Source organism: Arvicanthis niloticus, chromosome 4, assembly GCF_011762505.2.
Source record: "Arvicanthis niloticus isolate mArvNil1 chromosome 4, mArvNil1.pat.X, whole genome shotgun sequence".
NCBI lineage: Eukaryota > Metazoa > Chordata > Mammalia > Rodentia > Muridae > Arvicanthis > Arvicanthis niloticus.
Window position 1 is genome coordinate 112479003 of NC_047661.1, and position 288358 is coordinate 112767360.

The 288358-nt window shown below is 37.3% G+C and overlaps 1 protein-coding gene and 2 pseudogenes across 2 annotated transcripts; 2 read left to right on the top strand and 1 right to left on the bottom strand.

Annotated features, from left to right (window-relative positions):
* Positions 1-8389: 8389 nt before the first annotated feature.
* Bank1 (B cell scaffold protein with ankyrin repeats 1) lies at positions 8390-241977 on the bottom strand. 2 transcript variants are annotated; one of them, XM_034500593.2, is made up of 17 exons: positions 241810-241977; positions 212558-212956; positions 183505-183647; positions 176797-176935; positions 172282-172421; positions 163852-163957; positions 144696-144892; positions 56457-56535; positions 53090-53398; positions 49195-49494; positions 40611-40679; positions 21617-21795; positions 19376-19439; positions 12987-13016; positions 10792-10844; positions 9478-9542; positions 8390-9175 (listed from the first exon to the last, which is right to left on the bottom strand). In XM_034500593.2, exons 1-16 carry the CDS (start codon positions 241877-241879, stop codon positions 9483-9485), a joined length of 2337 nt encoding a protein of 778 aa, XP_034356484.1. In that variant the 5' UTR covers positions 241880-241977; the 3' UTR covers positions 8390-9175; positions 9478-9482. The 2 variants fall into 2 exon arrangements, with proteins under 2 accessions (XP_034356484.1, XP_076789399.1); XM_076933284.1 differs by having other exon boundaries at positions 9034-9175; positions 49195-49497.
* A 4898-nt stretch (positions 241978-246875) lies between these two features.
* Positions 246876-248278, top strand: LOC117707443 (heat shock protein HSP 90-beta pseudogene; annotated as a pseudogene).
* LOC143433724 (heat shock protein HSP 90-beta pseudogene) lies at positions 248175-249777 on the top strand (annotated as a pseudogene).
* Positions 249778-288358: the final 38581 nt, after the last annotated feature.

Consider the following 288358-nt stretch of genomic DNA (forward strand, 5'->3'; position numbering starts at 1 on the left):
AAGAACTCCAGGAGTGGTGTAGGTCCAAGATTAGTACAGTTTCAAGCTCTCAGGTAGCATCAAGTACAGACATTCCAGAGAGACATTTCCTCAAGGTCCCACAGTATTATAAGAATTTTTCAGCCTCTATTGATTAATCGAAACATATCAAAGGCTTTGCTCAAACATTTTACCCAAAGCTAGACATAAAGGCTTTATTATTTATATCACTACAAGTTATTGGTCAGATTGTAAGACACTACTGCTGAAGAAACCATGTATCTTGGTTGTATGATATAGAGAAAAAGCTGGAATGAACTAGAAGCCTCTTCCCTGCTGGCTAGCTTTCATAGTGCTGCAAAGTGCTGTGACAGCTGCTGAGGAAGAAAAGGCACCAAGGGTCTGTCCAAGCTGTGAACTCCATGGCCTATATAGGATTGACTTGCCAGGCAAGATGTTTGTCCACTCATGCACTAGTGGCACAGTTGCTATGGAATAACCAACTGACCAGTAATTGAAGCTGATGCTCAACTCACTGGGGAGAATCCATATCTGATACTGAAAACCCAAAGGTTGTGAAATCTGTTGTTTAGCTAAAATACAACAAGATATATTCTTAGCCTTAATAAGAGATGTCACTCTTTTGAGTGAACCATGACAAATGTAGAGATTTATGGCTCTACAAGGTGTTAAGAGTAAGTGATAGTTGAGTTCTAAATGTTAAACAATAACATTTATACCATACCCTCTCTGTGACTTAGAGAATACTGAGGAAGAAGGTGTGGAAATATTGTAAGAGTAAGGAGATAGAAAGAAGGGCTGGGCAACCTCAACATTTGGGCAATACACAGCCATTGTGACCAAGAACTCTTGAGGACTGGAGATGAGTGTACTGGGTTTACCCAACAAAGGGCCCATCAACAGCCAGGCAAGGATTTAAGAGGAACTCAAGGAGTCCTATACTTCACTATTTACCTATTTATTATAGTTTCAGTGAAAGGGAAACTGAAACATTAGTTTCAGTTATGTGTCCACTGGATGCATAATGGGTAGCCTCAATCCAATGGCCTCAGAGATCTCCCTTTGAACTAAAGTGGTCACAAAACAATCATGAATCTGAGAAAGGGGCAGGAAGTGAGAAGGAGATTGATGGGTGTGGAAGGGAAACTCAGATAGTGGCGGTAGGAGACAGTTACCAGGATGTGTTAGATACATGTATAAAATTCTCAAATAATCAACTTAATGTTAAAGATGGCTTAAGAAAGGTCACTCTTTCTCAAAACATACCTTGAGACTTGATTCCAAAGGATATATGGTAACTTTGGGAACACAGAGTCCTTTATTTAGCTGCTGCTGTTGCTGCCGCTACTTTTTATCCACACCTTTCTAAATCAGGCCACCAGCAAGTCTGCAGGTCAACATCCCTATCTTTTTGGTCTTTTCACCACATGAGGGGATCTCCTTGTCAGAGACCTGTGTTCAGTTGTTGCTGAGGGCCAGTGTTTATTAAAACAATTCTACCAAGAGCATGCTTAGAACTTGGCATCATTAGATACACAGTGATGGACAACTGCTCAGTAGTGGGTGGGAGTATAGGCTAGTGTGCTAAGGTTTATCTGAATTGTTGAATATTAGGAAGAAACTGGGTTTAGTGTTATTCCATAAAAGCGCCACTTGCTGGGCTCTACTCTGATTGTGACATTAGGTAGCCACACAGTCTGTCTGCTATTTAGTTGTCCAATGGCATTAAAGACGCACCACTTTCATATTTAACAAGCTATATCATACAGTGGGAAAGTCTGAGCATTCCTTGCACTTGGAAGCTTTTACAGCACAAGTAGCATATGTCAGTTGCCCAGTAGAGCCATGCAAAGATGCTGCTTATCTGAAATGGTAGCCTCTAATGGAGTTAATAAAAATATAATGTTGGTAATATTGAGCTGATTCTTGACAACAGCCACTGTAAAAGTAGGTCTTTGTTTTACATTCTTACCAAATCTCTAAATTGAGGCCATATTTTCTATGCCGTCTTCAAGTCTCCTCTTGGCACTGTGGTGGAATGGTGCATATTTAAAGACTGGTATTTTGGAACTGTGCAAACCACATAAGTGTTTTTTTTTCCTACAAGTTATTTCTGTTAGTTGCCTCCTTTACTTGCGAGTTGACTATAAATGTCATAAAGTTTATGTCCTATATAAATTGCTTTAATTATGTTGGGTTTATATAACTGCTTTGTGCTTGTATGGGCTAAATGTATAAATGCATTTTCTTCTATAAACTCAGAAGTTTGCTGAATGTCATAGTAAATAAATATAACCCTATTTATATGAAAGTGTTTATTCTCACTGGCTTAAAGTCTAAATCATGGAGACTGTTGTCACCGCATAATGACACTACATTTTAGTAATTAATAGAGAGGGATATGCCAGTGTTTTCATCAAAGAAATCCCAGATGGGAAGTGTCGTTCTTAGATTTCTAGTTTACTAACATAAGAATCCTTCCTTCCGTCTCCTCTGCCCTACAGAAACAAACAGGGCCCAGATGCTACAAAAAGTGTGTGGGATCAATCTATATTCTTGCATGAACATTTGTTATGGCCAACTTTAATATAAGACCAAGAGACGTTTTTAGCTGTTTCTACCCAGTTGCTAAGTTGAGTGGAAGTACCAGAAATAAATGTTAAAAAAATGTGAAATGACTGAGTAGTTAATTTGTAATGAAAGTCCCAGTAGAAGATTAAAACATCAGCAAAAAACCAAAAACAAACAAACAAACAAAAACCCTCTAACACTTCCCCCCAATATCCTGTAGTCAAATTTGACTTGGCTAAATAAAATATAACAGAACCCAAAGGCAGTCTAAAATCTAATCAGTGTTCACTTTAACCATATTGATGGATGTTTGGTCACCTAACAAGAAAACTGTGTCCTGTGTTAGGTCTATTATAGCTGTGACAGAATACCTGTAACAACAGTAGAGAGGAAGAAAGATTTATCTTGCTTGAAGTTTCAGAGCTATCTCTGTAAGTCCTTGGCTCCCATGATTCCAGGCCAATGGTGAATCAGGACAGGAAGCTTGCAAGAATGTGATGTGGAGGACATTCTTGACCTCCTGGCTGACAGGAAGTAGAGTAAGAAGAAGGGACCTAAGACTAGGTACACCCTATAGGGACCAACTTCCTCCAGCTTGACTCCATATCCCAGAGTTTTCAGAACCTCCCAAGACAGAACCACTAGCTGGAGATCAAACACTCAACATACGTGCCTGGAAGGGACAATGCCTGTGCAAACCAAACACTGAGTGTGTAAGCCCATTCTGCATAATCTCCTTTTACAGACTTGATTTTTCTTTTAAGCCTTTACACATCCATCAAGTGTGACTAGAGCTGACAAAATGCTCTAAATGTTCTTTTTATTTACATAGTCTTCAGAGTTGTGACAGCATTGTAGTGAAAATACAAATGTTCTGAAAATTTTGTATTACTATGTTACATCTATTTCTTAGTTTGTGAATATATGATATTCAGAAAAAATGGTGTAGTTGATGATATAAGGGGCATCTTTTTGATATATAAAGATGAGTAAAAAGCTGATGGTCATTGGAAGATACTTAACATTTTAGGGCAATCACACATAGCATGGGCTTTCTATTCTTTTGTATGATAATGAATGCAGATTGGGTTCTCTATTATTCTGAAGTCGGAAGACTAATATCCATGTCCTGTTAGAGCCTTGCTGCCTCTGAAGAATATACAGGGAAATGCTTCCTGAGTCATCCTACCTTCTAGCAGCTTGGCTTTCCTAAAAATAGAGTTAAACACTTCTCTGGTACTTTTGGTTCATCTGTCTGACTTTACAAGGTTTTCAGATTCCTGTTTTCTTTTCTCTTATCTTCCCATGAAGACATGCAACATCCTGGATTATAGGACTACCCACTCCAGCATGACCTCATTTTATCTTAGTAGCTTTCAAAATATTTATTGTTGAAAATAACACCTTCATAGGTACTAAGAATTAAAATTGTGTGACTGTAGACTGAAATTATCTTGGCATACCCTAAAAGAATAGAAAAATCGGTTAGGTAAAGTTACAGGCAATTGGAATTTTCTGGTGGCTGAATAGACAAAATTGTTTCTCAGGCCATCCACAGAAATAGCCAGTTGGACTTCAGATTCTGGAAAGAGATACACCTTTTTAAAACTATTGATTATAGGCACAGAAGTGAAGTTCTGTTGGCTGAGGTTAGGGATCTGGTTCTGACAAGAGTCACTTAAAGGATTTCTCTTTTTAATTTTTGGTGTGGGAGTAAGTTAACTTGGATACAGGATGCAAATATGAAAAGTTTGAAAAATTTAAATTTCCATAATTTGTTATCTATTTTTCGGGCTACCATGATTGTCAACAGACTTATTAGATGTTTGTATCATAATGATGTGCTGTATGACACACAAATTGTGAACACTGTCTACATATATTGCTTAGTGTAGTTGAGTCATGCACTTTCTCACTCTCTAATATTTCCTAGTTTTGTTGCAGTAGGTATTAGCAACGGAGATAGTGATATAAAGATTTCTTTAATAACTGTCTCTTATACATAGATAAATTAAATACAGTAAGGCATATGGAAATGCTTACCATGAAAGCATCTGTTGAATGAAGGGTTTAATTAATGTCTAAAACCCTTTTTTTGAAATTTGCACTGATTTCACTCTTCTAATGTAGTTAATACAGTACTAAAGATCATATTGCATGTATATTATTTTGAAATTTTTTATGATTTTAATAAAAAGAATATTTTTCGTTCACTCTTTTTATTAAACCATTCATTCTATTTCTTCACACACTCAGCAATTTAAGTTTAGGGGCAAATTGTGAAAAAGATGGATGAGAAATTATTCTTTTGATGGAGATAATAGAAAATAATCTATAATAGACAGAGAGACAATGAATGGGAAAGGGCATTATGTAGAGATGTTAGGAGAGGCCTGCCTGAGGAGGTGAGTGTGTCTGCTCACTCTTTGCTGTGGCAAGCATCTGAGAAAAACAACTTAAGGGACGAAGGGCTATTGGCTGACATTTCAGAAGCCTCAGTGCATAGCCACTGGTTTCTATGTGTTTGCACCCATGGTGAGGCAGAACATCATGGAAGAAGGGTGTGCAGGAGAAAAGCCAGTTATTTGCCTCATGGTGCATAAGAAGCAGAGGGTTATATGAATAGATTTTCCCCGGCAACATACTAAAGCCAGGCCCCATACTCCATAGTCTATAACCCACAGTCTAATCCGTGGATTAAATCCTAGATGTGGTCAAAATCATCATCTGCTCATCTACAGAATCATGGTCTCACACACACTCTGTGCTAGTTTGAATAGGAAAGGCCCTATAGACATACATGTTTGACTGCTTGGCCCATAGGGAGTAGCACTATTAGGAGGTGTGGCCTTATTGGAGGAAGTGTGTCAATGTGGGGGCGGGCTTTGAGGTCTCCTAAGCTCAAGATTCTGCACCGTCTGGTACAGTCTTTCATGCTGCCTGTGAATCAAGATGTAGAATTTTCAGCTCCTTCTCCAGCACCATGTCTGCCTATACGCTGTTGTGTTACCCACCATGATGATGATGGACTAAACTTCCGAAAGTGCAAACCAGTTTCAATTAAATGTTTTCCTTTATAACAATTGCCATGGTCAAGGTGTCTCTTCACAGCAATAAAACCCTAAGACATACTTACAGATTTATTTTTATTAATCTCCTAGGCAATTCTCAAGCCAATCAAATTGACAACCAAAGTTAACCGTCATATTGATGGGTAAGCCCCAACCAAGACATTAATACTATCCCTTCTAAAGCTCAGGGAACATCATGGAAGGGGAGACAAAAAGAATGTACAGAAGGAATGTAAGTGAAGAGAGGGAAGGGTTGTACAATGCTGTCTCCTGGGGATGACACATCCAGCTGCTGAAACTGTGTCACAGCATATATGGGTAGATAATGGTTGTCATAGGAATGGGAATGCCATGGAATGTGTGTGTGTGGGGTTCTTGGAGCCAACCCTTCTCTTCTGTGCTATTGACTACTGGTGGATTCTGGGAGAGAGGCATTTGAAGACTTTCCACCCATTAGGTCTATAGGCAATAATGGCTAGCCTATCCATCACACAGAGGACCCTGGTAAAAGTTAGTGGGTAATGGACCAAACTGAGGAAGGGATTTATTTGTAGGGAGGAGAGATAGGATGGACAATAAATGTCACCAGAATACTTTAAGTACACGTATGGAATTGTCAAAGAACAAATTTAATAAATATTAAAAGACAATGTGTAGCTCATGTAAGGACAGCAAATGAAAGGGGATTGAAAGAGGGCCCTAGAGTGGCAGAACATGATTGGTATGTAGTCACAGAGGTGAGCACACTGGTGTCGATCAGTGTGAGCAATTCTCAGATGGATACATCTTGCGTTTTATACCAATTTAAAAAGAGAAAATAGGAAATTATTTACCATCAAAACTGTAGTACATTTTGAGAGAATTTTTAAAAAATCAGCATGTTAATTGTCCAAAGTTATGGGTTTTATTATATTTATTCACTGCATGTGGGCAGGTATGTATGTATTCAGGAACTGTGTGTGTATGTGCAGGCCAGTGGTTGATGTCAGATATTTTCTTTTGTAACTTTCTACCTTACTCTCTGCAACAGGGTCTCTTACTGAGCTAGAGCTAGCCAATCTGGTAAGATTGGCAAGCCAGCAAGCTCCAAGGCTCCTCCTGCCCCTGCATGCCCAGAAAGTGCTATGGCACCTGACGATTCCTGGATCTTGAGTCCTCATGCTCTCGTGGTAATTGCACTGATGAGCCTCCTCTCCAGTTTGCATTCTGATATCTTCACAAATGTATGTAGTGTGCTTCAATCATCTCCTCTTCCCTTAACCATCTCCCTTGCACCTTAAGCATTTTTATACTAAGAAGTTGAGGCATCTGAAGAAGTGTAGTGGCTAGAGCAGCAAGCACCTAACCATTGTGTTATGTGTCTTCTATATTTAGCTACCTGTATCCTGAAGGAACTGCACTCTGCCCACTCTATTTGCTCTTTTAAACACTTTGATTTGTATGGAGACTCATCAGGTGTCAGTCCCATCTCAGGATAGCTGAGTGAAGGACAGTGATGGTTTCAGGAGCACAGGGCTTTGTTTACATTTCTTCTTAAACTCAGTTTCTTCCCTCCTATGTTGATTGACTCTAATTTTCCTATTCTGTGTGCTCTTTATCCTGGCATTTTCAGCCGGGTCATCCCTACTTTTAGTGTATCCATACCTTCCTTTATCTTGTTTTCATTTTTATCTGTTACTTTCATGCAATATGTGGGAAGAGAACATCCCACCTCTCCCCTCTCTTCAACCTTCCCAAACCATCTCCCTACAGGGCAGAGCCTGCTGGATCAAAGAGAGGAGCCATAGTAAATAAAGGGACTTTATGGAGGATGCAAGTTATTCCTAGAGTACCTCTGCCATGCCTCTTTGTCTTGATGAAATAGTCATATTCCAACTGCCACAGAGTGCATGAAAAGACGCCACTTTGGCCATCTTTAGTTTATGCCAGCCCAGTTCATAAGGGTAGGACTCAGGGCGTCTAACATTAGATTTTGGCATTAAAGACTTGAATAAAATCCAGGAGTTCTCTCTCCCTCATATATAACAGAATCTCAAATAAATAAATTAATGTGTTATAATTATTAAAGTTGCCACTTTATGCATCATTGAATTTCACATTTTAAATAAAAATAAAGTCAATGGTTTAACTGTGCGCTTTGGTCATAGATTATTGAGGGATCTGGAAAATATATCAGTTTTTTTATAATGCTTTCCCCGAATCTTTGGATGAGACAGCTTGCAGAAACAACCTATAGAAATGTGTGTGGAACCTCTGCAATTTCTGAAATACTGAATGTGAAACTGGATTGAATTTCTACAGGTCATAATCAGAGGCACCTTATATTAGGAGGTGCTTCTGTAAACTAAATTATTTGGAAAAGTTAGTAGATATGAGAAACACAATACAGTTTTTAGGTAGATATTCCTAAGACTGTTTGGAAACTAGAAAAATAATCATTCATATTTGTTCTATTACATCATTCCAATCTACTGAAATTAACCATATTTTTTGTTTGTTGATAGTTTAAGATGACAAAAATGAAAATTTAGTGATTAATCCTGATAAACTTATTTTGGAGAATCAGAAATAATTTTAAACCTTCAACTGGTTGGTAGCATTTTACATGAAAATCAGTGTGTTAAGCTTGCACTCTAGTCTAAGCTGGCTAACTGTTTCTGTTAACTGGTTAAACAGTTAACTGGTTAACTGTTTCTATGAAAGAGGCAGACAAAATCATAGGCTTTTGATAATAAAAAACACAATTTGCGAAAGTATTTTTTTTAATTTGAAGGAAAGAAAATTAGTAAGAACTTGGGGACAGGGAGGCATGAGCAAAGACCTTCTAGAAGAGTACAGGATGAACACAGACAACGTGTGAGGCATTCATGTTCTGCAATATCACAGTGCACACCATTAATTAATGAAATCAACGTGACTTCAGAAAACAATGTAGAGGGCTGAAGACTGGTTCACTGGCAGAGTGATTGCTTAGCACCAAAACATAAAACATCATCAACCAAAAAAAAATGTGAATAAAAGTACATTTCAAAGATACATGCACATAGGCACTAAATAAAAGAAGCTGTCTGAAAACATGATATCAAAAGATCATTATGGCTGTAAATGTGAGAAAGGCAGACAGCAGATTGTCATTTAAAGAGCAAATAATAATAAGTTTTTGTTGAAGGAGAGGAAAAATGAGAAGAATAATCTATATAGTTTGGTTCCACAGTTTTGTGGTCACATTTAACTTTTCTGATTGTTTTTCTTTAATTTTCAAGATGGGAAAACAAGGTGCTTCAGTGGCAAAAGTTGTTGTAAAAATAAATGGATTTTCCGAGAATGCTATAAGTCTCCATCTTTGTTATGTTTATATCCATCTGAAGTGGTACAGTACCAATAAATTGTGGTGCTAACACATCCTGAAATCCAAAGGCATGCTTGTGTCCTTTGCACATGTGGATTAGCCCTGGAGACCGTATCTTCCAGAATCAGGCTTGTTTCACTTAGATGCAACATGTTTGCAGATTCTTGAGTTTGATTATAATAGTCTGAAAATAAGATCACAAGAAATGGATTAGGGGACAGTGAGTCATCCATCATTGGACATTTATTACCTAGTTTACGATCAGCCCATCTATAAATCTTTCTAAGGAACATTTTTCTTTAACTCAAAAACAAAACAAAACAAAACAAAACAAAACAAAACAAAACAAAACAAAACAAAACCCCACACGTTTATTCTTTCAAGAGAAGACAATGAAATATTTAAAGATCCCGATTCTTAAATTGTTGAGTGAAACCTGTATCACCCCCAGTTTAGGTTTCTTAAGAAACAATGTTGCTATGTTACCTTTTTTAATGATCTTTTTTGCAGCAGAAACCAAATTCCTTTTCAACTTGGATTCGAGCAGGAAACTAAAAATTAATAATAAAACAATGACACAGAACCAAGGCTTTTCTATTTTAATGCTCAACAGGAGACATGATAAAGCATAGCTGCCATTCACAGTTCTGGGAAGAATACCTTTAATAAGGTCACTTGTAGACAACCCTCTATCTTAAAAGGAAACAATTATAGCAAAGTTCAGCTGCACCAAAACATTAGGGTTCAGTTTATTTTATTGAATGATCTCCTTGTGTCATTTAGGCTGACCTGGCATTTGCTCTTTCCCTCCCTTGGCTTTTCCAGTGCTGGGATTACAGGCCAATGCACCATGTGTGGCTTAAAGTTTGCTTTAATTTTAAAAGTAAATCATAAATATATATACTTTATTTTAAGTATATATATATATACATATATATATATATTTCTTCAGATTTTAATAAGGTTCTTTGGAAAAGCATTTTTATGAACTTTTGTGCTTCACTGAAGCTTCCAATTCTGCACTCCAGTGATTAAAAAAGTTGACTTACTCTATAGTGGGCCATGAAATCCAGAAATGTAAGCACTTCAATTTATTCTTAAGTGTAAATGACTTTAATTAAATATATTATTTATTTGAAACAAGATAGCTAAAAGGGTTAGTTATACTTTGGATAACTAAAATGCATTCATTAGAAAGTTTACCAAGGACTTTTAATCTTATATTTTTAGCAAGATACCCAAGGGAAACATCCTTCTTGATGACCACGCTCCTTTCTGGTGTCACATGTACCAACAGGAGCAATACTGTACTTTTCATCAGGAATCTGCAGGCAGGACACTCACTATTCAGGAGGATGTCCTGAATGTGTTGATTTCCAGTCATGCTCTCCTGGCTTAGTTTTCTTCTTATGCTCTTAGCAATTTCTTATTTATGATATAAAATGCTGCTTATTTGCAAAATCAATATTTCGGGGGCTATATATTTTCTATAAGTTGTTCATAAGGACTATGCTTCCTGAATAAAATTCTCATTCTACTTATATTGTTAGAACTGATATACGTAATTCCTCTAATACTTTTCATGGACACTCTGGGTTTCCCCCACTAAGAATTTCACTTTTATTTTTTTTCTAAATAATAAATTTTCTGAAATTACTATTCATGGATATTAAATATGATTGCTTATCTAACTTTTCTGAATCATATTGGTTCAAAGAATAGGCAAGATAGATATTTTTTTGTTACTTAACAGAGAAATTCTTTCTTTGCATCATAAAAACAAAAATAAACACAACCTACCTTACTGGTAAAGGGACTGTTGTACGACGTATTTTCATTGTGAGCAGTATTCCCTGTAAATACAGACTTTTACTATTTATGAAATTAATAACATACATGTTAATTGATTTTTCATCAATTAAAGTAACACAAAGACTTAGATATGAGTATTAAATGGAAAATAGTATTAAACAGATAACAAGGGCACATTAAGAGTACTCTTGGTGAACTGAACATTATTTCCATATAGACTGACTTGTGCTGTATACTGAGGAGTCAGCTGTGTTTAGAAATAATTTTCAAATTATTTAGTAACAACCTCTACCTCACAAAACCTTTTATCTCTCTTTGAGTAGTTGACAGGACTGGCCAGTTGCAAAGTACAGCTTTTTTAGGCTCCACACTGGCTGCTTGTTATGTTTTCTAGCTACCATGAGAGCCCCATTTCCAGCCCAGCCACACAGTACAGTTCTACTACTTCCCCTTCTCACAGTTACTGGTTTAGGCTGGTTCTTCACCAGCTCTCTATCTGGCTTCTAATTTTCCCTCCCAATGTTTTCATCTCTTCCTCTTCTCCTCACATTCATATGAAGCATTATGTTGAGCATCACACAAATTAAATTTCCTCTATCAGTGACTTCCATCTGTCAATCATCAGAATTCAGTCCTACAAATGATTATCATCCTTTATAGCAAATTCCCATGTGTATTTCTCATCTACATTTTACGCATGAAAAACAGAGTCATGAATGAGAACACATGAAAGAGTTCATGCTATGAGGTGAACACACTAATAAGAGGTGCTATGGGATCAATTCTGCCCAACACATCTAACCGGCAGACCTCCAACACTAATACAAGAGGCAGAAAGGAAAACAGTGATGTAGCCAATCACAACAATGGGAAATAGCAAACCCCTCTCATCAATAACTTTAAATGAAAATGACCTCTACTTTCTAACAAGTCACAGGCTAGCTTAGATTTCAAAACAAGATTCAATTATCTGTTGTCTCCAAAAGTTCATTTACCCAGCATAGGCATAAAAAAACTGATTGTAAAGGAATGAAAATCTACCTGTCAGTCAAAGGGAGGCCATAAGTAAGCAAGCATAGCAATTATCATGCTATGTAGACATCTTATCTTTATCTTGATAAAGTAGACATCAGACCAAAACTAGTCAGAAGAGGTAAGGAGGGACCTTACATATTAACAAAGAAAACATTAAGCAGATACAACAACTGTAAATATCCATGCACTGTATCACTGCATATTGTATATTATACAACAAACACTTAAAGGCATAAGAGATCATATAGGCACCATTACAATAATAGCAGTAGACTTTCACTATTCTAATATTTATATAGATCTTTATATTGATCAAATCCTATGACACAGTTATTATTAAATTAAAAAATTATTGGGATGATTCCTTGTATTTTACCAGCCTTCAGTGGAATAAAAATATCAGCAGGAGAAATCCCAGATATGACACAAATACTTGGAGACTGAAAAGTTTAGTTTGGAACAAGTAGTATGGCATTAAAGAGGTCAAGGAGGAATTTGTTTTAAAATCCCAGAAACAACAACAAACCCCAATAGTACCAAAGATGTGAAAGAACCTATAAAGAAAAACTTTTCTATGGGAACCCAATGGAAACTGTGTGTTCTATCTTGCATATGTTGATCCCAGTTGTATGTATGCATGTGGGTAGGCTGTAGACATGCAGGTATGCTGTGATAGGACCATGAGAGGGAACAAAGAGGTGCTGAAAAAGGGAGACAGAGCAGTTAAACCAATGGGCTAAGAAACTGGAAAGGAGGCCTCTGCTGTATAAGTCAGGGGGTTGGGATGGGCAGTAGGGTTGGGCAGAAGAGAGGGGAGAAAATCAACAAAGACAAATCACATTTGAAAATGCCATACCTAATATTTCGCTAATTAAAGAATAAAACCAGATGAAGATGAAGAGCTTAAATTATGTGCCAAAGGGTACAATAAGTCAAATCACACAGTCCCTTTTCTCCATTATGATGAATACTCCTGGCTGCTATAGAGACAGCTCACTTTTATATTTGATGTCAGATGATTTTACACATAAATATGCAATCTATGCAAAGCTGTACATTGACATGGAACTACTGGGTTTACATCAATTAAAAGCATTAATGTGTACATTGTTCTGGTTTAAATCCTTCATTTAATACTTAACACTTACCACTTGGATGGTGCACAATGGTCAGCTTATCTACAAGGCAAGACAAAACAAAACATATTCTGTGAGGCTTGTTTAATATTTATCCCAAGAGACCCTCTTTATTGTTTGATGGCTTTATGTCTTTGAGGTGATTTAAATTTACAGCAAGCTAAAAAAGACTTATCTTACCTCTAGATATTGTGAGAAGCCAAGCCTCTCACTATGTTTTTTTTCCTGACACTTACCTTGAGGTGTTATGATCTTGTTTGACCACTGATGGAACCCTGCTTTCTATGTGTTGATATTCCTTTAGTCTGGATACTCTCTTTGTTATAGAAATTTTAAAAATATGGCTGCATATTATATAGCTTGACCATTTCTAAGTGTACAAGCTGATGAGTTTTAAAACAAATCCATTAACTATGTGCCTACGAGTCCAATAGGTTTCCTACTCAGAATCCCTGGCTAAACCTCATAAGAATGTTATTCCTCACAGTCTCAGATCTGCTATTTACTTCTATAGAGGAGCGTTGCTTGTATTAGTTCAATCTAGAAAGGCAGCAAATCTGACTCTTACAGCATGTTCTGCTTTATGTCTGGTGTCTTTCACTTAGTAGTACACAGGCTGGGATTCGCTTATATTGTGTGTAGGAGAAGCATTCGTTCTTTTCTCTTTTTACATTATATTAAAGGCAGGTTTATTGGGAAGTTACTCTCAGGTAAGCAAGTTCACTGCCCCAAGAGCCAAGGCCAGAGAAGTCACCATGGGGAAAAGGGAGTAGGGGAGGAAGAGAGAGGCATTCGCAGAGAGAGAGAGAGAGAGAGAGAGAGAGAGAGAGAGAGAGAGAGAGAGAGAGAAGAAGAAAAATAATAAGAAGAATAAGAAGAAGAAGAAGAAGAAGAAGAAGAAAAGAAGAAGAAGGAGGAGGAGGAGGAGGAGGAGGAGGAGGAGGAGGAGGAGGAGGAGGAGGAGGAGGAGGAGGAGGCGAAGAGAGCCACACAGTCATTCGTATTGCTTAGGTAGTAGCATAGCATAAATACAAGCACAATGTGATAATGTATGCTGCTGTCTGACGTTCTGATTGTTTCTAGATATGATGAATCAAACTGCCATAGACTTTATGAGTCAGTAGTTTTTTGGTGGATACAAGGTTTTGCTTGTATTAGAAAACTATCCAGGGCTGGGATCACCAGACCATACACTAAGCGTGTTTCTGACCTTTTCAAGGTCATTATGCACTTTGACCATGATCAACAATCATGCACATCCAGTTCCAAATCTAACTCAGACTTAGGTTGGTCTGGCAGCCTTTGAAAGCCAGGTGACAGTAATTACTGACATCTCATTAATGCTTTCTTGTCTTTGCCTGCATATTAATGACGTCACTCAGCTTTTATGGAATTGTTTGCTGTTTGCTTTTGTAAATAAAGATTTGGGGATTAGGTGTGTTTGTAAGAGCTGGGGTATCACTGTTCTTAGATCCCCTCATTAGACAGATTTATACGTAAATGTATGATTGTGTGTGTGTTTACTTCTATACTTACCCATCTGAAATGTGTATGTTAGCAGCCATAATATTTTAATCTTTTGCCTCTAAATTTGACGGTCCTTCATGAGATTCATATCAGCCTTCTTTGAACACTGCTTATTTTCCTATCTCTGACTACAGGCACCTGTCATGATCTGTAGTGTATTTATTTGTTAGACCGGTCGTAGACTACATGAAGCTTTGAAATTGTTATACTACAACCGTGTGGGGAGATGAATCTAAAGTAAGCACATTTTTCTCTACCATGTTTTTTGTTTACTACAAAGCTTAGAATATAGTTTTCCCTATTTATATTCTCTTCTGACAATCCTTGTAACTCCGTTTACTTTATTTAACTCTGTTTAGATTTCCTCTTCTCTCAGTTCTTTACTTAATTCGTGTTCCTCAAGTATATAAGATATTAGCAATCTCTTTAAAAGCCACATAGAAATAAGTACATGCTTTTCACTTTTGTGGCCATAAATTTCCCTCATTTAACTGTTAACTGCAGTTTGCGTCATTCTACAAGTTTTAATTTTCTATAATTTTTTATTTGATACAAAGATTATTTTTGAAACACTGTCTTGATTCTTACATATTTGGAATAAATCTGCAACATGTAGGGAACATTCTCTTAATGTTTTGATTTTCCTAAATGTACTGAAGGTTTTGAAGACTCAGCATGTGCTCCATCTTAGTAGCCATCCAAGCACACCTTAAACAAATATGCAAGCTCAGTGTTTTTAAGCCTTATTCAGTAAATGCCAAATTGGTTGAATTAGTTGTGACTCAAGTCTCTGTATCTGTATTGATTTCTGTCAAACGTTCTGTTAACTACTGAGAAAAAGTGAGAACGTTTCTGCGTATTGTCGAATTTTGCTTCGTTGGCTGTGATGAAACTTATAAGCATACCCGTACCAAAAAGATAGAAACACCTAGGGTGTGATACTCTATTCTTATCTAATGTATTCTTTTATCTCCTGCCATGGGTTTTATCTTTAGTATCTTGTCCTGTATTAACAGGATCATTATAGCTTTCTAATCTCTTGGCATGGTGGTAGATCTTCACTTTACAGCTATCTAACCTTCATTTAAAATATGTTTTTTAAGAGTGTCTAAATGTAGGTATTTTTTTGTGTACATCATAAACACACTTTTTAAAAAATTAAGTGTTTAATCAATTTGGATTGAGCACAATTATTGATATTGACTGAGTCAATATACCACCACTATTATTTTCTTCCATTTTTGCTATCTACTTTGTTATGTACCAATTTTGCAATGTTCATGTTTCTTCAGAATTAAATGCGTCTTAATATTCCAATTAATTTCCTCTATTGATTTCCTAGGTTTACTTCTTTGTTATTTTTTATGTGTGTGAGTGTTTGCCTGGATGTGTAATAAATGCAAGCAGTTCTCATACAGGGCAGGAGAAGGAGACAGAATCCTGAGAATAGATGGTTGTGTGCCATCTTGTGGGTGCTGAGAAAACATGTGGGTGGCTTCTGGTGCTTCTTACTGTTGAGCCATCTCTCTAGTGCCTTACTTTTATTTTTAAATTGTTGATTTGTTCAATTTCTCAAAGTACTCTGAGATAATAGAGCCTGCCTTGTTTCCCCTCACAGTTCCTATTTTACCCCCTTTCTTTATGTGTCTTAATTGATTTTTCACAGTCTACACTTAGCACTTTATCATGTATAAAATTTCACCTAAGTCTACTTAACTACAGCCTCTGTTCTTTGTATTACTGAAATATCGTCAACCTTAAAATTTTGCCTTAAATAGTTGTCATTAAAATAATTTACCAAAAGACAGAAAATACATCAATCTATAAATACCTCATTTATATGATTTTTCAATGTTTTTATCCCCTTAATGTGAATCTGAATTTATTTCTCTTACTATTTCTTTCTACCTATATGAAATTTATTTGTGTTTATTACATTGTATTTTTTTCTATAGCCCTTCTAATTACTTTTATCTACAAACATTGTTATTTCACCAAAAGTTTTAAGGATATTTTCTCTGGAATTATTTCCTTCCTTCCTTCCTTCTTTCCTTCCTTCCTTCCTTCCTTCCTTCCTTCCTTCCTTCCTTCCTTCCTTCCTTCCTCCCTCCCTCCCCCTCTTTCTTCCTGCTTGCTTGCTTGCTTGCTTTCTTTCTTTCTTTCTTTCTTTCTTTCTTTCTTTCTTTCTTTCTTTCTTTCTACTTCCTTCCTTCATTCCTCCCTTCCCCCTCTCTTTCTTTTGTTCTTTCTTTCTTTCTTTCTTTCTTTCTTTCTTCTTCCTTTCTTCCTTCCTTCCTCCTTCCTTCCTTCCCCCTCTCTTTCTTTTGTTCTTTCTTTCTTCCTTCCTTCCTTCCTTCCTTCCTTCCTTCCTTCCTTCCTTCCTTCCTTCCTTTCTTATCATCCCTCCCTCTCTCTCCCTCTCTCCCTCTCTCTTTCTTTTTTTCTTTTGTCAGCTTTTTGATAATACTACCATATGGTATTTAACGCTTCATTGATTCTGACAAGATATTAGCTAATATCCTTAAGCTTTCCCTCTGTATGTGATTCATATATATATATTTTCTAACATTGGGGAAATTATATTAATCGATCTTCATGTTCAATAATAGTTAGCTATATATAATATATTGATTTCATCTAGGAAAGTTTTCTTATATTTTAATGTTGCTTTCCACAACGTTCACTTGATTATTTTAATTACTTAAAAATTTCTCATGTTATTTTATATTTATCTCCTTTAAAGCCATCTTTTGCATGCTTATGAGATGTTTTATACAAAGACCAACATGGGACCATCACCTTTTTTTTTAAACTTTGGATGATATTCTGTGTCTTTATTATGAATTGCTATTTATTGTTAAATAATTTTTAGTCATTTTGGTGGAATGTTGAATATTACATGTCTTGTATCCTTGGATTCTCTGTGGAATCTTGTTTTAGTATACAGTCAGCTTCTGACGTGAGCTTCTATAGGCTTGATTTTGTTGGTGTTTTTTTTTTTTTCAATATTCACCAAGAGAAATCCCTAATGATTGCATAAGGCCCGAGGTACAGACTATGCTTCTCCTGTGTATTGTATATTTTGGTTTTGAGGTTGTCAGGCATATCTTTAATAGGGGTTACTCTAAGTCAGAGTCAGAGCAGCAGAGTACAGCTGGTTGGAGGTTTCTGGAAAGTGTTAAGATGGGGTCACTCTGATCAGGAAAAAAGGCTTTCCCAGGGGGCCTCTGCCTAGCTCCATTCAATCTCCGTCTGCCTTCTCCCCCCTCTGTGTGTGTGTGTGTCTGTCTGTCTGTCTTTCTCTCTTTGTCTGTCTCTCGTGTGTTTCTATCCTTGCTTTTAGAGTTGTAGAGTTTGCTACTTTGTACTCCTTGCATAGTGTTACAGTGAACACACTCAGCTCATCTTTCAGCCACAGGCTTAAGTTCCTCCAGTGTGACTGCAGCCCATTCTTGCTCAGTTCAGTGCAAGCTCCAGGAGATGCAGTTGACTCAACTCTGATCTCTACATTCTCAAGGTCACAGGACTGATATGCCTTGCTCTCTCACAGTCTGTTAATGCTCCTCTGGCAGAGACGTGACAGTGGTTAGATTCACCACATGAGTCTTGCCTGCCTCTGACAATACAGGCTTCACCTGCTTACTGTCCACTTCTCAAAATTACTTGCTTGTCTTTGCTAACTATTAGTATTTTATAAAATGTGAATGCTTGCCTGGTGCTGTTTGTTCCCCTGTGGCTGAGAAGAGAACTGATCCTTTGTTAAGACATTGGTGCTGATTTTTGAATTCAAACAAAAAATGTATGGTAGATTCTAATCTGCATGTTTTTTTTCCAGTTTTTCAAATCCCATTTCCTTATTTATAAATTATGAACAAAAGTTATCTAGTATGAATATTATAAGAAATATTAGTATTCAATATGTGCTTTTTAGATATAATTATTAAGATTTTACATAATTTTTAGTAATATTATAGTTTGTACATTTAGAAGTTGTTAAAAGGTAATGGTTTTTTATATAGTAATGCAAGTTTGTAGATCTCAGTTATATATAAATGAATCTCTTGCTTATGACATTAATTATTTTACAAAGTATATTTCTAGTTTAGAAACATTTGTAGAAACATTTGTTTAAAAAATTCTTGCCAGGAAAACAGGTATCAATACAATAACACATGGAGAATAAACACCACACATTGGATCTCTATGTGATGTACAACCTAAAAGTTATGCAGTATATACATGTAATGCATAGATGAGGATTTTCAAGTGCTTGTTCTAAATGGCTGTTTTAAATTTGTTCTTACAAGAGGAGAGATTTCTAAGAGTGGCCACATATTAACTATACAACTTACTTTCACTTATGGAGTGTGTTATTCATCTCTGGAGTAGATTTGCCATCTTTAAGGTATTGAGTCTGTTAACACTGGTGTATTTTTATTCTCATGGGAACTGTTAACTATTAGCAAGGAAAACCCGCACTGCCAAGAACCATGTGGTTTTTTTGAGGGAGATCAGTTTGGTACATGGTAGGTAAATGATCCACATGTGGACCATTGTGAGACTTAACTGTCTAGGAATGACCCGCTTATTTGATTCTCCATGTAATGACCAATGAAAAACATGGAACCAAGATAATCTTATTTATAAGTTACATAGAAAACAAATGGAAGTGGTGAGCATTGGCTGCTCAATCAGTAGAGCACTCCTGAGGGACATGTGACTAATTCTGTTTTGTAGAAAGGTACCAGAGAGATTAAGTCCCCAGCTCAAAGAGTGGGAGATAAAGATTTGAGCTGGAGCCCGCTGGGATCTCCAGTTCCTTCATTTCTACTCAATCCCATTCTTGTTTTGAGGAGCAGACAACTTGCACTCACCATAGGCGTTTTCATCTTCTGGCCTTTTCCCAATAATGTTGTCTCTTAGCTGGCGTAGCTTTTCCTTAATGAAAGCACAGAACATAGAACCAGGACATAGATATCAAGTCTTAAAATCTTTAATAGATAAAAATAAAAGCATTTATCACTATTACCACCACTTCTCCAAACCACTACTTAGGAATAAGTTTCTCCTTTTAAGATGTCCAAACCTTCTTTGACACTCTATACATAATCTTATTCTTCATAAAGTAGATGTAAAATGGTAGCATCCTGTTTTATAGAGATGGAAACTGAAGTGTAGGGAGGCTAACTTCTCTAAGTCAAAGTTATAAGCCAGGATTAGAAATGGAGCTTAGCTTCATGCCTACATCTCTGATGGTCCAGCCAGCTACACCAGATGGCTGGATGCTGCTTGTAGCCCATCTGCAGCTTCCATGACGTATATTCTTTCCTGGTACTCTATTTCTAAAAAAAAATATTAAGGTCCTAGGGGAGAATACTATGAAACTAGATTCCTTTTCTCAGAATATTTGTGATCTTTGTTTTCAAAATATTCTATGTAGCACATCTATTATCATTTTTGCAGAAACAGAAGTCACTCTAGCAATCCATACATTTCTTTAGAAGAAAACCTAAGAGTGGTTGGTTGTTTGTCCTCAGGAATGCCTCTTTCCTGGGGGCTATTACCATGGCATTGCAGATGTTCTCCTCTGAGTGGAGCTGTATGCTTTGGGCATGCCAATGAGGAGGAGGGTGGTAGTAAAAGGTCACCACCTCATCTTCAGGGCTGGGGATTCTATGTGACTCTTCCCTGCCCTTCAGATTCTTTCATTTACGTACATGAAAATAAGCCATTTTCCCCAGAGCAATCCTCTACCAGTCATGTCAAAATAACCATTGATGAATTTATTTCCCAGGTACAAATGAAAACATTTGCAGCTAGAAGACAAAAATGGAAAATAATATGAAGTATGGGGAGTGTGTGCACATGTGTGTATGCACTGCCTTAAATATGGCCACATGAATATAAACACACATGCGAAATTGAAACAAGCATTTCAAGAAAGGATTGGGGAAGTAATTTCTAAGAAGTTATATTATAATAATGCTGAATTGAAATCTTTATTTTTATAAGGGGGTGAGAAGGATAAAGTATATGTAATCCCTGGGAGCAAAGTGAGTTGCATAAGTTTGTACTTGAATACATTTTATCCATGTTAGGATTAGAGTGACTGTCAAGGTGATGGTATCGATAAAGATGGAGAAATAATGTCATTCTGCTCATGAGGAATGTACAGGTGCAGAATTCTACCCTTCTCTTTCTTCAGCATTTTTTTTTTTTTGAAAAATAATTGCCTTTGATTAGTATTGTGAAACTTGGACCACTTTCAGCCATTGACTGGCAACTAGAGCTGCCCTTCTAGGTAGGTGGTGTCTGACAAGCTATGATCTCAGAGGTCTGGAAAGTCCTATTCCCTATAGTGCATTGGCCAAGATAACACATTGTTTGAAATTTCATCACAGTGACTCATTTTTCTTTTGTTAAGAAACTACATTGTCTTTTAAAATGAAGACAATCTCTTGGTAGGGGTGGCATATTCAGCTAATATTAGCTCTCTGTATTTTGTCCTAAATTGGCTTATTAAATATGTTTAATCAAGCAGATACATGAGAACTGGGTTGTGAGGCAAAGAGGCTTCCTGCTGTGAAAAGAATAGAATCTTAAAATATTTTAGGAGAGGGGAAACCCATGAGGTAAGTAGAATATGAAATAGACATCTCTTATTGAGAACAGGCAATATGACATAGGTAACATTTTATGAGATGAAAGAACTTAAAATTGGTCATATTTAGGAATAATGCCTGATGTGACATTTTTTTTGTTCTCTTTAATTCTAGTCTTGTTATAGATTTTAGAATACCGAGCCTTTACAAGAATGCTTTATCTTAATTTCAGCAATGAGATAAAAACAAGTGTTCTCTGCACTCAGGGCAAGGATTATAAACTGATTTGGTGTTTGCTTTGATACATGGATTCTAAGATTGAGTCTGGGAAAATGGACTCATCAGCACAGACTTTGGATATTATTCTCAAGCTTTCAGCTGATTGTCACAAACATCATTTTAGTGACAAGTTAAGAACAAAAGAGGAATTGTCTATATTTCTTGTGAATACTAAATGTTTAAGAAGTCTAGAGTGATCCAGAAGTGAAGGAATGTCCCAGAAGATCATCTTACCTGCTGAATCATTTCCAGACCACTCTGTCCCATCTGCCAATGTTTAAATTTCTCTAGAGCTTCATCCACAGACATTTTCCCATTCTTGACTCCCTCCTGCAGGAGGATCAGTTCTTCCTGCCCTGTGGTCAGATAATCTCTTGCACCAGGGAAGGTTGGGCCCTCCATCCGAGTTTTGTCTGTGATACAAGAAGAGAATATTTTTGTAGGTAATTAACATTTGAACTACTGGGACAAAAACCATTCCACATGATAAACCATTGGATTTTCTTGCTCTTAACTGATACTGACAGTCAAGTAATAAGCTAGTATAAAGTTTTTCATTCACTACTTTTGAGAGAAATTATCACTGCGTAACCCAAGATGGCCACATACTGAAAATCTTCCTGCCCCAGTTTCCCATCTGCTGAGATCTCAGGGCTGTAACATTGCTTAGACTGTACAAAACTTGTAATGTATTGCATCTGTATTATGGGTAAAAGAATAACTTTATCACTGTAAAAGAGTAGGGCTAAGTAAAAGTCATGTGTTTTCACAGACAATGTCATTCTCTTACCGTGTGTGTGTGTGTGTGTGTGTGTGTGTGTGTGTGTGTGAGAGAGAGAGAGAGAGAGAGAGAGAGAGAGAGAGAGAGAGAGAGAGACAGAGAGACAGAGAGAGAGAGAGAGAGGGAGAGAGAATTAAATGAGACCCTATGGGTGGGGATTCCATGGTGACTAAACAAAGGAATACAAGGCCTGCCTCCTTTTCCCAAAGGGAACTAAAGCAAAAGATAAGAGCTGCACTGCCAGGGACCTGTGACATTCATCCAGGCTGAAACTGGAAGCTTTGAAACCCTGAGACTGCAAAATGGAATCAGAGCAGGAGGAGCCAACAGATGCCACCCTGGCTGCCCAGTGGGGAAGGGAGACACTCTTCAGAGAAAGTGGAAGAGACCCAGCCAAGCTCATTAGCACAGAAGCCAGCAACCTCAGCTACTGGAAAGTTTCCCTGTTGTCATCAGCATGCAGACCATTTAAGGAAGCAACCTAAGTCTGCCTGTAGGTTCACTAGCTTTTCTCTAGAGGAAGAACTCCTATCTCTGAATCAACCCCAAGAGCCCATACTGCAGTGGCATAATGTTATTATGTGAAGACAGCTATTGTCTGAACTATAGTTACCTCTAGGGGTCAAAGACCTGTACAGATCCCAATATCTGGTACCTAATAACAGATATCCTACCACAATGGCAAAGCCTCATGGACCCCAAATGACTCAGCAGAGTACAGGTGACTCTTGAGCACAGTTCTTGCACTTCAGGAGACAAATTATACCACAAGAGCTACAAAGTGGGAGTGGGGAGGGTAACTAGGAATACATTTAAGAAGCTATGAGACCCATGCAAATGAAAATTACAAAACTCCCAATATTAATTACTGAGAAAACATTACAGCATAGAAAAATCCATGACTGTTCATGGACTGGAAGGTAGATTATCCATACAATCAGAACAATCTTCAAGTTCAATAGCATCACCATCAAACCACCAAAGACATCCCTCCCAGAACTAGAAGAAAACACTAAAATTCATATAAAAGCAGACTCCAAAGCACAACTGGAAGTCATCATATTAAATAAACTAAGACACAGCATGAAAAAATAAATCTGTGTGTTCCCTCCTACATGAGACTGCTACAAACATCAATTGGAAGATAGAATTCACAGAGCTACCTGCTAGGAAGTGGTGGAGAGGAGGGACAAGAGGAGGCTGATGAATGGGCACATAGCTAGAGAGAAGTAATAAATCCTAGTGTTCTACAGAGCACTGCAGGAATGAATATAACCTATAATAACCTATTATGTACTTTATGAACAGTGGAAGGAGAGGAGGCTGAAGCTTCTACACAAAGCAATAATGAAACAGAAACATTAATTCCCCTGGTTTGTTCAATACACAGTGTATATACACACTGAAGTATCACATTGTTCTAAAAAGGACTCTATTTATTTTAAGTGTTTAGGGAGAAGTAACTGTAATTTCCTTGCCTTGATCATAATGCACTGTTGCACTACACCCATATATTCATCCTCATACTGTTCCCTATAAATTTCTAAAGGTAACAAAAGAAATTATAATGAAGATATTATATGGACAAATGACTTAGTCTAGGACCTGCCACATACAAAAATATTGATGTCATTAATATTGAACATCTGTTGAAGGAATACTATCTGTAATTTTGAGAAAAGAGAACACTGTTAAAAAAATCTAGATGTCATCAAAGACTTAGGGTCATTTGAAACCTTATCTCTAGAAAATGAAAATAAATACCTATTCATTTTATAATGAAATTATTTCTTTTTGAAATGTTTTATTTAGGAAGTTACCATGTGGGTTTTGTGTGTGTGTGTGTGTGTGTGTGTGTGTGTGTGTGTGTGTGTATCACAGAAGAATAGGAAGGTCGCAGGTCCTATGTGGTTGCCAATGGAACATTGGAGGCTGGCATGTGGTGGAGGAGGGAGCCTACTGGCAGAACACAGGCAAATTCATTTGCTCACTGTGGTATTCAAAGACAAAAGTAGACCCACATGTCTTTGAGAAGACTATGGCAACTCCAGACCACCTCAATCCCTGTTACTGAGTAACAACACACTTGTGTAACCTGCCTGGCCTTGGGACTCATCTGAGTTTGCAACTTCTTGCTTATGTAGTTCTATTTAATATACCCATTGTAATGTCTCAGGGAAAGCACTTTCTCAACAGGCTGTTACTTCAGAGTATGCCCAGTGCAGAAGGACATAAAAGTTTCCTGTCCATCTAGAATTAGGTTAGCTAGCCCTGGGGGAATCTTTGGGAATCCTTGTCAAGAAAGGAAGAAACTAGATAAACATGAAATCATAACATAAAAGATTTGAGAGATGGCAGAGGGGTGCTCTTGTCTATCAGTGTGGTCACTGATGGAATTGAAAATGATTTCTCTGGAAGGAAGATGTTTTAAGCTTCAGGCAATACCTTTAGTTATCTGAAGGGTGCCAAGCTCAGTTGTGTGGACTGACCCCCAATGTCCATTTCAGGACCAGGGACACTGGAAGACTATCTTTCTGGAAGTTTTCTTTGCATCTAAGTCGTGTCTATGGCAAGCGTTCTGGCTTTCTGGAGGGACTTCCTTGACTTTTCATAAGTTTATTGCCCCAGAACTAACAAGATGTCAACAGATTAGAATCCCAGGAGAAATGGAGACTGCAAGCAAGCCTGAGGGTTGACTGGTTGAGCGGCAAAAAAGCACAAAGATCTGTTGAGATCTTGTTTCTTTTACCACTTGCTATTTATCAGCTTCCACACAAACTCAGATCCTGAGATACAATTTCCTGTGGTGCTAAGTGTCACCCTACCAGAACAGGAGGGCATCATCTGCTTAGATGCTATACTGTTTAACCATGACCTTACTTCTGACATCCTTTTGCCTAACCCAGAACCCATTTTTATCTCAAGTAACCCATGCAGCTACATTCTCTGTACCCACAGAAGGTATCTTCAGCAAACTATTCCCAGAGAAGTGCCAATTGCAATTTTGCTTCATGCATTGGTTTCACTGAATTAAAATACTACATCTGGGCACTGTTTAGATGACTCACTGGGTAAAGGTACCTACTGCTGAGCCTAGAAACAGGAATCTGATACTGAGACAAGGGACTCTACAGAGTTGTCCTCTGACCACACACGTACTATGCCACTCCCCCAATACATACAAATTAATAAAGAACTGAATCCTTCTTAATAGTTTCAATTACCCTACTTAATTTCAAACAAGATGACTTCAGGGCAGAATGAAATATGTTTTGTTTCTTCATAATTATATAAACACAACAGGGGAGAGAGATAAAGAGAAGAGAGAGGATGAGAGAGTGGGAAAGAAAGGAAAAAAGAGAGACAGAGAGAGAAAGGGATATATATATATATATATATATATATATATATATATATATAGAGAGAGAGAGAGAGAGAGAGAGAGAGAGAGAGAGAGAAAGAGAGAGAGAGAGAAACCCAATCTCAAGTCTTAGTAGTGAGCTGCTTGTGGACAAGCTAATTTCCCACATGCCTGCTTTTCCTTCTCATATGAAATAGACTACAGCACCTCCTTTGATAAATAAGGAGGGTGGGACACACTCCAAAGAAAATGATCTAGAAACTTCACTACCTCCTCCTTCAAGGTAAGCTCATTATTGTAAATGTAGGGCCTATAATTTTTGGCAGTGTTGGCAGGTTCTTTTTGTCACTCCCAGCTTACAGAGGTAGTGATGGCAGCTTTCCCTCCCATCCCACCATTATGTTTGAGAAGTCTTAGTATGATCTTTATATAATTTCCATCAAGAAGTTTTTGTCATCTGCTAGCTGCATGTTTGAAACCCTTGGTCACATGATGTAAAAGCCTCAAGACAGACTAATGGTTTATTTCCTTTTAATTTCTCTTTTTAGTATCTTTTCATTTGATTTGAATAGTGCTCACAGAAGTAACAAATAGTCTATTATGTGAATATTTGAATGTGTGGAAGAGGTCAGAAAGCATCGTGCTGAACTTCTGTTGGTGAGTGACTGGCTAGAATATGTTTTACTGAAACTTTGGAAAGAAAAAAAACCTGAATAGGGCTGGCTGTTGGGTAAGAAGGCCAGTGTGAAACATGTGCTTCATAAATACCATGCAATTACACAGAACATAATAAAAGGGATGACTGCCCCACACAAGAGCTTTCTCTACAGAGACAAATACAAATGCAGGATTAAAAACTTAAACACAGAAGGGAATAATAATACAAATTCAAAAATGATTATTGGGAAGAGTTTTTTTCTCTCAACTTACAACTTAATGTAAAGATGCTATATTGATTTTACAATAAAAAAATACTGTTCTTTTCAACTTCGTTTCCCCTATGGAGCATGTTACTATCTTGTCCTTGCAGGATGTATACTACAGTAGGAACTGCCCCATATGGTAAAGCCCATTCTGGTCTGTTTTTATCTATTCTCTTCTCTCCTGTTCCATGTTACCCCTCCCCCTTTCCCCTTCAGTCTTTCTCTCCCCATCTCATTTTCTTTCCCCTCTCTTTCTTTCTTTCCTATGTGTGCATACATCCACCAGCATTCATACATGTGTTGGCCAGAGCTCAATGTCAGGTCCCTTTCACAATTTTTCCACACTTTAATTTTTGAAGCAGTGTCTCTTGCTGAACCTAGAATGTTCTATTTGGCTTAGATTGTCTGGTTATCAAGACCCATGGATCTGCCAGTCTCTGTGCCCTTAGCTCTGCCCCCTTGCTTTGGTATTACAGATGAGCTTCTCTGTCCAGTGTGTGCGTGAGGCATCAATACTCAGGCAAGCACACTGCCCAGCTGAGCAGTCGCCATAGCTATTTCTTCTCATAGTAAAAAGATCAAGGCATGTTGTATACTATCTGCTCACAGCAAAGTAATCTGTAACATTGGAAAGAACACCTTGGTAATAGGACTTAGCCAGTGGCTAGATTTAAACCTGGCTGTTTTGCTAACGAGCCTGAGAACTGATAGGCAAGTAAATCAAGATCCATAGGGGAAAGCCAAACGATATCTGGACTACAGACTTATTTATTAACTCTGAATAGAGCCTCCACACCTCCTTAACTTGAGGGCTGCATAAATATTTGGTATTACTTCATTTGTTTATTGGCTTTAAGTTCTGTTTCCTCCTAGCATCTGGAAAACACAAGAGAACTAAGTAAGAACTGACAGGATTCTCGTTCACTAGTAGATGCCTCCAAAATGAGTACTGTGAGTGCTGTGGTGCTTCTTCACGTTGAGTGTTCATTTCCTTTGTTGTTTTTCTTGACTTCGAATTACACTCATGTGTACTGTTTTTTTCTTTTTGTCTCCCGACCCAAGAATCTTATGTTGTTGTGCTGCAAACATTTTTAATGACTCCATTGAGTACCAAAGTCTATGTAGTCAATGAAGTATCTATCCATTGTATTCTCGGATGCTATTTGTTTCTGTTTATACAATTGTGTGTCACCGGCACTGCTCTCATAGGTCTCCTTGTCTGCACTGTTGTTTACTCTGTAGTGACAGAGTCTGAGCATGTGATTTCTGGGTATAAACATGTTTAAAGCTCTGTATCCTTTTTGCCATTCATGTTTTCCTAGAACTGTTTTGCCACTTGTAGCAGAGGAGAAGTGCCCTTCCTGTTGCATTTTTAAAAAAATGTTTTACATTGCTTAATTAAAAGCAAAAACAAAACAAAACACAAAAAACAAAACAAGCATCCTCCCTTCGGCCCTCCTTGTTACTAGGCTTCTCTGGGTCTGTTGTTTGTAGCATGGTTATTCTGTACATTATGGTACATTATGGTTATTCACTTATAAGTGAGTACATACCATGTTTGTTTTTCTGGGTCTTGGTTACCTTACTCAGGATGATTTTTCCTAGTTCTATCCATTTGCCAGCAGATTTCATCGTGCCATTGCCTTGAATGACTGAGTAATACATTATTGTGCAAATGTACCGTTTTTTCTTTATCCATTTTTCAGTTGAGGGACACTTAGGTTGTTTCCAGTTTCTGGCTATATAATAAAGCTGATATGAACACATTTCCCTGAACAGGGGAAATAGATTAGACAATGGGGGGAGGTGATAAAAGAAGGAGAATGAGTGGGGAAGGGGCTGGGATGGGTACAGGGGGATGAAGTGGGGAAGGAGTGAGGGAAGGAGTACTGGGAGAAACAACTGTATTGGGGGATGGTGCCTCTCTAGGAGAAACTACAAACCTAGGACAATGGAAACTCTTAGGAGTCTATTTGAGTGACCCTAGTGGGGGATATGGAGGCTGAACAGGTCATCTCCTGTAACCAGGCAATGTAGTGATTGGGACACCAACCCACCCACAAAACCTTACACCCACAATTTGTCCTGCCTAAAAGATGTACAGGGGTAAAAGATAGAGCAGTATTTGAGGGAAGGGCCAACCAATAACTGGCCCAGCTTGAAACACATCTCATAAGAGGGAGCCCACTGCTGACACTATCAGTGATATTCTGCTAGACTTGCAGACAGGAGCTCAACATAACTGTCATCAGAGTTTTCATCCAGCAACCAATGGAAACTGACATTGAGACCCACAGCTGAAAGTTACGTGGAACTTGGGGAATCTTGTGGAAGAGTGGAAGGAAGGACTGAAAAAGCCAGAGGGGTCAAGGACACCACATGAAAACCTACAGTATCAAGTAACCTGGGCCCATAGGGGTTCACAGAGATTGAACTGCCAGCCAGCGAATGTGCACGGGATAGACCTAGTCCCTCTGCACATATGTAACAGTTGTGCAATTGGGTCTTCATGTGTGACTCCTAAAGTGGGAGCAGGGGCCATCTCTGACTATATTGCCTTCTTTGGATCCCTTTCACCTAACTGTGTTGCCTTGTCTATCCTTAATAGAAGAAGATATGTGTAGTCTTACTGCAATTCAATAGGCCAAAGCTGGTTGATATCCATGGGAGGCCTCTACTTTTCTAATTCTCAGTAAATATATTATTTTAAGTGATATGCTATGAGAATACCTTGAATTTTCTAAAAAAAAGAGGAAGGAAGGAATGCTGGTAATGAGCAGCTTTATTTTATTCCTTAGCAGCGAACTAGGAATTTATTTCCATTTATTTTTGAGAAATTATTATTTTGTTATAAATATTGAAAGTATAAATATTAAAATAATAACAGTATATATATATATCATCAACCAAGATTATTGTGTATTTCATAATGAAATAACATATATTAGTATTTCTTTCTTTTCTTTTGGTTTTTTTCGAGACAGGGTTTCTCTGTGTAGTCCTGGCTATCCTGAAACTCACTCTGTAGACCAGGCTGGCCTCGAACTCAGAAATCCGCCTGCCTCTGCCTCCCAAGTGCTAGGATTAAAAGCGTGCGCCACCACCGCCTGGCTATATTAGTATTTCTATATGGAGTTCTTATTATATACGAACTCTTTGTTGCATTTGAAATAAGTAATTGCTAAAATTTAACTGTATAATATTACACAAACATTCCCTATTAATCTAGTAGTATTTAAAATTTTATTTTATTACCTAATTTGATGCAATTTTCTTAAGGTATTTTTCCTAAAAGAGTGTGATGTTTTTATATAAAAAAATCTCCCTGATATTACATTATTACATTCTCCTACTTTCCAACTGATTTTCTATCTCTTCCTTCTTTCTTCTCTCTTTTTTCTTCCATCATTCTCTTCTCTCCCTTCCTTCCTTTTTCTATGATTTCCTTATTGATGTCTTCTCTCAGTTGCATTTGCCCTGGTTTTGCTATTTGCCTTTAAAAAGTGCGCGCGCGCACACACACACACACACTCACACACACATACTAATTTTAATTGTCAACTAGACACAACCTAGAGTCACCTGGGTAGAGTCTCAGTGAGGAATTATCTAGATTAGGTTGGCCTGTAGGGATGTCTGTGGGGCCGATCTTGATTGTTAATTGATGTGGAAAGACCTAGACATATTGTGGGTAGCACCTTTTCCTAAGCATGGAATCACAGACTGTACAGTAGATTCTGAGTACCAGGAGATAGGCCTGGCTTTGTTTCTTTATGCTTTTCATTATGGATGTGATGGAGCTAGCTGCTGTAAGTTTCTGCTTGTAGACATCACTACATTGATGGAGTGTTACCAGGATGTGTGAGCTAAAAAATACCCAGTCTCTCCAAGCTGCTTTTTGTCAGGACAGAAATGAAACTAGGACATTTTGTATGTTTTCAAATACTGATTTTTTCCTTTAAATTAGTTATTCAAGAGCTTTGTACATTATGTTTTGATCTATTCACACCCCAAACTCTTTCCAATTTCCCCTCAACTTCATATGCTTTTTCTTAAACCTTTAAGACCATTATTCTTGATTATATGGTCTTTCATCTCTGTGTGGCCAACCTACCAGGACGACATTCTTAGAGAGAACACTTTTTCCTCCTCCCAGTGCCTAACAATTGTCCACAGCTCCATGGTATGGTTGGGACTGTACTCCCTCCCCTTCTCAACATCCTGGGAGTTGGTTGGCTCTGGCTTGCATACCTTTTAGGTTGGCAGTCACAGCTACCATGAGTTCTTAAGTACCATTGCCCTGCTGTGTCTCCAAGGTACTGCTTCCTTGTAGTTACATACATACAACCTCTGGCTCTTACACTTTCAAATCCTGCCTCTCATTTTCGACTTTTATTATTAGTTCATTTGCATTCATTCATATTTATGCTTTTGTAGTAGAACATCTGGTTTCTTAATAGTGAAAGATTTTTGAGACTGTTGAGCTAGCTTTGTTAATAGACACATGTTTTATGTGTGCTTTCTAAGTATTCAGTTGTATTCTAGTTTTTTCTCTGTCTTAAATACTTTCAAAATTTTCTTTAGTTGCTTTCATTTTTAACCTTGTTAGTAATTTAAAAATTGTTTTGCTGATATCAAAATAGTTAAATACTGAATCATACCTTTATTGACTGTTTTGCTAGTGAGTATATAATTAGAGAATGTTAGGGACAGAACTTATAAAACTCAGTTTTATATTATCTTAATGTTTTATGTCTTTCTGTCTTTTTTGACTCTTTAAAAAGTTTTCTTATTGAATATTCACAGAATTTAAAACTTTATATAACTGTAATTATTTGTCTTTTTATTTTGCTGGATTTTATTTAAATATTTTGATACTTTTATCATTTGTCATAAAATTAAATGAATGATATGCATCTCTGATGGTTAATTTTATTATGGCATAAAAGGGGTTAAATTCTGGTTGGGAGAACACAAGGTAGAAGAGAGAATACTGGGAGAGATAAATAAGTCACAAGGAAACCTAGTATTGTAAAAGTTCCTTAAACTATGTATGAACACATAAAAATTTAAATGGAATTATTTTATAATGATTCAACAAGTCCCCTAGTAGGTACCATAGACTAACATATAAAAGAAATTCTAGTATCATGAATGGGTCTCTTCTTTTGTTGGATAGTCAGGTCCCATAGACCTCCAAACATTTGCAGTTCATCACTAATGTTCTTGGTTGCCCTACTTGATGGTAAAACCCTATTAGTGAAGATAACACACTTTTTTTCTAGAAACATCAGGACAGCTGCACTTGGTTAGTTATGATACCATGCACAACCGTGTGTAAGCTCAAGCAGACCAAGCCTCAGCTTGGACAATGTAGGTGAGCTGGCTCTCTGTAACAGTGAAGCCCTAGTAAGTCAACCACGCTCCAGTGGAAACTCATACGTTTAAGAATACTTGGGTAGCACAAATTTGTCCGGGCAATGGAGGGAAAATGTCACAAAGTTGGGTGGGTAGAGAGAAGTGCAGGATGTCTATGGGATGAGTTGGGAGAGGGAGGGTCAAAATGATCAAAACATGTATGATATTCTCAAAGAACTAATAAAAACGTATAAAAGATACCTGATATCTTCCCTGATCGTGTTCCACTGTATGTTGGCCTCTCACTAAACCCTGAATTTCCTGGGTTGGCTAGCTGGCTTACCACTGAGTTTAAGAGGTCCACCTGCCTCCAGTTCCTCATCACTGTGATTGTAGGTGTGATCACATTGAACTGGTTCTCATGCTTACATACAAGTATTTTATAGATTTAATAGTTTCACTATCTATTATCAATTTTTGATACTATAACTTATTTCAAAGCGTTTCAGTTTGATTAACCTATTATCAATATAGGATATATTTAAAGCGATGATTTCATGATAATATTGAATTGCTATCTTTTGTAATATCTTGGACAAGTGAAAATATAAAAGTGTTTTATATTTTATATGAGCAGAATACCTAACTAAATACAAATTACTTAACTTGGATTTTCCCCCACAAAATTGTATCTAATTTTTATTACTGAGACTTCTAACTTTTAAGACTTATTTTAATTTTTCTTTTTTCCCATTTATTGAGGATAAACTCTTTTCTCGTACCATGTATCTTGATGACAGTTCCCCACCCCTCTACTCTTCCCAGTCTCTTTTCATCTCCTCACTCCTGTGGATCTACTTCCTTTCTGTCTCTCAGTAGAAAAGAATAGGATAGGAGATCACAACCAAACATGACAAAATAATAATGAAAAAAAATCATCCCATCGAAGTTGTACAAGACAACCTAACACAAGGAAAAGAGCCCTAAGCTCAGACACAAGAATCAGAGACACGCTCATTCCCACACTCAGAAATCCCACAAAATTATTAAGTGGAAAGATCCAACATATATGCAGAGGACCTTATACACAGAGGATCGTGTATAATCTATCTTTTAAAAATTATTCTTTGGAAATTTTGTACATTTATACATTACAGTCTGGAGGCACTCATCTATTGTTGCCTCTCTTTTCCTCTTCCAAACTCTACCGCATCTTTCTTCCAGCAAAATCCTCATCTCTCTGTCATGTCTGTCTGGTTTTTGTTGTTGTTGTTGTTGTTGTGGCTACAAAGTACTATAAAAATCTGTGTTAAAATTTTCTCAAATACCTGGGGTTGTTCTTTATCTTTATAGTTAAAAGATTTGCTGAGGTATGTCTAAAACTAGATGCTTTTCCTAGATCACAGCAGTACAGGACATTTGAGTCTCATTCCTGCCATATCAGTTAAGTCAGCAGTTATGCCTTTTATTCTATTTAGAAATACCCCTCACACATAGGTCAGACCTTGCTTTTCTGTGTTTTCTCCTTAGTTTTCATTGCAAACAAAGCTTCTTCAATACATTCTCTACTCAACAATGGAGTTTCCAGGGTCAGTACCTTTTGCTGTGATCAATACATAGATTTTGGCTTTCTATTGAACTATCAGCTTTCTAATGTTTTATATTTTGTTCTCATCGTACAATACCTTTCTCTAAAGTCATATAATTTCTGTCTGTCCTGCCCTTAAAATCTCATTAACCTATTTTGTCTTTGCCTCAACTTGATCTTAAACTGGGACTCTGTTGCAATTTATTCAATTTGTATTCGAGTTCTACATTTTTGACATCCCTCCCCTTCTCTTGATTCTTATCTTCTCCTTTGTCTGCCTCCTCCTCTGCCTTGTCAGGTTGTTGTTCTGTGAGACATAGTGTCTCTATGTAGCACAGGCTGGAACTTGGCTATGCTACACAGGTTGATCCTACACTCATTCACCTGCCTTGGTCTTCCTGTTGCCAGGATTGCAGGTGTGTCAAAACATCTCTGACAAATTCATTGTTCACCAAAGCACTTAGTGTTTTTCTGACCTTTTTTTTCTGTTTCTTGTTCAGGTCATATTTTATTGTCAGAGCTAGGACTGCAGAGGGTTTTGATAGAAGCAGCATACAAATCAGGTCCTGGGGAATAGAAACTTTTCCACATAGAAAGGGGACATGATTTGCTAGGATTTCATTCCTGCCTTGGCACACGTGACCAGTGGGATACTTGCCTGTCCCTTCCCTCCATCATGTAGCTTCACTTGAGGGCCCCAAGGAACTAACAAAGAAACTTCATTCTCACATCTCCCACCCCCTCACTGTCTCCTGGAGGACACTTTCTGTATGTATAGACATAAAAGCTAAAGAGGGGAAGCATTTGAAGAGAACAGTAACCTGGAGTGGGTTTTCACGGTGAGGAAGTGATTGGGTGGTTTCCTTCTTTATGGAAAAATGGCAGTCTCTTTTCACAGACTGCAGGGGTATACTGTTGACATTGGTTTCAGCAGTAACTTTTTTTTTTTTAAATTGGAACTAGCCCTAGATTCTTCTGGACTTTTATTTTTTTAATTTTTGTCTTTATTATTATTAGGAAGTTTGTATCTCTTGGGCTTTGCCTTCATTTCTGATAGAAGTTACATAGTGCATGTTAGCACAGTCCCATTTTAGGCAAGAAATGAGAAACTGTACAAAAAATTTCAGGTATAACTTTAACAAAAAAATACCCTTTGTGAACAACATGACAAATGGAAATATAAGTTATACTGGAAAAAGCAGCTGAAGCCATTATTCTTTTATGGAGTACAAATGATCACATTTTGACAATTTTCCCTCTTTTCTATTTAATACATCTAGAATTGGCAAGCACGGCCTGATGAAAATACCACAGGGCTCAGAAGTCTCTTTTCTCCACATAAGAGTAATACCTTCCAGTTTCTCCAGGTCTCCTGCTTAAAGACAATTTTATTATTTAACATTTATCAAACTGGCCAGCTCTGTGTACTCTGAGAACACAAAAATAAGCTCCCTGACTAAATCTTTTCCATGGGCATGGAAACCCCTCCAAAATAGAAGCCCATAATAATTCTGTTGTGTGGACTGAAGAATTGGGCAGAGACTTTGCCAGGGTTTATGAACTTATAAGCCCAGGGGGCCAAACACAAAGTTACAAAGCAAAGTTTTAATGACTGATTATTAAATATACTCAAATAGCTGTCATTATCACAAACAAATATATTCTTTCAGACTTTTGATGCTGATAAAAATGACTCTTGATATATTTTTGTTTTATTCTTTAGGTAGAATAATGACTAAAGGGAAATATATTTCAAACATAAGAAATCCACATGGAAAGAATGATGATATAAAAATTATCTATAGAAAATTTACATACAACTCCTACATTTACATACAGGGTATGAATGGCAACCAAAAATTGGAAGTTCTATAAGTAATTCTTACGCTTATCTAGATCTAGGGGTGCTTGCTGTAGACATTTGATTAGAATGGGCATAACCCTGTAAGGTAGGGTTTGCCCTGAGTAACAGCAAGCAGAAATCTTTCATTTGGACCATTAATTAACTGAGATGAGCGGATTATGCACCCATGACTAGGGAAGCTGTTTGGTACTGTTTCTGTTCTTTGGTTGCCGTCTTTCTTCCTTCAGTAAAACAGGAGTGAAGATAGTGAGTAAAATGGAGTTGGTCTTGGCATGGTAGGAAAAGCCCAAGAGAAACCACATATTTAAGAAACATGGGCTATCTGGAATCTGAGAAGAGGATGTAATTTTTGTATTCATGTTCTTGAGGAAGGAGCTTCATGTGCCTCTAGTGAACTTTGAGGATATCAGGATCATGGTCTAGTGGCCTGATAACTGCCAACCTATTTTTATAGGATGTTTGATATTTGGAAAATACCCAAATGATGCAGAAGCCCTTCCCTCAGTGAGAATTTCATGAATTAATCAGCCCTCAGAAAACTCTGATTCCAGAACCTTGGCTCACTCACTTCACAAATGCCAATAGGATCTATTCCCCTGGTTTGTGGCAATGAACACGCCTTTGGCTTCTTCCTGGCTCAGGGTTAGGAAATGGAGCAGAATGGAAGAGCATTATATCTGTGACATCATTCTTTGGCATTTTCTGATCTCCAAACGAACTTGGAAAATGGACTTTAAAACTGCATTTTGGTGAAAAAAAAATTTATCTGTGATTCTCAGTCCTTAGCACTTTCCTCTCGTATTTCTTCAAGATGTAAAATTCTAGTCAAAGAATTCCTTTGAGTTCCCACAGAAATAGTGCCAATTATTCTTTTTTTCTGTTCTCAGGAAAATTCCTTGGCTCAGCAATAATGTAACTTCCTGGCAACCCGTTGGCAGTCTTGAACTTAGAGATTCTGAAGTGCTTTCAGTTTCCGTGGGGAAATAGTTGGCTCTTATGTGTCCCTTTTTTCCAGAATACAGTAGGAGGAATACATTATTTAACCCTTTTCAGGAAACCTGTCTAGGTCCCTTAGAAGACCTTAACTCATGAACATTTCACAAACACCATCTCCCCTTCCCTCCAGAGACATCAGCACTGGAGAAGTATCTCCTCTCATTCCTATTTCATGATGAAATCCCAGGAGAATTGAAAAATACTCTGAAACCTGTAAGAAGCAGTGTTTTTCCATGGTCTTGATGATCATAATACTGAAACAGCTTCAAGAAGTACGGCCAGACAATTTTAATGCAAAATGTCCCTCACAGATTCATGCCCTGCTTGCTTGTTCCCAGGTGGTGGTGCTATTTTGGGAGGGGAGTTTCAACTTTAGAAAGTACAGAAAATCTGGGGAGAGCAGGCTACTTTCTCTGCTTCCTAGCAGCCATGACATAAACTACTCTGCTCTGCCACTCTTGGCACATGAAAGAGTGAGACCTCTGAAACCATGAGCCGGGATAAATCCTACTCTCAGGTTGCTTGCTCAGGTATTTTGTTATAGTAAGGAAAAATTCTGGGTAACATAAGAGCCATTTAAGTACCCAACACTTTCATAAAGATCCTTACAGCATCACCATAACCATCACCATCATCATCATTTTATTATTTTTCTTCATGCTGGAAACTAATTTTCCTGAAGGTTATAGCCATCAGAGAGATTCTGAAAATTTGTTTTAGAAAGATCTGTTGTTTTCTTACTTTTTGAAATAGCACAATATTTTGTTCTTTTCTGGTAAATTCTTGATGTCTAAGAGTAAAGAAATATCCTACTGTGACTAATTTAAAATGCTACAAATAAGTTGGATTTAAGAATCAAAATAAAAAGACATCAAATAACATGTGACATTGTTTTTTAGGTTCCCAGAGGCCTCTAAAAAAAAGTCTAATGAAAATTGACTTTGTGAAGCAAATTAGTCAAGAGTCTATGACTAGGTGTATAAAAATCAATAAAACATGGCATTATCAATAAGGTTTACTGTAAAATTTGTTTTTTTGTTCACCATTCTGTCCAGCCTTTTATCCCAATACAGGTGGAAATTATTTTTTCTACATACATGTTGAAACATAAATAAATCCTTCTAGGGGGAAACTCTCAGCTCTTCTTAAATGGCTTTCTGTGGGACAGATATCCAGCTGCTGAGAACAAACTCTCCCCAAGTTTCTACCATCTTTGAAATCCTGTGAAAGAGGACAAATCCTGAAATTTCAAGATACCACTTTCAGTGCTAACAGAATTGAATTATAACCACAAAGCAGAGAACACTTGATCTGGGAGTGGGGCTGTGTCAAAGACCATACAGACTTTCCTACTTACATCATCCAAGCTTTTAAAACTTCTACAAGTTCCTCAAATAGTACAATCAGCTAGGGACCTTCAGGGGAACATTCCATATCCAATGCCTAGTGTGGAATCTGCACTAATCCTCTTTAGGCTTGTCGCTATTGTATTATGCAAATTTCAATCAATTCAACTTCAAAAGTTGTATCAGTATAAGTGCTGTTCAAAAGTCCAGAGTCTCTTTTGAAACTCAAGGCAAACTCAGCTGTGAGCCTTAGTAAATGTCAAAAAAAAAAAAAAAAGTTGCTTAATTCTGACATACAATGGCACTTGATTCCAAAAGGGTTGACAGGGAGGACTACAGGGAAAGTTTAGACCAATACTGAAACGCAGTAGGGAAAACAGTACCCTCCCTGCCCACACACACACAGTTCCATGGTGAGCTTACTGAGAGTCATTTCCATTGATAGCTGCTTTCAACACACATAGCCTCTCTCTTGGGAACTATCTTGTCAGTGGCTGCAAATTCTTTTCGGAAGACGTTCTACACTTTCTGTACATCCAATACCTTTGGTTCTCCATTCCAACCTAGACTTCTTCTTCATGTTGTCACACACTGTATGAAGAGACTCTGATTCTTAGTTCATTGTCTAACTTCAGCGCCTTTCTGGAACTTTGGTACAAATTTCTATGACTCTAACTCTTACATCTTGGCTGCCTTCCACACCAACGGGATTATGTAGATGACAATACTGAGTTTTGCTTCTAGGTCGAGACAGAGCCTGGCCCGCTTGGATCATGACTACAGTTGTAAAGTGCATGGATGACTGAATTTTTTAGGTAGATATTTTCAAGGAAATTCCTTTAGAGACATGCTCTATTCAGGATCTCCTTTTTCTCCCCTACTCAAAGTGTTCTCCTTTAAAATGACTGTTTTAAAAAATTGGGTTTCAGTTTTATACTCTGAAGCCTTTGATGGCTGGGGTCTTATATTAAGGTTTCACTTCTATTGTGCCAGTAAAAAGTGTACACCCACTCTCTGTGCTAGGCATTTCCCCAAACCTTCTGCTCTCTTACTATAAACCTAGCTAAGGGCAGTGAGTAAATATGCTACAGCCCATAGATGATGCTGCCTTAAATTTCATCTCAAAGCAACTTAGTTCATTGTCTTTGAATTCTGGCTCACCCACATTTTCAGGACACGAATATCTGCTTTGTCAGGATCTTCCATCAGTGCCACCTAGTTCCATTATTTGCTTTTGCTTAAAACCTTGTGAGCCTGGTCTCTATGCGTATATTTCTATCAACATTATGGTCTTCTGTACTCCCACCAGAAAGGCTCATTAATCTCCCTGTATAGCACTCCAGGGCTCCTCTGAATTTCAGAGGAAACTGTAAACTCCTCTGCATTTCTTCTTGTTCCAATGAACTATATGGTCAGGTTTATTAGAGCTACATGCTATTTTAACTACCAACTATGGTATTAATTACCTTTCTTGTAGAAAGTGCCCAACAGAAGTAAGTTAACGGAGAATGAATTCATTGTTTGCTCATAGTTTGGGAGGGTATGGCCCTCATAGTGGGAGATGCTCAGATGCCAAAGTAGATGGGTTTGGGGCTATGGGAGTTTGCTACATGTCAGAAAACCAAGAGGTAGGGAGAATTTGTGTCAAATATAGGACTTTTATAAACCTCAAAGCTCACTCATGTGACCAGCCAGGCCTCACTCTGTTCTGTAGTCTCTGCACAAAAAGCTGTGGACAAATGTTAAAGCAGAGGGAACCCATAACATTTAAACCAGGACATGTGTAAAGCATAACATTAATGTTAATAATGGATAATTGCCATTTAAAGAGAGTGGTTGTTTTGCATATAGACTTACAAGCCGTGTGTGTATCTAAATAGTTCACGGAAGAGTTGTGGTTGAGCTTCCTCATGTATTGTGTTCAATTGCCATGCAAGTAATCATGAAAACAATCTAAGTACAACTTAGCTGCCACAAGGAATGCTACTTGAAGTGACGAGTGATAATCATTGAGAAGACAGCTTTGTTTGAATGACAACTCATAGCATCCCATGAGCAGGTCCACTGAGGTTCTGTGCTGAATATTATTCAGTGAGTGTCACAAGTAGGTGCCTTCCCCTAGCCTCTTCAAAATGGCGCAAAAGGAGATGGAGCGTGTGTATGTGTGTTTGTGTGTGTGTATGTGGGGGGGGGGCATGTTCTGTGGCTTCTTTATTTCAATGCGGTTTTCTCAATAATTACCTGGTACTTCTTTCAAGGTGACATAATTTGGGACTGAAGTTATATCAAAGGTGCAACTGTATCTGCTCATAGGTTACCAAAGATAACTACCCTAAGCCCTGTGTCAATTGACTTTTATGGTTTTTATATTTGAACATTTATTTAGTCCCTACTGTTGGAAAAGAATTGTACTAAATTGCCTACCATTAGGCTATCTAGTACATTTAGGCTACAGTTAGTACATAATAGTCTATTTGGTCTATTTAGACTGTAGAGTCTATCCTTGAAAAGGACAAAAGTCCAAGTGAACACCAGAAGTAAAAACTGTCCCACTTGTTTGAGATGTTTGTATGACTGTAGTGGTCTTCAGCTCTACTCTGCCTGATAAATGATTGTTCACAAGGTATTGCATCAAATGCTGAATGCAAGAACATACTAGGAAAATGGTTGTACGTTTGATTGGCATCAACTGCCGACTACAGAAACACCCAAGCTAGTCTCATTATTTGCTGCTTTACAGCTCTATAAAAGGGGCCTCTGATGCAAGTTATAAAATTTGTCTTATTTGTCCTACCCAGTGCCTGGATAACAATATCACCATAGGCAATATGACGAGGGATCTTTCCCACTTTAGCTAATGAAAATAATTGATTCTATTATGACATAGTTGTTTTGGGGTGAGATACAAACTCAAAGTAAAATCAAGCAAACTCAGTTATTTGTAACTGACCTAGGAGGCCTTATGCAAATTTCTATAATTTCTTTAAATCATATTTAAATAGGTTCAATACCTGGTTTCTTAGGGAGACTGTAGAACTTATCACCATCAGATTGTCTTCTAGCTGCCTTTTGTTGGAACACTATAAAAAAACATAGATAAAGTTTATTAGACAAAGGCAATTAAGAATATGAAATATACCATAAGAGCCTCAATGAAGGCAGAGTGCAATGTATCATTTTCCTTAATAACAGTATCTGAATTGTATTTATTTCCGAGTATAAGGATTTCCTTAGTAACAATATCTGAACTGTATTCATTTTCGAGTATAAGCATTATTAAATTTGTAATTTTCTCATCTGTGTAGTTTATCAGTAATTTTGGAAAGCACTTCCTTTGGGTAGAGTCCGTTAATGTTGATAGAATGCTTCCCTAAGCTGGTAAAATCTAGCTGATTCCTTCTTGATATCAGTTAAAGCTAAAAGCTCCATTTTATCAGAAGTGATAAATGCTAAACCCACGTGAAGATTCCATTTGCATAGAGACTGCTTGATCAGGCTTGTGGGTGATAAGCAAGCATAATTGTTATTTCTTCTTAAACTGAAGAGAAGCCTGTTGTGTTCCACAGATGTAAAAATAAAAGAGGCACTTTGCTCTTGCGTCATCTACCCTGACCTCGGACCTATTAAAGCAGCTTGTTTGAATTACTTCATTATCTGAAAAGTGCTTTGTTCTCATTTATTATTTCGCACATGAAATTCTGGGAATTAAGTCAGCATTACTCACCCTGTTTTGCAGATGAAAGGTAAAATTCAGTGTTTAATATTTATTAAGCACCCACAAAGTTCTGGATGCTTTGGGGTATTTGTTAATGAAATAGACCAGATCTTTTACTGCTTTACTTTTTGGAAAATGAGCATCCGGAGTTACATTTATTTTTTTATGGGCGGTCTGAATTATGGGGTTTGGGAACTCGAAGAGGCCTGGGAGATTTAGTCAGTCTCATATGTTTATAGACGAGGAAGTAACCAGCTTGTAAAAGGGCTAAGTGAATTTTGAAATGATCCCAGAGTTGTTAGCAGAGAAATGATTTAGACCCTTAATTCTTGGCCTTCAGCCTTTTGCTTCCTCCCTACAGTGATGCTGCGTCTCCTACTTAGTAACTATTCCCTTTTAAAGTTAGAGGAGGAGGCTGGGAGGAGCAACGGGAGCATGGACTCCCTCTTGTTCCTGGCATCCAGCAGGATCTTCCTATAAAATGGAACCGAAGCCCAGGGGGGCAAGGAGACAGCTGCCTGGCACTCGGCCACTGGGACCTGGGGAAACAGGTCCATGATGATCATGAAGTTCTGCTGTGGTTCTTCTCTCAGTTAAACCACACCAATATCAAGGTCATATATGGAATCAATCAAGAATACATACATTCAACTTTTTAAAAACAAATATCCCAAACCAAATCAACATTTATTAAACACTTAATGTCTTAGATGACATCAGGAGAAGTGAAGATACTGTCAAATACAATGTATTTGAGAAAAATTTTGCATCTAAAATAACAGTTCTGGTTGAAAATCAGTTTTCTTTGTACATTGTGGGTTTGTTGTGTTTTTTCCTAATTAAAATACAGTGAGGGGTATTTGGCTTGTGACTGTTCTGTAGGATATTAGATTTTCCCCCCAAGTCCTATTTGCTGTTTTTTTTTTCAGCTAGTTCTACAGTTGCCATAGTATAAAATGATGACAGGCAGCTCATGTTTTGCTAATATTGTTAAGATGTAATGGAGAGTTCCTAAGGCTGAAACACTGTAGTCCGGCATCATTAATATGGGAAACAATTTGAACTCAAAGGCAAATGCAAACAGTAATTTCTCCAATTAAACAGCAGGTTGTGTAAGAGTTTATGAATTCTGCTGAGGTATGAAGTGGCAGAGCAGTTGCAAGTAGACTTATCTTCCGAGCTTTCTTGGTGTGAAGCTTGCTGTAGATCCAATTTACCCTGGATACTTTTTTTTTTTTTGGAATACTTTCTTCTGGCAACAAACATTTGGCACATGTGATGAACAGTTTATGCTGACCTTACCTTTCAGTTACTAGGCATTAGTGTTATTTCTCTAGAGTTAAACCAGGGTCAATCTGGAGTCAAGAGTGAGCAGACTACTGAAATTGTTGGTGGTGTGAGGAGATGCTGATAATAGAGTGGGTGAAGGTATGAAATAGGTTATAGTGCTAATCCTATTAACGACTAATCTGAGGTAGAATTCCTTACCTCCCCTCCATTGCACCCATGTGCCTTTCCTTTTCCCTGAACTTACTGATAAGTTTTACATATTTACAGAAATTTAGACTTAGCAAATAGCCTTCTCAATGCTTTTAAAGTTCAGAGGCATTTTTCAAATACAACATAGCCATAAGGAAAGAGCTATTATTTGTAATCAGAGGGCTTGGACTAATAGAAAAAGTAGAAAGTTAAATCACAGAGTAGAATGCTTTTTAAAAATGTACTGACAGTGCTGACCCTATATGCTGAATTCTTGGTCAGCACTGTTCCAAATACACTTTAGCCAGTCAGTGTTCAAGGCATGGTACCACATGGTACCAATGCAATTTCTGACATGTCAATTTGGATAACCTTTACCCAGTGTAATCTTATTTTTCTCTTGCTACTTTTAATTAGAATTTAAAAAGAAAAAAAAAAACACGAACACAGTATATATCTTGTCCTTACCTTTAAACACAAGAAACCAAAAGAGGGGAAAAAAAAACCCCAACAAAACAATCTTTGATGTTTAAAATAAACTTAAACAATTTAAATGTCCCAAATGGCACCCTCATTTATTTTAAATATTGGATAAATGATGTCTGTAAAAGTTTCTCCAGAATAGAAGTGACATTGAATAAAAATTAGCATATTATTAAATATTCAAAAATGTTAAGCAAAGCAGAAGTAGCAGAGGAGGAGACGGTGAAGGGAACAAGTTCACTTGCACAGTTTGTCTTTCCAGGCTGTTCTGCAGGAACACTACTAATGTCACCCTTGTTTATTGTCCCCCGAGAGCAAAAGGAATCATCGAGAGTACCTCTTCCTGGAAAAATGGACAAGGCACCTTCAGCATTATTGTGGTAGAGCTGATAAAAATCTGGGGGATAGCAAACGTCATCCATGACGATTCAAAATGGAAGCCCTCAAACCCCACGATGCTCTGTACCCACCACACGTGAAAAATGAAAACATACACTCTATCCTGTGTCCTGAGCTTGCAAGTGATGGGCTCCTAAAAGGGATTCCTTTATTATTCATCAGATGGCCAACCACACAGCCCACCACTGTACAACCAAGGTCCTGGGATGCACAGGTGTATCGGACACTTTCCAGAGCCTTCTACGCTTTGCGGCATTTATTTAGACAGAGGTCAAGCATGCTACTGGTGCCCACTAATTCGAGGATCAAAGGCGGAAGAGGAAAAAGAAAGCAGAAGCAACAACTCTTTTCTGACGGTGTCAACAGAGGAGGAGAATGCTGTCACCCCATAGGTGGTCCCAGTGATTCACCTGAAGCTTAGGGAAGATATGCAGCCCCTATAAAACAGTACAAACACTTTGATAGCATGAGACCATTTCACTGTACTGACATTCTTACATCATTTTCACCTAGTTATCTGGCATGCGTACCCAACACAGGCCACCACATGGAACAGGAATGTGGACACGGTCATATCTGCCATGTGACATGAGGATCTTTCACCTGGCAGGAACATACAGACTTAGGCAAATGGAAACTATGCCTTGCTGTCTAGGGAAAATGTGTGTCTACTCACCAGCCAGCACACACACACAGTCATTAATGTTAGGACATTCTCCTTTAGAGATTGGCAGAGACAGAAGAATAGAAAGCACATAATGACCCGGAGGTGAATGACAAGGAAATCAAAAGGCATGGGTGTTATTCACAGATGCTTAGCTTCCTAAGGAGAAAACATTCATTTTCTTTCTAATTCCAAACAAAAATGTGAGCTTTATCAGTAGGTTACTATGAAAATCCTCTTTCCACACAGAAAATCTCATAACCAATTATTTCCTCTAATTTTAAGCAACTTAATTTAAGGGCACTGGTAAAAAAAAAAAAAAAAACAACTTTTTATTTGAATATTTCATGCAAACAAACAAGACTATTTCTATTTTTAAAATGTGTCCTATCTAGGAAGTGAGTAAATTCTGGAGAAAGACAGGTTGTTTTATGGGATTGACAGCTTGAGGCCATCACAATGAGTTTATATCAGCTAAGGCTCCATGCATCCCTGGGTAGGCATAGCCTCCTTCAGGCAAGCAACATATTTCCAACACCTGCTGCTTGCCCAGCTGGAGGCTGACTTGTTTTTTGGTCATTTCTATTCAGTTATGAGAGAGTAAATACTAATTGAGAATTAACCCAAATCTTTTATTTGTATTTCACATTGAAATGACTTGAGTAGTCCAGAAGCTATTGGAAACCTTTAAAGCTATTAGACTTTTACATTTGGTTCATGTTCGTCATTGGTAATAATTGGAATGGAGTTTTCTTCCCTTCCTCTATATGAGTCAGGAAATGCTTTCATTCCAGATACCAGTGGGTATATCCATTCATTTTTACGTTGTATTTCATAGGATCTGGTTTTCTAAAGTCTAATTTTATAATCCATTTGGTTATGTAAACTTTATACAACCATTAAATACTACATATGCTAATAGAACTCACCCTATATGGGTCAAAAACATCCAAAGCCGGGGCTGTGCCCATTTGTTCTAATCATTTTCAATATGGTAGCTGGTAAGTCTTTTGGAATGGCTTGCAATCTAATATATCCGCACATGCATATGAGAGGAGAGAAGCAGAAGGCAGGCACTAACAAGGAATAGAGCTTGCTGCACCCTGTGTCTGTAGAATACCTTAACGTATCATTTGCCATCTCCTGCATTTTGCCCTGATTCAAGCACAGAGCATATGCAGCTTTAGCCCTCAGGAAACCCCAGGAAAGCAGGCATTATAATTTACAAAAGTAAATTTCTAACAAATGAATTGAGATTGTATAAATTTCACCATGTTATACAGCCTTTGAGTTCACAGTGACATCAAGTTCAGTTCCATCTCTTTGTGGGGGTCATAGATTTTACCAATGAACTTTCTTCAGAGGGGTTGCCACTCACTAGGATAGCTCCACGGATCATCTTTTTCTCTCAAAGATCACTCGAATCTCTAATAACTCCAATCAGAGTTAGAAAAGATGCTCACAGTAAAAATTCTAGAAGAAAACTAAACATTCAAGAAATCTAAAGTGGGGCATGTGTGTATACGTGCGTGCGTGTGTGTGTGTGTGTGTGTGTGTGTGTGTGTGTGTGTGTGTGTGTGTGGTGTCTCTATGGGCAGTTGCTAAAAATGAACAGTATCTAAAGATTTCTAATCCTTACTCTTACTTAATCATGGTAATAATGCAGATCAGAATTTGTCAACATTGGTACTGTTGACACTTTATACTATGTAAGATTTTACATTGGAAGTGTAGAAGGCTGAGTTTTTAAATTGTAGGATATTCATCAGGTACCTCTGAGCTCTACCTCCTAGGTGCTACTAGTATTATTCTACTTATGTAAGTCACAGTCTCTCTAGACATTGCTAAGTGACATCTGGGAGACATTGAGAATTACTACTACAGGTAAACTAATCTTTTTCCCACAGACATACTCAACATGACGTATTAAAGATAAAACCACAAAAATGTTGTGGTGCAATTGAAAAAAAAATTACAAGTGTTTAATTACACTTCCATCATTTGCTCACACGTTCAAATCTGTAATGTAAGTTCACTCCAATTCAAATATGGCTGCCTTTCCACTTTACATGAGCATGGAACTGAATCCTTGAAAGATGAGACCAACAAGATTTATTCTTGTATCAGTGCTCTAACAGATGGCCTGGAAAGTCCCCTTGGTTTCATCCAGTGTCCCTATAAGTGACCTGGGAGACTATGGTGTTCTGCTCTGAGGACAAGGAGAACAATTCAGTAAACCTAGGTTACAAAGCTGTATTGCTTCTGTTCAATGAACAGTACATACTCAGTCATAACGATAGCTCCTTTGTGGAACTAGACCAGCACCCTTTCAGAGAAAGATAAAGAACTTCCCCTGGGAGCGCAGGAACCCTAAACTGACAAACTGAAGGATGACTAAGTCATTCTGTTCTGACAGTACCTATAACATGCATATTGTGTGCTGAAGCTAAATTGTTTGGATGAGGTCATGTAGGCAGAGAGTGGGCTACAAGGCTCTGACTCTAGGACCTGTTTCAACCAATTTGAACATATTTCCTTGATAATGAAGACAGAAGATATTCTATTATGTCACAGTTACAGTTATAGGGATTAATATTCTTTAATTTCTATAAGAACCCCCCAATTCATTCTCTCTCTCTCTCTCTCTCTCTCTCTCTCTCTCTCTCTCTCTCTCTCTCGATCAATTTCAAGCACAGTAAACTGTAAGTGGAAATTCACTGAAAGTGAGGCAATTGTATTTGACATTTAGGGTCTTCTCAGCAGAGACTCCCTCAAGAAGGTCATATACAACTTTCTTGCACTGCAAAAATGCCATGGATATCTCAGGAGCAACTACAAATTGAAAGGGGAATTGTATTCTGCCCCAAATTAGCCATATGGACTCAGCACTATCTTTGTTCTACTAACTGTATGAAGGGAGACTGAGAAATGCTTCCTTGATGGGAAAAACTTTCCCTCATAGGAGTTTACATTTTAGCATGGTTTAGGATGGAGTTGTACTACCTGTCTATCTACACCATATTGATAATCATTCTCTTTCCTTGATTTGCTGTAAATCAGTAATTTGGTCACTAAAAGATATAAATCTATAGAAATCTCTATATTTTTGATGCCTATGAGCCTATTCTTGTCCAGTATAACAGGATGAGGAAAGTAAAGAGTAGAGAGCATGAGATCTGAGAACAGGGAGATTGGATAAGAAAAATGTGGTTTTTAAAACGTGAACAATTCCTGTTGCAGTTCTTAATCTAAGGGTATGTTTCACACAACAATCAGTCAGGTACATGTCTCCTAATAAAATGGATGGCCGTGTGTTCAGTTTTGAGGTCAGTTACATGTCTGGGGGTGGAGAATGGTGGAGCACTACAGGCAGGGCAGAGCTTCACCACCACACGTGATCTACAACAGGTAGGATGTCTTGGAGCTTCGTTCTGTTCTGTATGTGTTCTGCCCTGAAAATCAGTAGTGCTTCAAACACTGGCTGTTTTGGGGCAGGAGAAAAAACTTTCATATGCTGACATAGCCTTTGTATTGTCTTCCATACTGTTAGTGAAGTCTTCTACTGTAGCCATGTGGATGTAGACCCGGCCTCTTCCACCATCTGTTCATCAGTAGATATTTATTAAATTCTCTGTTTATAAATTCTGCATTCAAGAAGGACTTAACGTCGGGAAGGAATATTTGGAGGAGGCTGATCCCTTCTGCTGTGAATCTTGTAGGTTAGATGGGGAAAATGAAAATGATTGTATGAAGTGAGATGAATGTATTGGTGGAAGGAGCTCAGGGTTCCTCCTTCACAGGTGTGAGAAGCAGAATGACAGGAATGCTCCTGGTGCTGCTTTCCAGTGTCAGCATTTCTGCAGCACAGTGAAACTCTTAGCATCGGTTCCCTTATCTCTGGAATGAGGCTGTCAATGTAAACCACACAGGGCTCATGTGTTAAGTTGTCTCTATTGCTATCCTGAGTGGCAGACCTAGCCCACATATCTCAGTAGGCCACAGACACTATACTTTCTTAGCTAGTTTCCCTAATGTCTGACTTTACTAGAACCCAAGAAATGCATAAAACCCTTTTCTATATTAGAATTAGTATATCAAAACCATTCTTTGCTCAGATCCTGAACAAAGGTATTTCTGCAATGTCCTCAAGACCTTCTCAACAGCATAGCCATCTAGCATGGAGGGAGGAAGGACTCAGATGAGCCCACACCTCAAGAAGGAGTCATTAACAGTTAGTGGCCTCTAGGAGTGAGAGTCAGTTTTCTTTAAGGTCCCTTGTTGGTAAACCTTGTTCGAGTTGATGTCTCCACTAACATGAGTATGTCGGCAGCATAAGTTGGATAAGGTAGATTATTAAAAATAAAGACAGCAAGTTGGGAGGGAGAAGGTGGATCTGAAGGAGCGGGGTCATTATGATATTGTATGCATGTATGAAATCCTTCAAAAATTAATAAAAATATTAAAAATTGTATCAATATAGCTTTTCTGTGACTTGAAAAGATGCTCATAGCATTTAGAATTTTACATCACTAATTGCCCCACTTTCTACTCCACCCTGTAACCCCTGGTTTTCCATAAACCAAGGGACAAAAACGTCAACAAGTAGGGGCTCTTGACATGGCTCAGTGGTTAAACTTACTGGCAGCTCTTTCAAAGCACCCAGGTTCAATGTTTAACACCCTCATAGTAGCTTACAACTCTCTCAAATTCTATTTTCAGATCATCTGATGCTCTTCCCCCTGGTCTCCATGGGTACCAGGCATGTATGTGTTACATAGACATACATACAAGCAAAATATCCACGTACATACAATTTAAACATTGAGAAAAGAGTCCATAAACAACAAAATATTACCTTGAGCTATGTAAGGTGTTGTTTCTTCTTTGAGAGGGATGTGAGTGGGCCGGGGTGTGGGGGCCGGTGGTCTGTTTATAATGAAAGACCGATTTCCAGTTCTTTTCTTGACACTCTTACTGGCCAGTATCAGGTCATACTCATTGTCTTCAGTCTCTGCAAATGCATATGGGTTTTCTTCTTCCTCATCCTCCTGTGCTTCTTTCTTTTCTTCTCTTCTGGGCTCCTCTCTTGTCTCTTGTCTTGCATTAGGATCATTCCAGTTTTGACTTCTTTCCATCTGGTCTTCCAGAACCTTCCCTGCTTAGGAAACATTTAGTTTGAGTTTACTCTTATATTTTATGCAATATTCTTGTTGTCTTTACTTTCATATATCATCTTTAGTCAGTTTACTCATATGCCATTAAAAAAAAATAATAATAATAGTTTCTAGACTATTCAGAAATGCCAGCTATGTGAGAAAATACTTTAATATGTATTTAAAAATATTATTTCTTAAACATGAATTTAGGTATGTATTTATTATCTGAAAATTGAGGGATAAATTTATATATCAACTCCAAATCCTTTGGAAGGAGGTGTTTTAAAGCATACAACTTGTAGAAATTTTTTTTAGTCAGTAAGTCATCTTTCTTTTTCTACCACTTGTACTGAATATTACACCTAAAACCTAATTTCTCTGAAAATTATTTGAGGGAACAGCCAGACACACTGCCACTGTCTGTACTAACAAGTATTTCCCTGCTATGACAAACTGACTTTCAAGAGTGTAACTACTGGTTTTCATAGGTGAATATGAACCTCATCCAGAAACATGGCACCAAAGTGAAGGGCTGAACATACCAGTCACTGGTTTAAGGGTTAGTTATATGGTTAGAAAGCAATCACACATTTGGAGTCTTTAGGGGTCCATATTCAGTAAAATATTTACCTACTTTGTAAGAACATGCTAAGAAAATTTAGAATCAGTTGTTAAACAGATAAGCATTTGAAGCACTCTGGTTAATAAGCTAAAAAGGAACCCGTGGCTCTCTACTAGGTCAACAAGAAGGTCTTTTACTATGAATATTATTGTTTATTCTTTTCTTTTCTATTTGCCTTTATTCAGATAACATGAATCTGATAATAATTATTATAATTGAGATTTTAGTGGAAAATCTTAGATGCTTAGAGAAAGCACAACTAATAGAACCACACAAAAGGGTATTTTTTTTTAAAAGAGTATTCAGGAATTGCTTTTGGTACTTCTGGGAGAGGCCACTATGACAGCCTTCCAAAGCATCTTAAACTTTATTCTTCTGGTTAGTTTCACCTAAGAAGTGTTAAATACCTCTGTGCCTGGCAACAGCTTTAAAATCACTGTGTCTTGCTTCTTTCTGCATGAGTAATACGGCTTTGGGATTCTGACTCCATGACTTCTGTTTCCCTGACAGCCTCTGGGTGAAACCTGATTAAGTGTGTGGGAAAGACTTTTGCAGTACTTCACTTTTAGCAAAATGTGTCAACCGTCTCACTTTTATGAACCCATTTCCTGAGCTGTTAACTCCCTTTGTTTTCCACCCACTGCTCTTTCCAACTCGTTCTAAAGTTGGACTCATATTAGGAATCTTACATTTTACTTCTTTCTTCCAAAGTGTCAGATTACACTTTCTGCTAAGAAGTTGGGCCTGATTTTTTTATTCCAGGTTGTATACTAATAAATAATAAATGAATCACTCTTATGAGAGAATCCCTTCAACTGGTAAAATAATAGGGCACAAGTATCTAGAAACGAACCTTGAAAGTAAGTATTTAACATATTCTAGTTATAGGCTCTCTGGCCTTGTGTTCCAGTGGCAGATGGGACATAACGATAGTTCAGTTTTTTGACTGTTACAAAGGTAAAAAGATGTTCTATAGTGGTATATCTTAGTAGTTTATTAAAAATATGTCTGCAAATCTCATGCATGGAATTTGATGCCTGTTGTTCATAACTCAAGGACAGATCTTGACAAAAGAGCTAAGTGGTTCATGATCACTTGTTGTTTTTACAGGGGACCTAAGTTTGATTTCCATGTAGTGGTAGTTACCATGTAGTTACTAATGTAACATTAGTAACCAGTCCTATGGGATCCAACAGGCATACACACAGTACACATGCATTTGTTCAGGCCAACCAACATTCATACACATACAGTAAAAAGTGAATAAATCTAAAAAAAGAAAATTTATAAAAATATGTTGACAAATAGTGCTATTTTCTTTTCTGCTCACTTTTCAGTGCTATGGTGAAAAGATCAATTGATACAAAAAGATATAAAAGTAGAAAAGGGATCAATTGGTAAGAAGCAGGCAACCAGTGAGAAGGAGACAAGGAAGTAGGGGAAAATGAATATGATGAAATGCATTATATATACATATAATGTGTATTATAATGAAACCTATTTGTAAATGTTATATTCAAAATATAAAAATATTAAGCAAATGGATGTATCAATATGATTTCTAAATAAATGTTTTTTGGTGGGTTGCCTCTTATGTGTGTTAATTTTCAGGAGATATATTGGTCACAATTATAATTTTTGCCCTAGGTATCTAGTTAAACTTATGAAACCATGATATAAGGTTTCTTAACCTACACATTGTATATGGAGCCTTATAATATGAGAAATATGATGTAATATTCTATCTTATAGATATTTAATCTGACACAAGATAATAGTTTCATCTTATAATCTTAATTATTTAAAAATTTTAAGTATAAAAATACAGTAGAGTTTTGTTACCAGTCTGCTGATAACCTGTTTTCTTCTCCTACAGAATTTTATGTACCAAATGTACTGTTGTCTCTCAAAGTCCACAGAAACTTGGCACACAGTGGATGAGCAATGAATGCAGGTTGAACCATCAAAAAAGTGTCTTCTAGGTTTGGTTTTCTGACATAGTGTGGCTCCTTAGTAAGGCTTACATTGAATAAATACAAGCCTTCCCAGAGACAGCGTCTTATAGGCCATGATGCTAAATTTCATGGTTTATACATTCACTTGAAGAAATATTTTTATTTCATGTATATAAGTATTTGCTTGCATGGATGCATGTGTACTAAGTATGTGCAGTGCCCAAAGAAGCCAGACAAGGGGACAGATGTCTTGGAACACTCAAAGACCATTGTGAGCCACCACATAGGTTCTGGAAACAGAACCCAGATCCTCTGCAAGAGCAGCAAGTGTCCTTAACTTCTGAGCCATCTCTCCAACCCCTTCAAATTTCACCTTTTAAAGCCATGTTCATATATTTGATAGTCTTTTGGGATCTGATGACTAAAATCTATTATTTATGAGATATGATCAATAAAGAGTGGCATTATAGTCTTTGTTATAAATTTTTGTTGTGAGAATAGTTCATAACTTGAGAGGTTAAGCACAAAGCTGGTGAATAATGTGGGGGATGATGATGAATGATCCTGGAGCTGGGAGTGTTCAATGTTATGGAGAACTCCAAGAAGATTAGTCCTAAAGGGAGATCTCACTACCAGGCGAGTAAAGTGACCATGATCATTTCCCAGTCTCCATTAACAGCCTTCCTTCTAGCCTGAGCATTGAACTCTCCTACAGAATGCACCATGCACACTTCATATGCATCACTACTATGGATTCTGTCCAAATTATAGGACTATTTTATTATTTATTATATTTACTTTCCTAAATCTTTGTCAGAACACTTTATTTGGGAAGGGAGACAGAGAAAGAGGGTAGATAGATCATCTCTTGCTTTCTTCCCTTAGCTTCAGTTGTTAAAAGATCAGAGAGAGTCACCTCAGAATCTGATCATGTGTCTGCAGATCCACCTTTGTACCATGTGTTGTGCAGAAGCCTTGGTACAAATTGTCTCTCTGCATTTTTAGCTGGAAACTTACCTCGTGAGGTAAAGTGAGGTCTTTCTAGTTGGGAGGCAGCAGCCCCTGGGCGTGGTGGGGGCAGAGGTGGCCTGCAGTGTGGGAGAGGCTCTTCAGAGTTGCCTTCGGTGTCAAACCCAGGGATGAACACATACAGATCATCATATTGGTTCTCAGAGCATTCCCTGTCGACCTCTGGCAGGCTGAGTCTTGCCTCAGCACTTGCTTCTTCCTCCTTGGTGTCCACAGACCTTTCAGACTCCTCAGATCTGTCTGTGCTCCGCCTGGGTGTCTTCCTGAGTTCATGATGAGATGCTGGAGACTGCATGGCTATTTATGATGAAGATTGAACATTTTCACTTACACACACTGTCTGGAGGTGTTTTGAGAATCTTCACAGAAGCAATAGTAGTTAATACACTTTTATCATCTGCTATATAGTAAAAAGCTGCCCACAACACAGTTCCTCTTTAACTAATGGATATCAAAGCTCCATCTACTCTTGTTTCATAAGCACATGACCTAGCCACATATTTTGATACTATAAAATAACTTTAGGAAATGAATCCATGCCTCTACTTAGCATTTTCATATAATACATCTTAGTATAGCCATTGTAATAGTTTGTATAATTAATTACCATAAATTTATTATGGGTGTTTCATTAATTTTTAAAAACATTACTTGATAAAAAAATGTCTTTTTTCCTCCTTGGAGAAATCATACCTATTGATAAAATGCATTCGGTTCTAAAATTTAACCAAATAATCGAGTCAATATCCTTATACTAAGAAGCATGACACACTTACTTGTATATTATACAATAATACTCTAACAACCCAGGAACAGCACAAAAACAGTGGGCTGCAGTAACCTCAGAGCTGTAAAACAACTTATATAATGTTCTCTTTTTGAAAGTGAAAATGAAAGATGCAGTCTTTTTGATCTTTCAAAGAGAAGTTGGAATGTATCTTATCATTTTCAATGAAAAGGAATTGTTTTCAAATGTCGCTAAAGTAAAATATAGCTTTAAATATCAAATAAAACAGTGAAACAGTGTGTTTGTGTGTGTGGGAGATTTTTTGTTTCAAAAAATGAAGTTACATGGTAGAAAACTTTCAGCAGCAAAAGAAAATTTAAGCCTGTAGAGGAAAGTGCCTGTAGCAGGGCAGTCTTTCTTCCACATGAAAAAGAAAGACAAGATTTTGGTTCTAGAAATAAATTTTAATTCTGTAAATATTAGGCTGGGAAGAGCATGTAGGCGTGTGTTTGTGTGTGTGTGTGTGTGTTTATGTGTGTATTGTGTATATGTTGCATATCGGGGGTATGTGTGTATTGTGCATGTGTTGTGTATGTGGGGTGTATGTCTCAGAATTTATATATATATATTCTATTGTTGTGTGTGTGTGTGTATGTGTGTGTGTGTGTGTATTGTATGCAGATGTGGTGTCTGGGGAGTGTGCCTGTATGGTATGTTGGATATGTGTGTTGTGTGTTTGTGTGTATGTGTGTATGCATGTGCGTGTGTGTGTGTGTGATTTTTGTCTGGAGGTCTCATTAATTTTTCTCTCCATAACACCTAAACACTGATGCTAAAGTAAAGTAATCCCTTGAAATTTTGATGGAATGACTAGAAGAAATGTATTGCTCAGCCACAAGTACATGAGGATACTTGACTATTTTGTCTAAGAAAATCAGTCATCAGTCTAGAATTACAGTCAAAGTACAGGAAACTGCACACTAGCACTTTGGTTTTAGAGTTTGCATTTGACATTAACAAAAAACAGAAGTTTCAGGTGCTTGTCAGATGTGGCCAGATCTGGAGTCCAGCCCTAGCAAGTTAGAGTTAGTAGACAGATGGTTTCAGGGTACCCCATCATCACTGTGATACAGAGTGGGATACTCTGACCTTCCTCCAGTTCCATGAAAACTGGGGGTTGAGCTCAGTCACAGTGGTACAGTTTAGAGCTCTCAGTTTCAGCTGCAAAGATGAGATTTTTCATTAAAAAATGCAATAATGATCTCTTGTTATTGGCAGTTCTTTAGAGGGTGGAATATTATGATAGATATGTAGGCAATATTAATAATGAACTTTATTATTCATGACCTTTATTATCAAGGTGATAAAATATATAACCTATAACCATTTTAATCAGTATATTAATTTAATATATGGTATTCATATGTGTATTGTGATAATGTTTGAAGTACTTTATCAAAGTAAACTTGGTAAGCATTGTATTGAATCTTTCCTGATTTACATATTGGCCTGTCTTTTGAGAAGTTTATCGTCAGTAGTCAGTAGTATATAACTGGGCATTGATGATGTCCTGCTACAGGTCCTATGGACATGAACAAAACAATCTTAATCTTCTAGGATGGTTATTGAAAATGAAGGGAGCAGGCCATCAATGAAGAATCAGACAAAGAAATAAAATATATTAGTGAATAATGAACACAGTGGAGAAGGGTACAGGCAAAGGGAAATTACAAAAACAAAACAAATAAAAGGAGCTATGATCTATAGATAAAACAAGGCAGGAAGTTAGGATTCCCAGAGAGGAAGAGCATGTGAAAGGAGCAGAAACTGCATATATTTGGTAACAGAGGCATGTACATTCTCTCTAGGATAGATAACAATGAACAATGACAACTGGTTGAATGCTGGCGATATTTCGAAGGTACAGTCAATAGTATTATGCTGGGCTGGATACAGAGTGGGAGAAAAAGAACAGAAGTTCAAAATGACTTCAAAATTTTTGAACTAACTTGAAAGGAAAAGAACAGAGCATTTTTGTTGGCTGAGGAGGGAAGTCAGCAGGTGGAGACATTGGGTACCCCATCATCATTGTGATACTGAGTAGGGTGCTCTGGAGGAGCAGGAAAGTGAGATGCCCATGATAAATGCTGATGAAGATGGTAAGCAAGTCACTGTATGCTAATAAGACCTGGCCTGAAACTGTAGGAACACAGAATTCATCTTCAAATGTTAGACATAGAAATACATGTACTATATGGCATTAGAATCTTATGAAACATCCTAGCCTCAGCTTCCCACTTCACAACTGAGAGAACTCAGCTCCACTTAAAAAACTGTGATTCAGTTTTGAAAAATCAACTTGAAAACACAGGTTTCAAATACTCAGAAAAGAGTGTCAAAATAATTTCTGTAGTTTTTAGGGTAGAAAAACTCCTATTTCATTATTAAATCTTGACTTTGTTAAAGGCATTTAAATTATCAAATGTAGGTAAAACATCTTTATCTCAACATTATTTAAAAATTCTTTGGATGATGAAGTATCTTCCTACATTCTGTTCAGTTTTTCTTGTGAGTTTAATACACCACACTACAAACCTACATGGATTCATGGAGTAGAGAAAAACTTACAGGGTAAATACGTGGAAAGTGAGATTACATTTTCTTCGTAGTCATTTTCTTGCTCATTATTTCTGCCAGTGTTTTGGCTCTGAAAGTAAGGAAGGTAATTTTTAATAACATGTTTTAATCTTACCTAGAGGGAAAGAAATGCCGTTAAAGTTTTATTAAATACTTATTTTTTCATTACTGGTTTTGATTACTGCCATCTACATGTGCTCAATGATATATGGCATTAACAGAACAAATGAGAAAATAAGCCATCCATCTTGAATAACAAATTGATTTGGAAAAGAAACATAACAACTGTTTTAACACTTGAAGAGAATCATGAGTTCAGGTGTGGTAAAGATCTTCATCACACTGAATACAACTGGTTCTTTTAAAACTGTTGCTTTTATTATTTAAATGATGTGAATTTTTAAAATCAGGTATATTGTGTTAGGATGAAAGTAATAAAATGTTTATAAGGAAGAAAGTAAGCTCACTTATTTCTACTTATTTGCCAACTTGAAGTCAGTTCTGGTATGTATTAATTTACTTACTTATTTACTTGCTAACTTATTTATTTAGCTGTGGGGGAGCTTCAGCACAGGGTCTCCCACATGCTAAGTATTCACTCCACCACTGAATCACACCCCAGATTCTACACACCAGGTGCTACTATATTTAGAAGACAGAATTACTGAGAGATGACAAAATCCTATTATCTCTGGGAGAGCTAGTTTTATTTAAACTCTCTGAGGAGATGGCATTCCTGTAATTGTGGGACATAGACAGCCAAGCAATAGCAACTGTATTTGTCAAAACTGTATAGAGAAAAGGATGGAATATGACTGTATTTACCAGGTACTACAGTTTTAAACACACATTTCAAATGGCTTACTCAAAAATACAGTATTGTTCTTGACAGAAATGATAGAAATGATAGAAATGATGAGACCATTTGTTCTATGCTAGAAGTATCCACATTGGTACACTCAGCCATGGCATGCTCAGGTATTTGACCTGTACCCTGACCTCATCAATTTTATTTACCATCTCTGTTGGCCAATAAAAACTCAATGGAATGGACTTATTTCTTAATGAATGCTCTTCGTAAAAGCACCATAACCTCTAATTTTTTTCTGGAATCATAAAAATTAAAAAAATGCTTCAGTTATTTATTGAGTTAATAGATCATTTTAGACCTCAGTCCTTTCTCCTAATTACAGTGTACAAAATGATAACATCAATGTATTGGACAATATTTGGAAGTATTAGTATTATAAAATCATTGTTTAATATAGATATCTTTGGTTTCTATTCTAATTAGAATAACCTGACATTTTATAATATGGATCATGAATACAGTTTAGAAGTCTATAGTACTTTTGAAGTTACATACCAGATTTTTATACCTCTTAGACATCAGAAATAATTTCCAAAGACCTTACGAATTATGAAAAATACTCTACATTAAAAGCTAGTGGGCAAGTGCCTAAATGTTAGTGTAAAGAAATTAAAATATATTGGAGTAAGTTTCATGTCATGGTTTAAGCCAGGTAGTATTTGTAAATTGCCTAAACTCAAAAATATCCCAAAGGAACCTTTTTCTAAATTTTATCCTAGCCCAAATTCTGTGTAATTCGTAGTCCATATATTTAATTTTATAAGAGTAATTGTCTTTTCTGGCATTTCAATCAGAATAATCTGAAATTATTCTGAAATATTTATAGTAGAAAACCAAATGTTTCCTTCTTAAGTTCCTTGCAATTGTATTTTAAAAATATGCTTGATTTGATGATGCATCATTATAATAATTCTTATGAAAAACCAATGATGGTGTCAAAGACGAGTCTCACTTTTCTCTGACATCTAGACACTAAGGCTTGGCTATGTGTCTAATGAACAGAGTATGAGCTGTAGGTTAACTGAAAAAGAAATCACAATTGAGTAATTCATCAGCTATATGATGACAGGTGAAATATTTTAAACTTCAGTTTTCTTCCCTGTGTAATATGAGTAGTTATCTATGCTCCATATTTTATGAAGATTTAATGAGAATAATGCAGACTTGATAGATTTTTCTTCTTATAAATACTTTCAAGGAAGCATGATTTCTTTTCCTCTGTCCGACTTTATTCATACATTTGTTAAATGTTCAGTCAAGTTTCTATATATTACATACACTGTTATAAAAAAAAGACAGTTATAAAATAAAGTCAAAATTATCATATTGCTGCTGGAAGGTAAAGAGAAACAAAGTATCCTATTGTATTTATTTTAATAAAGCTTCATTACAGATAAAATAGAGAAATAAAAAAATTAAATTGACCCTAACAGAGTGATGGTAGCTGATTTTAATACCCCAGTTCTACCAATAGATGGGTCACCCAGAAAGTGACCAAACCTGAAATTAGATTCTAGGCATCATAGCTGGAGCATGGAAGGACAAAAAAGGGAGGGTGGCTGTCTGGAGATAGATACTGCAGAAAAAACAGGAGAGAGGGCTGCAAATGCATCTCAAAGTTAAAGGCTTCATCAAAGTTCAGAAAAAAAGCTGTGTAAAAACAAGTTTATCTGGCTTTGGGGACAGTTGTTGGTGACCATGGTAAGAAGAGAAATACTAGAATTCTATAGATTTATCAGCCAGAATAATCTTAAATCGCTAAGTATGGGCAAAGAATGAAATACATCATGCACAAGATTTCCCTTCAGAAACAGTGTGACAGTCAGAAGGTAACAATACTCAGGATTTGGTTTTCAAAATATAAACTGACAACATCAGAGGGAGAGTGCTTCATTCAAGTCAAGGACTCCAGTGAGGGTGTAGCCAGGATGTGGTGTAGACAGGATGTTTAAGAACTCTGATGTCAAAGGCTGGAGAAAGGGAGTTAAACATGACCATGAAAGTTTCTACTCCCTTAGTTATCTCGCGGCTAGCTCTCAGCCTAAAGCCTTCTTTTAAAGATCACTCCTTCAGAGAATTCTCTGCCTTCTCACACATTTTACATTAACAAACACGTTTTCAGTGCAACATAGAACTAAGCTGGGGTATAGAAAATAACATGCTCAGCTTAAATGTCCTTTGTATTGGATCTAGGAACACTTGAAAATATATTTGGGGTAGATGCATGACTAAGAAGTAGTCTTCCAATCTCTGAGACAAAGAGTACTTTTATAGTGGACAGATAAACTAGCAGCTTGATTACTAAGCCATAACTGAAAAATCGGGCTGACAGAACTGAGTTTCAAGTGCATAGTCAAAGCTGTGCTTTGAAGATTTCAGGAGAATAGTTAGATACGGACCACTGAGCACCGACTATAAAACACACTTGTTCAACTACTGTCTCATTCCTTTCCAAAACATACGATGACAAACTGGCCATGATATAAGTAGAAAAGTTTGGTACTACAAATGTCTGAATAGTACACTAAAGATGTGTCTATATCGTAGAGATGAAGCTGGGTAGTAAGAAAGCAGTGGGAAGAAGGCTTTAATGAGTAAGTACAAGGATGAGAAAAACGCAGAGAAACAAGAAAGGTTTAACTATACATTCAACAGTCTAAGAAGAAAATTGTTCTTAACTATTCTTGATTTTAGAATGATATTCAAAACAGAGCAGAGACATCTTACACAAGGAAGAGTTTCCGGCTTAGGGAACTTTACCCAAAATTCTCAACAACTGAATCCCAGGAAGTTCTCAGCATCCCATCCACAAGTAACAATTTTAAGCATGATCATTGTCACCAACATGGAGCAGTCAGGCAGCATACGTTTCTTAAGGATTTTTCTCTGTGTATAATGTCCTAAAAATGGCAAGTTTCTAAGAAGACATGGAGAAGAGGTAATGTATAGATCCCCAAAGATGCTGAATATTTAGCTTGGGAAAAAAAATAAATATAAGATACACTAAGGAGTTATAATTTTGTGTTTTGCTTAATTACAGGTTTCAGTATAAGATAACTAGTGAAATCGTTCTTAATAACATAGGTAGGACTGAGTTTGGAAGGATGAGAAGGGTTTACGAGACTCATCATGAATCCAACCGAAGAAGCTGATGGATGTTTACGGATCTAACAGATGAAGGGGCGACAGATGATTTGGAGGAAGAAGAACACATGTTGCTGTTCTAGTAAAGAAAAGCAAAGGCAAGGCTTGGTGGTTCATTCGAAGAGAAAGCCACGTGATTCAAACAGCAGCTGACATTTTGACAGATGTAAATTGTGACAGGAAGCCTAGCAGCAGCACTTCTTTACAGTAGCTTAGTTGCAGAGGTCTGTGGTGCAGTTGCCGCTGATTGACAGCCTGCCTTAGCTCATCAGTGCTCCTTTAGAACATGTACAGATTCCATAGTTATGAGTTGTAAGAACGAAAAGTCATCACATAGATCTGGTTTCAGATCTTTCTCCCCCATTAGTATTTACTTACAGTAGCTCAGCAAGTTCCTCTCTGCCTTGGCTTCTTTAGCTTAAATGTATCTCACCTAATAGAGTTACTGAAAAAGTATAAGTGCTATCAGGTACTTGGAATAAAGCTTAGTGAATGGAAAATACTCTGCAACTGTTATCTGTATTATTTTAAGAGTGTTTTACTATAGAATTACATTTTATGTTGTCGTAGTTCTTATATAGTCATGTGTATGTCAACATTTATATTCAGTTATAAGGTTGAATAATGATGAGTTCTATTCAAAGTAGAATATAAAGAATAAAATCAAAGAGTCCAAAATTATAAAATATTAAATCCAGACACCTTTATTTCTAGTTCAAGATCTTTTAAAATTATACCTAAATTTAGGTACAGGGACTCACAACAGAAATTTTATTTTATGAGGCCAGCCTGGTCTACAAAGTGAGTTCCAGGACAGCCAGGACTACACAGAGAAACCCTGTCTCAAAAAACCAAAAAAAAAAAAAAAATTTTTTTTATTTTAGGTTCACATGAGACCTCTTTATACACATAGGCATTAAGCAAGGTACCTGGGCGTGATGTGTAGGTTATGCACTCATACATGCTTGAGATTTCTTTCTGTATAGCTTCACTTGTAAAGCCATGAAAGATCTGGCGGTCCCATAATGTAGGATAAGGGAACTTCAAATTATCCTACATGTTATTAAATGTTGATTTTTTTATAACACCGATGCTACAAATATTTGTTTAGGTTAGTTTTGAAATTAACTTCCCCTCTAACATGAAATGATGAAGGTAGGACACATGGCACCCACCCATAAGGCTTTGCATAGTAGAATGCAAAGGGAAGGGTCCATACATTTGCATAGATGGGCTACAGAGTTTATATGTAGCACTGAGGAGAGGACAGAAGACCTTGACTGAGCATGTGCATTGCCTCACCTAGAACGGTCAGTCAGTCTAGTTTTCTGTTTATGGCACGAACAGGAACATGGACAAAATTCACTATGGAGCATTTCAAAGTCTAGACATTGGTTTTAGCCTCAAATTTAAGTCTAGTTAGTAAAGGTCAATAGAGGGCACGCAAGGTACCACCATGACAAGGATATAAATCATTAACTTGTTTGGAATATTCTAATCAAATCAAGCTTTAACATGATATCATGCAAAGGAACACAAAGTAGAAGGTAGAGAGTGAACAGATCTACATGGCTTCAAATTGGCAGACTGAAGTTAGTGAAGGCAAAGTGCCAGGGTTACATTTCTGTTGGCCATTGCCAAAAGCCTGTTGATGGCTGTTTCCAAGACTCTCATAATTTGAGTTGGGGTTAAAGAGGCAAATGGTCAAAACAGCAGAGCGATAAAGTGCTGCATTGCCATCCTTACCACGGGCAGATACTCTAATTCATCTAAAATAAGAGGTATGAGTGGTTTCTGAATGCAAGCTAGAAGCAAACGTAAAACGCCAGTTAGACACTTAGCAATTTCCTCCAGAAATTATACTCTTCAGTTGTTAGATAATAAGTGTTATTTGACAAATGAAACAAAGGACTGTTTAATTTTATACTATTACGATGAACAAATAAGTGTTATTTGACAAATTAGACAGAACAATCCTCAGTGCCTTTGTTGCTGCAAATCTACTCTCAGGATTCACGTGGCTGAGATCATCGCAGTTTCCAAATATGGAATAAAAAGAGCTGGATTCTACTGATCAAATGGATGGATGATGGATAGCAAGGAGAGGTGGAACACTTATTCATTGAAGATGTGGTAGGAGGCACAATAACACTTCTGCTCTCAAGGCTTGCGTGCTCATTGGTAGGAGTGAAGTGTTTTATTAGAAAGAAAGAAAAAAAAAAAAGGAAAAACCCCTTGTGATACCAATACATATCTCTGATGAAAAATTTTTGTATTAGGCCCATCACAGTTACTTCATCCCATTTGTCAGGTTGTGTTAGCTTGCTTCAGTTAGCAGGAGGCAGGTCCTATCCTATTGCACTCTGGTGAGTGTATTGGCAGCACTCATACCCAGATTTTTGTTCAAGGAATATCACTTCTGCATAAGAGACATACGTGGTGCATCCCAAAGGAGTCACAGACGGTAGTAAAATACAATGACAAGTTGATAATAGCACAAACTTCTTAAAAGTAAATTTTCTGTAATTGAATGTGTTTAAGGTAATGTAAAACAAAAACCTTTCCTGGTAGAAGGAAAAGCATTGCTATTAAAGAAATTTATTTACCCCATACTTGCATATGAAATCAAGTTCAGAGAGAATCAGTTAAAAATAAAAAAAAAAAACCCAATAAGCTCATATTGGCAGAAAAACATTATTTTCTTTAGTCCACATATGAAGTTTTTAAAATTTGTAATCTGGAAGTAAATCTTATTTTGTGGAGTCCATTGCCAAGACACTGAGAGAGTCACTGTATATTTTATGAGTAACTATTATACAATAAGTCCACACCACTTCATTCTTCCACTAGGCTTCATGAGTTTGCATGTTGTGGAGGACAACTTAGCATTTTAAAGCCACAAGGGATTTATTACACAGATTCCATCTACGGGTGACAAGAATTCTGAATCATCATAGACATGGCCTGAAAGGGATCACAGCTAATCTAAATGGAGCCAGAACCCAGCCAGCATTCACTTAAATCTGGAAGCAGCGTTCTTCATAGTGTAGAGGCATATGGAGGTAAGTCCTCTTGTCTGCCGAGGCTTCCCTTCAGCTTCAGCTGTTTAATAAAAGGCATTTTCTGGTTTATAAATGGAGACCACCACTTATTGCCTGAGCTAAGTATTTGATGAATAGGATAGTTTCAAGCCTGAATATGTGTATGTCCAAAGAGTCTTAAAAAATCCATATGGAAACAGGGGAAAGGTTCATGATATTCATTTTGTCTTAAAGTGTCTCTGACACTGGTGAAAGTCCATACAAACTGACAGTGGCTTAGCACAAAGGGAATGGTAAAATACTGGCTCAGCTCATTTTCTTGCATGCACTTTAACATTTTGTCCAGTTATCTGAGCAATCTTGTATTATTATAGACTGTGGAAGTATAACACTATGGTAAGGATTTCTTTATCTTACCTGGGATTTGCATTTATTAATTTCCAAGTGAAGTGAATGAATAAAAGATTAAGCAGTTTGCCCCATAACAAACAGAGTTTTATAAAAATGTACAACTCACTAAAAAGTCAAACTATCTTTACAACAAATCAGAAACAACATCAACTCAACAGAAGCAAAGTCCAGACAGTAAAGAAATACAATAATGTTGAAGATGATAATTTTTAGTTAGTTTTATTAAAAACACTTATTTGAACTTTACTAAATATCAGAAAATGGGAAAAGAAGAAATGGAGACCAAATAAAAAATAGTTTCTTTTAGTAAAACCTATACTTATAATATGTTTGATAGCTGAAATGGCCTTAATATTAATAGCTACTAAGAATAACTTTTTATTTACTATATTTTAGAAAATGCTATAAGCTTTATATTTGGGCTAACATTTAATTTTCAAAGTACCTTTTTTTTTGAGTTAGGTTACCATTATGATTCTCATTAAATGGATGAAAAATAAACGTTATGGATTAAATAACATGCCCAATGATATACAGGCAGTATTTTGACTGGAAGTCCCACACAATAAGATAAACAAGAAAATAAATACTGGAATTCATCTAATTTACATGCCAAGTGATTTGACTCTATAAACCAAGTCACAAATGTCATAGAAGAAATAGCTCAAGAGCTTTGCAAGAAAGAAACCTCAGGTTGGCAGCAGCAGCTAAGATATCTATTTTATAATCATAAAACATTGAAAAGATAAAGGCGGGGCAGTCCCCCACGGGCAATAAACAACCACCAAAACAGTTGAAGACTAGAGCAGGAGGCCATAGGTTCTGTCTGAGGGATGAGGACTGCCTGGCTTGGCCAGGGGGTTGGGAAATAGGGATCTGTGGATAGAACTCAGGAAGACCCCACTTGTTCAATTATTCCTGCTCCCAAATCACATCTGACCATTCAGGTCAGGGCCGGGATCCTCCCAGAAAGAACACATAAGATAAATATTCTGGGCTGTTGATAAACTTCAATAGAAACAGAAGGCCCATTCTCAATGCGTAAAGATGAAATGTGCACAAATGTGATAAGGACATTTTAAAGCAGAAATACAATATCAAAGAATCTGCCAGTAGGGATACCAGTTAATGAGCGTAATGGAAGAGCCAGGGCCAGATCAGTGAGAACCAGCCTTCCAGGAGCATTATTTTTGTTTTGTTTTTCCTTAATGATCATTAGCTAGGCAGTTTTTGAGAACACAACACAACACACACACACACACACACACACACACACACACACACACACACATTTGGCTTGGTTACATGCACAGAGAAAGTATCTTATATTTCTTGTGTTCTAAGAAGATTTTTAAAAATGAGATAAATGGAGATACACTATGTAATCAGAGAATTCTGCATGCTGTTTTAGGTCTTGTCTTTCAACAACAGCAACAACAACAAAGGTTTCAAGGTAAAAATGTTACAAGTATGCAGCTTACAAAAGACTTCATCCCCCTAGTAGCATTAAACTACCTGAAGCCTGGCTCCACATTCCAAAGCTTTCTCAAACAATGTAAACAACTGCTTATCGTCCCATCATGTCAGAAATGGGAAAGAGAGGCTAGCAGGTTCTTTGCATGATTGTTTATAGTCACTGGATGAACTGAATGTCTTGTGCTCAGTACTATCCAGCAGTCCTCATGTGGGGATATAAGGTGTATGCAGACACCCTAACTTTTCTGTCTTCCAATCAAACTGAGATTGTATTAAGAGGAAAACAAGCAAATAAGTAAAAGTAACAATGTGTCAAATGCCCTGAGTTCTCTTACCTGAGGCATAAATACTTAGAGGAGCAGAAACAGCTCGACAGCCATGTCTGTGACCCCAGTACTAAGAAGGTAGGGGGAAGAAGGATAGACCCCGGAGGCTAACTTGTGGTATAAGTTATATAGTGAGCTGAAATCCCATCTTTAGTTATTTAGTCGAGTATTGACTCGAATTATCAGAGTAAAATGACCTGAATTATGTTTCTTGCTGTATATAAAGTAATGTGTTTTTGTATGTTTACATATATCTCGGTCTTTGTATCAGTCTCATAAGATGAGTAGGAGAGTCCCATGGATGGTGACAGTAAGAGGAGATGTTTTTGGCTTACCTACCAAGCAGGGAGGGAAACCCAGTTTAAGCCAGTGCTTTGTGGTTAAGAATTCAAATAGACTGAAGTCTAGTATTCTATACTAGAATCTGGTGCCTCTTTTCCTGTCTAACTTACCTGACCTGTGGGCAGGTGACATGACACTGGGAAATGAAACTTGTTATTCAATGACAACATCATGGTTGACCACAGCTCAAAAATTCTTCCATTTTATACATAAGAATGAAAAATTTTAAATCTATGTTGCTAGTTAAATGACGTTGAAATCCAAATGCTCTTTTCAATTAATGATATGATATTCTAAACAATGTAAATAAATAGGAAAACATGAAAGTAATTCAACCAGATCTAGACTCATGTGCTATACTTAGAATGAAGTTCAGCCACCACCACTTTGTACATTCAAAGATGACTCTGGATATTCCCAGTAATGTTAGAAAAGTTCACATTCTCCTTCTGATTTATGAAAAATTCAGTTTTATAGACAGTACTATTTAGTTCAGAGAAAATATATTAGTGAGTAGGCTGTACCGATCTTGTAAGACAGAAAAGGGGAAAAGAAAAATTCTAAATATCAGTATATATGTGTGTGTGTGTGTGTGTCTAAATGCTGTGAGAACATTAAAATTAATTTGAAATTTTGATTTAAGACTACTTTGATTTCTTGACACTCATCACCACAGACAACTTTATGTTGGTATTTTCACTCTTATTTTGTTAATCTTTAGGCAAAAGTTTAAATTCAAATTAATGTGCTGAGGCTTTCCATCCTGGTTTGTCCAGGTACACAGGACATCAAACTATATCATGGTTTGGGTGACTCTGAAACCACCCTCAGCTCTGCTAGCTCAAAGCCTAATGAGGAGTCCCTTGCTTAACAGGGTTTCTTCTCTGCTCTGCTCTGCTCTTGTTTTTTTTCTCATTCTTTTTATCTGGTCCAGTAACATCTGTCCAAATTTGCATTTCAATGTTACCCAGTACCCAGCATACTGTGATGTAGACTTCACGAGTTCTGTCTTAGAGACTGTATCTTTTTCACCTGTATGATAGCATTGCCAGACTTGCTCATTAAGACACTACTTCCTTTTGATTTTACTTTTAACAAGAACTACATAGACGAGAGGAAGATGAGTTTTTATATAACATCAAGTGAGAGATTGTGTTAGGCATATAATGTGTTTCAACTTTACTGCTCAGAGGCTGAACATTGTACCTTGGCCTCGTTCCCACCTGAGGCTGTTAAGATTGATTAGATTTGGTAGAGTTGGGCTCCGCCATTGGTCTATATTACATTAGCGACTCTGTTGCCCATTCTACCATATGTTCAGGAAGAATAACCACAAGATTCGGAATCAGATAACCTCAAAGTGATGGCTAAATGTTGACACAAACAAGTTATGTAAATTTCAAATGAATTTTGTGCTCTGTTCATTTCAAACATGTGCATAGTGTCTGCGGGTTGCTCTCCCAAGCCCATTCTCTCACCCCCTCTCAATTGTATCAATGTCTACCCGCCCCTATCCTGACAAGTCCCTTTCCCAGATCCATGATTTTTTGGTTTTGTTATTTTTATCTCAGAACAAATTTATTTTACCAAGCCAAGTGCTGTCATTTTGGCTCATTTTTGATACAGATTGGGAATGGCTACCATTGTGCCATAACAGAAGGCTGTTACACAGGTGAAGCATGCCAGCATGTTTTAGTCTCTGAAGTTGCACTGTGGTTCTTTTACTGAAGTGTCTGGTGACATTCCAGAGTTCCACTACTGTCTCACTTCCTAAGTCAGAGGTTTGAATCTTTCTATAATGTAGGCAGTGCTACATCTTCCTGAAGAAGCATAGCACTGCAGGTGAAAGGTCAAGTTTCAATCTCAATCTTGATTACACCATGAACTTGATGCTACCATCAAATACTTTACTTTCTGTTGCTCAGTTATTCAACTGTTAAATATTAAAGAGAAGAATAATTTTTACTGGATATTTTCTTTATTTACATTTCAAATGTTATCCCTTCTCCAGGTCTCCCCTCTAGAACACTCCCCATCTCATACCCCTTCCCCCTGCTTCTATGAAAGGTGCTCCCCCACCCACCCAACCACTACTGCCTTCCCACCCTAGCATTTCCCTATGCTGGGGCAAAGAATTATGTGATTGGGAAAATTCTTAAAGTGTTACATTCAGGTAAAGAATTTAAGATGTTCCCTGTACATTGAAGAGTAGTAATGGTTATCTGTAACAGTCACTGCAATAACAATGGTGGTGGTACTGAACTCCTGCCCTGCTGTTTAAACTGTGCCTATTGTCCATGAGTAGAAAACTGGATCACCCATTACTTACTCTTATCCTTCCCTGAGTCCATGCACCATGACCACTAGAGCCAAAATTATGACTTTTAATCTCAAATTTCACATTTCTTATCTTTATTTATTGGTTCCCAGGATTTTTGGAATGATTCAAATGAATTACAAATAATGGTCTGGAGGAGCATGCCCCTGTGATGATAAATATGTGTCAAGTTTTATTCATGTGTTTATTTAAGCATACGTTAACTGTATGTCACAGGGTTATGTGTAGACTTAGCTCATGGCAAATTTTAAAGAAAAAATTAGAAAGGTGCATGAAGTAAGGTTATTTTACAAGGTCTCAATGATGTAATGGATTATGTGCATTAACAAAATGATTTTGATGAAATCTTGATTATATGTGCTTGATTTCCTCCAAAGTACGTTAACTAGTAGAATGCAACATTTTATGTCATTTGTTTTATCTACAATGAAAGTTTAAGACATTTTTAAATGATGTACTATGAAAACTGTATAACTCGTGAATTTGTGAGTTGTTTCTTTACATTTGGAATGAAGTAGCATTTTTTTTTAGCACCTCCATGTGTGGACGATCTGAGATAACAGTGGTAAGGGTGTGAATAGATAGGACACTCAGCATTCGACAGAAGGTGTTTACCAATAAAGGTGTGCAGGAGCCTGGCATAGGCATTCATTACAACATGCCTCCTCTCTGACAAAATAAGTAAGAATCTTTTATTGCTTTCAAGGCTTTAAGGGCTTTAATTTTTCTGAAGACAAACAGGTTCTTTTCTCATCAGTTTGATTTGACTCTTAGCATGCCAGAAGATATTTGTGAACCACAGCTTTCATGCTTTCTAAAAGAAGGGCTCTTATGAACTACTAGAGAGACCTCAAGGCAAAACAGGAAGCTTATTAGCTGTGATTTTATGAGGCTTCACGAATTCCATCTTGTGGAAGAAAAACAAATCTTTTGAGCAAAGGACACTGAATGTGAAGTAAAATTCAAAGGAAAGCTGGTTGTAGAAATCACATTTTCTGTGGGATGGAAACACAGCAGAAGGAGTTTGGATGACATCCTTCATCACATGTGAAGTCTGTGATATACAGAAGACAGTGCCATGAACCATCATGTAGCTGGCATCTCAGCATTCAGTCTGAGAACCCCCAACTATGCTGCTGAATTTATGGTCCTGTACATTGATGATTGCATCCATACATGGATGAATTCATTCATTCTATAAATAAGTTGATGCACATTATGTGTTGAAAGTTATCCAGGTTATAGCCATAAAGAAAATAAGATAGAGTTTCTGACTATGTGCAGCTTTGCTCTAGTGGATGGGAAACAGATAATATAGAAATCAATAAATAATATGACAAATGGTTATAAAGTATAAATAAAATAAAATACTGCCAGAGATTAGTTCTCATTTACATAGCTCGAGCAGTTTATATAAACATGTAAACAATTATGGAATATGTGTTTAAATATATGTTTATATTAAAATATATAATTTGCCTGAAGTGTACAATTATATACATATTTTTGTACATATATTTACCATTCCATGGGTTCTTCCAGAACCTCCACACTGCTAACAACTAAGAAGTACTCATGACTCCTCCACTTGAAAGGCATAGAGTTTTATTCTTCATTGACTTTATTCAAGAGTAAGCATAAGTACATCCAGGTCCTGGAAATAACATGTTTTCTTGTCTTTCTCATGGAATGCTCATTCTTAGACTTAACCACAGAGATGAGAGGTGGTTCATGAAACATGGAGGGTTTTGTTTTCATGGAGAAGAACAGAGTTCCCAGCTTATTCAGCTGAACTCAGCTCAACCTCAATCTTCATCATTCAAATCATTTAGTTTTGGAAGACTATCCTCCATGTCCCCTTTGGGATGTTGCATCTGAAATCACCTAGAACAAAGATAAACAAGCCATGTGCAAGATACAGGCAGACTTAAGAGCAAAATCAGTCACTGTCATGGTTTGACCTACAGAATTCCATGATGCTTTATAAACCAATCATAGATAGGCAGGTTGGTACATACAGATTTGCATAACTCATCTAGAGAAATCTCCAGTTGAGTGTGTTGCTTCTAATTTTCAGGATAAAATGGCAAATGAAACAGCTTGAAGCCAACATGGGTGTCTTGAGAATAAGATCACAGGGTCTCTCTCTTAGCTTCAAAAAGCTGCAATGTAGCTCATTTTAGTAGGACCCCACCTGTGGATGGTCTTGTAAGACTGATTTCTGAAGTCTGATATTTTCTATGGATTTCTAAGATCTGTTTCTGGTGGTTTTGCCCACTGAGGCATCTACTCAAAGGCTTATTGTTAAAGCCTTGTAAATTAAAGATGTCTGGCCTTGGAAAGGTCATTTTTCTAAGTCCTATTGCATGTGGATTGGGGAGAGACATATATGTATTATATACCTATTTAAATGTTTGTTTGCATTGTCTACTATGTAGCTTAGCAACAGTAATAACAACAGCAATGATAATAATTGTTATTCATGGCCCTGAAGATCTTACACATCTTCATTTTATGTTCAAACGCATGCTACTCTTTTATTTTCACAGAGGAAGAAGCAAACTTACAAAATAGTAAGAAAATTGTCCCAGATCAACCATTAATTATTCAAGTGGCATTCAGGGACCATCCAGCTGTGTCAGGTCTTTTTACCTCTCTGCAACATGCCATGCATGGAGACAAAAGAAAGTGCTGAAGGTATGCAGGTGAACCATGTGGTAGGACAATATTGTCCATATGTATAGACAGTTCTCTATTCTATAGAAAACAAAATGTGACAGAATTCTGGAGAGCCCAGGGCCACTGGAACCACCCTTCCCACCCCTCCTAGTAATTAGCAGACAAATATGGAGGTTCTGGAGAGGTGCAGCTTCATGTGGTTTGTTTGCTCCAGAGAGTTGGCTGGAGAATAGACAAGCAGAGACCCTTGTCATGAGCTTAATGATGTATGTGACAACATCCACCTCCTACCAATGGGAACATGGTTAATTACTACTTTGGTTTTTAGGGTGTAGGGGGTGAACTCAGCCATAGCAAAATCTTCTAGACTGAGTTCATGCTGTTGCTGCTAAATTTACATTCTTGTTGAACCCTCTTACCCTCCCAGGTCCTAACTCTTAAAGCCACTCTGGTCTCAGTTCTTCTGTTTATGATCATTAACCTAGCATCTTCCACAGCTTCACGAAGGCTCCAAATGACTACAGAGGGAGTGTGTTTTGCTCTCTGATCTTTACTTCTTTTCTGTTGCTATGGTTTCTTGAAGCCTGGTGTTTCATCTGGCAACTTCGTGTTACTAATTGCTTTTTAAAAAAGAAGTGACCAAAAACTGACAACATAAGACAAAACAAACCAAAACAAAAGTCTCAAACCAACCCAGAACCCCATCTGACAAACAAGCCTTATAGGTCTTCAATAAACTTGTCTATGATTTTGCCCCAATTACCTGGACTGTCCTTTATTCACACCTGGGAGAAGGACAATCTATACAGTCCTTTGGTCTCACTGCATGCTAAGTTTTCTGAAGTATTCATGGGCTTTCTAGACTACCCAGTGGATTGTCTTGTCTTTTGTGTCCCAGAATTGAATGCAGCCATTTATGCAGGCTGCTCAAGTCAACAGGACTTAGTTTGATACTTTGAAGAAAAAAAATCCCAAGCACTTGTTACTATTAATTTTAATTTACCACCTCAGTTGAATTAAGAAACATATCAGATATCAGTGAGGTCAACTTTTATGTGTGTCTTTGAAGGTGTGTCTAGGAGGTTTAATTGATAAAAGAATAGCTGTCCTGAATGTGTTTGGCACCGAACCATGAGTGTCCTGGAGTGAATAAGAAGGGGAAAGGGAGGGCAGAAGTTAAGTCCAGCATTCCCTTCTTTCTGCTTCCTGACCTAATCACATAGAGACAAATAGCCACCTGCTCCTGTTACAGCTAACCTTTGTTCCCAGTCATGCTTTCTCTGTCAGGATAGACTGTGTCCTCAAACTGGAAGCAAAAGTAATCCATCTTCCCCTAAGTTGATTTCTATCATGTATTTGATCACAACAGTGAGAAAACATGATTAGTATACTATCAACATTAAAAAAAAACCCTATGCTTAACACAGCTCAGGTTTCTACCAAGCAGCACCATTAGGGCTGGTTGTAGTGGCCACAAGTGCTCCAAACAGTGCTCCTCATACTTGTACAGCATGCACTCCGCTACTGGTCCATCTCCTCAGCTCTGTTTCCTGAATTGTACATGCTGATATGATACACATCTATGAAAGAGATGCTTGCTTAAGTTAAATAAGGTTGTTTTTCTCCTTGAAAAAACTCTACTGCTGTCTATTCACTGTTTTCATCAGTGACTTGGTTAGCTTGGGAAACGTCACCCTGGCAGGTGGCTGCTGGGAATATCCTATGTAGAACCAGAGAATTCCAAGATTTTGTTAAAATCATGTTGTTGCTCTTTTTAGTTGGTAAATGACTAAGGATATTATTAGAAGTAGTCATTTTGTAGTTGTCAACAGCAGGCACAGTTAATCTATTTTGGGTCCATTTTTAGTTATAGAGAACATTTAGTGAATGATTCAGATAAATTCTTGGAAGATTGAAACAAAATTGCATAGACTTCAAAAGATCCATATTTTAGTAACACATCAAGAGCCTACACATTTTTTAAGAGACACATTTTGCCATCAGATAAGTACACATTTTCATATGTGTATATGCCATTTTGATTATTGAATGAAACTAGTCTAAAATAGACACTTTGCTTGGCAATCTAGGCATAGATAGAATTGCTCATAAACTAATGAAGATGTGAACACTAACAAAACTTCATAGTACATGTTATATTTGCTTAAACACAGCCACAAGAAATATGGCTTCTCAGCACTATTGTTTCTACCCTAGTCTACACTAGTAATACTAGTCAATGAAATAAGGCAAGAAAAAGCAATAGATCACCAGAATTGACAGGATGTTAGCATTGTTAGTGCACATAAAGATTCTTTTAGATTATAGGACAGTTCTCATTGAAACGCACAGGTTCTCATGAGAAGGAAAGATATTAAAAGACAGAAGCAGTTAGAAAATAGAAAGCACTACTCTTCCGGTTTTGAGAGAGAAAAGATCCAAAGTCCCCAGTTAAAGAATACAAATTGGAAAGGCAAGAAATAAAATTCTTTTCTTGAGCTTTCATAAACAAAGCCAAGCAAGCATGTACATCGCCTTCAAAACCACCAATTTCTGGGTATGTTTTGCTAATCAACAGTTAACACTTAATCTATGCTTTTAACATATGATAAGTATACAACAACATACTGTTAGCGATGGCTATCATGTTGCAAACATATCTTTATAAACATTTCTTCAGAGAGGACATACAAATGCTCAGTAAGTATGTGAAAAGGGATTCACCATATCTTATCAGCAGGTAGATATATATAAAAGACTATATATAACACATATCATTTCACACCTACTAATGACTATTATTTTCAGAATATATTTATTGCAGTTCTTTAGCATACTTATCCAGTAGTAAGACTGCTAAATCACATAGTAGTTTTGCCATAGTTTTTTCCATTGTGATTGCTGCTATAAATGTTTTCTTAAAAATGATTTTTTATTATTTATTTTGATTTTTTTGTACATTGGTGTTTTTGCCCGTATGTATGTCTATGTAAGGGTGTCAAATCATCTGGAACTGGAATCACAGACAGCTAGGAGCTCTCATGTGGAAGAGCAGCCAGTGCTCTTAATTACTGAGCCCTGTAATAAATATCTTGAGATAGATTTGCTCTCATGCTCATTGAATCATAACTCGTAGTAGTTAAGATTTTTCAAACAATCCAAGCATCCATTAATAGATAAAAAATATGGTATAGACACATAATGAAATATTAGCCCTAAAAAGAAAAACATATTCTGCTGTTTGTGACAGTATGGACAAATTTAGGGGACATTATGCTAAGTGAACTAAGCCATGAAACAAACAATGGTGCATTACTCTACTGACATGAGGAATCTACATAGTCACATTCATACAGAAGCTGTCTAAAAATTGTTTTCCAGGGTTGAAATGAGGAAAGGGGGATTTGCTTTTTCACTATTTACCACAGTTTTTATTATGAAATTTGCCCACACATTGACTTTAGCACAGTGAAACCAAAGGCAGATTACTGACCACTGAGGTACAAGAACATAAGTTGGCACTGTTATGTTATCCAGCTTGTTGTGATTTGCTACAGCAGAATAAACCCTGCAAGCTTACAATGGCTATGCCCATTCCTATTTCTGCTGTTCCATCTCTGCCAGATCTGTGAGAAGTGGAGAGAATTCCGGAAACCAATGTATTGAAGTATCTACCAGTGGAGGCATGGGCGTCAATAGTGAGAAGGTTTCAATGACTGTTGAGCATTGGTGATGGGGAAAGCCAAACCAGTGGAGCAGCAGAAGATGTTCAAGAGCAGGACTGGCAGCTGAGAAGCTGTGGCAGTTCCTAGAAAACTTTGATTCCAAATGAGGTCTTGAGAGTTGTCCAGATGGTTAAGCAAGAAGGATACTGACATTTTCTGCCCTGTGGTTCTCAAAACATGCCTTGCATTTCTTGTACTATCACCAGATCGCTACTGATGAATGTGTTCTTTCAAATTTAGAAGTGAAGAAGTAAGATGGCCAGAAGTAAGGAAACTGAGTTCAAATGCAAGAGAGGCAGTAAGTGACTGAAGAATAATGAGGCCCAGGAAGCTTTTTATTGATAACGGAGCAGAGAAGCTCCAATAAAAGATGAAAATGTTGATTTTGTGTGTCCTTAGTTGAAGATTACATTTGTGTCTCAATGTGAATTATTGATAGTATACAGGAAGAAAGCAAGCACACGAGAGTACATCATGCTGAAGTGGAACTAAGGAAGACAGGAAGAGCAATGGCTTAGAGTCAGTCTGTTGTGATAATATTCATTTAATTATAAACATATGAAAATTAAATATTAATCTCACGGAAAAGAATGACTAACTTTTGGTAAGATGGGAGATGTGAATGCCTATGAGAACTAAATTTCAATTGAAATATTCATATAACCTAGTAACAACACGTCAGTGGTGGTATCTAAAAACTGATATACACAACTAATGATCAGGAGCTAATGGAATCAAGTTCTTGTTTGGAAATGTGCAGGTGAAGATTACAAACAGCCAAAGAAATGAACATGGGCTGTGAGCGTGACAAAGGTTATGAGCAGAAGGAGAGTTGAGAGCATTTGTTCTCTGTTGTTAATATTGTCACAAAACTTGTTGAGTGGCTTTTCAACACCCCCACAAGAAACTTATTAATACAAAAGAAATTTAAAGACTTTGTGTCTTTTTGCCTCTTTTCATTTTGAAATCAAAGGCATTTAAAAATATCAGAGGAAATGCATTTCTGGGAATGAGAAAGATGCTATTTGCTGGTAACATACTCAGACATCTGTATCTCAGATGAGGACCTACAGGCTCTCTGCTGCACTCCTTGTTAGTAAATACAGGAGTGGGACAAAGGGATGTCAGAACCCATTGCCAGTCTTATGTCTTACTTGCTGTGTTTCTGTTTTCCACTGTCATGCACTATGTACTACAGTCTGGCATGCATACTTTTGAAGATTATAATTGACACAAAGCATCTAAAAACCCCATAGATTCTATCAGTTAACCAGGAAAACAAGTAACTGCTAACATTAGACAGATGATAAAATTCTTACTAAGTCAGGCAAGCAGGGCAGGTACAGCCATATCCAGAAGCAAATGCTTTCTTTCTGAGTAAAGCACATTTGTGGAAATCCCCCAGATGATTTCCATCGGGAATGGTTAATTCAATGAACTACAGTGAACATTTTCTTTGCAGCAAACTAAATGCCAAATCAAAGAGTGAATTTTTTTCCCTAGGAACTTAACAAATCCTTTTTTTGAGACACGAAAGAGAAATATTTTTTATGCTTACACTTAATTTTGAATCTAAACATCAACATAATGTACAATGGCTAAAGATGATTTCACTCATCTTTCATGGTCCCAGAAGCAGGATCCAGGTGTGATCAGGCCTTCCTAAAGTCACAGGCATAGTTATTAGCAGCACTGCCAGTGTCAGGGCCTGAGTCTCTGACCTTAGAACCAGGCTGGGAAGGGAAAACTGTCTAATATAGCCAGTGTGAATTTGTTACCACAGTTGTTTGAATGAGAATGATCACCACAGGCTCACATATTTGCATGGTCTGTCCCCTGTTAAAATGTTTGAGAAGAATTGCAAAGAGTGACCTTGTTGGAGCAAATGTGTCACTAAGAGAGAACTTCGATGTTTCCAAAGCTCATGTCAAGCCCAATCTTACTCTCTTCCTGCTGCCTGAGGATCAGGATGTAGAACTCTCAGCTCCTTCTCCAGCACCATGTCTACTTATATGCTGCCAGGCTTCCTGCCATAATGGACTAAAAGTTGTAAGCCAGGCCCCAAGCAAATAGTTTCTTTTAAAGAAGTTGCCTTGAACTCTCTTGGTATCATGAGATAGCATGATACCTCCTTATAGCAATAGAACAGTGACTACAACAGTTACTAAAGTCAAAGTAAAAATGAATCCAGAGAAACTGAGCATCACAGAACAGAAAAATCTGGAGGGCAAGTTCTCCATGTTCTTCTAGATCACAGGGTGTTTACCCAACGTGTTTCTGCATTTAATGTGTGCCATTCCCTGCAATCAGATACCCTGTCTAGGATTCAGGGCTATAAGAAATTAATGAGGCAAGTTTCGCCTCTCTATTAGATAATCAGTGGCCACCATTTTCCAAGACAGAGATAATAAAATACCATAGGATAAAATGCTCCATCAGCAAGTGCTTCTTTATTGCCAAGTAATTATTCATGCTGCAAAGGAAACATGCTCAGTCAGCTTTGGCACAAACCTCAAAGTCTGCACAATCCTGTGTCTTAAGTGACGGGGATCACTCCCCTTAGCCCACTATTCCTGCTCTTGTCGCTCTCTGAAATGAGAGTTCTAGATTGGGAAAACTGAAAGGTTCTTATGGAGATTTGCAGGCTAGTATTTGAAACCCTAACCAACAATACTGTCTCTCTGTTTCTCTGTCTCTGTCTCTCTGTCTCTCTCTCTCTCTCACACACACACAGACACATACACACACAGAGATACACACACAGAGATACACACACAGAGATACACACACACACACACACACACACACACACACACACACACACACACACGGAGTCTTCATGCTCCCATCTGCTTTGTCTCAGTTCCCCTTTCTTTCTTATTCTTACAAAAGAAGACTACTGCAGACATATATACTAAAAGCTACTTAACTGCTCTCACCATTTATACAAACCAGTTTCAAAGTAAATGGCTTCTGAAAAATCGTGATATAGAAAGAAAGAAGGGGAATAGTCTAGAGACTGTGAGAACAGATTACCCTTTAAGAGTGGTCATCATAGCTGCCCAGGGGACAATTGACAGTTCCCCAGAGTGTATGGGCACATATATCAGACACAGAGTTAGACTGATTATCTCTTGGGCTGATGAATTTTATGAACACCTTATGTTCAGTGTAAGCAGGAATAGTGATTTAACTGTTGCAATCTGGTTTTAGATCTTCATGTACTGAGGGGAAATTATAAGAGTACAATCCATATTTTAATATCAGGAAATCGGCATTTACTTCCAAAAATTTTTGATGTGTACCATGGCTTGGAGTTGGAAACAATATACCATGGTACTCTTTACTTATTTGCAACTTAAAGATTTCAGCAGAAGCCTGGTGGGGAGGAATGGCATGCAGAGAGTCATCCTCAAAGGAGGCGTGTGAAAAGACGAAATCCTGATCAGAGGTTCCAGGCTCTGCTCTGAGTTGGCTTCTGTGAGTTGCTGGGCCCAGGATGATCACCTGATAACACAAGCTCTATCAGAAAATGAGAAGATGACGGCGAAAGCATTTTGGATCAAAAGCAAAGAAACTAAGAGATATTTAATGCAATAAAAATAAATGCTTTGGCCATAATTTTTGTTAAGGGGATCCACTAATAATGTGTATTTTGAGGCACCGTCTTTCAATATGGTCAGTTTGTTTGGAGAAGGACCTTTGGTCATCTAGTTATGATGGACAAAAATTTTCTGTTGACCTTTTTTTTTTTTTCTAAAGTCATGTGTTATCATTCCCATAGACAAACATGGACATAAAATTTAGTAAGGAATGATGAAAGTGTGTGTGAAATCCTTAGGTTGGCCACCTGCCAGCCATATCACTTTAAAGTGCCTACGTATCTCTGAACTTAGCATTTTGATCTATAAATTAAAGAATTTCCTTGCTAAGGCTTGAAACCGTCTCTTCTACTCTAAACAGCCTTATGAGGCAGGTAGCAACAAGAGCCTTGTTATTTGCTTCAAGATTCTAAAAGAATTTCAAGAGTCCTAATTGGTGAAAGCATTCCATGCTATTTATTCTTTTGGTATCCTTTAAAGAATTGATTCAGGTAAAAAAAAAAAAGAAAGAAAGAAAAGAAAAAAGATAAATAAGTCAACTTGCTATTTTTGTGTATGCACACTCACGTGTGTGTACATATGTACCTGCACACTCATGTGTGTGTACATATGTACATGCACACATACGTTGGCTTTGTTCTTATTTGGAAAATGTACTTTATGTTCTCCTCAGGTAGGTGCAAAAATGGTTTTTATTACCATATAAAATATTAAGAAAGGCTCATTGGGTCTTTATAAGAGTCTGACTCTGGCCTGCATGAATTGTAAGTCCATGTGATCACTTGTCTGTGGCCATTTTCTGAGATATTTTTAAACGGCAAAATATCAAAAATAGAGTATAGACCTGAACTATACTAGAAGGCCTTTTCAGTTCTTTCCTGTCTCCCTTTCACATTTGAGAAAGAAATCTACAGATGCACAAGGTGAAAAGTAAACAAAGCCCATACATTTGCTCATTGAAGAAAAGAGGTTTTTGAAACAGTGAACATGGGCCTGTCCTCCAGTAGTGTGTACCATTCAAATAGTTCACATTTTAAGTTGTAAGTTTCAGAACTATCACAACCAAGTGTGTTTAAAGTTTAGAAGCCAATGTAAATGTGGCCATTACTTCATAGACCTAAGAAGTGCGGTGCCATAGAGCTGTTTAAAGGGAAACGTCTTTGGCGTCTGTCTGGCAGGACTCTCAGCTTGGCTCCCACCTACCAGCTCCATGGGAGCACACACAAAATGAAGCCATACTGTTTGTGTCATGCTCTTGATAGTGATTGCACTCCACTATATGACAACTGTCAGCATGATTCCCTGTGTCACATGTTCAACTATTGGAAGCCAGTAGGAGAGACAGCATTTCAAAATAATCTTACAGTTCTACATGCCAACACTATTCACAGCACTTTCATGATTTTACACTATAGAGCCACAAAAGCTCAAGCTAAATGCCGTCATCTCAATTGTGTGGATGATAAAATGGAGGGAAAAGCACATCAAACAACGTGCCTGAATCCCTCTGTGGAAGGCAGCGCTCTGACAATCTCATATTTAAAACTACATTTCACTATTCTGTGAAAGCTAATGGAGCTATACCGGACACTGATGAGTGATGTAGCCAGGGTGAAGATGTGGGGTGGGGGCTGCAGGTGTTCCTTGCTTTCCTGAAGCTATATCTTCTTTCTGAAGTTCCATGACTCTCTTACACCTAAAAAGAACTGTCTTAAAATGTAGTCTATCTTTCACATGTCAAAACAGTTTGGACTGAAAAGTCTTCCCACACAATGTTGGCAAACGTGATGTCTCTGTGAGGAATACAATGGCAGCAGCAAGCTTCAACATAAACATGGTAACATTAGGAGTGGAATCTCCAAGTCTAGTGGGCAAACGCCCTAATTGAAAAGTTTCCTGAAGATTTAAACTACTTAAGGAGCATCCAAATAGAAAGTCTCTAGAAGGAAAAAAAATATCATGATTCATTTGTGTTTGTTCCCAGCCAAAGCTCAAGAATGTCAATCCTGTGAGCTGGACAAGAAAACAAACCATTTGTTTTATAAATGCAAGCTATTCTGAGGACACTCTAGTTCTCTTGGATCTGCAGCATCTAAAGACATAGGCTAACATTATGCCTTTGCACTAATTTGGTCATTGATTGGCTTGGACTGGAGAGCATATGATTCTGTTCTGTGGGCTCTCTGTAGAACTTGTGAATGGAACACATTGACCAAACTCTTAAAAAGCAGTAGTAGACAATGTGCCATGCTTTTCAGGATCTGGTAGTTCTGAATTTAAAACAATTGCTCTGTCAAAGAGGTTAATTTGAATATGGCAATGTGGGACTTGGGGTGATTGATCAATAATGCCAATATACTAAATTCCTAGTAATACTTTGGTTAATCATATCCTATCTCCCATCTCCACCCGTCTTCTCCTTCCCAGTCCCTTTCATTTTAATCCCATTTTTTCTTTTATATTTTATTTACATTTCAGATGCCATCCCCTTTCCCCATTTCCCCTCCCTAGAAAACCCCTATCCCATGCCCCCTTTTCCTTTTTGCTTTTATACATTTTTTTAAAAATGTTAATCAATGGCTTTATAAGTTTGGTGATGCTCAATCAGAAGTGTAACCCAATACCCAACCTAGATATATAAACTATCTTTGACTGGTGGAGACACGTGAACATAATCCCATTTTAAAATGTATTTTGTATTCACATCTCATTCCTTTTCTCTGTCCTGACTGCACCTTGCTTCACTCAAGCACATAATTTGTCAGTTGCTTTTTCTCTCTTTTATTGGCCTCATGAAAATTTCATTAATAACCATGAAACAATCAAGAATCCACAACCAATTACTTCTTGCTTTTCAAAGTAGCTTAAAACCACTCTCTTTGTCTTCATTGTATCTCTTCAACAATCCAGCAATTTCTTACAGATGCGATTACTTCCTTTTGCAGGTTGTAAGGTAGGCTTCAAGGTGTGCACTAGAAGCACAAGTGATCCTAAATGTATTATGTTCTGGGAAAGTAATCAGGTGAAGTCACCTCTTTTGGTTTCCAAAAGTAGTTTATCGACGCAGATCAGAGACTGGGGTCTTAATCTATTAATAATTTTAATGCAGATTAGATTTGACAACTAGCTCTGGGTTAGACTTGGATCCCACAAATAATACCCACACTTTTATGATTTATTAGATTTTTTGTATCCTACACATAGATATCAGAAAGCCAACATTAGCTCACCCATGCTCTTTTGATTCTTTCTGATTGTGACTCAGAACCTAACTTTGTTTTGCATCCACTAGATTTAGACAGGGCATTACATAGGTTGACTGGTACCCTGGGGGAAAACCCCATGTCTTGCGAACTGGTGAGGTATAATTAATAGCAGTCCCGAAGCTCTAGCTTGACTAGGGGTATTATGGGTAGGAAACTGACCTATGATTTATCCAATGCCATTATTAAAATGCAGAAATGTACAGGAGTTTATTTTACTGTAATCAGTGGACATATATGAATGTGGTTAGCTTTGGAAACACCAATAAAATGGGAGATTGCACAATAGGAAATGTAACCTCCATGATAAATGTGGAATAGATGAACTTCTCTGACTGGTAGATCTTTGGTTGCTATATGTTGATGACATTATTTTATCAATAGCTTTAATCCTTAGGAAAATGTAGGAACTTGGCTGACATGTTTTGTTTTTAAGTTTCCATATTTAGTTTTATTAATGTACACACATATTTTATTATGTTTTTGGATCTTCTCTTTCAACCCATTAGATCACACTTTCCATTTGTGACAGGCATGCAATACACTTTTTTTGTTTTCCGAGCCCAAACATCACAGTTTCAGAACACAGTTTCTTTCACCTACCATTGGCTATGGTAGTTTGAAGGAGCTGTCCGCCATAGTCCTGGGCATTTGAACAACAGCTCTCTAGTTGGACATGGTATTTTGGCCACAGCAAAAGTAAAGTAATCTCTTTCATTACCACTATTCTCAGCTCTTTTAACGTCTGGATAACTGAAAACTAAACTAATTCAGTGTCTTCTAATTTTATTTTGTGATGAAAACCACTAATATTGAGATGAGATTGATAAGGTTTTAGACAAAAAAATATTCTCATATTCTAAGACAGCTTATTTTCTTAAAAGGAGGTATAGAATTTAACTCATATAGTGCTTTTAAGAACTTAAAAGGAGTTATGAGAGTATTAAGTAAAATATTAATAAAGTAAATATTATTGTTATTTAAAATACTACAAAACTTAAATACTTCAACAGCACAAAATATTATTTAAATGAAATTATTTATATGAAGAAGATAAGAGACAAATTCTGATTGACTTCCCAATATTAATCAGGCAGAGAAACACTGATCTCTGTCTCCCCATCTGATGCCATATATGTTTTCTGTCTCCTACTTTTTACCCTGAACAGTGTTCGGGTCGATTGTGGTTCCTGTAGGCATTCCTTGTCAACCAGCTTCATAGTTACAAAGTAGACTCTTTTCCACTTGTCAGGTTATGTCCTGATTGCAATTGGCTACAGAGCCATTAATTGCCTATTTGAAAGGTGTGAGATCATTGCTCTGGCCTCTGTGAACCTTGGCTCAAGCTTAGTCATGCTTAAGTTATCCAAGTACCAGATCTGAATTCATCATTTTGCACTGCCAAATGTATATTGGATTCTAAGTGGTTTTGCTTTCAAGGTACTTTGCTTCAATTATTCAAGATTGAAGATTGAGTTGAGGATAGGAGTAGGCTGCTAGAGTAGAAAAATAAAAAGGAAGCAGACATAGTAAATAGGAGTCATCTGCTGTAAATTTTCATGCTGCCCAGTATGAAATATTCGTTACTTAACTTTGTTTCATTAATGAAATAGCTAGTAAGAGGTATAATCTCAGTTTTATTCTGAAGGTTTAAGGTTCCAGATTAGAGGCAGGTCCAGTCATTCCTTGTTTCCCTCTATTGTATTGTTTTTATAGGAGCAAGGATGCATTTTAGAGCAGTAGTTTCAGAAAGTCCCAATGATGCCACAGGATAAAGTACCTAAGACAACTTTAGACCACATCTATCTAGGCACACCCAATTTTAGCATCATGGCACAAGGTTGTCATCTACTGAGACTTAATAAAAAGGTATTTTTCTGCTGAAAATAACTTTACCCCCTGTCATGGGCCCCTTTATAGTATCCTGTTATCTATTTTCTCTCATTCCAATGTAGATATGTATGTATGAAAGTTTGAAGCTAAGAGATCTTCACGTGAGAAAAATCCTTCAGTGTTTGTCTTTCTGGGCCTAGGTGACCTCACTTAAATCATACTTTTCAATTTCACCTGTTTTTTTTTTTTTTCTTTTTTCAAATCACAGAGTTCCATTTTCTTTATGGCTGAATAAAATTCCACAGTGTATATGTACCACATGTTCGTTATGCTTTCATCTACTAATAAAAATCCAGGCTGATTCATTTTCATTGTTGTTGTGCAGAAAGCAACAATAAATACGGATGAGCGAATATCACTGTAGGAGGATGTGGAGTCCTTTGGGTCGATGCCCAGACATGGCATAACTAGGCCATATGCAGTATTTTAATATACAACTTTTCGTAAGTTAGAAAGTGTTTCAGACTAAATATTTTAGCAACAAAATATATGAACTTAGACCATAGGGAATTTGCCAAGTCCCGAATCACATAGGAAGTGATACCCTGCCCGAGATGCTTCTCTTCCCTGAACTTTTCATGTTATGGCTTTTGTATCTAAAAATACACACACACACACACACACACACACACATGCTTTCCTGTGTTTTTACAACATTCTACTTTAAATACTTTAAAAAATATTCTATTAGTAGACTCAAACACTAGGTTTATTGTTTTGCATTAGTCAGTAAGAAATGGTTTCTAACTAGTTGATGACAATACCTCATTATGATTGTCTGATGATGAATTTTGGCTTGATAATGATGCTACAAACTGATAGCCTTTGAAAAAATCAGTCCTTTGAAGTTTGAATTTCAGTCTTTGTACAAGCTGGCAATCTTCTGTATGCTACTCTCATGATATTGTAAGTGAGAGATCCACAGCTCTGAGCAGCCCATGGTCATGAGGGTAATGAGCTGTTTCTTCTGGGGTTTGGTAGATTATATCTTTTAGGTGTGTTTTTACCAGCTCCGGTTTTCAATTTATAATCAGTTTGTTAGAATATTACCTTATCATAAGTTGTGGGCAGATTTTCATTAAATCATATAACTAAAGTCAGGCTTATTAGTTTTAGTGTGAAGATAAAGCCTGAGTTATCTTTCCTGGATTTCCAAAAGAAACTTAAAATTAATTACTTAATAGCATACTTCTCTCAACTTCAATAATTTCTCTGCAATGTGAGATAAATTAGGAGAAAAACCAATCTATGTAGGAGGCATTAGCCTGCTAACATTTTTCTGTGCTTTATGAGAATGGAAATCATCAACTCTGATTATCCTATCAATATTCTACAGTTAGTAATAGCAAGGTAAGATTTATGTTTTATTCAGCAAACAAATAGTAAAGATATTTGTTAATATAAAAAGCACAGTAAAAAAGCAACTAAGATTTTGTATGACTCGTGCTTTTATTTTTACCAGAATGTATACCATATTTATTGCTACAGATAGATGAAAATTACTCTTTTGAAAATAGAAAGCACTGCACCTTATAAAGGGAAAACCAGTCATGCTCATAATACAAGCCATAGTGTAAAAGAAGAAACAAGCCTTTGGATGAAAAGACCAAATCAAAACCATAGTTATCACGAACAGCTGAAGCTATTTTCTAGATATTTTAACATCATTGATATTTCTGTCTTATGACAAAAGTTTATTGTAAAGCCTTAGAGATGGGCTCTTTTTTTTTTTCCCAAAGATAAGACACCAAATTTCTGGTCAACCCCCTTGTTTGCACGTTCTAATCAATTTGTGCCATTACAACTTTCAAAACTTCACCATGTCATCTCCCTAGTTTCCCTTGAGAGCCTGCCCCACAGTTATGACACACACTTTCCATTACTTCCACCAGTGACAAATTTAAGGCAGCTGCTTGCAGATGTGTTTGCAGGGCCTTTGGCTAACTCATGAGCCTTCTCAATTGTTACTTTACTATTTAAGAGCAATCTTGACTGGCAGAGCTTTATTTTGTAATTTTCAGAGTCTGATGCAGAACTACCTAATGCCTCTATAAAATCATCAGGCATAAGGCCAGGAGGCAAATGATCAGCTGTATGGCAAAGGAGGTGGAATTAGAATCCTAGCAAAGTGACAGAGTCTGTATGGGTCTATGATATTTTCAGAGTGAGGATGAGGCTCAAGCAGTTCTGTCTCATGAGTGATTATAAGCCAAGATTTCTAAGCCTGGATACATGTGAGGATCGTCTAAGGGGAATTTAAAATTATAGGTTTTCAGGGAGCATCTTAAACAAATTTAATTAAACATCTGGAAGTGTGGCCCAGTGCGGCCCAGGAATCTATATTGTAAAAGTTTCCCATGTGACTCAATTGTTTAAAGTAAAGTGGAAAGAAAACATCTGCATTAGGGATGCCATGTGATTCTCTTCTGATATGCTTTGATTAAACGCTGACACGATCAAGCTATCCTACCACATAGTGTAAAACAGTGTAAACAAAGAGAAGAGAGTTGAACATTTAAGACACTGTCCAAGTTAAGATGAAGTTGAAAGAAACATAATAAATTGAACCAGAACAGATGAACAGGAAAAATGAGATCTGGAAAATTGGTGTTTCTATAAGATATAGGTTATACACACGAGAGTGGAATCAGACAGCCACACATGGGCACGAGGACGTGGAGATGGTTTGAGATGACATGTGTGAGAGGGCAGTAGTCCTTTCCTCTAGGACATTCTTCCTCCACTGACAGGCAGCTAAGGAAGTTGGAAAGTATCCAAGGAACTCGGGAAGCTACCAGAGGAGGCCAATGAAGATGCTGTCTCAGTGAAACCTTATGCAGTGGTCTTCAGAGTCAAGTATTGATGTCTTTTAGATCAGTCCCAGTTTTGAATTGATGTTTAGCATCATTCTCTGTGGTGAGGTTGAGTCATTAAAAACAACTTCATTATAAAAATGAAATTCAAGAATGGTACAGACTGGAATGACTCAAAAACCATTATGATGAAGACTTTGAAAGATCTCCCCAAAACTTTCATCAAAATCCATTTTATGAATGAACAAAATTCAGTGTACAAGGGGCTGTATGAACTCACACTTCGGATCTTCCCTGGTAGTCAACAGCCATAAAATGGGAAGACAATGCCATAGCTGGAACATTTATAAAGAGTTCTATTACAGTTCTAAAGAGTTCCTTGTTGGTGTCCCCATACCAGTGATGTACAAATTAGAGAAGACAAACATGAAAAGTGTCTTAAAATAACAAAAACATAGAACAGGAATGGTCCTCTTCTAGGAAAATTTATGTGTCTTTATTACCCAGGAAACACCCTTGAAAATAAACATATTCAGAAACTGGAGAACAATGTTCACTTAGCATCCAGGAAAATGCTCTTTTTATAGTTAAAGAAGACGTATGTTCCAAAAATTAATAAGCAGGTAACTGGAGTCTGTCATATAACTTGCTAATTTCAATATATCTGAATTATTATACTTAAAAATATTAACTATATAAGGTCACTAATAACTATACCATAAGCATCCAGATAAGTTTTCTCAGGAAACATCAATACATAAAAGGCTTCATGGAGAGTTGCTAAGGCCCTTGCTCTAAACCCATTCTGAAACTTGGGTTGTTTACTCCATCAACTTTTCTCTGATCACCTTTGAATGGGAAGCAATTTGTCGAATCATAGACTGGCTCTTACCGCTATTTTTCAGAGCAGCACAGTAACGCCCACTCACTTCTCATTCATTTCATAAGCTGGACCAACTTTAGCTTCCTGTACCTGAAGTCAGGGAGCAGGTACTTCAACATGACCTTGTGTCTAGAAGAAAGTTCACAATAAGAACTTTCTTATACTTATATGTTTTTAAAAATTTAGATTTATTTATTTTATGTATGTGAGTGTTTTGTCTGCATAAATGTACATATATTGTGTGTGTGCCTGGTGTCTGAGGAGGCTGGAAGAGGGCATTGGGCCATCTAGAAATGAAGTTACAGATGGTTGGTACTGAGAAGCAAATAGGTCCTATTCAAGCACAAGTGTTTTTACCTGTCCAGTCTTGTCTCCAGTCTCCATATTCACAAAGTTTTAAGAATTAGAAGAATGACATGGGCCAATTTTATAGAGGCATTCCCCAAATAATTCTTAATGAGACAAACTTCATGACTATGTGATGTTTTTGGTTTCTGTGTACTTGAAATGATTGTGTAAGATATTATATAAACTGAGAAGTGGTACACTTGGTGACTAAATCCACAGCACTGGGTTTAAGTCATGACAATGTTACTTATGTATAGTGTGATCTTGAGAAATAATTTATCCTCTTTCTTACTTAATTTCTTCCCTTATTTGTAAACATTTAGTATTAATACCAAACTGTACCTATGTGTTCTTAGGAAGAAGATGAAATGAGTGTATACACACACACACACACACACACACACACACACACAAAAACACACCATTTAGTAAATATTAATAGATTCTCTAATTGATATAATAAACTAGATTGATTGTTCCTTTGACTTATTTTCTACAGAGGTGGGTAAGTAAACAATTAATAGATTTTTGCCTGAGAAAATGAATAGCCATATTTCCTAAGAGACAAGGCCATTTAGACTGAGTACCAGAAAGTTGGCTCTAGTCCCACTTCTGCCTTTATCTGGTTGTGTGATGGATCATCTCACTGTCTCTTGCTGATCTTTTTTCTCTTCCTAGGCTAAGTGACCTTAATTCTATTTAACATACATTTAGTAGGGATTCTGCAATGTATACAATTAAGACCCTCATTATGTATTGAGAAGTCATTTCAATAGATGAATTTATGAATGAAAAACACTTTTGATGCAAACTACAGAATTACAAAGTTAGAATTTTATCCAATGATTTTGGCGAATCATATTCAAGGTTAGACAGTAGAAATGTTTTAATATCCACTGGATGTTTAAAATACCAAAACGAAATTTAGCCTCATCTCATGTTATCATCACACAAAATGAGAGATGTAAGTTTACCAGCCACATGTTAAAAGTGCAGAAACTGAGGCTCAGCAAGATCCATGTAATTGGAATTCTGTCTTATCTGCCCCCAGAAGCCAGTGATTTAGTTTGTCATTTATTATATTGAGACAGGAAAAGAAGTGGTAGGGTCAGAAACAGCTAATGACTCGGTTTTCTGGGGCAATTTGGTATATTTAGGGAGTTACAGCAGGAGTATAATTCAAAGGCCTTTTTTTTTTTTTTTTTGCTATATTAAACCACGTGTGTCTATTATCTCAATTTAAAATCTCTAGAAACAATCTATGTTTCCTGAATGCCTTAAGCATATGTCTTGGGGCCCCAAAGCAACTTAAGCTACATCTACTAGGACAGTTTTCACATATAGTAGTTTTATGCATACATGATTGGAGAACTTTAAATTAAATGAATTGGTTATGAGTCTCCAAGACAAGAGAGTCTTTAGAAGAACCATGATTTAGTCACTTTTGTATGTCAAAGCTTCTATCACACTGACGGGTAGAATATAAATGAGTCTTTGTCGATGGGTAAGCAAATATAGAAGTAAGTGAATTAATACATTTAGATATGCTATTTATAGTGATTTCTTGATGTTCAGCTATCTCTGTCAAGTCCTTTATCTCAAAAGATAGAAATCTTTGATAGGTGTATAGAATATACTGACCCATCTTGGTAGAGACTGGTGGTGTTATTAGGGTCAGAAACCTGGCTCTTCTATTATATCCTGAATATGGTTGTTACTTTTTAAATTATTTTGTTGTGTTTCATATTGGAAGATGTTTTGCATCTGTAGAAGACATGGATAGGTACATATTTAACACGCCACTATTATTGTTTGTAATTATAATTGCATATTCCTAATGTATGCATGATTTTTTGGGTCTGTTTTTTGGAGAGAATAGGACAATGTTGTATACAGGATTAGACATATTGCTGTGGTCTTTATGAAATCAGTGGCTATTATCGGCCTCACTCTTCTAATAAATGCCACTTCGGGGTGTGTTTTCCAGTATGTGATCTCAGGATTATTAAGATGTTCAAAGAATCTGTCCCACACATCTTTTTTTTCCAAGAGATACCTCACAGAACTCCTGAAAGTCATAAGTTGTTTCTGTATGAGAGAACACATGGCACTTATGTCCCTACACTGAATCTCATTTTTATGTTTATCGTTGATAATCACTAAGCTTGTTCTTACATATAATTGGAATTGTGTGTAATTTCCATAGTCAGGACACAATAGAAGATCCAGGGTTCTGATCCTAATAGCAGCATGAGTCTCTACCAAGTTGGGTCTTTGTATATTCTTTCTTTCTTTAGTTAGTTAATTTTTATAGTTGGTGTCTACCCTTGGAACTGCATTGTATGCACATAGTACACTGATATCAATGGTGAAATCAGTGTGTTCTTTGTTTCTGGAGGGAGAAACATTGTCAAAGTTAGAAGCTTTCTCTGTCAACTGACTTTAAACCTGGGACATGGTACCTTTCAAATGTAAACAACTGTTGCCCATTATTTTTTTAACTCTACTGTAGGTTTATTTCAAAGATGATAATGGTTTTGGCTTTTACCTTTTAAACCTCAGTACTAGAGTCCTTAATTTCTTTCTAGGGTTTCCTTTCTATGGTGGTATTTTGCTTTGTTTGTTTTCAAGAATTCCTGGGTCTTTTATGTCTTTCTGGAGGTATGACATCTTTATGAGATAAAACTATGGCAAAAATTAACTTCTTATGATACAAATAAACTTCTCACCTAAGTCAGTTGTTTTATACCTACTAGCCATCATGTTCTAAAGTAGCTACACATTCAATTTCATTTACAAGTGGAACTGTGATTTAATACAGTGGAAAATTATTATGGAATTTTATTTGTCAAGTACCTCGGGCTTTTCCATGGTCCTCTGAGACCCATTACTCTCCATTACTCCTTCCCCAGAACATTACTGCCCAGTATGAAATTTGGATTACATTTTGGCAACAATTTGAAATAATATTGGAAGTGAGTAGCTAATTTGGGGAGATGGGGACACTGACAAATCCAGTGCTTTAAGCTAAGTAATTTCCTTCTGTATTAAATATTAAGATACTTTTCTCCTTCTTCCAAAAATTGTTTTGTGCTATAAAGAATTTATTCAAGTTATTTTACTCTTAATTAATTTTTGGAGAACTGCAATGACTATGCCACACTACAAGTAGATTATATGGTTCTACATCAAGAGACCTTTAATTTTCAAAGATGCTTGTTCTGAGATTGGAATAGCAACCACCTTGTTCCAGAAACCATAGTCAACACTTTACATATTTTAGCTCTGTCTCCTTCATAACATTTCCTTTGAGAAAATGATGGAAGGTAATATTTTAAAGATGATGAAATTAAGGCCTCGTTGTTTAACACTTTTTCTAAACTCATAAGTACTAAGTATTAAAGACAAGAATAGAATCTATCTCCAGACTATGGCTTTTTGAATAGTACACTAAACTTCCAATAACTTGCAAAAGATGTGCATATATTTTATTTAGTTTTTATCTAACTTTATCAAGATTAATATATTTAAATTAATTATATTTGTTTACTGCAAATGAAAGGTGTGCTGATTTGGCTAAACTATTCCTTAGATGTTATGAACAGCAGTGAGTGGAAAGGCAAGTTTCTTATTACATATCAGCATGGAATTCCAGGTAACTAACAGCTATGAACATTTTATTGCTACAAGGAGACTGATCATGATAAAAGCCACAGAGCAGATGACAGTTTCCACATACCATCAAAGTGCTGTCATCAACAAGCTAAGATAGGATTCATGATGGTGTGATATCACTTACCCTCCAATTCACGACAGTGTGACATCATTTTTTCTCTACATTTCAAAGTCATCTTCAGATACAAGAAATTGAAACAGTAAATCTTGTTATTGTAGCAGAAGAGAAAGAACCCCAGGAATATTAAGGGCTACCTAAAGGCACTAGCTTATCTCAGTGGTGAGTCTAGGGCAGTAAGCTGCTCCCATTTCCTCACAGTGAGAGGACCATGCAGATAGATAAAGCCTTGCTTGGGATTGGAGGTACAGGGAGAAAACAGATGGGAAACAATATGCAATCCCAGTCCTCACTGTGCCTCAAAGCTTAGCTTAGAAAAGAAGCAGAGACGGGGTTACCCCGAAAAGGACACAGCAGAGCTGTGTTTTCAGTAAGCTATTTTATTTTCTTTCTGGTGAAACCTGACTAACCTGTAGATAGCCTATCTACCTAACAAATATGGGTATGTATGCCATGTGGAAAAACCTGACTTGTAAAAGGTCAGGAGTCAACCACAGAACTGTTACAAAAATCCCGGAAAGAAAGTTAAAGAAGAATGTGATGAGGAGACCAATATTTAATATGGGATGGAACACTAAGAAGGAGTATTTTGCCATAGATCAGGACAAATATTTTTAGATGTGATCTCAGTATTACTAAAGTGAGCAAGAGCATATTTCCAAACTCTGTATCATGACCAACAAAGCAATAACTATTTCAGAAACATGCACTGCAAAACATTTTTACTCATGTATGTTAATGTTAAAATATATGCTTCATCCATCAGAATCCATTGGTAGAGTACAAGAAAAATAGATCATGACCAAGGAGATATTTACTCCAGGAATATCATAGTAAGTCAATGTTATTAGATGTATTCATTTATTTTGTTATATTTATTAGTGAAAAATGAGGCTTGGTCACCCATGCAAATAGTATTCTGAGGTAAGGCATTGAGAATCAGTTGGATCATGAGAGCTTTGTCGTCATCCATGCACTGATCCATTGATAGATTTATGCATTGGTCCACTGATGGATTCAGAACTTGAATAGAAATGGTAACTGAAAGAACTGTGGACTGTAGGCTGTTGGAAGAAACAGGTCCCTGGGGGATTATCCTTAAAGGACAAGTTTTGTCCTGTCCCTTGTGGCTTCTTCCTGCTTCTTGGCTGCCATAAAATGAGCCTTTCTGTTCCCTAACAGATTCTTTGTCATAGTGTCCAGCCCACTGCTGTGATACCAGTCAACCAAACTTAAACCCTGAGCCAAAATATGTCCTCTCTTTACCTTAAGTCCACTTTCTAGGGTGTTTGTCAAAGAGGTAGTAAAAATGGCTAACATGGAGGGAACAGATTCAAACACAGTAACATTCAAAATGGTATATCCATAAGAAAAAATAAAGCAGAAATGGAATAGGCCAACAAAGAATAGAGAAATCAACCTAACAGTTTATGGGGGAATTTTTTGTTTGAAAATAGAATATCAAATATAAAGATACGAAATGCAACATGGGGTCATTTACACATTTGGGACATTTGGGAAAGGAAAGACTTAATGTCACTAATTAAACTAGGATGAAATCTGAAAGAGTACGTGCTCTAAATGTTCAAAGTAATAAAAGGTCTATCACAGGATTTTTTGTAATATTTTCTATACCTTTGCAATGTTACCTCAAAACTACATGTTATTGAAATAAACAGCCAATAAATTGGCAACACAAAGGTGATAATTTTTACAGGATAATGATTATTGTAAGTAAACTCAGGAGACAATAGAAAATTCAAAAAAGACCTTCTGTATGTAATAAGTGATGGTTGCATAAAACACTGGAGAGCCCATTCAATTAAGAAGGGAAAAGACCAATAACATAACATCAGTCAAGATGAACAAAAGATGCTGACTGTTTACAGAAAGTGCCAAATTGTTTGAAAAAATATGAAAAAAAATGCTTGATTTCATAATAGAAGATTATGAAAGATCGCACTTTCTCCTATTAAAGTGGCAGAATGCTGAAGTTTGATAATTCACAGCATAGAAATCAGGCAACAACCTTTATTAATTTATAAGAGCATAAATTGGTTAACCATATGTGGATCACAATTTTGCAGTTCCTATCAAAACATACAAATATATATATTAATTAAAATATTTATATAAGTCCATTTGTAATATAAATATTCAGAAATTTACAAATTGTTAATACCCCAAAAATATGGTAATCAAAATTATGTCAGAGATATATGTCTATCTATAAGTTTTATATGTTTGAATGTATAGATATATGTACAGAGAGAGAGAGAGACAGACAGAAAAGATGAAATTTTGTTTTAATGACCTAGCTAAAATGAAAATTTGTAAATCATTTATTGAGACCCTTTATTGTGATTTTCATAGCTTATACTTCTTCTAAAATGAATTTTAAAATGCTGAGACTGTGGAAGTAAGCCTTTAATAGCATTGTGAGTCATTTGTGGTATTTCAGTAAGAATCAGGTATTTTTCCTGTTCAGAACAATAACTGGTTGTTTACTGATATTTCCCTTTCTGAATCATATCCATAGATTTCTTGGTTTCCTTTGAAATCACTCATACAAATTAATTTTATATGGTCAGATGCCAATGCTTTACAATTTTAAATGCTACCAGAGATGGTCTTTTATTTTGCTGTCAAAAAAAGTCTTTGCCACAGTGAGACATAAGATTGCTATCATTCTTCTCAAAGTGTAGAATTTTACAACAGCTATTGCCTTGCAGACATACATGTAAATTCACCTTTCATCTTTCATGTCATAGATATATAAAAGTCCTCTTTTATAAAAGCTCATGTCTAGTGTATGTGTCGCCACCACTTCTTTTGCATAGCCTCTGTGTTTTGAGAACTCATAAAAACATGATATGTTACAGAAGCATGTTATAAAGCATGCTGGAACCCAGAATGAGTTATCAGCAAGACCTTGCTAAATGATATTGACTGATTCCTCATATATATAGAAGAACTCAACCTTAGCTTACATGAAACTGATAAAATGAGACAAGAGCTTCCATGTCTCATTTAAGAAAACGGTGATGTCAGTTGAATGCCACAAATTCTGTGCATCCAAGTCAATATATAAATGGTAAAATTTTAAGCAAAATTCTGTCATTAAATGAGATTAAACAAAATGTATTTTTGTGATCATTCAATTATATTTCTTTTCATTAGAAAAAACTATCACCAAACATTTCTAATTTCTAAGTTGTCTTGACATATTTTAAATCTGTTTTAAAAGCTCTACAATCTGCAAGTATTTGATCAGGAGCTACATGTCTATAGATGGAAGACTTGTGTATCAAGTGTTGGAATATTCTAAAGCTCAGAGGTATGAAGCTATTCATTGCTTATGGAGGAGGAGCTTTATCCCAGATATAGCACATACTTATTTTAACTAAATGAAATTTGTAGTTTGATATCATATCCTCACAAAATTTAATACGAAGGCAGGAATTGCTTGTTCCCCTATTTGTTTTCTGGGCATTGATTTTCCCATTTGAGAATGATTATGTGGAGGTGCATGGCCTTTGGAGAATGGTTTTCAAACACTGGGGTCATTAACAATCAGGGCCTTCCCCCACACCCCAACAATTTGTATTTCAAATCCGAGTAAATGGAACTATTTGAGTTTCTCTGTCTTGCTTTAGATAAAAATCGCCTCCTCTTTTCATTATAAGTTTCAAAAATATTTAGAAATCCTCCACTGAAACTTAAGTTTACTACATCATATTTCTATAAGGATTTATTAAAGTTAAAAAAAAGAGAAATTCTTAATTTTTAGAGAGTACATGTCTGCCTTTATACCTATTGAATAGAAGAATCTATTTTTGAAATAGCAATTCTTATAATAGTTCTATCATTTTTCTCTTTGAACAATGGGGAAATAATAGAAGTGACTTTTTAAAGTTTTGCCAAGGGTAAGAATTTTGGCTGGAATGGCCATAGGTCTGAGTCAGTATGATAATTCATGAGGTCTTACATAAGGTCAGAAAAATACATGAAAGAGAATTAGAGGAACTTTATAGATTTGGAAATTAGATTCTTAGGCATTATCCTTCTAATCCTGAAATTAATTTAACAACCAATAAGGTAGGAGAATGGCTCAAGAAATACAATGTATGTAATATTAGCTGATTTGTGATAACAGTGGCAAGAGGCATTTGGGACTGCTTTGTGTTGAGAGGGATATCTTAGTGGTCTTCCTTTGGGTGTGTCATGAGGTCAAACTACCCTGTTTCTCTTGAGTTTGGCTTGGCCATGAGCCTGGCTTTGCCGGAATGTTGAAAATCCAGCACATGAATCATGAACTTTCCTTCATCCTGCTTTGAGAAGACTGTCATTAGGAGCTGAAATGGAGTCTGCCAGCCTTAGTGACTTTCATAGGCAGAGATCAAGGTTCATCTGCATTCATGATGCAGGGAAATGAAGGAAGCTTCAGCTTACTGGAGTTTCATAGTGTTCTTACTGGTATTAGTAGGGCAGTCTTGACTGCAATCCATACATTTTTCTTACCCTGGCTGTACATACCAATCATGACTAAATGCATAAAATTTAGACAACTTTTACAACATTGTCATTTTACTTTCTGATACATACTATGATTGCCTTTGTTGTAATACAAATAAATTCAACAATATGCACTATATGTAATTCCATCATATATATATGATATGATTTTATCATATATATGTATATATATATTCTATCCCAATGTGCACTGATCAATTTGCATAAAAATCTCTGATACTATTAATCTTCTAAAATTTAGACCCATAGAAAATCCATGTTCTATTGCTTGCAGATCATTTGATTTATTAACCTCATTACTCTGAAGAACATACTTTGAAGATGCTTTAGTTGTAAAACTGAATAGACTTAGAGCAAAATTTCATGACATAACAAACGATATGTCTTTCCAGTGAGAATGGAATTAGTTTAACAATTTGCAACGAAAATATGATCACTACTTGCCATGTGAGGGGTGCAAACCTGGACTCTTCACTATCTAAATCTTTCATTACAGATATACCAATTGTAGTCTAGAAAATTGCCAAACCAATAGCTGCCAAATCTACATGAACTTACCAAGTTGAATGTTTCATTAAAAATGACTAAAATGAAGTCTTTTGACTATCTTTGGTATATTATTTTTCTATGTTCTTTTCCAGAATTAACCCAAATCCTGTACAGTTTACTCTTTTCTGAGTTCATAGGCATGTCTCAGACTTAGAAAATTAGGTTAGAAATTGGAGCAACCTAACCCTTGCTCTCAGCATCTTGTGTTATTACTATCAATTTTCTTTGTGGCATTGAAGTATGGATCCAGAAGACATTCAGGCTGGATTAGAATGCTGAGGAGAGTCAGCAAAGGACAGTATCTCCAATTCACTGCTTCTGCCCATTAGTGCTTTGGAAGCGTGGACAACCTAAGGACCAGGAATGTTGCTATTATTGCTCCTTGGTGCTCACTACACACAGGCAGGTGTTGAAAATTAGTTACTTAATGACTTACAAGGATCTCTGAAGATCCCTGTCTTTTGTTTGGAAGAGATTTATTGTGCAAAATGTCTTTGTCGAAAGACCTTATTGGAAAAGTACTAAGGGGGTGGAGAACTCTGGTAAATAGGAAATTGGCAGATAAAATTATGGAAATGACCAAATACCACTCATGGCTGAAACCTGTTACCAGGTCCATTCTCATAGGGAAAAGCACTGTGCATTTTTTAGTCACCCATTTATTTAGATGATAGATAGTGATTAATCACTTGCCACTTCCTAAGCTGGCGCTTCTTATAGGATAAAGGATAAAATCAGAAATTGTGTTCAGAGCTGACATGGCCCATCAGAAAAGCCAGTGAAACAAAATGAATGATAATAATTTGAGCTAATAACTAGTACCATTGCCAGGAATTAATGAAAGCACTCTGAATGTGCTCATTTAGTTCTCACCACGATCTTTGAACACAGGTCCTTTGGTTAGCATTGGCAGTGTACTGAGGAGAGCAGCACAAAGAACTGTATTAGCAAATAACTAGGAAGAGTCTGAGCCAAGTCTGAACCAAAGAAACCTGCCTGCATGTCTGTGCTCTGGCCTCTACATTCTTCTGTCCTAATGAGCTGAAATGGCTGGTCAGAGCATGTGGATAAAGTAGCATGCATTTTACGGTGGTCTAAAGTTTCATGAGCTTCATCATCAGTATTTGTTCTGGTGGCATTAAATGTTTTATACCCTTTTCTCTCTATGTGGATAAAGGAAATATTTAGCTAAACACATTCAATAAAATTCTAAATCTCCCAAATTACCTTAGATCAGCCCTGACATCACTATAGAGTCTGTGCTTGGACATGTTAAGGAAGCTGGTGCTTGTTTCTTTATAAATACTTTGAAGAATTTTCCCATTGATATCTCTGAAAGTGAGAGTGAGATAAAGCACAAGCCCCACCAATTACACCACAAAGTTGTTTTATACGAGACATTTAAAAGGACACGCTTACAATGAAGTCTTCTGGACTTCTGATGAGCACATGATACCAGAATGTGTCCATTTTCCAAAGGTCTGAAGATGAAGCCCTCATAGTAAAGTTATTGCGTTTAATAGGCTAATAGGCAGGATTTCTGTTAAGTATAAGCACAAAATCTACAGTAGAATTATAAGAGAATATAAGGGTGTATTTTCTCTGACATTTCTAGCAAATGAAGGCTCATAGCAACTGCCTGTTTCTCCAGCTCTTATAACCTTTCCATAGTCATTATGCATGACATTAAGCTTTCAGAATTTTTCTTTTGGGGACATGGTCTTACTCTATAGTTCAGCTTGGTATATATATTTACTTTGTATCTTCTATCTATCATCTATCTATCTATCTATCTATCTATCATCTATTATCTATCTATCTATCTATCATCTATCATTTTGTATGATACAAACATCCTATAATATTTGGCCTCCATTTATAGTTGTATATCATATACATGCATTATACGATGAGGCCAGAAGAGGAAGCTGGATCCTCTGGGATGGGAGTTACAGATGACTGCAAGCTATCATGTGGATGCTAGGAATCAAACTTAAAACTTCTAGAAGAGTCACAAGGTCTCTTAACCATTGGGTCATCTCTCCCTTGTATATAACTGAGTCCCATTGACTTTTCAGACACATTCATTAGATTGTCTTTAGCATCATATGCTGCCTGTGATTTACCATATACTGGGAAAACTAGATATTCTGTTTTTTTTGTTTGTTTGTTTGTTTCTGTTTTTTGTCAACATGACAAAAGCTGGGGTTATCTGGGAAGAGGGAACCTCATCTGAGAAAATGTCTCAGATATAAATATAAATATATACATATATGAAACAAATATATACACATATATAACAAACACACACATATATTTATATATAAATATATATATTTTATATGTTATATTTATATATATAAATATAATATATATTTGTTGTTTTTTCTTTTTTTTTTTTCTATTTTTTTGGTCAATTTTTCCCTTAGCCCACAGTGCCATCACATTGCCTAAAAGTGCATGTCAACATTCCTTGCAGCCATTCATGATCTGAAGCACATTTGTGACACTTCACTTTACCCCTGAATGCTGAAATGATATGGGTAGTAACTTGCAACTGTTTAGTAAAGATCTGCTAAACAAGGACATTTTTAACATAGACGAAACTTCAGAGAACTGTGTCTCTCTTGTCTCATTCCAGGTTCAAGCTAAAAAGGAAAACCCAGATTCTGTCAGTTTCCAATTCTTAGTGGAATCTACTGAGGTTAGGCAAGAATTCTCAAGCAAGATGCCAGAGACTGGCCAGGCAGCTAGTGAACATACTCAGTTACCCTTTCGTTTCCCATTTTCTAATAGGTTATGAAGTAATCTGCACAGGCTCACATGGTTTTACCAAAGCCAATGCTCATCCTAAATGAGGTGTTTTGTGTTGTAGTAAGAGCTTCGTTTGCATGGGTGATGCTGTTTTCCTGCCTCAAGGACAGTGGTGGTACTAGAGCAAAGATATAAAATCACACGAATTGGGAATTGCTTATTTCTTAAGCTTTTCCACAGTCAGTTTATCTCTCTTGCTTCTGGTTGAGGTCATTCTTGGCTACTTGGATCATATCTCACCAAGCAATTGCCTAAATCTGTCATCTTCTACAGCTGGCACCATCACCCTTACATCTTAATGGGTGCCACGTGTTGCACTTTGAGGCCTCGGTTTTTCTTCAGCAGCACTGCAAGCTTTTGCTTTCTGGGAAGTTCCCTTCCCATCCTCTTTTCAACTTCTCTGGTCTTCTCACTCACATCAGTTAGCACCCTATCGGGCTTTATTCTACCACTACACAACAGGACCCTGGGGACTTCAAAACAAATTTCCATCCACTGGGATACTCTGAAGTCAATACTGGAGACCACATTTTGACATTAAAAGCAAGTTTTCTGTACAATTCTATATTGCATGAGAATATTTTCCCTTTTTCTTTTTCCATTAATTTATTTATTCACTTTACATCCCAATATCTGCCTCTTCCTCCTCCCAACACCTCCACATAGCTCCTCCCCCAATTACTCCCTCCTCCTTTCCTCTGAGATTTTTACAAATGAAGTTTACCCAAAACATTGATTGGCATGTCTGTGACATTCAACAGCCATTGCAGAAGACAGACTGCTTTGCTCTTTGTGTTCAGTGCCTGAACTGAATACATCATTTTCATCCTGTGGCGGTTTAAGTTTCTCTGCAAATGCCTTTCAGCAATTTTGTGGCTTTCCTGTATATTTATTTTAACATTTGTCACATATTTTGTTTCAGTGGGTTAAAACCAAATTATGTCTCCCCAGCAATTTGAGTCGCAGTAAAGGCATTTCTGACATAATAGCCAATGATCTATTGATGTCCCCACCTCCCTCACACAGCCTCTAGTTCATTTTTCTTCTCCTTCAGAAGCTCATATCTTCCCTTTCCTACTGTGTACACTTTCTTTCCTTCCCTGAAAAATCCTGATAGCTTTGCCTACTTTTATTGTCTTCTTTAATGCTACTTCATTGACATTTATAGCTCAAAAAAAATCAAGTCACATGCATCCAGATTCCTTTAAAATATCTTATTTAGGTCTGGAAAGACAGCTCACTGGTTAAGAGCACTGGCTGCTCTTTCAAAGGTCCTGAGTTCAATTCCCAGCACCCATATGGTGGCTCACAACCATCTATAATGGGATCTGATGCCCTCTTCTGGTCTTTCTGAAGATAGCTTCAGCATAATCCTGTAGAGTAAATAAATAAATAAGCAAATATTTTATTTAGTATTCACACATGTATATAATGAGTTTGGTTCAGACTTACCCCTTATTCCCTTCTAATTCTTTCTCTATCTCTACAGCTTTTTTTTCCGTTCCAACTTCATGTTTGTTCCTATTTGTCCCCCACTCTACTTCTTACTTTCTCTCTCTCTTCCTTTACCCTTACATTGAGTCCATTTAGTACTGAGTAACTTGAATCCTCATGGATTTTTCTTAGACTTCATCTCAGTTTCTTGATCTCTAATGTGAGAATCATGGTGGTTTTGACATTATATGACTATTGTTAAATAAAACACTTGATGCTTATATAGGATTAGAGTGTGAGACACAAGATTCTGAATAAAAGCTATGCCTCCATTGAACTTTGACCCCACTGGCTGCAACACTTCGGTTTCATGAAACAATTTCTCTGTAGCAGTGAGCGTAGGACCTCCAATAAAATAAGTGATCAATTAATGTTTGAGAAATTGGAGTTAATTGAAAAAAACACCTAGAATTTTTTTTTGTTTTATTTTGTTTCATGCAAGGTTCCTGAAAAATGGTTAATATTTGTTATCCTTGAAGATGTTTTTTTATGATTTTTTTATGGCTTATAAAACAAGTCAAGTATGAGTCTGTGGCTAGTAGTTTGAAATGTGAGCAAAAAAAACCCAGAGGTTCCAATTTATTTGTAAATTGAAGGCTAAGTAGATGTCTTTGAGCAAAAACAGACAAACAAAATAAACCAAATAAACAAACAAAAACAAATGAGAGACCTTGAGAGAAATGAAGCCCATTGGATGACTGGAAATGACTACCTTTGCTTTTACTTCATCATTTTAGAAACTTAGAAAACTCAACAACAGCAATTTCTTATTGACCCTCTATAATGTCTATGACCAGAAAGTCAATCTATTAACAACAACAACAACACTCTCCCATAAAACAAAATCTTGCCTTGTTCCTGGCATTAAAAAAGGAGCCTATAAGAGTCTTTTTAAAAAAATTGTCTCTCTTGGAATTCCTTCTGTAGATCAGGCTGGCATAGAACTTAGAGATATGCCTGCCTCTGCCTCCCAAGTGCTGGGATTAAAAGTGTATATATACCACTACTCCAGCTTATAAAACTCTTAAAGCAAAATTAAAGTATATATCCAAAAGCTTTCAAAAACTCTGATGCCTGTTTTATTACAAAAGAAGAAAGAGGCAGATGAAGAAGGAAACATTTATTAGAGAATGAGTTACAATCAGCAATGGTTACAGATGCTACAACACCATGGCTTCCTAGAGTGGTTGGTCAAAATAAATTCATTTTTAAAAACTGTGTATACAGGTTTTAAGAACCCCAGAGTTAAAACATACTACAATTAGAGAAAACAACAGAATGATGTGTGAGGCAAATAAACTTCCAACAGAAACTTTTTATTAGTGTATATCCTCTCATTTTGATAACTCCATGTGGGTTTGATTAAGAGAAACCCCAAGATGATTAGATACTCACCTTAGAGACAGAAGGTCACCAAATGATCCTGAATATCAAAAGGTTCTGGTTAGCTCAAAGCGCATTTCATCATAGAGTTAAAAAATAACATTTGAAGAGAGATCATATCAGTGTAGCAACTTGGAATTACCAGAACTTATCTGAAAATACTGCCTAATAATCAGAAAACTCAGCTCCTGGACAACATCAATCTTAAGTCTCCTCTTAGGGGACTCCAACTACTTGAGGATGTGTGGTGGTATAGGAACCATGATAGAAGACTTGGGGTTATACACTGTGACACACTTTAAAAGGTTTTGGTGTTTCTGTGTAGAGAAATATGACTGAAGCTTATAGTGAGTTAGCCGAGAGGACATTCTAAATGAAGAATGGACATAAATAAAGCCAGTGTGAAATCTTCTTTAGACATAAAATCACAATAAAACAAACTCCTTTTACTCTGGAGGTGTTCTCCCTTTTATTAAGAAGACACAAGGCTCACTACCATCCAGGACACACAAGCTTACTTGCTTTCATTGGCTTGAATCTGGACATAATCAAGCTTGCCTTCTGTGTGTGAGCCAAAGTACAAATTCAAATAATAGTCACAAGATGAAATCACTATTTTGAGCATCCATTTCTTAACTCAAATTTATTTCTTTCATTTATTTTAACATAATGTCATCCGCAATAGAAAAAATAACTTAGCTTCTCTATCCCCAACATAGATTTAAAAAAAAAGTTTCAGTGAAGGAGCAATTAAATGAAGAACCTTGGTGGAAATTATTCTCTGTTATAGCTTTTAATATAAATGAATTTTGTAAGTTTTATAATTGAACTCCAAAGTACACACTAGTTAAAATTACAATATAAAATAACATTATGTACCTATAAAATACAAAATTGAATTGTAAAAATAAAATTGACATTTTTTTTCCAAAGTAGAACATTCTAACTGCTAGGAGAGAAAGTAATTAAATTTCTCAGAATCACATTGTTTTTATGAGGCTATGTGATGGTGCATTTAAAAGGTAAAGTTTAATTCAACAGGAAGAAATGAGATAGTGTTTTTATGAGTGCATATGAAGCTCACTTTCTCACTGGTTGACCTCTTCATCTAATTACTATTACACAATTACAGCAGTAGATGACAACTCCATGTTAAGACCAAACGTGTTCAGTACAATATCAACGGGATAATATCATAAAGGATGCCTTGATCTAGGTTACAGTCAGTCGAAATGTCAAGCTGTAGAAAAATCACATACTGATTTCACTGTTAACATATAGCTGACAGCATGAGATGCTGCAGAAGGCTGAGAAATGACATCATCATAGATAGTCCTTGCCACCCCACCAACACGTATATGATGCACTCACTGATGATACTAGTTTATACTAAAAACACATGCTATGAAAGCCATCAAAGTATAAGCAGGACTCCGAGAAGAAAAGGCAGCAATAAGTTGATGATGAGGAAGAGACGTTCTTAAAAGGAGAGAAATTTGAAGGTTAGGCTGCTTGTGGGCAAGGAGGAAAGGGGACTGGAGGACAGTATAGTACAGGTGGAGGGGCAGAAGGACTTGAAGGGATCAGCTCAGCATCCGTCATATAAATAGACATAATAGGAACAAATGGAGATGAATGCTTTTGAAATTTCTGTATAAATAAAAGAAGTATTAAATCACATATTAACAATAAAATACAGAAATACAGTAATAAAAACCAGAAAGCTGAAAATAATTTAAGAAATTCATCAATGATGACTTAGTTATGACACTGCTCTTATTATAGAAAGGTTGAGAGCAGTCTGAACATATTAATATAAAAACTATAGATTCCAAAAGAGTGCATAGTCATTAAAAAGTAAACATTGATGATACAATCAAGTTATAAAAGACACATTGCAGAACACTGTTTTCAATAGAATTTTAATTAGCTGGAGCTGGTATGCCAAGATCATAAGATGATTCAAATATCAAAGAACATTCAAGAAAGTCTAACAAAGTTTAGATAGTAGGGGAAAGGGAGAACTCCAGAATGAAGAAAGCATGCAAGGGAGAAGGGAGGAAAACAGGCAAGCAAGAAAGAGAGAAAGAGCAAAAGAAGGAATGTGGGCAGGGTGATGACAGACATGAGCTGGTTTGGTACAGATGCTGAAGTAATTTTGAAAGTGACTGCAGCTTCATAGTGTGTTTGGGTTGTAATTGGGAGAAAGGATTTGCAGCTACTCTAGAGCAGAGTAGACCTTTCTACATGGAGATGAAAGTTAGGTTGTAATGAAAACATTGTAGTGGGCAAGAAAATAAGAAATATCGGCTGAGAGCAGAACATCTGACAGGACCTGTGTTTTAGGTAAAAACAGAGGGGCAGGAACAGCACAGAATAAGACAATGAAACTGGGCTACTGAGATGGCTCGATGGGCTGAGGCACTTGTGCGTGGGCCAGGAGACCTGAGTTTACTCATGAGCTCCAGAAAGATGGTGTGGTTTGGATGAAAACGGCACTCATAGGCTCATAGGGAGCTTTATTAGGTGTGACCTAGTTGGAGTAAATGTGGCCTTTTCACAGACGTGTGATACTGGGCATGGGTTTGGAGGTTTCAGAAGCTCAGGCTAGTTCTAGCGTCACATTTTCTCCTCCTGCTGACTTTGGATCCAGATGTAGAGCCCTCGGCTAACTTGAGGACCAACTTTGCTTGCACACTGCCATGCTTCTTGCACTGATGACACTTCACTAAACCTCTCAGCTGTAAGTGAGAATCCAATTAGATGCCATGCTTTATAAGAGTTGCTGCCGTCACGGTGTCTCTTCACAGCAGTGAAACCCTCACTAAGACAGGTGGAGAGAACAAGCCACATGATGCCAGTGGCACATGCACCTTTACCCACACACACACACATAAAAATAAGCAATACTAATAAGCAAACGCAAAATCATAAAAAATTAAAGGCAGTAGTACAAAACATAGCTCATGTGATGTCAAGGCCTAAGGATGGTGAGCCTTCTTGTGTGTCCCATGAAGACTTTGGAACCCCACTAGAAGGAAACCGGGCCACATTATTGACACTCAAGTTACTAATAACCCTTGAGAGCACAGTTTTGGAGAATACGTGAGGAGAGCAGATGGCAAGGGTGTAGGTGGTAGCAATTATGCATTTGACTTATTTCTCCACCTGCTTTATAGACTTTGTAATTATTTCATCAGGTAGGAATCAGGAATAAACTGGAATTAAGAGAAGCAATGACTGTAGTATGGCACCCAGTGACTGAGCTTACATAACAGAGCACTGGCCCTCCTGTTGACATTTCAGACTTATTCAATAGACACCTGAGCACAACATTCAAGCAGAGAAAATAGCTTCCTAATCTAACGGAACCAAACGAATAGAGTTATAGAAAGCTGGTAAGTCTGAGGATACTTCAAACAGCACTGCAAGAACTGTACTTACCTTCTCTCTTTAATAAAAAATAAATACCATGTAAATCACATTCTTTAATTGTTCTACAGTTACCAGCTTCATTTTCTTAACCAAAAAGAAACCAACACTTAAGAAAAGCATTGATTTGTTCAAGATTTTTCTCAAAAATACACTATTTCCAAATATTTTTGACACTAAGCGTAATGTGATTAGAGAGGAAAACTAGCAGATGATGGAGATCCAAAGTAGAGACCCTGAAAGTTGACTAAGAGTCACCACCATGACAGTATTTTCACTCACGGGGGAAATTACTCTGATTCTGATTCGACAGCCTAATGCCAGTGTACAAGCCGAACACTTCTGAGGGATGAAGAAGTTGAAGATGTAAACATATTCAGCTGTAATGGGAAGGGGCAGCAACATGAGGGTCTGGAGATGCCATCATTACTGCTTTATTTAATATAATGTCCACCCAAGCAAAACCACCAAATACTGTGTATTGATGATGGATGAGGTACTCCAGCCTAATAGTGGAAGAATTTAGCTTCGTGTCCGAATGTCAGCCACTCTGTGTATTTATTGGCATTTTACCAGTCAATTTCTGTTTTTTAATTTGATCCTTATAAAGGGCTAAAAATTTGGGAAAAATATTTTAGAAGGAAAATCACTTTTCGCTTTATATATTTTCAACATCTGACCAATATTACTTCATTCTTTTCTGTAGAAACAGAAAAAAATGTGAAAGTTTGAGAGCCATTAGTGACCATGTAGTTAATTACTTTTATTAGTGATGGGTAGTTAAATCTTCAGAAAATTGTCTTCCTAGGGGTTGTAAAGCTTGGGCAAGGAGCAAGCTAAAGAACATTCCTACTCCTAGTCAGTGTATATGATCAATTGGAGAGTAATCAAGCATGCTGCATTTAAATGATGCCGAGATATGCTGTCCAAATTGCTGTTGATTCATCAACAGAGCTCTAGGAGGACAGAATCCCAGTGAGATTCTCCATTTTCTTCATTCTATCTCCATTTTCTTTCACCAAGGGTAGAAATGAATTCCTCATTTCTCTGCCAACTCTCTTCCTTATTACATCTCATGTCAGCATGTGCACACCTTGGGTCTTGTTCATTCTCTACCATTCACTAAATGACTGTCAACTTGACATGCCTTGAAGAAGGAACCTCAAAGGTGGAATTGAGACCGTACAGTCAAATGGGCACATCTATGGGACATATTCTTATTTGATAATTGACCCGAGACAGCCTAATCCATTGTGGGCATTCCCATCCTTGGAAGGTGAGAACAGTGCCTCAGTGAAAAATGTAGCAGAACATGAGCTTCAGAAGCTAGACAGACAGCAGCACTTCCCTATGGTCTCTATATCACTCCCTGCCTCTACACTCCTGCCTTGAGTTCTTGCCTGACTTTCCCAAGTTATGAACTGTGATCTGATTTGTGTGTAAGATCAAATAAACCCTTTCCTTCCCAAGCTGCTTTTGATTAGTGTTTTATCAGAGCAACAGAGAGAAAAGCGGATCAATGACTATCCATATGACTGTTCTTCATAAGACTATGCTAGAATCCCACAGAGAAGTCAAACCTGGTCTGATGTGCAACACTCTTGACAAATGACAAAATGTCATCGGTTCTTTACTACCCTGGGCTTCTTTGGCTACCTGGTCATTTGTTCTTTCTTGTATATGGCTGTGTAAATAGCCTTTGTAACCTATAGTGAAAAATAAGGACAGAGAAGTTGTAACTTCTTTATTTGTCTTCCTTACAAGTCCATGGTGGTGCTGTGTACTCAGAGACCACTTAATAAATTCCATTTGCATTTTGAATACTATTGTTTGGTGGTTTTAGGTAAAAATGTCTTTCTAGTTTAGTCCATGAAGGAAGGAGTGAGTGAAAAGTAGAGGCCTTAGATCTGGGCAGAATTGTTCTGAGAACTGTGCTTTTCACCCATATCAAAGGGTCACCAAGTCCCCTATGAGGAACACTTGCCTTGAAACCTGTAAGGGAGCACCATGGCTTCTTTGAAGGTGCATCTAGATTTCTGAGGGATTATTTCAATCTGTATGGGGGAAACACTCAATTCCTTTGAGGGATTATGCTAGGATCCATGTGGCAAAGTATTCACACCCATCTGGGAGTCAGATAACATGAGAGCAGCACCATTCATATCCAAGCTATGTGAAGGAACACTCTGCCCAGAATGAGGGTAGCACCCTCATTCCTGTGAGAAGTACTAAGACCAATGTGTGGGAATGCTTCAATCCATGTAAAAGAAGCCCTTGACAACACGACATAACACATGTGCTCATGTGAGAAGGCATCTAGTATATGTGAGGGAAGGCCACAGTCCCATTGAGAGCACACCCTTATCCATGTGTGGGAATGCCTGGCCCTTGGGGAAGCACCTAGCTCATGCATAAGGCCCCATTATGTCCTCCTGTCAATTGATCAGTAGCAGAATTCTCAGTCTCCATGATATCCAGTCAGGGAACGTGGTGACCTTTCTGATAATTGGATAAATGAGCCGAGTGTCACAAGGATGAGGTAGAACCCTGATCCTCAGCATCTCTGGCAACTTAAGGCAGAATTTACTTGTGACCTTTACAATGAGGGCAGCAGTTTCATCATGTGACTTTTCTTATAGATTTTACTCTTGATAGATAAAGAGTTCCTTTATCTATCTGTTCCTTCAGCCTTCATCAAAGAAGTTGTAAGGAAACAAGCATTACTTCCCATCTGTGGATATGGGACTCCATTGATGAGTTAGTTGGTGTGACTGCCTTTTCTGTTAGTGCCTACAGATGATGAGGGTGAATGTTGCACACATGCCCCACGAGATATTAATCTTTGAAGATGGAGTTCCACCTAAATACTGTCAACTTGCTTTGATATGGTGTGCATTTCTACAAATTTCAGTAGTGTTCTACATATCAATTGTCCTTGTCTGTATGGATCATATCATGAGAAATCTACTCTCTAGGAAGCATCTTAACAGGCTTCAGTACTTAGAGGAAACAGCTCAAGCTGGACACAGGTTCTCACTGCTATATCGTGTCTTTGACTTTGGTTCCATAATTATGACTTCCCAGCAGAAAGTTGATTTCACAAGACACATCTGTGAGTTTTACACATCAAAGTGAGATTATCAACATACCCAAAGCTTTCACACTGTCCTCTCAAGGGCTTTTGGTTATATATGCTCTCAGCTATTTGAGACGGTAGCATTTCCCAAAATACCTGCATTGCCATTCAGTCTACCACCAGAGTGCTGGAGTGCAGCCATGGCTGACAGCAAGGCAGTTCCTGCTATGTGAAGGACTCTGCAGAGCTGAACATGTGTATAGGACTGATGTCAGTATCCATTATCCACACAGCTCTTAGGGATCCTTCTGCCACCCCCACACCCCACTTTTTATTGGAATCCAGTGTATGGCAAGCCAATTACAGTAAAGTGACCACTGCAAGGTTGAAGACAAGAAAAGCTTTAAGGACATGTGAAAGTGTATCTGAATAGGAAAGCAGTCCTGTGATATTCTAGAAAAATAGCACCAGATGGGCCCCGTTGGCATACAACTACCCGAAACAGCAAGAATTATTTTAAGAGAGAGAGAAAGAAAGCAAATCACTGGGGCTGCCTGCTGCAAAGCAGCGAGAAAAGGCAGTAGCTGTTTCCTCAACATGACTTAGTGTCTTATTCCAGTTCATACAGCTTAACAGAATGCCACAGGCCGGATAATTTATAAACAGTAGCTGATTACTGGGCACACAGTGTTGGGTGGTGCAAAGTCCCATAGGCACCAGCAATCTGACAAACGGGTAACAGCCCATATATGCTAGACAGATGGGGGAGTCAAGACAGACTCACTCTTTTTGCAAAATACACACCTGGAGTAGTGGCTCTGATCTGTAAGAACAGACTCAGCACTGCCCAGGCACTTCTTAAAGGGTCCACCTCCCAGTACTGAAATAGTGATGAATAAACCTCAATGTCACTTTCAGAGAGGACATTCAAACTTAGTAAAGTAAGGATAGATTTTAATCTCATGCTTGCTTTTAAAGTCTAGCAATTTCATCAATAAGCTTACCTTGAGAAACTTCTTAGCAACTTTAGCATCAATTAAATTCTGTAAGGTAGATTTTGCTTCTAGAATTAACTTGGATTTAGTACCTGCCAGATAATAAGTAAATAAATGGTCAAGTAGAAACAAATACTGACATCTAATAATAATTGTGAAGGTAGTGGGTGCAGACATCCACTAGAGAAAAGAGTTTTAGCTTCAAGTCTTATGCCTCAAGAGGAAGACTGAACCAACAAGAAAAATAAGAGAAACACTTATAGCCCAAATGGCAAAATTTCAAAGTTTCCACATAATCTTGAAATCCTCATAAAGTTCACATAGTTTTCTTTTTTTGTTGCCAGGTTGAGTTCAGACAGTGTTTGCTCGATGATGGATAAGCTGTTCTGAAGTCGATGAGTCATGGGAGACTCCCACAGCAGAACTCTGCCGAGAAAGGACTACACATTGCAGACAGTGGCTCCATCCCAGAGTGGACCATGAGTAATCACAAGAGTGTGGTTTACCTTAAGAAATAATGTCTGTCTCAAGAACTGGTTACAGGAAAAGGACTAATTTCAAAGTAGTAATCTTTCCACTCTTGGCAGTTTCCGGAGACTGAGACTGACTGAAGCAGGGAGAATAAACTGGTGAGATAGGGACATTATGGTGCCCAGCCTAGAAAGGCATGCCTGACACAACCTAGCCAAGTTGGTTATGAGGAGCTCAATTAAGCTAAAAATGCACATCTATTCTCCTATTGGTAAATTTGTTTTCTGGTGTGGTAAGGATTATAGCTGATGAGGAAAAATGGACTTACCAGCAATATTGTCCTAAGAACACAAAAATGTGACAAAGGGGCCTTTGGAAGACAACAATGGACAACGAGCAGACATGATCGATCAGTTTCCCTGGAAACCAATCGAGCATTTTTTTTCTTTATAAACATTCATTGAAGATTTCATATGTGACTACAATTTATATCATTAAATCCAATTTTCTCCCCTTCTACCTCTTCCCATGTCCCCCACTCAAATTCATGACTTTTATTGTTTTAATTTAATTAACTGGATAATTATTAAATATTATAGTTACATCTCACCCTGCCTTCTTCCCTTTCTCTATACAATTTCCTTATGAATCCAGTTAGTGTTGCTCCCGTGTGTGAATGTGTGTGTGTGTGTGTGTGTGTGTAGGATGGACCACTTGAGATTCATTGAATCACCTCAGTTAATTTGTCTCTGGAGAATACTAACTTCCCCCTTTCTTAGCTGCTACTTATTCCCTATAGTTCTTCATCTAGGGTGGAGCCTTGTGAGATTTCCCGACCCAGATTGAGATGTCTACTAGTGTTGTCGTTTCTTATCTTTTATTGAACTGCCTAATTGGGCTGATGGCAGAGCAAGGCCTGGCTGAAGAACAAGAGATGGCGCTGATAGGACTTTAAGTCCTTTAAGGTAGACCAACCCTTAGAATTACCTAGGCTACTCCCCAGGTCTGCAGAGCATCTTCAATTGCCACATTTAAGGTCTGTTAACAACTCGATGTGCTTTTAGTTTGGAGGGAATAACCAAGCTTGATCTCTAGGACTTCCAAGGGAGTGGGGTCATTTATTTCAGCTCTCTGCTTGAGTTCTAACTGTAATTACAAAGAATAAAAACAAACCAGAAAAAAAGATACTTTTACAATTGCCTGAATAGCTGAAAGGTTCTGAGGGCGGAGATGATGACCAGAATCAAAACTATGTGCCTGGTTTCCATGGAAATACAGGATAGAACCCTGAGGAAAAGTAAAAGTCATTTATTCCCATCTTCTGCCTACAGAGTCCTCCAGGGCAAGCCTTTCTCTGCTTTAGTGACAAGAAATGCATTCAAGGGACTGCCATTCTTATTTTGTGAGTCAATGATAAAACTGTTACATTATATTATATGGAAACAGTATTTTAAAATATTCTAAAAATATCATGTGAAAAACTATATTTTAAAATATCTTATTTTAGATAAATGGATAGTTGTATTAAAATATTGAAGGAGTCTTCATAAATGCTCAATTTTTAAATGCAGATTATTTGAAAATATTTTGATGGTTATTAAGCACTCACTATACAAACATCAGACTAAACATTTTACACTAATTATCTCAATTTAATCATTACATGGGCTATGAATAAAAAACTTGTGTTTATTAGGAGTTCTCCTTTAAGAGATACGTATGAGTTTTGATGGAACTGGGATATCTACAAAATTTTGATTCTCAAACCTATGAAGAAATGATCTGCCAGTTAATTTTTCAGAGTCTTACAATGCCACTTAAAAGGGGAGGGGGCCAGTCGTATAATTCAAAACTATGTCAAGAATCGGCCACAACTTTGAACAAGGCGGGAAACCAGTGTGCAGGCTGATTTCTCCTGAACAAGTGGCTTGGTTTCAAATTCATATCATATAACTGGGCAGCATTTTCTTTCATGAATCCCTTGCTAGGATCAAATACTAAACGAGTGATATTTGTCTCATTTTAAATGATGAAATAATAAGTTCACTGGTAAAATTCAGGGTCTGAAGGCCAGGAGAAGACAACAGCTCTAGGCAGGGGAAAGAAGACACAATCTAGATTTGTACCAGAAAAAGAAAATCAGAAACACTGAGAAACCAGAAAGATCCCAGACCTGATAAACCTCTTTTTTCCACATCTAAATCCAGTATAACTCTCTTGGACAATATGAATGTTTGGTACCCCAATCAATGGTTCTACAAAAGGTAACTCCTGTGTCGGTGATATTGTCTATTGGTTATGATCTCATTTCTCCTTCTGATGCTGCTTTGCCTTAATGAGCTTTCCCTGCTGTATCTCTGCCTGCAAGTTGAGTAAATCATTTCTCATCCTCTTATCCACGGCAGCTTTTAAGAATTGTAAATGGGCACTAACCACATGTTTCCACACAGCTAAACTCTCAGTATAATTACTTCACCAATAAAAAAAAAAGCCTTTTGTTTTTTATTGACTAATTCAACTCATTATCATTGACCTTTATACTTCTACTGTCTGGCTGTAAAGCCACTGTGGTATTTGTTTGTGAAAAACAAATAAAAATTTAGAAAAATGTCCCTCTGGTACTCCAAATTGTCCCTCATCTGACAACCAAGAGTCAGAGAATCCTTTCTAGCAGAACGAATTCTTTTGCTTTGTGAATTTAGTGTGTGTGTGTGTGTGTGTGTGTGTGTGTGTGTGTGTGTGCGCGTGTTTTGGAAGAAATTGCTTCTATTATATTTCAAATAATTGCATGCAGCTTTTGATAACTTTATTCTGAAAATGGATTGTATGCATAGTTAACTGTGAGGACAATCTATCTGGAAAATTCCATGCATCGAAGGTCCATTGTTTCCTTTTCTGTCATTCTGGCATTTCCTCTTCCAACATAGCAGTCTTCCAAAAGAGTTCCCTGGCCCCTTGTCACCCTCAGTATAATCACTCAGTTGCCCGGCTAGTTGACAAAGAGTTCCTGAATGACAGGGCTCATCACAGCATTCCTGGCATAATGATGTTTGGACTTGGTTTGGACTTCATCTCAGTGTGTGGAAATGAGAACAGAGCCCACAAATGAAAACAGTGTTTGCTAAAATGTTATCACCACCTCCCTGTTCAGCCTTGATTGTTTTTCCCAAGTGAGGTTTCATGGAGAACATTTGAAGAGTAGAGATAGTTCTCCTCAAAAGAATGCTGAAGTCCTAATGCCTAGAACAAGTGCCTGGCACTTTACATGAACATAGGGTCAGTTCAGATGTATCCATGTAAAGATGATGTCATACTGGATAGGAGCGTACCATAAGTTCACCAATTGATGTCCTTTTCAGAGGGACTTGTAAAGACAGGTACACAGACTTATATCCAGAAGATGATGGCTAAGGGTATTGTTAACTAAGGATTGCGAAGAATTGCTTCTAGAAACTGAGAAAAAAGCGAAGAGAAGATTTTCCCAGAAAGCCTCAAAAGAAGCAAATCTTGATGACATCTTGATGTCCTAATGATGAGAACGAACCTCTAATGTCTGATAATATTTCACTTAGTATAGCTTGTTATGTCATAAAAAGATAACACAGAGGAAGGAAGAGGCACATGGTAGCTGGAGATAGAAGAAACAGTTCTCTATATATGTATAACAGGTATGTACCATTGTTTTACACATAAAGCATGTCATATAGAATAAAATATGATCTCATGACTCATGGGGTTTTAAGATTTTCAGAAATGCTATTGTAAATATATATATATATATATATTTGTTATATATATTATATATGTGTAAAATAAATATAAAGCTTGAATTAAAGTAATTAATATTGGCAGCCAGGGATTAAATGGTTATTGAAGAATCAAGGTTATCAATGGCATTTTGTGACCTCTGCTTCAGAATATTCAATTGTTTCTGCAACATGGATCCAGAAAACAAAAAATAATGCACCAGTCCAAGCCTGATACAAAATCTCTAAGCACGGTAATCATTTCTAACACAAATCTTTTCTAATCTTTCGTACTGTCTCCATAAACCCTTTCCATATTGTGATCTTGATATTTACTGAGCAAGAACAGAAATGCCTCGGTGGGGGAAGGCGGCTCCTTGTTTATTGTTTCAAGATGAAATGTTCTGCACAAGGCATTGCCTATAAATATGACAAGAGATGGAAAAGGACAGATGGGAACATTTCAATCTCCAGTTACTTATTATTTATGCTACCTTTGTTTTTGAGATAAATAACATCAACTTTATAGATGAAAGAGCTGTGATGGTGCCCTCCAGCTCTTGCACATAGCAAAGCTTCAGGTAATTCAACATCTTGTTTCATTTCACTCCAGTCATTAGAGCCTCGGCAAAAGTACTAACCTTGACTCACCTCCAGCCTCCACTTCCTACCCGGGAAGCCAGTGGGAGCGCCCTCTATTGGTCCAGATGTGGACAAGTACACCTTGCCTTCTTAGTCTTCACTAACATTATGTAAGGAGACTTTTCGTTGTCGCCTATCCTTTATTTTTCAAACCAGAATAACATTGTCAAATTCACTAATTCTATGAACAAATCTCCTAGTGTGTACACAAAGAACAGTGGCTTATGAGTCAAGTATTAGATTTAAACTCTCTTTTGCTCAAATCCAGTTCCTCAGACCAGCTTCCCCCAGACATTTTTACAAATAACACAACTGCTTTAACCCACTGAGTCATCTTGGTGCTGTCAATGTACGTGTGGGTGTAGGGCTACGAGCTCCAGCCTGGTTGGCCTGTCGGTAGCTGTACCCTTGAAGAACACTCCCTTCTGCAGCAGCCACCCATTGCCTGTAGCTCCTCAGCTGAGTTACACGTGTGTCTGGAGTTCTCAAACAATACAATTAGAAAGAAACACAAAGCTCCCTTTCCATTGTTTAGCAGTGAAAACATTTACTATCTGACAAATATTTACTGACTGCTGATAATGTGACAAGACTTAAAGTTGAATTTCTGTCTTCATAGAGCCCAAAACAGATGCATTATCAAATCTTCATCATACACTCAATGATACGTGTTCTTACTGTTATTGATATTTTCATCTTAACTATCATACAGAACAACCAAACATAAGTGAGCTTTTGCTCAAGTCATTTTTCTCATTTAGAACGCAGAATGAGTTGCATGTTTGACCTAGGTTTTGCCTTCAGGAACCTTACTTATAAGGTAAACACAGATAGTTACAGTTATTTAAAATGACTACTGAACATACTGTGCATGCACACTTAGACACAATGAACTCCCAGACACTGGGACAGTTTACTTATTTCAGAGAGAAGTGAAAGATTGAATATGGTGCCTTACCAACAGGACAGTTATTTAAGAGCACCTACCAGATAACTACTTCTCTCTACAGGAAAATCCTCACTAACACCATGTGGCTTCCAATAGTCATAGCTGAGCTCCTGGGGATAACAGCTGTAGATGCTTCATATCATTTTCTTTATGAGTACTTATAAACATACATTCATAATCTTTGTTTTATAAATATGAATGGGTCACATGCATAAAAAACAGAAACTAAAAGACAGAATTATTTGTATCGACAATCATATAATTTGGTGAGTTACTTGAAAGAAAACATCCCCAGGTCTCTCTGTTGATTCACATACAATGTACCAATTATCCTGAGAGTGGTAACAATTATTGTGTGCTATTTGGTACCTGAGGGTTTTTTTTCCTTTATAACCAATCTTTAAAATTCAAGACTAGCTTTTTGTCTTTGCTTGATTTCTTGCTACAGTTTTCAAATGCCCACACCATACAGGTCAGTTAATCTAAGGATTGGTGTTTCTTTCTAAGAGATATTCTAAGAAGATGCCATTTGAACTGGAAATAATAAAAACAGAAATATTTTAGGTTCATTTAAGGTTTGGTAGAAAACCAGTGCAATTACAATATATTACACTTCAAGATCCCAACCAGGAAAGCAGATATTCATCACCTGTAACTTCTCCTTATGAACTAGACCTGAGTTCATGTTTATGAAATCAGCCTTTAATAAACAGAAAACTAACAAGTCACAATTTTATGGAACCATTTTAAAACTATATATTCTTAACAAAATTGTAAATTAAGTCTTTTTCAAAATAATAATTTAATTTTAGAATTGGGTTCACTTTTATAGTGATTCTACAAACCCCATTAACTGGTATCTTATGCTAACATGTTGTAATGAATGAACTCACATGTTGTGATTATCTGAGATCTCCATTGGTGGTTTCTTTGTTTTTACATCTTATGCCCTTTCTTCTGTTTCAAAACTCTGGATACTACATTGCATTAATACACCTCATCTCCTGGAGATCCTTTCACCCTTGGGTTTCTCAGCATTTTCTTGTCTTTAATGACTCTGATAGCATTAACGGCACTGGGAAGTTGGACATTTTATAGAATCAGTTGTTTTTCACATGATTAAACTGCATTATGATGTGGAGAATGAATCAGAGGCCGGTCAGCATTCCTACCTCAACCTGCCCCATTCCACCCCACCCTACCCCATCCCATTCCACCTCACCCTACCCCACCCCATCCCACCGCACCCCACCCCACCCCACCCCACCCCACCCCACCCCATCCCATCCCATCCCATCATATCCCTGTACATTCAAACAAACAGCAGTCATCACTGCTGATGTTATCCTTAAGCTCTAACCTGAGGGGGTGTGTTCCCGGGTTTTCCATACTAAAGGTGCCCCACTCATCCTCCTTCTTTTCTCTTTAGTTTTAGAAATAAATAAATAAATAACATTTTTGAAGCTTTCAGTAAAGCTTTAGAAAGATTTAGCACTTTAAAAATATTGAATTTGATATGATTTTTTTCTTCAAATATAAGTGTTAAGTAAATGTAGACATACCTGATTGTCAAGGAAAGAAGTAAGAAGTTTCTGTGTAAAAAAATAATGGTCCCCTTCCTTGCCAAACAACCAAGATGAGAGTTGCAGTCCAAAAGAGGAAAACCAGTCCATCATGGAGAATTCTATCAGTGCAGACCCACCCAACCTGATGTAGGTATCTTCTCTTTCATGCTTGTTTCAATGTATTCATTAAAGGGAAATACCCAAGTTAGGACAAGAATATGGTTGGTATAAATTTCTGTGGATGCAAGACATGCATGCACATCACAGACTATATGGAGTGGAGCTAAGGCATACTGGTCAAAACAGTACTGTAAACAAAACAAAACAAACCAGTTCTGGTTCCTAGTTGGCTTGACAGCTGACCACAAAGCCCACACTCATTTCTAAGGCCAGGATTAAGGTTGGACAAGAAAGGTATTTATGTTGGTTGTAAAACGTAAGAAAGTTCTAAAATCTCACAAATAGCAATAAATATTTATTTCATGCAGTAGTTGAAAAGGAAATATGAATGCAAAAATTCAACATGAGTAAAATGTATGAAACTTAAATGATACAATAACAAAGCCAACACTGCTGATTTTTTTCTTTTATTGTAGCATGTCACAGGGTGGTTCAGGAAGACAACTCAGCAAGATGAGCTTATGAAAATTAGCTAGTAGTTTTACTTTCAACATTTGGGGATGTTTCTTGCACAACTAATTGACAGCATGCTGATCAAGAAGGATTAATCTCAAGAGGGTACAAATTATTCTTCTTACAGAGGAAATTTTAATCTAGAGCTACAGGCTGCCTCTACTGTCACAAGGTAACACTCCTGTGGTTGCTACCACAATACTGTCAGGAGATGACAACCACAGTATTGTGTCCTCCACAATACTGGCATGCTAGTTTAGATGGAAATAATTTTCTTTGTGAAATACTGGTATCAGGAACACTTAAAAACTAAGTATACTTATCAAAGTAATAAATAATGGGTGCTCATTTCATTATTCAATGCACCCTATTCCTGTGTTCAAATAAGAGAGAAGTACAGCAAGTTATTTACCGTATATAGCATATGTTAAGCACAGATTAGTATTTGAAGTACGAGACTAATCCCACAAAGGAAGGAACTATATAACTGGAAAGAAAAAACTGGCTGTGAATTTAATATGCAATTTAGGTGATTTCCAAAATCTTAGAAAAAAAAACCCTAAAAATTAAAGACTTAAATTAGGGCTAGTAAATACATATGAGAAGCAGAATCATCCAGTATAAATGATATTTAACATGATTCTTTTGAATTTCAGATCATTCACTGAATTTATTAGATTATGATAAATCACTTTTGTCTTACTCATCATAAATAGAGGTCATAATGAAGATAAAACAGAAACCACATACTTTATTTTCCCATGAGTGAGTCAGTTATGAAATGTTTCAACTTGTTTCATGCTTACATAGATTCTTGAGAAAATAAAGTCTCCACTCTGAGGGCAGTTCTATGGAGAAGGTACATAAGCCAAGAAGTCAGTATCTGGGCCACCTGATATCCTCACTGTATAAATTCTATGGTTTTAAATAGTTTTGTTATTCTTTACTGTAGGCTACTCAGCTAGCAGTTTTCTTTGTGAAATACTGGTATCAGGAACACTTAAAAACTAAGTATACTTATCAAAGTAATAAATAATGGGTGCTCATTTCATTATTCAATGCACCCTATTCCTGTGTTCAAATAAGAGAGAAGTACAGCAAGTTATTTACCGTATATAGCATATGTTAAGCACAGATTAGTATTTGAAGTACGAGACTAATCCCACAAAGGAAGGAACTATATAACTGGAAAGAAAAAACTGGCTGTGAATTTAATATGCAATTTAGGTGATTTCCAAAATCTTAGAAAAAAAAACCCTAAAAATTAAAGACTTAAAATGTCTCCTATTTCTTATTTCATATCATTGAACCTTTTGATCTAGTGAAAAAAAATAGTAACCAAATATAGCACAACTGGAATTCTTGTCTGATTCTCTTTAGTCAGTACTAAAACCTGATACAAAGCAAACATTTGCATGCAATCGTTTAAACAGGATGTACTATCTAGTAAGCTATTATAAGTATTCAGGTACTCATGGATTGAACTTTGTAACTTACATTTTCTTGGTTCGTGGTTTGAATTGATGAATCTTTGGGAACAAATCACAAACACTGAGTCTAAATGTACATGGAAATAAATGTACTATAAAATTATGTACCATGCAGCTTTTGTTAGTCAGACTTGAAGCATCTATACTTCTTCCTTGAACAAGTATCCATCCTTCATAAATTTAGTTCAGTAGTATATACTTCTGTTAGGTTTCCATGAGTACCTAGGGTTCACATATATATCATACATAATGGAAGGTGTCTCTTCTGAATTTGATAAAATATGAGTGTGTGTGTGTGTACATATCATACACATATACACTATATGTTTTTAAACCTCACACTCTTCTCACAGACCTTAGAACAAGTTCTTACTTTTTTTGCGTGTGTGGCTTTGTCATTCAAATACATATACATGTAAAAGAATGATGAAACTCCAATGAATGTTCAAGAGTTCCTGAGATCTTGAATTTGGGACAGATTTCTCTAACAAAAATTATTCACCAAATTAAGAGCAGATTGGAAAACTGCTTAGTCCCCAGGTGTGGAGGAATTACAAATCTGTCCTGTGCTGGGTGGGTCCAGTTTTCCCTTTATTTCCCTGAAAAAAAAAAAGTACTATGGAAAAGAGGTTGGAAATTTCCATCCCAAAGTACAAAAGCCATACATAACTTCAATTGAAGTTAAATTTTATTACAGAGACCACTTTCATTACTGCTCTTTCTATGTGCAAGTTTGTGTGTGTGTGTGTGTGTGTGTGTGTGTGTGTGTGTGACTGTTGTTCCCAAGGCTACTTGGGGGCTCTCCTAGCTGGCATTCTTTATGAGACATCATTATCACTGCTGATGGCTTCTATAGCACACCTGGACAACTGTCTGCCAGGTCACAACAGGAATGAAGAATAGCTGAATACAAGAGAATTAGCTTGGGAGGTGGAGCTGAGAGAGGAGGAAAAGGTGAGGTCATCAGCTCCTCACATTCTCACCCAGACCTATTCAGAACCTGCCCCACTCTTCTCCCTAAGTGTTTGCTCTTGATCTTTCTATTTCATCTTTTCCTACAAATGGGGAATTAAAGTAGTTCTATGTTGTCACTGGTAGCCTGCTCTAAGTACTTTACCTTCAGTCTGAAGTACTTTATTTCTCAGTAGTGGCTGAGAAATGTACTCTAGTGTACTAAGCTGAGAAAATGAGTCTGCCCTTTGGAGGATACAGAGAATCCAATGCTCATCAGCAAGCAAGCCTTACTTGGTTTGCACAGTCACAAACACTTCTAGTGGAGACATGGACAGCAGGCACTACATCATATCAATGCAATCTTTTGAGAGGCACACAAACAGGAAGCATGCGCCACTTAGTTTGGTATTACATTTTTCTTTCTCCTGGGGATTTGTAGATTTTGAGGACTTGCGACTTATCAAATCACTTGTTACATGACAGAAATAATCTTTCTAGTGTTTATGCTTTATCATTTAAGTAAAGAACCATGTTTTGTCTTTCTAAAATGAAGAGTGTACAACCCCATCAGGCTGCTGTGCAAACTAAATGAAAGCCGTGTGCTCACTGCATGGAACAGCACCTACATGTAGCAGGGGTGTACATATTTGCCACTCCTGTCCCCAGGACCTTGGAGTCTGCAGCCATAAGCTGGACAATGATAGGGGCAATAAGGTAACGATGATCAGTGACAGATATTGTTTTCCCAGTACCAATTTGAGGGTAGTACATGAGGTCACAATAAAGACCAATTTTAACCATGAGTGAACAAGGCAAATTGAGTCATCACCCGCCTTATTATTGTGCATTCTGCAAAAGGAACATCTTTGGGGTTAGTGGATTTGAGAAAGGTTAAGAGCACACAAGCACAACCTCAAAGGCAGAGGAGAGGTGATAAAGCAGCTTTCTGAGTGCGCAAAGCATCATTCCATCTATACATTTGCTGCGTTCTTTAAAGAACAGAGCATCCTTTTTGATGATGTTCGAGGCCTAAGCACTACTATTCATGGCCACGCTTTACTTCTGCCTCACAACTGCTCCTGTTGGGTAATACACATAACAATTCTAGTAACTGGATTACAAACGCTGAGTCTGTGAGGTAGAAATTACTACACGGGACACGTGGCCTCACTTGTCCATAGGGTCAGAAAGGTACTTAGCTTTCAGTACATTTTTTTTACAATGAAAAGCAATAATAACCATTGGAATTCTGCCCTTCCACATCTATTTGCATTAATTAACTATTTCTCTAATCTCAGAAAACTGCCTTAACTGGCCCCTCATCTTATATGTATGTGTACATGTGTGTACATGTGTGTGCGTGCGTGTGTGTATCTGTCTCTCTGTCACTGTGTGTCTGTGTGTGTACATGTATTTGGTGTGTTTATGCATATGTGTACAGGCATGCACAGGAAGTACATGGTATCTCCTGTGCCTATGTCTTCCATCTTTCTTCCTGTTCCCAGGGTTCTCTATTCCTTCTCTCCATTTACCTTTCCTTGTTTATCTCCTATTCCTTACTACCTACTCCCAGGATTTTTCCAGTTTACTCTCTCCCTCTCCTCTTCCTCTCCTTCCTCCTCCTCCTTCTCCACTTCCCATTTTGTTCCTTGAGATAAGTTTTTAACTGGCTGATTATTCTATTCTTGAGTTGGTAGATTCACTGTCAAGTTTTTGAAACTTCCAGGGGCTACACCACCATGGAAGCTTCTAGAGTTCTATACAACAATGGAATCCTGAAGTGCATTGAAGGTGTCAGGGTATACAGGAATTGCTATAGAAGATCTGTGTTGTGGGGTGGTGGGCTGTGAGAGCTAGCTGGGTAACTGGTTGAGCGCAGGCCTTGAACCCTGGATAATACCCTAATGGGAAGGTAGGTGTTCCACCTTGTTCCTGGGCCCTAGTTCCTTTCATGTATCCACAGCCCCTCCTAAAGAAAGGTTTATAGCCTTACGTCGCATAGCACAGATAGCACAGGTAGAGGGCGTAACTACAGGCTGCAGAGCCTCAAGAGGTCTCTATATTAATGAGATAGCTGAAGACCAGAGGGCATAGCCAATTAAGCCTTCCTTCCCAGACCCTCCTCCTACTTACAAAAGGTATTTAACCTCAGGCCTGCCCTGAGGACAGGGGGTACAGCTTCATCCACTTTCCACCATTACAATAAACCTTTTAAAACCCATGGACTCCTCTCTCTTTGGGTCCTGCAGTGGAAAACGTAGGGGGCCTTCAACCAATGAGCCACCACTGAATCTCCCACCTGAGGACCTCTCTGTGTCCCAGCCATGGAGGCCTGTCAACTCAAGCAAGCTAGCCAAGCCAGCCATGACCGAGCCAAGCGAGTCTCCTCAACCAAGAGTCTCATCCACCCCTCGAGGCACCACCGGAGCTTTTTTTTCTCGTCCCTCTTGGCTGCAGGCTGATCCAGCCCGTATGCCCCTGTCTCAGTCCTTCTGCGGTCTCCCATTGGCGCCTGGGTGCCCAAGGGCTGAGACCACGCGTCTCCCACCAGCCACCTTGGCCCAGAGACCCCTGACCCAAGAGCTCTGACCCCCATGGGACCTCAGACTGAGATCTCCCCACGTCCAGAGTGGAGCTCATTCTCATAGCCCAGCACTGAGAGGAGTGAACTCAAATTCCTGCACTTTTGCTCCCTGAACCATGGTTCCAGCCGCCTGGGGGACAGACATGTGAGATCTACAACTCAGCCCAACAGAACCCACGCCCATGCACGGGCACCGTAGACTCACGCTACGTTCGTCAGGAATCAGGGCTAACAGTGCCGAAGTTGAGATATGAATGCTGTAAGCTAGACAAGGTCAGTGTTGGTGAAGTTTTAGGAAATAGGTGCAAAAGTTCTGAAGCCCTTACTCAAGGAAAAGAACTGATAGTCATGGCATTGCAAGAGTTAATGAAGTCTACATGGCTGAGGATGTGGAAGGAGCATGCTGTTCTTCATAACAATGGGAACTGGGTCTCAAATGGTTCAGTCTTCTGTTCCTCTCACAACTGAAATTTGATTGACACATTGATTTAAAGGAAAACTGGTGTATTAAGTAGCATTAAATGAGTTTGGTCCAACAGACACCCACTCATTACCCACCCCCCCCCCCATTCACTGGTTATCTACAAATATTACAAAGTCTATGTATTATTTAACTTATTTAAATCTTTCAAATATTATTATTTTACCGAGTATAATAAAGTCTAAATAATTTTCTGTAAAATAAAAATTAATATATAATCGAACCCAGAAAATTAGAGCATAGCTATAGAGCTTGAGGATACAGACACCATGAGTATAAAATTCCGTGAAAACTTTTTTCTGCTGATAATTTTAAGCTGAACTCTGTCAAGGCCACCCTCCCACTACAAGCTCTGCCATCTGCTGTCCAGTCTACAGCCTTTGTCCCGATGCTAGATTTACGTATAAAACTGCCTCTTAGCATCTATGTTATATATACTGTAATCATTTCAGTTCAGACTCTCTCCCTAAATTAAGCACAACAATTCTCCCACGGAGCTCTTTTCTCATCTTCATTTGCTGTATCAAGAGCTCTGCATTTCTTTACCCCGCACTTAAGCTGGACCCTGTTTGCTTCTATAACGCCAACATTAGTTTATCTATCATAACCTTTTGTTTGGTCACTAGGGCACCTCCTAAACTGTGTAGCTTGCCTTCTCCCCTGGCACTAACTCTGTTCAGTATCATGATAGGTCATTTTGCCTCTGATGGTCTCTGTGTTCTGTGAGTAGAGGTAAGTCTTGAGTATTGTGTCATTCCACAGTGCAAACCCTGGTACACTATTCTCGTTTCCCACAGGGGAAGCATTAACTTGGTAATGGTATCTTCAAGATTTCTCCCTTGGCCTTATTTTGTACAAATTCTGTCAGGTGGCACACATTTATCTTTTTTTTTTTTTCAAAAAATTTTTATTTATTTTATATAAATGGCAAGTACACTGTAGCTGTCTTCAGACACACCACAAAAGGGCATCAGATCCCATTACAGATGGTTGTGAGCCACCATGTGGTTGCTGGGAATTGAACTCAGGACCTTTGAAAGAACAGTCAGTGCTCTTAACCGCTGAGCTATCTCTCTAGCTCCGCACACATTTATCTTAATGCTATTACAGCCACTTGAGTGTCTCAGTGGCTTCTGTGCACTGACTGCCTGAACCTCTCAGGTCCACTGTTTGCTCCTTCTCCTGTTGCTCCTACTGACTCGGAAATTCACCATAGGTGAGGTATATTCATGATAATCTTGCTAAGAGGCACACGCAAGTCCTGTAATCACACTGCATGCACTTATCATTTAAGGTAGAGTCTAGCTTACTGTCATTCATGACTTCAAGGGATATAACAGTGCCCAGTAGCCAACGGATGCTTATTACATATGCATCAAGTAAATGCGTTGTAGTTGTCACAGACAAATCTTTAAATGCTTAAAATCATTTGTTTTATGTTTCTTCTTTAGCTCTCTCTATTTTGTGTTCCATGTCTGATTTTAGATGAACACCAAAATATGACTTTATAAACCTGAAAATAGTAGGTTCTTCAGGACACTTTTTGAAGAGAAATGACACAATTTTCTCTGTGTAGTGACTGAACTTGGAAATATATCACAATTTCAGATTGCCTTTTTGCTTGCCTGCCTATTTATTCTTTATAAAGGAACAATGTCAAGCCGTGTGTACGGCTCTCTTCCACTTATTCATATTATTTTCTAAATTCTATTGCTCTGGTTCAGCTCTTAGCTTATAACAGCCTACAGAGAAATTTCAGCCTCTAGAGCGTTCTTAGAGAAAGAACAGGCTTACAATGCCAGCCCCAGGCTCCATACTCTTACATGGTTTATTAGGGGCACTTTCTACTTTGGTAATGAAACAGTCTGCCTGATGGCCCAGGACTTTCAGCATGCATTAAAACATGCTCCAAGGCTGTGGAGGGAGAAAATTTTTTACAGAATGACTGGATGATGCAGCTGCAGAATCAATTAAGACTGAATAGAGTCCCCAGTTGCCAAGTTTAGAAGGAGCAGAAAAATAAAGATGCTGAGTCTGGTGGGTTCCCAGATGTTTTAGCACTGCTGACGGACACATCCCTGCTTACTCTTGCTCTCCATTTTGGTTCTTGGGCTTACCTCCTGATAGAAAGATTGTTCTTATTCTCACCAGTGAATTCTAATTCCTGGGGAAGTTCAAAATAGTGACATAGAAATTATACAGCACTGCTTGTTTTAAGAGTTGGGAAGCCATTACAGGCGGCTGATTGTCAAGAGTCAGTCACAAAACCCAAACCAAAAACAAGGAAGAAAAGCAGCTCTAAAGAAACTCTGGAGAAATACTGGCTTTACTAATTTAGTTGTCAAGATGAAAAATGAGGCTTGATAAATTCAAACCTCCCAACTTTTATTAGAAAGTGGACATATATAAAGAGCATGACATTGTACTTAGCATGCCACACTGGGAAAGCTGCCCTAGGATTCTGAGTTTGAGGCTTAACATAGGTTACATGGTGAGACCCTATCTTAAAAAGCACAAAAGAAAAAAAGAAGAACATGTATAAAATGATAACCTGAAATTCAAGGTGCTTCCCCTTCTTAGTTAAAGCTCCTGAAAATTCCCTCAGGGATGCATGTAAAGCTGCGCCTTAAACCTTAAAAACAGAATAAAATAATGATTAAGGAAAAACGAGGGTCACTGTCCTTATGCTCTTAATGTTGTTGGGTGGACAGCATGGGGGTAGATGATAAATGATCATGGATATTCTAGGTCCAATATGGCAGAATATTTTGCATGGCAAAAAGAAAAGGCTGAGAAAAATTACAGGGAAATTGGAATTTGGGGCGATGTGGGTCAAGGATAGCAATCTGAATAGTGGGTACAGTAGCCCTCATAGAGAAGGTGGTACTTCCTTGTGGAAGTTCACTGTGGCCCTGCTATGACAAGGACAACTGAGTGCTGCCCATGAAGCTATGGTAAAGCTATGACATTGGTAAAAATCTCTCAGGAGTCCTGCGAAGAACATGGTTTTGAAATGATGTTAGACTGCCAACATTAGTCACATTGTCAGTTACAGGACTGTACAGGGAATCTCTCATTTGTGTATGAATTAGGGTAATGTAGTGGTTCTCAGCCTTCCTCATGCTGCAAGCCTTTAACACAGTTCCTCATGTTGTGAACCCCAGACATAAAATTGTTTCCTTGATACTTCATAATTGTAATTTCACTATTGTTATAAATTCTGAGATGCAGGGTATCTGATATGCGATCTTCCTAAAGGGTTATGGCTAACAAGTTGAAGACTGCTGGTCTAAACTATGAAAAGTAAATGGAAGGGTTTTTTGGCTTTTTTTTGCTATTTGTTTTTAAGTTATGACCACAAAACCATTGACTATACCAATGTCATCAATCATAATTTTCCCTTCCATGCTAGAGATTAAATCTAGGACCTTATATGTGGTAGGTAATTAATTATCAGTAAACAACACCCCAGACCTGACCTGATTGGCTTGCTTTGACATTAAAAGTCAAAACAAACAAACAGCAAACAAAACACTCTCTTCACAAACATAAAGCAAAGGTTGCCTCTGGCATCTAAAATCACTTGGGATCATGTGATGATGGGTCTCATACTGGCTTTTCAATCCCATCAAAGGGATACATGGTTTCCCCTCAGTGATTACCACAAACATTTTCCCTTGGCTCCTCACATGTGTCTCTATTCTTCAGTGGAGTCTCTTAACATCTCACATGTACAGACAGGGACCAATTCATCTAGGTACTTTGGGGTCAAAAGATACTAGAACAGCTGTTTTAAACAACTAGTTCAACTGACTGTCACCATTGAATACAAAGATGCTTAGAGAGGCTTAACCCACTGAAGGCTGCTTGTGATCAGTCTAGAGGCCCGTCACAGTTCTTACTACTATATCACTTTCTTTGTAGAAGTGAGATGTCCCTTCTTTTGATTACTCACACTGATGGCCTTGCTGGTAACATCTAGGTCCTAAGCACAATTTACAATATTTAAGGTGGTTCAAATGAGTCACACTTTAAGACACTAGTTTTTAATATTTTTAGACAGAAATTAGAAAGGAAGAATAGATTCAAATCACCCAAAGTGATACAATTGTCTCCATCATTTATAGTGTGATTCAGTTACAGTGTGATTTCTGTTATGCTTCTAATACAAATATGTCTTAGGTTAACCTGTGTCAGTTTGGTGACAAGTATTCCATAGCTACTGAGGGAATTTGCATAAATTTTAAGAAATTAAAATGACTGTTTAATATCTGTTGTTTTAGGTAGTTAGAATTAGCCTTTGAAATTCTGGTAGTGTTTGCTGGTAAGAGAGTCTAAATCAAGTATTTTAATCTAAATGGGATTTTACAGAAGCATGCCATTTAAAGCAGAGCAGGTAAAAAAAATTCCAGGGGGAGATAGGTTTAGGGAGTAAAATTACGTTTATAGATCTAAAAATTAATTCAAAATACTGAAATTTCTATAAAATCAGTGATGAACAGAATTATATCTGCAGTCTGGAGACCAGGATGCTATCCACTAGCATGGGGTGCAATGCTATTAGCTACCATCATCCCAGTTCGTGGAGTGAGATTCTGTAGGAGCTCTCAGTCATAGAATAATGGCTGGTCTTTGTGGTGTCAAATGTTTATTTTTTTAAGTTTTTGGTAATTAAACACAATGTGGGTGTAGTGAGAGGCTTTGTTCCATAATTCATAGATCCCCTAGGGACTCTCTTACACTAATTACTTGGGGATAGGGCGGTAGGATCTATCAATTAGGATGTCACTTAATATAAGGTTCCCAGTGACAGTTGGTGATATATTGAATAATAACTGTGGTAAATTCAAAGACGATCTCTTGTTTCTGCCCTTCCTATTTTTAAATGTCATAAAGAGTTTTCAAAAATTAATATAAATAGCTTCTCAAAAACTTGATTATGAGCCCCGGGTTAAGGTGTTAATGGTACATTTCTTTCCACTCAGCTAATGAGTAGTCCTAGGGGCCACTAATGAGCCAAAGATTTTTCTTTTTCAGAAAATTAACAGTGCACAGAAAGACTTATATTTCTATTTACATCCACAAATCAATTTGCTGGTGCGGATGTTTTCCTGATTGACTCCTTAAGACTTTTTCTTATGACTTTCATTGCTCTGCTCTTTGAATTGCATCATAGGTGCCTGCTTTCACCATGGCAATTCACATTGTGTGCTCCTATCAGCCCTGGGAAGAATTTCAATACAATAAAAGCAAACCAAAGATCATTGTCTCATGCACTTAGATTCTTGAGTGGATAGTGTAGGATGGACAAAAAAAAAGTAGATCATAGCTATTCCATATCATGAATATTCCAGAAAAGGATAAATTCTATAGCAAAAGGGAAAGCTGTGCAACATAAAGGGAAATTTGAATTACAGGTGACATATGGGTCAAGGCCAGCAACTGGGATAGAATGGTTAAGAGTAAACTACATGTGGGGCAGTCTAAATACGCTACCTGTTACCGCAACAGAGCTGAAACTCTAAATACTATTTCCATTAGTTTTCCCAATAACTGCTGTAGTCAGCTCTACCCCCACAATAGACTGTTGTTTTGGGAACAAAATAGAGTCCCTTTAACAATTATTCTTTGCATTAGTTCACTTACAACATATATTTGTATTTGAAATGGAACAGAGATTATAGTATAATTCAGGCCATAAATAGTTGAGACAATAGTATAAAATTTTCATGTAGTGTCTTACAACATAAAGCTTTAGAAATCTACAGTAGACAGTGAACCCACATAGAGCTCTGTCAGAATGTTTACCAGATTCATTTTATTCTTCCCAGATAGCTCTTTTTAGTTTTATCATATTTTACTCATTCACAGAATCTGTTTTTAGTTTTTCTTTTTAATAAACTGATGCCTCTACAGTATATGTGCATATTTCCCCAAGATGATAATGACATTGTGCTATTGAGGAGGTAAGACATCACACTAGAGAAAAAAACCTTTTGTTTTGTACGATGACTAAAACATATAAATTGAAATTTTATCTTCAGTTTTACTTTTAGAAGTTCAACATCTGTGTCCACTGGCAAACTGTAGTCACTGATTCTCTGATGATACAGGTGTGTGTGTCTCTCTGTGTGTGTGTGTGTGTGTGTGTGTGTGTGTGTATGCACATATGTGTAAAATGTTTAAAGAAATAGAATTACAATTAGATAAATAACATAAAAATTTAAAAATATTTTACTAACATCCAAACCGTAAACTAGTAGAGAAATACTATAAGTAGAAATATATCTATACATACATGTATAAAGTCATTGCTTCAATGATATTTACTATATCCTTTCTCAAAAGGGTAAGAGACTTAAAGAGAACCTTAAAAAAATAAAGTTCTAGTTTACTGAGGTTGGACTGTAATTAGCTGAAAATGCTCTATTTATTATGGCACTTTGGGCAGGTCAGTAAGCCTCTACCGATTTATTGCAGTTAGAGGCCGTCATCTGCCACCAGAAAGGAACTTATTATGTATGCCAATCATGGATAGGTATCACTCTCATTTTATAAACAAAAATAGTTTACTAGCCAATTCTTCTGAGGTACCATGCATTTCAGGGAATCAGCAAAGCCTATGTATACCTTATCCTCACAGGGTGTATTAGGTTCCCAGCATACATGCAGAAAGGTAGAGATGCCGCCAGAGACCCACACTGAGATCTCAAAGAAAAATAATTTGCTGATGTTTAATAACCCTATGGGTGGCTTCTGACTTCTAATCTTTTCTACTCTTTTGTGTTGCATAATGAGAGCCTGTTTAGGGAGCTCTGTATCACCTGGTCACATGTATCTTGTCAACGTTGTAAGTGGCCTCAGTCTTTTTGTTGTTGTAATGTTTATCTCAGTCTGCTCATTAACTTACAACACAAAATTAATTCAGGCACACAGAATTCAGGTAAACAGAATTAAAAAATTACTTTTAATTAAAGTGTTTTTGAAGAGAATTTTCCACATGAGTACTATGTTTATATAATTTTCATTCTACACTGCATTCTGCAACTCCATTTATGTTCAAATTCATGATCTCTTTTTAATTTTTGATACATAATCACATACATGCATACATATACACTATTATAAATACATACATATATAAACATAGTATAAATAAGCATAGCTTGGTGAATCCATTTACCATTGATCATATGTATGTAAGTTTAGAGTGGTCACTTGCTTTTGGATAACCTGTCAGAAGGCTAGTGCCTAGAGTAGGCAGATTCATATTCTATCTATTAGACAGATTCATATTCTATCTATCTATCTATCTATCTATCTATCTATCTATCTATCTATCTATCTATCTCAATAGCCATTAATTGCTTAGAGTTCATAATATAGGAGTGGACCTTATTAGATTTCCTCTATCTGTATTAACTTGTCAACTGATATTGTCACGTCATTGAGATTTGATAGGTGTAGCTTTCCTGTTGTTCTCAGCACACACCCTTGTCTTTCTACTCCCTCTTCAATGATGGATCTTGCCTGATCCTTAGGTATAGAGGTTTCATTTTAGTTAGATACCCTATGGTCTATTATTCTTTACATTTAGACTAGCTGGGGCAATTTCTCATGAAAAAATAAAAGTAACCTGAATGATATGTCTAAGCTGATGCTGTGGTAATCCATGCCATTGGCATTGTCCTAGCCTCCTGCACGCTTCTGATACCTGCCAATGGCTCAAATATGTGGCTTGGGTGGAACTGATGTTTCTATCTTTTCTAGTCTGGATGTTGTGTCAGTGGCTGAAAGTTGTTACAGAATTTTATTGGTTTGCCTGAGACCTATCTCTCAGCTTCTCTTTTTGAACTTCTGGAACTCTGCATGTCCTTGATTTTATGTCTAGCACACTCTCCTTTTCTTTCCAGGTAATAGGTTCAACACTTGATTATAGATTCAACTGCAATCATATAAGATGGTATGATTAATCTACAACCAGATGTTTCCTTACTCTAGATTTGTACCATGGGGCAATTTATGATCAAAATTGGCAGTAAGATATTTTAAATCAAATCAATACATTGGTCAGAGTTAACCAAAGAAACAGAACCCACAAGGAATTATAAGATTAATTAAGAACTGGTTCTAGCTGGCAATTTGGAGACTTAAAGAGTTTCAATTTCCTCATTTGTTACTTGACAATGAGAGGATTGTCATCATAAAGCAGTAAAAAATCAAAAGTAGGACTGGGTGTTCTCTGTTCCCAAGGCCTGCCACCAGGACTGCTGATAGGGTAGATTAGCCTAGAGTCTGTCAGATTACTGGTACAACAAAGGCCAGTGCTTCTGTTAAAATAGAAAGGTAGAAGTCAGTGTTCCTAATAAAAGGAAGGGTGGTCCTTTTGTCCTTTCAAGCTTCTGGTTGTTGGATGAGGCTCTTCCAGGTCAGGCAGGGCAAGCCACACTATTCCATCTACTGAGAAAGATTCACCTTAAGTCACCTAATACAGTCCAGTAAAGTTTTCACACATGTCAGGATACCAAGTAGTGAAGTCAGGTATACTAATAAAATTAACTCTATCAGTACTCTTAACAGCAAGTGAAACGGTAGCAATAAAATAGGGCATGAAACAGAGCTAACGATATTAGTAGAAAATTAAACTGATGAGAATCATTACTTGATTTAATTTAATCTACAAAATCAAAACTGGTGGGTATTTTTCCATATTCTAGTCAAATGCCCCTTCAGTGAGTTAAATCTATATTATATTTAGTTTTCTGCGTTTTGTTTATTGAGATTGTGTCTCAGTATCCTCCTGCACCAGCATCGATCGTGACTACTGGAATTATTGGTATGCACATCAATCCAAGTTTCTTTTCCTATGTTCTTACAGATACTATGTAGAATACAGGAAAACCTGAGGTTAGATTCAGACTTCTATCTGAATTAAATTCTTTAATATATTTGGCAATAAAGTTACAGATTAATATTTATTATATAAATTATATATTTTAATATATAATACATTATACTATGTTATTATATAGTTACATAAATTATATGAAATATGTATTTATGTAACTCAATTTTACTGCTTACCACTATGGATACCTTCAACTTACCATTCTGTGCTTCAATTTCTTCATTCATAAATTGAGGATTGTAGTAAAGAGCTGTAATTATAATGTAACAAAAGTAGATACTAATACTCCAGAAGTCCTTTGCAACTTACTGTTGATTCTATTATTTCAGCCTCTCATATAATGGCTAAAGATTTTACCACTTGATTCTCTTACCAGAGATTGGATATGAGGGTATCTCTGCATGCAAATGTGAGCTGATAAAAGGATAGCAGGAGTGGTGGTACATGCCCATAATTCCAGAACAAGGTGAATATTCAGAAAGACCTTGCCTTTGAAAACTAAACAATAAGCAGGTAATGGTGCCATTGGTCCATTATCCAAGCACTTGAGAGGTGAAAGAAACAGGAGAACCAAGAGTTCAAGGCCATACTCAGGTATGTAGCAGGTTAGAGATAACCCTGTGTCAAACAATAGCCACAAACTATGAAAAACAAGATGACAAAATATAAGCTCATAAGAGTAGTGATTTAACATCACTATGACTGTGATACTACTCTTTGTGTATGTAAGAGAGACAGAGACAGAGAGACAAAGAGAGGTAGAGAGAGAGGTAGAGAGAGAGGCAGAGAGAGAGAGAGGCAGAGAGAGGCAGAGAGAGGGGAGAGACAGAAAGAGAGAGAGAGAGAGAGAGAGAGAGAGAGAGAGAGAGAGAGAGAGAGAAAATCTCCCCTGAGATGGTCATTGAGTGTGGAGCACAGCAGCATGGCAATATACATTCTTGTATAATTTACAGTTTTGTAGAAGAAATATTAAACCAATGTCTAAACACTAATATATATCCACAGGCTGATACAGTCTCATTAACTTCATAGTCTGGTGAAGGAAGCAGTTTGGAGACTTGAATTTATTAGCGCATTAGTGACATCAGCACGCGCTATGGCTACATTGTGAAAGCAGAGGAGGCAGAATAGGGTTTTACTAACACAATGTGTGGTCATGAGCATGGGAATTAATAATAATGAGAAATAATAATAATTAATTTCTCATTGATATATTTGATTTAAAAAAAAAACACCCAAAGTGTTATGCACTTTCTCAGATCTTGCAGACATGTTGAACAATCCTGAATTCTGTCATTCATGGGAATTAATAATAATGAGAAATGCATTATTATTTCTGAAAAGTAGGCTTTAATTAAAAATTTTAAAGAGTATTCACAGCATTTATCACTTTCTGAAGCTCCCTTACTTATTTAATTTTTATTTATTTATTTATTACTCTTTTCCTATAATCAAGGAGAACGTAGTCAACAGGAAAGGTCATGTTGAATACATTCCCAGGCTATTTTGATTATGGGGATCTAAGACAAATGTTTTGGAATTAAAGATTTCATTTAATAAATTAAAGATACATTAAAACAAAATATAGCGCCCATATTCATCCCTGCCTGAAAGGAAGTTCTAGATTCACCTATCTGAGGAAAAAATGGTCATACGTATTTTCTATCTTCCTTTCAGGAGATAGACCAAACAGGAAAGGAAAAATATAATGAAGTCAAATAGCTGACCCTTTAAATTAGAAAAGACTAAATATGAGCATAATTCACTCAGAAAGCAAATAAAATATTAAAAGTTTTTGCAAGGAAGTTGTGATGCCAAGGCTGGATAAAATCCCAAGATCCTTTATATACACAATTTGATCTTCTTAGCAACTCAGCACTACTTCAAGCAGATTTTTGATGGGAATAAAACAGTGACTGTGTGTGTGTGTGTGTGTGTGTGTGTGTGTATGTGTATGTCTGTATGTGTTTTTGTGTAATCGATCTCTTTCTACTTAATTGCTATCATAATGAATATTGAATATAGTACAACCACTTGATAGATGTTTCAAAATGATTATGATCATAAAAACACTGATGATTCTGGCATATTTTTCAGTGGTATTCAGTGCACATAGGATATGAAGGAAAAAATAAACATACAACAATGTTGAAGTTTGGAACAGGTTCATCCAGTGAGGTGTTATTACTATATTTGGATCATACTGTTTTCTTTTGTCCAATCTCAAAACCCACTCCGTTTCTTTTTCATACTTTGAAACTATTCTGACATTGGAAATAACCCCAACCACTAAGAAACTCATGATATAACATCATATGTAAGTAGGTCCTTACTATAGGGAGTAGCTATGTATCTTTGGAGAACTCATTGTTCCATTGTTTAATAACTTGCCAAGGGTTTTCCTTACAATGTAAATAAACTAAATACAAATTCCTTAGAGGCCAGTAAAGACACAGAATGAGTCAGGATGTGTAAACTTCTAACCTAGGCTAGCACATAATAGGCTCTCTAGAAATTTCAACCCCCCAAATGTTTAACTCTTCCAGAGCAATTGAATTGTGCTGCAGGCTTGTTTAGCAGTGTGGCCAATATGGCAGTAATGAACCAGATTGCTTAGATAATTGGCATTCCCTCCTCCAAATGCAAGATTGATGGGTTCAATATAAGTCTGTGCAGTTACACGTTCTTGTAATAGAGAGTTCTCATTAAGGAAATGGATTAATTGGCTTACTGATGTTTTACTGAGAGCCAGATTTGAATAAGTGGACTCGGCAGAACCGAGAAAAGAAAATTAAACACTAATAATTGGAGAAGTGTGCGTGCTTAGGCTGAAATCTCAGCCACGGGCTCAAATCAAGACTCTCAGATTGCTGCTTGTCAGTAGAAATAGACATTGATGTCTAACTGATAAAAATGCTTCTCTTCTCTCTCTCTCTCTCTCTCTCTCTCTCTCTCTCTCTCTCTCTCTCTCTCTCACACACACACACACACACAGACACACACAGCAGGAAGCAGACAGAGGGACAGGCAGGCAGATCAGCAGGCAGACTTTAGAAGCAATCATCTCTCCATAATTTTCATAGGGAATCTTGAACCTAATTTTATAAAATTTGTATCTGAATAGAACCATAATGTATTATTGTGTACTACTATTTCTTCTGGGAAAAACCCAATTATAATTCCTAAGTTTTTCTTCCCCATTTCCTCAGGCTATGGTAGCATTGGTTTAGTCTCTGGTTTGTGTCATATGCATCCCACTTTTAAGGCTTGGCATTTGTTACATCATTTCCTGTCTGGAAATCTTTCCTCCACCTATTGGCACTCAAGGCTTTCTCCTCTAAAGCTTTGGGTTGTGTAAACGCTGTTTCTCAAGGATTAGTTCCCTTAACTAATTCAAAATAATAGCTAGCCCAAATTTTCATAAGTGCTATTCTATACAAGGTGGAACCTTACTTCATCCTGGTCTTAAACACAAGTTCTCATCAGATACATCGCATGAAATATTATTTCCTTATTTTTGTTTTTCCCTTCTGTGCTGGATAGTCTTACGTCAACTTGACACAAACTAAAGTCATCTGACAGGAGAAAACCTCACTTAAGAAAATGCCTCTATAAGACTAGGTTGTAGGGAGGTCTGTAGAGCATTTTCTTAATTAGTTATTGATGTAGGCAATCCCAGACTATCGTTGGTGGTATGAACCCTGAGTTGGAGGTTCTGAAAGTAGGCTGAGCAAGCCATGGTGAGCAAGCCAGTAAACAGCACTGCTCCATGGCCTCTGTATCAGCTCCTGCCTCCAGATTCCTGTCCTGAGTGTGTCCCTCCCTTCATAGCCTTTGATAATAAACTGATATATGGAACTGTAGGTGAAATAAACTCTTTTCTCCCTAACAAATTTTGGTCATATTGTTTCATCACAGAAATAAAAATCCCAAGACATTGACCCATTAGGCTGAAAGTTTGGTCTCTTGAATTTCAGGTGTGCTTGGTACCTCATATTTACCCAATGATATTGCTTGAATCAGTCAGTAAATAAAATTGACCTGTGATGAAAATTAGGGATGTGATGAAATTTAGCTCTTGGTTTGGAGCTAAAGTAAGAGCTAATTTATGTAAAAGAATCCTAAATTTCAGCCTTTATTGGAACTATTTATTTTTCCATTTATACAGCATTTTTAGGGACACAGTGAGTCAATCATAATATTAACTATGTTACATCCAAATGTACCACAGTGAAGGTGTTGCTGCATAAAGAGAAGACGAAAATCATATAGCACAGGGTCTGGGTGTTTCTATTTGATAATATTCTTTTCATTTTAATATTAAGGTCTATCCTTTTAATATGAATTCAAAGCAGTAATCATGCTTTAGTATTGATAGAAAAGTACATGTTCAGTCTACAGTGGATTATAGTAAATACACATCTCTGTCTTCACACATGAAAAAAGACTGAAACACAAACTTATTCAATAAAAATTTAAGAAGCATACTTTCCCAATAGAATTTGAATAATTGGTAGTTGCCCACCCCTCTTTTAAAGGCTAAAAAGCCTTGTGCTTATTTCATGAGATCTATCCTCTAACCCTCTGGTATCAATACTCAATGCTTTAATTACCATTTGTGATTTCTTTTGCAGACAGGAATTACATTTCCATTAAATGGCACTTACAGACACGGTCAGTTCTACATGAGTTAATTGGTAGAAGGAAGCCAGGAAAAAAAAAGGGGGGAGGGGGCGAACTGTAGTTTAGGAAGTTCATGAGAAATTAGGATTCTGAGATTTACCCAAGGGAAGTAAATGATCATTTAGCCACCACAGTCAGGAATATAACTCTCAGTATGATACTGGAACTGCTGGTATCTGAAGCAAACATGTCAAAGATAATGAAGTACCTGTGTATAATGAGACACTATTTCAACCTTGATAAATTATTTAACATCTGTACTGGACAAGAACTGAAAGAACACAGATATTATCTCTCGCTGTTACTTCCACAAATAGATGTATGTTACCTATGTTATTCAATTAATTTTAATGTAGCAAGCATTGAAATCCCTACCCAGTGAGCCAATAGGTAATCAAAATCATATTGTTGCATGTCATTTGAGCTCATGGCTGCATTCCCAGGAGCAATGACATTCAACACAATGAGGATCAGCGTTGAGCTATTATAGTATCTGCATTTCCCATTTCCCAGTGGCCACATGTGGCTCTCCTCTGGCAGGAGGAAAGTGGGGAGTGGCTTAAACTAGACACTGAGGGGGGTCACCCTGCTAAAACCAATAGCTTTCAAGAGGTGAGGCAAAAGGAACATTCAATTAAATATTGTGCATTAAGTCTCATTTTGAAATGGTATCAGGACCTCATTTTCAAGGCTTAGATTTCCTTTTGATCAGGATAATGAACATCCACCTGTTGCTAGGAAAGAGTGGTAAATCTAGTAATTATTCTTCCAAAAATTCTTAACAATAAATTATTTTAAAGTACTGATTATACATTTAGGGGAAATTAAGACAAATGCTGAAAATTGATATTATAAGACATGTATTTCTATAAAATAGTACTTCTGATATATTAAAATCCACAATTATAGAGATAATTCGTCAGGTTCATTGAAGAAATCTAAAACATGTCTGTATTGATATTATAGAATATCTGGTTTGTTGGGATTGAGGGCTGATTTCAGTCGTGAAATAAATGCTACAATGAGTTTTCTGCTGGACAATTTTTTGCCAACTTGTCACACACTAGAATCATTTGACAGATTGGAATCTCAGTTGAGAAAATGTTTCTATAAGACTGGGCTGCAGGCAAGCTTGTAGGGCATTTTCTTTTTTAGTGATCAACATGAAAATGTTCAAGCTATTGTAGGTGGAGCCACTTCTGGGCTGGTCATCCTGGGCTCTACAAGAAAGCAGGCTGAGCAAGTCAGGCTGGGGAAAGGACAAGCCAGTAAGCAGTGCTCCTCCATGGTCCTTACATCAGCTCCTGCCTTCAAGTTCCTACACTGTTTGAGTTCCTGTCCTGACTTCCTTATACAGTGAACAATGTTTGAGGTGGAAGTATAAGCCAAATAAACTTTCTTGCCTTCCCACATTTCATTTGGACATGATGTGTCATCATAGCAATAGTAACCCTAACTGAGGCATGTTTACTTGTCTGAACTGAAACAATACTTGAGGTCTACTCAGATGTTTTTCTCATCTTTATTTCCCCCTGAAATGAACTGCACTGTGACAGAGATGAACTATTATCTTCCTGACCTGTGGTGCTTCTCATTTGCCATAGAAAGCAGAGTAATGGGTAGTTAATTAGGGAAACTTAAAAATAGTCTATCCTTTATACAGGTAAGGAGAGAATACACAGATACTGCTATACTAGGATCATTTATGTACATATAGCTATACACTGAGACAATCACTGTTGTCCCTGTGAGAAGGTTTTACTGAGAATTACAGACATGCTTGGCTTTGGTAAACCACACCAACACTATTTCAGAGACTGTTGTAAACTGCCTCACACACTGGTGTTACTAGCCATGAGAAATGTCTTTCCTAATGGCCATTCAGGTGATGTATAGCCTATGGATGGTCTTCTTAATTGGTTTCTTACAGTTAATAAAACACATTTGGTGAAATCACTATTACAGCTTCTCTGGTTTGAATTCAGCTATGTCTCATACATGTTTCATTAAGCACATTAACTTGTGAAAAAAAAGTGTATGAAAAACAATTACAGTATTTTTTCATAGCTAGCAAAGTAGACAAAAACCTACAAACCTAGATTTTCAAATATCTACTATTATGAAGTGATTGAGAGTTTAAAAAATTCTAGATACTATTTATTGAAACATGATTAATGATTTATTAAGTGTTCACAAACAAGTTGTTAAATGAACATCAACAGGAAATATAGGCTGCTTCACCTGCCTGTGAGAAGACAGATTTTTCTTACTGTGAGCCTCAAAATATATAAGACAGAAAAAAATACACAGGCCAAGTAGGATATACTCCAATTTAAATACACATAATACTAATATATACTAAATTAATTGGAACCATCTATGTGAGAGCAAAATACTACATCTGAATTGCTAAGTTTCCAATGACGGAGTGAAGGTTCAGGAAGACTGGCTGTCACAAGTCCAAGCACAAATCCTGACCACTGAATAGGAAGGTCCCTTGTATTAGTCAGCAAATGACATTTTACACTGAAGGTTCTGCACAGTGCCTCCATAACCAATTTTCCAGACTTTATTCCAGCCCTTGGCAGTGAAGAAAAGATCAGGTCTATTAGGTGACAATAGTCACAACAGAATTTCTCTTTTTTTCAGGCCATCCTGACACACCTACTACCTATATACTCATACAATTAATTAAACACAGTCCAAAGGCTTGGATGACTAGTAGGCAAAATGTCACAAGATCCTCACAACCAAAGTCCTGGTCACAGTATATGTCACATTTCCCATTTCATAAAGTGTCTTAAAGAACCTTTACAATTCAGAGCTTTTTAATTTTTACACCAAACAACATTAACAAAAATTATAGCTGAAGAAAGATAATTTTCTCAGTTATTCCTCAAATAAGAATCTGTTGCTTTTCCAGTTCTTAACCAGTCTTCAACAGAGGATCTATTTTCTTTGTTTGTTGGGACTTTAATTTAACTGTTTATTAAAGTGTTTTAGCTGATGAGAATGATTGGGTGACAAATTATTGTGAGGATATATTACTGATATTAATTTTGTTTCACACACAACATTTGCTGCATGCTTTATCTTAAATCTCAAAGCCCCTTCTACTTTGGTGCTAGCTTCCAGTTCTGCTTTTAATTTCTTAATCTTTATTTTTGTAATTAGATTTTTAAAGTCTTAAACTAACCTATAGTGTTTCTATTTGCCATTTCAATAGTTGAGGCCTTTCTCAAGAATTCTGCTAAGCAAGCTGTGGTTTATAACCATTTGTAGGTTTAATGACCAAATCTTTTACCATGTGTCCATCCACTTTTCAAAGTAATTCCCAGAGTAGACACTGTCAGAAACTAAAACATGGCTATTTAATATCTTCTGTAACTTATAGAAATGTATGGCTTTTATTCTTCTTAATTTTCATGCATGTATACAATAAAATATGATCACATACTGCCCTCTTCCAGCTCTTTCCTTATCTCCCTAACAATTCCCATTCCTAACTTCATATTTTATTTATTTACTAGCCTACTAATTCCCATCAGTGCTGCCCATGAGTGTGTGGACATGGGTATCCCTGGAGCCTGTGAAAGTCATTTAGACATAGCGCTAATCCTAGATAAATTCTGGTGTTAGACAGCTGTGATTGTTAATTTTACTTGTGAAGATGACTAGATGTGATTATAAAAACATTTCCAGAAAAAATTAATAGAGAGGGAAATGCCTCTTCTGAATGAGAGGTCACCAGACTGAATCAGAAAGAAGAGAGAAGGACAGTGGGACACAGGAATCTTCATTTCTCTCCTTCCTGTAGCAATGAGAGGTGACTGAACAATTGCTTCACATTCTTGCCACCATAGGGCCACCTACTGCCATGGTCACCCCATCAGGACAGACTGATAACCTCAAGCTGTTAGTCAAAAATCAATCTCTCCTCCTATGACGCCTCTTGTTAGATGTTTTATCATGGTGCCAAGTGTTGGCGGCCGACTTTTAGCAGAAAGTGGCTATCAGCTTTGCAGCCATCTTGAGCCATATACCCTGACATGAGACTTGTTTTACATCAGCCTACAACAGCTGAGCACACTCTGATAACATCTTGGTTTAGATACCTAGGATCTTTCCTTGGGTGTGTGAGATTAAAGGAGTGTAACTTAAGAGTGTGACTTAGAGATCAGATTTAGAGACAAGACCCAAGTGAGACATATAAAAGGCAGAGATAGATGGAAGAAAATAGGAGTACAACTAGGAACTAGGAACTCAAGACTTGGGACTTGGACTAGGAAGAGAGACTGAAGAATAAACGGGATTGAATCACACTCTGTCTGGTCTCCATTCTTCGAGTCCGTCCTCACTCTCTCTCTTGCTGAACCCTGACCCGTAGACCTGAGCAGCAGCTTGGGCCGGGAACAGTGGCTGCCAAGCGTGGAGTGGAGAGGGCCGCAACATTTTTGGCCGCCCAAAGTGGGGCAGCTCGGGCCTCAACAGCCAAGGAAAGTATCAAGCACTGTTATCAATTACCCAAAATCTCTTTACAGTGAAAATTTCTGTTTATAAACGAAGTATTCATTGCTTAATTCTCATAGGAAAAGGTAATAAAAAGTAAGCCAATGATTTAAGAATTTCTCTTGTTCCTCTGTCTGTGCCTCTCTACACAGTTAGCATCATGATAAGGATATGGGTGGCTTAGGAATAGCAGATAATGTCTTTTGTCTATATTATTCTGAAATAATAATCTTCCTTGTCCCCTCACTTATTATAGCCTAATAAACTGAATATAGCTCCCTGTAAATCAACTATGTCTTCTGATGAAAAATTAACAAGAATTGAATAAATTATCAAACTGGCCAGGGCTAGATTGTGTCTGTAGTGAAAAGTAGTATTTTTTTTTTTCTGTAAACTAAATGATCTGTTGGTGGACTATAAGCTTCAAATTTGAACAATGCTTGCTTCCAAATCTTTAGAAAAAATAGTTTGAGAAAAATTTCGAGGATATGTCTGAATACATGTAATGGATTAGTATAGATTCAATACTACATGTAGTATTAGATTCAATACTACAGTTACATAAATATTTAAGAAATAAAATTTAGTAATATAACGATAATCTAATTTTTTGCTACTCAGTTTAGACACACACCTAAAAACACAGATAACATAATTTGGAATAAACAACATTAACTTGGGGTTTATCTTGCATAGCTTTACCACGGAATTCTTAGATTTATTTATGCAAAGTTGATAACCAGAGAAATAATCTATGCGACCCGTAAATCATAAGAAACACTTTCCCAAAGTGTTACCACATCCTGGGGATATTTACAGATTCTTAACCACACATTTGCAAGAGGAAATCTGATTGCTTGAAAATTTATTAAAGCTTAAGTTGTTCATGGTTATCAGAATGCATTTACAGATCTGAGTGCTGCCACAGTCCCAGCTATAGCCGAATTCTCAGTCACGGCAGGATGATCACAGATTGATATCCATCTAATCTATAATGATAAAATCTAAAATCAGCCTGGCTAAAGGATCACTTACAAACAGCATATAAAAATTGCTTCACAGATTTCATGCAATAGTGATCAAGCTGAACCCTATAAAGTTAGTAATAAGCTAGTACTGTAAATAGTTATCTAGAGACCATGAGAGCAAACACTTTGAATCTATGACATATATATAAAAACAGAGACATAGATACCAAAAAAAAAAAAAAAAAAAAAAAAAAATAAAACAAAATCCTCACTGTATCTTATGCCTGTCAATCTTCTTGTTGTATCCCTATAGTGTCTTTCATAAGGACAGTCACCAGGATACTCTGCAGTGTATTTAGCAGGCACACACAGTTCTCACAGAGCCAAGTCTCCAGCAAAAGAGAAGTAGAATCATAACTGTGAAAGTTGGGGATTTTCTTTGAAACTAATTGTAGCTGATGAAGATGTAACCAGAGTTCATCCGAGACTTAAAATTAGAGAATAGAGTTTCGGAGCTTAGAGGACCCAAGAGTGCTAAATGAGCGTGTTACAGGTGATGTAACGCTGATAAGACTGACTGACCTGAGATGCACACCATATCCTCTGATCAACAACCTCATATAGTGGTGGCGCATGCCTTTAATCCCAGCACTTTGGAGGCCTAGGCAGGTGGATTTCTGAGTTCGAGGCCAGCCTGGTCTACAGAGTGAGTTCCAGGATAGCCAGAGCTACACAGAGAAACCCTGTTTCAAAAACAACAACAACAAAAACAACAACAACAAAAAACCCCAACAACAACCTCATATAGAGGCTGTGTAGTAAAATGAATGCAGTTATCAGCACGGGTGACAGTCACTACCCACAGTGCACTGGGATTCAGGTGAGGCATGCTACTTATTGAAGGCTTTAGACTAGAAAATTGTGCCTCATTAACTTCATTACTAGACTACAGGCTCTATGTTTATTTTAAATATGCACAAAATACATTCTGTTGCCGCTTCAGAGAGTAGATGGCATGCACATGCTCCTGTAATGTGATGACATTCCTAGTGAATAGAGAACAGTGCTGCACTGGTTTTGTCATTTTATACTTTAGGAACTACAATTGACCACCAGATTTGTAAGTCAAATATTTGATTGAATTCTTGTGATAATCAGTTAAGGGCTAAAAAAGCCAGAATCCATTTACAGTGTTCCATCTTTCTATGTTAACTGCTTATTGGCAATACAATTCTATTAGTTGTGAAAATCCAAGGATAAATTTTGACATATTTACTGGCATAACTGCTGTCACATTCAACTTCTCCCAGTACCTTCACAAGTATAATTCACTTTCTGAGGCAAAATGTACACTTCTCTTATTACAAAGCAATGGCGTTTCTAAACTTGGTTATGAGACCACAGTGTGTGAGCTTTATTTGCTGCAATAACATCATTCCCTTCTAAAACCTTTCACTTGGTACCTTCTCATTAAATTATCTGTCTAGAATGTTCTGAAGTTTGGAGTTTATATAGAAACAATAAGGAAGGGAAAGTCAACAGGGAGGTAGAAGGAATCACACAAGAGAAATAAATTCTAGCAATATAAATTCACTTGCTCTTGAGCAGTTTTTCTGAATGATTTCTAAAGTGTTTTCCTTTACCCCAGCACTTACTGACCTGTTTGCATGTACTTAACAGAATCTAGATTCTTAAACAAAGACATGAAGGTAAATAGTTTTATTGCATTTTTGCCATCTCTTCTTCAATATTAAATAAATTCCCCAGATGCTAGAAGGACAAATTGGATTCAAAGATAGATGAGAGTTGGGTTATGTAGTTCACTGATCTTATAAAATGTTTTTTAAGGTAATGGACAAGTCAGAACCTGTAAAGTCTAAATAAAGCTAATCTCTAAGCCCCACTGGCCTAAAGACAGATACATTCTGAGTTTCTGGAGGTAGTTGTTCATACAACAGGCCACATGTTTTCACCCACCAAAGCAAGTTTGGTGAACCCAACTGCACCATAGGTGCTCGGTCACACATAACTGATAGATACATAGGCAGGAAGTACATCAGGATGTATGCTGGTCCCCAGTTGGATGATGATGGAAAGGCCCTTAGCATTGTCATGGTTTGGTTTTATAAGCACTCTATTGACCTAAATTTGGGGTCATTTCTCTGGAAATCCCAGGTATGGACCTCATTAGTGTCCATTTTCCTGGCCAGTACTAAATAAAGTTTGATTTAATTTGGTATTTGTGAAGCTGGTTTTTATCCTTGGTGTTTTCAGATTAACGAACCAACAGAAGCTTTTATCCTGCATAATGTTTCTAGTCCTGTAAAGTCACAGTTTTCAAAATAGCAATGTATGCATGTTTACATACATACACATATAAAGAATCAGCTGCAGGTATATGAGGAGAGGGAAAAACTTACAAGAAAGTCTTCAAAGATTGTCTTGAGTTCTTCATGGCCATGCCTTTCAGCAATATGCAGCAGGTCTGACCCATCAGTAGACTTCATCCTAGATGCCCAGGTTGCTCCTGAACACTGCAGAAGATGAAGAGCCAGATTCTTTAAGCCAAATTTTGCTGCACAGTGGAGGAGTGTTGGGAGTTCTTGGGCATCAGTGTCTGGAGACAAATAAAATACCAAGATTGAATATTTCCTTAGATCTGCACTTCTATGACACAGTTATACACAATCTATTTCTGAAAGTCACACTCAGGAAACTGAGCAGAACTTCAGTAAACGTAAGAAAACACCAGTGGCTGTTGCAGTGTAGACTGTTTTCCTTACTTCCTTAAAACAAATACAAATGACTCTCTAGTATTTATTCACCAATCTTAATTATGGAGCAGACTTAAACTTCAATAAGAATTTTACCATTCATATTTGAAGAAGTGTACTTGGCCCTTTGTGATAAGAAATGGATCAAAGTCTGATAAACATTTTGTAACGTGAGAGTTTTATGGCATTCGCTGACATTATTTAAAGTTGGTACCAACTTTAAATGAAAACATGTAATATATAAATTCTTATTTTTGCAATGAATTGCATTATATATTTTTTTGTAGTTAAAATAGGTTAAAGTTAGTCAATACAGATATCTACCTGGTAATGTCAAACTTCTCTTATACCTTGATCAACTCATCCTTGAGTATGGTAGAAAAACTACAAACAGGGCCATCTCCTTTGAGCCCATTATATTCTGTAACATCAACAATTTTCCTCAGTATCTTCAAGTTAATGTACTATGATGCAGCTCAAAATAAAGAAATTCCTTGGAAATCTACTTCCACACAGCAGAAGGAGTGGCCACCAAAGAGTTTAATGGCTCTTTCCTGTATTGTGGGCATGCATCCAGTATCAAAGAAAGCAAGCTGATCATGTTTTGTTTGTACTCATACTTCATTGTATTATGGGTCTTTTCTTGATTGTCATTATCCTAGTTAGTTATATGCCAACTTGACACAAACTATACTCATTAAAGGAGAGGGAAGTTCTATTGAGAAAATGCCTGTGTAAGATCAGGCTGTAAGCAAGCCTATGTGACAATTTTTAGAAAATCAGTGATTAATATGAAAGTGTGCCTCCCATTGTGGGTGGAATCTCCCTTGGACTAGAGGATTTGGCTTCTATAAGAAATCAGGCTGAGCAAGCTATGAGAAATAAGCCATTAAGCAGTACTCCTTCATGGCCTCTGCATCAGCCCCTGCATCCAGGTTCCTGTCCTGTTTGAGTTCTAATCCTGACTTCCTTTGATGATGAATAGTGACATAGAAGTGTAAGCCAAACAAGGCCTCTCTTCTCCAAGTTGCTTTGGTCATGATGTTTCATCACAGCGATTGTAACCCTAACTAAGACAGTCATTTTAAGGATTCAACCCTAGATCACATAATTAGTAAATATTGTTGCTTAAAGTTGCTTATGTCTCTATTTCTATCCATTTTTCAACAGAAGTATCATTTGTATTTAAAACAGAAATGATCATATTCAATGAATTTTGGCAACTGTGTACAGCCCTGTAACAATCACCTAAACCATATGAGTGCATTTATCATCACAGAAGTGCCCTCATGTGCCAGGCCAGTAATCCCCCAAATTAGAGGCAGTTACATCCTAATTTTTATAAAATTATAAAATATACAAGATACTTTGTATCTCATATGAGTGAGTTATACTTTCTGAATTCTTATGCAATCAAGTCTTCTGTTTCTGCCCTTTAATTATTTTCCTGGGTAGAATATATTTTCCCAACATTTCTCTATTCCCTACCTCCAGAGACTATTAAAACTTGTTTTTAGTGTTTTTATTCATTTATTTTTCTTCCCGGGTTTTGTAAGACCTATTGAATCTGACATTTGTTTCCCTCCATCAATTTAGGATCACTTTTGGTTTGAAAGAGTTTCCTGCTTCATTTTTTCTCGCCTTCACTGGGAAATTGAGTTCATAAATGCTAGATTAACTCAATAAGATCAGCTAAAGCCTGAAGCAGAGCTAAGGAAATGAGTACACAGAAGAGCTGTGTTTAGTCTTTCTATAGTTTTATATAGAGTTAAAAAAAATTTGCTTTGTTCTTTTAGTTGAAATAATGTATTTTGACCTGTTTTAAAATTCACTGATTTCTTCCTTCCTCTGTTGTTTCTATTAATAATCCTATATAATTTTATTTGTCTGTCTGTATGTCTCATTTATTTATCATCTATATGTCTATCATCTATTAGTATCATCTATCTATCTATCTATCTATCTATCTATCTATCTATCTATCTATCTATCCTATCTATCTATCTATCTATTCATCCATCCAGACAGTATCTTAGTTCATATTCCTGGCTAGATTGGAACTCACCATGTAAACTAGGCTAACCTGAAACACATGGAGATCCCCCTGCCTCTTCTTCCCAAGTGCTGGAGTTAAAAGTATGCATTACTATGCCTGCAGTCCAACTAATTTTAAGCAGTTTTCTTTGAGGATTTTTTCTTTACTATATTTTCCATTTTACTGATGAAATTTCTCCTTTTATCCCTCCACATTAACTCTCTAAGTAGGTTAGGAAGAATGATCACTATAGTTCTTTAAACACCCATAACTGACAAAGTTCAGCATCAGAAGCATTTCCATGCTTCTTTGGGATGCTACTTCTCTGACTAAGGAGCTCTCCTGTTCTTCTTTCTCATGCATCTTGCAATATTACGGCATTGTAATATTTGCATGGTACTAAAGGACTGAAATAATCCGTATCTATCCTATAATAAAGCACACACTTTTTAGAAAGCCAAGCCTGCTCTGGTGGTTGAGAAGAACTAAGCTGTAGAGTGAGCAGAGGGTGCTTTTCTGAGCCAGGACTTCACTCAGGCTCCGATGACCACTGACTTCAAATATATTGATGGTCAGATCATAGTTTCAGCTTCAGCTCAGAGTGAAGGCTGAGTCCTGGTCACCAGCTTTTCTGTGACCACAGATTGGCTCTTTAGTGTTTATGATTTGCCCTGGGATTCCTTCCCACCCAAATCTCTTTCAGCAGGACCTCTGCAGGGCAGTCAGACAACATGCATAGCTCGAGACATTATAGCATGGAATTGCTTTTCCCAGCTTTCTTGTGCTCTGTATTTACATTTTGGCTGCTGTTGCCTTCAATATGGCCAAAGATTTTTTTTTGCAAGATTTGTTTTTGCCACTGTATTAGTCATTATTATATTGTGGTAAAGAGACACTGTGACCATGGCAACTTATAAAGGAAAACATTTAATTGAGGCTAGCTTACAGTCTCAGAAGTTTAGTCCTTTAATATCATGGTGGGAAGCATGGTGGCAAGCAGGCAGTCACGTACTAGAAGGGTAGCTGAGAGTTCTACATCCGGATCGGCAGGCAGCAGCAAGAGAAGGAGACACTGGGCCTGGCTTGAGCATTTTGAAACATCAAAGCCCTCCCCCAGTGGCAACTTTCTACAACAAGGCTACTACACCTACTCCAACAGACCACACCTTCTAATAGTATCACTCTCTGGTGACCAAACATTCACATCTATGAGCCTATGTGGGCCATTCCCCATTTTTCTTTTTCATCAGTGGTTTTCATAGGTGCCTCAGCATCTTTTTAAGGGTCCATTTCAGAATCTTTGTCATTCAAGCTTGTGAGCAGCACTGTGCTCTATAGCTAGAGTTCTTTGCCATACACAGTCATCACAAAGATGCCAAATGATCTGTTACAAAATTTTGTCTTAGTCTATGAGGCATGGATGTAGTTAAGAGGTTCTTTTTCTCACTTACAAAGAAGTTTTCACATTCTGAAATTAGATTTATTTATGCTTCCTCTATAGTTAATTTACTGCTCGGTTTGAACACTTCTGAGTTGGTTTATACTATCAGGGCTAGTGAAGTCAGGGGTCTCAAGACTTTACTAAAGCCTAATTGTATTATAAATACTGAATCTTATACCCACATCACAGTTGTTTCTCTTTGGAAGAGACAAAACCAATTATGAGAACTATAAGGGGTGAAAATGCAGAGCATGACTGGCTGTGGATTAGATATACCAACAACACAACTGCTGCAGTCAAGGCTCAAAACAAAAAAATTGAAAAAGCAAGTTTAACGATCATAAGAGCCAAAGGGCCAGGACACCTGCTGTAAGAATGTGCCGTCTAAAAATGCCTGGGAAGCTTCACTCACGACTCACGATTCTTCTACAATATGGCAACCTAAACAAGACCTAAACAAGTACACCATCAACAGATAGGCCAAATGATGGAAGAAATTACACAGGGTCCCACCCCTTGACAAAGAATTACAGGCAATTAAGAAATGCTGGAACAGAGAGAAATTAGTCTTCCTCAGGAATGAGTCCCCTTGCTGGTTATCCAGTACCATGTGATTAGCCTTGAAATCATATACAGGCAAGTGATACTGTAAGGACACAGTAAGCTGTACTTGTATTTTATATGGACATGTGTGTCACAACTATAATTAAACTGAAAGGGACCATGAATTTGAGAGACAACAAAGTAGAAGGGGATATAGTAGAGGTGAGAAGAGGAAAGGGAAGAGGGCAGATGGTGTTATTATACTTTAAATTACACCAGCTGATATGAGGCCCCTGACACATATTACAGCAGAGGCCTGCCTGATCTGGCCTCAGTGAGAGAAGAAGCACCTAACCCTCAAGAGACTTAAGGCCCCAGGGAGAGGGGAAGTCTGGTGGGTTTGGGTGTAGGTTTGGGGGTGGGCTGGGTGGGGATCCTCTTGGAGATAGAAGAGGAGGGATGGGATAAGAACCTGTTGGAGAGTGAACTAGGAGGGGGGATAATGACTAGACTTTATAAAAAATGATTAAATAATAATAATAATAAATCAAGGGAGGGGCCTTAGATGAAATGCCTGACAGTAGGGGGTGAAGTTATAGAGCCCACCTCCAACAGGAAGACAGGGCATAAAGTGAGGGAGGAAGTTGCCATCCCAGAGTCAAAACTCTGACCCATAATTATTCCTGTCTGAAAGAACTGCAGAGATGAAAATGGAGAGGAGCCTGAAGAAAAGAAGGTTCAGCAATAGGCCCAATGTGGGATCCAGCTCAAGGGGAGGTCCCAAGGCCTGACACTATTACTGAGGCTATGGAGTGCTCACAAAAAGGGATCTATCACTACTGCCCTCCAAAAGACCCAACAAGCAGCTGAAAGAGTCAGATGCAGATATGTGCACCTAACCAATGAACTTCCGACCCCTGTGGTTGAATTAGGGAAAAGCTGGGAGAAGCTGAGGAGAAGAGTGACCCTGTAAGAGGAACATTAGTCTCAATTAACCTGGACCCCTGAGATCTCTCAATCACTGAACCACCAACCAGGCAGCATACACCATCTTATATGAGGCCCCCAACACATATAAAGCAGAGGACTGCCGAGTCTGGGTTTAGTCAGAGAAGACCCTCAAGACACTGGAGGCCCCAAGGAGTTTAGAGGTCTGGTGGGGTGGGGACACCCTCCTTGAGACAGAAGTGTGGGGAAAAGGTATGGGAGGTGGAACAGTCGGAGGGTGGACCCAGAGGGGAATAAAATTTGGAGTTTAAAATAAATAAATTAAGAAAAAAACCAAATCATGATTTTTGAGGTGCACACATATACTCTCGGCACATGGGATATAAATGTAGGAGGAACAGGAGTTCGAGGTCCTCTTTGACTACATGTGGAATTGCAGAGCAGCCTCCAGCACACGAGACCCTGTCTCAAAAACATAAAACTAATGACGCTACCTGCAAATAAACTGAGTTTTGAATTGCTTATTCTTGTCTCGATGTAGGTAGCATTAAGAGGAATGTTGTACATCCTAATTGTGTGTGTGTGTGTGTGTGTGTGTGTGTGTGTGTGGGTTCTATTAGTCTTTGTTCTTATTTAGTCACTTTTCTTAAACTAACAGCATGTAATTAATATTTATAATATTCTTAGATAAAAATAATAGATGTCTGTAAAATACAAGAACTTACTAAAGTATGGTTAGTTTTCATAAATTTTTGTTCAGCTTTGTTTATAGAACAGTGTCTCATGCAATGCTGAGATTACTTGCATGTACTACCATGCCATGCGAACTTTAATTTAACTAATCAAGATTTCTTGTGAGTGTGTGTTACTATCAAGGAATAAATTTTAAAAAGCTACAATTCACAGTAAGATGTGGCAAAATGACGGGGTCCCATCTACCCCACTTAAAGAACGATCAGCTTTTAGATCTATCAGTCAGTGTTTGCCAAATAGAAATTTAAGAGTAGAAGACTAAAATGTCTGGGGGGAATCTTTTAAAAGATCATTTTATCAGACATAAAGTTAAAGTAAACAGAGGAGGAAATTGAGTCATGGACATTTTGTACAGGGTGCTTAAACTGTCTAAGATAATCCTTAAAATGATAGCCAAGAATGAGATTGGCATATTCAAACCAGAGCTTTTAAAAGCTTAACCTAGTTAAATAGAATGAAAAATGGAATGGAACGTGTCCAGGTATAAAATACAAGAATTAATTTAGAATTTGACAGTGAGGAGAGTATGAGAACTGGCAGTGCGAGACACATAAGCCGTTTGTTCTCACAAATTACTCTCTTGGATATTAAGCTTTCATTCATATGGAGGGAGAGGCCAGGTGGCCACTTTGGGACAAAACAATGAGTCACATGAAGAAGAGCTTAAAAGACAGGTGATGCACATTTTAATCTCGGCTCAACCAGTAAATGTTTGCCTCTTAAAAATATTCCTTCAACCCTCTGTACCTCAGCCTCTCTTTCTAAAAGTAGAAGGTTAGAAGTGAGGATTACAATAGCTCTTATATTCTGCTTTATGCCAAACATGCTGGAGCAGGGTTTTAAATACAAAAAATTAGGGAAGGGGGCTGGGGAGATGGTATTGTTGGTAAAGTATTTGCCACACAAGCAGGAGGACCTGAGTTTGAATCCCATCTCTAGCACATTAAAAAGTGAAAAACCACCCAGACCACCATCAACAATGTACACACACAAGCACACACACCACCGTTGCCACCACCAAACAAACAAACAAACAAACAAACAAAAACAAGTGAACAAAAACAGTCAGATGTGCCACTGCCTGTATCTGTAATACAAGCACTGGAACACTGCTTGGATAAGAGAATGACTGGAACTTGCTAGAGCCAGCTAGTTCAGCCAGTGGGGTCTCTGTCTCTGTTTAACTCCTCTTCTCTTCTCTTCTCTTCTCTTCTCTTCTCTTCTCTTCTCTTCTCTTCTCTTCTCTTCTCTTCTCTTCTCTTCTCTTCTCTTCTCTTCTCCTCTCCTCTCCTCTCCTCTCTCTCTCTCTCTCTCTCTCTCTCTCTCTCTCTCTCTCTCCTGTGTTTGTTCCAATTGAATTATCAATATTACAATGCACTATCAGATATTTAAGGGAAAAAAATTAAAAGTTCTGTCCACATTGCCTGTCCCTGGTGTACCCTGGTAAAATCAACCTATTTAGGGCTGAACACTCATCACTATATTCTGAATACTTATTATTTTTTATTTATTTTATTTTATTTATTTACAATACAGATGTCACCACCTTTCCCCATTTCCCCTCCCTAGAACCCCCTATCCTATACCCCCTCTTCCTTTATACTTTTGTACCATTTTGATTACATGCATGTATTAAGGTCAGTTCTAGGTTGAGGATCTGGCACTGAATACTTATTATTATGCCTACAGATAAGTATAGCTCTCACGTCCCCATCAAAGAAGCCTCTTTTTGCAGCAACCCGCAACTTCTCAAAATCTGAAGAACATCTGATCATGGAGTGTCTAGCACTGACTGATATAATGAACATCACAGTTCTCACAGTGAAAGGCTCAAGAAACTCCATGGAGAATATGGCAGACAGAGTGTAATGGACAGAGAACCAGGATGTCTACTGACAGATTTTCTTTTCTATAAAGTACAGGGAAATGGTATCCAATTATCTAGTGTACACACACAGGACATGAACAATAACATCAGCTGACATACCAATGTAGATTTAGAAATTTCACAAGTTCCCAGTGATAGGTAAAGAACTATAGGAAAGTAATGACTCCTAAGATAGTTAGCTCTCTAATTGGTTATAAAGTGCCAAGGAATCTACCTTAAAAATATATTATCAATGTTAAATGGGCTAGAATGTTGTACTAATAAACTTAGACGTAACTTGTATAAGTATAACATACATGTAACAATAATAATCAAAAGGAAACAATAAAAAATACATAAAAGTAGGAGGAGGGTCTGGAGGTAGAAAAATAGAAACCATGTGGAGGGCAAGTAGGATACAATAATGGAGGGTTTTTAAAAAATCAGAGTGTATGAAATAGTCTATACAATAAATGCTGACAAAATGTAGGCTAAACAATAATAATTATTTGTCAACTTCCAACTTTGCATCGACAGTGTGTTTACTGTAAAAGAATAAAAAGCAGGAGAACCAGGAAGAATAGAAGTATGAAAGCAGACATGACTGTTGGGGTCATAAGTGACCGCTGAGGGCTGTTGCTTACAGGGGAATTGCTATGCTTATTTCCCAACGTGGATACCCAAAGAAGTCCAAGTAATGTGTGGCATGAAGCAGTGAAACACGTCACTCAAACACATCATATACATCAAATTTTATTTTAAAAGTGTATTTCATAAATCTATGTTAATTAATATATAGAGTTTGTATTTATTACATATATTTTATACATAGATCTAGTGTGTCTACATATGTAAAATAATTTTAATACAGCAACATTGGTTCTCTGGCAAGGATTCACATCCAAAGACCTTCTAGGTCTATGTGATCTGGCTGGAATACAGACACACCTTTAATTCCTCGGGCTGGAATACAGACATGCCCTTAGTACACACCTTTAATCCCAAACAATGAAGGTAAGGTTAGTTTGTAGAAGGAAGCAGTAATGTTTGAAAGTGATGCCTAATTGAGGGTCAGAAAGAGTGACAAATCAGAGAAAGATCTGACATGATGAGTCAGAGATAGGATACACCCAACTCTTACGAGAACAGAAAAGAGAGGTGATTTAAGAGCATTAGAAAGTGAATCAGGTACGGAGTGCTCTCCACACCTGAACTGCTGTTCAGCGAGTACAGATCAGTTGAATTCAGGCAATGTAGTGGAGCTCAGTTGAGTAGAGTTGGTGTAGTTTGTGCAGTACAGGTCAGTAGGGGCCATTAAAACCACATAATAAGGAGCCAGAAGATTAAACAACATTTAGAGAGTGACCAAGTAGAGTGAATTCAGTGAGAAGCTGAAAGAAGCCAGTTTGAATCAGTCAGCTTGGAGAGGAGTTTGAGCCAAAATAGCTTGAGTTGAACCAGCTAGCCAGAATTCAGAAAGAACTAGAAAGGGTGAGCTTATTCAGCAATAAGCCTCTGAGATGACAATTAAATCTGGCAAATAAAAGTTATTTATATATACTTATAGCTGACTATCTATCTATCTATCATCACATATTTATCTTTTATCAATATATTTATCTATATATCATCTATCTATCATTTGTTAGTCTACCATCTAATTATCACCAATCTATTTATACATCATATTTCATTAATCTATCATCTATCTCTCATCTATCTCCCTACCTTATCTATCTACCTATCTATCTATCATCCACCTACCCACCCATCCATCCATCTGTCTATCTAAGGAAGTAAGGTGACTGTGGTACTTTGGAAACCATTACCTATCAGAATGAGATAAAAGATGAATTCTTCTATGACTTTCTGCCTCTTTACTACTAGAATGAAGCAGTTTGAGTGTTCAGTTTTAGGTCTTTTGAAACAGTTTAGTAAAAGCATCACACTGAGAACAGTGTATCTTTTCAAGAAGTAAAGGGAGGTGGCCAAGGGGTGAATTATTGACCAAGTGGTAAATATAACTATCTGGGCATGGCAGGATTTGTTAAAAAAAAATTAGGTCTGAGCAACATCGCCTTGCAATTCCAGACGAGGAGGCTCCTTAGTTATTAGCTTATGCGATGCGTGAACACAATGTGTGTTTTCATTGTGTTTTTGTGTTTGCCTCTGTGTGCCTAATTGAGGCTAACCCAAGCATGCCTTTTTCTTATGAAGATGGATAGTAGAGAGTTCATTTCCTATTAGCTGTTGCTAGTAGCTGGTGTTTATGTTTCTTTTCCTGACACTGACACATTCATAGATGCTTATTACTTTTGACCCTAATAAACCTGTACTTTTGATGCTGAATTGATAGAAGCAAAAGAGAGGGAATCAGTACACAGGGAGATCACTGCAGCAGCACCTTCAGAAGGCACAGGGGCCAGAACCTCACTCTGTTCTGGCAGATGCCAAGAGAAGAGGAAGAAGATAAACTAAAAGGCAAAAATTATGAGCTCTAAATATTTGCTTTATTTCAACAAAATAAAAAACTCATGTTTATTTGAAGCTCAAATGTATTACCATCTATATCTATGGGTGATATACTTGTTTGTTGTCACTAATGAATGAATAAATATAGTAGATTTGTACTGAGTACTAGAATTTGGGGGGCACAGATCTTTGTCCTAAAAGGTGGTATTTGCCATAGGATGAAATGGGTGCTTTGAAGACAATCATGGCAAATGAGATGAAAAATCAGCATTTTGTGGAATTGGAAGATACAATAAAATGAATACATAAAGTTATTTCAAATATATTACATATTAAAATAGTGTATATAATTTAGTCAACATTGTCACTTTGCTATAACATTTTCCTCTAAATGTAAGTACAATTCCCCATATCTCCTCTCTTTAGCTCTGGCACACTCTCTTCCTTCCTTTCTCCTCTTTGCTGTTGTGACCTCTAACATTCTGGAAGTATCTTCACAGATGTACACAGTCACAGTGCCTTTGTTGCTACAGTGCAACACCAGCCTATGGTGCATCCTGCACTCTGACTGGACATTCTCTATATACAGCTCCTGTGGCCCTGCAGGGTTTGGTACCAGCCTTCTCAGCTAGGAATGCAACTTTGCCTCAGTACCATAGAGGCATGCAGGTCAATGGAGTTTCAGGATAGTCTCTTATCCTCTTGTACTGGAACATGTAATTTCCAGGATGTTTTTAGGACCAAGTCTTGTTTCTGGATTGATGGCTCCCCCTTCTCTTATAATGCATTTTCTACTGCTGGACACTAGAACCTCCTGAGTACAGCAAACCCTTTCCTGTGTAGTCTGTTGGTACAAAGTATAAAACTGAACCATGGAACTCAGGGATGATATCTGGATTTGGGAATGCCAGGGTACCTAAGGAACTGAGGTGACCTCATGCTTGCTTGTGTGAGGTATTGCTTCACAGACTCTCTTTAGTGTCCTCAACCCAACTGACCATTGGCTACAAGTCAGCAATTGGAGTTCTCAGTATTTGTGTGAACAATGAAAAAGTGGGTTTTCCAAAACAAACCTGTTTAGCTTTCAAGAATAAAAGCTGTTACAAGACCTCTTGCCACAGAAGAGATAAAGTCCTTTATATGCCCACAAATTCTGGGACTTTGAGATGTAAGTTTAGTGTAGCTCCTTGGCTATTTTCAGCAGATACTGATACAATGGTGCAAGTAAAAGTTATGGGAAGCAGAATCAGTCTCACTGTCATTATTGAAACCCCTGTTATTGAAGTAGAAACAGAAAAGAAAGATGTTCTGGATTTTGGTAACAAAAATGTTGTATAGCCAATGGTGTATACACATCAAGGAAAGTGACTGTGTCAGCTGCTACTCAGAGGATGAAGCAGATGGCTCGAACTGTCTCATCTGAAGACCTATCAAGCTGCTCCCATGAGTCCTAGAAGTGCCAGTGCTTTTCTGACAGTTGTGATGGAACCCTTTAATGCCAGAAGCCCCTACAACTCAAGATTCAACAAACAAAATAATGGCACAGCAAGAATAAAATAAACTACAGTGAGCTTTAGACTTACTAACAGACTGTGGTAAAGAACATGGCTTAAATCAAAATGAGACTTCTATTTCAAATTCCAGTCACCTTTCAGTGAACAGAGTCATATCGCTTGAAGTATATGAGTTGTCTTGTAATTGAGAGTCCTGTTAAATCATTTTCTGTACTTCTAACGATTTGGAATACTTATGTCTGCCAGCAAAGTTGTGTCTGAGAGTAAGGCTGTAGGGGACCTTCTAAGACAAAGGAGGTCACTGGAGAAGTGTAATGAGAATTTTGGGTGTCTTAAAAAACCAGTTCTGTTATGTAAACATCTGTTTGTTTTACTCCTGGGTATAGGATATGGGGATACTTCATATTGTTCACAGTCGTAGGCTATTTGCCTCCTGGGTGCTTTGTCAGGGGTGTGGTTCTGCCAGATGAAGATAGTTTAATTCTGTGGACTCTAGAGAGGGTACAGAAATACCATAGCCCCAAGAGAGGAGGTGTGGTTGTTCTTCCTACTGGTTCCTGCTTCTGTTGGTTTGTCAAGTGATTGAGAGAAAAGAGACAAGAAGTTGGAGATGTTCTGATGAGACAAAGATTGGATTTGCCTCAAGGAACTCAGTGCCCCTTAGTCAGCAGGGAGTAGACTAAAAGGAAGCCTCTTTCTCCTTCTTTCTTTATCTTCACTAACCTTTCTTTCCTCCCTGGAGAGTTGGAAGGTATTAGGCTGTAATAAGTTTTGGAAGAGGGGGTAGATATAAGGACCCAATAAAGTAGTTAAAAAAGTGCAGAGAACCTCAACCCTTGGAACAGCAAAAGTGCAATCGTCAACCAGTTGATATGATGTTCTGTATGTTGGAGAACAAGATTCAAGTGGCATAGATCATGTCTGAAACAAGATAAATGTTGACATGGATTGTTTCCCTGTTGAAAGGATGAATTTGCCTCTTCCTACTGATGGAGTGGCAGGTGATACTAATACTAACCAAAAAGAACAACTTTCAATTGTGGAAGGCATGATCGTTTTAAAGCCACCTCTCAGGATGAGTAACCCAGAGGAAATAGCTGTTAGCAGAGCAAGTCTTCCAAGAAGAAGTCTAACTGTCCTAGTAACTACCATATGTAAAAGTCTCATATCTGCAGCTAACGTCCTGAGTCACCAGACCTAAGGAGGAGACGGGATGACAAGATCACACCAGACACTTTTCCTGTGGTGGTGGCCTCATCATCGTCTCTCCTCTAAGGCCCCAAAGAACATCAGGAGTACTTCCGATTTAAAAAGAATTCCAAATGTTTTCTTCACATCATTAATTCTCTAATACAGTCTTAAACTACTGAAAAAATTTAAAAATATACACTAGTATTCACTTCTACTTGATCTGTTTATATTGTATTATACAATGTTTTAATGTTCAGTGGTCATCACGACACACTTTAGTGGTGACACTGTAAAACCTCTGCAGGTTATTTAAACTATTAAGTATGAAGCAAGTTTTTTTTGAATACTATGTACATGTATACTTGTGGTGTGGCAGAGCCACCCATTTGGCACAAATCTTCCCAGTACTTGTGGCTTGGATCATGGCCTGAGAGATGGAAGACTTCTGAGCTATAGGAAGAAGAGTCATTTCTAAGCCTTTTAGCCAATTCACTACTTGGTAATAATGAGGTTTTAAAAAATGTCATTCTTTCATTAAATTTTGGCTTGGCCATCACTGTTTCTATTCTTGCCAGAAATGGACCCAGCATTGACAACAGTTCAGCTTCAAGGAAAAGAACCATAGAGAAAGTCTACATTTGTTACATGCTCATGAAACCAAGAACAGAAGAGAAGAAGGTAACACTATAACACCCATTTAGGGTCAGTCTTTTGTATACAGTTTCTGGAACAGGTACCTGACTCAGCTCTTGATTTTCACTTAAAATCAAGAATTAATAATCAAGAATGCAAGATTGTCATGCCTGTGGCTAGACAGCAAGCATGCTCAAAGACAAGGCTCCAGTGACTTTAGCCACACCAGCTTATTAGAAAATGAGAAACGTTTAACCCTGACAAAGTTGCAATTTTCCTCTGATGATATTAATGAAGAATTTAGGATGATCATTTGGAAGCACATTTTGAACAACTGGCCATTTCAGGGATGATATATGAAGAAGGAAGACAGGAATAACCAGAAAATGCTTTTAAGTTACCTGAAAATGAAAACGGACTTTTAAACTGTTAGATTAAAGCAGAAACATAACACAAGCCAACAAGAGAAAGTAACTCTGTCCACCTCTCCTCCCTCATCCCTCCCATTGCCCTTGAAAATTGCCAAATCTGACTTCCACATTTGGTCTCAGAATCTAGGCCCCTGCCCTTTTATTTTCCTTTACTCAATTTTTCTAAAACAAACAAACAAACAAACAAACAAACAAACAAACAAACAAACAGTTTCCAGAAGTTCTTAAGGCAGGAGTGAACTGTGGTTTTTTTTCTGATCCCAGATCTTAGGTTCTTTATGACAGTAATAGGACTGCACAGAGGCTTTTCAGCATTGCTGCACTGTCTCTGACCACATGTGGCAGGATCATCATTAGCTCTAGCTTTATACTAGCCACTCTCAGTGCATCAGACTCTAGGCAGGAAAACAACATGTGCACTGGAGCGAGGACTCTGCTGATGACAGCCACAGGCTACAGCTGGTTCCTGTAAGCCAGAGGCCAGCAGGTTACACTACAGACAGCAGGGTTACAGAACTTACATGCCAAAAGGTTACCTGGAAATGTTTGCAACAAGGGAAAGTGTCCAAATATGATGAAGAAGAACCATCTTTTTAGCTTTCTCTTTAAAGGGATTAGAGATCAGATTTCAGATATATCTGAACAAAATTTAAATAACTAATGTTCTTTGAAGAATTGTAGTTACAATAAAAATATGCACACCCCCTTCCCCCCCCCCCCAAGAGGTAGGCTTCTGGGAAGTGACAGTGACTTGACATCTGGCATCCCAATATCAGTTCTGTAAGGTAAAGATTAAATGGTAGCTCAGGAGCCCTGTGAGGAATTAAGGTAACATGTAAAGCATTATATCTCCTGTTTGTCACAGTTAAATACAAGTTACAGGGGTTAGCTGTGAATAGAAATAGCATTTATTCTTGTGGTTTTGTTTTCTCTTTCCTTCTTGTACTTTTCTCTTCTGAGAGAGAGAGAGGGGGGGGAAGGGAGAGAGAGAGAGAGAAAGTTGTTACTTACTGGGCTTAAATGAGCCAGCAAGCATTTCTTGGTGGGACTATCAGTCTGGGCAAAATAATACAGAATACAGAATACCCTGTATTAAACAGACTTTAAAAGGACTATGAAGAACATAAAAAAATGAAGGAATTGTGAACAGTTAGAAGTGGTTCGAAAGTCCAAGCAACTTAGAGCTACAGAACGATTGCATCAATTGCACTGGTCCCACCATCCCAGTGCCACAGCTGCATCCAGACTTTCTGATGATGGACAAACCAGGTGTGTTCATATATAAATCAGAAATAAAGTAGCAGATGTTGAAAGTGATCCTGACTCCTCGGGCCGTTCTTTGGTAGTCTTGGCTTTAGTATCTTGTATACCAGTAAAAGCTCCTCAGTACAATCCCTTACATAGATTTCCCAGTCCACAGTGATCTACCCACACACCAGCACATCACAAATAAATCCAGGACTCTCCCAAGTTTGTTTGAATGTTTCTTGTTCTCCTCCAAGAGAGAACTGTTTCCATTTGGAACATTTCTATCCAGGAGAAAGATCATTTAGAAGTCAATAGAAGAACATTACAGAGTGAGAGAAGGTTGAAGCAGATTTAACCTTTTCTGCATATCTACCTTATCGTTACCCATCCATAGCTTTGTCTACTGAGGGTAAAGCATAAAAATGAATGCCAAAAGAGCACAACCACATTTGTGCAAAAGTGGGGAGCACTTGCTGAGAAATTTCTTGCAAAACCAATTTTATTATTTTTCATATAAAAAGAATGAGTTCTACATTATTCTGGGAAAAAGATGAATAAACTATAGGCCAGGCGGAGCCTGTTTTGTGTGGTCAACAATCTAACAACAGCTATGACACCCTTAAATGCAAACCGTGGGGGGAGTCATGCTTTGTGGCATTTGAAGATTACATAAAATTCAAGTTTGGGGCTCCGTAAATAAAGTTTTATTAAACACACACACACAAAAATGAATGCCAAATGAGGAAACGTGTTGTCTAGACAATGATGAAATAACCAAGATTGGCTTGAAGTAGTATTTTATTTATGAAAGAAAAGTCAGGAAACTGAACCTAGAATTTCCTAAAATGCCCCTTTAAAAGAAAAAAAAAAGTGGGGGAGAAAAAAGTCATTACTAATGGAGCCCTTGCTTTTTAATAAACACAGATGTCTATGGGTCATCCTCTGACTTATCATATAGGTATGTCTATGTTGAACACATTTTCAGTCCCCCATTCTGCTCACACTCTGGTGGCCTTCTCTTTATCTTAGCTAAAATATAAATAAACAAACAATATACCTTTAATAATGAAACATTTCACTGATGCGTTGGAGACAATACACTCAGGGTTATGCCTGCTTTACTGTTTGCCTACCATTCAAATATGTTTAGTGTTTTACTCAAAATCAGTGTTTTCCCCTTAGTATTCTTCAGATTAATTCTATATCAAGAAGGGCATCTCAAACCTTTTCATCATTCCTACATGAACATGATGAGACACAGATGTGGGGTCTTTAAAAGAAGGTATTTTGAAGATAACATGGAAATAGAACTTCAGTGGCAGGAAGATAAGTTGTTTTGTTGTTAAACAACATGTCCTAAAATTGTTTAGGAGAAAAGTGTTTGATTTAACTTACAATATAGTCCACGATCAAGGGAAGCCAAGGTAGAAACTCAAGGCAGGAACTGAAGCAGAGACCATGGCGAAATGCTACTTGCAGACTTGCTCCTTGAGACACACAGCTTGGCTTTTTATACAACCTACAACCACCTGCCCAGGTGGTACCACCCACATGAATCCTGAATCAAGCAAAGGCCCTATAGACTTGTCTACAGGCTGATCTTATGGAGGCAATTTCTTACTGAGGTTCCTTTTTCCCAGGTGAGTCTATTTTATGCTGAGCAAAACTCAGCGGCACCTGAACTGAATCACATTCACATCTATCTTGGTATTTTATTGTGTTTATTGTATTACATTCTTTTGTATTTTGTTTTATAGAATCTAATTTTCTAACTGTACTCAGCAATAAACACGGGTGAATTATGTAATCAATTGTTTTTTTTCAGCTTTTTGAAAAAAATGTTACTTTATAAAAAGTTTCATTTTAATTAAATGTTTAAAGAATTTTCTTCAAATTCTAGTAATAGTTCACAACTTGCATTAACCACCATTTTTCTAACTTTTTAAAAGACAGACTAACAAATTTTCTTTGTCAAGAGTGAGCGTGAGGATAGATTGTTTTGCTGGTATTTTTTAAATACCTTAAGGCAAGTAAATGTACCTTTCCTTGGGGATCGTCTGGGAGTGTAGCCACTGATGATGCCCTGTGTCCTCACTAGTTTGTGTTGAGAATGGCTTAGGCATGTTGCATACAAAAGTTCTGTAAGTGATTAAAGTACTCAGCCCTTCACACTCAACCAAGGCCTGAGGGTTATTAGCACCATCTTTATCTGTGTTTATTAAAAAGATACTTAAGACTGCCTTACTACACCCAAGCCACATATACAAAGGTTGAGATTCAATTTATTTAATATTCTTCACTGAAGAACATACTGCACCCTTTCTCACTAATCAAACTGCCTTTATTTTTGAATGAAATACCCTCAATACCAGAAGGAAGAAAGATTTAGGTTGACCATGGTTTAAAGAGACAGGGACGGGCTGTGATTCTCGACTCCAACTGAAGCAGATGTATCACTTACCCTAAATCCTCCCCCTAGGCCTGATCTGCAAGGCCTCAACCACCTCTCAACATCAGCAGTTTTGGTAGGACCACAGATACCTGAAGAACATCCCAAATTCAGCTGGAACATACCTGAACTCAAGAATTCCTGTTCTTTTAAAGTTATTCAGAATTCTCCTATGAAATAAAAGACCTAAGCCATTCCATCTTCTCCAACTCTCCAACTCCAATTTCATAAATGTAAAAACCAGGCAGCATAACCAGCTATATGATACACCAACACATATACAGCAGAGGACTGCCGGGTCTGGGTTCAGTCAGAGACGATGTACCTAACCCTCAAGAGATGGGAGGAGCTAGGGAGATTAGAGGTCTGGTGGAGTCAGGGGTGTGGGGGTAGGAACATCCTTATGGAGACAGGGGGCCAGGGAGGAGGTATTGGATGGGAACAGTCAGAGGTGGAGACTTGGAGTGAAATAAAATCTAGAGTATAAAAAATGATTAAATAAAATTAAAAAATAAGTTAATTTAAAAAAATCCAAACCACAATTACTTAAATTATACAATTCACACATGACTACAACAAACATCAGGTAAAACCACAAATTTGCAAACTACTATGTATGTCTATTATTCAATATCAAAAATCAATCAAGCCAGCAAGACAACCATGATAAAATTAATTTCTGACAGTCACATTAAAATATCTGTGTCAAAATTTACATAACCATTGATCTTGGAATATTAAGTTACTTCAGTCTGGTGCAATTATAAACAATGATAAATAAAATTAGTCACATATGTCCTTATTCAAACATATCCTTATAATAAAGATCAGGAGGTAAGACCACTAGTTTTAGAAACTACACACAGTTGTCCAACATGTGATAAGTACATGAAACCATAAATGTTTTAACTATTGGGGTTCACACAGATCAGCAGATATGTGTTTCCTGGGCAAACTTTCTGAGGAGTTCAATCTTCTATATAAAGGTGAATGGAGAGAACTGATTGCTCAAAGTTGTCTTCTGCCTCCTGCACGTGTGTTTATATTTACATTCACGTACATTACCTGCATACATCACACATGCATGCATGTGCATGAGTGTGCATACACAACTACATACTAATAAGACTTATTTAAATTTTGTTCTACTTTAGTATGTCTCCAAGTGTAAGGAGTTACATAAAACTATAAGCTGCATCTTTCACTATATAATTTCTTAAGTGGTTGCAGAGATTAGAATATAATAAAATGAAGGATACCACTGAAAAAATACTCACATTCTATTTGAGGGTAAGTTTCAGTTTTCAGATGTTTGAATTCATAATATGGTAGCTCGCGCTTGAATATAGATGCAAGAACATTATCAAGCTCTTCGATGCTTTTCTGTTTTCAAATGAAAAAGAAATTTAAAATTAGCCAATAGGATGCTCATGTTCCAGTGAATGGCCCTGCACAATTGCACCTATAGATAGTAGTAACTAGATTTAATGAGTTATAAACAAGAAAGACATGACGTTAGGAGTGGGACATATTGGAGATGAGAATGGGGGTATATGTGATCATATTTTACCATATACATGCACAAGAACAGGGGGGGGAGATAAAGGAAAAATTGACATTTACCCCAAATTAGAGAGTTAGGGAATTGGTAGCTTGATAATTCCAAGTCAGTTTTTATTCTCTCACATTTATAGCCATAGATTAGTGATGCTCCCAGCCTCCATGAGTGATGCTTCTTTGTGCTGTGGGGGACAGTTAGTACAGAAACCCACAACTGGCCAAAGTACTGAGAAAAGGGGATGCTGGAATGCTGCACCCTAAGTGAGACAGCTATATGCACAGTCCAAAGGCTCAGGAAACGTCACAAAGTAAGATCCAGAAGCCTGGAAGATGTGCAGCTGAAAGATGCTTTCTGGATATGACATAGCTACTGCACTCAGGAAACCACTGAAACTATGGGGATCTGCACAAGATCGATCAAGTCAATACTTCATCATGGATGGGGTAGGGGTCCATGAGGTCCCACTTCTCCATGATAGACTACTGACACTTAACAGTTGTTGTGAGATGGATTATCATTTCTTCAGCCAAGAAGCCGCTCATGTGAACGTAGAAAGTGGGAGGCAAATGGGATATTGGGTGCTTACAGAGTTGATGGGTACTATCAGCTACACTGATTCACTCGTATTCAGGAAAAAAGCAAGAACTCTAGATCTGTCTTCATATATTATATGTCTAAAACTCCAGCACATCTACATTTAGTGGTAAGATAGGTTAGAACCTGCATTGTGGAACAGTGCACCCCCAGCCTTCATCAGGAGCTTCTCCTTGCAGTAGATGGTGATTCACATGAAGGCTCGCAACTGGGCAATGTAAAGAGAATAATAGACTGGGATCTTCTTAGTCTTAAATGAGACATGCAAATTACATCCTGTGCTGGCCAGTTTTATGTCAGCTTGACACAGGGAGGAGGGAATCACGACATGAGGAACTGTATTAAAGGGTCACAGCATTAGGAATTTGAGAACCACTACTTTAAACACTTAGGCAATCTCTCTCTCTCTCTCTCTCTCTCTCTCTCTCTCTCTCTCTCTCTCTCTCTGTCTCTGTCTCTGTCTCTGTCTCTGTCTCTCCTCTGTCTCCAAGATTAAGTTGATTTAAAAAACATTTAAATGGATAGGTCTTCAGTAAAAGAAATATATTCTTAGTCAACTTAATTTTTCTAACTTTTGAATGAGTCATTTCTTAGCAATGTAACAATGAATACTGAAATAATTATTAAAGTTCAAGGCAACTTAAAATTTATTTCAAATTTTGTATGTGTTGATTATTAGACATGTGTAGAATTCTTCCTTAACTCACTTACAAATAATATGACAAGAAAAAAAATGTTTTGAAATCTAGTTTCTCCAGTTCTGATTTGTGAGTCTAAGAAACATATTACTGATATATAATATATCAGCACTAGTAACTATTATTTGTTTTTCTCCACACTCTTTGATGGAGTTCTTAGATATCAATGAAATGGAGTCCCTCCAACTTACACAGAAGTCTGCAGAGCACTCTGTGGAAAGAGCTTCTCATGGAGGCTTTTCTCTGCTTGAACAAATGCATCAATCTGTTTTCATTTCAAAAAAATTAAACTGAAACACATAGCTTTCAAGGTATTTGGAATGTAAGTTTTGCTGCTATGATACAGAGATGCAAATGGACAATGGCTTAAACAACACAGAGGTCTGTGCCTTTTAAACACAGAAACCAGCAATTACAGCCCAGGGTTAACGTAGTATCTCCCTGTGACTAAGGATCCAGGCTCTTATGCTATGAGGATTAACTGCTTTTCATTGTCTTTCAGTTGATGATGGCCTGTCTATTGCTCCTATGTTGGTCTTTCCAACAATCTATAAAACAGACAGTGCCAGGAAAGCATGGCTAGCTGCTATGAATGCTAAATCTGCATCTGGCTCTCATGGACATACCATGCCATTGGGTTTCACTTAGACATATGACCATTTGCTGGCTGCAGAGAAGAAACTGTAACACTTGTCTAGTTGGCTAAGAAAGTTGTTGCATAATATAATCAATGATATTCATGAGAAAACAGAGTAGAATCTAGAGACCATATTTTATCATAATCATAAACTAAAGCCTAAATACACTATCTCCTCCTTATCTATGACCAGTCATTTGTAACAACTGATCGCTAAATATATAGCAAAATAAGATAAGACTTTTAACAATTATAACACTAACATATTCAAAGAAGTATCCTTTGAAAATGGCTTATAAAGGATGGCACAGTTTTTTCCTAAAGGAGTTTCAGCATTTTTCTTTTAGCTTGTTTGGAGAGCCATTTTCCAACCGTGGAACAGCATTGGCCTCGTTACTCCCATTCCTATCGTCATTATCTTCGGCCATATTCCTTCAGTGGCCTTTCACTTTCTGCTTCCATCAGAACCATTAATATTTCAGCTCTGCTCCACTAACTCCCCAAAAGTCTGTGCCTGTGTTATAATGGCTGTTGGAACACAGAGCTCTAATTATTTGGTGATTTGAGACTGGGAGAGAAGCTTAATGTGTACCATTCACTGACCCCTCCATTAATTTGCCCAACAAAGTGGATATCAAGCAATCTCATGCCTACAATACCTGTGGTTCTGAAGATGAAATGGAAACACGAATAGGCAATGTTGTGCTTTGGAGCCTTGGGTACAATGACAGATATTAATTTGAGAAATGGTGTATATCAAGTTAGATGTCATCAGTATTATGAAGAGATATAGTAGGAAATCATGGGAGAATGTCACTGAACAAAATACACAAAAATTAAAATTTTGTGGGTGAGTTATAATGAACTAAGTGAGGTTAGTGAAGGAGAAGAGACGATGTCCATAAATAGATGTGCAAAGGCCCTGTGGCAGACTACAGAACCTGGAAACAAAATAACATCATATCTGGTAGGTATAGGAAGAAGAGTGAGATTAACTTGGACAGAAAAGTATGCTCAGTGTCTGCAAAACTATATTGCTCTTGTTAAACACTCCATATGTGTATAAGTTGAGTACATTTTTACCTAATATGGGTATATGCACATGGAAGCTAGGATCCCACACTGGTTGTCTTGCTCCCTTGACCACCACTCAGCCATCTATTTCAGAAAGGGTCTCTCACTGAATCTGGAGCTCATCAATTTGGCAAACTCCACCCTTTCTTTCATCCATTGATGGTAGAAGAGGTCAATCTGAAAATGGAATAGTGACTAGCAGAGAAAAAGAAGTGTGAAGGTGGCGGCCATAGGAGGCTGAGTAGTGGGTGCACAAAGGCACACACTGCAGAGGTGTAAGCTCTGATATCCAGAGCACAGTGCAGTGGCCACAGCTACACACAACCTACTCCATACTGTGTGAAGGTCATGAGGAGAGGAGCCAGTGTGTGCAGATGAGAAATAATCCAGAGGAGAGAATGCTCATCATCTGCATCTTATCAGCATGCACTGGACACATTAAAATACCACATTATGCCAGTCAATGTGCATTAAACTTTAATTTCAAAAGAAGACACAGAGAGCCTCCCCATATTCGCAAGTCAAATCACTTGAAAGGAGAATTGTTATAATATGGCAATTGAGCATTTCATCTTTGAACATAAACTTATGGAATACTTGTGTTTGAAGAAGCTCTAGATTCCTCATTTGTCACCTGACAAAGTCCTTCAGCATGAAAGAAACCCATCTCCCATAAAGTAAGTAGCTGTCATTTTAATAAGAAATCACAACATATGTTCATGATCAACCCAAATCTCTGAAGTTTCTAAGTCAATAGCAAAGTGCACTAACTCATGCTCCATTGCAGTAGTGAAACATGAAGAAGAATTAGAGCACAATTCTTCATTGCCTGGTCTAACAAACTTCTGAGAGTCGGCCATTGCATGAGTAGCAGGTTATTCTATATATGAACCACAAAGTATTTTTAGGGGGTACTTTCACTTCTCTCACTATCTTCTTTGCATATTGGGTCGATAGTTTTTCACTAAGTTATTCAAATAATACTAGAAAAGAAGGTGTCACTGAGTTATCTTCATATTCTGAAGCAGTACATGCTAGTTGTGACCCATACACAAGGAAGTAACTGTCGGAAAGATGGTGACTTTACAAAGATGAACAACATAGCCCATCCTTTAACCACATGTGTTGGGGGAGGAAGAATAGTGCTGTAATACATTTTTGCATAATACGAGGACATAGAAGCCTAAAAAGAACACTAAGTTGAATGGTGATATACTAAAGAAACATGGAAGAATGCTCTGATAAGAGACGGTCCTGGAAAAGTTTTGAGACCCTTTATCATATGCATAGAAATGAGTTTGAATATTCCTATCCTTTGAGGACATAAAGTTGGCTGCAAGTATGCACTCAGACTAACACTGGTGCTGCGCCTTGCATTTGCACCTTGCATCCAAAGGGGCTGGTACAAATAAGAAGGCACCAACCTTCTGAGACTGATAAGGGTCTACTGGAAATTTTAGAAAATGACTAGAAAGAGAAGGGGTTCCTGGAAGAGAATCTTCAAAAGAAACATTTCTGAGCACAAGCTTAAATGAGTGAAGAAACTCCCGTTGAGGAGATTAATAGTGTAAGAAGCACACTGGGCACCACACTGGGCACACTGGCACAGTGTGAGGTTCCCAAGCCAGTGCCTTTCCTCATTCCAGCCTCACTGACTTTAGTGTTGGTGAGGTTTCTGTCACTGAAACAAAATGCCTGAAAGAAATGACAAGGGAGGAAAAGTTGATGCTGGCTCATATTTTCTGGGGTTTCAGTTCACGGTCAGCTGGTGTTAGCATTTTTAGGCCTGTACCAAGGCAGAGCCACTGGGCAAGAAGCTCCCTTGGCAGCTGAGAAGTAAGAAAGAGAGGAAAGCAGGGTCTAAGGACAAAATTTGTTCTTATAGGGCACATCCAATAATATAAAATTCTTTTAAAGAACAAGATGACTAAGAATTACTATATTCTTTTAGCATTTGACCTAGTTTCACTTATATACCTTATGTAGTGATTTCTTTATAAAAGATAACATTTTGCTGTCCCCAAGACACTTGTGTAAATAGGATGAAAGTCTCACAGGTTTTAATTATCTTGGTGAAAGCAAAATTGCAGTATTTCTGCCTCCAATATTTGAATCTTAATTATCCCCCCAAACTAGGTTTAGATTTTTTTTTCATTTGAAGAGCTCATGCTGTCTGTTTTAAGTGATACACTATGAATTGAGCCTTTATTCAGCTTTGACTGGGATTTTAGTATTTATCACTCCGGGAAAAAATGATGAACTGAAAAAGAAGTAGATTGTTAAGTTAATTGTAGTAAAGTGTTCTAAACCTTAATGGATATCACCGGAACAAAACAGAATCAGTTCTTTCATTAATTCTTTATTAAAAATCATAGAATGATTATGTTTCCTTGTTGTTCAGTAGCTTTTAAATACTATGTCAAATCTCTTATTGTGATTTCTGGGGAAACTGAAGAACAAAACATACAGATTTCTTATTAATTATTCTTTCCTCAAACTCACACTGGGTTTAGACTATTAAATACCCAATAGCATTTAAGTGGCTATAGAAGAATCTTGTTAATAATTTCAGGCTTACAGAAATCATATCTGCCACTGAACCATGTGAGAACTTCACACAGATTTTACAGTTGCTATTTCTGTCAAGCAGGCAGGGTGTTGACAAACTCACACTTGCTGGTACATTTTCTTACAAATAAACAATAATTATGGTGAGTTTGGTTACAATGTGTGTTGCATTTTGAATAGAGGTATTCAATGGGCCATTTCCAAAGTACACAAATTATTGGGTTTAGTGACAGTGTCATAAAAAGGGAATAATCACTGTAGTGTTCTATCTGAACTCACAAAAGCAGTTTGTATATGACCTTAAAACATACCAAGAAAATGTCTCTGAAGTTCTTCCTCTGTCAAATATAGGATCATTTTTACAGTGAGTTTACAGATAATGTGTGCAGAATTAGAGGAACACTACTACACATGCAGTCTATGGTTTATGGTATGGAACTAACATATGGTTAGTCTTTCTAGCCTATGCTAGAACACTTGGGCTGGCCAAGGGCCCAATGTACTTACCCAGAGCCCACTGTGCTTAACTCAATTCCCCAGTACTCCCTGGGCCCTGAGGTCAGTAGCAAAATCTTTACATATCTCCCCATTCAGGTACAGTAATCCTAACTCTAAAGTCTCTCTTTGCCAGGAGAAAGTTTGCTGTCCATAAGCTAGACTAGCTCTGTCTTTGGGGACTCAGTGTGTATGCTAATCCTGATAGCAAGACTGCATCTCATCTGTCTTCCCTGTACAGGCCCCTGGGCTTGGGGGAGGGCGCACCAAAGCATAGCTATAGTCCTTTGTCATCTCTCAGACACAGGGTCAAAATAAATTTGCATGTTTTCTAGCTTCCTAAAATCTGCACATTTACTTCAAGCTACAGTGGAAATCATAACTTGTACATGGTTTTATTTTTAAAAAATGCATCCTACATTACATTTTTGCTATACACTATCTGCCCCCTGGCATTAAACCCAGTGTGGACATGTATTTGGAAACTACTCCCAGACCAGCTATAGACAGAGAATACTATATATTCCTTTTATCAAGTTTTAGCTATGAATAGAACTTTTAATATAAGACAAGGTAGACTTGACACAAGAAAATGAAGCAATCTGGATTTCAAGCTATTATGTTTGTGCTTTGTTTTGTGGCTGTAGTATAGACAACTTCTGAACTGTCTTCAGACTTTCCAGTCTGACAAATGGTATTTCACCCTGTTCTTTCCTAAGACATTTGCCTTTTCCATTGTCCTAAAACGCACCACTCACAGTGAAGGACGCTGAAGAAGCAAGAGTGGCACAAAATAAGTCAAGCCTCCAGCGCCAGTCACCAAAGGTTCTTGGCAGCCTGTGGACATCACTGTCATTGATAGTTTTGCTACAGATCTCAAAGGGCTTGTCATGGTAAATGTGAAAATCACACTGTTTGAATGAACTAACCCTCCCTCCCCTTCCACTCCCTTCTGACCCTCTCTCCAAGAAAGACAATTAAGCAAACTTTATAATTCTAATTGCCAAGTAGAAAAAATACCCCAGCCAACCAAACAAACAAAAAGAAAAAAAATACCCACAAACTTTTGTACTTCCCATATAACATCAGATCTTATCAATTTTTCTATTTCACATTAAAATATTTATTTCATTTCAATACTATATGGAATAAATGTATAAATGACACATTTTCATATAAAGCCCAATTTCTTCCTATTAAGTCATTCAAGTTTTTTTTTTTTAAATGCAGGAACCAAACTAATACCTTAAGCTTTCTGAAAAGTCTTTAAGATTCTTTCATATATCCAACACATAGGAAAATGTGCCAAGTATCAGAAATCCATAATGAAATCCCCATCTCTGAGAAAGATTTTGTCATATGAGAGGAAGGATCTGGGGATTAGGACTCTTTCTCATGCCTAGTTTGTCTGATTGCTTGTTTGTTGTTTTCTGCCTGTCCTAGAACTTGCTCAGTAGACCAGGCTGGCCTCTGAACTCATGGAGTTCTCTGCCTCTGCTTCCTGAGTGTGCCCCACCTGACCTATATGAAACTCTTAATGAACATGTGTGATTCAATAATTTTTACTATCAGGTAACAGAAATGAACGTCAGAACACTCTAAAAATGTCCATGTGAACGTAGACCCAAGACTTATTCCTAGTTATCCTTGTTTGGTGGTAGCTTGGGTCAGCTGACAGAGTCTCAAAGCATCAGATACACAGTCTGATTTTCTTTTGTTTGGTGCTGTTCACATCTAGGTAAAGAAATTCATTTCTCAATGATGCTCCTTGATTCTCTCTCTTCCGTTATCCATCTGCTCTGTAATCACTTCAAATAGAACCTGTCTTGATAGCCATGTTGCAATGGACAAGCTTTGATCTTGTTCGGTTTCCAGTCTTTGGCTGGCTTTATCAGGAATGACTTGACTGAAAGGAAGTAATTTGTATCTCTGCACCTCAGAGGGTGGCTGGCACCTTCCCTTCATGTGGGCCATCCTTCTGTTCACCTTCCACTAACCCTTACATCGAATCAAGACTTCTCTCTCCCTGCATTAGCCCTTTAGCATATACTTGATTAGTTGGCTAGACAGATCAACTTACCTGGCACAAACTCTTGCCCGGGTCTGACACTCTAAATGGACTTTCTGTTGTTTTTGCTGCTGAAAAGTATTTAATCTCTGTGGTGGCCTTCATGATTCCATCACAGTGGATATTGACAGTGACTGAACCAGCTGGAAAATCTTACAAAACACAAACAAGAGTTAAGAGCTAAGTATAATGCCCACCAAGGTGTTTGTTTCAAGTTCATGAAGAAGAAAGACAATTAATTACATGCAACTTTCTAGGCCTCCCTGTCTCCCTGCCTCCCTCCCTCCCTCCCTCCCTTACTTCTTATCTCACTTCTTCCCTCCCTCCATTTATATATATTTCCATTTATCCAACCTTTTATTCATCTATCTATCCATCCATCCATCCATCCATCCATCCAACCATCCATCCATCTATCCATCTAAAGCCTTTCTGTAAAGAACTGGCTCAAAATGACTGACAAACTGTACTTTGGATTCTACTGTAAAATAGCAACAAAATTAAAATTACATAACAACCTGGGATCTTTCATTACAAAATATAAACACTTATTTCAATTAAAAAGTAATATTTTAGTGTAACATATTTAACAAATAGATGCAAAATTTGTCTTTGCCTCTATTTGAAGAATAAATTTTAACAGTTTTTACTTTGTCATTGAGATATTACTCAAATTCTCCTGGAATATGTCATTCAAAATCTGGGGTTCAGAAGAAGTCTAGTGAAAAGACCAACATCCTGAACAGCCATGAATGTTTAACTTTCTTAAACATTCTTCACAAGTCATCTTGTGAAGAAATACACATACCCCTGGTCATTTAGCTCAGGTAAATTCAAAGCTAATAAAGGAATCTGAAACCGAATAAGATCAAGGAGCTAAAATTTCCATCTTTGCATTCTTGAAAAGATATTTTACTTGTATTATATAATGTTAGGCACTAGAAAGTATCACTATCTTCCCCCAAAGTAGACATTCTACAAGAAGAAGAAAAATCACAACAGAGAGTCAGCATTGTAGCATACATCTCATGAGCTAATGTGGGGCCATGTGGTTCCAAGAAAGCTGGCGTGGCTAGAACCAAATAAAATTAGTTTCAGTAGATTTTATGTAATCTGTTTCAGCTTAATGTATGGTTTCAGCTTAAAACATTTTAAAATTGTTTTTCAGAAAAATAATACCTAGAAGTCATAAACTGAACATAAATTCACTCATCAATTGTTTCTTTCTCATGAAAGTTAAGCACAGTAAGCAGGGTCTCTTGATGTTGCTCTTTTCATGAGATGTGAAGTTATAATTTATCTTATCTAGAGCACAGCTTCATAATTAATAAAAAAAGTCAATGCTTTTGTTCATGCATTATATATTTCTTTCAACTTCTAATTAGTTTCCCCCCTGCTGTTAGGTTTGTTTCCTCATGGTGTTGCTGGTACCAGAGGAATACTTGTTTCTTCTGCATAGAAATTAGTTAATATTTCTAGTTGAAAACCTTAGCATGTTTTTAAGACTTAGCTATAAGCGGGAACTATAGTAATTTCAAATTGTTTTAGCCATTGGAAAAATTTGTTACCTGGGAAAATCGAGTGATTAGAGAAGCATCAAATTATTGAGCTGAAAGGGTGGGTAGACCCCTAACTAGAGGCATTTTCTCAGGTAAAAAACTAACCACATAAAGGGAAAGAAAAGAGTATGATAATTTCCTACCTTCTGAGCATCATTGAGTATAATATTGGATTTTTTTTTGCAATATTACCTGCTGAAAACAAGTGGTACTGGTGTTATCTCTTACAAAAAGTGAAAAATTCAAAAATTACTGATTCAGTTTCTAAGATTTAGCTTAGTTCAAATTCCACAATTGAGTGACACTATGTGGCATCTCTTTTTCTCTAAATGGTTTATTTCACTTAGTGTTTTTTTTTTTTTAATTTTCCTTCAACTTGTTATAAATACAAGGTTTCATTTTTTGAATGGTGAATAATATTCATGTAAATGCACATAAATTACACAAATCTTTTTTTTTTTTTTTTTTTTTTTTTTACCTATTTATTTTTTACAACATGACAGTGCAGGGTTCTTCTTCATATGATGATTTTTTTCCCTGTGGGGAATGCCCCCAATAGGACCAACGGAGTCAGACAGCAATGATATATTTAACTTCATAAGGAGGCTGTCTTTCTATAATATTGTGTTGTTCCATGCTCAGCAACAGGGTAGAGATTCTCTTCTCCACATCGTCTTTAGGGTTTGGTACTTTTTTGTCTTTCTGATAATAGCCATTCTGATGTAGTGAAGTGGTGAGGGTGCTGGCTGTCATCGTAGTCCCTGATGACTAGGGATCTTGAGCATTTTTCCTCATACATGTTGGTCACTTCTTTTATGTATCTATGTATATGATTTTCCTATTCTTTTGTAATTGAAAATTTATACATGATACTTTGGCCATAGCTTGCTCCTTCCCACCTCCTCCCATCTCTTTCTCTCGTCCTCACCCATCCATCTGTCTGCCTCCTTTTTCACTCTCTCTTTAGAAAACAAACAGGCAAAAGAGGAAAAAAGCAACCAAACCAGATTTAAAAAACAAACCAGCAAAACACACACACACACACACACACACACACACACAAGAAATAATAGGATTACTCTGTTGGTATTGAACTTCATATATCATCTATCCATCTGTCCATCCATCCATCCATCCATCCATCCATCCATCCATCCAGCTACCCATCTAAAGCCTCACTGTAAAGTTTGTAAAAACATTGACTATCTTTTAACTCTGTCAATCATTTCCTTTGCTGTGCTGTAGGGGATTTTTTGTTGTTGTTTGTGTTTGGGGTTTTTTTATTATTTTAATAAAATTTCATTTGTCTATTTTTGCATTTCTTGCTTATTCTTTAATCTTACAAAAAATTAAGCCCATCTCAGTGTTAAAATGTTTTTAAAATATTTTCTTCTAATTGTTTTAGAAACTTTGGTATATTTTATTCTTCCTACTACTCTAGGCATTAAGGATAGCATGCATAAATCTTAAGTAATGTGACTACTTTTATTTGACAACTAGATCTGCTACTTGGGAAATATTATTTAAGTGCTTCTTAATTTGCAATATTGACATTTTTGTATTGATTTATTTTAACTACATTTACTTTGATCCCTAGTACTAATTACTTAAAAATTGTGATTTATTTCATCATTTAAAAATCTGACAAGAGTACTAGGGGCTAGGAAGAAGAAAGTAAGAGAGAGAGAAAGAGAGAGAGAGAGAGAGATCTTCCCATGACGTTTCTGCATGTTTCTCCACAATAGGAAATACTGTCTGAACATTTGTAAGCATTTGTAAGTTACTGGAATAAAGACTCTGCTTCTGAGAACCCAACTGCACTGCCAGCTTAGTGAGGGAACCACAGAAGAGTTTAATAAACCACAGAGGAGTTTATATTGCTTGGAAATATAAATGTACTGTATAATCATTCGCTCAAGATTTACTTAATACACTTTGCAATTGTATTTTATATTTCCACATTTGTAAGATTAAATACAGTTTTATATAAAATATTTATGAAGTTCCTATTTTGGAACTTTTGAATAATAATTTTGTGCTCATTTTTTAAAAAACTGCCATAAAATCATAAGTAGTCTTACATTTTAAACAATATCTATTTTCACTATTTTTACTTTTTGCATCTATGTACATCTATGTATGGGTACATGTATGAGAAAGCAGGTATTGGTGGAAGCCAGGGTGGGTGTCAGATCTCCAGGTGCTGGAAGTTGTGACCAGCTCAAAGGAGGAGTTGGGAATCAACCTTGGGTCTTCTGGGAGAGCAGTGTGTACTCTTAACTGTCCAACCATTTCTCCAGTACAAAGTATTCTTCCATTTATGTCAAAACTTTCCAAAATTGATAAGCCAATTCTTATTTCTGTACATGCATATTGTATTATGAGGAAGCATGTGCTTATTCTGTCTTAAAGTTAGAATCTGATGCAGTTTAGTATGGAGCAAGAAAATATCAATAATCAAATGATTAGCTTCACAAATGAGATAAGACAATGATGAGAAGATCGGCAGAAGTGGCACCATGATTAAAAATACTGAAAAAGAATTGGGCTTTACAAAACAGCCAATAATTTTCCAAGGCTGGAACTGAAGACAGAAAAAAGAAGGAAACAGAAAGTTCTTTAATAAAAGTGAGTATATGTGAATCCTCATGCTACATAAAGGAAATAAATTTAATTCCATATTTAATAGCTACTATATATCAATGTATTCTCCACTGACATATTTAATGATGTTTGATGTTACTGGCTGCTATTTCCCTAAATGGTATACAAACCAAGTTCTAAGGATTTACACAATCTCACTTTTGCAAATCAGATTAATAATAACAATGTTGAACATGTGTGAATTAACACAGGAAGCACCTGCAGAGCAAACAGTTTCTGCAGGGAAGTGAAACCATTTATCATAAATCACAGGAAAGGAACTCAGGGAGAGGTTTTATTCTTATTAAAACATAAAATTTCTCACCTGCAGCTTTCATATGCCAGACACTCTTATTCCAGTGTGCTGGTCGTGTTCTGAGGCACTTGCTGGTTGATAGAAATTCAACCTCTAGAATTTCGCCAATTAGTTCATCTTTCAACAGAATGAATATCTCACCAGGATTCTGTAAGGCAAAAATGCAATAGATGAAGCATCTCAAAGAGTTGTCCTTTACCAAAGTTCCCACCACGTTTATTAGTGATCCAGTTGTTAAAACTTAGGTCTGTCCTGTAAGTTGATGATTCATTGCATTTTACATTTATTACTTTGATACCTATCAAATTTGATTCCATGCCCAAACCATGCTTTACAACTGAGAATCAGTGAGAACATAGTTACATCCTTTACCCTTGCTTCTTTCTGCACACCTGCTCATGACTTTCCACCCCAGACCCATTGCAAAGACACAAAGACTGGCAGCAATTATAGCAATTATTAATCCAGTAAGTAAGTTGTTTCCCAAGTATATTCTCTTTACCTTTCAACAGTTTCACTTCTCTCTCTCTCTCTCTCTCTCTCTCTCTCTCTCTCTGTGTGTGTGTGTGTGTGTGTGTGTATGTGTGTCTGTCTCTCTCTGTTTGTCTGTCTCTGTGTGTTTGTCTCTCTCTGTCTCTGTCTGTGTTTATCTCTGTCTCTCTCTGTCTCTCTCTTTCTCTCTCTGTGTGTATAAAGTTAACAAATTTAAGATTTAAGTTTAGGATTTCCTACCATTAAAACTCAATGAAAAATATTAATGCTGCCTAGTTCCACAGCTTGTGTAGTAGAAAGTTTTCTGGGTGTTCACTTATATAAGGGCCTATGATGGCGTCTGACATAACTAAAGTTACCCAACTGAAAATTTCAAGGTTTAATTATGGTAGAGAAGTTTGATCTGTGAACAGAGGTAAAATATAGAGATTGTTTTTGGAACTAAATCTAGAAAAAATATGATAATCAGGAACAATGAAATAAAGATAGAGATTGGGAATGGATAAAATGGACCTTTAAGATATCGATGTACTTTGTAGAAATTATGACAAACACTTTTTATAAAAGGGTACCTTCTCAAATACAAACTGAGACACACATGTGCACATGAAACACATAATTAATATACACACATGTATGCATGTACTGCATGCACACATACACACATGCTTGCACACACATGTACATACCCACCCTAGTTCTACATATACATACTCATAATATACACACATGCACTGCATACATGCATACACACACCCACGCACGCACACACACACACACCCTAGTTCTGAAATGGAAGAGACAACAGCTGTTCTTTCTCATAAGCAGTATAGTTTAATATTCTATTATAAACCCTGTTAAGAATTATCTAACTTGCAGATCCACATTCTTCCTTATTTTATCTGATACTGTGAAAAGTAAAATATTTTATGATTTTATCAGATATCATCTCTCAAAAGTTCTCATCATTGTAAATTCATCCTAATAGTAAATAGGAAACTCACTCACAGATACACTTTCAGATACATTTATTAAAAAGCCATTGAAGTAAATGTTTCTTACTCTAGTGCTATTGCTTTAAGCAAAATTACACACTAGTAAAACTGCCATCTTAGCAGGGAATACCAAGGCCTTCTTACAGATGGTATGTAATGCTACCAATTGCTCAGGTCCACTTTAGGCATTCTCCATTGTAGTGGTCATATTCCAAGCATTTATCCAAGTCTGTTTTGAACTTCTCTTTACATGAGTGAACACATCCTTCCTAACAGGAATTGCCATCATAGCAGCTTTTGCTCCTGCCGCTGACATATAACATGTCAGCTTTATAAGGAACGGGGTCATATCTGCTCTTCATATGTCTTGGCATCTGTCCGCTCAACCCTGAACAATGACTTCACATTTCACTTTAGGTCGAGCCATCAATAGCTATTGTTTAAAGTTCTTCAGTGTTCTTTTCATCACTCCTACATCATCCTACATCACTCCTTGCTTGACTCTATGGAATTGGTAAGAACAGGTGTGTTCTCCAAACATTTTATTCTCTAAGATCTTTTTTTCTCATTTATGAGCAGCCCCCCCCCCCCCCCCCCATGACATATGGTGCTTTTTATGGACCAGGGTCCTGCCATAAAAGAGGGCAGGATGCTACCTTTTAACCATTCCAGCAAAAAGTTCCGAGCAGAAGACACCCTTCATTTGTACCACAGTCTGCTTTCTTGGGTCCAAGACTCTCACAAGCACACAGGGCTTAAAAAGGCTTTAAAAAGCGTTGGTTTAATAGTTTGCTGTCATTGCCTTGAAATGCAAACTAATTTGAACAAAGGGGCTTTGCATTTGCATTCTGCACTGCAAGTTAAGTTAGCTGGTCCTGTTGAAAGATGACATTGCCTTCTTGATCAGCTCTTTCTTCCACTGCCTCCTCATAGCTATGCTTCCTACCAGAGTTCTAGCTCACATTTTATAGTACCCTCCCGCTAACTTTAGCATGCAAGAATTTTAGAACTTTCAAGTGAGCATTAACACGTTCCCATCTACATCTGTACCCAGCCATTACTAAGTCAATCTTTTTATCTTGTTAGGTCTCCTCATCCACAATACTCTGACATATCATTTTAATATCTTCTGAGCATTATGGATATAGTAGATCCTCTAAAAAATAAAATATGCCTATAAAATATGACAGTTTTGAATTGAGTATGATAGGCTCTGTTACTAACTAAACTACTCTCCATGTTGGGGCCTTACGTACATCTACAGCTCCCTGAAGTAAAGTGCTTAATCCAGGACAAAAGGTCTGGCTTTAGTTGCATGGCTACATTTGATCCAAGGAGAAAGCTTTAGGATGTTCAAATATCATTAATTTGTTTTTATTGCAAAGCTTCTGTAAGGCAAAGGACATTGTCAATAAGACAGAACGGCAACCAACAGATTGGGAAAAGATCTTTACCAATCCTACATCCGATAGAGGGATAATATCCAAGATATACAAAGAACTCCAGAAATTATACTCCAGACAACCAAATAATGCTATTAAAAATGGGGTACAGAGCTAAAAATTCTCAACAGAGGAAACTCGAATGGCCGAGAAGCACCTAAAGAAATGCTCAACATCCTTAGTCATCAGGGAAATGCAAATCAAAACAACCCTGAGATACCACCTCACACCAGTCAGAATGGCTAAGATCAAAAACTCAGGTGATAGTAGATGCTGATGAGGATGCGGAGAAAAAATACTCCTCCATTGTTGGTGGAATTGCAAGCTGGTACAACCACTCTGGAAATCAGTCTGGCGGTTCCTCAGAAAACTGGACATAGCATTACCTGAGGATCCAGCTATACCACTCCTGGGCATATACCCAGCAGATGCTCCAATGTATAACAAGGACATATGCTCTACTATGTTCATAGCAGCCTTATTTATAATAACCAGAAGCTGGAAAGAACCCAGATGCCCCTCAACAGAGGAATGGATACAAAAAATGTGGTACATCTACACAATGGAGTATTACTCAGTTATTAAAAATAATGAATTCAAGAAATTCTTAGGTAAATGGATGGAACTAGAAATTATCATCCTGAGTGAGTTAAATCAATCACAAAAGAACACACATGGTATTTACTCACTGATAAGCAGATGTTAGCCCAAAAGCTTGGAATAGCGAAGAATCAACCCGTAGACCACATGAAGCTCATGAAGAAGGAAGACCAAATGGGGATGCCTCAGTTCTCCTTAGAAGAAGTAACAAAAATACTCAAGGGAGCAAATATGGAAACAAAACGTGGGACAGAAACTGAAGGAGGGGCCATCTAGAGACCATTCCACCTGGGTATCCATCCCATGCACAGTCACCTAAGCTAGACACTGATGTGGATGGCTGGAAGTGCATGCTGACAAGAACATGATATAGCTGTCTCCTTAGAAGTCTGCCAGAAACTGACACATTCAGAGGATGATGCTCACAGCTAACCACTGATATGATCAAGGGTTTCCCAATGGAGAAGTTAGAGAGAAGACTGAAGGAGCAGAAAGTGTTTGTGACCCCATGAGGAGAGCAACAATGCCAATCAACCAGAGCTCCCCAGGGTCCAAACTACCAGCCTGGGAGCACATAGGGAGAGGGATCCATGACTCCAGCCTTATATGTAGGGGAAAATGGCCTTTTCTGACATAGGTTGCAGAGGAGATTCTTGATCCCATGAAGGATGAACACAGAGTGTGGGGGGGAATGTGAGGGTGGGGAGGGGGGAGTGGGGGCAGGGGGTAGGCGGGGGCACAGCCTCATAGAAGCATGAAGAAGGGAGATGGGATAGGAGGTTTCTGGGTGGTGGGGGGAATTGGGGTAAGGGGATAAAATCTGAAATGTAAACATAATACCCCCTCCCCCCCAAAAAGAAAAAAGAATACACAGAACATATTTACTTATTTGTTTCTCAAAGAGTTAGGGAATAATCCTTATAAGTAGAACAGTGAATCAATACTAATGAGAAAAATCACATTTTTTTCCTGTTTTTGAAGCAGAACAAGATTGTCAAGGCTTATGGAATTGATAATCTGTGGAAAGAAAGGTGCTGGGAAAGGTTACACAGCAGAAGAATCGATGTTCTCCAGCTCCTGGGATCACAGCTTAAAGCTCTTCCTCAGCTAGCGGTTTACAAAAGCCATCTCTATAGAACAAGAGCGGACAGTGAATGGAAATGCCATAGGAGGCAGGTCCACAGACCCAGCTTCTGTGCAGCTATGAGCAACAGGGCAGGGGTAGTGGTGGGGAACGGGGTGTGGAGGAGGGACAGCAAGTAACTTATTCACTTCCTAGGGAAGGAAGTCTGTCCCTTACTGGACACATGGTCACGTCAGTAGGTTAGAAATTAAAGAATTATGGGTTTCAGCAGTGCTAGGTATGAATGAGGCTTGCTACCAATTGCCTAGAAACTGTCAGAGACAGCACTGAGAGGCTCTGGAAACTTTAGGATCCCAGAGGCCTCTCTCTTGTCCCTCTGCTAGAGACAGCGTTGGTCTCTGGTCTCCGCCCACCCACTACCTAGAAGACTTCTCAGAAATGAGGTGAACTTCAAAGGTTGTCATCTCAGATCATTGGCATACACTGAACATTCTCCATGGAAACCAGAAACACAATTTTCACTCACCTGGAACCAAATGGTCTTTTCTGTGGTGCTTCAAATTATACTAAGATCTACTTACTGAGAGCCCAAGATTTGTCTGGGATAACTATTTTTGGTCCAAAGGATGAGATTATTTTGAAAATTTGAAGCATAATGTTGAGTTTAAAATGACTTATACGATCTCTTGACTTCCTTTTTTTAAAAGTAGGGTTCTCAAGACAGATTTGATATTGAAATACCTTAACTTTATCAAACCTGAAAGAATTCTATCCATATCCATAGAAATAAGAAAAGCCCATGATGATGTATTGAAAGGACCCTGACAAGTCAGCAGCATAAGAAATGTCTGTTTGACGACAACTGAAGCCTGCTACTGAACTTCAGTGTTCGTGTGACTAATACCGGGAGGGTTTTATAATACTCAAATTATACTGCTGCAGATATTTTTTAAATCAGCTATTTGGACTCATTGCATAACTCCCGGGGAACTATTTTTACTCTGAGTGTCATCTTATTTCCTACTTTGATTTCATCTATTTGAGACTAGATCAGTAATAAACTGTTCTCTCCCCCGTTTCTTCCATGGTTTCTGACTCCCTAGGAGCTGCCAGCATTGGCTATTTAGCTCCATTCTCCCCAGTGCAAGCTACCCATTCTGTTACCCATGTGGAAACTTGTCTTTGCCTATGCATCTGTGTCTAGTATCTGGAAGGTACACAGTTCAAATTCCCAGCACATCTGTGGTAGTATCTGAGTGGTTCTATTTTCTCAAGACCTGGCAGGAAAGTGACATAAAGGAGTAATTCCTCTGTCAGAACAGTGTGATGGGTGAAAGTAAGGAATTCAGCATTCAGCAACCCTAAAGAACATTCAGCTTTGCTGGCCACAGCATTGACAGACAGCATCAGAGACCTCCTGATCTCAGGGCACATACGCCAGCTTCTTCTAGATGGACCTTTCCAAGAATCTCCCATAAGGCTCTTTTATACTGTGGTCCTGTCCACCCAAGGACACTATAGATATAGAGATATAGCACTGAGATCCCAACTGTTCCAGTGGTTTATTTTAGTTAGTCAATCCTAGAAAGGCACAGGGGAAGAAACATCAAGAATGCTTTTATATTGTTACTTTCTCCAAACCCTCCTCTAACTATATTGTTAGTCCTGAGAGATTAGTTTGTCCATCTTGTATGGTGTCACCATTCCATAACACATTTACAATTTTAAAATAGTGATAAAAAATTAGTGATTTTAAGTACTATTAAACAGTAAATACCTCTTTAGGAAAATAAAATATTTAATCTGTTTATTCTGAAATCAAGTTATTAAAATCAAGTCATATATATATATACATATATATATGTATATATATATATATATATATATATATATATATATATATATGGCATGTATGTACCTTTTTAAAGTGTCAAGTCACATTTTATAAAAGTCAAACACTTGTATTAAACACCCACTAGGCGCCTGATAGTATTGTACGTTCTGAGGACGTAGTTGTGAAAAAGTGCAACCTGAAATTACATCACAGTAAAATGTGGTGTCCCCGAAAACAACAGGGCCATTAAATAAGGCCACCAGCACTGACCTCGCATGAAATTTCCCCAGGAAGCACTAGTACAGATGGTCTCAAAACTGCTAGGTCATCAGTTCTTTTCTGTCCACTTCTGTCCTCTGAATATTTTGCTCTTGCGTCTGTTGGAATGGTGACCTCAAGGTAGTCTTCGGGACCTGGCGAAAAATTGCATGAATACAATTTATTATCATCCCACCCACTACTAAAAGACCAGTTGCTGTGGAATAAATTTCATCAGTACAGGAAGTGAGTCTTGGATAGTTGAAATAATAATCTTTATCATTAAGATAAGATTTCTTGATTAAATACTATTGTAATACTTATGACTAAGCCACACTAGTTGCACGATTATATGTTCATCGGCTTGTCAAAGGTTCATAAAACTTTCAAATATCACAGTTTTCCATTGCTATTAATAAACTAGTAGAATATTAGAAAATTCATTTTGCATGACTACCATAAAGAAAAAGTTCTGTTAGTACATTTAGGCCAAAGTGGTACCTCACATATACAGATTCTAATCGTAAGTACTAATTATAAGCTGGAAATGGTTATTACACTGGCACCTCCAGAATTTGCAAGGCGGAAAAGGTAGGTATGCTAAAAGTTCAAGTCCACCCTGGGCTACATAATGAGTCCCAGGACAGGTTGGGCTAAAACATAAACATGCAACAATTATTAAGTAAAATAACGCTACTCACTAAGTTTAATAATGAGATACATGAATTGCTGGATGACTTAGCAGTTCACAGCCAGCCCTATTGCTCTTCCCAAAGATTCAAGTTCAGTTCTAGCACCCAGATCAGGCAGCTGGTGACTGCCTGTAACTCTATCTCCAGGGGATCTGACAGCTTCTGGCCTTCTAAACACTCACACATATGTGAATAGATTTCCATTGATACATATGCACAAACATACATAAAAGTAACGAAATACGAGTATTCATCAAAATATTTGTGTTCTATGAAAATAAGTGAGTAGATTCAAATGAGTTCTTTATGGCAATTCTAGAAACAATGAAATATATTAATTACTATATATTGCAGTGCTTAAAGAGGGGTAAAGTGACTGGTGTTTGTCTTGTTTAACAGGTAGCAGCCACAGTTAGCTTCAATTATCCAAACATTGTTCTCAAATGATAGAAAAAATAAAAACATGATGAATAATAATAAGCCTACTTAAAAAAAAAAAAAACAAAAACAAGCTACTCAGTGTCTTAAAACCCAAAGTATGTTTATTCAGATCCTAATGGCTTGAATTAGGATTTTCAGAATGAGGTCACATTTGTAACTTTTAGCATCACCTCAAAGTATCACTCATACCCCAAAAAAAAGGGGATTGCAAAAGAAAAAGTATTCTCTATAAAAATTGACCTGGGCAAGTAAAGAGAGCTTGCCTTTCCAGAATGGGCTCTTGCTGTTGTGCTGAGGAATACTTCCATGTTACCAGACAGGCTACTCTGCCATTTTAAAGGCATGTTGCAAACATGAACAGTACCTGCTCATCAAAGATGACTGACCATGCCCAATTCTGGCTGGTATAAGTGACCGCTACTTCTTTACAAGCCCAGAATTTGTGTCTTTTCTTTTAACTTCAGATAGGGTCGGCCATTCTTCCCAGTTTGCCTAATTAGGAGTTTTCTGGCTTCAATGATGAAAATTCTATGTGCCAGGAAACCCTCCTCCACACCTCAGCCCAAGCAAACTGGAAGAGTTGTCTTCCTTCTAAGTAAAGTTCTTAATATATAAAATTATAAAATTATCCATTGACACCTTAGAGGGACCCAATTCTTCCCATATGTCTTTAGTAGAGAGTTAAAAACTGCTAGATATCATTAGGAATAGTGTTGCTGATGGTATTTCTACATTGTAGGCACCCTTAAAGTTCACTGTTCCTGGGATTAACAAAAACCTCTCCAGCAGACAACTGGCCCCTTGAATGGCAGCTAACAGAATTTCTCTTATGTTGATTGCTATGAGTCTAGAGCTTTCCACCAACCTACCCATCTCTAGATGACTTGATATATGGTCACTATGGTTACCTGGCTTCTTTGAACACTTCAATATAGCCTCAAGGGAGCATATGCTGCTTCAGAAATACTGGAACCTCAAACATTGATGCCACTTAGCAAAAGACAGACCATATAAAGCTCAAGAAGAAGGAAGACCAAAGTGTGGATGTGTCAGTTCTTCTTAGAAGGGAGAACAAAATACTCACGGGAGGAAATATAGGGACAAAGTGTGGAGCAGAGACTGAAGGAAAGGCCATCCAGAGACTGCCCCACCTGGGGATCCAGCCCATGTACAGTCACCAAACCCAGATACTATTGTGAATGCCAAGAAGTGCTTTTTGACAGGAGCCTGATATAGTTATCTCCTGAAAGGCTCTGCCAGAGCCTGACGAATATAGAGGCAGATGCTTGCAGCTGACCATTTGACTGAACAACTTCATTGGGGTGCCCAATGAAGGACTGAAGGAGCTGAAGGGGTTTACAACCCCATAGGAAGAACATGGAGGGATCCATGACTCCAGCTGCATATGTAGCAGAGGATGGCCTTGTCGGGCAACTATGGGAGGAGAGGCCCTTGGTCCTGTGAAGGCTCAGTGACCTAGTGTAGAGGAATGCCAGGGCAGGGAGGTGGTAGAAGTGGATGGGTGGGTGAGGGAACACCCTCATAGAAGCAGGGAAATGGGGATGGGATAGGGGGCTTCTGGGGGGCTGGGAAAGGGGATAACATTTGAAATGTAAATAAAAAAATCCAATAAAAAAACATGACATCAGTCATATATAAATACTGTAGCCTTCGGTGGATATAAAGCTTATCTTTATGCTCGACAAGCTCTTGCTGACCGCTAGATGATGTCATCTGCAGCTGCTCCGATGTTTCCTGCCTCTTGCTGCTCTGGATCATGTCATAGCATGACATGCCCTAGTTAGGTAAGGAAGATGGAGAATACCTTAGTGAATCAGCAAAGAGTTTATGCAAAACCAGAAAAAGGGTTGGACCTACCTGAGGCCTGTGATTGGTATAGAGTCTGTGATGATTAAAATGCAAGGCATGTCATGATTGGTGGGATTATAGACTGAGCACCGGCATTCTGACTCTTTCCTAGCTGCAATAGGAGTCTATCTGCTACTCTTGTGGCGTTAATTTTAGATGCTTCTCATTTATAAACTGATGTCTCCCTTATCTCCGGCATTGGAATAAGTCCCCTTAAAACCACCTCCTAAATCAGTGTTTTTTTGATCTTTTTAATGCTGCAACCCTGTAATATAGTCCTTCCTTCATGTTGTGGTGACTCCCAACCATAAAACTATTTTCATTGCTACTTCATAACTGTGATTTTGCTACTGCTATGAATCTTTATGTAAATATCTGTGTTTTCCAATATTCTTAGGCAACCCCTGTGAAAGGGTAGGTTGACTCCATAAGGAGCACTACCCCACAAATAGAGAACCACTTTCCTAAATGCTATTTTGTGTCTACTTGTTGTCTTTACACAGGCAGGGCAGAGAAGACCTAGTCGGAGCTTCCAACCCCAGAACTGGGAACATTGATGAGAAAAAAAAGTTTCAAAGAACAACCCAGAGTAAAGACCATAAAATATTCAGAGCTCAGAGAAACAAGAGGCACCTTAAGAGAGTCAAGAATGGCTAAGGACGAAAGGACAGAATCTAAAACTACTAAGAGTGTAGTAGTATTGAGAAAGAGAGACTATGAGCATCCAAAGGGCTCAAAGTGCTAGAGAGTTATCAAGGATTCAGGTCTCAGTATCCAAAGTTCAGGAGCTGGAACTCTTAACTGTTAAGTGTTGTCAGCATAATCCTAGAACAATAAGCCAATTCTTTGGTCATCTAAAACAGTGGCTTTAAACCCGTGGGTCGTAAACACTTTTGGGAGTTGAATGACCTTTTCATGGGGGTTGCATAAGATTACCAGCAAATTATATATTTACATTATAATAAATAACCGTGGCAATGATATAGTTGTGAAACAGTCATGAAAATAATTTTATGGTTGGGGGTCATCACAACACGGGGGACTGTATTAAGGGGTCTTAGCACTGAGAAGGTTGAGAACCACTCCAAAATGAGAATGAAGATAGGAGAACCTTGGAGAGGAAGCAATGGAGCAGACGTCAGTGACTTCTAAGAGCCATTACATATTGTTTTGCTTCATTTCTGGTTTTGTAAAAGTTCAGGAACTAGTGCACAAAGCACCCCAAATTTCCAGATTTCTACTAATTCTGGTCTTATTTACAGCAGATGAAAATGATCTTTTATTTCTCTAGCAATTTAAAACTATTTTCTGAGCAGTCTCATTGTGCCTTTGTGTCCCTACCTCCTATATTCAACATTGCATGAAACTAGGGTTTTTTAATTGATGAAAGAACTAAGAGACAGATTTTACTTAATATAGTGTAAAACAAGGCATTCTATCATAGCAGTATCAAAGTGTTGTTGTCTTGGGAAAGGATTTCTCTGTGATGTTGGATTATAAAGAGCTACTTATTTATCCTAAGGATACAGCAAAATGAGATCTCTGTGATTGCAAATGAAAAGCGGGAAGCTAAATAAGCAGCAGGAAAATGAATAAAATATGCTGTAAGATTAAATATGTCACTCATTAAATCCTATCAGATAATATTTAACATTGAGAAACACTTTTATAGTATAACTTGAAAAATCCAAGCTAAAGAAACTGTCACCTTAAAGGTTAGTGTGTGTGTGTGTGTGTGTGTGTGTGTGGTATTAGGAATGAATGAGAATAGACTAACCCTTTCTATATCAAAATCATGGGAGTAGCTATCTCTAGATTCCAAGTTTTATCATATATATATATATATATATATATATATATATATATATGGGCAGTTGGAAAGTGTCAGTCTCATCTATGTAATATATCTATCAAATATATATCATGTATTATATATTACCAATTATATATAAAAATAATGATTTTTCTACAATGAAATGTATTTTACAGAATAATTTATAGAATAAAATATATGCATTTATTTCAAACCAAGGAATGGATTGTTCATGACCTCAGGCTAAATATATGCATCTATCTCCTTCTACAATATGCAGGTAAGACATAGATTGTCTAAGAAAATAATTGCTTTAGAACACTAGATATTGATATGTACTACTGAGTTAGAGCAAACATTGAATAGTTCTGAAAGATCAATGTTAATCAGAAATTAGATGAACACAGATTCCCAAGCAGATCAAACAGTGCCCAAAACATGTTTGGGAAACATAATTTCAAATATAAGGTTGGTTTTCTAAAACTAATTACTTTTCAAAATAAAGAAACTCCAGATTCAAACACCACCAAGCCGGGGCTCCTAAGATAAACAAATCAGACCAGTAGAGGCCCTAGGAAATCAAAGTTCAACAAATGAAAATCAAAGTTGTAACAACTCAAGAGTATTGGGACTTTCCCAGCTACAACTGTTGTTTGGGAAAAAGCATTTTGCCTTTGTCTGAATAAAACTTATATATTTTTTCTAGACAAAATATACTAGCCAAAAATGCCGGGCCTGGATAAGGTAACATGTGGAACCAGATATATTTTCTAATTTGCCAAAGTTAGCAGAGAAAGATAAGAGCTAGTCAGTTCTTCTCTGCAGTTTAAGTGGGTTGGAGAGATTGGCTTTGTGATGCATGTGTTCCAAGCAGTGTGCTCATAAAAGGTGCAGTAGCAACTGACAGGTGACAATAATTTTCAAGAAAAGTATTGTCTGTCACTAACACAGTTCACTCCCTGGGTCAATTCTCTATCACATAAGAGTCACCAAAATCAATACAAAGAACATCAACCCTGGCAAAATTAGTTTTATTTAATGGAATATTTTGGAAAACTTGTTAGTCATTGTGTTAGTTAACTTTCAATCAACATGATAAAATACCCCAGATAAATACTTAAAATAGCTTGGTTCAGAGAATGCTTGAATAGAATGCAGGAAGCCCTGGGTTCTAGCCCCAGGACTGACTAAATCAGGCATGGGAGCAGATGGACCTGGGAAGATTGGGAGTTCAAGACCACCTGTGGCTACATAATGAGTACAAGGCCAGTGTGGACTATATAACACCTTTCTACTGATACTTCATACACTGGTGTTCTTTTCAGTTTATCACTACACACTGGACTTTATTTTGAATATACACAAAACTAATCCCCATTCAATGCTGGGTTATTGAATTTCTGGTGACCATTCAGAGTGATTTGTAGAAAATTTTTTAATTGTGTGAGTTAAAAACATCCTCCCTCATTGTTGAGAAAAACAAAAAATTCTCTTCCTTTCCTAAAACTTTTCAAAATTCTAAAAAAAAACTAGAACTTTTATCCATGATGTTAAGACTCAAAGAAACAAATACAATTAGCCTAAAGCCATAAGTAGTGCATAACAGGAAAATCTTTTACAAAACTTTTACAAAATAAATAAAAAGAATATGGATTTTTTTCACCAAGAAAAAGAATAAAACTTCAATATTGTTTAAGAAATGGTCCTGTTTATTTGTTTCCATGTAAATTTTACATAACTAGGGGATATTTACAAAAATGTAATCTTGGCATGTAAACTCAAGTTACTGTAAAGAATTTGCATAATATATATAACATGTGATTTGTTTATATGGTATATATTTGAATATATATTTATTCAAGTTATATAACTTCTAATATAATTATGAATATAATATACATAAACTATGTGTATAAATATAAATTATAAAGTATTTATGTTTAAATATATAAATTATAAATTCTTAAGTATTTAAGATATAAATTCTTAGGTATTCTTAATATATACATTCTTAAGTATTCTTAGTATTCCTAAGAATTCTAGTATAAACATACATACTTACCAAATATAAGTATATCTTTTCTAATGAATCTCACATATGATTTTCAAAGATGTATACTTTAATTTGCATATTATGCCATACAAATTTAAATACATCTCTATACATATCCTAGCTATATATTCTATTACCACTTTACCTCAGACATTAGTATTAGATTCCAGATTGGTTTCCTCAACAGAACAATGAATGAAAGAGAAAAATCTTAATAACAATTTTATACATTTTCTCACCACTTTTTCTCCATTCTCTAAAAAATAAAAAAATAAAAAAAAATGTACTATTTTGTCCCATGTTGATCTTGATAAGCACTCAGTAGTATCAGTAAAAACAATTGAGTTATCCTCAATATATGGCTATAAATGAACTCCCATTTAGTGGTATCATAAAATGTTTGATTTCAAAAATATTCATTTTTAGATTGAAATGCCTAGTATGTTTTTAAATGAAGAATAAAATAAAAAATACAAATCTCTTTCTTTGCTCTATATGTGAAGTATAAAAATATAATGAGTCAGTCCCCAGTACATTCTTTAGTACCTTAGCTTTTAGTTTTGTTCTGGTCCTTTATCTTCTAGGACAAAATGGTAAGGTAGAGTAAATATTACTAACATTTAGAAAATACTATTCAAATGTATTTTCAGGAAAGTAATTACTGTGACTAGCAAGCATTTGATTACTAGCTAGAGCAGAACATGTCTAAATAAAACATAAATGATGGATCATGAGTAAACATTAGATTCTGATGGCTCAACATAAAGGGTCCCTTTATCCCTGGTTTACAGTTCTGTGAAACTCCAGCTTCCAACTATCTTGATATATAGTTTAAAGCTTTGTACTATACTGAGTTAACAGAGATTAATAGTCTATCTTTTCAAGGGGTCTTTGCTAGTGGTCCGCTGCTGCTGTGGGGTTTGAATCTACAGATCCAATCAAATATTGATTGAAAGTAGTCTATAAAACTATGCCTGTAGTAGACATAGACAGACACTTCTGTCACCATTAGTTCCTAAATTATACAGTACATACAATATTAGATTGCATTAAGTTATAGTAATTTAAAGATTGAAAATACTTGGGTATATGTGCATAGAACATATGCAAATGCTGTATCATTTACATAAGGGGTGTGGAGAACTTCTGATTATGGTAACTGTGGCATTCTGGAGTCAACTCTCGGAAGGTATCAAGCTTTGCATTTTAGAGTTTCTTCACTTTGATATTTAAGCTGATGTCCAGGAAAGGCTGGGAGCAGTAATGCCTTTACTACAGCAAATGACTGCTTCATTTTAAATATATATAAGAACGACCAAAAAGAAATGGATAAAGAAACAAATGTAGACAATAAAATAAAACCAAACAAGAGTTCATCACGATTCAAATAAAAATGTTTAAAAAAATTAGAATATGCATGATAAACTCAGGACCTTGAAACCTGAGACTGTACAGCCTCAGGAAAAAAATTCATCTATTTAATAAATTATGTAAAGCAGAGAAGTACTTTAAGACCAAAGAAATCCCTTTGTAAAGTATCAGATACCTGAACTCACATTCATAATTCAGACGTTTTGAGTAATATACATTTCAAACAATCCATCATTTTAATTGGAATTCTGAAGTAATAATGAACCATTAGTTTCTTAGAGAAAGAAAAAAAGACAGATATCCAATTCCTAAATGTTAAAGTTGTCACATAATAATTTTTCAGGATTTAATAAATTCTAAAAGGTACAAAACAGCACTACTGGCCTTTCTCTTAAATATATTAAGCTATTATTATACTTTTACTGTTGAAATCAACTAATTATTGTTTAAATTAGGGGAAAAATCAATATAGGGTACCTTAGCATATTCATTGCTGTGAAGAGACAGCATGACCACACCAGCTTTTATAAAGGACAACATGTAATTGGGGCTGACTTACAGGTTCAGAGGTTCAGCCCATTCTCATTATAGTGGGAACATGGCAGATCCAGGCAGGTATGGTACTGGAGGAGCTGAGAGTTCTACCTCTTGTTCCAAAGAAAGCTAGGAGAAGACTAGCTTTCAAGAAGTTAGGACATGGATCTTAAAGCCACACCTACAGTGACACACTTCCTCCAACAAGGCCACATCTACTCCAAGAAGGCCACATCTCCTTAATAGTGCCACTCTTTGGGTCAAGCGTATTCAAAACACCACACAGGGTCTCTGAATACTGTTGGTAATTTAAAAAATGTTCAAGTAGAATTAGATGCTGAGAGGTCTTTTCTTACTGATCTAGAGGATTTTCAGAATATTTTACAGGCAGTGCAGAATCCCCTAACCTAGTGAGCATCTGAGGAGAGAGGAGGACAAAGTTCACTAAGTAGGAAATACAGACAGCAGACCCTGAAAGGACAGATGCTGATCTCTGCCAACATGAGAGAACAGAAATTTATATGGCAGAGGTAAGTTGTTTATATGGAGATAGGAAAGTCCCTGTGATGCTTAGAATCGTGGCACAATGGCACAGTCTTTACCATAGAGCATAGGAATTGGACTCATTTCTTTCTATAGAAGCAAGAGAGGAGAAAACAACGAATTAGCAAATCTTGAGACAGGAAATAGGCAATATGAAGCCTAGTAGCAAACATGTGCATTAGAACAGTGACCAATGATAAGACTATTTCCCAGCACACCAAGCTACAAATAATTGTACTATGGTACGAAAACAGTGGGAAGTCAAGCAGCTGTCATTCAGCATGCATGAAGTCAGAGGCACCAAACACTAGTCACAATGCAACTACAATTTAAAACAGTATAAATTCTATGTAATACTGTCCCTCATGAGGCACTAAATATCATATCATTTCCCCTGAAATTTTGTATAGCTTCACAGATATTTATTGATACAAGTTTTATCTATCTATCTATCTATCTATCTATCTATCTATCTATCTATCATCTATAGCAATTATATATACATACTTATATGAGAATTTATACATCTATGTGTATATCCATTTATCTTTTCATGGATACATATGCCCATTTCATCTGTGGAATAAATCATTCCTATGAATATTTGTGTAGATATATGCATTCATTTTTCTTAGATAAGTAGTAGGAAAATGTCTAGAAAATAGGGCAGGTTTGTGTTTGAGTAGCTAAGAAACTACAAAACTTTCCCCAAAGTGGCTGTACCATAATAGATGTCCCAATACCAGCAGTATTGGGAGTTCCAGCTCTAAACAACAGCCTTGCTAATTTCAGCCATTATGGTGGTTATGTATGGCTTATAGTAGTTTTAATTTTTATTTCCCTGATGAATCATAGCATTGATAATGCTTTCCTTGCCTCCTTGCATTTTGGATGTTTTGTTTGATAGCACATCTATTTAAAATCTCTTGCTGAAAATTTTAGTTAAATCATTTGATTTCTTACCGTGCTTTCTGGATATCTACACATTCTGGAGTCAAGTCCTTTACAGCACATGTTCCTCCTGTTTATAAGGAAAAGCTTCTTCTTCGCATGCCAGGTCACTTTGGATGTGCTGCCAGATGTGAACTTTAACTTATGTGTTTATTTCTATAGTTATTCTTAGGTTTGCTTGGAGATGAAGTTTTATTATACCAAGACAGCTTGATTCCTTTTCAAACTTACTAAGTCTGTGCGGAAGAACCAGTATAGTTCATTATGTAGGGATAATTTTGCCTCCAGAACTTAGATACCTGATGCTTTGGGAGTAATGAAGCTTTACCACCCTTGCTAGAAGAGACACAAACTACATTCTGTCTTGAGTGAACTCATGTGTTTCTTGCATTGGTTTTGAGTAGGTTCTTGACATACATAAATGAACTTTATGGACAGAGCCCATTCTCCGTAGCCCTCTACATAGGCTTCTTTCCAACACTGGCCTCTGAACTCCAAACACTTTAGCCTTGTTGAGACATCCTTGCCATCTCGTAAACTCTGTGAAACCACTGGTCCACCTTCATTCTCTTTCCTTCAGAGGCTTGAGAAGCTTCCATTTGCAGGTTAGCCACTTCAGCACTAACCAAACCACCATCTACCTCTTAAGGATGACATCCCTGAGCTGCCTAATATCTACTATTTGAAAACTGTTGCTTTATATCTGTCAGGTTCTGTTGGACCTAATTACTCCAATTTGATAAGCAAAAGTCCCATGTGACCTTTTCATATTCTGTGTGTCAGCATGCATAATATATGTTTACTGTTTAAGGTCAATAATTTGAAATCAGGTTGGTTTCAAGGTTTATTCGACTGAACAGTGAGCAGGCACATCTGTGGTCAGTCGGACTGAGTTATGACAGGGATTTTCTTGAGAGAGATTAAAGTGCATTTGTCATTTTTAAGTAAGACTAATAATATTCCTTGCCATTGAGAAATCTTGCATTTTGTATGAAAAGATAGTATTTTGAAAGAAGCATATGCCTACTATGAGCTGGAAAGCTTCCAAAGACTTTTCTGTCTAGAGCAATAAAGAAATTCATTGATGTGGGTTTGAGGTGCTGTGTGCTATAGCATGTCAGTATTAGAAGATTGAGTAATTTGTTACACCAGAATTTTTAAGTGGCCTCTGTATGATGCTATGTAGGCAATTATGAATGTAAGAGCAAGATCAGCCCAAAGTAAAAGAAGTTGTGATAGTAAGATTCCAAGATTTTAGAAATGCTGCTTGTCGAGCCTGGGTGTGGCTCTGAAGAACCCTTTCCCTTCCTAACTGTAAATGGGGTAAAAAAAGGATTTTATCCATTTACAATGTATTGCTCAAGCAAGCATAAGAAGCCAAATGACTTCCATTAAACTGAACATTAAAGACATTTGAAAAATGGAAGAAAATGTTATTTTCCCATTGAGTTTTGTCTTTGAAAATAAGTAATTTCTGTAAACATGTGTTTTAAATTTTACTGAGTTAATATTTTTAAATTTTATATGTTTTGTTATTTTTTTCTAAGGCAAGTAATAAAAAGTTTAATGTGGTTGGAAGACTAAGGATGAATAAGAACAAATACATACACTCTTCACAACTTGTTCATATATATATATATATATATATATATATGTATAGGTATATGTATATACATATATATACGTGTGTGTGTATTTATCTATATAAAGTAAACCACAATAAAATATATTATTTTTGACATAAAAACAAATATATTATTTATTTATGTATTTATTTATTTATGTGTGTGTGTCCACACATACTACTGTATGTAGACAAATGCACACTTGCACAGAAATCAAAGGACAGCTTGAGAGAGTTGGTTGTTTCCTTCCACCGTGGGAATCCTAGGATGAAACCCAGGTCATCAGGTTTGGACCTAAGTCCTTTACCCCTGAACCATCTCACCAGAACTTCAAACAACTTATTTAATTAACATTAAAATTAAGATCTCAGCATTCTTTAGAAAGCCATGTTTAAAATAAAATGTTTGTGAATTGCTAGGCTAAAGTAATCCATTCTGCATTCATTAGCATGGAGATGACTTAAACCATACATTGCACAAGGCCTTCATTCTGAAAGGGGACTCCCTTTTGTCCTCTTGACAGTTTTCTAATATGTCATTCATTCATAATTTATCTTGTTAATTCTTTCATTGAGGTCCACATCATGTCTCCCAAGTCATTATAGCATCTAATTTTCCCCAGGCACTGTAGCAATGATCTGTATATCACGGTGGTTGACTAATTACACCTGATTATATTTTATTCACATTTGAAAGGACTTCAAATTCAGTAACCCAGAGGTAAAATTCAAACTCCACAAAAGAAAGTGTTTTAGACTTCCACCTACCACAGTGGAACTCTCTGGCCCTTTTTATACAAAATAATCCACATGTAAATCTCACATTGTTGGTCTTCAAAACTACACATGTCACACAACATGTTCATTCCTACCACGCTTCAGAACTTAAGTAACTGAAAGAAATAAGAACAAATAATCCCATCAAGAAATATATATGTATGTGTATATATGTGTGTATGTTTGTGCATGTGTGTGTATATTTGGGATATATATATATATATATATATATATATATATATATATATATTTGGTGTATGTGTGTGTATGTATGACATATGTGGGCATGTGTATCATGAGACATGTTAGGAAGTCAGAGAACAACTTTTGAAGTCTGTTCTCTCTATCCATGTATATGTGGGTTGTCGAGATTGCTCTCAAGTTTCTAATTGCCTGGAAAGTGTTCTCACCTTCTGAGCCACATCCCTGGCTCTTAGATAATTTTTAATCACTTCATGGTTCTGACTAGCAGGCTTTACTAACATGTTGTAACTATTTAATAATTACTAAAATTACCCGAAAATTTCCTTCCAATCTGACAAATAATTATGTTTCAATATAATTGGCTAGGAATGATCTAAACAGAATGTCTTACATTGTTGGAAAAGATCTTTTTTTTTCCTATGATGTCTTCAAATTAGAGGATTTCTGCTAACTGCAATTGCCTGGAGATTCAACAAAAGTTTTAATGGGCTGTGGTAATAAAGGCTTTTATTGTTAATTTATAAATAAATTTCAAGTTATTGCAGGTCTTTTATTCTCTCTGATGCTACAGTCATCTCTCAAAACATCCAAGCAACAGCATATACACAGGTTTAGAGCAGCCAGTGGATAGTATACCCAGGAGGAGAACCTGTGGAACAGCCTTGATGTTACTGTTACAGTTTAATTAATATCCCACACTGCAGGTTATTCGAATCTCACATAATAAAAATAAGTCAGTAAGTATACTTGTACTTTCATTGCTAAAGAAATAAGTATTTTTGACCTGCTTCTGAACCTAGCTGGTTGATATCATTCATATCAACAAAATAGAGAACCTAATCATTTCACATCTTGCCTACAACAGAATAGGGTTATTATTTCTGGTTGTTTTAGTATTTTCCACTGTAATCAGTGTAGCAGGAAAACAATTTATGGAAAGACACAGAGGCCTAATTTCAACATGTTTTCTAAAGAAAGCATTTAGGTCTTTCTAAAGAAACCATTTAGTTATCTTTGATAATTCATGAAAGATGAGAAGGTAAAATGCAGGCTGTATATATTTAAATAGATCTTTAAAGAACCACAGATATTTATTCTGAAAAAGTGACAAAATCTCAGTGGCTAAGGAGTAATCCTCCCTTATCTACTTAGGCATAACATTTTTTCTTTCAGTATTTTAAAAACAAATATTTATTTAAAGTATTTTAAAGTTGCTTTTAAAGATTTTTCTCTTTTAAATGTGAATGTCTACAGATTGTGTACTATCACTCTACTAAGTCATTTGAGATGCTCTGTTTCATAAATGGATTGTGACAGGGAAAATGAATAAAGGAGAGATGAGACAAAGGTGAAGCAGGTTTTGCTGTGTAGTATAAAGGCCCACAAGAGCCCTGTCATGCAGTGTTTTGGAGATTAGTTGATTAGTAGAGATGTTTAATTATTTAAAGTCCTGGCACACTTCTGACTGGAAAAGAACTGTTTCTTGGTTTTATGTAGGTTTTCCAACAATGAATTTATAGAAATGTGACAAAGAGGAGACTTAGGCCATTTAGTTCATTGACATCCAAACTAAGGTATAACATCACCTGAATGAAATAAAAGAAGAAAAATTTCTCCCTGACCCACCACCCCCAAGCCTGCTGTTCCTTGTACATCTGTGACTGAATACTAGCTCTTGGCTCTTGGCTGACATTCCAGTATGTAGGGCTGGTGGGGTTCCTGACCCACTGAACAGAGACACTTAGTACATGAGCAAAGAGCTTTTCCTACATCTTCTAGATATACTGGGCACTCAACTTGGAAAAAAGTTGTTTTTCTTTTTCCTTTCTGTTTTTGTTCAGCCTGCCTACTCTGTCTTCAGATTCCCTAGAGATGAGACCCATAAAGGTTTAGAAGCTGGGTAGACTCTAATAAATACACAATTCCACAGTGCAAACCCAAACAGAGTTTAAAGAGATCTCAGGTGTAAATTCAGTTTCTTGCAAAGAAAGACTTAAATGGTTCCTTTAGTAAATACGTTGAAATTAGGCCTCTGGGTCTTTCCACAGATTGTTTCCTGCTACACTGATTACAGTGGAAAACACTAAAACAACCAGAAATAATCCTCAGAGAGCCATGTCAGCAATGCACATTTACTACTTCTAGAAAAAAAGCCTGTAATTTAGTGCTAAGTTCCTGGAGAAATTAAAGGAGAATATCAGGTTGTGATGAAATCAAGGGTGGGCCTTTTATCAAGCATCCAAAGGGAACTCTTAAAAATAAACAGTAAGGTAACACTTGATAAATGGGATTAGAAACGGTGACATTCAGTGGTGGCAGATGGGAAACAACTAAGTCTGTCATCCAAAAGCTAGACAGAAAAGATAAAGTACAGTGAAATGGTAGAACATGAAATGCCAGCATAAAAGAGCCAACAGTGCAGAAGGGAGAGGAAGGAGACTATCACTGTTCAAACTTTTACTGCAGGGGAGGTGTCTTACTTATGGTTTCTCTTGCTGTAATAAGACACCATGACTAAAAGCAACTTGGGGAGGAAGAGGTTTACATTGTGTGTACTTTCATACCACAGCCTTTCCTCAAAGAAAAATCAGGGCAAAAATTTGAGGAAGGGACCCAGAGGCAGGGCTCCTTCCTGCATCTAAACTGTGTCTAGACTTCTTTGACAAACCTCTATTTCCAGAAATTCTTTATATCATGAGCCATAACAATAGCAATATTACAGTTTTTAAGTGGCAACAAAAAATAATTTTATGGTTGGGGGTTACCACAGGATAAAAGTGGGTATTGAAGGATCATAGCACTAGGAAGGCTGAGAACCACTGCCCTACAAGCTTGCCAATGGGCAAATTTTATAAACTCATCAGTTACTAGTATCTTGCCAAATGATTCTGGCTTGTTTCAATTTGACACAAAAGAAGCCAGGACAAGAGGGCTAGACCATAATAAGTGTAGTGACAAATTGTTAGATCATCAAAAGACACGATTCCTCAGATCTAAAACCAAATAATCATATAGTGGATGAATCCAGATACTAATACTAGACATACCATTACAATACTGCAGAAACCAAAGACCACAGCACAGAGGAACTGGAGAGAATGCAGAGGAAGCACATGGGCATACTTCTTATCACTAGTAACAGGAAGTGAGAAGACAGTAGAATGTTTTAAAGGACTGGGGGGGGGCGGTTAAAACTAGACTTCTACTAACAGCACAGCTATTTTCAATATCATTGTGAACACTGATACTTTACATCTATCAGAGTGGATATAGGAAGTTTGATATCAATGGAGTTCACAAAGGGAAACAATCCTAAGAGAAACACCGAAGATCCAAGAAAACTATAACCAATGTTTAAGCTAAGCAAATATTGCATCTGTAACTAACAAAAAACAGGAAGAGAGGAAGATGGAATAGTTGTCTTATAAAGTAGGGAAAGGAAGTGATTAGTTAAGGCAAAATAGGATCTTTATAATTTTCAGAGGAAACTAAGGTGCCCACAATAAAGGTGAAATTGTTGAACTTAATATATAATTCTAGATTGTAACTGAAAATATTGAAAGATGCAAACATAGTCACAATCCAAATGAAGGCTCCTCCCCACTCCCACCCTATGACCCTCCAAAAAACCACAGAAAGCAAAACATATAGAAATCAACAAAAAGTATCATGGATTCAAACACACATAGGTCTCAGACTCAATATAAGTTGATTATATTATATATGTAAAATACTAACATATTCACTATAAATTCTTAAAATCAAGCTATCAGCCATTCAAAAGGTAGAGTACAAAATAAAGTCTATAAAGATAATGCATAAAATATAGTAAATAAAATCTTAATGTCATATGCATCCACAATCATCCACATTGAGCCAGAAGAATAAGTATGATTTGAAGAACACATAGACCATTTACTATGAATAAAATATTAGACCATAAAAGAACACTTATCAGCTTCAGACCAGATTTATTCAGATTTATATTGAATAATATAAATCACATTCATTGACCATCAAACAAAATTTAGACATTAACAACCAAAAGATAAACAAAATCCCATGCTTCTCTTTATTTATTATGAAGAAATAAGATATAGATAATTTTTTAAAACTGAAAAGAAATGATAACTATTGGATGGAATATTTATAAAGAAATTATAGTATTTAATAATTACTCTATAAAGGGAAATAATATGATTATGTTTCTAAGAATCAAGCATTTAAAAATTCAAAGCCTAAAGAGGGAAATATATTAAACAAGGTATCAAAATTAAGAAGTTAAAAAAATACAATTCTTCAAATATTCAAAGGGTCGTTACTTGAGAACATAAATGAGATTAACAAAGCTCTAGAAAATTAATCAGTTTTTAGAAGGAGAAAGACAAAAAGAAAGGATTTAATATTTCATTCTGATTAGAAAATAATTTATATCAATTTTATGACAGTAAGTTAATAAAGTAAATGAGCACTCAGAAAATTAAATTAATAAAAAGTAGCCTAAATAAAAAAACACGAATACTTCTAAAAATCTTAAGAAATATTCCTAATTGGTAATACAAAATGGAAGAACAAACTCCTACAGTGTATTATATATGGAATGGACTCATTATAGCCATCAATTAAGTCAGGAGGCCTCTCCTCCCACTTCTCAGGAGGCTCAGACACCCAGATCTTTAATTGTAATACACAGACCAAAAGAAGGTCAAACAGCTTCTATGAGATTGCTCCTGTGTTATTGCTTGTGTCATCATTTTTTTCAATATCCCTAGTAAATCCATTGTTATACTACACTGCTACTTACCAGGTTAAGCTGCATCTTTGAAATCACAAGCTGAAATATGGGCCTGGCAATAGTTAGATAAAACTGCAATGTTCAATTTCTTCATGAAAATATTACGATTCTACCCTGTCCCACCCTCCTCCCACCTCCACCCCTGCATTATTTGCCATGAAGACAACCTAATAAAACCAATGTCTGAGAGAACCGTCACTGTTGAGAGCAACCCATTCAGAAGCCAAAGGTATCAGCATGAAGAACAAAGAGAAAGGAGAGTCAGAGGTAGAGTGGGCCCTTCTCAGAGAAACAGATAGCTTGTTATCCCTGAAAAGAAGGATCACAGCTTTCAAGGTGATAACCAAGAATACTAACCAGACATTCACAAGCTTAGCTCAACTCACCCAGCTCCCGTACTGGCTTTCCCTGGTGATTCCCTTCAGAATCAACCCCATACTCACCTCACACTCCAATGACTAACTCCAGCACAGCTCCCCAAAAAGAAACACACCTTCATATTTTAAGCATTGAATAAAGGAGCGGAATCTAGGTGAATGGCATAGAATAGATCTTCGACGAGATCATAAAAGAAAACTCGCCACAAAGAAGGCAAACAAGCTCATATACATGGGAAAAGCCTGAGGTATTCTAACATCAAATATCAGACAGATACTAGGAGGAAAAGGGGGCAGAACTCCACATGCTCAGATCAAACCACAAAAACACAAACGGTACAAAAGGGCAACCCCAAACTCAAAATCCAAGCAGTCCTATAGAATTTTTTTTTTAATTAGGGGCCTGTCCTATCATGTGGTTTGTATACTCAGTAAGAGTTCACTAGAGTCAACTATATTTTCTCATTTTTAAAATCCTCAAAAAGGAATATATAGGAACTATGGGACACCATGAAAACACCAATCTTCATGTAATAGGCATAGATAGAGAAGAAGGCCAAGTGTAGAAAAGATCTTCAACAAGATCATAGAAGAAAACTTCTCCTAAATTAAGGAAAGACAAACACAGATATAAGAAACCTACATACCACCAAAGAAAAGGGATCAAAAGAAAAACTTCCCCACTGCATTATTGTAGTCATCACAGTGTGTGTGTGTGTGTGTGTGTGTGAGAGAGAGAGAGAGAGAGAGAGAGAGAGAGAGAGAGAGAGAGAGAAACAGAGAATCAGAATAACAGCTGATTTATCAACGAACATTTTGAAAAGTCAGAAAAATCTGGATCAGTATACTTCAAACTCTAAAAGACCATGACTACTGTAGACTACTATGCCCAGCAAAGCTATCTACAATCATTGAAGTAGAAAGAAAAACTTTCTGTGACACAAACAAGCCAAAAGGCAGCACAGAGAATTTGTGAAGAAATAGTATAGACTGAATAGAAAAATGAGCATAGCCAAGAGACTATATATTGTAGCAGGATAATTTCCTGCTACTGCTACATTGTATATGCATTGGAGCTCAGTGATTGGGCAGTATGAAAGGTAGGCGGAGTGAAGAGTTAGAAGGAGAGGAAGGAGAGGAAAAAAGAGAAGAGACTATTGACCATGGAGGAGGACAGATGGTTGGAGAGCAGTCCTGGGTAGCAACTTATCAAAAGTTAGATATTGGGTAACAATTCTAATTGTGTGGACATTCTGTTAATTGAGTACTTCCAAATACATAAATCTATTGGATAATCCTTAAACATTAAGTCTTCATTCTACCGTGTACCGTGAGTATGGCAGATATTGTCTGGGGTTCAGCTGAGCTTTGTGGATGCAGCGTGGTGGATTGCCAGAGCCATCCCCTACACTGGCATCCTGTGGGTCTAGTTGTGGCACGCCTGGCCTCTAGCCACTTGTAGCTATGGCGCGCATGGCTTCTGGCCACTTTTAGTGAGGAACATGGTGGCCAGAGCTAAGCAGAGCTATCCCACCAAATGGGTAGCCTCCCGTGCCGAGGCTTTTCTAAGTAATATCAATAAGCTATATAACTGAGACTATTTCGGAACACAAAATAGGACTAGGAATGCAAACAGTAAAATAAAAACAAAGATAATAGCAACAAATACACATGTTTTAATAATAACATTAAATATCAATGACCTCAACTCCACAAACAAAAGATATGAGTTATTTTAAAGGATTAAGAAAAAAATCCTCTTTCTGTTGTCTACAAGAAATTCATTTTACCTTCGAAGGCAGACACTACCTCAAAGATGGAAAATGTATCCCAAGCAAACAGGACTAGGAAGCAGAATCAATTCTCATAATAGCTGACACACGAGTTCAAAGACAAACTAATCAGAAATAAAGGACACCTCATTATAATCATGAAGACAATTAACCAAGAAGACATTACTATCATAAACATTAGGCACCAAACCATGGCACATACAACTTCATAAAAAGCACACTACTGAACTTAAAATACAGATTAACTCTACTGCACTGATAGTAGGCAATTACAACACCCCACTTTCTTCAACAGACAAGTCTTCATGACAAAACATTTCAATATCATATTTAAATGACATGTCAAATGTACCTAAGAGATATCTATAAAATGTTTCACCCAAAAAGTAAAACATTCACTTTATTGTAAAATTGGTACTAAATTAACATATTTAAGTACCCCATGGATGTTTCCTTCTCTAAAATAGGACACACACTGGGGCACATCACAAATTTTAACAGAAAATTTTAAATAACTCTATGTATCTTATCTATCCACATTGCAAAAATATGTATAAAATCAACATTAAATGAATCTCTAGAAACTATACAGACTCAAGAAGATTAAATAATGAATTAGTTAATGATGAATGAATCAAGGAAGAAATTAAGAATAAAAATAATACAATCAAATATCTGGGACACATTAAAAGCAGCAAGCAGCAAGAGGGAAATTAATGTATCTAAGTCCCTGCATCAACAGATCAGAAAGATGCAACTCAACAATTTGAAAATATTAACTGACCAGAATCAAATCCAGCACACAGCAAAAAATAATAAAAGTCAGCTCAGAAATTAATAAAATAGAAACAAAGAAAGTAGTATAGAAAAATCAATGAATCTAAAAAGTTCTTCTTTGAGAAGATAAACAATATCAGTTGACAGACTCTTGGCCTAACCAATCAGAAGAATTAAACAGATGAGCCAAAGTAACAGAATTCGACATGAACAGAGAAACATTACAATAGCTGCCAAGGAAATTTTGGAGAGTATAAGGAAATTTTTATTCAATCCCTACTCCATTGAGTTAAAAAAAAAACAGACAATTTTTTGTATTTATGTAAAACCACTAAAGTTAAACCAAGAACACACCAACAACTTAAATAGCTCCTTAACAGATAAAAAGACTGAAGCAATGATAAAAGGCTCTGTCTAATAAAGCCTAGGTCCATACTCTTTCACTGTAGAATTCTGTAATACTTTCAAAGAAGATATATAACTAATACTGCTTAAGTTATCACCATCATCATCATTTTTTGAGACAGAGTTTTTTTGTTGTCCCTTGCCCATCCTAGAACTCACTTTGTAGACCAGTCTGATTTTGAACATAGCCTCTGTTTTCCAAATGCTGGGCTTAAAGGCATGCACCACCACTACTGTACTTCTTAAATCATTTTAAAAAAATACAAAAAGCAGACGTGTTTTAGAACTCTTTTTTATAAAGGCAGCATTAGTCTAATACCAAAGCCAGGTAAAACCATAACGACAGAAGAGGAAACTACTTAGGAAATCCCTGAAGAACATAGATGCAAAAATCCTGAGTAAAGCAAAATATAATCACATACCACAAAGGTTATCCAGGATGATCAAGTTGGTTTTATCTTGAAGATGCAGAGGTGAAAAAAATGGAGCAAATGTAATAACTCATATAAATAAACTTTATAAAGTCACATGATCATCTGAATAGGCATTTGACAAACTCCAACATGCTTTCATGATTAAAGACCTATAAAGACTGAAGTAAACAGACCTAACATATTGGATGAATCGAAAAACTCAAAGCAATTCCATTAAAATGAGGAATGACCAGTACTGTCTGCCATCTCTACCCATTTTCAATGTAAGTACTAGTTAGAGCAAGAGAAGGAATCGAAGAGATCAAAACAGGAAGATAAGTCAAATTATACCTATTTGCAGATGCTATTATAAAGAAGAGATCCCTAAAATTCCACTAGAATGCTTCTGGACATGATCAATATTTTCAGCAATGTGATAAGATATAAAATCAGTTTACAAAACTCAGTATGTTTTCTAAATACCAACAGCAGACACATTGACAAAGAGAAAATGGACACATTTCCATTGACAATAGCCTTTAAAGATATCTAGGAATAGACCTAAACAAAGGGATGCACGTATAAATGGAAACTTTTATTCTGTAGAAAAAGACTGAGGAAGACATTAGAAGATGGAATGGTGGTAAGATGCTCTCTCTCTGTTTTTCTTTTTTTCTTGGATATTTTCTTTATTTACATTTCAAATGTTATCCTGTTTCCTGGTTCCCCATACTGGAAACCGCCTATCCCCTCCCGACTCTCCTGACTCTATGAGGGTGCTTCCCTGCTCACTCACCCACTCCTGCATCCCTGCCCTCAAATTTCCCTACATTGGAGCATCGGACCTTCACAGGACCAAGGGCCTCTTCTTCCATTGATGCCTGACAAGGCCATCCTCTGCTACATATGCAACAGGAGCCATGAGTCCCTCCATGTGTATTCCTTGGTTGGTGGTTTAGTCCCTGGGAGCTCTGGGGGGGTCTGGTTGGTTGATATTGTCGTTATTCCTATGGGGTGGCAAACCCCTTCAGTTCCTTCAGTCCTTTAACTACTCTACTAGGAACCCCATTGGGGACCCCATTGGGACCCCATTGGGGACACAGGATTTTTGACCACACTATGAACTCTGAGATTGTGTTGCTTACTAGAAAACCCTGTTTCTATTTGAAGACAGAATGAGCCAGAGAATGAGAAGGAGCCAGAAGATGAAAACATATTGCCAAAGGCAGTATGAGGCCAAGGAGAGAAATTCAGTCAAAAACTGAAAGAAGCCAGTTTACATTGGTCAGTGTGGATAGGAGTTTTTAGCCAGAACAGCTGAGTTGACCAGGCAGCCAGAGTTCAGAAAGAGCTAGAAAGGGTGAGCTTAATCAGCAGTAAGTCCCAGAAGATGAATACATTCTAGGCCTAAATTATATTGTATGGGATCTAGAAGCTTCCAGGACTAGGCTTAAGATATCAGAAGGAAGCAGTAAGTGTCCAAGACAACAATTGTATCAGGAGAATTAAAGTTAGTTTTACGAGACCGCATTCTTGAATACAATGCATTTTTTAAATACAGGGTTTGAAGGAATTGAAGCTGAAATAGCTAGGGAAGACTCTTCCCTGAGGAATAGCACTCCTAGTATCTGAAGGTACTATGCAAGCTGCTAAGGGAAGAAAAAGAATCAATAGACCTGCCCAGCTGAAAGGTCGACAAACCCCGCAAATGAGAATGATATAGTGGTACATATGTCTTATGAGCAATGAACAGCCACCTAATTAGACTCACGGTTCACTTAAATAGCATGAGTTCATGCTTGGTATGGCAAACCTAGCCAACTAACTATTCAAGGCAGTTGAGATTCTGGACACTAACTAAAGGAAAAGAAGCTACTATTGCCAATTTCCTAAGTCAATATCATATCTAACTGAATTTTAAATGCATATCCTTATACCCACAGGTAAGTGCCGCTCTTACCCTCATCTTAGAAGCTTCTCTTTGTAACAAATGGAGACCATTAAGGAAATCTACAATGAGTCAAAATGCAGAGAACAATTGACCATGGATTGCCCAACCCCAAGTAATACAAAGAGATTGTAGAGACCTAAGTCTCAGGGAACACCATGGATAGAGTCCAGAAAGACTGTACGAGCCAGAAGACCAAGACTTCTGTATGAGATAGAGTTTTCTACTAATGATAGGAAACAACACAAAATCTAAACAAGCTGGCAGCCTAAAGAAGATCAGCACAATGCCAACACCATTTGATGATATTTCAGTGTGAATAGAGAGAATGTCACAAAGCCCTACCCCTAGATGAAGCAATTAACTGCCTAGACCAGGAGATTCACTCTTCTCCAGGGCAAGTCCCCTGATAGTTTATCTAATCCCAAGTGTTCAGCACTAAACACAGTTTATTTAAAGATACATATGAAATTTATTCAAGTGTATGCATATGTGCAAATGTATGTGTAGTGTTTTGTGCTTATGAACAACACTTAAATGGATTCAGCAGGTTGTATTAATGTGTGACTATACATTTGTATGTGTGAGTGTATATACAACAATACTAATTAAAGAAGAGGTCATTAATTTCAAAGTAAGAGATGGGGGCACAGGAGGACTTGGAGAGAGAAAAAAGGATAGAAATTTTGTAAATATAGTACTCATATGAAATTCTCAAAAATTAAAAGTAGAAATATAAAAGAATGCTAGATAATTTGTAATAACTTTGAGATAAATGTATATATATATATGCATGATATGTTTATATCATATAACAGTGTTGTAGAAAACTTAGATAGAAATTCTAAACTATTATTTCTAGAGACAAAGTCAAATGAAAAAAATGAACAGGAAGAATGGCAAAATGCTATCCATGTGTGCTGTAAAGTAGCAAGGAGAGAGATCACATGGATATGTGTTAGTCTCCTTCTGAGAATTAGGGAGACAGGAAATTTAGTTTTCTTAATTTCTTAAAAGGAAATAAAATACTCGGATGAAACATGAATCACTACTTAACTTTTTAATATCATAAACTTTGCCTGAGTATTGTAATTATTAAATATCTTTCTCTTTCATTAAATTTTGTAAAATTTCCTGTGATTTTTCTTTGTCTCTGTGAATATATTAAACATTTAATTATTTTCATGACTTCCTTGGCATTTTTATTATCCTCTTTATCACAGCATGTTTCCGAATAAAAGGTTCTTTTTTATACTAGTGTAATTTCTCCACTGGGTGAGGAGAGGCGAAAATGGATAGGAAGAACTGAATTCGACATCTCTGTCCTGTTGTATCTATTTTTTACTGTTTATGGTTTGAAAACCAGGCTTTACATATTTAATGTGAATGGCAATATAAAGCATAAAACAATATAGTTGACCACTGAAGAAGTTTATCAAAGCAAATGAATAATCACAGACCATAGTGATTAGTAGACCAACCAGTTATATAACAATTGTGTATGCCAAAAGCTGCCCAACTTTCTGGTTCCATCCTTGTATCTCTGATGGATATGTCATATTTCAACAGCATTTTAAATACATATGTAATTTTTTGAGAATTTCATATGTATATACAATGTATCTTGAATATTTTTCCCCACTCCTCCCACTACTTTCTCCCATATCCACCCCAATCCCCTCAGCCCCTCTCATCTTATTCTTATGTTTTACTTCTTTGTTTTAACTTACCAGTCCAATGTGTGATAGTATGGTCAGTCCAGTTGGACCACACGCTGAAAAGTTGTCTTCCTCCCTTAGAAGCTATCAACTGAAAATAGCTCAACAGCCTTCTCTACAGAGCAGTTTCCATATTTCCCACATATTTTTCCAATATTTCTGTTTGTTATACCTATATTACTCTTAAAAAGTTCAAAGTCTAAAACTTGAATATAGGAAAATCAGTATTAACAGTAGCTTCAAATTATTGGTGTGTAATTTGTAACTAGAAGATTTTACCTTATAAAATATAAATAATAACTATTCCAACTCCCAAGAGTTGTCATTTGACTTTTGTATACTCACCATGGTAAGCAAGGACCTACACAGACAGACATTCAGATAGACAGACAGACAGACAGACAGACACACACACACACACACACACACACACACACACACACACACACAGCCCAATGAGAGTTATTCAGAGAAAGTGGAAATTACATGTGTGAGGAATCACTTATAATTTGCCATCAATCTTTACTGTTCTGCCTCAGGGGAAGAAGTATCTTGTGATATTCATAATTTATATGTACTTTATTTTGTTTTCCTCATAACTTACCAAGTAAAATATTTTTCTACAGAATCTAAAATGTTAATGTATTAGAAAAGTACTGAGAGGTGGTGGGCTGGGGAGAAGAGAAAGAGGGAGAGGAGATCCAATACGATTACTGTGCTTAAACCCTTCACCATGAGTTTTTGTTGTGTACTGAATAATGGTAGTATTTTAAAATTGGTTTCATAGCAGAGAAGTACAAGGAGTCAAGGAGAGGTAATCAAGACGAGATCAAGAGATGAGTGTGCTCACGTCAAATAAATGAACAAAGAAAAAGTATAGTAAAAAGTAAAAGGAAATTTGAAGTAACAATGGAAGTAGCAGCTATCAAAGATACAAATTAAATAATTAGATACTATGAAGTCAGAAAGAATTAGAGAGAACAGGGAAGTACATCACAGTCAAAATCAACCCCCGTAACTGTTTACAATTACCTCTTGAAAAATAAAACCATGATTAAAGATAAAATAAAAATTCAAATTTTAAACTCAAAAACTACTTCTGAAAAAGATTTTGAGTAAATAGTGAAAAACAAAATCAGACAGCATGTTTCTAGGGTAAGTAATCCAGAGCAAGGAGTGATGAACAGCATCCTAGGGAACCACGAAGATGATCTAGTACTGAAGGAGCCTTTGCTCAGCACACAAATAAAACATCTTAACAATCTACAATGGTGGAATAAAGGAATACTGTCTTCAGTCAGATTATACTTCAAGTGCAAGGCAAGAGATAAAGGTTTTGAACATGGTAGAACTTGGAAATATTGCTTGCAAGGGTCCTCCTCCATTAGTCTATTATGTGTAATTTTTAGCCAATCAACAGATGATAAAATAGCAAAGAGAAACACTAACTGTGAAAGCTCCATTCTAAGTTACCCTTACATACATACACACATACACACACATATGGACACATATGGGCTCACAGACACACAACCACATACACAAATGCAGACATATACATATATAGAAAAACGTGTACTTATACCCAAACATTCACATACACATACACTGAGAAACATACATGAACACAGCTACACCACCTACACACACTAACACATGTACATACAGACACAAACATACACAAAACAAATACATATATGTCACACAAACATATGCATAAACATATAGTAAAACACACATATATACATACCCACATACATATACAGAAACATATACTTATGCACATACAATCACATACACTTACTCACAGAAACAAATAAATACACATATTTACTCACATGTATATGCCCAGACACATGCGTGTACACACAAACACACACATATGGTCAAACACACATATATACATACACACATACACAGGCATGCATGCATGGGACTCTTCAGATGTTTACAGCTCTGAACACCTTGACTTCAGCCTTATTACATAGTCTGGCCATAACTTTACTTCCTGAACCTTATTAACTGGTTTATAATCTTCATTTATGGTTTTAAATAGCAAAGTTTTATAGAAAGTAGCTGTGAAATGACAGGTAACTGAAACAGGCTTAGAAAATACTGAATTTGAGGGCGGGAAAATGGCTTAGTTGGTAATGCGCCTGAGTCACAAACATGAGGGTTGAAGTTTGGACTCTCAGCACCCAGATAAAACTTGTACAGAGGAGGATAGATCTGTTATCCCATCCCTGTAGGTTAAGGTGAACCCAGTCAGAACACTGGTTCTAACTGGTCAACAAGCTAAATTGATAAATTTTTGACTTAATGAGACATGTTGTCTGAAAAAAATAAGGTTAAGCATGATAGAGGAAAACATGATGGTGATATCTGGCCCGCACACATATGTGCACATGACCTACACCCACATGTGCTCACTCTACACATATAAACACAAAAATATATTGAATATGTAAAGGCCGGAGTAATAGGAAGCAGGAATTTTTATTTTGTTTTGTTCTGTTTAAGGTACCATGGTGCCGAAGTTCAGAGTGGCAGATAATCACCATGCTGGGAATAAGCAGAAGGGATTGAGGTGTGTTCCTTATATTCACAGAACTCCAACATATGCAGACCCCATGTTTGGAATAGCTAAAGACAACAGATTGTGGTTGCATTGCAGCTCTAATGACGAATGTCACTAACTGCACAGCAGAAATGGATGACAATCATGGTTTGTATGGACAAAAGGTAAATAACTAGTTTATAGGCAGGTGTGGGACAACTGGAAGAAACAGCCAGTCTGTGACTTTTTCTGCGAGACTCAAGAAACCCTAAGGAGCCCTAGCTATGAAGTGTGGTGATCTACATGAGCTGGACAAATTGTCATATGCTGAAGAAGAGACCTTTGTCCCATTAAAGAACTAAAGTGGAGACATGGCCTGTAAATGAGGCCTTCTCCAGAGAATGCAGATGTGTGTTCCAAGACAGAGTTCCAACCTGGACATCTGATATGGCCTATATGAAGTAATAATAACTCCACCCTTTCCCTGTAAGAGGCCAAACCATACCCCCAAAGCTGGGAGTTGAAGGCCACGTGCAAGTTGAGAAACCAAGGACAGAACTGAATATAGCACACTCTGTGACACAGCAGAGACCTGCAGAGGGAGGTCTTTATGTCATTAGTGGCAGAACCTGACTTATTGCATTGGAATGCAATTAGCTGATGAATAAGAACTTGTGTTCTGTTATTTCTATATGACTCTGTGCTTAAAATCAAATCCACCATGTAAAAATCAGTGAAAAAAACAGCATTTCATTCTGCCATAGGAAACATCATGCAATTATAAGAACAACAGAAGCTTTATGAGTCTAACTCAAGCCTTCAGATTTTAGACTGTTGTTGGCTGGCAAGAGAATGAGTGCAGATAGCAGCAGTTCAGGCTTCACCAGTTATACCAGATGTTATCTTTTAGAAACAAACCAGCACACAGCACAGCAGAGCTTTCTTGTACCATGATTGTTGCATCCAAGTTGCCTGAAGGAATCTATGTATGTATTAACCAGTTTTAGAACCAATGATAAGTTTTTACAGGAATGAAGCTAACGATGAAGAACAGTAATGCATTTTTTGGACAAGACAGAACATTGTTAGGTGAAGTTGGCATGTATAGTCTAATCTTATCACAACACCAGCTGTTTATAGGCTTAAAAGAAACTTTAAAATTTTGAATTGCAAATTTTGCATGTGTAACTGTACCATGAGTGTGCCTGGTGCCCAGGGAGGCCAGAAGAGGGTGTTTGATCCCTTGAAATTGGAGTGGCTGCCATGTGGGTGTTGGGAATTGAACTTGAGTCCTCTGGAAAAGCAGGTAGCCACTGCTCTAAACCACTAGGCTATCTCTCCAGGTATCACATTGCAAAATTATAAGCACATAAACATTTAAAAGCAGTCAAAAAGGTTTGGCATTCCTACCTTGGTCTAAAATTTGTCTGATGACAGAGATGTAGTCGTCAGGTTCCTGCTCTGTTGACATCTCCCATCTCCTTCTGGGGATATTTAACAAGTGATAGAAAGGATCTGAGTTCTCCATCCCACAAAGCAGAGTCACAACACTTCCTGTTGAGTGAAGTATCTTCTGCAGAAACTGACACTTCTTTGGTGTCATGTCTTTACGTAGACTATTAGATAATATCAGGAGTTTACATCTGTAAGCATTTAAGTTTAGCACCTCCAAATGTGAAGAAGAAAATCTGTGCAAGGGATATAACAGGATTGCTTCTCTTTCAACAACATGCATAAATATTTCTCTCAAGTACAGAGCCCATTCCTTAGCATCTTCTTCATGTAGCAGTAGGATATCTTTTGCATTTCCTGGAAAAAGAGGAGGGGAACTGTTTCAATTTTCTTATGGTCAAAAACCTAACAGCAGGTTATTATACACAAAACTTATAATATACCATTTGGAAACACGGTAATTTGCTTATAGCAGACACCAATGTTGTAAAACAGCACTATCCTTATTTTAATTATACATATTATAAAGCTAGTAAGATATAACACAGTCTTACTAGAACTGAAGGCTCTTCCCTGCGAGAGCCTTCTCTGCACTCACTGCACAAATGTGACTCCTCAAAATGCATTTACAGGAAGGAACTCAACAGTGAAAACTAAAAGGGATGTAGGTTAATGATATGTCATAGACTAACAAGTAGGGACAGGCTAGACAGCTTAGTGTGTAAAATGCCTGCTGTCAACCCGAGCATCCAAGTTCAATCTCTGTGCCCAACATCATGAAAGACAGAACTGAGTCCCATATGTTGTTCTCTGATCTCCACACATCGGCTGTGGCCTGTGCAGATCCACTCCTATCCGTTCATTGAGAAATAAGTCAAGTCCACAAATTCAACTTCTCTATAAGAATAGAGTGGAGGACTTTGCAGAAGATATTACAAGGGCCACCCAAGACCTTCATTGCAGAAGTTTACAAACTACCCTGTCTTCCCCTTTTTCTTCAGTCTGTATGAGCAGGCATGAGAAGCCAGTCATTTAATAGTACCAAATACAAGAAGGAAGAAAACAAATAGGGAAATTTTCCTGCCCATACTAAAAAAGTCTAACATTCATTTAGATAAATATGAGGAGAGTAAATATTAGGGGTACCAGTTGCTTTTTTTTTTAATTTGATAGGACCATGTCAAATGATAATAAAAATAACAATAATAAAAAATACAATAATAAATAATATAATAAATAATAATAAATAATAAAAATTATAATAAATAATAAAAACACCATAATAAAAACATACATTTCAGCATACAAGGACTAGTGAAAACAATTAAGGGAGAAACTGACAGTCCTTCAGAGTACAAAGTCTACTGGAGGTTGAGTAAAACAAGAGTTAAAAGCTTTAAAAACTAATGGCTACATCATCCAGGTAAAGTTTTAAAAGTAAAACTAGATTAGAAATTGGGGATAGTTTGATTCCAAACCTGAAACAAAGCTGGATGCTTCAAAGCAAATGTTGAAAGAGGATGAAATGAGAGCACTGCAGGAAAATATGATAGGGTGGATTAAAGTAAAAAAGAAAAGGGTTTGACATGAGTAACACAAATTCTTAAGGTCGAGATGAGAAAAGGCTTCACTGAATCTCCTGTAAAGGGATTTTGGAGAGAAGTCAGTTGATAAAGAGCCTGCTGTAAAACCTGTGCTCCAAAATCCACTAAAAGAAAGAAACAAAGGAAGGAAGGAAGGAAGGAAGGAAGGAAGGAAGGAAGGAAGGAAGGAAGAAAAGAAGGAAGAAAAGAAGGAAGGAAGGAAGGAGGACAGAGGGAAGGAGGGGGAAGGAGGGAGAAGGGAGGGAGGTAGGAAGATAGGAAAGAAAGAAAGAAAAAAAGAAAGAAAGAAAGAAGGAGTTTGATATAGCATCTGTCACCCCTACACTACAGGCCTGGAGACAGGCAGATCCCTGGAACTCATGGGCTAGCCAATCTAGCTAAGCCTGTGAGATTCAAGTTCAATAAGAGACCCTGTAAGGTGGAAAACTATTGAGAAAAGCATCTTACATAAGCCTCTGACCTCCTCACACATATGCACATATGTAAAGCCCACTTCTATGCATATGTGAACATATCCACATGAACATGTATACGCATTACACATATCTGTGTTTACATCATACATGGATATAAGCACAATATTTTGAAGGAGAAGCAGTCTAGCTGCTGAGGAGAAAGAGCGCAATGGGAGGGGGAGGAGAGTTGGGAAATGGGGGTGAGAAGAATCAAAATATGCTACATACTTCATAAACATTTCATAATGAAACCTCATTGTTATATATACTCAATACATGCTAATAACAGTTGTAAAGGTTTTTTAAGATTAAAAATAAACTTTTATTTGTATGTGTATTACATATATGTATATATGTGTTGTATACATGGGTATGCTGCACATGGTAGGTATACAGCATACCCATCACATGGCACTGTGAAGACAACATTCAGAAGTCAGTTCTCTCATTTTATCAGAGATCTGGGATTTTGGACCAAACTCAGTCCTATGTGAAAAAAAAATTTACTCACTGAGCCATCTTACCTGCCCAAGATTTTTACAATTTTTTTAAACTACTGGGCTAATGAATATAAGGTACCAGCTTTATGAATCAATGGAAGCACAACTGGAAACAAACTTTAAAAGAAACCAAACCTTGATTAAACTGAGCTTAGTTTAATGGTTATTATCAAACTTTCTATATCAAGAAAGAAAAAGTGAGTCAACCACAAGGGGAAAGAGAACATTTGGTGTAATTTCTTCAGAGCAATTTCAACAGATTACAGTGAATTATAGGTTAGTTCTCAAAAGGCAAATTCTTCTAGAGTACTGATATTATAAAACACTGTGCAGCGATGCAAAGGAATGAGCTGTGGCTACATATAACATGGGTAAATCAAAAGATAACAGTGAGCAAAATGAGCAAGCACACAGAGCAGAAGTATGGAATCCACTAGACACAGAGAAGGATATATGAGACAAGGGTTAGTGGGTCAGGCTGTTGAAGCCTGCTGCAGCCCAGGAATCTTGGTCTGGGTAGGGTATATATATATATATATATATATATATATATATATATATATATATATGAATGAGAGAGAGAGAGAGAGAGAGAGAGAGAGAGAGAGAGAGAGAGAGAGAGAGAGAGATTCATTTGTACACCTTTCAGGACCCTGTAAGGAACGGTTACAACAAAATGGTAAGAGTTAAGAGATTACTGAACTCCTGTCAACCAAAATTCAATTCCACATCAAATGCATACTGAAGCTTACGTGTTTCCGGCCGTGTGTTCCTAGCTTACACTGTGCAGCTTCACAACAGACTTGGTTCTGAACATATGACAGGCATATTTTGCACTGTACATACTGTCCTGCATACAAACCAATGCATGCTACTTGAAACACTACAGTGCAGAATCCAGACTATAGTATGCTCTAAACTGCAGTGTTATTGCTGTCCATACAAAGTCCTCTGCTCCGACTGAAACATAGGGTTCAATGATAGCAATCAACCTTTTAGTATTTAATACTGCTATTCCTCAGTGTGCAGCAATTAAAATACCTTTGAATTTTACTGCATTCAGATGATTAATTTTTTAAAATTACTATTTGAGATGATCACTTCAATTTTATGAAATGTCACTTGATAAATTTTAGCTTGTCACTAGAACAAAATTTTCATGTTTTAAAATTTTCTCTAAATATAATTTTGTCATCGTTTTTCTTGTGATGGTCTTAAGATTGGTGATTATAGAGCATCAACAAAGTTGCTAAAACATTAAGATGCTCTGTGTCCCAAGAATCAAATATCCAGTGGATATTTAATTCTTTAGGTAAAAATAAAGAAATTGATTCACATGTAGATTTGATTGTCTATAGTAAATGATAAAATTATATGCATAAATATATAAAAAATTTTATAAATAAATGTCCTTATGATTTATCAACCAATATTTAACTTGTATAATATTTTATAGACCTTTATACTATATAGCTGGGGAGATAGAAATCTTAGGTAAAAAGTGATCATAAGCAGAAATTTATAGGATGTCCTGTTTTAGAATGCATATAAACTAAAGTATAATGAACATGGAATTAAAGAAGTGTAGCCAAAAGAAGTTTGGGGATGGAGCTACTCAGTAGTCTCTGAGACTGATCAAGCTTAGAGCAGGTGGGTTCGGGGAACAGGATGCACATAAATTAAGATGATTATACCACTGATATTTAAAAACCTAAGAGTGAATACTAACCATAGAAGCATGAAAAACTGAAAGGATTTCGTACACCTTAAAGGCAGGTGCAGTATAAGATTTTACACATATAATAAAAAGTTAAATAAAATTAATTTCATAAACGCAAAGCAAAACATAAGTTATAATAGAAAGTATGATGATTATAAATTATTCGGGTCAATAGTGTTGATGTATAAGATCATGTGAAAGTTGATTAGTAATTAATTGAAAGTTGATATTAAACTATCCTAGATAACAAGTCAAATGTACTAAGAGATATAAATTCATACACAACATTTCATTACACAGACACTGGCAAATCATAGCTAACATCAAAATGCACAAATAACAATATTTACCATAGCACAACACATGCATAATACAGGCAACTCAATCTTTCCTATATTTGTCAAAAACATTTCCAATTAAAAAGTGATTGATAAACAAAAAGCATAAGTAGAAAGGGAACAAAGATCTGAAGGTCAGTTCCTAAGGGAACGATCTGTGTTAGGAACACAAAGGGAAAGTTACTGCCGGAACGATCTGTGTTAGGAACACAAAGGGAAAGTTACTGCCGGGCGTCAGGGTACACGGCTTGCTACTCTTCACCATGAAACATAAAGGAAATCAAAATCAGTGCCAGACAAAAATCCAGCCCAAATACAGTATGACCAAAGAGAAGACACGGCAATGCAGGGACTAGAAAACGTACAGAGGTGAGCTGGATAACGTCACTGTAGAGCGCAGACCCATACTGAGTTCATTTGGATTACATCATTGGTCAACAGCTAGCAAGGTGGCTCTCTGGCAAACAAATAGTAAATACACTGAGAAACTTCAATGACGTAAAGTTAAGAATAACACATGAGGGAACAGCATTGTTTCCTCATTCGTCATTGAAGATGGATGAGAAGGTAAGCACCAAGTTCATGTTCATTAATACAATACATTAGCTAAGCTTAGTGACTAATATTTTACCCAAAAATTAATGCAATCTTTATTTTTTTTTCAATATTCTGAACCTTGGTTGTGTTCATTTAGGTTTGATTTGTCCTTTGTCAATAACCTCTTTGTGCTAATTTTCAAAAAACTGAAGATTAACACTAAGTATCATTTCTTTCTTCCTGCTAGATGAAGTCCCGCAAGTCATTTGGTCTTTTATTTTCTCAATTATTATTTATTGAGATTCTCTGAGTCCTCAGTCTGCCACTAAATAACATCCCTTACTGTCACCAGGTCTCCTCTGGGATGCCTGTGATCTCTGTAGAAATAATTCAGACAAGTCTGCCCAAAAAGAGTTTATTCTAGATAATATTCTCAAGGGGCAAGGGTGGACGATGTTGGAAACTGTTACTGTTCCAATCAGCAGTTTTGTCATGTTTTGGGCAATTTTTAATGTCTCTAGCACACACAGCTATTCCTGAGAAACTGTATCCTGTCCATGTGGTTTATAGACCTGTTTGAAATGAGTCTGTAGGATGGTGACCATGGTATAAAGCCTTCTGGTGGACAGTGTTTAGCACTCTTAAAACCAAACTATGTAGTTATTTACTAGTGACCTGTACAATTCAGGATGCCTGAATACAGCCAGAGATAAGACCCATTCTTCAGACCAATAACAACAGCCCACAGTACCAGTTCCTGGTTTGTTGGAATAGAGTCAAAATAATGACACATGGTAAACAATACCTTGGAGAAATGCAAGAGATGTTCTAGGAAAAAAGGCAGAGGGCCCTTTACCTCAGGTACATTTTGTTCCCTGGGTTGTTCTTGGATATGATATCGTGCCTCCCACGTTAAACATTTACATTTAATTTCTAAAACATGTTGATTCTTGTTGAATGTTGGAACATAGCTATAGAACCCAATCCGGTAAAAGGATATGCTGAGTGCTGTTCTTCTGCCTTGCTCTCATGCTTTCCCAGATAGAATCTATAGTGCGTGCCAGGCAGTTATGTTTAAGTTTGTTCTGAGAACGTTCTGGGAAAGGGCTGTTCTGTTAGTATGTAGTAGGTGTTTACTGGCATTAATTTACATGTTTTCCTGAACTCAGAAAACTTTCCTAGGATCATTGCTTTCTTTGTTAATGTATATAAGTACACTGAAACTGAAGCTGTCTACAGCAACAGACAATAGTCGTCTAGTCCTTTAAGACTTTAAATCCCCAGTCTCACAGACAGATTTGCATAAATTAAAGAAAGTCAACACTGGTTTTACAGGCTATTGAAGGAGGGGTTCAGCCCCAATGTCCTCCAAGCCCACTGACACTGAACTAGCTCCTGAACTCATTCCTTTAACTCATAAACTGAGCAGAGATGGTCTCACTGACAATCATGCTCAGAGGAGAACTCGTCAGAGCCACAAAAGTGATCAGGGAGTTTTGTACTGCCTTTGCTTCTTTTCATAGGAAACTGAGTTGAGTCCAAAACCAAAAGTAAGTAGAATTTGTATTCATGCCTCTGAAATTCTTGTTCTTTGTCCTAAAATTAAGAAATGTGCACTACAGTAATATATAGGCTGCAAATCCAACAGGAATTCTGCCTGACTTATCCTGAGTAGTCTGATGGCAATGCACTTCATTTTACACACTGAACTAAATCAAGTATAAATCATTATTCTTCCTATTTAAGAAAGGTGCTATTGTGGAGATCAGCCAACTGGGAAATTGAATAATAAATGATGAGCCCAGTTTATAGAAATACAAAATTTCATTTCTGCAAATATACAACATAATCAAAGAACATTACTATTGAAGATGCGATTAAAGTCTCAAAGTGGTTCTTCAAAATCTATGCCTCAAATCTAATAATATAAACAAAATGAAAGAATTGTACGTCAGTGTCGTATGACTTACTGGAGAGTTATGAACAAGCCTATGCAATCACTGAAAGTAAGACACAGATAAAAGACCATAAGTAATTGTCCATCCGAACCTAGCTTAGTGAACCAATAAGTTATGGGTAACTGTATGGTCATAAACCGCATGAGTGTGCTATTACTTACAGGAAAAAATATGACTCAAGATAGTTGCATCACCAACAAGCCCCATGATAGTGACCCCAGAGTGGTTGCATGAGTCCCTCCTTTGGACAAGCTTCCACGTTTTATATACAACAGCACTACCCACCATCTGGAGCAACTATAAGCAGGGAGTTGACTAGTAAATCCCAGGTGAACATGCTAAGACACTACCTCTGTTTGCCTACTGGGAAATGGTACAAGGCTAATTTATATCACCTTAGACCTAGACATAACTGTCTAGTTTATTTCTGCCGTCATTAAAGGATCCGGCGATCTCACTGTTACAACCTGTACTATAGGGTAGATAAAAGCCACGTGATATGCCTGCCTGGAGAACTGTTTCTTTATCCTAACAGATTGGTTTTCCAGAATAAAATAAAGCTGTATTAACTCTTTTTTACTTATTCTGTCAGATTTAATAATGTCTCATTTGTCTTATAACGTACTATAATAAATTTTTAATCTGAAAAATACTTTGTATCAATAATTTATATTGACAATCATTTTTATACAGAAAATTGTGTATATTTTCAAAAGAACAAAGCTAAACATAAATCAAAATTCTTTTCTAGAATCTTAGCTTCAAATCAGCACTTTTCTTCTTTTTGAATAAGATCCAGTCTCAACCCAAGATTTCATTATACATAATGGGAAAATATTGCAAGATTCTAATTTCCAAACTATACTATTTTATTGACAAAAAAGAGAAAAAATAGAAGGTCTAGATGTTGCTCAGTTATTGAGTGCTTGCCTGGCATAAACAAGGCCCTTTTAGATCCCTGGAAAAAGTTTAAAATGATAAAATAAAAGTTATAGTCATGATAATTCATCTAGTTATAACCATGTACATTAATGCAAAATATAGCTCTCATTTCCAAGAGTCTAAGAGGCAGTTTGTTCTGAGTGAAATATGACGTACCAGGACCTGAGAACATGGATTCAGGTTGCCTGAATGACATGTTACAACAAGGAAGCACTTAATTATAGAGTTTTTTATCATCACAGAAGGGGGGAAAAGTTGTAAGGCAAGGAAATGACTAAGTAACTCAGTGCGGGCAGCAGGTAGGCAGATTACAGTAAAGCAGAGAAGTCGCGGCTTGCAGCTATCAGCTGACAGCTTTAGTTTTAAGATTGGTGAACACTAGTAATCTACTGAGAATGTATTGAAGAGTGTGTAGATGCACTCGAGTGCATCTATCTCAGCATTCTACAAGGTACCTGGATAACCTAACTCCTAAGCATCGTCCTCTGATCAGTGCACACACATACATACGTGTACACACACATCACATACCACACACACACATACATCATATACCACACACACACACACATTACAGACATCACATACTACACATACATCACACACCATACACACACATACCACATACAACACACACACACATACATCACATACCACACATACCCCCCACATATCATATACATGCAGCCACACAGAAAAACATCATACACACACATGCACACCACAGATAACATATGCATGCACACACACATCACACATATCACACACATGTAGCCACACACACACAACACATGCACATACAAACACATACAGATACACTACATATACATACCACACACACACATCACACACACACACATGTAGGTATATATAAGCACACACATACACCACACACACACCACATACCACAACACAACACACATATGCACACATACTTTTTAAAAAGAAGTTGACTATGGATGACTGGATAATTTTGTCTCCAGATCTTTAACAGTCCAGCTTTCTACAATCATGAAATTCTAATCAATCAGCCTTCTAGAACATGTGTGTGGGGTTTTTTGGGGTTTTGTTTTGGATTTTTTTTTTTTTTTTGGCTGGGAAGTTCAGTACCTGTGCATATACCTTTATTTCAGTCATTCAGTGAATTCAGTGAATTCAGTTGGATCAGTTTTATATTTTAACTCTGTAAAGATATTTTCTGTATAAAATGAGACAAACACTGGGACTTTCTAATGGTATTTAGATAGTGATACACTCGCTCATATTTCTCCACCAAGAAAATTGTTTTGGATCAATAATTTACAGAGCCAAAAGTACCTCATGTTTTTTATATAATTTTCATAAGTTTATGCAGTCAACACTATGCACACACACCCATGTATGTATATATGCATGCATGTATGTATGTATGTATGTATGTATGTAATCTCACATCTCTCTGGAGCTACAGCCATTAGTTTTCAGTTCTTCAGTACATCTTCCTTCTGCTTCTGCAGCTCTGGAATTTTCTCTGATGCTGCTCACCTGCTCACATGGAGGCTAGGCTGCAAAAATGACCTGATACCCAGAACTTACTCCTGGCTTTCACAATGTGAGAGTCTGAAAAAGTAATTTTGGGGTGACTTTTTAAGGGTTATTAGAATGAAATGTCAATATACAAACCTGAATATCTGGATATACCAATATGGTTGTACTCATAAAGTATTCAAAAGCTAATGTGTTTTTTCAAGTACACAGATGGCATGAACAGCCTGTGAGCAGCACCGAATCTCAAATGCCAGAAGTTTCCTGTTATGACAAGCACAGTAATCAGCAGGCACACTTCCTATAAAGGGTTAGATGGTAAGTACTGTGGGCTTTGTGGACCACATATGGTATCTCTTCTCTTTGTTTCCTATTTTTCCTTCTACCCTTCCTCCTTTTAACACATTCAAAGTATAAAAAACATTCTTAGCTCACAAGTAAAGCACAAACAGGACACTGGTTGATCAGTATCTTTGTCTGTAGTTAGCTAACCTCCTGTCTAGGATATTATAACTCTATCTTCACAGTGTAATAAGATGTTTATCCATGAAAGTTTTGCGCTGTTTGTCCTCTGGAACACAACTACAAGGGTTATGATTAGACCTGTGCACTGAAGTTTTGGTGTGTGTAGGGAATAAGAGAGTCTTCCTTGGAGAGAACAAATGGCACCATTAATAATTAGAGACTGAATATTAAAGTTTCTTACCCCCAATAATTATTGTGGTAATTTGATGGTCTATGAAATGAAAAAAAAAATGTGTATTCCCATAAAGTTTTTATTTCTTCTTTATAAATAAAACAATTCTAGATTTGAGAAAACAGAATGCCTCGAGTTGCTGGAAGGAATTTTAGAGACTTGTAGAAGTGCAGCATACATTCAAAACCACTAAGTCATCTCTCCAACCTCCGGAGACTCTTAAACCAATGTTTAGACTCAGAGGGCATTGACTGATAGAAGGTCATGCATAGTGCTTTGGCCAAGCACTATTCAATCTATGGATCTCTTGAGCATCCACTAAGCCTTCCCATACTAACTGGCATCTGAGTACACAGCAGAAAGAGTACCCTCAGTAAAATTCCCGTAAACATTTTCTAGTGATAATTACTCAGTGGCTCCAACTGACACAAATTCCTAGACACAAAACATCACAGTGGTAATAATGAGGATGCCTGTAATCTATCTTAATGATAGACATCTTCCCTATTGCTATCTAATGATGGCTCCTTTGGGGCCCATGGAGATGTCCTATGAGTATATTAATTTACTTTTTTGTCATGATAGAACTTAGGACCTCACTCGTGGTATGCAACAAATACACTAAATTACATTTTATAATATCAACAAGCTAAAACAATAAAGTAATAAGTTTTCAATCACCTGGCAGCAATGCCAGTAACTATTCACTGACTTTTCACATAACTATATTTGCTACTATAATAAAATCTGTACAAATATAAACTATATTAACACATCATAATGATACATATATCGTTTCATATAAGATACAAAACATATAATTGACAAAATTAAGTATACACAAGCATAATGATAGAGCCAGCTCCTGAGATACCACGATATATAACATATTTATGCCCCAATAGAAGCATAAACCATGTTGAAGCTTGCAGTTCCTCCATATCAGAAAGCCTTCTAGAAGCCGGAAGTTTGATATGTAGACTAGTGTGCTGAAGGATAACATGGCAGATGGCCCCATAAGCTTACCAGTTGTGAATAAGACCCAGAGTCACAGAGTCACAGAGTCACAGAGGTTCTGCTATACATTCAAACCATATTACCGACTAGCCCATTACTGGATAATGTGAGATTTCTTCCTCCACCAACCTTTACCAGGGTTACTGCAACAGTTATTTCTCAGACTCTAAAAGGACACATGCCTTATTTTCCTGATGACCTCTTCCTTTTTGAAGACTAACTTATGATTTCCAAGTGAGTCCTCATAAAGGTTAATTTCTACCTATAAGATTCTATGTAGTCTAGCTGGTCACCAGAGAAATAAATAATTGATTTAGTTATGAATAACTATATTTTATTACAAAATAGAATATAATAAAATGTGGGCAATCTTGATGGGAAAAGTTAGTTTCATGGATGGGTAGTTCACATTCCCATCTAACTTAGAGGTACTAACTTTACTGCCTCTGCACTATTCTTCAGTATACATCTATAGTCTCACCTGGAAGGATTATGTAATCTGTAGGAAGAGAAAGGAGGGAGTTGCTTGTTTGGTTGGAATCCCTGCTCATCACCTGTATAGTTAAGAATCCTTGTTTATTCTTCTTCCACCAACCCTGTCAGCAAGAAGAAAATTCTGGACTCACAGGAGATCTCTGCAGGTCTCTGCCTTTCTGGGTACCCACCTATGAGTGTCTGCCAAGGGTCTCAGCTTTTTTACCTTATATGAACATAATCCCAAATCCTTACTCAAATTTTATCACCCCATCCCCCCAAACCCATAAATCCCCCTCTTGCTTTAGCCCTGGAGGTATGAATTCACTGACTTCCACCTGTGAGATCAGTGAACTCACCAGAAATCTGCCTCTTAATAAACTTGCCTTTATATGTCTGACTTGGCTTCAGTTGGTTCATTTTATAGGCAAAGAAACCAATTAATGCTTGGCCTTAGTTTCTGGAGAAAAATAAAAAAGTGAGTATCCCCTACTTTATGCACCTACTCATAATGCATCTGAAAGAGAATGGTGGAAGGAAAATAGTTTAGTAAACAGTGTTTTGTACACTTTGATCTATTCTCTTTGCTTTGAAGAAAATATGGTCTGGCTTGGCACATGGATCTCCACTGAATAAAAGAAAGGAAAGAGTGGTCAGGATATACCTATTTAATCTCAGAATTGGATACCCAAATGAAGTTACTAAATAAGAAACACGCTGAAAAACATAAGCCTTCATATTACATTCTTCTATATAATGGCTTTCTTATGTGCTTTGTGGTTATAGAAAGGCAGATTTGATGTGAACTCATGTTTCCTAGTTTCCTGAACCTGAACAAGCTGGTAACCACACTGTCAATCAGCAGATGCTTACTGAAAATTGTTACAGCAGATGCTACAATAGGATCAAAGTTACATAGGTTTTATATGGTCCTAAGAAAATTCATCTCACAAAGTTTTTGCTCTGTGGAAAAGTCCATCCCATAGTAACAAAAAATAATTTTAAGGAAAACATAATGACACAGAATTTAGGGCTGATGTTCTGAAGACATATAACAGAAATACTATCAAGACTAAATTTATGTGACTATTCATTTGTAAACATACAGATTTCTAAAGCCCTCTTTATAGGTACACAGCAGAGTCAATTTTATTTGTAAAGGTTATATTACAACCTTGGTTTTTGGGTATAAACATAATTATATGTGTTATATGCTATGTATGTTATTAATAGAAAACACAAGATTTTTTTAAAAAAATCATCTTTAGTGGTTCTAATACAACCCTTAACAAGGAACTATAAAATAAAGTATATTTACATTCTATTAATTTTTAAGTATACATATTATCCTACTATATATGTCTATGAAGTCTTAACTTGGCATAAGAGAAATGAATTTTCTTTAAATGTTTTAATAGATATTTACTTGTATAATTGAAAAATCAAAAATCACAGCTTGGATCACAGTCTGGTATCTGGGCCTCAGACTGACGTCTGGTAAGGACCCTGTATCATGGTTACAATTTTATTCTGTAGTTCAGACAACTTCCCATTCAAAATCATTTATCTATAGTTTTATTATGCTGATAAAGCTGTGGAAAATATATCATCATCCAGCCAGTTCATATGTTTTTCAGCCAAGGGGGGAAAAAAACAGATCCCATTCCTACTATAGCTGTGTCATTATATTCCAATGGCAGGTGTGGGCACACGTTCATAATAGCCTGTGGTCCAAACTCCTTATGCTATACATATATTTCTGTCCAATTTTAAGGTCTCTTGCTGTATATTACATTTTTGAAATATAAATGTAAACTAATATATATTTGTCTTTCCTTCCTATCTCATTATTTTGTCTTATTTCTTAATGTTACTAATTAACTTGATATATGTATTTCTACATCTTAGCCTTGTCACACAACTCTAGTCATCTGAGTTCATTCAGTGAGAATGTCTCAAGATTTGGTTGTAAAGGAGGCAAATTTCAAAATAACTACATTGAAATCCACTCAATGATAATAATATGTAATGTACGTCTACATAAACATTATGGTACACTTTTAGATTACTCAGGCATTATAGGCTTTTGACTCAAACATAACATTTTAAACTTGAAAATAAATAACTAATATGCTTAAGAAACATATCCAAGGCCACACCAAGAAGAAACCATTAATCTTAAATATTCTAGTGTCAAACAGTGGTCCAACTATCAAAGGACAGTGCAAAGCAATGTTAATATAAAATAAAATAAAATTTCAGTTCTTCCCATGGCATGATCCCAACAGACAGCAGCACAGGATCATTTGCTGAGATTAAAAAGAACAAATCCGGCACACAGCTATTTCCATGTCTGCAATGTTATTTTTGAACTAGAGAAAACTGTTAGAGTCTCTTGCTTTACTTTCCCTTCATCCTCAATTCATTCAGTTCTTTTAAAAACAAAAAAAAGTGAAAGTTATGAAAAGTAAGAGAGAGGGGTGTGAGTGGGGAGGCTAATCATGACTTCAGAACAATGACCAAATCATTTTTCTTCCTTTCTAAAATCCTTTCATGAACTTGGCTTATCTAGCATGTAAAACAATGCGTGAAAAATCAGCCTTCATTGCTAATATGTAATTTCCTTCACACAATTTGAAACTCTCAAATGAACTTGAAGTTATATAAGCAAACTTTCAATTACTGCTTTGATAGTGATGCCTTACAAGAGTTTTGCTATATGCATAATTGCATATGATATATTATAAGTACATTATGGATCAAGAACAAACCTTTCACAAACCTTCTGAAAAAATTTAATCCCCAATTATGTAAATCAGAGATTTATGTCAGTGGTGAAGACTGGTGAATACTTTGGAAAGTTACATACTAAAAAGCAGGTACATATGGAAACAAAGTGTGGGTGAACATCTATGCATTTAATGCATGTAAATCCAGCATATGAGAGTCATCCAATGTCTGGAACCCCTTCATCATTTTTAACTAGAAGAGAAATGGCAAACCAGCAAAGTGTGTCTCCTGTCACCCACAAAATTTCCCTAAAAGCCCTCTGGGGCTCATGTTCACAGTAAACAAGACTTCTGGGAAGCAAGAGATCCAAATACTAGAATCTCTAGAAAACCCTTTTGGCTTGGAACAACAATCGACATCAACTACTTTGGTGCCACTTTTAAGTTCATTCTCTTCTAAAAATACAGGAAAAAAATCCTTTAAAAAAAACTCAGGATAGTTAAAACAATCTTGTACAATGAAAGAACTTCTAGAGTTACCACTATCACTGATTTCAAACTATACTACAGAGCATTAATAATAGAAACAGCATGATATTGTCACAAAAACAGACAGGTTGATCAATGGGATAGACTCTAAGGTCCAGAAAAACAAAAAACCCACATACCTATGGATGCTTGAATTTGACAAAGAAGCCAAGACTATACAATGGAAAAAGAAAAGCATCTTCTACAAATGGCACTGGATGTCTATATGAAGAAGGCAAATAGACCGGTATCTATCACTATGCACAAAACTCTACTCCAAATGAATCAAAAATTTCAAAGTAAAACCGGACATGCTAAATCTAATAGAAGAAAAAAATGGGGAACTAACTTGAATTGGTTGGCACAGGAGGCAACTTCCTGAATAGGACACCAATAGCTCAGGCACTAAGATCAACAATTAACAAATGGGACCTCATGAAACTGAAAAGCTTTTGCAAAGCTAAGGACACCATCAATAGAAAAAACAGCAACCTATAGAATGGGAAAAGATCTTCACTGACCCTGTATCTGACAAGAAGACTAATATCCAAAATATATATATAAGAAAAAATCAAGAAATTAGGCATCAGTAAACCAAATAATACAATTAATAAATGGGGTAGAGCGCCAAACAGAGAATTCTTAACAGAAGAATTTTGAATGGCCAAGAAGTCCTTTTAAAAACATTCAATACCCTTAGTCATCAGGTAAATGCAAATCAAAACAACTGCAAGATTCCATCTTATTCCTGTCAGAATGGCTAAAATAAAAAACTCCAGTGATAGCACATGCTGGCTAGGAAGTGGAGCAAGGGAACAGTTCTCCATTGCTGGTGGGAGTACAATCTTTTAAAACAACTTTAGAAATAATTTTGGTGTTTTCTCAAAAACAATGGGAAGAGTTCTACCTCAAAACACAAATACCCTATACTGTACCACAAACACAGTTGTTCAACTATGTTCATAGCCATTTTATTCATAATAGCTAGAAACCAGAAACAACCTAGATGTCCCCACTGAAGAATGGCTAAAAAAAAATGTGGTTCATTTACACATGGACTACTACTCAGGTATTAGAAATATAGACCCATTTTTGAAAGTCACTTAAGAACTGAATTTTACAGGAAGAGAGCTCAGAAAAGAATGAAAGCAAGTACCTGGAATTCTAAGTCCAGTGAGGTATAAGAAGAACTATAGATACTTTAATATAATATTTCTCATGCCATGTACCACGCTGCATGATTTTACCCATGGTTCTTAATTCCTCAAATGTTGTTAACAGAAGCAAAGAAAAATAACTTAGTCATTCCTATGTGAAACGGAGAAATCCATAGAGCTTATATTATGACACGATTCAATGCATATTTTCATTCAGTTCATTAAATCATTTTCTTTACTCAAACTCTACCTCAATTCAATAATGTTCTTTTGTCAGATGAAGACCAAATCACCTACTTGCATAAGATATCAAATTTGAAACTATGCACTTAAATATCTAGATCAGAATTCTCAAGTCCATAGCATGGATTTATAGTGTTTCTCAAAAATTATAAAAGGTAAGAGAGATGGTGAGTGAGGGGAAAGATGTTAGGGTCTAGTCAATATGTGATTCAGTGAGACATAATTACAAACGGATGACCTCAGACTAACATCTGTAAAAATCTGTTTTCACTACTACAAATACCCACACTCCGTTCATCACATTAACAAAATTATAAGAGACAAGAACATGATAATGAACCTGGTCACAACCCACAGACTAAGAACTAAAGTTGTTCTTTGGGGTATTATTTTGTATGTGACTTTTGAATGTTAAACTTTCCTGTACTAAAATGATCAAGCACTGAAAAATTCAGATGGGCCTGTTCACATTAATATCTCACACTTGCATGTTTATAATATCATGAGATCTATGTATACTTATTTTTAAAAAAGTAAACTTCTAGACAAAAATAAATTTTACAATAGAAAGAACCAGAAATAAATATTACAAATATTTATAATTTTCTTCTTTCTACTAAAGCATATAAGATGCTGTCCATCAACTGTGCAAGCTTTCTCGCCTATAAAAACTTTCAGGATGGAGTACTACAAATATATAAAAATAAATGTTTTTAAGTTAAATTTTGCTTGCTTGCTTTCTTTGTTTTGTGAAACAGGCTCACTGTATGTAGTCCAAAATAGTCTGAAAATAGCAATCTTCTTTTCTCTACCAACCTTAAATGCTAGGATTACAGGTGTGTGCCACAAAGCTATGACTAGATTAATTTATAGGTGATTATAATAATTCACTTTAGCTATCAAATATGATTGCCTAATTAATCATATTTGAACAAAACTTAAATAGCTGTATAAAACTACTGAATATTTTCCTAGGTATATATTTATATTTTAGTTTATAAGAATAAGAAAATTTAGTATTTAACTTTTATCACCTAAAATTACATATATAGTTTACAGTTCTAATCAGTTAAAAATCATCAATAAACTAAAAGTGATAGCTCACATGTATAATCCAGCACTCAGGAGAATGAGGGAGGAAAATCTATATGAGTTTGGGGCCATCCTGGGCTACATTGTAATTTGTGAAAAAGCCAGGGTAGAGAATGAGACTCTACAGCAGTATGCACGCATACATGCACACATGCACACATACATGCATGCTCATGCTCACATGTACTCAGAGATGTGCATGTACCCTACACCTATTTTAAGGATATGTATTAGCTGGTGAGATGGCTCAGTAGGTTAGACCCCATGCTGCTTTACTAGAGAACCTGACTCTGACCTCAGTTTCCAGCACTTTCATTCAGGGCTCACAATCGCTTGCAACTAGAGTTGCATGGCATAAAACTCTCCTGGGCAATGTGGGTACCTTCACACACTTAAGCATATGAACACACATATAAGTAAAGGAAAATATATATAAAGATCTATATATGTTTATCTGGAAATATAAAGAATGAAACAATGCAGTGTCTTTTACTGAACAGTGAAATTCTTCGCACAGTCACACTTAGGTGTCCAATTTTTCTTCCTCTCTTCCCTAGCCTTTGTCCCCAGAACTCTAACACTGTATGGTCCTCGTTTCTCATCTAGATTTTTAGATCAAGTGTTCTGAAATGAAGCAGGGTAAATTATCATAATTGTCCATAGGTAGTGTAATGGTAAAAATATTTAGCAATTCAATTTATGGTTTTATTTACTATTTAATTACTATATTAAAAATCACTTTCAGACATGAGAGATAAAGGAATAATAAAATACAATTCTTACCTTTAAAGGGAGTTACATATTATAAAAAGAAACAAGTTAACATGCATACTATACCACTGTAGTTCATTAAATCCATACAGACATGTGTCTGAGGGAACAGGAATTGTGTTCAACGCCTATAATCAGTGCTCCGGAATCTGAGGCAGAGAGACAATAAACTCAAGGGAAACTCAGTGTACATAGTGGGAACACCTCTCAAAAATGAAAGGAGGGGAAAAAAAACCTGTGGCTAAGAAAACTTCTCACCTTATTCAACCGACTATTAGTGCGAAGTTGTCTTGAAAAAAAATATTGTTAAGTTCTCACATATCAAAATAATCTGAGTTGAACTATTGCCAAATCAAAAATATTTAAATTTTATGAATACTATTTGTGACAAATATCCCTATGCTTTTAAATGTTGATATTTAACAATTACTCTGAAAATATATAATGAATTAAGATGTAAGTTGAAGATTAGAAACCATAGACACAATATGACATATATAAGAATATATATACACATATACATATATTCATATATATGTATATGTATAAGAACATTTATATTCTTAAAATTTGTGACAGGTGTTATCAATATTTATTTCTGAGTGGACAATTCTAGTATATTATACTCATATTGTACCCTTATATACATGTATTACTTTTATTATATAATTCAAAAACCTATATTATATGGTTTCATACATTACAAGGCAGCCAGGATAATAGGCCTTTCTTTTTATCTGTACATTAAGACACTGTGAATTTCATAAAAATCTTTCCATAATGAATCTTGCCAAGGTGACTCTAAGAGTTTCATAGATCTGTTCGTTATACCTTATCAAAGCTTTTTTTTTTTTTTTTTTTTCCATGCTTCAGTTTTGTAGACAGACTGGAACGTGAATGCCTGATAGCCAGGTTGTTCCTGTGATTCGCACTGGCTCCACCCTCTTTGTAGAGTTCAAGGTTGTTGAGAGATTTTCTTCGGCTTCCTATCGCGAACGTGTAAATATGGAGCCATAACAGAGATGCTCAGAGCTGTTATACTAAGTGAAAGGAGTCTTGCAGCCTATTATCAGCAATGGGCAGGCGTAAGTTCTTTCTGGCGGCCTTAGGAAAGAATCCATTTCATTTCATTTCCTGCCTTATAGAAGACTTCATCATTCATGGCTCTGGGCCCCAACTTCAACCTTCAAATTAGCGATATTTGCTCAAGCCCTTTCTAGACAACCAGTCCTCTGGTTCTTTTGTACTCCTAAGGACCTTGTGATTGCACTGGCCCCGTCTAGACAGTGCCGGAGAGGTCTCCAATTCAAAGGCAGCTATTGGCCATCTTCACTCATTGCGGCCTTAATCTCCCTTCACCATTTAACCTGACGTATTCACAGGGTCCAGAAGGAAATGTTCTGTTCAGCACATACCATTAGATTTAAGGGTTCTCTGTCTATCACACTATTAGATTTGAGGGGTCTCCGTCTAGCACACAATCTGAAGACTTCTTTAGCTCTAGTTCCTCCTGCCCCTGCCCTGAAGCCTTCTGACTAAAACACATACACATGCAGCATGCTCGCTGCTGCTCTTCAGTGTTTGTAGAGCGCTGATTAAATAGCTTAAATGATCATTGTTTAGATTTCCCATTGAGTCAAAGCAAATGATACATTAGAAGGATTTTCTAAGAGTCAATTAGTAGGGGTTTGGAAATTCCTTTGAGGATGCCAAACATTAGGCAGATGCAAATTAGAAACAGTGGGTTTCTAAAGGACTCTTTATTGCTAACATTTTACAGCGTGTTTTAATCACATCTGTATTGCAGCGCTGATGATTTTAAATACCCCAACGGCCATCATTAAAAACACGTTTTCCTAGCATTACACTGTAGCTCTTTCTGCTACCTCACTCACTTACAAGCACTTGGAGGAAACAAAACTTTCCTTTTTGCAATAATCACTTGGAAGCTATGTTTATTGGTTCTTGTAAGGAGTGTCCCTGTGATAATGTTCATTTAGTTAACAATATCACCTTGTACAGTAAGTACTTTCCTAGTACAGGTACTAATTACTAGAAAAATTGAGACGTCCAGATGGGCAGAGTAACTTCCTGGTATGGACATGGGTATGTATTTGTGTGGGAATGAAATAAATATATTTCAGAGACAAACTGATAGTCAGGTCAAGGTCTTGGATTCAAGCTCCCTAGATTCTAAGTCAGTTCTAGCGTTGCAAACTTATATGACATGAAGCAAAAATATGAACCTCCTATATCTCAATCTGTCACCTACAAAATCTCATAACTGTAAGACATAGAAGAGATAAACCATTAGAGCATTATTCTCTTTCTCTGTGTGTCTCTGTCTGTCTCTGTCTGTCTCTGTCTCTCTGTCTCTCTGTCTGTCTGTCTGTCTCTCTCTCTCTCTCTCTATCTCTCTCTCTCTCGATCTCTCTCTCTCTGTGTGTGTGTGTGTGTGTGTGTGTGACATGTGTAGGTACTTCTGAAGAGTATGTCTCCAATCCCAATATCTACAGGGACTTTCTGTGATCTAGAAGTTCTCCTGTGACTGTAAGAACTCCGGTGCCATCGAGGAAAGAGACATCTAACACTCTCACAGCCTGTCTTTAGCCACAATGCTTTCAACTGCATTTGATTTCCAATATGTACACTTGAAAGCTCCAAACATGAAGTTAGGTCATTTGGGGGAAAATGGACACAACTGGTTATAATAATTATTATGCTCAACTAGTCTCAAGAAGACAAATATCAAATGCTTTCTCTTGTATGTGGTTCTAGATTTTAAATAGAGACAAAATCATGTGTATAAGCATAGCACGGAAACAGAAGTGAATCCGATTTAGGGAGCAAAAGAACTCACTGGAGGGGAAATGGAAAGAGAAAAGCAAGCGAGGTGGTGAGGGGTTGTTTAATGGGAAATATATATTTACATGAAAATGGCCTTATCACATAGCACCACATATAAGAAATATATATTTTTAAAGTTAAATATAAGTATATGTAAAATTAAAATCATTTGATGGATATTACTCATTACTTTTTTCTTTTCTCTTTTTTGGAAGGAGGTACATGTGCAGGTCAAGGGCAATTTGAGGAGGTTATTCTTTTCCTCCACATTGTAGGACCCAGGGATCAAATTCAGGTCATCAGAGGCTAAGCCAAGGTCATCAGCATTGGTTAAATGAGTAAAAGCATTGGTGCTTTTACTCATTTAACCATCTCACAGATGGCTCTTCTTCTAAAACAGAAAACCCAAGACTAAGAAGAAAAGGGCGGATTAAGCCAAGTGTAGAGAAGGGGTCGTGAGATGACTAAGGCTGGTGAAGTGTGGTCCTCAGGGGATGGTGCTGACAGTGAAGTGTGATCCTCAGGGGATGGTGCTGGCAGCTGCCCTTAGAAAGGAGTGACGACTTTCTCGACTTTCTCAGAAGAGCAGCCATGCATCAGAAGGTTTGGGAAAAAGCACTGGGCTGCTACTTGCCCCTACTAACTAGTTCTCACCATTTAATAATTCAGACCTCTGCAAGCATAGGGCTGTGAGTGATTTGAGTTATGGTGATGATAAAGTGAACCAGAACTGCTTACATGGCCCCATTCTTGTTTTGTGTAAGAATGGCACGTGATGATCACAGTCCAACAAGGAAGATAAAAATGAAAAAATAAAGAGATAGATCCTTGAAGAATTGATAAGCAATGGATAAGCATTCCATATGAGGCTATAGGCTTCAGTTCACTGTTCTCAGAGATATCAGTTCCACAAATCTACTAAAGCCATTTCACTTTTATCCCATTCTTTTGTTAAGCTGTATCAATTTAGTCAGTAACTTGAATCAAGCATCATCAGGAACAACAAATGTGATCCTCCACACATCCTCCTTGGAATAAGAGAGGACTGATGCTTGCAAGAGGTCATGGTCAGTTAGTGACAGAATCAGTATTGTTCAAATGCCAAACATGTTTCCTATATTAATAAGGATTCCATCACATATAGATTAATGGATCCTAATTTTAAATGAAAGGTGGCTTATTGGGGGGCAGGGGATAAGCTGTTATGGATTTTCTGCTTTTGGATGATATTTCACCAAACAGCCACACAAAGGAAACTGAAGAATGTCTAAGAAAACAAATTTTAATTAGATTAAAGCTACAAAGCTGAACCTACTAAAACAAACAAGAGAGACTGAGATTTAGCTCAATGCTACAGCTTGTGCCTAGCATAAGCAAGGTTCTAAATTTTATTTACAGGACCAGTACAATAAATACCTCATTAAAATTTTTAAAAAGACATGAAATTTAAAACCTGAACAATGCAGACTATGGGTGTTTCATGACATATCCTGTGATTGTATGTTTTCTGTCATGCTCCTGTTTCATATAGTTTAGAAAAATAAAAGTAAAATATGCTAACATTCTAAATAATACAGATGACTAGATCTCACTTGCCTTTCAAGTCTATCCTTTTGCTATTTATTTTCCCTGGAACATGTCCCCAGTTGATAAAATTGTGTTATATTAAGAGGCTATGTATATCTTAGAAAATAACTAAAATATTATTATCAGAGTGTGTTAATTTACTATTGAGAAATGGCTTAAGTTATCTTACTACTAAAGCCATCATGGTATTCTTCCTTTCTTCCTTCTAAGTTCTTTTCATAATGAAGGAAGATTTTTTGTGTGTGTGTATAACGAAACACTTTTGAAAAGATTAGCCAAATGAGGAAACACCACAATTCTGAGAATATTCAGAAATGTGGAACTCAAAATGCAAACAAACAAACAAAATTAGAGGTTCAGAAAATGACTCCAACTGTATCCATTTTCAAGACTGTAATTAGCTCTGTCATTCTTCCTGGCTGACGGATTAGCATCTGTGAATGTGGTTATCTTGACAGAACTGGAGTCAGAATCCTCTGCCTCCTTGAAGGAACATCCATTCTATTTATTTGAAGTAATAAAAGTTACTGTGGTATTATGTTGCTTCTACATGGCCTGTTAAGTTAACCTACAAAACATAAAATGTATTATCCCCCTCAATTTATTGCAGTGATTAGTTGCAACTATTTTAGGCAGGAAAAGATTGCAAGAATAATAGACTTGAGAGGCACTTCATGGCCCGTCTAGTCTCCTCAAACACGTGGTTTAGCGATGAACATGTCTAATGAGGAAACAAGCTGCTTTTGGCCACTCTAGTCAGATTTTAGAATGTTTTAGGGAATGAAGTCACATTTTTAAATGATGCTATGCTATAGATTATATATGATTATTGACAAGGCAGCAGGTTTTTACAGTTTAATGTAAAAAAATCCCTGCCAAATCCATTTCATGATGGGGTTGAGGTACGTGCATGCTATTTAAATACCACCTGCATAAGCGTACATCCCCAAATGCTTTTTCATACTCAGGGTCCCTGATGTACTTCCCTTGTTTCCTCTCATTCTTAGACCTCATTTTCCTTAACACACCACTGTCTTCTGATTCTCCTCTTTGTCTCTAGCTCATCCCACTGCCACTCCGATTTGTTGGACCTCGTCACTAAGGACTTAGCCCTGAAAGAGTGTGTGTGCCCTACTCAGTCAGCCTGCTCCCACTACTCTAGCATCACTCTGGCTTTCAGTACTATTTTAAGCTTCCTTCCCTCTCACTCAAAATGTGACAGACAAGAATGGATCAGCAGTGTACTTATAGCACCGTGGGCACAGTGCTGAAGAAATCAGCAGCAGCCGAGCCTCAGATCTGTGGCACAAAGAAGCCTCCACTAACGAACTATTTGCCTTTTAATAAAGACGATTACTATGCAGAAAATAATGTATTTCTATACTAGTGGCTAGTAGCAATGTGTCTATGATCAAATATGATCCTGACACACCGCTTTAGAGGGAACAATAGAAGCATCATTAGTCACAGAATTTCTTAGATCACAGTGTCCTAACATGCATATATTTAAGACTTAGTACACCACAGCATCCTTGTTATAGGAAACATATCTGTTACAGAATGCAGTTTCAAAGACAGAATCCTGAAGGAATAAAGCCCTGGAAATCTGAGTTCAAATGCTTCAGGTCTTCACCATCAGAGATGAAAATATAGGTCACCTTTTGGATTGTCCCACATGGCTGTGCACATTCTAACCACTCACAACATATCAATTACACAGTACCAGCTATGCTCCAAGGCTTGAAATATATATAATATTATATATTTATATATATATATATAATATATTTATATATTTATATATAAATATATATATATATATATATATATATATATATATATATATAGAGAGAGAGAGAGAGAGAGAGAGATTATTAAGTGTCCAGAAATATCTAAGGGGTAAAAACTCATGCCATACACTAAATGATTAATGATGAGTAAGACTTGTGAAATAATGAAACTGCAAATAAACACAACAGGAACTTGGATGGGTCTTCTGCTTTCCCCCAGCAGAGCAGAAAGAATGTATTCTACTTGGTAACTTCTCAACAGTCTTGTTTCTCAGTGCCAAAACAGCAGATATGGCCTGGTTTCTTCTCAAAATTGTAATCCTTTCTAATTTTTTATATGTTACTCAAAAAAAAAAAAAAAAAGAGAGGATTGCCTTAAGGAACATTTTTATTACTCTTTTGGTCTTCAAAAATCTACTTTATGCTTTATTTTTTATACCCTATAAGAAATAGACTGTCTGGGGTATTATCTAAACAATCTGAACCTATTTGTACACCTCTATCAACACTTGCTTTTACTTGAAGCTTGAAGCTTGACATTAAGAAGATATTGGTTCCAATGTTCTTAAACTCTAAAACAACTACTACCACCCCATTGTCTCAAAATGGCAGGGGATGATAAATACAGTATAGTCTGTTTCAAAAAAAAAAAAAAAACAAGTGAAAACTACATTTTTTTAAAAAAATATGTTATAAATATAACTGTACAACAAAACAAGAAATTTTACATATTTACTATTTTCCTTGATTATAACCCACAATTCTGCACAATATGTTTTGGTGGCAGATCACAGGTTTTATGAAGTACAATTTTTAGTGAACAGTTGAGTTGTATGTTTGAGAAATTATTATGCTCAACAAAATAGTAAGAAAATTAATAGAGAGAACAAGAAAAATATTATATAAGGCCCTTGGTCCTCAGATTTATATGACATGGCACCAAAGTACTGAAAATAAGCTAGATAAACACATTTATCTCAAATAATAAAAAAGAGCTGATTACTACCCCACAATCAAGAAATATTTGCCATTTTCTAAGCAACAGCTATGCATGCTATAGACAATTTGCATACAGAGTTGATTTTAATTATTGTGACATTCCCATAAAATATGTGGTAACCACTTCAGATGTAAAAGAATTGCATTTAAACCTAGGTAAAAACATTGCTCAGACAAGTGTGTGCAGATCCCACATTTGAATCAATATAAATAAATACAGACTTCAGTATAATCATCCCAAACATATGAATATAAATAGAGGATTTAATTATCACTTAAAATGAATGAGCTTTCTTTTTTAATGTTAAATAAAGTACAGGGAAGGAAGGTGCTTTATTTGATGAATTACTTGATTGTTTATTTAAAACGATCAATTCAATGTGTGTTCTTAACATGTAAAAATTGGTGGGACAGTATACCTTTTACTTTTGTATTTTCCTTGAAAGATTTTATCTAATATTTATGACATATTCCAACTTAAGGGATCAACATTTCAAGTCATTCATGGATCCAAGTATAGTGATTATGATGTCGAGCCACACAGCAGACAGGTTGGTACCCAGTAGGTAGGGAATGCAGAAGGCTATTTAGATGTATAATGTGTCTCTGCCTGTGTACACTGTATGCATGCGCCATGGTACATGTGTATAAAACAGAGGAAAACTGCTGGAGACAGCTCTTAGCTTCTACCATGTGGGTTCTAGATATCACTAAGGTCAGTAGGTTTGGTAGCAAGTGGCTTTACCCACTGAGGCACTGAACCACCCTTCCTTCCCCCAATATCCATAACATGGTCCTTATGTTAGATAGGATTTTCTTAAAAGACTGGGCTTTCACTGTGTACCCCTAGCTGTCCTGTATCTCACTAAGTTGACCAGGCTGGCCATGAATTCAAATTGACCTGCTTGTCTCTATCTCCCTCCTGTTGGGATCAAAAGGCCTATGCTACCATTCTTGCATTAGATTGGAAGTGCTTTTAAGTCAACAGTAAATATTTTGAGAAAGCAGGTTATTCCTCTTCAAACCGTTTAAAATATTGAAACTTACTTTCACCTATATTGTAGAGGAGTTAAACTGGGTCACAATTGGTATTCTGTGAGGAGGAAAAGTGGATCGCACGCTCATTTTGACCTATTAAATTTCTGCTTTAGTTCTGTGGGAACTGCTCCAGTTTCAGACTCTTTGAATCCATCTGCTCTTGGTTCTTCTCACTGTGGATACCTCTGCTTCTTTTCCTAGAAGTGCTAACCACGCATTTTCCCACAGACATGGCGGTATCTCACACAGGAAGTCTCGCCTCCTAAATTTCCCAGCTCTCAAATTGCTTAGTCATTAAGTTGTCTACCAAACCAGAGGAGAAGGTTTCTCAAGGTAAACTTTTTTTTCTCTCTACTTGTTTGAGACAGGGTTTCATCATAAGCTCCAGTGCCCTGAAATTGCTTATGTAGCCCAGGCTTGCCCCTTACGATGCCTTGCCTACAATGGGTTGGTACTAACAGCCTGAACCCTGATGCCCAGCAAAACTTATCTTTTAAATAGGTGCACCCAGCACTATTATACAACGATCTAAGAATTAAAGAAACATCCATGCCACCCTGAAGAGGTCACCTGCATGTTCTCTTTTATTTCTCAAAAGCAACTTCCAGATGTATGTCACTGTTTCTCTGGATTTTGTTTTTTAATAAATGACTGACAAGAGTTACCCATGATCACAATGAAGGTAAGTGAGAAGTAGTAACGTCTTCTTGGTGTCAAAGCATGTTTAACATGCCGTGCTTCTTGAGACACAGCTCTAGTGAGAAGACACATGGCGGCTGTGGAGTTGATGAGTGGATGACTTCTGAGCCTGCTTGTGTGGGAAGCAACTTCTGTGTGGCAGTTTTCTCTTCTCAGAGGGGATGCAGTTAAACTAACTGAGCACCCCTGCCTCCCATAACACATTAAGCTAAAGTCAACCCTGTGCTGAGAAAAAAAAAGTCTTACATAATCTCCACTTCATAAACAAGATCAAGAAGTTAGGAGGCCCTGTGAGCTCTTCCTCCTTCTGGAAGACAGGAGTCAACAGTCTTGAATTGGGTACCTACTACTGAGTAACCAGCTACCAAGGATAGTTTCAAACTCATGGTTCCATGGGACTTGATTAATCTCTGAGGTTCACAAAATGAAAGCAGCAGACATGAACACAGAAGTGAGACTTTTGTGGGGAGGGGGAGGTGACAGGGTCCATACCAGGGAGGCAAAGGATGAGACAGGGCCCTATGTATTGTATACACTTACAAAATTATAGAATAACAAATTTAACTAATAAAAAGAGAACTGGATTACTTAGAAGATTGCTTGTATTAATGAGTTGGGCCTAGGTTAAGTTAAAAGTACTACTCACTGTGGTGTGAGCGAGGGAGGACTTTCCTGTCCATAAGGAAGCAGCTGAGGTAAGCACTAAACACCGTATTGAGAAGGACCAAAGAGAAGAGGAGAAACACACGGAGGAGGAAGAATAGTCAACAAGACATGAAAGTTTCCTCAGTCTACTCATGTTGCTCAAATAACCATGGTCTCCAGACACTACCGTGAGGTTCAGGGAAACAAAAGGTATCTTCCAACTTATGCTATTTAACTCAACTGTTAAACAGAAATTACAAAAGAGGAATTCTGTTCAAGGTCCAAAAGATGGGTTGTTTCTGCCTGTTTGCTTGAAAAGGCTACTTTTCCACAGACCCTGAGCTATAGAGTGGTGACAAAGTCCAGTGCCCAGCATTTAAAATGGTACAGTTTTCCTACATCTCTGGGACCAGTGTGTCCCAGGCCATCTTCCATTGTGTTATAAATATATTCCTCATCTTAACTGAAAAAAACAACTGTTCATATTTATTAAAAGTGTATCAGACCCTAAAGCAACTAAAGCCAAAATGACCCTACCTAAAATAAAAATAAAAATAAATTAGTTAATAAAACAAAATGCTATGAGAAATTTAATTCTGATTAGTAAATTAAACTAATTTCAGACTATAATTTTTTGCTGTATATCTCACCAAGAACACCTCCTATAATAATATTAATATTCTGGTGAAATTTCTTTACCAAAGCTAACAGTTTTTAATGCTTATTCTAGGCCCGTCAAACACATTTGAAGATAAAACCAAAAGGAACTCAAAACAACCACCTTAATAGTTGTTTGAAAAATGTAAACTCACTGACATAGTCAACCAAACTGAACTCCTTTGTGTATTCTCATTTAGGAGCGCCTGGCTCCAGGGAGGTGGTTCTATACAGACTGACCTGGGGCTGGAGAATGGGCAAGGATGATACAAACGAGGCTTTTTGCCCTGTGTATATACATTTCAGATGAGGTCTACCGTTAAAGCTGGTGCAATGTGATTTTCAAAAGGCCCGGGCGCGCTTCTTGGAGCACTTAGGGAAAGTTCTAGCTGTGCTGAAGTTGCACAGGCAGGGCTTTGGAAGCTGCTGGGGTAGGAAATGCACTCCCACCTGGTAAGTTAAAAAGTTCATTAGAGCAGCACCAGGCTGAAAAGTCCTTCAGATTTACAGTGGTGGGAAAAGTAGAGAAGCTCCGTTCAAAGTCACCCTGGTCTTGGTGGCTCCCAGGACAAACTGTCTACTCGTGGCCCTTAGTCTTAGAAGGACTCCAGTGTCATCTTGTACCCTCCACCCAAGTCCCTGACAACCATGAGACCACCCACCTGGAGGCGCTAGGCCAACCTGGAACAGGTCCGGGCTGCTGCCTCTAGTGCCAGAAGCCACAGGAAGCATTGCAGGAGGTTGAAGCCTGGGAACTGCAGTGGCCAGCCCTGGCTGCAAGTTTCCCTGCAGACCTTGAGCTCTGCTGGTCTGTGGCCCTGCAGCTTGCTTCCTACCCTGGGGACTGTGGCCTGAGGTTGCCGGAAATGCAGCCCAGTGGCTCTGGCCACAAGGTTAGGGCTAGGCCTTGCTGGGGGAAGTGAAATTGCTCCGGGCTTGCTCTTGCTTAGTTTCAGAGAGCTGTCTTGGGTTCTCATCTGATGCCCTCTTCTTTCAGGCTGTCTTTAGGCTCAGGTAACATGGAGCTTGTAGCCTTTCTTATTCTATTTTGTGTTTCTCTGCTGCTGTAACTCTTTCTCCTGCAAGACTGGAACACGGAAAGTAGACTTCTATAAAAGGAATTACTTGACAGAGGGGCAAGTAGAGATACAGGGACAGAAATGTAAAGGTATGCAATTTTAATATTTTATCTTACCCAGGCTCCAGGCTAAGTCTGTGTGCTGTAGAGTGATTTTCATTCCCACATGAAAAGTTTTTCCCAGTGCTACTCTAATTTTGAAATGGGCCAGGTCAGAGAGAGCGTACACAGGTTTCTAAATAGCCCATGTGCCTCTCCTCAAACATGAATTATGGCTGTGTTCTTACTTGTTTAAAAGAAGGAGAAATACTCGGAGTTATGCCAGAGCCTAACAATAAGCAAATATCAAAACTTTGGTAAGGTGGTAACCTTACCAAAGTTAGAGATAATTTGACAATCAAATTGAAAGTATGGGAGTAACACCCAGTTCCCACGCACCATTTTTCCTTCTTCGAAAAGAACCCGGAAGTTCTGCTTTCGAGTGTTTTTGGAATACTATGACTATCAAGTGTCAAAGAAAGTCATTAACTTTCCCCACATGCTGGACACAATTCATGATGTGAAATGCGAGAAAGTTTTGGAAAGCATTAGATACATTACCACCTACAGGATACTTTCTTATTTCATCATTTTGTGTAACTCTTCCAAATTTGAAACAATAAAGCAGACAATGTAAGCCAGTACATGAAGTGATACCTTGATGAGTGCCTGGCTGCTTACGAAGGATGGCTTACCCAGATACTTCAGCAGAGTTTACAGGGACATGGATACAACTCTGGTCAATATTTTCAGAAATACAATACTTAGGAAAGATTGAGTCTTCATAGGGGAGAAAGAAGGGTATGATGTGTTTAAAGGAAGCTTGGTGGATATTTAAGCAAGGATATTGGACGGAGGGTGGGAGAGGCAAAGGATATATGTAAGCCTGGGTGTGGGTATCTCCTAAAAGAATCACCACAAACTTCTTAAGTGAGCTTACTGGGAAAATAATCTTCCCTGGCACGTATGCTACTGCGCATATTTCTAACTGCAACTTTGATCAACTTAAAGCTCTAGTTTTTTCTGCATAATTAAGTGTCCAAGTCTTCAAAAGCATGCATTTATGCATGTGTAACATGATGCAGAGCTCACTAGTTTAATTAAAGTCTTATTTCTAGGGCTGCTTCTGATGGCTCTGGTTTTTGTTGTTGATGGTGACATCATCATTTAAAAAGTCCCATACGCTAATCACTTTATGAAAGTTTAACAATGTTAATGGCAGTTGATCTCAAAACAGTGGTGCTTTAACCTCATTAAACAAATAAGGAACTTGGGTTTTAAAACTCTTAAAGTACAAAGTATTGAGTCTTTTCTCAAAAGAACACCGAAGGCAATTTTTGAAGATTGCATAGATACCACATATATATATATATATATATATATATATATATATATATATATGATATAATTATGTATAATAGTAGCCCCTTCTTGCTCATGAGAATAAATTATGAAATCTATATTAAAACCATAGAGAATACCAACCACATTGTATATTTACTATGTGTTTTACATATACCTACCTACAAAAATTAGGCTCATAAATTATTAAAAATACCAACTAGTAATTATACAGAAGGACTATAATAATACATTTTTCTTTTAATATTTTCTATACTGTGCTAGTATGCCCAGAGAGAAGGGAACTAGTTAGGGAGGGCCAGTGTATTTTAAATTTGCTCATGTTTTCTATCCACTTCTCTGCAGATATTTAGTCCTAAAAAACTTACAATTCCTCTTAGTTTTAGCACGCACGCACGCACACATGCACACACACACACACACAAGTCTCACCTGTATTCTAACTTTGCCAACACATTTACAGAAACATCTTTTAGGGTAAGAAAGTTTTTACTCCTTCTGGTCTAATATCCAAGTAATCAAACATGATACCCACCCCATCCCCAACACTGTTTCTTTAAAGAAAGACAACTGTCTAAAAGGCTGGCTTATCACTTGGTTCGCATTTATTCAGGGAAGAAAGAGGCACTTAGTAACTGTCACAGTCAGAGGCCTTTTCAGTTAGAATGCCACCAGCAGTGTGTAATTGCAAGTTTCTGATTTTTACCTAGGCTGTACAATGACAAAAGTGCCCAGCGCAGTTGGTTCCTTGTTTCTCAATATATCAAACACCTGGATCCATTGACTTCTTCCCCTGCAGCCAATTCTTTCCTCTAGCAGCAAATAGACGGCCTTGGGATCATCACTCCCATCTCTGGAGATTACAAGAGCCTCACACTGACACTGTGCAGCACTGATTGGATGGCTGGAGCTGTTCACAGTTGCCCCGTAGCAGTTGTCATGGCTCATTCCGGTGCCCTTTACAGAATGGATGCCTTCGCTCGTGCTGTTGAGTTTATTTCTACTTGCAGATCCTCTGCACTTAAAACAGAGCCAGTTCCTCCTTAAAGCAACAGCTTGTAAACGTGAAAGCTTTTGGATCTTCCTGGCTGTTCGTTAATTGCAGAAGGTTCTTCTTCAGGAACAAGTCTGGGGTTTCAGACCTTAGATTATTCATCTGAACAACATTGTCTTTCTTGTTATCTAGGTCAAAACTAGAATGTCAGGAAAGTGAAGAAATTTTCTGAACAACAGCATTTTTTGTCGTTAGTGAATTGCTTTCTTCCTTCCTTAACTTTTCTCACATTTAACAGAGTTTTGTTATACTAATCTGAGAAATAACTCCCAAATATATTCTATATAAAATCTTTGATTTTATACAGATATTGCTTACATAGCATATAGAATTAAAATTAGCAATATGACATAGGAATATTGTTGTAGTAATTGTTTTAAAAACAGCCTCCAGTGTGGCTGACTATCTAAGCTGCAGTGTCTCTGCCTAGATCAGATGCCATGTTCCGAGGCCATGAGGCCACGTGCGCACCACAGCTAGAAACAGCCAGACAGAAACACTAGCCCTGCCACCCACGAGATGCCAGCATGGGAGATCGCTATGCCAATCTTCCATGCTGTCTCTGCAAGGCTGGGCATTGCCCAGACCATCCTGCCAACCATGCAGGCCCAGTAGAAAAGTGAGACTCTAATGCTTAAAGATTAATCAAAGGCTTATATATTTGGTAATGATCAATAACAAGATGCCCTTACAATCAGAGGTGTAACCCAATATCTAACCTCCTACCTTTGACTGCTACAGACAAGCTAACAACTGCCTCCATGTCCCTGTCTCTCCCATCCTCCCCTCTTTACTCCTCCCCTTATTCTCCCACCTTAGCTCCTCCTACAAATATAATCCACGATTAAGGAGGTAGAATGTAATCAGTCATGAGGGCAGAGTTAGGAGATGCAATAAGGAAACAGATTGGAGGATGTAGTCTGAAGAAAAAAGAAGCAGACATAGATTATAGAATACAGGAGACCAGGGAAAAGGCAGGAATATGGACTGTTCCCAAAGCTCCCTGAAGGAACTAGTCTCTTCCCATACCTATATGACTTTTAGCTTAATAGGACTAATTTTCTATTTAATCTCCAGATATAAACTTTAAAAAAAATTCCACGTTGGTTTTAGGACACTACACTGGGTAATTTCTACAGTAGATACAGAATCGACAGAGATGACAATGAATTAAGGGTTGGGAAGACACATTAATAAGGAAAACGTGCCAACATTTTTTTTTCGAAATAAGCATATGTTTAATGTTCAGTTTTTTTGGTGGTTGATTTACCCTACAAAGTATCTCTGTCTTGTACTGTGCTCCAGTGGACACAGTGCTAGCCTTCTCTTTTCAGATACATCAAGGATGGCTTGTGGAATAACCATGTTTCTGCTTTGCCTGTGGCTCATACCACTTTTGCCCATCAACACACAGCCTTGACTAGACACTGAGTGAAAGTAAGATTGCTGGAAAGATGCTTGATGAGTATAACAGAGGCTTATCATCAATTAAATCAAATATTTGAATGTCAAGAATTCTCTGTCTCCCCTTTGGGTTCTTCTGGTTTGATTTGTGAGCTGTGGTAATTTGCTTATATTTTATCCCCTAAATTACTGATTAAATTATACTTTCAGTCCCACTCCCTATAGCCAACAGAATAATGTATTCCTTAGCATCTTAAATAAGCATGAAGTGTTTTAATACATCATAATGTGTATACTACTTATTTAATAATTTACACACACCATGGGTGGGGGATATAATCCTTACATGAATTTAGACTTTATTATGAATTTATGAAAATATACTTCAGAAAAATATCTTTTGTTTTGTTTTCATTTCTCTGTCAAGCATATCTTTAATGAAAGTTAGGGCTTCTGCAAACCCTCTTTCTCCCTTCAAATGGGATAATGTCAATGGAAATTGGTTTCTAATTATTGGACACTATTATCTTCAGTCCATCATAAGACTGATAATCAAAACATTGTTTTAATTATTTATCAATTAATTTAAAAGAATTTACTACATGTGAAACATAATAGTAGTTTACATGAAAAGATATGGCTTTTATTCCCTGCCCCCCAAAGGTATTTTTCATTCATTCTCTTTCAGTTTTTTTTTTTTTTTTGTGGAGAATTCTGTTCAAAACTATTAAATGACTGTATGTTATTAAACATATTTTGAGAAGATTGGGATGTTCCAGAATTTTCTTATGTGTAATATGGCTGTCCAAGGAGATTTGATTTCAAATAATTAAGAATAGAGAAATGCTGAACTTGAGAATGTTTGAAGAAGGAGAAGTAGCTGGGCAAGAGCTTCAACAGGAAGCAAAGCAAAGATAATACACTTTGGTCAGTGGTGTAACTGGCTATGATTGTGTGTGTGTGTGTGTGTGTGTGTGTGTGTGTGTGTGTGTGCATATGTGTGTGACACACACGCACACACACACACGTGCGCACAGGGGTGGATGATACTTCCAAGATCCATGGCTATGGCTCTTGACAAGAGCTAAGAAAAGGAAGGTAGTCATCCCTGAACAGCCTAGGCTTGGCATGCAAATCAGATGTGGTCCAGGTCCACCCTTCTCTGAACTAATACTTGTCTTTTCTTTTAAGATGCCTGAGGAAGTATGCAATATAGAGGAAGAGGTGGAGACCTTTGCCTTTCAGGCAGAAATTACTCAACTCGTGTCTCTTTATATTCAAACAAGAAAAATTTCCTTTGAGGGTTGATCTCTAATGTTTCTGATGCCTTAGACAAGATTCACTTTGAAAGCACCACAGACCCGTCCAAGTTAGACAGGGTTAAAGGTGAAAATTGACCTTATTCTTAACCCTCAGGAGCACATGCTGACTTTGATAGAAACAGCCATTGGCATGACCAAAGCTGACCTCATACAGAATGCAGGAACCATTTCTATCTCTAGCCCAAAAGCATTCATGGAGGCCCTTCATACTGATCCAGGCATTTGTATAATTGGAAGTTTGGTGTTGGATTCTATTTAGCCTATCTAGTGGCAGGGAGAGAGGTTGTGATCACAGAGTATAATGATGATGAGAAGGATGTCTGGACGTCTTCTGCTGGTGTATCTTTCACAGTTTGTGCAGATCATGGTGAATGCATTGGCTTAGGGACCAAAGTGACCATTCACCTCAAAGACCAGACTTACTTAGAGGGGTGGAGTGTCAAAGAAGTGGTGAAGAAGTACTCAAAGTTCATAGGCTATTCCATCACCATCTATTTAGAGAAGAAATGAGAGATCAGCAATGATGAAGTAGGGAGAGAGAAAGAGGAAAAAGAAAAGAATGACAAGAAGACACCTAAGGATAAAGATATGGGATCAGATGAGGAGGACAGTGACAAAGATAAGAAAAAGAAATAAAGAAGATTACAGAGAACACAATGATTAGGAAGTCTATGTCTTAGGATTTTATTGCTGTGAAGAGGTATCATGACCACTGCAACTCTTACAAAGGAATTTCAGAGGTTTTATCACTGCAGAAAACATTGTGGTATGAAGGTAAACATGGTTCTAGAGGGACCTGAGAGTTCTACATCTTGATCCATAGGCGTCAGGAGACTGTATACCACACTGGGCATAGCTTGAACATAGGAAACCTCAAAGTCCACTTCCACATTAACACTTCCTCCAACAAGGCTATACTTTGTAATAGTGACACTCATTGTGAGCCAAGGATGGAAACACGTGACTCTATGGGGACTATTCCTATTCAAACCATCACAGTCTATCTGGTCAAGAAATACTAATGATATCACTTAAGAGAAATATGGTGAATTCTATAAAAGAACTCGCTAATGATTGGTAAGACCACTGGGCAGTCAAGCACTTCTCTGCAGAAAGTCAATTTGAAGTTAAGTGTATTGTTTTTCATTCCTTACTGAGCTCCCATTGACCTTTTTTTAGAACAAGAAGATGAAGAAAAATATCAAACTATATTTCTGTCATGTCCTTATCATGGACATCTGTGATCAAGTGATACTTGAGTACTTCATCTGTGGTGTGTTTGACTCTAAGAATATGCCCCTGAACATCTAACAAGAAATGCTCTAATAGAGAAAGACCCTAAAAGTCATTTATAAAAACATTGTGAAGAAGGACCTTGAGCTCTTTTCTGAGTTGGCTGAAGACAAAGAGAACTACAAGAAATTTTATGAGGTATTCTCCAAATGTTGAAAGCTTAGAATGCATGTATATTCTATTAACCACCAGAGCATCTCTGAGCCTTTTCACTGTCACACTTCTCTGTCTGGAGATGAGATGACTTTCCTGTCAGATTATGTGTCTCATGTGAAGAAAACACAGAAGTCTATCTGCTATATCATTGGTGAGAGCAAAGGTGGCCAACACTGTATTTTAGAGCATGTGCAGAAGCAGTTCGAGGTGGTGTATATCACTGAACCTATTAAGGAATAGTGTGTGTAACAGCTCAAGGAATTTGATAGAAAAATATTGGTCTTGGTGACTAAGGTAGACCTGGAGCTACGAGAGGATGAGGAAGCAAAGAAGAAATAGAGGAGATCAAGCCAAAGTTTGAGAATCTCTGCAAGCTCATGAAGGAGATCTTGGATAAGAAGGTTGAAAAGAAGATAATCTCCAAGAGCCTCCTGTCTTCACCCTGCTGCATTGTGACAAGTGCCTATGACTGGACAACCAAAATGAAGCCGAACCTGAAGGGCAAGGCACTTCAAGTTTACTCTACAATGGGCTACATGATGGCCAAATACCACCTAGAGATCAATCCTGTCCACCCCATTTTGGAGACCCTGTGGCAAAAGATTGATGCAGACAAAAATGTCCTGTCAAGGAACTCGTGGTGCTGCTGTTTGAAACTGCTCTACTCTCCTCTGGTTTCTCATTTGAGGATCCCCAATCCCACCCCAATTGCATCTACCACATGATCAAACTAGGCTTGGGCTCTGAGGAAGATGGGGTAACAGCTTAGGAGCCCAGTGGTACCATGCCTGATGGGATTCTCCTCACACGTGAGGATGATGAGGATGCATCTTACATGGAAGAAGTAGATTACAGAGCACATAGAAAGCCCATGTCCTCTATGTACTTTCCCTTGGCTCCCACAGAGCCTGTCTGGACCTGAACTTTTTGGCTCTCTGCTCATGTGTACAGGATCTCCTCTATCCAGTTTGCGCCTAAGGCAGGCAAATCCCCTCCTACAGGATAGCAGGGTTGGGTATTATGTTTTATGGGTTCTGTTTGTTTTATTCTGTTCTGAAATTAAAAGTAAAGTAAAGAAAAAAAGGAAAAAGAGTATAGAAGAGAATGTTTTCAATATCTACGATACAGTAGGACAGGGTGGTAAGTAGCCTATTCACTGTTTAGAAAAGAAAATTGAGAGTTTGCTTTGAGTCTGAAACCCAGATCACTTTAAACTATTACCAGAAAAGTAAGTTCTTTTAGACAAAAACAGAATCGCTCATTCAAGAAGAAACAGCATATGACTCTTTGCTCAAGAGTTGAAAACAAAAAGGCACATGGCAAAAGTAAAATGTTAATTGTAAAAAATGTCATTAAGATTTTGCATAAAACCAATAGTAACAGAACAGTATCTCTTATAGACCCTGTGATTGTTTTGTTTTTTGTTTGTTTGTTTGTTTGTTTTTCTGAATCTTCACATTAACCACCCTGAGAGGAATTGAGTGTGTATTATCAATTCATGGTTTTGAAGATGACACTCATGAAGGACCCACACTGCCCTAGTCAATCATCTGTGAGATTTCAGGATAGTGGGCTCTTTATTCCATAGTTCTTCATTGCTACAATAAAAGGCTTGAATCTATACCAAGATAAGGTTGGCACAAGGTTTAGTAGGTAGTTTTAGAGGGTCAAATACCAAATAGCGCAGGTCCATCCCTGGCAAGGGTACACCTTTCTGTATGTCATTATGAAGGATCACATCATGGTGGGAACATGCATGAAAAGAAGTTCAAATGCTAAGATAGACAGTCAGAACAAGAGACCAAGAAAATGTCATCAATCCCTTAGCAGGAAATAGTTCTGTGACCTAAGACCCTGGCAGCAGGCCTTTTAAAGGTCAGGCTAACTCTTGACATTCCCATACTAGAGATCAAGCAGCTAGTACATTAGTCCTGGTGCTTTCACTCAAGACATAGCAAGTCTCAGTTGCTCAGGCTCTACATCCATAGCAAATGTAAGGTACAGTTCATTGGCTCTGAGTCTTTGCAGAATATTGAGAAATCTCAGGCCATCATTAATGAAACAAATAATTTTTTTATTTATGAAGTTCCCTTGGTGGAGGATACCATGTTTGTTCTTGAATAAAGGAGAATACATCACTGAAAGGCAATTGCTTTTTGGATCTAAGACAAACACAAGAAAAAAAGAAGTTTAAAAGTGGATCAAAGAATAACTAAGAGTTAAACACATGCATGTATGTACCTCATACATAGTAGCTCTAATAGACACATAAACTTGAGTCTGGGAACTTTATTGACAAGAGAGTAAGCACACGGGGTAAATATGAGATATAGCAGAAAGAAAGAATATGGTAAATTTGTCTGATGTCTATAAATATGAGTAGGAAGCTCTTTGAAAAATGTTTTACTTGGCATTTAAATCCCTGGGTGTCAATGGAAATGATTTATATGAATTTTAGTACATTTATTTACTATTGACAAAATTTTGGGAAATATTAAAAAGAAGTATTGATAAATATAGTAATTATTATTTTATTATAATAAAAATAAAATTTTATTATAAATAATTTTTTATTTATTAAATAAAAATTTTATTATAATAAAATTCCCTGAGACTGTACTAGGAAGATTGAGATTAACAGTCAGCCTATCTTAAAACCCTTGAGATCTTGAAATTTCTCAAGGAGACATGCTGTATGGAAAAATAATGCAAGTTAAAGATACTTTTACAGCCTATGTGTGATTCCATTCACATGAAGTGTCCTCTTAGGGCAAATATTTAAAGGCGAAAAGCAGATGGGTAAGTATCCAGGGCTGAGGATGAAGAGTGCATAGATAGTGTTCCACTAGAGAAGACTTCTTTGTGGAGAGGGTAATGAAAATTGTGTCAATTAGATAAAAAGGATGATTGTAGACCTGTAAGCATATATTAATATCCACTTCAGAATGAGTTTTATGATATGTAAATTATATCTTAGGAAAACTGTTACAAAAACTCACAACCAATCAAAAGGCAGAATTGGGGAGCTCTGATCTCCAATAAGGCACCTACATGACAACCCCTACACCTAAGGCATGATCATTGTGGAAGAGGGGCCGAAAGGCTTTTATGAGCCAGAGGACAATGGGTTTGATGTGAGATCATCTTCTAGGAATGTCAGAAACTACAAGCATGAAATCTCAACGTCATAGCTGCCTAAACATGAGCTGAACAAAAACTATAGCAATAGACATGCTGATGTAAAAGAGGAAAAACTCACAAGGCCTCCTCCCTACACAAAGAACCTCAGGCAACCAAGGAGTAATGAAAGTAGAAGAAAGATTCTTCTCCATGCAAGAACATACTAACTGGTTATCCAAGACTCAATGGTCAGTACTGAAAGTGAGATATAGATGTAGATGTAGATGTAGATATATAAAGTATATATATATGTAAATACATATATATACATATATATGAGTAATATTATACAGACTTAGCAGGGTATATTTATATATAGAAATATCTAAAGTAATTGATACAGAAAAGCATTTATTTACCTAGGCTGATTTTAGAACCAATCTTTTCAGCTGGGAAAGTAAAATACAATGATTTCATTAGCTATCATGGGACCAAAATTTCAAAGCTCAACATTGGAAGAAAACCATTTTCAAGCAAAATGTGACATTATTCTTAGAAAGAGAGAATAGGTGTGGGTCAATTAAGAACATAGATGTCAGGAGCTAAGCCAATAGCACAGTAGAAAAAGAACTTGTCAAGCAAGCATGGGGACCCAAATCCCCAGAAGCCACATAAATGCCAGTTAACCTGCCTGCTCTCCTATAATTTCAACCTCAGAGATTAGAGATGCAATTCCAAGAGCAAAGTACCTAGTAAGATCAGACATGGTGGTGAGCTCTGGGTTTGATTGACAGCCTCTGCCTAAATGAATAAGGTAGACGGACAACAGATGATGATTCCTACAACAACTTCCAGCTTTCCCTTGTAAAACTCACATATACATGTGCCCACACATATACAAATTTACACTACAAAAAATTGGAAAAAGAAAAATAATAGAAATTAAAACAAAATTGATGTCAGGAGGCTAGAAGCATAGGTCAGAGAGTATTGATACTTGTCACAAAGTCTGATGTCCCGAATGTGATCTGCAAGATCCACATACTGAAAGGGGAGAAACAAATCCAACTTTTCCTCTTACTACCATATGCACTGCCACCCAATTGCATGTGCACACAAATACATACACAGAAATATATACACCAATGTAATTAATATTATGAGATAAATGTCAAATTTAAGACATAAGCTAGAAAATAAATTTCTAACAGTGATCAGCCATCAGTGTGATGATAGTATATAAAGAATAAATAGGTCTTAATTTCTCATATCTAGAAATCAGAGAAGGCTAAATTCAAGGGCTAAGCCTTGAACATCATGACTACCATAGCTCTATTCTCATTTACTCCCCAATTATGAGAGATTTAAAACTAAGCTTGTTCTGGATCCCAAAACTTGGAATGGTAATCTATACACTCCAGATGCAGGCACATGAAAAAAAGGGGGCAGGGGGGAGTTGGTCTCTAGATTCTTCCAAATTCTCTGTGCCCCATATCACTTCTGATTAAATGTCACTACTCTCCTCCCATCTTGCATGACATCAAGGCATAAGTTTATAACTTACACAAACACCTACACCTTTATCCCTGGTGTCCAATCCCTTCTAGCTTCCATGTGGCAAGTAAAAGAAGAACCAGGTTTCCTTAAGGAAAGAGTTCTGTAAATCGAAGAAACAAAAGGCCTGGTTACCATATTCCATAAGCTCTGGAAAAGTATTAAGTGGGAATATGTTCTGAAAGAGATGGATCACATTAAGAGAAACAGAAAGTTGGACAAGAGAGAGCCATCTAACCGGTGGCTTTCCTAGGACACGTCTTATCTGGAGATGCAGACAGTGGTAACACATTGCACAGGAGGTACTAGCCTGGAGTCTAAAAAAGTTGAAGTCCCTTTTTACACAAAGCAGAGCTACTATGATGAATCATAAAACAAGAAGAGGTTTACATGGGATTTGATAAGGTATATTATCATAGAAGATGAAAACTAATGAGGTAACTGCATTTTATGAGATGCTGCATCCTTAGAAAATAACCTCAAAAGGTATGCAGATAGGAGTAAAAACACACACTTGCCTTTCATAGTATTTTGACTGAGAATTTTGCATTTTCTAATTCTCTCCCTGTTATCTTTAGTTTATCTGTAGACTGTGGTCACTAGCCTGTCTGTAATCATTCTGTTTTTTGAATCTGTGCCCTATCAGTTATGCCTGTCCCTCTGTAGTCTGTTCTCTGTATTTGTTGAACAGCATAGAAAGCATGGCACAGGCAAGGATAAGTGATTCTTAACAGAATTCTTTAACAGACTTTTACAAGAAAAGAAATATTCCTGACCCGGAATGAGTCACAATTAGCACTCAGTGCTGAAGGCTTTAGCAACTTTTTTCGCATTTGCAACATTTATGGCGAATATTTATCATATTGTTACTTCCAACCTGTTGGCTGCTTTTAGATAATAATTACCATAGCACATATACATACATACATTATTCTGGGTCATGTACATAAATTAAATTTAAAGTTACGCATTAACTTAGGCTGTAAAAGATGCATGAGAAATCCTCTGTAAGAACATTCTCTTAAAGGCAGGTTAAACATCAACAGTCTGAGTACACAGTAGTTGTCTTAGGGTTAGAACATAAAGTCAGGTCAAGACAGGAACTCAGTAGCACAGAATCCTGGAGGCAGGAGCTGATGCAGATGCCATGCTCATTAGCTTATTCCTTAGGGCTTGTTCAACCTTATAGAGCCCAGGGCCACCAGCCCAGAGGCAGCAACACCAACAACGGGCCATGCCCATACACCTCAATGACTGATGAAGAAAATGCTTGAGGCTTGCCCACAGACCCATCTTCCAGAGGCATTTTTCAGTTGAGGTTTACCTCCTCACATGACTATAACTTATGTCAAGTTGACATAAAACTAGCCATCATGGTAGGATAGCAGGTTAAGCCTATTAGTCCTAAATAATCCCAAGGCATATTTATTAACTTTTGACTTTACAGGAAGGCCTACCCAGTAAAGGTTTTTTGAATGCTATATATATATATATATACTTTAGGAAGCCTAGAGAATGCTCTTGTTTTTCAGGGCAAGAAAGACTATCACAGCAAGAAGGCAATTGGAATTCAGAAGCGTAGGTAGGTAGTCTAAAAGCCAGGGTTCTCTATAACAAGAATCCCGGATACCAAAGGGAATAAGATCCCAACGTAATCCCACAACTTAAGCCATGAGAAACGAAATGGTGATAGTTCCAACTAAGGCCAGCATTGGCATGCTAGCAAAGCATCATGTAGAGGTAGCTATGGACGATAGGAAATGAAAACGTAGTGCTTAGTACAAGACTACTAGACAGCTAAAAGAGGAAACAACCAATCAGCATATGCTCCTACCACACTACATGAAAATCATGTCTGAATTTTAGCTATTTTTAAGATCTGGACCCTACAAACTTAAGAAGATCCCTAGCAGAAAGAAGCAGCTTTATTATATCAGGTACACATATGGTCATGAGTTGTTTAGTTCTTTACCCAAATTGTCCTGTGACCAATTGTAAAGGCTTATATACTGAGATTCCTGGGCATTTTGTCAAGTTCATATTAAGTAGGATGAATGTTTATAAGAAAAACAGGATTCCTTGGATACAAGAGTAGATTTTATTTCACATATCAGAAGAAGCAGAATTCAAATATGTTTCCTACCACAGTCAGAACTACTATGAACTACTATGAGAACTACTATTAGAACTACTATGAGAGCAGGCAGGTGCTCTCACAGCTGTAACTAATTAATGATTCTGCTCATATATGATTGCTGTATGTTGGATTGTAGAGAAAGGTAGGGGACAGGTGACTTGACTTTTAGAGCACATATATCAAGGAAAATGCGTCTGTGACTAAATTTAACCAATAGCACAGAGAGAAGTGCCACGGAAAGCAGAGCTTTCACAAAGACTTGGATGTTTAGGTTTTCACATGTAACTCCCTCTTTGAACCTGGACTTATTGCCACTTGCAGAGGTACGGCCATCTGGACAGGCCACATGAGTTAAGAGAATCTCTTTATGTTCCCATCTATTCATTCCAACCCAGCTAAAGCATGAGGCATACCTATAAAGTCATTTTCAATTTTAAAGAAATAGACACCGTGTGGGGGGGGGGGAAAGACACTCAGCAGGGCATAGCTCAGAAAAACATATCTGGATGCTGGGAAGATGGTTCATCTATAAATTGCTTGCAATGCAAATAAAAGGATTTGAGTCCAGCTCACTGGTACCCATGGAAAAGTGGGGCTCTGTGCTACTATGTATTTACAGTCTCAGGATGGAGACAGAGACTCCCTGGAGCACATTGGTTTTCAACTTACCTGAGTCAGAGTACTTTAGGTTCACTGAGAGACCTTGTCTTCCAAAAAAAAAATGTGACATGCGATTGGAGAAGATATCTGGTATCAAATTCTAGCCTCTACACACATGTATGCATACAGGAATGCATGAATGTACATTGATACACACTCATACACACACACACACACAGAGAGAGAGAGAGAGAGAGAGAGAGAGAGAGAGAGAACACATACATATAACACACACACACAAACAAACAAAACAATGTCTTCCCTAGTTTGCTTTCTGTTGCTGTGATAAAAACTGACCAAAATCAACTATGGGGAGGAAAGAGCTAATTGGCTTACCAATTCACATTATAGTCTAGCACCAAGAGAAGCCAGGACAGTAGCTCAGAGCAGGAACCAGCAGGCAGCAAAGCAGAGATCACAGGGGAAAGCTACTTACTAGCTCATTTCATTTCTATGCTCCTGTTTATATAACCCAGGCTTAAATACCTAGGTATTGCTCAAGTTGTCTGGATCCTCCTACAACAATCAGCAATTAAGCAAATACCCAACAGATGTGCCACAGGCAAATCTGGTAGGGGCAATTCCTTACCTCTTTTCTCTTCTCAGATGAATCTAAGTTTGTGTCAACTTCACAAACATACAGCATAAGCTGACTGTAAGATCATCTGACCAGAGTTCAGAATCCTGTAGATTTGGGATCACTCCCTGCTGAGTGTGAGGTGTGTGTGTGTGTGTGTGTGTGTATGTGTGTCTGAGTGTGTGTGTATTTATATGCACATGTGCAGAAGTCAGCATTGATTGTCTTCTCCTAGTGTTCTGCATCTTAATTTTTAAATAATATTTATATTGATTATTTGGAAATTTCACATCATTAGTCTTGAGCACACTCACTTTCCAGTCCTCCCAAATCTGTTCCCCAACTCTTGGGATCAAGAAAAAGAAGGAGGAGGAGAGGCAGAGGAAGAGGGAGAACGAAAGGGGAAAGAGGAGGGGAGGGGGAGCAGGACAAGAAGGGGAAACATGTCCAATTTATGTTGCCCATATATTCACTGGAGCATTTTCAAACTCATGGTGGGTAGCCATGGGAAGGAAACTGAGCCCTCCCCACCAGCACTCCCACAAGAACCATCAAAAGTGAAGAACTACACTTCAGCATCTTCATCATCTTTTAAAGAGATCTCTTCAATCACTTTCTGTCTAGGCTGTTTTTTTATGGGGAGGGCTGGGTGTTGGTAGAGATCGTCACAGAAGCCTTCTGTGTCCCTCTTTCTCAACTGTGAGTCTACAGTCATGATGCAATGGCAGAAGTAGCTTCCTTGTCTTTTAGAGTCAATGGGTGCACCAGGTTTACGCATGGTTTCTGGTGACAGCAGGGAACACGTATATCCATACAGACAGTAGCATCAGCACATGGCATGGATCTCAGCATGGTTTCCAGTGGCAGTACAGACCACAAGCACCAACACAGGCCTTTGTCCCTATACTGGCCAAGGACACCATCGTAACATTCAATGGCAGTACCTCCCGTGGACATCAGCATGGCTTCAGGCTGCAGTGGGACCACAAACCTTGAATCTTATTTATTTATTTATTTAAATCAGGGTCTTTTACTGAATCTGGAGTTCCGGATTCAACACTTGTCTAGTGAGCTACAATGACGTTTCTGTCTCTGCCTCCCAAGCACTGGCATTAGAGGCACATGCGTCACACATGGATTTTTACACGAGTGTGAGTGATACAAACTCAGGAGCTCCTGTTTGAGTGGCAAACACTTCAAGGAAAGATACGGGGTCACTTTATTAGTAATAATCTAGATGTAATTCATCACTGACAGACTAGAGTCCTTAGGCTGACCCATAATCTACAAGTCTAATTTAAAATGCAGCATAGGCCTGCAAGGGGGAGGGAGGAGGATTTTCTTGAATAAAATATTTTTCTGGAATTAAGTGGGATAATAAAAAAATGTGATATGAATCTTGTATGGTAGGTAAAATAGCCACTAAAGACTGGAAAATTTCTCGTAGACAAGAATATTCAAGGACATCATGTATGAGGTTGTAAAGTGAAATAATTTATTTGTGTAAATATTCTTGATACAGGTAATATATTAATTTAAAATTAATTAGAATGATATCTAAATGGTTAAAAGCACACACTGCTCTTGCAGATGACTTGGATTCAAGTTTCCGAACCCACACGGATCTAAACCATCCATCAGTTTAGTTTCAGGGCACTCTAAACCTTCTTCTGATCGTTACATGTACTTCCTAGCATGGTGTGGTACACAGACACATATTCAAGCAAAACACTTGTACACGTAAGTAAAACTAAATAAACTTTAAAAGTCATTAGGACAAGAGTAAAATTATCATGAATAAAATGAAATAATACAGAATGGAATATGAGTCTGGTATGCTAGATAAAATCACCATGGAGAACAATGAAATAATAAGAGAGAATCAGTTTTTACAGTCCCATGATTTAATGCACATAGGCACACATAAATATTTCAAAAATTAAAAGCTAAAATTTCAGGTATAGACAACACTTTAAAAAAAATGTCCTATGTAAGTGATACTGTCAAAGAAGCCTAATTTTTAGGCTCTTAACTACAAAGACCTTGGCTGTTTCATTTTGATTTTTTTGTTTGGTTGTTGTTTGTTTGTTTTCATTTTGGTGGCTTCACTCTTTAATGTTAAATGTTCCTGCTAATAACCACAATGTTAGTGGTGCTCACAGAATTGAATAGGTTAGGTGAGACAAACTCTGCCTTATTCAACTAGGAATTGGTCTGGAACAATGACCTGGGTGTTTCATGAATCTGCTTGTTGCTGGGTTGAATCAGCAACATTATCAACCACATCTGTTCTACTTGGGTGTACCAAAGACTGCAGGGCATGGACAACTATCCAGAGAGTATGCAAGTGTACAATAGAATGGGGTCAGATGCCTGTTGTCCCTTGAGGTGGGGAGACCTTCAGGATACCCAGACAAAGCAAGACAGGCACTACTCACCGAGGATTGTGTATAAATATCTAGCGCCTCCAAACTTCTAAACAATTTCCTTTTGTGAGGGAAAACATTTTGCAGTCAACATGCTCTACAAATAAACAGCCAAGGGGATCTCATGGTGGCCTTATATAAGGCCAGTTGTCAAACACTGCTAGGCTTGCTGTGGAGCCTTTGTTGTTATTCATACACAGATTTGTATGCATGGAAACATATGCAGTATTGTTCTTTGTGGTGGTTTGAATAGGTATGGACCCTATAGATTCATGTATTTAAATGCTTGACCATAGAGAGTGGCACTATTAGAAGATGTGGCCATTGCTGAAGTGGGTGTGGCCTTCTTGGAGGAAGTGTGTCACTAGGGGGGTGGGCTTCAAGGTCTCAGAAGCTCAAGCCATGCCCACTGTGGCATTCCCCTCATGCTATCTGCAGATCCAGATGTAGAACTGGTGCTCCTTCTCCAGTGTCATGTCTGCTGGCATGTCACCATGTTTCCTATCATGATGATAATGGGCTAAACCTCTGAAGTGGTAAGCCAGCCCCAATGAAATGTTTTCCTTTATAATAAGTGCTGTGATCATGCTGTCTCTTCACAGAAATAGAAACCCTAAGACACTTTTCATGAAGCTTCTTCTGCAGTGTTTAAAGTCTTCTATCATGAAAAGATACTAATGTTTGGGGTGCATAATTTGACACAAACTAGAGTCACCTGGTAAGAGGGAAGCTCAGCTGAGGAATACCTCCATCAGATTGGCTGATAGGCAAGTCTGTAGGGACATTTTCTTGATTAAGGATTTATGTGGAGTGCTCAGCACTTTGTGGGTGGTACCAGTGCTGGACAAGCAGTCTTGCATGGTATAAACAAACAAGCTGAGCAAACAAAAGGGAACAACCAGTAAGCAGCATTCGTCTATGTGCTGACTTCAGTTCCTGCATTGAACTGCCTCAACTTCCCTCAGTAATGAACTCTTCTGTAAGATGAATAAACTTTTTCCTCTGCAAGTCATATTTGGTCACGGTATTTACCACAGCAACAGAAAGCAAACCAAGGTAGTGGTCATCTGTAGCCGCCTGTGGCCACGGATGGACTGGGTCTACCTGAAAGGGGGGCTGGAAATGACAAAGGATGGAGAGGTGAGAGAAGCATGATGCCAAGACAAAGTTTTCTGATCAAGGCTCAAAGTTTAATGTTCGTCTCTTGTAATATATTGGGAAAGCCCCACCTAACCCATCCTTTGTTCCAGCTGCAAAGCAGGCTCAGAGGGCAGCCTCTTCTTCAAAGTTCTTGCTGGAAGTTGCATGTGTAAAAAAAGCAGCAGGATTCACCTAGGTGTTAAGGTCCTGTGTGGCAGACAAAGTCTGTTCAGATTGCTCAAGGCTGGGGAGGGCATGATCATTGGATTCATAAGTTGGGCATCACATGCCAGGGAGCCATTTGTAGCAGGGAGATCCTGATAAGATCGACAGTTGGTCATACTGGGACAATGTGAGTCTTGGCCCTTACCATTTTCATCTCAAGGAAAAAAAAAATCAAAACATCATCAGATAGCTACCCTGGGCTAGTACCCTGGTATTGTTAACTGCTTCATTGTCCCATTTACATACCTTCTATGGAGGTGCTGAAGGAAAAAGGATATACATATACAAACACATACACACACGAGAGAGAGAGAGAGAGAGAGAGAGAGAGAGAGAGAGAGAGAGAGAGAGAGAGAGAGACCCACACTTAGTAGGTTTGGGAGACTCATCTACCAGAATCTCACAAATTATTTCTGTACTCTGTAGTCTTAGAGGTCTTTTAGGTATTTTGCACTTTCTGGCTGTTTGGCCTTGTGTACATGTGATGACTAAACTGAGTTCCCATTTGCTTTTGTGCATACCCCCTATAACATCATGATTATAGAGAACCCCTGAGTGGCTAACCTGATGACATCCCTGTAACTGCCCCCACAGTGTCAGTTTATTTAGCACCTCTGGTGAGGGGTGCCTTTATCCCTGCATCCATAGGTCCTTTCTTATGATGTGGAGACATTTTTGAGAGGTCCTTTCAAGCAACATAAATTCTAGATTAGCTACGATCGACTGCATGATGTTCTGCAGGGTGGACACAAAAAAAAAACTATAGGCTTCATTTTGGTTTCAGAGGGAATACATGGAAAAAATGACGAAAGTAAGTGTGGGTAATAGGGCTTACATATGGATATGACCTGGTCCTGATACTAAAAAAGCAAATGATTCGTTGACCCCATTTTTATGCTGAGTGTTTAGGGTGTCCTACAGTAGTTCTCACTGTAGTTATTTCAGCTGGCATTACCTTCTTTCTATCAGGCTATGTTTACTTATTTCTGTAGGATGCTTCCTATTGTTGAGTGGACTTCACAATGAAGGGTACACCTTGTTCTGTTTAAATGCTATCTGTGTGATCCAGTATATAGTAACAAAGCTTCTCCTAGACAAGAGAGGGGTTCCAGAGTCTACACATGTTCTGTACAGGCCAGAGAATTATCTGTGATAGCCATGCTTTCAATTTTAAATAAATAGTTTGTTAAATCCATATCAAGAAAAAGTCAAAGAATAATGAGTAGAAGATAGTAAATAGAAGCAACAGGTAGAAAAGCATCACCATCCAACAGAGAGAGACAGTGGAAAAAAACTAACAGAGAATAAAAGAAAGATGACATCATCAAGTCATGGACTTATAACCATCCATTAGAAAAGGCCTGGAATTCCCACGGGGATGCTGGCAGAAGCTCCCGATTTAAAAGCTTAGATTGAGCTGAACATTCCCTCAGGTGGGGCTTTCAAATAAAAGAACAAGTAAGAACAATAAAAATATGATCAAATGGGGTACTTAAAATCATCCAGCAAAAATTACTAAGGAATTCCCACTGAGAGCATCATGCTAGAGTTCCCATCAAGAGTATTTGGTAGAGCATTCTTTTTCCTACTGAAGGCACATTTCTACTATGGGATAGACGATAGTAACCTTGATTGGAAACTATGTACATGATATAGCAGTATTGTAAATCTTGGGCTATTTTATGGTTCTGCTTTCTTTGGATTACAGAATCAGGGGGTTATGGCAATGGATCTTGGGGGATTGGAAATAAACTGTTGGAGTCTGGGGCAGCTTTCATAAAGCTTAAACACTATACAAAATTTTTCCAGTATAATGTACATTGCCATGAGACAGACCAAGATTCCTCTCAAAGGTTTAGTATGTATCTACCACATGAAGTGTTATTTAGCCTGTTGTGGTGGTGCATATCAATAGGATTTGCAGAAGGAGGCAGAGGCAGGACGATTGTGAGTTCAAGGCCAACTTGGTTACACACCTTTCTCTCTTTCTGTCTCAGGCATGCAGGAGCTGCAGGTTACTCTGTAGACATGGTCAAGTCCAAGAGCCACACCATACACAACCAGTGTCGCAAGTGGCACAGAAATGATATCAAGTAATTCTGGTAACAACAATATGAATCTCATAAGGGGGTTGATCCCAAGTTCCTGGGGAACATGCACTTTGCCAAGAAGCACAAGAAAGGATGAAGAAGGCCTGAAAAAGATGCAGGCCAACAATTCAAAGGCAGTGAGTGCATGTGTAGAGGTCATCAAGGCCCTTGTGAAGCCAAAAGTGGTTAAACCCAAAACATCAAAGGGCCCCAGCTGCAAATTCATCTGTATTGTTTTCATTGTCCACCCCAAGTTTTGGAAGTAGATTTGAAGCTACATAGCCAAGGGTTGTAGGCACTGCCAACCAAAGTCCAAGGTTCAAACCAAGGCAGAGGCCACACCTCTAGCTAAAGCCTAGGCTTGAGCTCCAGATCAGACTCTGAAGGTTCCCCAGGACCATGTGCAGGCCCCATAGAAAAGGTCCTACCAGTGTGAAGACAGATGGACTGCTGTGACCCACCTACCTACACACTATTTGCAGATGACCAGTATCCTCTGCTGTTTTGACAAATAAACTTATAGCAAGATCTGTTAAAAAAAATGTTATTTAAAGCCTAGACTATATGGCATTAGTTGAATGTGATATTTTCCGGTTGTACATTAGAGCTAAGCCACAGAAGTGTGACTCAGTTACCTTATGTTCTTCCTTTCATTTTTTAGCTCAGGTGTCATGTACTGAGGCATCTTTGGCTTCTGCCTCTTCTAGAAGGTCATGGTCAACTATTCAGTGTTACATATGACATATGAGCTACTACTAGATCATGTCCCATGATTCCATCAGACTAGTATGTCAATCACTACCTGTTATTAGTTGTCTTTTCTTGTTCTTTCCAATCATTCTGTTTGGTAAGGGTCTTTGTTATGCCTATCTATATGAGTAATGGAAATTTTAACTTGCCATTGTGCTAATGTTTCTATATACATTGTCCTCATATACAGAGAAGACTATAAATTCCATTTATTTCCTGCCAGTGCTGTGAAAAAAAAAAAAAAAAAACAGACCGACAGACAATCAGACAAACTGACTGACTGACTTACTTTTGGCAATAGAAGCCATCCATTGGCAAGTGCATTCTATTGTCTTTCAATTTGGCCAACTTGTAATAAACTGGGCCCTCCTTCTACCTATATTTTCTCAGAACAGGCCTGTTAATACACTATTGAGAGACAGTGCAGCCTCTTCAGCATCCATTGGGAGCTCCATGGGGTACAAGACACTAGTCTGGGAAATAGTATGGGTCCCTGGGGTGCAGTGCATATTGTGTCTTAAATATATATCTGATGATAGACTCTGTGTCTTCTTTCCTTCTTACATTGGCGGTAGCAGAATTCATGAGGGATAGGGAACGGTACAGTGACACAGTAGATTCAGGAATGATATATTCACTCTAAACACCCAATAGTAGGTTAAGTACTGTGAGCCAAATCAGAATACCTGGATGTTGCATGGAGAATTTTCTAGAACAAAACCTACTTGGTCATTTGATTCTGTTATTTTTCCTTCAGTAGGCTCCATGTAATATGGATGAACTTTCCTAAGAACTGCAATCCAAAGTGTCTGAGTAATCCTAGCATCAGGTATAGTATATATGACTTAAACCAGATTTTCATTAAGTAGACTCTGACATAGGACTCTGACTCTAGACCAAGTAATTTCTTACTTTGCACAGGGGTGATCTCAAGACACCCTGGAAGAAACTGAGGACGGGAAGAGGTAAATGAAGTTGTCATTAAAGGTATGTCAGTATCTGGCAGTCACCTGGGGCTCAATCCTCTGGGCTATTCTGGAAAAGTGCAGAGCAAGCACTAAATCATCTTTAGAAAGTACTAGAAGAGCAGGTGCTCTGATCTGCCACCACCCATTTGGGAGTATTGGCTAGAGGCTAGTTTCCCAAAACAGCTGGCAGCTGCTCTTTGCCATCAGATCAGAAAAACAGCCTTTGGGCCAAAGGTAACGTGTTCTTGCTGTGGAGATGCAGGTAAACAAAAAGTGCACAGATGTGGTCAGGGCAACAGCAGCAGCATTATATAGCTGAACTGTGTCATTGCAGATGTGTGTAAACTTGCAAAATGTCTTGATTTATGAGACCTAGGGTTCAAGAGATATCACTGACTGTTCACTTAAGACTGTAAATTTAATAGTAGAGATATTTGAAATATAATGTGAGTGTTTTAGAATAGGCAGGAATAGAAAAAAAAGAAGGGACATGAAATTTTCACCCTTATTAATGGTTCAGTGGCAGTATAATGTACATTCATAAAAGTATTGCATAAACTTAGAGTACTGTATAAATGTTCTCATTTTGAAAATAAAATAGAAATTGAGTACAGAGGGAAAGTCTAAAGAAAAACAGCATTTTAAAATATGTGGCAAAGCATAAAGTAAAAAGAAATGAGTCAATCTTTTGACATATCAATGAAGGCAAGCGATGAAGGCTTCATTCATATTTAAAGTCAATAAAATATATTTGTGAGATGTATGTACAGATAGAATCAATAGAAGATAATATGGAATAATGGAAACTTTACCAGAGTAAAAAGAAGGTGATCCAGCTGTGAAGCAGCAACCTTAAGAAGTAGGAACAAAAAAGAACCACAAACACGTCAGAAATGAAGAAAAAATGGAGATAGCAGAAGTCAATGAAGTAAAGACAAAATTACAGAACAGAAACTTCTCCAATTAGAGAAGTTCCCTGCAGAAAAAATAATCTTGTAAAATTGATAGATTACTGACAAGGGGATGAAAATAGACACAGAACATAAATTACCCTTGGGGCAATGGAGTGTTTATAAAGACGGTGCCAATGGTAGGATGACTATATTAGAAAAATGTATATTTCCAGACAATGTCATCAAGTTGGTAAAGATGAATTCATTAATGGATGTTGGTGTATGGTCTCAGAGAAGGTGGTTAGGTTGGTAGAATTTAGAAGAAACATGAAGTCAGTCCACAGGAGGAGATTACTGTCATGGGAGAGGAGAGGTAAAGCAGTAATATATAAAATATGCAAACAACTAAGCAGATGTCTCAGTTTAGAATTCCCTCCTCAACTTCTGTTTCCTCCATGGGTGCACAAGAAGGTGAGATAACTGGCAGCTTATAAAACCTTTGAAATAGTCTGTTATATATATTTTACAAATATATGTAGTATATAACATTTGTATAAAATATGTTACAAATATATTTTATTGACTTTAAATAGTAATTAAGCCTTCATCTCTTACTTTCATTGATATCTCAAAAATTACTCTTAATTTTTTTTTTATTTTATGCTTTTCCATATGCATATTTATGTATGTGTTCCAGTTTAACACACCAAAGACACACACAAAAATCTAACAGAACCTATAAAATGCACCACTGAGATTTCTGCTCATCTCTTTGCTTTTTGATATTTTCTACATTTTTGGAGGGGAAGGGTGGTACATATTACTTCATTAGTAGATGAGAGGTACCATTTTGATTGGATACATTAAATCCATGCCAATTTCTGCAGAAAAAGTGTCACAAATATTAAGCATGATGATGGTATATTAAACATTGCGAGTTTCTTTCTGCAGTAAACCTGAGAGAACACTTCTGCCTGATCCATATGAGACCACATACATAGCCTACTGCTCTTAGCTGAGAAATCTACACCATGCTGCCAAGCAGCTAATGTAAGCACCTGTAACACAGTGGCATGGATGTATCAGTATGTACAATGAACATGTAGTGCAGAGGAGGAAAATGTACTGTTAGGAGCATGCATTAGAGGAAAAGTGTTCAATCAATAGTCCAAGCTACCATCTCAAGAACCTAGAAAAGCAAAAGCAAAATAAACTTAGAGCAAACACAAAGAAAGAATAATAGGTTATGTCATTTGCTCCCCACAAGCTTAAAAATGCTCATAGCAACATTTCTTACACTCAGTGGCTGGGTGCTTAATCAAAGTATAGCCGCACCATCACAAGAGTTCTATTCAGAAATAAAAAAACAGGGCCGGTTATCTGGACAAGCAACTACTTGGATGAATTTCCAATGAATACTTGTGGTAAAACCAAAAATCCCCAGAATGTTATATGCTGCATGATTCTAGTTACACAGTTCTTAAAATGACAAAATTATAAAAATAGATAACTTATTAGTGGCTACTACCATTTAAGGAGGCAAAGGAGGTGGGAGAGGTTAAGGGAGGGGTCTCAGGAAGAAGAAAGGAGGAAGGGGGAGTGTGAGAGCAAAGCCTGGAGCATCCTGGGGGTGATGAATTGCTCTTGACCCTGTTTTTGTAGGTTTTTCTGCTCTAAAGCTTTGTAGGATGCTGCAACTGGTACATGGCACCACTCTCTTATGTCTATAACTTCCTGATAACATTAAATTATTTCAAAAATTAAAAAAATAACATAGCTGATGTGGGGACGTGGAGGGGCATAGCATGCCTATGTAACACATACTATAAATGAAACTCGCAGGAAAGAAATCTTCTCTGGGTAGATCAGAGGCAAGAACACTACAATCAAGGGACCCAATCTTACATTGCTGCACAATTTATAAAACCATGTTGCATCTGGGCTACAATGAACTTAAAAATAATTCTTTAAATCATAAGTTAACCTTATAATACTGTAGCTTTTTTCATTATGAAATTTTAGAAGCTTTTAATTTTGAGTTTTTATAGTAAGACATAGAGCATCAAGTACATATTGGTACTTTTCTACAAATAAATTTGTATAGCCTTTTACTGGTCCTAATTTTCTCCTACCCTCTAATGTTTGCTTTGTTAGGGTAAGCATGTACATTACCTTAAGTCTACTCTGAGTAAGGACCATGAGTAGCTAAGTCTTTTACTGCCACATGTTTCTTTAGGAGCTGTCACCATATGAGAGCAGAACCTCTGAGTTGGCTCCCGAAGGACCTCTCCAAGGCTGTTTTAAACTGAACAGTAGTTTTAATACACAGAAGTAATCTCTAAAACACAAGGTCATTTCCTGTCAGGTAAAGTATTCTGTACCCCCCAAAGTGCTGTGATGACTCACATGAGGGCACTGGAGTTTGTATATTTGCTCCAGCGTCATCCCCAAACACTTTGGGAGTTGCCTTAGTTACTTTTCTATTACTATGACAGAACACCAGGACCAAGGCAACTTATAAACAAAAGCATTTAATTTGGAAGCTCATAGCCATAAACATGGCAGTAGACAGGGAGGCGTGGTGTCAGAGCAGCAGCTGAGAGCTCACATTGGATTCATAACCATGAGGAACAGAAGGAGCCAATTGAGAATGGTGTGGGATTTTGAAACCTCTAAGCCATGCACTCCCAGTGACACACCTCCTCCAGCAAGGCCATGCCTCCAAAGCCTTCCTAAACTGGTTCACCGACTGGAGATATATGAGCATATTGGAGCCATTTTTATTCGAACCACCAAAGTAATCTATCAGGATAGCACATGGCAATGTCTCTAGGCACTAAGAACAAGTCCATTAGAATCTTACTGGACCATTGACATACATGTGGTTAATCACTGAATGAACGATATGTAGCATGTGACCTTACCACTCTTGCATTTGATTAGAGATATCTGAATCACTAACTGAGAGTTCACACTTTAAACTTGATGCAGGGTGTTTATAGAGCTAGGGGTAAAGATAAGGCTAAGATAATTACCTAAACACTGTGTACTTGTTAGTATTGTTGTAACAAGACATCCCATAAAATTTTATCTCTAATTATTTTCCCTAGCCTCTAAGTGTAAAATACAAAGTTGAATCTTAAGTACCTGGAAGAGTAACTTGTGTAGGGCTGAGTTATAAATAGGGGGAAATGAGGTCATTCCAGTCATGTATACATTAGTGCCTGCTTGCATTATTCATCCATCTCTCTGCATCCTTTACCGGCTCTTTGTCCATGAAATCCAGAGTTACATTTGCTCCAGATTTAATGAGGAGTTACACTAAGAAATTAATGTCATTACTACATGTTGTTTAAACAAAAGTTGTAAGTTATTAAAGGACCTGGCAGATGCTCGCTCTGTGTATTGACACAACTTAATAAAGTACTTTAGCCTTTAAATGCTGGAGGACATGATCGGAATTGATTTGGCATAGACTGTCTTGATAAACCTTTGTTTATAAGCACACAATGCTTAGGTAATTACATTAGTCATCACTGGAAAAGTTACATGAAATACTTAAGCATATAATATTTTTTAAAAATCCGTCTTCAATTTCTCTAGATGTACTCATTGTTTCTAGCTCCAAATGGACACACAGGGCCGTCTCTTTCCTTTGACTAAGTACGTTCGACAATATGAAAGTTCATTTTGAACTGCTTGATTTCTGTCCTCCTTCAGCATGCAGAGCACACAAGAATCCAGAACTGTGGATTTCAGCACACCTATTTTCCCTTACATGATAACATCTTAGTGTAATTTCTATTGAAAAGTAACTTCAAATAAAATAAGATGAATTTTCTGTCTGAATATATAATGCATGAATAGCTCTTTCAAAGAGATAATAAATAATAGATCAGCTCTCAGATATTTCTGCCATGTATTATTAATTAAAAAATAAAGATCAGATCTACACTGAAAAATGTATCATGGTGTCTAGTCTTCAATATCTCTTAACAGCAGGGATTAAATTTTGTGGGCAATGAAGTAGCCTTTGTCATATTCATGAAGGCTCAAGATCTTTTAATGTTGCATTGATTTTTGCTTACACACACACACACGCACACACACACACACAGAGCTTGCAATTTCTGATAACATTCAACTCACCATGTCTTGTAATATTCCTACAGTACACTGAAACTCTAATTGAGATGCAAAGTCAGGTTCCAACACATCTACACAATTAGAAAGTGTACAATCAATGTAACTTGCAATAAATACTGTAGAAGAAACAAAAGTAATCTTAACTTAACAATTAAAAGGGCCTTAACACATGTACTAACACTTGTTTGAAATCCAGATCCTGTCCCAACTTTATCTCTTGCTAACATAACATCATAGAGAACTGCAGCTAACTTCCAAATATGTCTCTGAAAATGTCCAGATCCAGTCTTCCAAATGAAGGCTGTTATTTCCAATATTGGATTGATTTCTAGATCAGTACATGATTGAGTCTGAATAACTGGTCACATTTTTTAAAAATTACAAAAATCATAACTTCTGTTTCTGATTATCTGTCCCACATGGTGTAAAAACTTAAGGCAAGGCAGTTTGTCCATACATTTCAAGCTGGTAAAACCACTCTGGAAATCAGTCTGATAGTTTTTCAGAAAATTGGACATAGAATTACCTGAGGACCCAGTTATACCACTCCTGGACATACTCCCAAATGGTGTTCCAACATATAACAAGGACATATGCTCCACTATGTTCATAATAGCCTTATTTATAATATCCAGAAGCTGGAAAGAACCCAAATGTCATCCAACAGAGGAGTTGATACAGAAAATGTGGTACATTTACACAATGGAGTACTACTCTACTAAAAACAATGAATTCATGAAATTTGTAGGGAAATGGATGGATCTAAAAAAATCATCCTGAGTGAGGTAACTCAATCACAAAAGTATGGTATGTATTCACTGGTAAGTGGATATTAGCCAAAAAGCTCACAATACCCAAGATACACCTCACAGACCACAAGAAGAAGGAAGAGCAAAGTATGGGTGCTTCAGTCCTTCTTAGGAGTGACAAAATACTCACAGGAGCAAATATGGACACAGTGTGGAGCAGAGACTGGAGGAGGAGCCGTATGGAGAGTGCCCTACCTGGGTATCCATCCCATATGCAATCACTACATGCAGACACTGTTGTGGATGCCAGGAAGTGCATGCTGACAGGAGCCTAATTTACCAGTCTTCTGAGAGGCTCTGCCAGAATCTGACATATATAGAGAAGGATGCTCACAACTAATCATTGAACTGGTCATGGGGTTCCCAATGGAAGAGGTAGAGAGAAAACTGAAGGAGTTGAAGGGGTTTGCGGCCCCATGAGGAGAGCAACAATACCAACCAACCAGAGCTTCCAGTGTCTAAACTGGGAACAGGCATGAAGGGACCCATGGCTCCAGCTGTACATGTAGTGAAGGATGGCCTTATCAGGCATTGTTAGGAGAGGAGGTCCTTGGTCCTGTGGAGGCTGGATGCCCCAGAGTGAGGGAATTCGAGGGCAGAGAGGGGAGAGTGGGTGGATGGGTGGGGGCACAACCTCACAGAAGCAGCAGGAGGGGAAATGGTTAGGGCATTTCAGGGGGCAGTGAAATGGGAAAAGAGGATAACATCTGAAATGTAAATAAATAAAATATCCAATAAGGAAAAAAAATTTGGATGCCAAGGAATTTTCTGCTGAGTGTCTATGGAACCCTACAAGTAGGCATACTTATGCCTAGGTGAAAAGAAAGGATGACTTACTGGCATATGGCATATTTACGATCAGGTATCTAATATGGGGAAGAGGGCATGTTTGTGTTTTTACTGCAGGATGATAAAATACATTAAATGACATATCCTATCTTTAAGGTTTATGAGGGCATCTATCTACCTACAGAATATCTGCATAGGCAAATGTTGTTTGTTTTTAGCAACTATCTGTTCAACCTAGGAAACATTTCTGTAATAAACATACAATGGTGTCAGTAAATTAGACTAGTATCTAACATGACCATGGCTTTGATTGACAAAGTATTAACTTGTATTACTTAATTTTCCTAAAGAGTTTGTAATAGCACCATTGTATGCCAAAGGAAAGAAAGAACATGGAGAAGGGCATATGGAAAAGTCTTGTGTAAAGCATGTGGCTAGAACCAACTGTTGGAGGTTGACAGGTTTGTGCAGAAAAGCAAAAGCAAACATGGTTGTGGCTGGACAGCATGATCTCTGCTAAGATAATTAACCATCAAGACAACAGAAATGCTCTATGCCCTGCTTCCCTGGACCTCTATCCGTTGGTGTGTTTGTGGCACTCATGGCTCTTTGATCCACATCTGAGGAATTCACTAGAGTACATCTCATAGCTTCTTTCCTCCAATGGATGCTACTGTCCTGGAACTGTACAGAACCAAAGCATTGTCCTTCACTTTGATGCTCAGGGACAGAATTGGGTTCACCTTGTTTTTGTTGTTGTTGTTTGTTTTTCTCTGTTTCTTGGTCCAGGACCATAGCTTTTGTTTCAGTTCTAAGAAATATTAGGTATGAGACTCAAGCTCTTCCTCGCAAATCTGTTTTGTTCGGGATACAGTGGCTTCAGCATGGTTTCGTAGTTAAACAAATCCACCTGCTAGCCCACAGTTTTGTCCCAAAGAAGCTCATTTCACACTCTATAGTCATCCTTTCAACTTTTTGAAACTAACAAGTAAAAGTTACATATTTATGGTAAACAACATATTTCAATATGTATATACATTATGAGATGGTTGCCACAAGGTAACACACATTAACTCATTTGCTTTATTTTGTCGGAAGAATACTAAATGTCTATCTTAACAATCTTCAAGTGGATATAATATTATTAACTGAAGTTACACTCTACAGCAGATCTCTTAAATTAGTCCTCTGTTTTTCTGAATGTTTATATATTTTGACTGCACTCTTTAGTCGCCCAAGCCCTTGGTGACCATGCTTTTTTTTCTAAGGGTCAATGAGATTCTTCAAACAACTGTGTACATAGAAACTCCTCTACTAAGGTATTATCTGAGTGGCCATAATCGGTCAGTTTATTAGCGGCATGGCCTAGGCCATATTTGTTGATATCTCTCTGCTTTTATTTCCTTATTTATAGAGGAAAGAAGGAGTGATTGCATTTAAATTAAAGAGTTGAAGATGACATATATAACCATTCTAGAGCACATCAATCAATTATTATTTGGAACATAATGTTTTATTAATAATTTTAATTAATTATTATTACTATTCATTACAGTGGTGCTGTCTGCCAGACAACTCATTCTTTCTTGTCTACTTGACACTTGCTTCACTGTATTAATTAAAACAATGATTGCTTTCTAATGGAGTCTTCTATAGTTTGTTAGGTTTAAGCCCAGAGCTTTATATTTAGTCAGATGCCCCATTCTTTCTGTGCTGAGATCCTGAGAAGCTGAGTTAATTAAAAGGGAGTATTTGTCAGGTATGAGGGAGATCTCTGGGAAGCCATTATTTTAGATTTCCCTGGGTACAAGTAGTTTTGTTCTTACTTTCTCTCAGTTTCAGCAAGTTATTGTTTAATAATATATGTTACAATTTTAGTTATAGGAACAACATCCCTGGCCTTCTCCTCTCCTGCGGTCATGTGCTATTGTGCAGGCACATCCATGACAGAGGAGTGCATTTTGAAAGTTTGTCTGATCTCCCCAGAGCACCAATGGAATCATGAAGAGTGGCTTGCATGAAGGATTTTTATCCATAGTTCTACATAAAAGGTGGATTTGTTCTCAGGCCAGAATATGTAGAAATCCATGTGACTGGGTGTGAAGTAAGCACCTGTGGGATTTTGTAAGTGAGGACACTGAAACGAACCACATGGAGATGTGAGAAAACAGAAAATAAAGGTACCACTGACAGTTCTGCTCATAGCCATCTCTTCAGAGATGGTGGCAGCTATCCATGGTAGACAAAAGGTCCACCTTTCACTATTGACATGATGCCTTAGTGACCTTTCTGTTCAAGGATATTTACCCTTTTTTTTTTCTAGAGCTAACAGGGATGGAGATGCCTAGGATTACTGATGGAGTTTACCAATAGTCTTCACTCTTTCTGGATGAGGATGCATCCTCCAGTAGGATATTGGACTTCTTTAGGTGAAATACACCCTTCAGAAGGAGTGAGTTCAAAGTCTTCAGCCTTGCTAGGGTCCTTCCACATTAGAAGATACTAGAAGCAACAAACCAGCATCATTATCCTCCTTATTTTTCCACATATTGTCCAAAGTTCATTCACTACCTCACAAGTAGTGAATGAGAATCACTGAATGTATTTGCCTCTGTAAGTTCTTTAAATAATTCACACCATGGACTTTCAGCACTCCCTTGCTGCCAGGGGGAGCATTTAGTAACTGTAGATATCTTTGAGACATAGAACCCAGCTCCAGATACCACTAAGTCCACTGAAGAACTTCCTTCTTAAAATTCTGTTTCTGTAGAACCACTCATAGTACCTCAAGCTGGATCACATAGGACTGACTAAGGGAACAGACTTGAATATATATCTCCGTATTAAATTGGCTCAGCCAATATGGTTCAGGTAGAGTGTCTGGGATTTGCTAAGTCCATAAAGCTGAATGTTTCAGCAGTCCCAGTCTGGTGCTGAAGGCCTGGAAGATTCTTAAAGAGCTTCTTCTGTCTATGAAGGAAACCTGAAGAAGTTGGTTTTAATATAGTAAAGAAATTCCATAGCAACATGATAGATGACTGTGCCAGCAATACTGAGGACAATCAGGCAAAATGCAAAGCTTCCTTTTTTCTATGTTCTTCTATCTGGGTGGCCACCAGAAGGCACTGCCATCATTTAGTGACAATCTTCTCACTTCAAATAGTCTGATCAAGGAAATCACTTGGAGAAGGAACTGGGCCTTGTGTGTGTGTGTGTGTGTGTGTGTGTGTGTGTGTGTGTGTGTGTGTATCTATATCTATATCTATATCTATATCTATATCTATATCTATATCTATATCTATATCTATATCTATATATATGCTTACTTGTGCAAGAACATATATGGAGGTCAGAGATAGATATCTGTCAGGAGTCCTTCAATATATTGACCTGGCTAAACTGCAACTCACTATGTTGATTAGATTTGCTTTAAACTCACAGAGATCCACCTGCCTCTATCAGTATACCTTGCTACTTATAAAATATTATATTTACTTTTTATATGTGTTTGCATCTGTGTGTGCAGATCTGGGTATTCACTGGGTCCAAAAGAGGGTAGGAGATCCCTTGGAGCTAGAATTCTAGACAATTGTGAGCATTCTGATGTGGATGCTGGGACCCAACCTCAATTCCCTAGAATAGTAGCCATTGCTCCTAAAATACTGAGGTGTCATTCAGCTCCTCCACACAGCATTCATAATGTAGGTCTTCATCAAGGTTGAAGTAGAATGAATTAATAGACAAATGAATAGCCCTGTTGGAAAAGGAAGTAGTATCATTTAAAACTATGGACACATTCCTTGCTTAAGGCAAAAATGATGCTTTTGTTACATGTAGGGTGCCTCCAGCTTTGGATGAAAAACATTGTGAAATGTTGTAAACAAATATAGAAGTTGTTGGGAATATTGAGCTATCTGGGTGTTTTAAAGTTAGCATAAAAAACTAGTAATAACAATTAATGAAAAAGAGGCCATAGATTTGAAAGAGAGCAAGAATGGGGTACAAGGAAGGGTTGGAAAGGAGGAACAGGAAGGGAGTAATGGCATAATTATAATCTCAAAAATAAAAGATAAAACCAAAAGCGAATAAAACAAGACAGCGCAACAGCGAACTGGTTCACTCCTGCACACAGCCCAAGCTTTCCTTGGGGGAGGGGATTCAAGGAAGCAGGAAGGTATGCTCATTTTATCTGACATTAGACATATACTCCAAGGAGTTCTCTACCCAAATTTTAATTACATAGAGTAATCATAAGGAAAAATGTCTATACTTCAAGATTAAATGGATGTAAGATGGACTGAAATACCAGAAATGTGACATTTGAAAAAAATACATCTTCAGTATTTTCTTCTCATGGGTCATCCTGAGTGAGATAACTCAGACCCAAAGGACATGAAGTGTATGTAATCACTAATAAGTGGATATTAGCAAAAAAAAAAAAAAAAAGTATAGAATACCCAGGACTCAAGAAGGTTAACAAGTTGAAGGGCCCAAGTGAGGATGCTTCAGTCCCACTTGGGAAGGAGAAGAAAGCAGAGGGTAGAGGAAAGGGAAAGTGGAGAGGAAAAGGAGAATAATGAAACAGTGATTGTATTTCATATGATATTCTCCCCAAAGTCTGGAAATTCATACACACACACACACATCATATACACATTACACACACTATGCACACCACATACAGACTATATATATATACACAAACTATACACACAAACACATACCTATACCATATGTTATATACAACACACACACACACATGCACACATACACAGTACACACTCCCAATTCAGCCTGTGACTGAAAAAAGTCAATCCCCCTGACTGGTTTGCTTTGAAAGGCATCTTCAGCACTTAAAGCAAAATGTGACAAGCACAAACTTTTTACATTCCTAATTTTCTTAAAGCAAAATCAGTGGCAACTATTGCAAATATTATGAATTTGTGATAAATGTGTCTATTGGAGGAGAAAAGACAAAGACTTACCAATGCTCAGCTTGCGTGGAGACGTGAGTGTAACTGGTTGATTAGCAACAGAGGTAGATTGAAGTCATTCTGCAAACTGCCCTGAACTGAGCAATAAAATAGCAGAATGCACAGGCCACTGATGTCATCCATGTCTGATGGGCACAGGCCACTTAAGTCACAATAATGAAACCCAAGTTTCATAAATCCCCAACTGTTTTTCTGTGAGAAGCCCTCTTGGTACATCCAGACAAGTGAATAAAAATTTGAATAACCTTGTAAGGATAGATTTTTTTTTCCATGAAAAAGGAATGATGTATGATGCATTTGCATATAGTATGTCAATTTTGGACACATTACCTGTGTTAGACATGCAGCTTTCTGAGTAGATCGGAGATGAAATGGGTTACACATAATTCTTAGCTGTGAGTTATGGCGCAGAAGAAAATAAGCGATACTTTTTCAGCAGTCAGAATTTACAGATATATATGTATCTATACATATAGATATGTATGTAGACTGATACATGGATGTATGTTGAGATAGTACCTGCTAAGTGCTGTGTGTAACCTGTAGATCATGACATTTCCATGCATTTGCTCACTTTATTTTGCAGGAAGTTTCTGAAGTGGGCAGTATTATTTTGTCTTTTTTTTTTTTTTTTTTTCAAATGAGGAACTTGGACAGGGAGTGTAATTAAATTGCCCAAGGTCAAAATGTTAGTAAGCAACAGACCCAGGAAAATTCCATAACCACATTTTTTTCATCTAATTATGTTGATGCCTGTTTCACAAATAGTTATCTTGGTGCACAATCCAGGATATAGTACCATTCAAATCAAGTTAAAGCCATGCTTTATAGAAAAGAAATTTTATAGTTTTCTGAGATAAACACATTGAGAAATGCCATATCATCTGATCAAACTAAAATTATTTTAGTGTTTTTAAGAGTGACCTGGACATCTAAAAGGTGTTGTCAATATAAAAATGAATATTACCAATGTAAAACAATAAATGGATATCTCAAAAGCCATAAAGTTATGTCTGCGTTTAATAACGGTGGGAATGAACAGCCTCACAGGTAACAGCAATCAGCTTACGTACATATATTCATGCATATGTGTGTGTGTGTGTATGTGTGTGTGTGTGTGTGAAAATATATTACCAAATATACACGCTCTGTTGTAGATATAGTGCTGTTTCTGTGAGAACACACGACTATTTGCACTGTGGGGAAGCTAGTGCAGAAGGGTGGGGGGTCCAATAACTTTTTTGCAAGAGAAAGATGTTTAAGATTTTGGTTACAGAAGAATGGGATTCAAATAAAAGCAATGTGTGTTTCCTAAGTACCCTTGCTGATGCGTTCCTGAGAAACACTGGAGAAGGATGAAGAACAACCAGTGACTACAAGAAAAAGCTTCTGCCAGAAGCTGAAAGGACTAGTTTTGTAATTTGAGGCATGTACATATGTAGATATGTATACATACATGTATGTGTGTGTTTAAAAATCAGTAAAAAAAAAAAAAAAAAGCCCAGAATACATACACACACAAAACCACACCCATAAAACACAAACCAGGAAACAATAATGTATGTACAAAAGACCTGTGAGATAAAAGATGCCAAAACAAAGTAATATGAGAAAAAAATCTACAAAAACACTGCTGGGGTTTTTTTTGTGTGTGTGTTGCCAGGCATGGGGTCCTCCCTTTATGTGTGGTTTTATAGCCAGTGAGACAACATTGGAAAAAAAAACAGAATATTTTTCTTTGCAAGCAGTAGTACTTGGGTTGGTGGCTACATTTCTCCCCTGATAGTGTGCAGAGTTCCTTACAGTATAATGAACACTACTCAGTAGAGATGAAAGCATTAATAAGGCTCAAATTATCTGGGTTCCATGAGATAAGTTAAGTGTTGCCATCAGCAATAGGGCCTTACCATAAGTTTGTAGAGAGCAACCAATAAGCAAATAACATTATATTGTATAAATATAACATTTCCCTTATCCATTCATCTGTTAACGGACATCTGGTCTGTTTCCAATTTGAGGCTAATCTGAATAGAGTAGCAATAAACATTGATGAACAAGTGTCTCTGAATTGGGTCCTTCAGGTATGTGCCAAGGATGGTGTAGCTGTATCTTTATCTCTGTCTCTATCATTTCATATATACCCAGCTTCCCGAGGTAGCACCACACTCATTTCCACAATGGCTGTCCAAGTTTGCACTCCCATCCTCAGTGGGTGAGTGTTCCCCTTTCCTCAAATCCTCACCAGCATCATCCATCATTGGTTGTATTAATGTTGGCCATTCTGACCAGAATTGTCTAAAATTTTTATTGTGAGGTAGAAATTCAGGGTACGCTAAATGAAGGGCACCAAGGCCTTTACTCACTTAGGTCTATAGATCCGTAGTTCATGCCAGCTATATGGCCTAGGTCTGCTCCTTCCACCCCTCTATGTCTCAGAACTCTGCAGCCAATAAATCGGTTACAAGCTTTGCTCTCCTAGATCTAGCTACAGAACTGTGTTTACTGTGTTGCCCTGTGGAGTAATGCAAGGAGTCTCTTTAGAGATGGTCCTCCAGAACTCCTGTTCATGCATCTATTTTAAGTAGACCACTGAGGGTACTATTCATTACATAAACACTGACCTCTTTATGATGAACCTCAAGAGAAATCTTAGGGTGTTGTTAGGAGCAAGAACAGATATCTGCTAGTGCCCCTGAAAAAAAAATGCTGTTGTATAAACAACAATGTCTCTTTCGGTGGGTTTCAGAAAATTAGAGCATGATTTTAAGGCCTAATTTAGGTTGTTTCGTTATCATCCTCAAAGTTTTCATTATCATCCTGTTTCTTTTCCTCCAGGCTGGTGTTTCGTTAGTCTTTCATGAGGTTCCAATATCTGCCTTCATTCCTACTTTACGTATCACTGTAAATCACAATCCTGCCTTTGAAGAAAGTTGATAGCGGATATCAATTGTCTAATGGTAATCATGCTGCTTTATCAACATTCAACGGTCAGTCACATTTTCCCTAAGGGAACATGATATATGCTAGACTTTTCCAACTAGTAAAATAATGATTTAGTCTAGGTGTCTTCTGAGAACAGCCCTACAGTGAGACAATGGCATGTCATAGATGCGGTGACTTGCCCTAAGGATTTTCATTCATGTTAGCCTTATTGGTTGCCTACACAATAGTTCTTACAACTGATTTGGGATGTCCAAATGTGAAGAACTTCTGGTCATTCCGTATACTCAGTTGACTGAGGAACTGACTAGAAAGCTGGAAAATGCTGGAATTTCACTTATGGCACTTTCGGAAAGAAACCAGTGAATCCTATAAAGTAAATTGCACAATAAGTTAAAGGCTTAAATTTTAAAAATGAAATTTAGAATATATTTGAATGAAGTATAAGAAAAACAATTACAGAATGTCTACAGAATTTCTCAGGTACGTGGAGAATATTACCAAGGAGGAGAAATAGAGAGATTTCTCTCTATTTCTTTCTGCCATGCTGAAAAAGGTATATGAAGACAAGCATAAGACATTTCAAGAAGAGAAATAAAAACAAATCCTTGAAATCATAAACCTTTGCACAAAGATGTGAGGGAGCTTAAGCCTCACACCATTTTCTTCAAATTGGGAGGAAAAGGTGGTATGCTTGAGCATTCTACAAAGAGCAAAACAGAAATTCACGAAAGAGGAAGAGCATCAGAAGCAGGTGGAAATGTGCTCTCCTGGAGTCAAGATCAGAAAATATGAACACAAATAGGCACCAGGCACCTTGCTGCATGGAGATTGGTGAGGAGAAGCTGCAGAGTGGCGTGCTGGCAAAGCTGCAGGCCCTTTACTTTCTCTTTGTGAAACAGAAATCAATTAGTGCACGCTAATTGCAGTGACCTTATGAAATGTATCCTAAACTGACTTCTGAAAAGCACTCAGCCATTGACTAAGACTTTCCCTTTAGACTCTGTCCACGCAAGATAGAAATATGTTTAAGGCCACTTACACAAGATATTTTGTTCATCTGTGAGAGAACATTAAAATAAATAAATGTATGAAGATGTATCATGCCTAAGCTCAAAGGAGGGTCATGATGTAAAATGAAGTCAAAATGTAATTTGCTGTTATAAATACTGATTTATCTTAGAGTATGAACAGCATGCCCCAACCATGAAGAAATAGGTTGGATTTTGAGAGTCCTGCTTAGAAAAGATCAGAGAATGAGAAAGAGTCAGTTTGGCTGTTGTAGTTATATTTAGGACACTTTATGATATCTAGATGACAATGAAGACCCAGCAAACCAGTTACAACAATTTTCTGTGCCATAAACCCAGGTCACACCACCAAAAGTTTTCACTGTCCTCTCCAAGATTATTAGATTTGATCTCCTGTTGCTTTGTCTAGATATTGGGAGATTATCATTGTTTCTCCTTTTATGTTTATGGAGAAATTTAATTATTCTCAATTTTTTTTAAAAAAATGGAAAAGAATATTGTTCTGGATAGGGGCTTTTAATTGGGTATGTAATGAGGGAAAGAGGAAGCTTTAATAAAATTTATATAGATCAAATATTTACCACCCAAATTCTCTGGTCCAGATATTTTATAACTCAGAAGGTTTCCCCATATTTTATAAAGATAAAAAGATATGCTTATCTCAGAAGCTGTATGTGAAGTTCAACGGCAATATACCAAAAATGGTATTTCAGCAAGAAAACCAACACAGTACTACCCAACACAAACCTGACTTTTCATATTGGAATGAAGTCTACATCAGTTTAGTGAGTTTGACTTTAAAATAATTTTCTTGAAAATTATGTTGTTTTAATTTTTTTGACATTTCCCCGTTTTGGGGTTTTGAATTTTAAAGTGAAAGACAATGTGTTTAAAGAAAAAGGGCAATGCTGCTGGTGGTGATGGTGGTGGTGATGGTGATAGTGATGGTGGTGCTGGTGGTGCTGGTGGTGGTACTGGTGGTGGTGCTGGTGGTGGTGGTGCTGGTGCTGGTGCTGGTTGTGGTGGTGGTTGTAGTGGTGGTGGTGCTGGTGCTGGTTGTGGTGGTGGTGCTGGTGCTGGTGGTGCTGGTGGTGCTGGTGGTGCTGGTGGTGCTGGTGGTGCTGGTGGTGCTGGTGGTGCTGGTGCTGGTGGTAGTGATAAACAACCAAAATGGATCTAGGTTTGGTGACCTACACCTATAACACCTTCAGTTGGAAGTGTAAGGAGAGAAACTTGTGAATTCAAGATTAGCCTGAGCTACAAGGTATGACCAATCTCAACAAATAAAAGGAAGAAAAGAAGAGATTATAGGGGGAATGGAAAAATGCAAGAGTGGGGAATGCAACTGAAGCTGGTGGGGAGTTCGAGGAAGTAGGGTGTCCTATGGAGCTCCTGGGGTGCCACTGTTACTCTGTGGAGTAAACTGTTGTTTGCAATTAAGAAATACATTCCATAAATATAGAATGATCTGACAAAAACTTGCAAAAATGGGGTAGAGACACCAGACACAGGAATTATGCAGAGTCACGGGGACATCTGAGAGGATGGCACTGGGTGAGAGAAACTGGGAACCAGCAGAATTTCTTCATCTGCTTCAAGATATTGCTGTGTCGAAGTGATATTGCCATGGTTTGGCGTGGTTCAGATTGATGTAGAAGCCAGGAATGTTTTCTGTTCCACCAGTGGCTATATTTCAATATTGTGTGGCAGTTTCTCATCTTAATTAGCCTCTGAGTTGAGGACAGCTTGGCTGAAACTCACCCAGGAGGCTCGTGGGCAACCCACTTACACCCCTGCGTCTCAGCGGATGCCACTCACAGATGGCCAATTTCCCCCACAGAGTGATTATTTTCATCATCGGTGAATAAAGCCCAGGGATTTTATTATGAAACCTTTGTCCTGAAGTAACTTGCTCAGAAATACACAGTAAGTGCAAAACCTCTCAGATAAGCTTCAGCTCTTGGCTCCGAAGACTGCTCCGACCGAACAGTTCCTTCATCCTTAAAGAGAGTAGGCACAACAGAAACACTCTGTAATATAATCAACTAGGTTCTAAGAGCACTTTGTGTTTTATTCCTTTAAAAATGTTTTCCTCTGTCTAGGTCTCCTTTAAATCAACAGTATAAAAGAAATCAACACTGCTCAGCTGACATTCAGCTCATCCAACGTCGGGGATGGATGCGTTCACGCCACAGTCACGGTACGCAAAGTGAGCATAAAGTATGAGCTGTCCACCCAAGACTGAAGAGACATCATTGACACTTCGTGGTGAAGATTCCAAACCTGTCCTTCAGCCCAGTATTGCTTTAAATGTGACTTGGTGCTTAATGAAGCTTTTGGGAAAAGATTAGAGACGAATCTGTCAGTCCAAAAGGAAGATCCACCAGTCACTAAGAGAATTCCTACTCATTCTCCTACAGTTTAACTGTTTTCAGATTCCTAGAACATTGTGAATTTTTCTTGCACTTCAAAACATCCAAAAACATCTTATAAAATTACAACTGCAAAATACAATTTACACTGAACCATGGTAACATCAGTTATGTAACTTAGGCTAACCTTGAGGAACACTAGGCTATACTTGTTTGTTTTTAAGGAGTATTAGATGACTAGACAGAATCTATCACAGTTTAGAACTGGCTTGAGACCATTCCACAGCTCAGACTCCTGCTTATTTAGTTCTGTTCTTTCAAACCTGTTCCCACTTCTCCTCATCTGCCTCAAAATGTTGTGATGGAGAAAATAGGGAAACAATGATGATTTTGCAGAATGCTTTTTTTTTTTTATTGAAAATAGATTTCATTTCAGATGATGTATTCTGGTTATAGTTCCCCTCCCCCTACTCCTCCCAGTTCTTCTCCATCTCTTTTCCCATTCACATTGACATCCTTTCTGCATCAGAAAACAAATAGACATTTTAGGAATAATAATAATATAAGATAAAACAAAACAAACAAAAACAAAAACCCAGGAATATGACCAAACATCCAAGCACATAGAGTCGAGGAAAAGCACAAGACATGCATATACATGCAGTGACACTCCTGTTGACACATACATGCCACCTATCAAAACACAAAACTGGAAGCCTTAGTATATACACAACGGACCTATAAGGAAATAAAAAAAAAATGGAGAAATCTACCTGGTACTCAGCTGAAAGCTTCATCTCTTCTGTGTATTGTTTATAATAATAGAGGAAGCTATGCATGCTACCAGAAAAGTGGTCATCCATCTCACATAGCTATGTACTCTACAAGCTACAGCAATAACAAGCAACATGTGTAAAGGGGTGCAGTAGTGGCACACATGCTAGGAAAGTAACCAACTACTTTTGAAAATATTAAATTAAGGCCTGCTCTAGGAAATGGTACACATAATTGACAGTGTCATTGAGACCAAGAACCTGTGGCTAGAAACGTCAAGGCCATTGAGGAAGAGTCTACTGCTACTATTCTGCTAAATGGATCTAGCAATAAAAAGGCTCCGAGTGATACATTATTATACCCATAAAGCATCAACCATCATTCATTTGGCTTTTATAGTAAAAGCATCTTCTTGCAGAACATAGAAACTAACACAAAGACTTAGGGGTGCTCAGCGATAAATGGGATGTCTATAACATCCCACCCACCCCCTGCCTCGAGGCTCATGGATCTATGTTGATCTGTGAGAGCAGAAAGAGTGTAAGAGCCAGAGGTGGTGGATAGCTACATGAAAGCAGTATCTTCTAGATACAACATGGCAGATACACATATGAACTCACAGCAACAGTGACAATATGCAGGAGACAAATTTACACAAACTAAGCTAGATAAAATACCAACTTAGAGCAGGAGACATGGGAATAAAGCCTGACCCCTAGCTGAGGCACTTTAATACTTTATTGCTGTTGGAAGGGCAGAAGTCAGTTTTGTTCAATAGAGGATCACTTGGCATATGGTACACTCCAGGACTCTCTCTCTCTCTCTCTCTCTCTCTCTCTCTCTCTCTCTCTTTCTCTCTCTCGTGTTAGATGGGTAGAGGTGGGGGGGTATCTGGGATGGTTAGAAGAAATGGAATGAATATGATCAAAATACATCATATTATATTTTCAAAGAATTGATAAAATATTATTTTATAAAGAGATGTATGTGGGTGTAAGCTTGTAATTCTTAGACTTGGGAGATGGACACAGAAATATATCTGGAGCTCATTAGCTAGCAAGCTTCAGACCACTGGCTGAACCTGTGTTATACACATGTGCACACACACACACACACACACACACACACACACAAAGACGTGGGTAATAACTGAGGAATATTATCCGAAGTTGTTCTTCTGACTTTCACATACACACATTTGCAAAATAGTAAATGTGCACCTCAACATGTGTGTACCTGCACATACATGAACTATACACATTCTTGCACATATGTGTATGTGCATATACGTACACACACATTCATAAACCTTAACTCATAAATAGCTGGAACGTATAAATGAAAAATCTCTACTTGATGTCTCTGGATTTCTCAAAACATCATTGTTCCCTCTCTCTTCAGCAGATTTTTATCTTTGTAAGGAGTGGCTTCTCGATGCATGTGACAGAAGAGAATGGGTACAGAGTTCTCTCGAATAGACTGCCTCTCAAAGCCATAGTAGGGTACAGATTGTCATCAAACTTAAAATTTATGAAGAAACTGGGGTTATAGCTCAGTGTACAGCATATGCTTACTAGGCATGATACTTTGATTTTAATCCCCAGGAATACAAGTACATAAATTAATAAAATTTTGCATATGATTAAGTGTCCTAAGAACTATAATCAGAATTAAAATGCATAGGATATGAAAGCAGGTGTCACTTAGAAGATTATTTATTTATTTATTTATTTATTTATTTATTTATTTATTTATGTTTTTCGAAACAGGGTTTCTCTGTATAGCCCTGGCTGTCCTGGAACTCACTCTGTAGACCAGGCTGGCCTCAAACTCAGAAATCAGCCTGTCTCTGCCTCCCAAGTGCTGGGATTAAAGGCGTGCGCCACCACTGCCTGGCAGAAGATTATTTAATATATACTCTAGAATGAATCAAGACAGTCTCCAATAAGCAAACACATTCTGCTTCCAGTACAAGCAGTTCCAAGCATGAACTCACCTAATGTTATACAACTGATGCTCAAGATGGTCCACAGTGCTGCGCATACCTGGCACTCAGGTTCTCTTCCAAGCCTTACCCTTGACCATAGGCAGAAACTGATGACGTCTAGCAACCGAGTGGCAAGAAGGGTGGGTATGCCGCTTCCATAAAGAGATCATGAGTTTGTAATGTCCCTATTTTTTTTGTATAGAATAGAGTTTATTCAGGGCATGGGGAGAGGAGTTAAGAGGGTAATAGAGGCAGAGAGAAGGAGAGAGAGGGAGAGAGTAGAGAAGTAGAGGCCTGTCATGAACACTTGGAGAAAGGGGCAAGGGAAGGAGGAAGGGGCGAGGGGACAGAGGGATCAAGAGATCAAGAGAGAGCAAAAGAGCAAGAGAGCAATAGAGTGTAATGTCCCTCTTAACAAAGTTTCTAATAATTGCTTTCATGATTCATACAACTTAGAGTACAACTTTCTGTGTTTCTAGGGGGATACATTCTCACAATGAGATATACAGATCAGTCAGGAGCTGTTTTAAAATAGAGGTTCATTCATTTTCATTCCCACTTAATCCTTAAACACAACGGTGGATTTCATAGTGACATTTTCATGTGCGTGTGTGTCTGCCTGTATTGTCACCTCTACCCATTCCCTTCTCCCTCTGTCTTTCTATTGTCATATTAAAGGAAACATGTATTATTTGCTTTTCTGAGTCTGAACAAGTTCCCTTTATATAATGTTCTCTGGTCTTACATATTATCTTGTAAATGATATTAGTCCTTATGGTTAATCATACTTATTTATGTGTAGGAGTTAGACTTTATTTATTCTTTCTTTAGCCTCTCATCTACTGAGAGGTGCTTAAGCTATTGTGACTAGTGCTACAGTTAAGTGTGGAGATACAGCCATCCCCACCGCACCCTGATTTAGAATCTTTGAGGCATATTCTGAAGCCCATTATAGCTGGATTACATAGGAGCTCAAGTGTTAATTTGGGGGAAACAAACACACTGATTTCCACAATGGCTGATTTCCTTACATCCCCACCTAAGTGTCTAAGGCTCCCTTTTGTCCACATTCTCCTTAATAGTTGTTATCTGCTTTCTTAGTGATGACTATTCCAAGTGGATAGAATGGACTTTCAATGTCTTTTTTATTAGTATTTCCACAATGGTGAGCATTTTTTCTATGCTTATAACCTATTTCTATCTTTTGAGAACAGTCGATTTTGTTATTCCATTTGTTGATTGGATTATTTTCTTTAGTACTTAGGGCTTTTATTTAATTCTTCGTATGATTTACATATTAATCATCTGTCAGATGTTTTGCTAACAAAAAAATTTCTTCCTTCTGTATTTGGTTAATTACTTCATTAGATGTGTAGAAGCTTGTTAATTGTATATAATTCCATTTGTCATTTCTAGGAATTCTTTTTAGAGATATTAGCACTTTGTTCAGCAGTCTATGCATGTCTTCACAGACTATCTCCGTGCATGCCTTTAATTGTTTCAGAGATTTGAGCCCTACAATGTGGTCTTTGATCCATTTGGAACTGAGATTTTACATGATGAGAGATAGGGATCTATTTTATCCTTTTACATGTAAATTTATAATTTTCCCTGAAACATTTGATAAAGAGGATGTCTTTTCTCTAAAACTTTTTTTTTTTTTTTTTTGGTTCTTTATCAAAATTTTGGTGGCTGTAACTATATGGGTTCACTATCTGATCTATGCATCTGTTGTTGTGAGAGCAAAGTATTGTTTTTGTTACTACAGCTCTGTAGTTGAAGTTGGAATCAGGCACTGTGATACCTTGAGCTTTGTTCTTTTGTTCTTTTGCCTATAAATATCTAGGTAATTTGGGTCTGCGTGGCTTCTACATAAATTTCAGGATTGTTCTATTCTGTTCTATTCATTACACACACACACACACACACACACACACACACACACACACACACACACACGGTATATATAGGAATGTCTTACAGGCTATACTCTAGCTAACCCAACTAGCCATGAACAGGAAGTCCAAGATTTTGTAGTAGTTGCTCATTTCCACAAATCTGGGTGTCTCATCATTCCCACAAATCTGGGTGTCTCAGCTGGTTTTCTGTGTATTCTGAAATCCTGAAGAAATAAGTTTCATCCAATGCCAGCAACGGAATGGATGTGCTAGCAAGGCAAGAACAGACAGGAAAAGAGCAAAAGCTTCCTTCTTCTATGTCCTTACAGAGACTTTGAACAGAATATGTGACCCAAATTAAAGATATGTCTTCCTGCCTCAATGTTTGGATTAAAGACTTGTGTCTTTCAGCCTTAAGATCTGGATCAAAGGCATGTGTTTTCCTACCTCAAAGGTCCAGATTAGACATAGATTCACCCACTTCAAATTAAGCAGAAAATCTCCTACGGGTGTGTCCTTCATTTCTGGATTTAAGTTCATTTCAAATATAGTCAAGCTGGCAACAAAGAATAGCCATCACAAGTATATATAGATAGTATGTAGATAGAATGGTCCTTCCTACTAGCGAGTATAGGAGGTATATTCATCTTTTAGTGCCTTTTTCAATTTCTTCCTTCATTATTTTGAACTTTGTTGGGGAGGTCTCTTAACTAACTTGCTTAGTTTTATTGCATAGTAGCTTTTTTTGAACTATTGTGAATGAAACACTTTTCTTTCTTAGCATGCTTGTCACTGGCACATAAGAAAGCTACTAATATTTTGCATTTTGACTTTGTGTATTGAAGCTTTTATAAAAGTGTTTTTCAGTTCCAATAGTTTTCTGATGGAGTCTGTGGGACATCTGAAGTATTTATGGGATGTTGTATGCAAATAGAGAACTTGACTTCTTTCTCTCTATGGTGATGTGAATGATATATGTCCTCCATGCTCTCTGACATTTGAACACTCAGTCCCAAGTTGGTGGAACTGTCTAGATAGGATTAGAGAGGATATCTTTTCTGGAGGAAGTATATCACTGGGGAGTGGACTTTGTTTAAAGACTCATACTGGTTTTACTTTGCTCTCTTTGCTTAATGTTTGTAGTTGAGGTTGTGAGCCCTCAGCTTCCTACTCCTGGCACCAGGCCTGGGACCCACTGCCATACTTCCCTTCCATGATGGGCT

Bases quoted from the DNA above. Each gene is read 5' to 3' on its own strand.
- Bank1 (XM_076933284.1), bottom strand. From the start codon at position 241,879: ATGCTTCCTGTGGCTTCTGGCACTAGAGGCAGCAGCCCGGACCTGTTC. The intron at 144,893-163,851 runs GTGAGTATTTTT...ATTTGTCTCCAG, and splicing joins AACTTACCCTCAAATAGAAT to ACACTGATGCCCAAGAACTC. The intron at 19,440-21,616 runs GTAAGATGATCT...GCTTTCATTAAG, and splicing joins GTCTGGAAATGATTCAGCAG to GAAAAGCTACGCCAGCTAAG.